The sequence below is a fragment of the Dreissena polymorpha genome, chromosome 2 (assembly GCF_020536995.1).
Source record: "Dreissena polymorpha isolate Duluth1 chromosome 2, UMN_Dpol_1.0, whole genome shotgun sequence".
NCBI classification, from domain to species: Eukaryota; Metazoa; Mollusca; class Bivalvia; order Myida; family Dreissenidae; genus Dreissena; species Dreissena polymorpha.
In genome coordinates, this window is record NC_068356.1 from 83,669,562 (window position 1) to 83,957,919 (window position 288,358).

The 288,358-nt window shown below is 36.4% G+C and overlaps 9 protein-coding genes and 2 long non-coding RNA genes across 49 annotated transcripts in view; 5 read left to right on the plus strand and 6 right to left on the minus strand.

The window, feature by feature from the left end:
* Positions 1–3,981: 3,981 nt before the first annotated feature.
* LOC127867861 (uncharacterized) lies at positions 3,982–6,056 on the plus strand. 20 transcript variants are annotated; one of them, XR_008043760.1, is made up of 7 exons: positions 3,982–4,541; positions 4,628–4,707; positions 5,009–5,180; positions 5,524–5,566; positions 5,610–5,695; positions 5,739–5,824; positions 5,909–6,026. It is a non-coding gene; the product is annotated as an uncharacterized LOC127867861 (long non-coding RNA). The 20 variants fall into 20 exon arrangements; XR_008043762.1 differs by lacking the exon at positions 5,610–5,695 and adding an exon at positions 5,866–5,908 and having other exon boundaries at positions 3,983–4,541; positions 5,952–6,056; XR_008043769.1 differs by having other exon boundaries at positions 3,983–4,541; positions 5,782–5,824; positions 5,952–5,966.
* Positions 6,057–6,267: 211 nt separating this feature from the next.
* Positions 6,268–53,525, minus strand: LOC127867859 (uncharacterized). Of its 5 annotated transcripts, XM_052409353.1 has the most exons (4): positions 53,098–53,525; positions 29,150–29,241; positions 14,180–14,247; positions 6,268–13,356 (listed from the first exon to the last, which is right to left on the minus strand). In XM_052409353.1, exon 4 carries the CDS (start codon positions 13,072–13,074, stop codon positions 8,938–8,940), a length of 4,137 nt encoding a protein of 1,378 aa, XP_052265313.1. In that variant the 5' UTR covers positions 13,075–13,356; positions 14,180–14,247; positions 29,150–29,241; positions 53,098–53,525; the 3' UTR covers positions 6,268–8,937. The 5 variants fall into 5 exon arrangements, with proteins under 5 accessions (XP_052265313.1, XP_052265312.1, XP_052265315.1 ...); XM_052409352.1 differs by lacking the exon at positions 14,180–14,247; XM_052409355.1 differs by lacking the exons at positions 14,180–14,247; positions 29,150–29,241; positions 53,098–53,525 and adding an exon at positions 23,866–23,933.
* A 12,701-nt stretch (positions 53,526–66,226) lies between these two features.
* LOC127867867 (protein AAR2 homolog) lies at positions 66,227–72,022 on the plus strand. 2 transcript variants are annotated; one of them, XM_052409374.1, is made up of 6 exons: positions 66,227–66,332; positions 67,295–67,462; positions 67,855–67,964; positions 68,810–68,906; positions 69,961–70,111; positions 71,003–72,022. In XM_052409374.1, exons 1-6 carry the CDS (start codon positions 66,298–66,300, stop codon positions 71,594–71,596), a joined length of 1,155 nt encoding a protein of 384 aa, XP_052265334.1. In that variant the 5' UTR covers positions 66,227–66,297; the 3' UTR covers positions 71,597–72,022. The 2 variants fall into 2 exon arrangements, with proteins under 2 accessions (XP_052265334.1, XP_052265335.1); XM_052409375.1 differs by lacking the exon at positions 66,227–66,332 and adding an exon at positions 66,449–66,655.
* A 3,118-nt stretch (positions 72,023–75,140) lies between these two features.
* Positions 75,141–99,740, plus strand: LOC127867865 (arylsulfatase B-like). 10 transcript variants are annotated; one of them, XM_052409366.1, is made up of 9 exons: positions 75,141–76,095; positions 78,355–78,478; positions 82,178–82,334; positions 87,834–87,946; positions 90,993–91,112; positions 91,942–92,058; positions 94,505–94,631; positions 95,572–95,725; positions 98,459–99,740. In XM_052409366.1, exons 1-9 carry the CDS (start codon positions 76,058–76,060, stop codon positions 99,174–99,176), a joined length of 1,668 nt encoding a protein of 555 aa, XP_052265326.1. In that variant the 5' UTR covers positions 75,141–76,057; the 3' UTR covers positions 99,177–99,740. The 10 variants fall into 10 exon arrangements, with proteins under 10 accessions (XP_052265326.1, XP_052265327.1, XP_052265332.1 ...); XM_052409367.1 differs by lacking the exon at positions 75,141–76,095 and adding an exon at positions 77,078–77,213; XM_052409368.1 differs by lacking the exon at positions 75,141–76,095 and adding an exon at positions 77,087–77,353.
* A 5,487-nt stretch (positions 99,741–105,227) lies between these two features.
* Positions 105,228–176,687, minus strand: LOC127867863 (extended synaptotagmin-2-like). Of its 4 annotated transcripts, XM_052409359.1 has the most exons (24): positions 175,237–175,588; positions 166,666–166,763; positions 160,768–160,809; positions 159,470–159,604; positions 158,487–158,563; positions 156,587–156,653; positions 155,591–155,680; positions 155,145–155,200; positions 152,838–152,958; positions 152,124–152,223; positions 150,813–150,883; positions 148,380–148,465; positions 148,033–148,081; positions 146,678–146,767; positions 138,916–139,011; positions 128,173–128,211; positions 124,450–124,608; positions 122,090–122,239; positions 117,767–117,991; positions 114,964–115,070; positions 114,387–114,488; positions 111,648–111,776; positions 108,391–108,546; positions 105,228–106,573 (listed from the first exon to the last, which is right to left on the minus strand). In XM_052409359.1, the coding sequence occupies exons 4-24, from the start codon at positions 159,590–159,592 to the stop codon at positions 106,522–106,524; spliced, it is 2,145 nt and encodes a 714-aa protein (XP_052265319.1). In that variant the 5' UTR covers positions 159,593–159,604; positions 160,768–160,809; positions 166,666–166,763; positions 175,237–175,588; the 3' UTR covers positions 105,228–106,521. The 4 variants fall into 4 exon arrangements, with proteins under 4 accessions (XP_052265319.1, XP_052265317.1, XP_052265321.1 ...); XM_052409357.1 differs by lacking the exons at positions 166,666–166,763; positions 175,237–175,588 and adding an exon at positions 176,243–176,687; XM_052409361.1 differs by lacking the exon at positions 166,666–166,763.
* LOC127867870 (uncharacterized) lies at positions 116,731–117,741 on the minus strand. Its single transcript, XR_008043774.1, has 2 exons — positions 117,114–117,741; positions 116,731–116,968 (listed from the first exon to the last, which is right to left on the minus strand). It is a non-coding gene; the product is annotated as an uncharacterized LOC127867870 (long non-coding RNA).
* Positions 176,688–176,857: 170 nt separating the features above from the next.
* On the plus strand, positions 176,858–207,646 carry LOC127867864 (electrogenic aspartate/glutamate antiporter SLC25A13, mitochondrial-like). Of its 2 annotated transcripts, XM_052409362.1 has the most exons (19): positions 176,858–177,019; positions 177,134–177,202; positions 177,742–177,798; positions 180,438–180,580; positions 181,697–181,812; positions 182,398–182,537; positions 183,157–183,303; positions 185,776–185,914; positions 187,357–187,450; positions 188,109–188,129; positions 191,863–191,947; positions 194,057–194,150; positions 194,760–194,968; positions 195,753–195,833; positions 198,804–198,947; positions 199,526–199,664; positions 200,115–200,273; positions 202,008–202,098; positions 202,410–207,646. In XM_052409362.1, the coding sequence occupies exons 1-19, from the start codon at positions 177,002–177,004 to the stop codon at positions 202,579–202,581; spliced, it is 2,118 nt and encodes a 705-aa protein (XP_052265322.1). In that variant the 5' UTR covers positions 176,858–177,001; the 3' UTR covers positions 202,582–207,646. The 2 variants fall into 2 exon arrangements, with proteins under 2 accessions (XP_052265322.1, XP_052265323.1); XM_052409363.1 differs by lacking the exon at positions 188,109–188,129.
* Positions 207,647–210,382: 2,736 nt separating this feature from the next.
* On the minus strand, positions 210,383–223,442 carry LOC127867869 (uncharacterized). Its single transcript, XM_052409376.1, has 2 exons — positions 222,545–223,442; positions 210,383–210,529 (listed from the first exon to the last, which is right to left on the minus strand). The coding sequence occupies exons 1-2, from the start codon at positions 223,058–223,060 to the stop codon at positions 210,464–210,466; spliced, it is 582 nt and encodes a 193-aa protein (XP_052265336.1). The 5' UTR covers positions 223,061–223,442; the 3' UTR covers positions 210,383–210,463.
* Positions 223,443–259,187: 35,745 nt separating this feature from the next.
* LOC127869872 (uncharacterized) lies at positions 259,188–260,278 on the minus strand. Its single transcript, XM_052412527.1, has 5 exons — positions 260,182–260,278; positions 259,970–260,065; positions 259,749–259,850; positions 259,526–259,636; positions 259,188–259,417 (listed from the first exon to the last, which is right to left on the minus strand). The coding sequence occupies exons 1-5, from the start codon at positions 260,276–260,278 to the stop codon at positions 259,188–259,190; spliced, it is 636 nt and encodes a 211-aa protein (XP_052268487.1).
* Positions 260,279–268,424: 8,146 nt separating this feature from the next.
* Positions 268,425–272,303, plus strand: LOC127867871 (uncharacterized). Its single transcript, XM_052409377.1, has 2 exons — positions 268,425–268,774; positions 269,461–272,303. Exons 1-2 carry the CDS (start codon positions 268,696–268,698, stop codon positions 271,890–271,892), a joined length of 2,511 nt encoding a protein of 836 aa, XP_052265337.1. The 5' UTR covers positions 268,425–268,695; the 3' UTR covers positions 271,893–272,303.
* A 5,095-nt stretch (positions 272,304–277,398) lies between these two features.
* The window catches only part of LOC127867872 (uncharacterized), a 12,720-nt gene continuing 1,760 nt past the window's right edge, over positions 277,399–288,358 (minus strand). For both annotated transcript variants that reach the window (XM_052409379.1, XM_052409378.1), the window contains exons 3-4: positions 283,032–283,097; positions 277,399–279,909 (exon numbers count right to left, since the gene is read on the minus strand). In XM_052409379.1, coding sequence (XP_052265339.1) covers positions 278,557–279,909; positions 283,032–283,097 — 1,419 coding nt within the window. In that variant the 3' untranslated portion in view covers positions 277,399–278,556. The remainder of the gene's footprint in view (positions 279,910–283,031; positions 283,098–288,358) is intronic.

Genomic DNA, 288,358 nt, shown 5'->3' on the forward strand with positions numbered 1-288,358 from the left:
CGGATGGAGCATGAATGTTGACCTTGACAATAAGCTGGTCTTCCTAAGTATCGTGCAGACAGACCTCAGGCACAACATCGTGCTGTGGTCAGAGGCAGGGAAACGACTCATCATAATCGAGTTAACGGTACCTTGGGAAACCAGATGCGAGGAGGCCTACGAGAGGAAAAATTCCAAGTATACAGAGCTTGCAACCAAAGAGGCTGGACTTGGTTGCTCCCCATAGAAGTAGGCGTTAGAGGGTTTTGTGCACAATTCGTGTGACGACTGATGTCAGCAGTCGGGTCTACTGGCAGGGATAGATGGCGTACTATCCAAAAACTAATCCAAGCTGCAGAGCAGTCGTCCAGCTGGTTGTGGCTGAGGCGAGATGATGCAGCTTGGAAGAAGTAGAGCTATCGACATTCACACCGAAGCTACGGTGGCCCCACCCTCCCGAGATGTCAATAGCAAAACATTGACGACGGAGGGACTCCATGCTGATGATGAATGTCAATCAGCAATACACAACCAACAGAAGATTTGTGGGTAGTTTTAATATTGTATTCAACATTTTATTGCGTTCTGCTGTCTGATCCTGCATATTCTGCTAGTGGTGGATATGTTTAGCTCACCTGAGCACAACGTGCTAAAGTGAGCTTTTGTGATCGCATTTGCCTGTCATGCGTCGTCAACGTGGGTCGTGTAGGTCCAGCTAAAATGACTCCGTGAAGGGGCGTGGGACCTGTAAATAAACTCAGAACAACAACTTGGGTCGTGCGTCGTCCCTCATGCGTCGTCAACAGTTACCTTGTTAACACTCTAGAGGTCACAACCATTGTCCAAAATTCATTAAAACTTGGTCAGAAGATTTGTCCTGACTCCCAATGATATCTTGGATGAGTTCAAAAATGATTCCGTGTTTGTTTGTTTTTTAAACAGGGCTGCCAAGAGGCATGGCAGTTTTCCATATCGAATGCACATTCATTGTCCAATCTTCATGAAACTTAGAACATAAGTTCTAATGATATCATGCATGAATTCGAAAATGGTTCCGGTCTGTTGAAAAAACATGGCTGCAAGGGGCGGGCATGTTTCCTTATATGGCTAAAGTAAAGCATTGTTAACATTTTGGAAGGCACATTTATAGTCCAATCTTAATGAAACTTTGTCAGAACATGTTTCCCAATAATATCTTGGACGATTTCAAAAATGAACTTTGTCAGAACATGTTTCCCAATAATATCTTGGAAGATTTCAAAAATGGTTCCGGTTGCTTGAAAAGCATAGCAGCCACGGGTATATGGCTTTAGTAAAACCATGTTTACACTCTAGACGTCAGATTTATTGACTAATCTTCATGAAACTTAGCAAGATTTTTTCTTATAATATATTGGATAAGTCCGAAAATAGTTCCTATCTGTTGAAAAACAAGGCCGCCAGGAAACGGAGCTTTTTTTCTTATCATTATGATATATAATATGGCTGTAGTAAAACGTTGTGTACACCATAATTGCCACATTAACAACCCCATCTTCATGAAACTTGGTCATAACATTTGTTTTAATGATATATGGGCTGAGATCAAACATGCTTCCGGTCCGTTGAAGAACATGGTCACCTGAGGGCAGGGCATTTTTCATTATATGGCTATAGTAAACCCTTGTTAACACTCTAGAAGTCACATTTCTGGTCCAATCTTTATGAAACTTGGTTAGAACATTTGTTCTAAATATAGCTCACTTGAGTTCAAAAACGGTTATGGTTCTTCAAAAAATATTGCCGCCAAAAACAGGACATTTTTCCTTATTTGGCTATTGTGAAACTTTGTTAAACTGTTAAGTCAAATTTTGGGTGCAATCTTAATCAAACTTATTAAGATTGTTCAAATGACTTCACGGTCGAGTTAGAGAATTCCTCTGGTTTGTTGAGGTGAGATTGAAACTGGGTCATGTGAGCAATAGGGCAAATTAATTTTTTTATGTCAATACTCTAGAAGTTAGTTTTTTGGTCCAATTTTTATTAATCAGCTCGCATTTTTAAGAATAGTCTACGGGTAGTTTCTTTGGGTCGCAGGTGAGCGCCTGGGGGGCCCATGGCCCTTTTTTAAAAATTAATAAGCTTTGCAGAAGTCTTTCCGAAGGTGCTGATTCCATATCGATGGGTTCCAATTGGTTGCAAATGTTATGCAGAACCTTGAAGAACCATATAGAGATAACATTCTGCGTCCAAATGTTAAAACTTTCAAAACTTGGATGCTGAAGTGTTCAATTTATAAAACATTTTACTTAGGGTGTGTAAAATTAATCTGATACACTGAACAAGGTGTTTTGAAAATTAATGTGTAGTTTGTTGCACGGGCTTCAACAATGACTGCTGTATAAAATATTCTGCTATGGCAGAAACATGTTGAGTATTTAAGAATTTGAAATAAACAAAAAAGAAATGTGTTTTTACAGAATATTTTATTTAATTGAAGTGTTCAATTTGCAATCAGGCGCTGAAGGTTCCAGAAGGTAGCAGAAGCATTTTGATTAGACATGGAGTAGTCCAAGAGAGTTGCCAAGACATCCGATAAAAGTTTGCCGCTATGAACTCTTTGAGACAACAGATAAAAGATCAAGTCCAAAACAAATATTAAAATAAATTATGTGAACCTATTGAAATGAGCAGTTTTCCAAATGTTCAAACAATAATAAAACAAGTCCTAGATGCACCAGAACATCAGAAAACGGTATATCTCATACAGACACAACCTAGCATGAAGTTGTATCCAAAATCTACGTTATTGTGACAAGAATATGTTATTTAAATCCATTGTTACTCACAGTTATCCCGAAGTATGTGTATTTCAAAGTTTGTGAGGTTCTTCTGCGCCTGGCGCTGCACTTTACGAGGACCCAGGTTGTGTCCCAGCACCTTATGTACATACTAGACTCACGAACGTTGGGACGAATTTTAATTAACGTTGCCATGTCCAGCTATTTACGATATTCAATTGTGAAGTTGTCTTGAGCAGATAAGTAGCCCGAGGGTACCCAAACTGCATAGAATGATGATGACAAACCAAACACACACAAGCAAGTAATGATACTAAGTTGTTTCCGTCCAGACATAAACATATTTTTTCATTTAGCATGTTTTGTCATTTTATTTCTAAAATTTAAAATGTTCTCACTGTTGGCCTGTTTTTCCTGTGACACGATATCCTTTAACAGAGAAATATGAGCAGTTCATCAATCTGACCAGGAGCTGCCCCTACATCTCAATCTGACCAGGAGCTGCCCCTACATCTCAATCTGACCAGGATCTGCCCCTACATCTCAATCTGACCAGGAGCTGCCCCTACATCTCAATCTGACCAGCATCTGCCCCTACATCTCAATCTGACCAGGAGCTGCCCCTACATCTCAATCTGACCAGGAGCTGCCCCTACGTCTCAATCTGACCAGGAGCTGCCCCTACATCTCAATCTGACCAGGAGCTGCCCCTACGTCTCAATCTGACCAGGAGCTGCCCCTACATCTCAATCTGACCAGGAGCTGCCCCTACATCTCAATCTGACCAGGAGCTGCCCCTACAAGGTTCTGTAGTCTCATAAGCTCACAGACTACCCATGGCCAGGCTACACATGCCCAGGCAGGTCTGGAGCAATGCTGCTTCCATATGGCATAGGACACACTTTAGCATGATGCTGGGTCATATAATGAACAACACATATTTTACACAATTCTTAATTGTTTATTCCATCAGGATCTGTCATATAATGAATGAATACACAATCTGAAACATTTCATCATTATAACAGCATGTTTACATATGAGCCATGCCCTGGAAAAAACAGACCAAGTGCATGTGCATTTAGTGTCGTCCCATATTAGCCTGTGCAGTCTACACAGGCTAATCATGGACAAAAGTTTCTGCTTATATTGTTTTATTTTTTTTAAAGGTCTCTTCTTAGTGAAAAGTGAACAGTTAATTGAGGCAGAAAGCTTCATCCCTGATAAGCCTGTGCAGACTGCACAAGCTAATTTTGGACAACACTTTAAGCACATGCATTTAACTACGTTTTCCCAAAACAGGACTCATATTTTTTACTTTTGTGCTGACTTAAATGATAGTTATAGATCATATCCAAAAGCAATAAAGATTCAACAACATTTATCCACTCCAATGTGCCATGAAAAGGACGGAGTATGTACAAATGTCACATAGGTGCGATACTTTACACAGGAAAATTATTGTTGTCACAAACTGTTCACCCTTTAACAACATTTATAACATGCAACAGACAAGACAAAAAGAATAGGAATTGATGTTCAACTTTACTTGTTATTATTTCAGTAAAAAGTTTCACTTGTTTTACAACCATTTAAAGTGACAGAAAATAAAGTTTGTATTAAGAGATGTAAAATAATAAGAGGAACATATGAGCCATTATCTTGGAAAACATGGCTTATTGCATGTGCCAAAAGCTTTACGTGTGTCATCTTAGATTAGCCTGTGCAGTCAGGTTTAGGCTCTAAGTGTTATCTCTGATTAGCCTGTGCAGTCAGGTTTAGGTTCTAAGTGTTATCTCTGATTACCCTGTGCGGTCAGGTTTAGGCTCTACGTGTTATCTCTGATTAGCCTGTGCAGTGTGGTTAAGGCTCTAAGTGTTATCTCTGATTAGCCTGTGCAGTCAGGTTTAGGCTCTAAGTGTTATCTCTGATTAGCCTGTGCAGTCAGGTTTAGGCTCTACGTGTTATCTCTGATTAGCCTGTGCAGTGAGGTTAAGGCTCTAAGTGTTATCTCTGATTAGCCTGTGCAGTCAGGTTTAGACTCTAAGTGTTATCTCTGATAAGCCTGTGCAGTCAGGTTTAGACTCTAAGTGTTATCTCTGATTAGCCTGTGCAGTCAGGTTTAGGTTCTAAGTGTTATCTCTGATTACCCTGTGCGGTCAGGTTCAGGCTCTACGTGTTATCTCTGATTAGCCTGTGCAGTGAGGTTAAGGCTCTAAGTGTTATCTCTGATTTGCCTGTGCAGTCAGGTTTAGGCTCTAAGTGTTATCTCTGATTAGCCTGTGCAGTCAGGTTTAGGCTCTAAGTGTTATCTCTGATTAGCCTGTGCAGTCAGGTTTAGGCTCTAAGTGTTATCTCTGATTAGCCTGTGCAGTCAGGTTTAGGCTCTAAGTGTTATCTCTGATTAGCCTGTGCAGTCAGGTTTAGACTCTAAGTGTTATCTTTGATTAGCCTGTGCAGTCAGGTTTAGACTCTAAGTGTTATCTCTGATTAGCCTGTACGGTCAGGTTTAGACTCTTAGTGTTATCTCTGATTAGCCTGCGCAGTCAAGTTTAAGCTCTAAGTGTTATCTCTGATTAGCCTGTGCAGTCAGGTTTAGGTTCTAAGTGTTATCTCTGATTACCCTGTGCAGTCAGGTTTAGGTTCTAAGTGTTATCTCTGATAACTTGTGCGGTCAGGTTTAGGCTCTACGTGTTATCTCTGATTAGCCTGTGCAGTGAGGTTAAGACTGTAAGTGTTATCTCTGATTAGCCTGTGCGGTCAGGTTTAGGCTCTAAGTGTTATCTCTGATTAGCCTGTGCAGTCAGGTTTAGACTCTAAGTGTTATCTCTGATAAGCCTGTGCAGTCAGGTTTAGGCTCTAAGTGTTATCTCTGATTAGCCTGTGCAGTCAGGTTTAGACTCTAAGTGTTATCTCTGATTAGCCTGTGCAGTCAGGTTTAGGCTCTACGTGTTATCTCTGATTAGCCTGTGCAATGAGGTTAAGGCTCTTAGTGTTATCTCTGATTAGCCTGTGCAGTCAGGTTTAGGCTCTAAGTGTTATCTCTGATTAGCCTGTGCAGTCAGGTTTAGGCTCTAAGTGTTCTCTGATTAGCCTGTGCAGTCAGGTTTAGACTCTAAGTGTTATCTCTGATAAGCCTGTGCAGTCAGGTTTAGACTCTAAGTGTTATCTCTGATTAGCCTGTGCGGTCAGGTTTAGACTCTAAGTGTTATCTCTGATTAGCCTGTGCAGTCAGGTTTAGGCTCTAAGTGTTATCTCTGATTAGCCTGTGTGGCTAATCTCCTATAACAATAGTCACTTGTTGTACATGCATTAAGCAACATTTTCCCAGAGCTCAGGCTCAAGCTGTCTATACTAATGGTTCTGGTAGGTAACACGACATAATGGTAGAAAATAGATGTTTAACATTACTTTTTTTAATTCTAAAAACATGTAAGTACATTTGGTACAAAAATATTTTCACACAGCTCTGAATTTATTTATCCAAAATAATGGATTATTTAAAAAAAAAAAATTACGATACAGCAAAAGAGGTGTTAATTCTGCAAGAAGACTAGTTTACAGTCTTATAATGAACTAAGATTGTAAGCACTGTAACGATGTACAGAGATTTATACATACATGTACTTCTGAACAACAACAAGAAACTGTCGGAGACAGGTGATGCTCCCCAAAGTTTTTTTTGGTCACAATATTGCAATATATATTCAGATAAAAGAAAACGTCTTGAGAGCACATTAGTTGGGGGAACAAGAAATTTGTTATAGAAAATTTCAAAGGGCCATAACTCTGTGAAAAATCATCCGACCAGAACCCGCTGATAATATGCACATCTCCTCTTGGTAGTGAAGCTTGCCATAAAGTTTCATTAAATTTCGGTCATTAGTTGCTGAGAAATAGCCCAGACAAGAATTGCACTATATGTACAGTTAATGAAAAATTTCAAAGGACCATAACTTTGTGAAAAATCATCCGAGCAGAAACCGCTGATACAGGGGTTTTTCTGCCTATTTTGGGAAAAAGAGTCTGACCAAATTGGGAATTTTTTATCGACAAATTTGGCCATTTTGGGAATTTTTGCTTCAATAAAAAGGCTCATTTGGGAAAAAATTGGGAATTTATCATTCTTAAATAATTCAGTGGTTTAACAAATAAATTTGTTTTTATTTGTTATTTTGTCTTCTTTACATGTATATAAACAGATGCAATATTGGGCATGTTCAACGTTTATTCAAGTACTGCAGTTTTGTTTTTCAGTTACAGTTACACTCTGAGATAAGAACTGTACAGTCAAAACCTTATAGCAGATATTTTTTACCAAAACAAACACTGGTTAGTCACACAAGTTATAAGACACTTCATTCTTACAACAACAAAAATTCCGGAGGCGCAGACAGTGCTGAAAAAACCCTGTGATAATATGCACATCTCTTCTTGGTAGTGAAGCTTCCCATAAAGTTTCATTGAATTCTGGTCATTTGTTGCTGAGAAATAGCCCGGACAAGAATTGCACTATATGTACAGTTAATGGACAATTTAAAAGGGCCATAACTCTGTGAAAAATCATCCGACCAGAACCCTCTGATAATAAGCACATCTCCTCTTGGTAGTGAAGCTTCCCCATAAAGTTTCATTGAATTCCGGTCATTAGTTGCTGAGAAATAGCCCGGACAAAAAATTGTGCACGGACGGACACACGGACCGACGGACGAAGCGGCGACTATATACTCCCCCCAAAATAAATTTTGAGGCAGCATAAAAATACATCTATAATTCTGTTTCATTAACTCCATATGTTTCTTAACATTCTGGAAAATAATTCAAGTTGTAAAAGGGAAAAGGAATTTCTATAATAGAAATAACATAACATTTAAATTAACAGATAACTGAAAATCATTTCAGGACAAAATAGTCCCTCTGTCTTTGTGTGAATCTCACATGATGACTATTACAAACATACATGTATCTGCAAACACTAGTTTAGTAGACAAAATGGAATATTATTAACGCTTTGAGCAATATCTTAGGGTACAGCAAAATATAATAATATAACAAGTCAATTGAGAACAACAGTAACTGATATGGCCACCCTGCCATCGTCCCATTTATTTTGTTTCTTTTTACTTAATATAAACCACATTCTTGGATATGGGGCTTCATGCATGTGCTAAAAGTGGTGCCCCAAAATAGCCTGTACAGCAAGCACAAGTTAATCTGGGACGACATTTTCCACTTTAATGGAATTTTTAGTTGAAAGAAACTTGATTCTTAATGAAAATCAAGTTTAGGCAAGAAGTGTTGTACCTGATTAGCCTGTGCAGACTGCAAAGGCGTATCTGTGACAACACTTTACCCACATGCTGCACGAATCCTGGTTTTCCCAAAGCGAGGCTAATATGTAAACATTGCACATTAAATTCCAAGCCATACACTGACCCATGACCCTTTTCAAGGGCAAAACCTGATACATGTACATAATAACTTGTATAACTACATACACACAATCTACAACAATCTATTTTTAGGACAGACTAGTGAACCTCTGAATTAAGTTTTTAAGTCTTGCTTATCAATTATATTGTGTTGTTAACCAATTTCAAGAGTCATCCAACTATCATTTTTATTCATAAAATGCTTGAATTTTCACAATTACTAAATCACAGATATACTAGGTATAATGATCAGGAGCGAAATTTCGTTACCTGCTTGTCTTATACAAGTATTGAAGAATACAAATCCATTTATTGGAACAATTGAGTATGAGCTGTGTAGCTCACTTTTCAATCTTAAACAGCACTTTAACCCTACCCATTTTTTACCCATGAAATCACATAATAAATCTAGTTTAATGATATATCCAATTATTCAATTGTATCCAATATAGAAATGTTTTGCAGATACACCTTCTGACTGAACCATGGAAGCAACATAATTAAATTAATTTTGTGAAATGGATAATGATATTTGTTTATCAGAAAGCAAGAACATGGTAAAAATAAGATTTATCAGTATGTAATGAAAAACAAAATACTTGGTACTTTCAGTTTATCAATTACCAACAAATATAATAGCTTAATCAATTCTTTACGATTCTAAATCATTACTTAATTACACTAGTCAAGAACAGTAACTGTTGCAGCTGATTATTTATTTAAACTAACTCATTATCTCCCTTGATTTATAACAATTGTTTGTTCTGGGCTCTTATAGGCCGATCCCATACAAATGGAAGGTTATGTCGAGCTTCAAGCTTAGTTTCTACTACTGGAGATTTTTCTTCCTTCACTTCCACAACTTTCCCGAATGCTCGTTTAGTCTTATCCACTACTGAGCTTGTAGTGGTCCCATTATCGGACAGTCCAGAGGAATCACACGAGTCAGAATTTACAACACCTGCTACTTTTCCTGAAACATGAACTTGAGCTTTCACAGACGATGAATCTGAGTCATTATTATCCAGCCTGGACACCTTAGCCTCCGGACCGTCCTGACTCGATAAGCTGTCTCGTTTTCTGAAGAATTTCTTGTGTTTATATAGTCCTGAGTAATCCTGGCTATCTTCAGTATTACCATCGCTGGATTCTGAGTTCTGAGCAGAAACCTTTGTTTTCCTGTCATACACTTCTTCCCCCTTCTGTGCTGACTCAGATTTTGGAGAACTGCATTCTTCAGAGGCGGCGCACGCATCATCGGGATTGTTTGATGTTGCATCTCCCTTGACAACATTGTCCCAGCTGCTGTCTGGACATACCTGGGAGGTCATGGACTCCGCAGCTGACTTCATGACCCCCGAATGACTAGTGCCTATTTCTGGTGACTGACGAGATTTTGTTGCTGGAGTTCCCTCCCTCTTGATTTTATCTGTGCTTATATTTTCACAACTTATATTTGTTCTACCTAAATTCACCAGTTCACTCGTTCTCCCTGGTGGACATGAATGATCCGATTGTGCTACATAGTTTTCAAATTTCACATTATTACACGGTAATGAACATGGACTGCCAGTCTGTGGAGATTCTATTTTTGTATTGAATTTGGAGTCTGCTCCCAAACTAAAGTTTTGTTTCATTTCCCCTGAGACATCTTTCAAATGGAGCATATCGTGTTCTTTAAGCAGCTTTTGATCAGAGAAATGTGAATGACAATGACTACACGTGAAAGGGCCATTCAGTTTAGTTCCGCCATGCTGGCGACAATGGCGCTTATAAGAACCAAAGTCATTCAGTTGGAACGTCTTGCCACATTCTGGACACTCCAAGCACTTTGTTTCACTTTTGTCACACGTGGATGATTTTTGAACAAAGTTTGTTTCTCCGTCTTCACTCGACGCCTGACTCTTTGTTTCATCAGGCGAGAGCGAACCTTTATTATGAGCATACCACTTTCTACAAACCTCCGCGTTTGGGGTTGGACACTTTTCAACCTGTGACTGTTGAACAAAATTTACTTCCTGAAGCTCAGTTCGTAGAGGAACATGCATGGCCGTTTTAGTGGCAGATATTGTTTGTACTATGGTGTGTTCATTTCGGGGTTCAAAGCCATGATTGCTGCGGAAGTGCTTTTTGAAAGCGTATGGACTTCCATAGGTTTGAGAGCACAATCGACAAATCAGGTACAGAATGTCATTCGGATCATGTTGACCAATAATATTTTGAATAGGCTCGTGTTTAGAAACATTATTACTTGCACTACGACTAGCCTCCATGTAACCACTATTTCCAGACAATTGATTTCCTGTTGCTTGAGATGATGACGGTGACGTTCGGAAACTGGGAATATGAGTTGCCTCTCCTGTTGGGCGAGTATTGCGTTCCCGTTCCAAGTTCACGAGAGGTTGGCCCAGGGTGATACCGCCCGCAAAGTGGGGGGACGGGAAGCGCTGCTGGGGCGGTACGACTGACCCTTGGGGAGAGGTCATGTTAGGGCTTTGGCTCTGATAGAATGACGACGGTGACGCACCACGGTGTTCAGCATTCGGGTGCAGGTACTTTTGAGATTGCGGGGATATACCCGGTGGGGAACTTTCAGGGGAGTTACTCTCCTGCCAGTATTTATCTACACTGTTCTCTAAATGTTTTATGAACGAGTTAACATTGGGGCCATTGCCCCGTTTTGAGGGACCTGGAATATGTGCACTGTAACTGGCTGATCTGGTTCTCATAGGCTCCTGACTTGATCTCTTAACACTTAAATCCAGAGGGCTGTCTGAATTATCAGAGCCCCCAGACTGTGAACTCAACGTTCTGTTGAACTCCTTCTGTCTGGGAGAGTAATTAACATTGAGACCTGGGCTTGGCCTTTCTGAGGTCATGACTGGGTGGGCATGTACTGAGATATTCCCTGGACCCATGGGTGGGGTCTTGTAATATCGACCCTCATGCTGAATGGTCTCATCGCTGTTATTGCGACAATATACAGGAGTGGGAACTGCGACAGAACTCTCCGAGAAGCTACCACGGCGATTGTTAGGAATTCCTGCAGTCAACCCATCACTTGGTGGCATCAGATGCATGATGTGCTCCTTGGAAGGATGTGGTGGCACAAGTTTAGGCACTGGCTGATTAGGCGAGTACTTTGGTGAATGTGTGGCATGGGCCTGACCCGAGGCTGGCATCATCTGACCATAGATATGTGATAGATGTGGAGGTAAATTCTGCAAATGTTTCTCCATTGAAGATAGATGTGGAGTTACATTTTGCGAGTGTTTCTCTAGATGTAGAGGTAAATTCGGTGAGTGTTTCTCTATAGAAGGCTCAAAGTGAGGCTCCAGTTTACTGGCGAGATGAGATTGGTGAGAATTACCCAGGCAGATTGAGCAACCGCAGTCCCTGGGGTGATGTACGGGCTTGCCGTCCCTGCTGTTGTAAGCATGACCTGGGCTAAGGCGACCAACGCTCATAAAGCCTCCGCGGAAATATTCATTGGCAGTGTAGGGGTGAAGGTGGTTGTACGACGGGTCAGCATGTCGAGGGACAAGCTTCCCCGCCATATGTTCACTGCGGTTTGGCAACATGAGCCGAGATGCAGGAGTATACGGCTGATGAATGGTATTCTGGTCCCTTATTTCACGTTTATCGATAAACCGAGTGTCTTTATAACCATGTCTAATGTCATGGTCAACAGAATGGTGATTATGCGGGCCATGCAGGGGGTCATAATTTGCGAATTTCTGAGGTACCTTTTCATTTAAATGAGTATCTTTGGCAGGCACAACACCATTATATCCCGAGGGTATATGAGTGCTAACGAGTTTTTCCATAGGTTTAAAAGATCTCTGATTTTTGTTAACATTGTCTATATTTAATCTTGGCCCAGTTTCATTCTGGGGCCTTTCCTTAGAAGCCCCTCCCTTGAGCCCTTGCAGTATCATATCATTGAGAATACCCTGAGCATTGAAGGTTTCCGACTTGTGGCCTGTCCCTTCTTTCCAAATAATGTCATCTTTATTATTGTCACTAAACATCTCCTTTTGAATACTTTCTTCGAGCAGTTTTTCAATATGATCTTTCAATGTTATTTTGGTCTTTTTCACCATGTTTTCAGTATTTACAGTATTTACTCCACCAGTGCCACTTAGTTTGTCATTGTTCCCAGATTTTAACTTCATATTTGATTCACTTTCCTTATCCCCTGATATCATTGACTGAGTGCACAATTTAATGATACTAGGCTCGGACGTTTTTACCTCCTCTTGTATGATTGCTTTCTGCAATGTTGAGTCCAGCACTTTATCAATAAAAGTATTAAATGTTGTTATCGTCTTCTTCTGCAGCTGATACATATGGGATGCAGTAAACTCTGTGCTGACCATTTCTGAAATAATATCAGAGACCTTCATTTGATCCAACGGTCCTTTATCTTTCTGTTCACTTTTTGCACCTTTTCCATCCTTTCCATCACTATTTCCTGCAGAAGCATTATCATCACCAACATCTTTATTTTCAGCGGCATCTTTTTCTTCATTGGCACTCTTTTCTAAATCATTATCATGTGTCTCCACTTTTTCTTTTTTAATTTCAGCTTTCAGTTCACTTTTAAAATCCTGTATTGTTATATCAGTTTTGTCCTTTTTTGGCAACTTGTCTTCCACAGTATTCTCACAAATCAAACAATCCTCTATCAATTTATCAATTCGAGTTTTCACACAACGAAACTGTTCCATATCTTGTGTGGTGGTACTTGTTTTCTTGAATACATCCTTTTTGTCACTTTCACAGCAGCCTCCATGTTTGTCATCCTTGATGCGACTGTTAGGCTCCAAGTTTAAATAATGATTTGGAAATCCGTCCGGACCTTGTGATTGATTTTGACCCATATTTTAGAACTTTTTTGGAAAAATTATTATTTTTAAATTTGCTTCTTTTGCAGAGCTGGATTCATGAAGTGAGCATAGTTGATTAGGGTTTAGCACCAATGAAATGGTCTTGATATCTGTCGTGCCCAACTGTCCAAACAGCTGATGTATTCAAATAAGGGAGAGAACTTTCTCCTGGGAACCTCTGGCGGCTGTCTCGCTTCTTATTTCCCACCAGTTTTCTCCCTTAAACTGTTCGCAAACACCTTCATGACTCTCTCCACTACCAATATGCACCAAATTCTGAAAATAGAAAATGATGTGACTATTAGATATTGTGTTTTGTGTTCAGCTGCAATTTTTATTTGCATGAAATATTTAGATACTGCTGGATAAAGTTTTGATAAACTACAGGGCTCAACATTAACGGTTGTCCAATTGCCCCTGGCAAGTAAAAGTTGGGTCCGGGCAAGTTATTTTATAATCTAGTTGTCCGCCCGGGCAAGTGCAAAAAAGAACAAAGAAAAACGTGTGTTTCTGTGTTTAAATAGTACAAATAAATAGGAATGGTTTGCCTAATTCATGAATTTACCTTGGCAATTGTTTTTGCTGAAGTCCAAACTAACTAAGCAAGGTGTGCATGCATTTCCAAATTATTTTTAGAAAAGCGGTAAATGGCTTGGGATTCCAAACATCAAATGCTAGTGTGTTGATCTTTTTCATTACTATTCATTACAAATAACATTGTTGGTGGTTTCAGTCACACAAAAAAACTACTAAAATTATTTAACTAAATAAAAACAATAATAAATAGCTTCGGTATATATATATTTCATATTTTGCAACATACATTTTCAACAATCTTTTGCTTTACGTCAATTGACATTTTTGTTACGGTTCACGTGGTGTTTACAGTACTGTTAGCAGACGAGAAATGGCTAGTTTATTTAGCTTCGGTTTTACAAGTAACTGTAAGTCTGCAAAATCCAATAAAAATTGCACAGAAAAATCATCCAAAAGTGCCAAAAATACGAATTGAAGCGAAAACACAACTTTTTACAAAAATGGAAAAGTGACTTTGAATGGTTGAGAAATGATAAATTGTTAGAAGCAATTTTTTGCAAACCTGTGAACAGTATAGTGATGACAAGAGCTCATTGTTCATTTCTGGGTGCACTACTTTTTGCCTTGAATCTATAAAAACACATGAAAAAAGTTCATCACATGTTTGGGCAAGTGGCTTTATGTGCAGGGCAAGTAGATTTTCAAAGTGCTTGCCTGGCAGGGCAAGTTGGTTTTTAGGTTAATGTTGAGCCCTGAACTATGACATAAGGGCATTATACAAGGATAATTTTTATCGTTTTACGATTTGTATTTGACAGAAAGCCAATTGCAATCAATTCTTCTTCATTTAAGCTTTGCCGTTTTCATCCGTTCCACATTCGATTTGAATTAGTATATTGTAACTTTAAGTGCAACCATAATAATTGAAGAAGTTAAGTTCAGGCTAGTGTCTATATAAAAATTTACTTTCATCATAAAAATTTTGAAATTTTGGCTGTAAACACAGCAACCATTCCATGTAAGAAAAACAAAAAACATCTTAGAAAAATTATTTGCACTGGCATTCCTTTGATGGAGAGGTTTTTTTAATGCACCTTTGAAACAAAATAACTCATCCATGATTTATCAATAAACAATTTATTAAGTTATAAACAATCATTTATAATTTATAATAACTTTATTTATTGAAATAAGAATTGCTGAGAATAATTAATGCCCAAATTAAAGAGTTCATATTGTCCAGAAATATTGGCAAGTTTAATTAATTATTTTGGCTAAAAAAGAGGGTGTCCCAAAATTTAGAGTGTAAAAAAAACTAAAGTGATTACTGTATATCAAATTGTAAAAAACTAATTAACAAATAGTTTTGAGGGAAAAAACTTGTTTTTACAAAAAGCTTGAAGTGAAACCTAATTGATATGAAATCTTATCAGTTGGCCTGGACATCAAAGTGATGTATTACCCACACAATTTTAAACAATACCTTTTAGCACAATATCCCTTGAGAAAAAAAACAAAGCTAAGACAAGTTAAATGAACATGCTCCTGTTTTCATCTGGCAATGAATTCATGAAAGAATATGAGCTTTGTTCTGCATTAAGGGGGCTTAATCTTAGGATGCCATGTATAGAGTCTTCTAATAGGATACCACACTTTCTGTCCTAAACTGGATTTTTGCTTAAGAGAGACACAAGAGCTGTCAGGGGACAGCGCGCTCGACTATTCGAGTGTTAAAATGTCAGTATAACGTAAGCCATCATGTGGAAATTATTCATATTCGATAATTTATTAGACCATCTTTCAAAATTAAAAAAGGACAAAAAAAATTTTTTGGGGGGGAGGGGGGATAGGGGTGAGAGGGGGGTAAAATGTGGGGTGTGGTAATTTATTAGATGATGTTTAAAAAAAAAATGGTGGGGGGGAGGTTGGGGGGAAGGGATTCTGGGTAGGGGCTAGGGGTATTGTTTGGGTGGAATCAATTGTGGTATTCAGGTAAGTGTTGTTTTGTGAAAGTAATAATAAAATGTGATCATAAATAAAGAAGTTCAGGCAATTTAAGCAAAATGTTCAATTATCTAAGTGTAAAAGGGGCCATAATTATGTCAAAATGCTTGATACAGTGGTCTGCTCTTGTTTATAGGTTGGGGTCATATTGGTAAACAAGCATGCAACATATAAAAGCAATATGTCAAAAGATATTGGAAATATTTGGGGTAGTACGCAAACTTTAACATAGATTCATCAATAATGTGCATATTCTAAGTATAAAAGGGGCCATAATTATGACAAAATGCTTGATAGAGTTGTCTGCTCTTGTTTATAGGTTGGGGTCATGTTGGTAAACAAGTATGCAAAATATGAAAGCAATATGTATAGGGACATTGAAAATAGTTGGGGCAGTACGCAAACTTTAACATTTGCTGCATATTCTAAGTGGAAAAAGGGCCATAATTATGACAAAATGCTTAATATAGTTGTCTGCTATTGTTTATAGGTTGGGGTCATGTTGGTTAACAAGTATGCAAAATATGAAAGCAATATGTCAAGGGACAAAAAAATATTTGGGGTAGTACGAAAACTTAAACATTTGCATGCTTATGCAGACGCTAACGCTGACGCTCACGCCAACGCCGAGGTGAGTAGGATAGCTCAACTATATATATTTCATATATAATAGTCGAGCTAAAAATGGGCTCCTTCAAATGAAAATATAATACAAACAGAAAGTGTTGTTCCTCAGCAAAAAAGAAAGTGTTGTCCCAAAGCAAACAGAACCGATACCTATCAGAAATTATTTAAAAAAATCCCAATTTCCAAAAAAAAAGAAGAAAAATGTCTCTTATGACCTATGATTATTAGACTCTATATCTCAACTTTAATTTTAAACATCCTACATAATAATTATATAACTGTAACTCATTCCTTTTTTTCGATAAATAATTCCCAAATTTGCCACTTTTATCAATTAAAAAAATCCAAATTTGAACAGACTCATTTTTGCCAAAATGGCTAGAAAAAACCCTGTATTGATGCACAATTAATGTTTAATACCACAAAGATAGTCATGCATACAGTTGAATGGGGTATGGTACTTAGCATGTGCTAATTCTGTTGAGATATCCTTTGCTATTATATTATGTCTTAAAGTACAGTACAAATGTAACTGTTCCTTCCAACACATCATTAGAGCATACATGACATCCTTATCAAAATGATTCAATCACAGCTGACTCCATCAAACACATCAGACAATGTCTTACATTTAATGAGAATTTTAAGTACACAACTTTGTCCATTATATTCCTGTCACAAGTCCCTCAATCACATTGTAAACTGGCTCCAACCTCAGGCACACACATATGTATATACCCGTCCACTCACACAGACATCACACAGATCACATATCACTATACTAACTGATACATTGAAAACATGTGCAAAGGAATGAGTAACAGAACCAGTGTGAAGTGTGGCAACCCCAAGGACTGACAGGGAATAATCAATACCTTCCAAGAAAGAAGCCAAGCTTCACTCCTTGCTATTCCAAGCTTCACTCCTTGCTATTCCTGGAAAGCCATTTCCCGATAGAATGTAAACAGGTCTGAACTTAACATACCGCTATACTCTTGGGTGATGTAACTATGGATATTATGTCACAGATTAAAGGGACTAGTTCCTATAGTTTAATATTTATGGTCAGATAGCACCGTGTAACTACATGTATAAATATTGTCAAAGATTAAAGGGACTTGTTCCTATAGTTAGATTTATGGTCAAATAGCACTGTGTAACTACATGTATAAATATTATCACAGTTTAAAGGGACTAGTTCCTATAGTTAGATTTATGGTCAAATACACTGTAACACCAATATAACGCGGATGACGGGGTCCAAGCCACGCAACAGCGTTATAAACGGACAGCGTTATAAGTTTTGAGCTTATTTATTTATGGGGGCTATAAAAACAGGTATTGTATGGCCTATATTATAGTTCCTGTGTATTGTCATCTGCAAATACATGCATAAAAAACGAATCGATCGATAACAGTATACATACCGCTTTTCTAATGTGCACATTTATCCGACAATCCAATATAATTACAACATCACTTACGAAAAAATAATGTTAAACATTTATGACAAGAAATATGTTTACAAATTTCGTAAGCAAATTCATATTCCTACGCCATTTTTCAGAATAATTAGTACAGTGCATTATGGGACACAGCTTTTATTGGACGAGCGAATTTAAATTTAGATTGAATGCAATACGATACATGTACAAAGAAATGTTTTATTGCTTCATACCCAGCATGTAAAAAAAAACCTCAAAAGATATTTTTATTTATCATGCATGTGTAGCATATTATAAACGATAACACACTTACACAGCAATATTTAGTTTATACAATGAAATACAATACACGATAAATACAAAAAAACAACAGGTTATCGTTTAAAATAACTTTAATTTGATAATTATTCCGCTTGCACTTGCCTTATTGAAATTAGCGCACCGAACTGCTCTGATAGGGAATACGTGTAATAAACACGGACTCGCGAGTTTTCACACCTTTATTGACATCAAAAAACAGATTAACACCAATAAGCTGTTGAGTGTCGTTTAACCTCTAATCGATTAAAATCAGTTAAACAGACGGATAAAGCAATCAAGCTGTGATCGCCCGCCTTTTTGAATTTTCTGAGAATACATGAAGTTGCATAACATGGATTTGAATCAGAAATGGAAGGTTGGAGAAAAAACGGGATCCAAGGACCCCCCGCGTTATATTGGACACAGCGTTATAACGGACCGCACTTTATTGGAGTTACAGTGTAGCACTGTGTAACTACATGTATAAATATTATCACAGTTTAAAGGGACTAGTTCCTATAGTTAGATTTATGGTCAAATAGCACTGTGTAACTACATGTATAAATATTGTCACAGATTAAAGGGACTGAAGTTCCTATAATTTTATGGTTGGATGACACTATGAAAGTATGTATGTTAAAGTTTTTCGTGAAATGACAAAGCGTGAAAAGAGATAAAAACATTTAAAAGCCTCAAATGTTAATTGATAACAAGCAAATTCGTTGAATTGATATCCCCCGCCAATATGCTTCTGGACAAAAAAGTGTTATATTTGACACTCAAAAAAGCATTTTTTCAAGATACAAAGGTCCATCACTCCGTTATTAACAGATGGTGTACAATGGCATTAGGCGTGCATCATCCTCTTATCCATATATACACTCATACCAAGTTTCAATGAAATCAGCCAAAGCACTTCCAAGATATGGCTTCAGACACACACAAAAAGCATTTTTTTAAGAAAGGGCCATAACTCCGTTATTAAGAGAGGGTGTACAATGCATTTGGTGTGCATCATGCTGTTATCCATATATATACTTATACCAAGTTTGAATGAAATCCGCGAAAGCACTTCCAAGATATGGCTCCGGACAGACGGACGGAAAGACGGCCGGACGGAAGGATGGACAACGCCAAAACAATATCCCTCTGCCTATGGCGGGGGATAAAAAACAATATCCCTCCACCTATGGCGGGGGATAATAATCAGAAATGAGTAGATGATCGATTGACTGATCTTTATATCACTTTAAGATCATTTTTATATAATTTTTGGAAGAAAGTAATCTTGCACATGGATTAAACCCCATTATTTCAGAGCGAAAATATAACAAAAAATAAAGAGTTTTTTTTTAATTCATGAAAATGTGCTACTTAACTAAAATATTGATAAGCACATAACATACCGATCTATGTGGGATGAAACAACCACCTACTGCTAGGTAAATGAACTAACCAGGTGGGCGATCTATGTGGGATGAAACAACCACCTACTGCTAGGTAAATAAACTAACCAGGTGGGCGGGTGATCAATAGAATTCATTAAGCGTGCACACCATGCAACCTTTCTGAAGGTAACTTCAATGAGTCTTTACAAAAACATAAATTTGAGGGGTAATTATCATAGTGAACATAGTGACATAGTCCGGCCGTTTTTTTTCTAGAGAAAAGCTGATATTTATTTTCCGCATTATGCAAGTACAATTTTTTAATGCACTGCTGTCAGTCTGATAATGCACATACAGGAGGTCATATTTATTATGATTACTACTGCAAACAACAGATCTTTCTCTTGGCTGTGTTACATTTAGTTGAGTGCATAACTAAAGCTCAGTGTAGCCTAAAGCATTTTGAACTAGCGTAAACAAGGAATATACAAGGAAACATGGGCCAGATGAAACAAAATACAACAGGTTAAACAAGAAATATCTTTTTAAAAGATATTCGATGTACATTCTGATTTTGAAAAAAAAGGTGAAAAATATAAACTTTTCTAAATAATTAAATTAAAAATGTGCAGTCAGGTAAGGAGCTACGTTGTCTGCTATAAAATCATGCAAGGTTTCGTGGTTTATGACCAGACAGCATAGCTCCTGACCAGACAGCATAGCTCCTGACCAGACTGAGTAGCTCCTGACCAGACAGCGTAGCTCCTGACCAGACAGCATAGCTCCTGACCAGACAGCATAGCTCCTGACCAGACAGCATAGCTCCTGACCAGACAGGGTAGCTCCTGACCAGACAGCGTAGCTCCTGACCAGACAGCGTAGCTCCTGACCAGACAACATAGCTCCTGACCAGACAGCATAGCTCCTTACCAGACAGCATAGCTCCTGACCACACAGCATAGCTCCTGACCAGACAGCATAGCTCCTGACCAGACAGCGTAGCTCCTGACCAGACAGCGTAGCTCCTGACCACACAGCATAGCTCCTGACCAGACAGCATAGCTCCTGACCAGACAGCATAGCTCCTGACCACACAGCATAGCTCCTGACCAGACAGCGTAGCTCCTGACCAGACAGCGTAGCTCCTGACCAGACAGCGTAGCTCCTGACCAGACAGCATAGCTCCTGACCAGACAGCGTAGCTCCTGACCAGACATAGTAGCTCCTGACCAGACAGCGTAGCTCCTGACCAGAAAGCATAGCTCCTGACAGACAGCGTAGCTCCTGACCAGACAGCGTAGCTCCTGCGAGATTGTGCAGGCTGTGCTGGAGCATATGGCATAAGACTCATTTTTTAATAGATCATGTCAATAAATAAAACAAGAGCACAGCATAACAGGTGCCACCCTTGGCTGTGGGTGCAGTTTTGAATAAATGAAAGCTTGTCAGATTTTTGATTTTTTTTAGAGGAGACCTTGACCTTTGACCTAGTGACCCAAAAATGGGTGTAGCATGTAGAACTCATCAGGGTGCAGCTACATATGAAGTTTCAAAGTTGCAGGTTGAAGCACTTTGATTTGAGAGCCAATGTTCAAAACCTTAACAAAATGTAAAGGTTTTAGCACGACGCGGACGGCGGACGACGAGCTGGCTATGACAATACCTCTTTATTGAGAAAATTTACTTAATTTATGGAAACTCCAAACAAATTGTTCTGTGTAAAAACTTGATAAGATTAACAAAAGGGCACTGTACAGAGTAAACAGGCTAATCAGGGTAGACACTTCTCACTTTCACAGATTTTTATCCATTTAAGGTAGTCTCTTTAAAAATAAAATCTGGTTTGTTGTCCCTGATTAGTACATGCTCACTGCACAGGCTTATCTGGGAGAACACTTTACACACATGTATTTAGCGCAGTTTTCCCACAGCGCTTCTGGAAAAAAGAAAAAAAAAGAAACGATACATGCAACCTTCAACAGTACACTGGTGACACTCAATTTATGTCAAGTACCAATGAAGAGTGAGTATCTTGATAGCAGTATCACTTGGTGCACTTATAAGTATCATATCATAGCGCGATTATGCTGTCTGACCTTCCGGCATTGATGCACTCTAGCCTTCAGGTGGCCAGTTTCACAAAGGACACTAAGTTCATCTTAACTTAGTATGTATGTCATACTTTTCTTAAAATGTTACACAAATTGTATATGTGATTTCGGGTGATAACATCATCGAATTTACTTGTTTGTTTTTTTAGAATACTTCAAAACATGACTGACAGGTAGAGTCTTTCTGATTTTTACTATTTTGAGGAATATCATTAAAGTGTTTACTAAGGAACTATGTGCATTGAGCTGTCAGTCTGTTTCTCTAAATGGCAACAGGTATTAAACAGCAAGCAAATCTGAGAAACACTGCTGTGTTATATAGCTTTCAAACTGTTTCAAGACAGTTCAGTTGACATTTGAATAACTTTACTGTTCTTAATAAAACAGCCATACAAGTCCTACATTTGACCTCAAAGAAACAGCGCTTACCATTTATGTTAATGTGACTATGATATGGATGATTTTTTCCTATCTACTGAATCATTTTAAACACATGTGACAGCTGATAGCGTCTTGTTTTGAAACAGAAGGCTTATCACAATGTAAGACACTTTTACAATATGTTGTAAGTGTCCCTGAAGCATATGTTTGTGGAGGAAGGCAATATTTGGGCTGTTTTTGTGTAATCCACCAAGCATTTCCAGAGGATTCAACTCAACACATTTTAATTTGACTTTCATTTTAGACAAGACTTCCTTTAAACAAATATTCCATAAAAATGGACCATGTCTTCCCTGATAAGCATGTGCAGACTGCATAGGCTAATCTGGGACCACATAACACACATGCATTAGGTCGCGTTTTCCCAATGCCAGGTACAAATAGTTCACACTCCCCTTTAACAATTCCAACAACCTCAGAGCTATTGATCCCGTTATTGATTGGCTCCAATCTTCAAGATATATCCTGTAATATCTTGACCTACCTTCCAGACAGAAGCTTTAGCAGTTCATATTACAGACTGATGTAGGCAATCCTGTCTAACAGTGGAATTCATTTCAATATATTAACTTGTATTATGTTTACTGTAATAACTCTTAGATTTTTGGAAACTCTAAATTTTCGGACACTGTCATTTTTAACTCAGATATTTTTTTAATGCAATACTTAGGGCATCCAGATTTTCACAGAAAATAAATGACTATGATTCTTGGACATTTTTATTCACCTCCATGGGTGTCAAATTCCGCCAAAATGCTACTTGCCCTCTATGACTAGTGACCGAAAATCCTTATTCGCCCTTAGGAAATCTGAACTATAAACCCTTACAAAAATGTGTGATGATTATAAAATCAATTTTTTCAGTGGTATGTAACTTTTGCAAATTTTCTTTTTTTCATTGATTGAACAACCTTTCGTTATTTAAACATCCAATAACATGTGAGATTTCCCAAAGTCATGCTATTACATGCTATTTGTAGTATTCTGTTTTTGACAAGTTGTCATGGTGAAATGGTCCACCCACACCCAAAACCCAAAATCTGTGTCTGACAGTATAGCAAACAGTGAATCACGTTATTTCTTACACCATTGTTTCTTCATTAACTACATTTTGTATTTCAATGTATCATTATACTGTATCTAAAACTTTCATAATATACAGGTTTTGTATCACAAAATTTCAATTTTTATGTATTGTATGATGAAATAGTGTTAAATTGTATTACAATATATCACAAAAAAGAAACAAGAGCACCCCATAACGGTAGCCACGCTTGGCTGCGGGTGCAGTTTTGAATAAATAAAAGCTTGTCAGAATTTATTTGTTTTAGAGGTCACAGTGACCATGACCTTTGACCTAGTGACCCAAAAATGGGTGTGGCATGTAGAACTCATCAAGGTGCAGCTACATATGAAGTTTCAAAGTTGTAGGTTGAAGCACTTTGATTTTAGAGCTAATGTTCAAAACATTAACAGAATGTTAAGGTTTTAGCACGACGTGGACGGCGGAGGGTGGACGACGAGCTGGCTATGACAATACCTCGAGTATTCTCCGAAAACAGCCGAGCTAAAATGAACAAGACAAACAAAATAATTCATAACAATAACAATTTCATTGCCATAATAAATTGTAATACCCTTGAAGTGTAACACTCTGTACCATCTTTTGCTTTTAAAAAAGCCATCATTCCATTAATGTGATTTATTGCCCTTATTTTGACTGGTTTTGAATATACATGTACCCCATATGGAGACAGATACTAGTTTCAAACCTTTGCTACCAAATCGTATGATGACATTCAACATACACAAAAAGCAAACTTCATCACATAATCCTCACAATAAGCAATAGTTAAACCAGTCACTTTATCAGGATACCAGTAAATAATTGACAAATAGTTAAAATCATTTCAAGTAATGAATTCATCTCACTCATAACATCCATTCAACCCACATGTTACTGACTTGCACTACTTCAGCCCCACAGGCATATGCAAATAATTATCAGTTAAATACAATGTACTTGACATAACCTAAAATCCACCGCTGAGGTATATACATGTTCAACCGTGCTATTCAGCGTAGTACAGAAATAGAATCACTCAAGCTTACAATCTTATTTTAAACTACTTGCATCACCAGTTTTATGTTAAGCAAAGCAACATTAAATGCTATGAAAAAATCCTTATTTGAATGTAAACTAAAGAGAAAGCTTATGTATTATGTTAAGCAAAGCAACATTAAATGTTCTAAAAACAAGAAATGTGTTTGTCAGAAACACTTTGACCCCTACTGCGTCGCTTTGATTTATTTAAAAAAAAAATCATTTGGCAGGTTCAGATAATCATCTCCTTTTGAAGCTTATTACTTCCCTTGGATTTATTTTTTTTACCTTTGACCTCGAAGAATGACCTTGACCTTTCAAAATATGCAGCTCCATAAGATACAAATGAATGCCAAATATGAGGTTGCTATCTTCCATATTGCAAAAGTTATGGCAAAATGTTTAAGTTGGACACAAACAAACAAACAAACACACAAACCAACACACAGGGCAAAAATAATATGTCCCCCACTATAGTGATGGGGGACAAAAAAATATTCATCATTTCAACGAAAACTAAAGGGAAAGGTTACCAAATAGAGTCCATTGACATTAAATAAAATCCTGCAGTCAAACTTACAAAGCACTTGTATGAATATGTCTGGAGACATCTTAGTTCAAATGAGTTAATGGTTTATATTCTCACACTGAATTCAAACAAGTACTGCCAGTCTGAAGTTTAACTTGTTGAAGGTTGACCTTGTCATTGGAGCTAAGTATATGCCGTGTCTGTATGGCAAACATATGAGGTTATTTGTTTTAAAATTGCCAGATGAATGACAGTGTTTAAGTTTAATTCAAATGTTTTATGACCAAATTAAACATTTGACCTTTAAGCCCAACTTGACCATTAAGGTCAAGAGATGGTGCAGGCTTTCCTCTTTTATGAAATTCTCTTCAAAACCAAAATCCAGTCGTTTAATGAAGTATAGTCCCTGATAAGCCTGTGCAGACTGCACAGCCTAATCTGGGACAACACTTTATGCACATTCATCAAGCCTTGTTTTCCCTGAGTGGCCCTGTTCAAGAGCATACTGCCATCCACCAATTTCACACATGATCTTGATATCCACTAGATGAGCATGTCTTCCCTCTCCATAGTCAAGGTGACTGTGCACCAATGACGCACCAGCAGTAGGAGCACTGATAACAAAGATAATGGTGACAACGCCCTACAGTATGACCCAGTTTCTTTCCTAAGGACTAACATACTTAAATGTGCACTCATAAGGCCCTCATAGCTGTCGAGATATAGGACATAATTATAGGACACTGATAACAGTTATAGCACAGATGATTAACTGCCTATTATAAACAATGCACATGAACCTGGATATTAGACAACATAGTGCAACCCATGTATGTAAAGTGTCATCCAAGAGAAGCTTGTGCAGCCTGTACAGGAACAATACTTTCCCATGTAATTGTATTTTCAGTTTAAAATAAATCTCTTCTTAGTGAAAATCCAGTTTAGGCAGAAAGTATTTTTCATGATTAAGCTGGGATTACACTTTCCAAACATGCAGTTTAAAGCCCCATCTTCCCAAAGTAGCTCATATGGAGATTAAAGGGTTCTTTTCACGCTTTGGTAAATTGACAAAATTGAAAAAAGTTGTTTCAGATTCGCAAATTTTCGTTTTAGTTATGATATTTGTGAGGAAACAGTATTACTGAACATTTACCATAGTCCAATATAGCCATTATATGTATCTTTTGACGATTTGAGAACCTAAAAATTATAAAGCGTTGCAACCCGAAACGATTGAATAATTTGGAGAGTTCTGTTGTTGTCGTTTAAATTTGCGAAACTACAAAGACTGCTTATATAAGGTATAAAATACTTAATCTGTGTATACCCGGCGGAATAGCCGAGAGGGCTAATGTGTTTTTTAATTCAGACTAACTCCAGGGGGTCACTGGTTCGAGCCCTGGTACCGGCTACATTTTTTTCCTTCTTAAAATTTTATTCTTGATTTTTTACTGGAGCTTTTAAGATCCAATGTTTACATTTATCAATGTAAAGCATTTAATGACAAACTTCAAAATATGCCAAAATCTGTGAAAAGGCCCCTTTAACAAAATGCGCTCAATTATGCCATACACTCAATGCAGCAGTAATAGTTTTGATGCAATATGTTCACATAAAGCATTATCACATTCCATTACAGACAGGTTGAAAGAGAAATATAAGATAAATAGAAGGACACTCGCGTTTTTCATATATTTATGCCCCCCTTGTTTTGCTCATGTAGGTCCGTCCATAAGTCCGTATGTCTGTATGTCCGTTCACCATTTGGTTTCCGGATGATAACTCAAGAACGCTTATGCTTAGGATCAAGAAACTTCATAGGTACATTGATCATGACTTGCAGATGACCCCTATTGATTCTCAGGTCACTAGGCCAAAGGTCAAAGTCACGGTGACCCGAAATAGTAAAATGGTTTCCGATGATAACTGAAGAACGCTTATTCCTAGGATCATGAAACTTCATAGGGACAGTGATCATGACTCGCAGATGACCCCTATTGATTTTCAGGTCACTAGGTCAAAGGTCAAGGTCACGATGATCCGAAATAGTAAAATGGTTTCCGGATGCTTACTCAAGAACGCCTATTCCTAGGATCATGAAACTTCATAGGTACATTGATCATGACTCGCAGATGACCCCTATTGATTTTCAGGTCACAAGGTCAAAGGTCAAGGTCACGGTGACCCGAAATAGTAAAATGGTTTCTGGAGGATAACTCAAGAACGCTTATGCCTAGGATCATGAAACTTCATACGGACATTGATAATGACTCGCAGATGACCCCTATTGATTTTCAGGTCACAAGGTCAAAGGTCAAGGTCACGGTGACCCGAAATAGTAAAATGGTTTCTGGAGGATAACTCAAGAACGCTTATGCCTAGGATCATGAAACTTCATACGGACATTGATCATGACTCGCAGATGACCCCTATTGATTTTCAGGTCACTAGGTCAAAGGTCAAGGTGACTCAACTTAGAAAAATGGTTTCCGGATGATTACTCAAGAACGCTTACGCCTAGGATCATGAAATTTCATAGGTACATTGATCATGACTCGCAGATGACCCCTATTGACTTTAAGATTACTAGGTCAAAGGTCATAGTCACAGTGACTTGATACAGTAAAATGGTTTCCGGATGATAACTCAAGAAAGCTTAAGCCTAGGATCATGAAACTTCTTAGGCACATTGATAACGACTCGCAGATGACCCCTACTGATTTTCAGGTCACTAGGTCACAGGTCAAGGTCACAGTGCCAAAAAACGTATTCACAGAATGGCTGCCACTACAATGGACAGACCATATGGGGGGCATGCATGTTTTACAACAGCCCTTCTTTATTTAGTGTCATATTGAAAGGTTTTAAGTTTTAAGTCATCAAAGTGTGCTCAATATACACACAAGTAAAAATGATAATAAGTTTGAATCAACAGAGATTATGCACACAAAAAATGGTCAACAATGCAATTGATGAATATGTTCGATTTCTGGAGACATTGATAACTGACATTTTAAAATTGTACAGTGCCAACTAGATACAACTTCTGACCAAGTTTGGTGAAGATCGGATGAAAACTACTTGAATTAGAGAGCGGACAACATGCTCAATGTTTAAAACGCTCTAAGTGACCCTGTGACCTAGTTTTTAACCCGACATGACCCATATTCGAACTTGACCTAGACATCATCTAGATACAACATCTGACCAAGTTTGGTGAAGATCGGATGAAAACTTCTTGAATTAGAGAGCGGACACTCAATACGGACCGACCGACCGACAGACTGACAAGCTCACTCCTATATACACCCCTAAACTTCGTTTGTGTGGGTATAATTACCATAAAGGAGTATTTTTGAGTATTTAGAATTATAAATGGTGACATATTGTTTGTTTTACAGCCCGTTCAATGCTACAGGGATGAGACAGCACCATCTGTTGTTAATCTGTTGTTAATCTGTTGATACTGTGTCACGAGAGCATGTTAATGACATGTTCAGTACTGCCTGCAGGGGTCTATAACCTGTGTCGATTAAATCAATATATGTCAACAACATGTTGTAAGTATGCATAATAAACAAGAGTTATTGTGCTTAATTACATATTTTTTCATAGGAATATACATGTGTACGGATACAAAATTATATCATGAAAACTAACTCAGTATAAGAATATCTGCATATTTGTTGACATCCCTAGTCTTCTAATGTACCCCACATACAGACATGATTATCAACTAGCCTGATTTTCATTTATCTCAGCCATCAATACAAACCAGAACATGTTTTACTTTTAATCTACATACAGACAGAGATATAAACAAATAAGACACATAAACAACCGAAACCCAGACATAACATTTTTCGACTACTGAAATGAAGTTACTTTATCATTTGCTACTGACACAATGTCAGTCTTTATCATTTGCTTAAATAATTGCTTGTTTATGCAGAATTTAAGCATCAGTAATAGTCACGTGTCGCATGCAACTGCATATCTAGGTCACTATATGTAAACTGCCTCTTACGCAATTGTGCAACTGTATTTAAAGGTCAATTTGAGAGTTCTATCAACATCTCAATGGACGTTTGTGTTTGCTTTTCATCTGATTAATATGCTGCACATGACTGTAGTCATGCATAAGGGCAGGAAATAGAACTAATTATGATAGGCTACCATGTACATGTGAGGAAAAACATGTCACTGTTGTCACACACAAAAAATTACTAAGGGGAATCTTACTAACGGCATGGCAACCAAAAAAGATTGACCAATTTATTGTTATGTTCTAGGGATGAGCATAAAATATTTATGTTCACTTAAGGAACCAATATGAGCCGCATTCTGGGAAAACAGGGCTTAATGCATGTGGGTAAAGTGCTGTTGCAGATTTGAGGGTGGTACATACAAACAGGCCAATCAGGGACACACACTTTCAGCTTTATGGAATTTTTCATTTGAAGGTTTTTAGAAGTCTCTTTTAAGCAAAAATACAGCCAAGGCGTAAAGTGTGCAAACTTCAAAGCCTAAGTGTTCCCAGAATGAAGCTGAAACAAAGCATGCTACATGGAACTATTGTATACCTATATCATGTATATGGGCTTAGAGCTGGTGTCTGTCAGAGCTAGAATGGATGAACATCTGAGCCCTTTCTTACTACAACAGGCATCATGATCTGAAAAACACAGAACATTTGTTTCATTAATTCAAAATCATTCACTTTGTAAACCCATTTATGCCTAGCGTCTAGAAAAAAGGCCTTGGCAAACAGCATAGACCCAGATGAGACGCCGCATCATGCGGCGTCTCATCAGGTTCCGCGCTGTTTGCTGAAAGGAATTTCTGTAAGAGCTATTCAAAATATAGAAATAAATATACTAGACATCCCTAATTTTGGAAATAAATTGATCCAATTTTGAAGGATGGACTGAGTCCATTAGGCATAAATGGGTTAATAAAAGAGTAACATTTGCTTCATTTATGCAAGAGTTCGCTTTGTTAATTAAAATAGGTATCATTTGCTTCATTAATAAAAGAACATGATTCGCTTCATAAATTTAAGAGCATCATCTGCTTCATTCATTGAAGAATATCATTTGCTTCATAAATTTAAGAGTATCATTTGCTTCATTAAAACCCATCCAAAAGCTCCCCTTCAAAATCATGCATCTTTAACTCTTTCAGTGCTAGAACCAAATTTTGAAGGCCTTTGCAAACAGTTTGGATCCAGATGAGACGCCATAGAATGTGACAAAATAGAAGAAAATGCTAATTTTAAAAATTCAGCAGACAACATTTTAACAGATGACAAATTTCCCAGCATGCAAAGGGTTAACATTAAAAATGCAGTAACAATCTGGACAAGATTGCAGTAAGGAAGTCTGGATCCACAAGCTAAATGCATCGCTAAATGTTACTCACTTTGTGTGTGGGTGGTAGGGAGGTAGGTGGGGGAATTAATGCAATCAAAACATGTCTATTCCAGCCATGGGTGACTTATCAATGAAGATCAGCTATATCCTTGACACCTACATAACTTTCAAATCCTGGTTTAAATTCTTCACCCTGACAGTCCCACATTACATTACTTTCACATCCTTGTATCAATACTCAATCATGATTACATCAAATCATTCCCATTAGTCTTAAAATTAATGGTGTGATTGTCTGGTTGTAATAATTTATTATTGTGGTGATTGATTGCCATGCAAACATTTAAAAAGGAACAACAATCAAGACCATTTGTAAAATATTGGCCACCTTTGTGAAATAAAACAACTTGGGTAATTATCCTTTCAAACTAGAAATTTTAAGTCAACTTCAGAGGTTTTAAACTGACACCTTAAATTTTGTTCTCAAGAAGTAAGGCATTCTAACTACATGACTGTGGTCTAAAATTTAGAGCAAACATGTCTTAAAGTATAGGATTATTTCAATAAAAGGCTGGAATAATGCAGTATGAATGGTTATTAATTTCAAAAGGCAGCATATTGAACACGATTAAAGCCATACTCTGTGCATGTATTTATCGAGGCTGTCCCACTTTCAATTTAATTGTGTTGTTTACTAAAATGTGAAAGGGGGTTACTTCCGCTATGCTGTTTTTAGGGAAGGGTGTTTCTTCCGGAGGAGGTTTCTTCCGTACACCCTGATCAGGTGCTACCCTGTTGACTATACATTCTGCAAGGTTTTGTGGTCTTATTAGTGGACAGAGTAGTTTAGTTTAAATCTATTTATTTAGCTCCATTGCATTGAACGCTAAGACTTATTTAAACCACTTTTAAATCCCTTTCCTGGGACTAGAACCGATATGGGTGAGATCTAAAGAATGCTCCCACAGCTGGTATCAAACCCGTGACCTCCCGACATCGTTAAGCCAACACAATATTCTCTACGCCACGGTGCCCTATCCAGTGTAGGTACTGACCAGACTGCGCTAATTCTTGTTGTATATGGCATAAGACCCATGTTCCCATGACTCAGCTCAAACCATCAATGTCATGACCAATGAAATAACTGGATTTTGTTATGATTTTCTAGATAAACCATCATGAAAAAATAAACCATGATTAACGTCACATTTGTGCAACCAGTGCAAACAAGGTTACAGAATAGACTATGAAAATAATACAGTTCCTAAAACGTTCACAAAATGATATACTTCAATGAAATAAATTAAAAGTGAACTTCATTGTTTCGCAAGATAATGGTCATTAGTATTGGCAGCAAACGTATTTAGAATACACAAATATTTTCTATGGAATTGTTTCAGTATTTTGAATATTGGATGGTTTTCAACTCATTTTACAATACATATGGTATCATGTGAATTACTTTGTGAAATTCATGCCCTATTTTCAATAACGCTCATTTGGTCATTGTCGACCTGAAATGGCTAGAAGTCACCCTAGGGTGACTTCAAATCCGATTCATGTCACCCTGGGACAACTTCAAGCCGATTCTAGTCACCCGGTCGGCTTGAAGTCACCCCAGAGTGACATGAATCGGATTTGAAGTCACCCTAGGGTGACAAGAACCGGCTTCTAGTCACCCCCAGGTGACTTCCAGCCATTTCAAGTTGACAATGACCCAATGCGCTATGCTCATTGGGTCAATGCCGACCTAAAATGGCTTGAAGTCCCTCGGGGGTGACTAGAAGGCGATTCAGGTCACCCCGGGGTGACTTCAAGCCGATTCTAGTCACCCGGTCGGCTTGAAGTCACCCCAGGGTGACATGAATCTGATTGAAGTCACCCTAAGGTGACAAGAATCGGCTTCTAGTCACCACCGGGTGACTTCAAGCCATTTCAGGTCGACAATGACCCAATGAGCATCAATAACCCATAAAGGGCACAAGTTACCTGGCAATTCTTCAGTTTGATCCTTGGTTTATTTCCACTCAGTTCTTTTTCATATAATCAACATACATTCAATTGTGGAGAACACTCCTTATACATGCACATGATTGTACATATACAAATTCCTAAGGCTATTCATGAAAACTTCAATATAATTAATTTACCGCAGTAAAATATTTATCACCTGATGTTTGCATTATCACAAAAGTGAAAATAAAATAAAAAGAAAGTGTTACAATGTATCATAAAAGCAGAAATTTCCTTGAAATTTCCAGCCAATAAATAGGTGTAAAGATAAACATAAAAAAATCTATTCATGACCTGTTTTTAGACACACAAGACTATAAAAATAGACTAAAATGTGTCTAGCTATTTATATAATGAAAGTACAACAATGAATCACTTCAACACTTACTAACACTTGTCTTTTAAGTGCACATGATGCAAACATCACAGGGATGAAACAGGATTTTCAGTTGTGGGGTAAACATTTATCATTTTAAATCACAGTTTAAAGATTCTTATCTAAGACATGTAGTTTAAATAAGGGGTTGGGGATAGGGGTATAGAGAGGAAGACTGTGTTTAACCCTTTGAACGCTGGGAAATTTGTCCTCCGCTAAAATGTTGTCTGCTGAATTTCTAAAATTAGCATTTTATTTGATTTTTTTCAAAGAATACTATCACAAAAGCAAACAGTTTGGATCCTGATGAGACGCCACGTTCTGTGGTGTCTCATCTTGATCCAAACTGTTTGCAAAGGCCTTCAAAATTCGGTTCCAGCACTGAAAGAGTTAAATGCAACTAATGGACAAAGTAAAATTGAATCATGCCAGAAATAAACCCGTGGACCATAGATCAATTAGTAGCATTTGACAAGGTTTTTTTCTTTCTATACATATTAATGATTTCAACATCAAATTTAATCCCCTGTGAACAAATAATTACACTAGAAATGGCGTGGCAGAGGCTGACTCGTATCCCCGCGCCACATGTTTGACCCAGGGGTGCCCCAGGGTTGGTAATGGGGCCATGCATAGTTGAGATTCACCGTATTGTCATAAGAATAGTTCAGTATCAATTTGAAGTAAATCGGTGTAGAAATGAATAAATTATAGTAAAAGGCAATTTTGGGTGAGCGGGGAGCCCCAGGGTTGGTAATAGCGCCATGCATAGTTGAGATTGACTGTATTGTCATTAAAGAGGTTCAGTATCAATTTGAAGTGAATCAGTGTAGAAATGAAGAAATTATAGTAAAAGGCAATTTTGGGTAGACGTGGCCTTTGTGGGCGGGGTGGCCTTTGTGGGCGGGGCGCCCCAGGATTGGTAATGGGGCCATGCATAGCTGAGATTGACCGTATTGTCATAAGAGATGTTCAGTATCAATTTGAAGTATATTGGTGTAGAAATGAAGAAATTATAGTAAAAGGCAATTTTGGGTGGGCGTGGCCTATGTGGGCGGGGAGCCCCAAGGTTGGTAATAGCGCCATGCATAGTTGAGATTGACTGTATTGTCATTAAAGAGGTTCAGTATCAATATGAAGTGAATCGGTGTAGAAATGAAGAAATTATAGTAAAAGGCAATTTTGGGTGGGCCTGGCCTATGTGGGTGGGGCGCCCCAAGGTTGGTAAAGGGGCCATGCATAGTTGAGATTAACTGCATTGTCATAAGAGAGGTTCAGTATCAATTTGAAGTGAATCAGTGTAGAAAATAAGAAATTATAGTAAAAGGCAATTTTGGGTGGGCATGGCCTATGTGGTCGGGGCGCCCCAGGGTTGGTAATGGGGCCATGCATACATGTAGCTGAGATTGACCGTATTGTCATAAGAGAGGTTCAGTATCAATTTGAAGTGAATCGGTGTAAAAATGAAGAAATGATAGAAAAAGCAATTTTGGGTGGGCGTGGCCTATGTGGGCTGGGTGCCCTAGGGTTGTTAATGGGGCTATGCATAGCTGAGATTGAACGTATTGTCATAAGATAGGTTCAGTATCAATTTGAAGTGAATCGGTGTAGAAATGAAGAAATTATAGTAAAAGGCAATTTTGGGTGGGCGTAGCCTATGTGGCCATGGCGCCTCAGGGTTGGTAATGGGGCCATACATAGCTGAGATTGACCATATTGTCATAAGAGAGGTTCAGTATCAATTTGAAGTAAATCGGTGTAAAAATGAAGAAATTATAGTAAAAGCAATTTTGGGTGGGCGTGGCCTATGTGGGCTGGGTGCCCTAGGGTTGGTAATGGGGCTATGCAAAGCTGAGATTGACCGTATTGTCATAAGAGAGGTTCAGTATCAATTTGAAGTGAATCGGTGTAGAAATGAAGAAATTATAGTAAAAGGCAATTTTGGGTGGGCGTGGCCTATGTGGTCGGGGCGCCTCAGGGTTGGTTATGGGGCCATGCATAGTTGAGATTGACCGTATTGTCATAAGAGAGGCTCAGTATCAATTTGAAGTAAATCGGTGCAGAAATGAAGAAGTTAACGTAAAATAACATAAAAAAACAAGAGCACCGCCTTGCGGGTGCAGACCTCTCATCTATTTTCTTTTTAAAGGTGAAGGAACTCTCAATTTCAATCACAAAGGAGGGAGGGATGGAGTGAAGAGGGGTGTAAAGTGTGGGGGTGTGGACATTTATTACAGTATCTTCCAAAAATGCGGAAAAAAAATGCAAAAACAAAAAAAAAAATCGGGGCGGGGGGGTGTTGGGGGGGGAGGGGATTCTTGGGTGCGATGGTTGGACGGTATTTCAAAAATAAAATAATAAAAATAAATATTCGTTTTTTAACCGTTTCAAAAAAAAAATGGGGGGGTGGGGTGGGGTGGGGGTAAAGTGTGAGGGTGTGGTGGTCATTTGTAAGATGATCTTAAAAAAAAAAAAAAAAAAATTGTGGGGGGGGGGGGGGGGGCACGGGGGATGGTTTGGGTGGAGTCTATTGTGGTATGTCAGGTAAGAGTAGTTTTGTCAAAGTATCAATCAAATCTTATCATAAATAAAGAAGTTATGGCAATTTTAGCAAAATTTAATAATTTGACCTTGAGAGTCAAGGTCATTCAAAGGTCAAGGTAAAATTCAACTTGCCCGGTACAGTAACCTCATGATAGCATGAAAGTATTTGAAGTTTGAATGCAATAGCCTTGATACTTTAGAAGAAAAGAGGATCGAAACACAAAATTTAACCAATATATTCAAAGTTACTAAGTCAAAAAAAGGCCATAATTCCATAAAAATGACAACCAGAGTTATGCAACTTGTCCTTTTACTGTACCCTAATGATAGTTTGCGAGTGTTCCAAGTATGAAAGCAATATCTATGATACTTTAGGGGTAAAGGGACCAAAACACAAAACTTAACCAAATTTTCAATTTTCTAAGTATAAAGGGCCCATAATTCCGTCCAAATGCCAGTCAGAGTTACATAACTTTGCCTGCACAGTCCCCTTATGATAGTTAATAAGTGTTGCAAGCATGAAAGCAATAGCTTTGATACTGTAGGAATAAAGTGCACCTAAACACAAAACTTAACCAAATTTTCAATTTTCTAAGTATAAAAAGGGCACATAATTCTGTCAAAATGCCAGTCAGAGTTACATAACTTAGCCTGCACAGTCCCCTTATGATAGTTAGTAAGTGTTGCAAGTATGAAAGCAATAGCTTTGATACTTAAGGAATAAAATGGACCTAAACACAAAACTTAACCAAAATTTTCAATTTTCTAAGTATAAAAAGGGCGAATAATTCTGTCAAAATGCACGCCAGAGTTTTCTAACTTTGCCTGCCCAGTCCCCTCATGATAGTAAGTAAGTGTACCAAGTTTAAATGCAATAGCATTGATACTTTCTAAGAAAAGTAGACCTAAACGCAAAACTTAACCGGACGCCGACGCCAACGCCGATGCCGACGCCAAGGTGATGACAATACCGTATTTAACCATGTATAGCGCGCTCCCATGTATAACGCGCATGCGATTTTTTAAAGCCAAAATGGAGAAAAAAAAGAATTCAAGACCAAAAACCTGAAAATTGGGCCGAAAATGGCCGCCATTCTTATATTGGGCAATCATTTAATCTAAGTTTTTAGGGCGCTTAATATTTTGTTTTAAAGTAGGGAGCGTTAATACGATCAGGAGCATGGGTTGCAGGGCACTATATTTTTCAACAATTTTTAAGATTATTCTCTCAAGAACACCGTACATGTCCTTATTGCTGCGCACTGTGCGTGTTTTTTCACGACCCCTGCGCGTTAAATTCGACCACTATTACCTATTCCTCTTATTTGAACAGTGTAACATTTTTATTACCTGCCGCTCACAACATCGTATGACATAGTACGTCTTCTGCAGACCCGCAACATCGCAATGTCCAATTTTACGCAAATCGTCCGTGGATCCCATTTTATTTTTCATCGACTTAAAATATTTCCCCATTAAGAGATGCTCCCATTAAATCCAGTTTGACCCGGTATTTCGCGCCTTCACTGCGTCTAGTTAATTAATTTATGGTGAGACAAACAATACACCCGAACGCTCAATTCCATACAGTTGGCGTTATCGGCGTTATCAGCGTAAAGCCATTAGACAAATATCATTTGTTTGTCTCTATTCAAAGAAAATAAAACGAGTCTATATCTCTATTGTTGGTTTGTAACCTACGTAGTATACTCGCACGGTAGCATATTAATGCAGAGATCAGAAAATCATTGATAAATGTATTCGTCGTTTCAATGCTTAGGGCCGAGTAATTTCGGCAAATCGGAATTCAACTTACGTAAAACACTTGCTCAATAAACAGTTAAACTCCACCTCCGTTCTCTGCAAAAGGTTTGAAGGCGGAGCTTTGAATGTGCTATTATTTAATTGGACGATTGCCATTGAGGGACAAACACAGGATTGGTTCGGCATGTTGATTGCTAGACAAAGGAAGCCAATTTTGTCGGCGAGAAACTTGTCGCTATATTGCTTCAGACAGGAAGCGTCTTTCCTTTGATGACGTCAAACTGTCAATTCACAAAGAGTGTTAATTTTCGGAATTGCTAACATTAAACTTTGGATTAAATTATCAAAATAAAGCAAAAGCGAAGTTGAGAAATATGATTGAAATAATTAGCGTCATTTCAAATAAGACGAGTTTTCATGACAACAAAAACTTTAACAAACAATACCACGACGACGTGGGGATCGATATACCTCGATTTTTTTTAATGAACAATCAATGAAGAAGTGTGAAAACACCAACAAAGACATTTTTTTCATCTTTTAATTTTTGTCAAAACTGTTACTACCCCGTTCATTCCTACCGTTTCCTGCTATTTGTTGTTTCGACAACGGCCCCTTCAGTCTATAACATTATAGGGTGTAGTTTTCTGCAATAAAAAAATGGCGGCAATTGTGAAGATTTACGATCACGAAATGGATTTTTTGCAATTCAGCAACCAGGAAAGCGTTGTGTCAATGTATTACGCGCACTGAATTTTTATTTTGAAATTTGAAGGTAAAAAACTGCGCGCTATGCATGGTAAAATACGGTAGCTTATAATTTTTTTTCAAAAAATAGATTAGCTAATGAGTGAAAATCTCTGACCCGGCCCCGCCCTAACTCCCATAACTTTTGACCCAGGGGTCAGATCAACTTCAGTCACTGTCACAGTCGCACATATGCTCATAGCTACCATGTATGTAAGTTTCAAGGTTCTAGTACTAATAGTGTAGGAGGAGCAGGTGGCCAGGACGGACGGACAGACGCACATCACCAAAATATCCCCACTTTTTCTCAGAAAAACGTGGGGATAATTAAAGCATTGAAACCATCCTGGCTGCTCCCTCCCCCCTGCCATAGATTCATATGCTACACTTCCCAAACAAATGAAAGAGAGTAATTATTCTTTTCAAATAGGGACACTACCTCCACACAATCCTGATACTCAATATGAACTTTAAGTACTGTATTGTGATTTTAATCCATAGGGTAAAAAGGTAACTGTGTCCAATATACTGTGTTTACGAACCGTAAAAAACTTATACAACCAAACTGGCCCAACGCCAAAAATGCTGTTGAAGCCTATGGCAGATTATTCAATACTGGCCTACATTTCGTACTGAATCATTGCCATTCAATTTCCCTATCAGCTTATTGATTATCTGTCAAAAATCATATTCAATAAAAAATAAAATAGGCTCCAGTGCATCTAGAATTGTAATATGATGATGTAGTAAATACCTTTATGTTTGAACAGAAGTTTGTGTGTACTGAATAATTATAATATACTGTTTGCCAGTCTTTATTTAAAACAGTTTTAACAAGACTATTGCCAAGCAATATATGTCCCCTACCGGCTCCACCATTGTCAGAAATAAAAAAAAAAATTATTTCTTGCCATAGCAACCAGAATTTTTGACGTAGGAACAAAATGTCCTTATTGCCATCTATCCATGCTTTAAGTTTCATGAAAAAAATATTATGAACTTTTAAAGTTATCGCAGGATCCAGAAAAGTGTGACAAACTTACAGACTGACAGACACACACAGAGCGCAAACCATAAGTCCCCTCCGGTGAAACCGGTAGGGAACAAAAAGCAATTTGATGTTTTTTGCCTGTGTGATGAGCAAATTTTCACCAAATCAAATTGCTTACCATACGCTTCTTCTTGATCAATAAGATACTTTTGCAATCTTCCGAAAGAGGTGGGGCTAATGCCAAGGAGGTGGCGCTTAGAATGCTTTGTACATGGAAACGAGGTAGCGCTGTACTCATGTACACCATCAATCAATCTTCACGCAGAGTTGTCCTTCCATGCTCTCACATACACAATCTTTGCCATCACAAGAAATTCTTTTCAGATCTTTAAAATTAGGATTTTATGTTTTTGTTTAAGTATTATATTATGAAAAGTATCACTTTCTTTTATATTTTGAAAATAGTGTATAAGTTGAGGTCCATAATAAAAAAATATATCTAAATTAACAAGAGCTGTCTCCATCGGAAGACATATGCCCCCGAAAAACAGTTTTTCAAAACCTAAACGCAGATTTCAAAACCTAAATGAAGACATTCAAGGTCAAGGTCAAAAAATTTGTGGTTGTGGAAAGGCCTTGTCCATATACATATGCATACCAAATATGAATGTTACATCTGAAGCGACATAAAAGTTATGAGCATTTTACGAAACCTTAACGCAAAAGTGTGACAGACAGATGGACAGACCGACAGACAGGCAGACAGTCCGATCACTATATGCCCTCCTTCAGGGGCATCAAAATAACATTGTGAAAAATACTGTACCAGATGGCTTGTCTATCATCACAGTTCCAGGCTCTGCATGGATGTTGACTATCAATAACAGGATCGTTAGTCTTGTATTACTTCTCATTGAAAAATACCATATTAATTTTGTTACTTATAAGGATCGAGTGAGTTAAAATCCCAATTAAAGCATAAATACAGAAGAAAATAATGTTTGGCATTTTGCACATTTTTCTTCATTATTTCATCAATATAACCTTGTTAATCTATCATTCATTTAAATGGAAACAGGGATTTTAATACATTATTACTTATAGGGGAAATTAACTGTCAGTACATGCCTTTTTAATGACAAACCAGATCAAAAGTCTGACACTTTAATATACTGTCTGCCGGTCTTCATTTAAAACAGTGAAGGTTGAAAAACTGTTATCAAAACATGAGAAAAACTGAAGGATTCCCTTTTTAATATGCATGAGAAACACAGTTCAATTCATTCTACGAGTTGCATATAGAAGCAACATACATGTATGGCATAATAATAATGTTCAGATTACGCTGCAGATATTTTAACTATAGTGTTTGCCACTCATTATAAATTATGTTAATATTTCTATTTTGTATTACCCTTAAACCATGATTTTGGCCTTTGTTGTTGCAAACAGCTTGTTATTTCAAGTTTATTTTTTGCCATTCAGCTGTAATACAGTGAAACTATTCAATATACAAATCAGTAATTATGTCTCTTTAATATACTAACTGTTAACTGCCACAAAATAAAGAAACTTGCCAAACAGGTTGGTTGCACTACTGTAAACACTAAGGCTTCATTGTACAGCAAACCCATTATTAAACCCGCATGGGTTACAGGCATGGGTTACTATTTCAACCATGCAATGTTATTGAATTATTTCTTTTCATATCTGTTCAAAATTATTGGCAACCTGCCATGCACATATACAAAGGACAGAGACATTTACTCAAGTCAATTGAGAACAAGCTATTTTTTGTTACAAAGGCTTTTGTATAAACTTGACCTTGTAAATGTGACTTATTTCTGGCATACAAAAACAAGTCTGATATGCTGGTGAAGTGGGTCAAAAAACAAAATCAATAAAAATGACGTACACTTCATGCAAAATAATAGGAAAAAGGTCCATTTAAATGTTGTAAACTAGTCCTTATAACAACGCTGCCAACGCTGGCAACAAATTACCACACTTGTCTTAAAATTATGAACAATTATGTTTGGCTAAAAATGTTGCTTTATAAAATCCAAAGAAATATAAAATGAGTATATTTGACAAAATATGGTAAATGCTGCTTCTTAGTAAATGTATCCAGGAAAAGTTCTGCAGGTAAATTGTAACAATTTTTTTTTAAAGCAAGCTTTGGAAAAATGGGGGTTAATACATGTCAGTAAAGTGTCTCCCCAATCAGCATGTGCAGTCCGCAAAGGCCAATCTGTTACGAGATTTGCCGGCTAAACTGAATTTTCGTGTTTAGAAGAAACGAAAAACAATCTATAAAGCGGAAAGTGTGGTCCCTGATAAGCCGGTGTGGACTGCACAGCTTATCTGGGACAACACTTTGCGCACATGAATTTCACCCCAGTTTTCCCACAATAATGCGGCTAATATAAATGGTACAGTTGTAGCTGCATCAATTGGACAGACATTTCAATTTTCTCACTATGAAAAGGAACAAGCTTTATTCTGAAATAAGCAACAGATGTTAAGTACAGATTTATTAAAAATACTCAAACAGAAATAGATCAGATTAGTCGTCATGGTTACATGCACAGCATGACCTGTTACGAGCTTCAATAAACTTGGGTCAAGATCAGAATTAATACAGTTGTTCAAAGGCAGAAGTATTCCATCAGTGTGACCTGTAACATTCTTTGATTGATCATTTCAATTCATCTGGCATATAATAAACCTGACTAAAAATAGCTTGTCTTGATGATATCGCCCCATTGGTGCAAAAAGGTACCACGTGCCTTCTAATTTCAGTGTCAAATGGTACCTTTTTACACCCACTGGGCGAATTATGTAACAGATTTTGTTTATTTGAGAAATAGATGGAGGGATGTAGATGAATAATCCATGAATGGTCTGTCAAGCATGTGTCATGTCTTTATTTCCTGGTGAATATGAATAAACAAGAGGGCCAACATGGCCCTAGTTCGCTCACCTGAGAGGAGTCGGTTCATTTAATCATTACCAAACGTCAAACTTGATCTAGATATTGTCCAGACAAACATCTTGGTCAAGTTTCATCATTATTGAACCAAAACTCTGGCGTATGGAGTGTTTTTGTTTTTGTAAGGTTTTACCTGGTGACCTATATTTGAGTTAACCCCCCTTACCAAACATCAAACTTTGCTTACAAAAACTAGAGCTTTGTCACAGACATGACGTATACATGTACCCCCACATGCCGCATTGACACAGACTATTTTGCAAGCTGTCTTCACAAAACAAGAGAATCTAAATGGTGATTTTTAAGAATTATTATGCCATTATTATTTATGGCCATTTCGACCTTTGAACTCTTGAATTCTTTTGCATGACACGCTGTCCAATGACTGTGAACAAAGTTTATGTACAGAGTCATTTTAAAATCTCACAATGAATGACATAGTTATGGCCCAGACAAGCTCATTTATGGCCATTTTTCACTTTTGAACTCCAAGTGTGACCTTGACCTTGAAGATATCGACGTAATTCTTTCGCATGACACATTGTCCAATGATTGTGAACAAATGTACCAAGTAATTTTAAAATCTCACAATGAATGACATAGTTATGGCCCGGACAAGATCATTAATGGCCATTTTTGACCTTTGAATTCACAGTGTGACCTTGACCTTGGAGATATCGACGTAATTCTTTCGCGTGACACACCATCCAATAATGGTGAACAAATGTGCCAAATGATTTTAAAATCTCACAATAAATGACATAGTTATTGCCCGGACAAGCTCATTTATGGCCATTTTGACCTTTGAACTCAAAGTTTGACCTTGACCTTAAAGATATCAACTAAATTCTTTCGCGCAATACACCGGCCAATGATGCTGAACAAATGTGCCAAATGATTTTAAAATCTCACAATGAACAACATAGTTATGGCCCGGACAAGCTCATTTATGGTCATTTGTTACCTTTGAACTTAAAGTGTGACCTTGACCTTGGAGATATCAACGTTATTCTTTCGTGCTACACACTGTCCAATGATGGTGAGCAAATGTGCCAAATGATTTTAAAATCTCACAATGAATGACATAGTTATTGCCCGGACAAGCTCATTTATGGCCATTTTTGATCTTTGAACTCAAAGTGTGACCTTGACCTTGGAGATATCCACCTATTCTTTCGCGTGACATACCGTCCAATGATCGTGAGCAAATATTCCAAATGATTTAAAATCTCACAATAAATGATAAAGTTATGGCCCGGACATGCATTTGACCTTTCTTTGAACTCAAAGTGTGACCTTGACCTTGGAGATATCAATGAAATTCTTTCGCGCGACACACCGTCCAATGATGGTGAACAAATTTGCCAAATGATTTTTTAATCTCACAATAAATAAATAAGTTATGGCCCGGACATGCATTTGACCATTGAACTCTAAGTGTGACCTTGACCTTTGAGATGTTGAGGTACTTTTTTCACACGACACACCGTCCTATGATGGTGAACAAATGGACCAAGTTATTTTAAAATCTAACGATAAATGACATAGTTATGGTCCGGACAAGCTTTCGGTTTAAAACACACTAAGTGACTCTGTGACCAAGTTTTTGACACGGCATGACCCATATTTAAACTTGACCTATACATCATCTAGATACAATTTGTGACCAAGTTTGGTGAAGATCAGATGAAATTTCGGGACAGACAGACCGACCGACTCACAAAGTGACTCCTATATCGCCCCCATTACCAATGGTAATAGAGGTATAACTAGTGAAAATCAATAAGGGTCATCTGCGAGTCATGATCAATGTACCTATGAAGTTTCATGATCCTAGGCGTAAGCTTTCTTGAGTTATCATCGGAAAACCATTTTACTGTGTCAAGTCACTGTGACCTTGACCTTTCGCCTAGTGACCTGAAAGTCAATAGGGGTCATCTGCAAGTCATGATCAATGTACCTATGAAGTTTCATGATCCTATGCATTAGCGCTCTTGGGTTATCATCCGGAAACCATTTTTCTAAGTTGAGTCACTGTGACCTTGACCTTTGACCTAGTGACCTGAAAATCAATAGGGGTCATCTGCGAGTCATGATCAATTTACCTATGAAGTTTCATGATCCTAGGCATAAGCGTTCTTGAGTTATCATCTAGAAACCATTTTACTATTTCGGGTCACCGTGACCTTGACCTTTGACCTAGTGACCTGAAAATCAATAGGGGTCATCTGCGAGTCATGATCAATATACCTTTTAAGTTTTATGATCCTAGGCATAAGCCTTTTTGAGTTACCATCTGGAAACCATTTTACTATTTCGAGTCACCGTGACCTTGACCTTTGACCTAGTAACCTGAAAATCAATAGGGGTCATCTGCGAGTCATGATCAATTTACCTATGAAGTTTCATGATCCTAGGCAAAGCGTTCTTCAGTTATCATCCGGAAACCATTTTACTATTTCGGGTCACCGTGACCTTGACCTTTGACCTAGTGACCTGAAAATCAATAGGGGTCATCTGCGAGTCATGATCAATGTACCTTTGAAGTTTTATGATCCTAGGCATAAGCCTTCTTGAGTTATCATCCGGAAACCATTTTACTATTTCGGGTCACCATGACCTTGACCTTTGACCTACTGACCTGAAAATCAATAGGGGTCATCTGCGAGTCATGATCAATGTACCTATTGGGCTGAAAACAGTTGTTTTGCCCTTCTTTAAAGAATGCTGCACATAGCAGATATGTCAATCTTTCAGTCTGTCTAATTGCAATGTTTCCTGTCTTTTTTTGCTATAATTTTCCCATACATTGATGGATTTTGAAATAAATTGCAACAAATGCCCACCATTTTTAAGGCAATGTGTTCATATGACATCTGTCTCCATACCTCAAAGGTCAAGGTCAAACTGAGAGGTCAAAGGTCAAATTAGGCCATAAAACAGCTAGAAAAGTACTGTCTCATCCATTACTTTGCCATATATTGATGGAGTTTGAAATAATTTGACAACAATTTAAACCATCATAAGACAACGTATTGCATCTTACAAACATCTCCCTATCTCAATCTTCAAGGTCACTCTTAGAGATCAAAAGTTTAAGTTCACCAAAATACAGATTGATAATTCCAGTCTCTGCCATATTTTTTCATGTTTTCCTTATATGGTAACTGAATTTTTAAATAACTTGGTACAAATGCAGTTCATCATAAGACAACAATCATGCTGTGTGTTACACTTGTCTCCCTACAATGTACCTCAAAGGTCACGGTCACACTTAGACTTCAAAGGTCAAGTTTGCCATAAAACAGCTTTCGGGACTGTAACTTTGTTATTAATCATGCTATTAAAAAATCTGACCACTTACAACCACCACGAGGAGACAACATTACTTGTGTGAAACCAGTCTTCTTACCTCAGAGGTCAAGATCACACTTGTAGGTCATTAAGGTCATATTTGGCCATAAACAACTTGTCTGAGCTGTAACTTTGTCATTAATCATGCAATACAGAATAACTTACCACAAATTACCACATGACAAAATTTAGTGAACATTGCGTGTATCACCCAGTAATTACTTCAAAGGTCAAGGTAACAATTTAAAATTGAAATTCACATTTGGCCATAATCAACTTGTTTGTGACACAAGTAGAGTTTTGAGATTAAAAATGGAATGTGGATGCTTCTGTGCCTTCTGGACACATGTCCTCATGTATTTTAATTAACAGTGACCTTGATCTCACTTGAGCTGGTCCAAAATATATAAACACTCTCGCGAGGTCACCATGAAAGTTTGCTATAGCCTTAAGTTTTTTTTTAAGTTTTATGAATGAAACCATAATAATTGACTAAAAACATGTGCGCCGTTTTTTTTGTTTGTTTTACATCTGACCTACATCTAACTGGCCCTAAATGTAAACCCAAGTTAGGTCTTGATGTTATCTACCCACACACAAAATAACAGTGCAAAAAATTATATTCCCATCCTATTAAGTGAACATATAAAAGCTGAAACATTTTTTCAGTTCAGTAACAGTGACCTTGCCTTTTACCCAACATGTCCCTAATATAACCCAAACTAGATCTCCATGCAAGCCTGCTGCATCTAAAGTTTCATCAAGATTGGTCAATCACTGAATGTAAACAAAGCTTGTTCATCCGGAACCACCTGTTGACAGCATGAGGCATGCATACCCATTCACCTGAGGCATGCATACCCATCCGCCCTTCTGCAATCTTTCCTTTCTCAATCTTTTAAGTAAGATTGTGAATTTAGTTGAAAGCCTCATTAAAAAGATTTCTTTCAGGCATGTTTATATGAATATTAAATATATCTCCAATTTATAGTATGACTACAAAGCAGTTTGACATCACAGAGAATTAGCCATAACAATAACAGAAACAGAGCATGAAGATTTCAAGCTTGCTGATAATGCTTCTTGAATCAACTTTGTTTTCTCTTACAAACACCCATAATAGCACAAGTCAAAACAAAATTTCACACATTATTTCAATTTTAACCACAATCATAATCATAGGGAACAGTTTCAGTTTCTATGGAAACCCACTGATGTAATGAGATATTGATCTGAGCATGGTTTAAAGATTTGCACTGCACTGAGTGTTAAATCTTAAAATCACTGAACAGAAATAGAGAATTCGGGTAGCAATCATGACCCAGCTGCAGTGCCATTCTCAAGGTTGCTGTTGAGAAAATATTGATTTATTAAGTTTTTGATTACACAAACATTGTTAAACGCATAAAATTAAACTTAGTAACCATTATAAATGAGCTCTGGGAAAAGAGGGCTTTCATAAATGTGCGTAAAGTGGCTTTTCAGATTAGCTTATGCAGTTATCATGGATCTACACTTTAATGGTATTATTCCCAGGTTTTTTTTCCCACTTTTTGGGAAGATAGCCCATGGCTTTGGAATTGGGAATTTTATCGGCATTTTCATGAAATTGGGAAAATAAATTCATTAGCCTTTTCTTCCACACGAAAAGTCCACTGATTAGGGAAATACTAAATTTGATATAACCCTTTATAATCATTCAAATTAAAAGAACAAAATCATATAATAATTTGTTAGATGTAATTTAATTAAAATTGAGATAAAATACATAAGACTTCTTTCACAAAAAAAATATATAAAAAATTCCCAATTTTTTGCCACATTTTGGGAAAAAAGTATACTTTTTGGGATTGGGAACATAGCCGAATTTCGGCTATAAAATCGGGCCAAAAAAAACCCTGATTCCTTTAATGGACTTACCTTCTTTGCAAAGTGCAGTTAACCCTTTGAGTGCTGGAACCGAATTTAAAAGGCCTTTGCAAACAGTTTGAATCCAGATGAGACGCCACAGAACGTGGCGTCTCATCAGGATCCAAACTGTTTGCTATTCTGATAGTATTCTTTGAAAAAATGAAAGAAAATGCTAATTTCAGAAATTCAGCAGAAGACATTTTAGCAGACAACAAATTTCCCAGCATGCAAAGGGTTAAGGGGAGAAGTGAGTAGCAGACAACAAATTTCCCAGCATGCAAAGGGTTAAGGGGAGAAGTGAGTAGCAGACAACAAATTTCCCAGCATGCAAAGGGTTAAGGGGAGAAGTAAGGTCCAAGATTAGCCAGTGCAGATAGCACAGGTTAATCTGGAACACCACTTTCTTGCACATGAATTATACCAACCCATGCGAAAGACAAAAAATTCTTACCGGACATGAGGTCTGATAACTTTTAAATTTTACCGGACCACACTTAGCCAAACAATTACCATTTATAGAGTTTTAATTTATTATTATGATGTTCACAATGTATACCAATACTAAATGCAATAAAATGACAACTTTATTAAAACCCGTAAAAAATGTTTATTAAAAGTGCAGAAAGCTTTGTGATTTTTTTATAAGTTAATACAAGTAATTTTAAACAGCAATATAAACACCAGTACTCTCAGAGGTGGTAGTCATGTGACGATCAAGATGGCAAAGTCCGTGCCGAAACAGGTATTTTTTGCGATTTTATTATTTTTGTTACATTTTAAAATTTTGCTCACTTTCCAGCCATATTATTCAGAAAGTGATAAGTGTTGATTTCGTACTAATATTTGCTTTATAATTTATATCATGGCATAACTCGGTGTGATACCGCTTAGAAACAAGGTGCAATATTTAATTGGTTCTAAGAATATCACTTGGAGATTTTTACATCACCAGAAAAGATAGCCAGTTAGACTGTGGTTGGTAAAATCCATTTCATTTTAAAATTAATTAATCTATCAGCCAGTTAGACTGTGGTTGGTAAAATCCATTTCATTTTAAAATTAATTAATCTATCATTGCAAAATAAACATTATGCGTGGGGATATTGTGGTTATCTCCGCTGTCTGTCTGTCTGTCCTGGCCACTATCTCCTCCTACACTATAATAAACACTAGAACCTTGAAACTTACACACATGGAAGCTATGGGCATATGTGTGACCCTGCACTATTTGGAATTTTGATCTGACCCCTGGGTCAAAACTTATGGGGGTTGGGGTGTGGCCGGGTCAGAGATTTTCACTCATTTTTTTAATGTTATTTTACATTAACTTCTTCATTTCTAAACCGATTTACTTCAAATTGATATTGAACATCTCTTATGACAATACAGTCGATCTCAACTATGCATGGCCCCATTACCAACCCTGGGGCGACCCCGCCCACATAGACCACGCCCACCCAAAATTGCCTTTTACTAAAACTTCTTCATTTCTACACAGATTTTCTTCAAATTGATACTGAACAACTCTTATGACAATAAGGTCAATCTCAACTATGCACCAGGCCTCATTACCAACCCCGGGGCATCCCCCCACATAGGCCACGCCCACCCAACATTGCCTTTTACTATAACTTCATTACTACACCGATTTACTTCAAATTGATACTGAACATCTCTTATGACAATACGGTCAATCTCGACTATGCATTGCCCCATTACCAACCCAGGGGCATGCCCGCCCACATAGACCACGCCCACCAAAAATTGCCTTTTACCATAACTTCTTCATTTCTACACTGATTTACTTCAAATTGATAATGAACATCTCTTATGACAATACGGTCAATCTCAACTATGCAGGGCCCAATTACCAACCCTGCGGCCCCCCTGGGTCAAACATGCAGCGTGGGGATACGCGTCGGCTTCTGCCGCGCCATTTCTAGTTAAAAATGTAATTTCTTCATCAAACATTCTAAAAATGTTTATTGTTATGCAAATTGCTTAAATGAAACAAATGTTTTCATAGACATTTTCATTGGTCACGGTTGTGTTGTTCATTTTCATTTTCCATATCATTTTTTTCAATTATCTGTATGTCAATAAATTTTAGGCCATGAATTGATGTTTCGGTCCTATTTGTATCCCAGTACAGTCTTGCAAGTTAAAAAAGTCCACAAGATGTCCTGTGGACTTAAAATACCTTTGTGAATGTCTGCCCAAGTAATTCCTCCTAGTTTTTTAAGTTTATTCTAATTTTTATTGTAAATTGTCAGTATTTCCTGTAACTAGGTATCAACACTGTATTATGTGAATTGGGAATAAGACATCAAACTGGGAATGGACATCATTTTGGTGATTTTCTAAAACAAAACTATTCATTTCATGATCTACATTTGTTTTTGTAATATATAATCTATAATTTAAGCTTAATAAGCAATTTTCCATAACTTTTTCATTAACAGTTATTGTATTTTAATCATTTTAAGTGTATTTTTAAACCGTGTCCGTGTGCGGCATGGACACAGTTTCATTTCATGAGGATTTTTTTTTTTAAATTAATAAAAAATCCAGTTTGAAGTAAAATCAATTTAAATGATGCTATTATATATGCAAGTATCTGTTTTAATTATAATTTGTCAAACAAGATAAATACAACATATAAAAATGCATATTATGCACTTTTGATAAAACACAATTTATTCCCAAATTGATGTCTTATTCCCAATTCACATAATACAGTGTTGTATCAATCATTTATATTATATGCTAATCCTATTTTTTATATTTTCCCTAGCCTGGGGACATGAAATTAAACAAAGTTTTCTCATTCAATGATGAAAGAAGTAAAATAAAATCTTCATTTATTCACAGAAGATTGAAGGGCGTGAATGTTGTGTGTGTTTACAGATTTGTATGAAGTTCTAATAAAACCTATTTCAATGAGCATTTTTATGCACACATAAATAGTCACCGAATTAATTCGTGATTATGACACAAAAACGATGAAATGACAACAGTCACTGAATATTTATGTATCAAGTCCATGTATCTTAAATGAATTAATTGATTATAATCATTAAAGTTGTAACAATGCCATAGAGGAATAAGCATGAAATCTGTTGTACTGGTACATGTACATGTATGTGCTTAACAAATTTTCTACCTGAGAAACAATACATGTAGCTGTGTGTTCAGCCTGAAATAAAAGAAGTGGTGTCCTCCAGATTGTCCCACATTTAGATATCGAATACCTCATTAAGTAGGTGTAAAGAGGGGTGAGAAGGAAAAATTATAGGTCCGTTCACGAATCACTTTTCACAAGTATTGGAAAAACGTTATTTAACAAAGATCATAACTAGGCTTTATTTTGATTAACTTCGATCAAAGTATAAAGCGATAATTATCTATTATTTATTTGTTACATAAATAAAATACTATTAAAAAAAAAATGTCCACATATATTTGACCTTTGTCCATAAAGGATGACCTTGACCTTTCACCAGTCAAAATGTGCAGCTCCATGAGATACACATGCATGCCAAATATCAAGTTGCTATCTTCAATATTGCAAAAGTGTACATTAAATGAGTGATTTTGACACATATATTTGACCTTTAACCTTGAAGGATGACCTTGACCTTGACTTTTCACCACTCAAAATGTGTAGCTCCATGAGTGCAAAAGTTATGGCAAATGTTAATGTTGGAGCAAACAAACACACAAACCAACAAACCAACAGACCGGACAAAAACAATATGTCCCCCACTATAGTGGTGGGGCGCATAATAATGTTGTTTTAATTAAATAACAACGAAAATCACAAGCATTTATTAATCTACATCCATGCGTTATAAATAAATTAACCGTTGATGGTATAAAACCCACACTGGAGTGCGCTAACAAACCAACCTAACTCCACTTATTTCAAAATTCTTAATCACAAAAGATTGCAAATGCGAAACTTCATGTTGATTTGGTTACTAATAAAAATGGAGGGATGAGCATTCTGCATGACAGTTTCAGATTTGTAGCAAGTACCGTTGTTATACTTTTTGATTTTATTACATGCAAAGTGTTGTAAGCATGCCGTTCGAATGAAAGTATACAGAATCAGTACATACTCAGATCATGATGGGAAATTATAATAAAGAACGATTGATGAATGGAATCAAAATATTAAGAGTAAATAGAGATTTTCAAGCATAAATATGTTAATATACAAGTATGTCAAATATATGATTGGTGCATTGAATCAATATATTAAATTTAAATGGAGATTTTCAATCAGATTTGAAAATATTGAAAACATTAACAAACAATATCATGTATCATTTCATGTTCAATAAATTATAGTAGTGTACTTGCTATTTTTGCCCCATTGATAATTATGAAATAATAGTAGAGATGCAGAGTTCATGTACACAATTACTATCACTATCACAATATGTGTGCAGCATATATTAAAACTGTGCCAGTAGCAGTGTGTCCTCTTTAGTTTTTCTGTCATCTTAATCAACACCATCAACAACATCAACATCTGCCAAAGTACAGTACAACCAAACCATCACCATCCATAATCTATTGGCATATTTGGTTATGTTGTGGACATGCTTGTGCTGATATATCACTCGAGAATAGACTAGTTATATCTCATAATACATATCCGCAGAAAATAATCATAAAAACATGCAAACCTATCAGGGGCGTTCCTGAGGTTATTTCAGCTATACGCACAATAAAAAATTTAGGAAAATTCTGTCAAATAATGATGAGAAATTGGGTGAAATATTTGGGTTTTCTTTATGTACGAAATATTGACAAGTATATCAGTAGCGAGTATGCATGACGGTCAAAAGATTAAATATTTGGATCTGGTGTGTGTTTAACAACAAAGGGGTTACAATGCTGTTGACACAAGCCTTAGGCTGTATTTGCATTATTTATTATTTGTACCACAACGCTCATTAACGTGTGCATACTTGAATAGTGACTTCTCCAGTAGGTTGAAATTCAGCCAATCAGGAACAAGCACGTATAGAACACTGACCAATGGGATTCATAACTGAGTTTCACGGGCCAGATGTTAGAGGGAAACAGGACAGTTAGCGTTTAGACTTGGAGACGTACGGATCGAGAAAGACACGATCATGTAGCAATCACAACGTATTTGTATAACTGAAAATATTAAGTATGCTAGACATTAAATTGGACTTGAAACTGATATATGGTGTTGTTGAATATTTTATCCTATATTATGCAGAGAAATTAACATAAATAGAGAGGGACCGACTTGTCCCATGCGCGGCACGAGAAAATGGTAGTTAATGCAAAACTCGTCATCTTGGCATTATGCGCATGACGAGATATCGAATGATAAGCTACACACTGGTAATTTAAGAGTAATGAACATTGCTAGTAATTATGTGTCGTCCATGAACTATGAACGATTACGCGACAATTCATTGTAGATGGTGCGTTTTGGTGTTATCTTTCAGCCATGTTTTGGCAATTTTATTCATCAATTTCTTGCTTGAAAAAGACCGATAAAAGGAAATATTTCATAAAATATTGTCAACAGCAAAACTACTTTCGACCATAATTTATTTGCTAAGTTTAAGTGTGCGAATGCTTGAAAATCCAAGAAGCCTTATTGCGAGGGAGAATGGATCTGTAGTTGCATAGGTGTGTGAGGGTGTTCAACTCTATTGCTAGCAGGAGTATGGTGTCCTCCCCTAAAAAAATTTGGAAATTTCTTTGCAAAAGGTGTAATTTTGTGTTTTGTACCCACTGTAATTTTCTAAAAGTGGACGTCTTGTTTGCTTGTTGAAATAATTATACCCCTGACCCCCCTCAGCCCTCACTTTTTATTGCATTTTTGGATTACTTTTTTTTTAAGTTTGCAACTGAATTATACGCATGGAGTAGACGTACTGCCGTATGCCTAGGTACGCCCCTGCCTATCATGAAGTATATGTGTCGCGCTCTGCCAAAAGGGGGTTTAATGCTTTTGCTTAAATTGTCATCCCAGATTGGCCCGTGAAGTCCGCCTGCACTTTCCGCCTAAACTGGATTTTTGCTTAGAAGGGACTTTATAGAAACGAAAAATATAAAAGCGGAAAGTGTCATCCCTGATTAGCCTGTGCGTCTGCACAGGCTTGCTAATCTGGGACGACAATTTACGCACATACATTAAACCCCTTTATCACAGAGCACGGCCCATATATTAAAACAGGTATGTAATAAACAAGGAACTTGTTTTCTTAAACTATGCACATGACATAATGATTAGTCATCATCAAACATATCAACGTTCACTAATTAGTAAAAACGAGTCTTATTTGTAAACAGACGAGGTTAAGTAAATAAGTGATATTTAAAATATACGTATCGATATTCGTTATCGACAACCTTAATAAACAATATAAACCATAATGATATACTTCAGTACTGTTTAGAATCTACATTACCTGTGCACGTCGTTTATATCCCTGTAAAGTAGTCACAAACGACCACGTTTTCAATCAACGGTCGATAATCAATTAAATTTCTGTCCTTTTGAAAATATAATATCACACATATAAACGCACATTATGTTAGTCAACCATATGCTACCATCCAGTCGTTAAACCACGTGGTGTGGGCTTAATGTTAAACTTAAAATGCACATGTGTTTAGTCAACCACGAACACGTAGTAGCTTGAAATTTATGCTGTTGGCGTTGTGTTTTTTAATCCCGACATACATTAACCAACGCTCACATTACATCTCGTTACATGCCATTCTATGTCAAAGTGCAGATTAAAGTGCTAAAAATAGCATGTTGTCTTGACAACACATTAAAGTACATTCTCGCGGAGCGAAGCGCGATTCGTCTGCAATCACCGATATATTTTGGTACGTGTGTATTGGACAGTCTACGTCACGCACTGTGTATTCAATAGACACCGCGTCAGCAGAGTGCACGAGGGTTACAATATGACCCATATCTAGGACGCTTGGCACGTTGTTTAAAGTTTAGAAGGAAAAATACTTGCCCGAAGCGGTAAAATTTACGCATGGGAAATTGCATTGAACTTCAGGTAGATTGACTACGCTAATTCTTTTGTCGGGCGCAAGACAAATTATTAGAAATGTATGTTGTAGATCTTGATTTATTGGAGGTCATATTATGGGGGTAGAGGTCATATTATGGGGGGGAGGGGGGGGGGGGGGTACGCAGCCCGGGGTACGCAGTCAATTAACTGAGTCGAGAGATACGAGGTATAATAATCTGGTGCAAAGTATATCTATTAATATATGCATGAATGTATGTGCTTATTTTATTACTTTTTACCCATCTGTATGCGAGTCCTTTATTCGTTCGTTTATTCTATTAATAAGGATTACCAAAATAACAAACTATTTCCGCGCATGTTAAACATGCTCTCATAACATAATTGTAATAAGTTCCGATATTTAAGGCAATACAAATATGAAACAATCTTACGTACGCGCCCCGTAACTTTTTGCGAATCCAGAAAGAAAAACAACTGGTGGCAAAAACGTTCAAAATTTAAACATATTTGCACTGCATGTTCACAAAAACGTTCAAAATTTAAACATATTTGCACTGCATGTTCATACACAATATAACGGGTACTGGTATTATTCATTCCGCATGTATTATCGACAATTTTCGACAAGTATATTTTGTACCTACCTTTATCATATTAACCTTGATGCTTTTGTCCAAATAAAATTAACATTTTAAAGTGACATTCTTCTCAATTTTGGACACTGTACGAACAAATATAAACACTAATGAAAAATACAGAGTATACGCGCTTTTTTTTTAATTTTGAACTTCTCACCTTATAAGGTTTTAATTCGCGTCATATTCGTTCTGTCAATGAAACATGTTAGTTTTGGAAAGTAAGCATGCCCTACATTTTGCAAAAAGAAACAAACATTACATTTAACTTTCATTTTAATAAATGAAGCGGCATTCGGTCATACGCTCATGTCGTATGAAATAAACGTGTTCTCTGAAAACATTAAAATATGCGTAAACTTTACAGCAGAGATATGTAGTAAATATTTAGTATTTATAGTAGGTTGCCAAGACGGGCAACAACTATCTCTAGTACTTTGGTAATCCGGCAAAAGAGAAAGTTACTAATTGTGTAATACTTATTTTTAGAAAAAAAAAACAACATACAATAGTATAACATTGTCATCATAACTTAAAGCATTGTAACTCAAAGAATTGTACCCGTTTTGTGGGCCTGAATCGTTGCGCTTTTAAAAATAAATTAATAGACTGCGGATACAATTAATAGACTGCGGATAAACTGTTACAAGCTTTTTCAAAAGCAAGATAAGAACTTCCAAATTTTGAAGAATTGAAATTCGCTTGCCCTGACCGAAATCTACTCTCCCCCTGCGAACGGACACGCACTATTGTCTATCCCATACAAGTACAGATTTTATTATAACAGTTAATAACGAAATCAACAACAAAATGATAAATTAATGCACGATCTCATGTTAAAATATTAACAAATAATGGTTACATACATATCTGTTTCAAACATCGTAAGCCTCGTTTTGGATAAATTTATATTTTTCGCAGTGATAATCGCTAAAATTGGTATTGTCCAAGTCCTATATTCGAAATCATACATGGTCATGTTGACCGTTTTATCACAGCTCGGTCGTGTAGTGATACAGCTCGGAAATAATACATGACAGCCACCTTTATTAAGTACCGTTTCTAGGAAGACATTAGTTTTCGTATTTGACTAGAGTTAAATAAGTGCAAGAATACTCGATTGACTGATATTTACATTGTCATTTATATCGTGAAACATGTGCATGAACAAAATTAAATTTTGCCGCACTCGAAAACGCCTATCCGCCTTATTGGATTTTCGCTAAAAATAGACATTGTTAAACGAAAACTACCATAAAACACGTAAAATATTGTCACTGGTTAACCTGTACTGACTGCACAGGCTAATCTGGGGTGACACTTTCCGCGCATGTTTTAAGCATCGTTTGCCAGAGCGAGGCTGATATGAATAAACGACAAAATTGAAACTCGTTACCAAACGTATTTGCAGAACTATTCCCTCTTGAATTTTGTGCAGTACTCCGGGATCTTTCATCACAGCATATAAGTTGTCCTGGCTAACGCACCGATATGAGGTCAAGCAATATTTGTGAATGTACCGAAATAGTGTTATGTCATCTTTATTTGTTAATTTTGATAAGCTATTGAAGGTCATTTTAGTTCAATTTTTAGTACATTGCGAGTGATCTCTCCTCAAGCATGACAGGTCTATAATATAAAGTTGATAGCTGTCCGGTTTACGCAGTGGTTAAGTCACGCTCTCCTCACCTAAGCGACCAGCATTCAATCCTTGTTTCCGGAGGCACGTGAGTCTGGTTGGTAGTCACGCTACCGGACAGGTGGGGTTTTCTCCTACCCCCCCCCCCCCCCCCCCACACACACACACAATACGTACAAGACTACACCAACGAATGAAAATCTTACGGTTATAATTAAACAGTTGGGAATTACAGCTAAAATTCATAATCCGTCCTATCGTTCGTGAGTCTAGTAAGTGAGTTATATGAGTGCGGGGGCACACTCCTGGTCCACCCATAATGTAGCCTCATACGCGGAAGGACCTCACTAACTTCGGAATACATGCCCATACATAGATAGCAGTTGTATGAGTATTGGAAGAAGCATCAGAAGCAGCAGCAAAAACAAAGGCAACAGCAGCAGTTGCAGTAGCAGTCGTAGTACCAACAGCAGCAGTCGTAGAGATAGTAGCAGCAGCAGTCGTAGAGGTAGTAGCAGCAGCAGCAGTAGTAGAGTGTAGTATAATATAGGAAAAAAAGAGTTAGCAGTATAAGACTTATTGCCCAGTTTCCTTTTTCATACAAACAGATAGATCTACTTCAACATACTGTAGGCTTAATTGGTCGTAATAGGCTCAGATACGGCTTAAAAGTACCCCGAGTACTCGTTAGTATACTAAAATGTACCCCGGGTTCTCGTTAGTATACTAAAATGAACCCGGGTACTCGTTAGTATAGTATAATAAAACGGGTACTCGTTATTATACTAGAATGTACGTTAGTTTACTAACGTTAGTTTACTAAAAGATACCACAGGTACTCGTTAGTAATTAGTATACTAATATGTACCTCGGGTAATCGTAAGTATACTAAAATGTACCCCGGGTACGGAAAATACGCTAAAAGGCATCCGACCGTAGCTCAATGTAGCTTACTTTTTTAATCAGCTATTTTAAACATCCGTTGATTATTTTCGCTTCAAACGAATGAATTATAGTGACAGTAATTGCTCTTAAGTACCAATGTCTATAAAAAAAAGAGCGGTGCTGTCCGTTCTCGTTCAAGAAAAGAGGACAACATACATTCCCAAGGTGACCTACATCACATATTGATGTACATCTACTGTATTTTGGTTTACCCAGTCGAGATTTCACACTATCGTTTTTTTCGGTCAAAGGTAATGAATGAAGATGGAACGAATATCGAGTACAATCAAGCAGACGAACTTGGTATACGAAAACTGTTCGGATTAGTAACCCAAATGACCTCTACAGGCCGATGAAAACCACGTCGACAGTTATTTAATTGATCTTGCGAACTCGGTCCGCTCGTATCCATTATGACCAACTTTTATTGCCACGTACAAAATGTACAGAGCGATCACACCAGTCGCCTCCGGCAGGCGGTTAATCTCGTCTTGTTCCGGGATCAACCGAGAAGTAACGATTGATGAACCTGTAAAATGATTCGTTTAAAGGGGCCTTTTCACGTTTTGGTAAAATGAAAAAAATAAAAAAAAGTTGTTTCAGATTCGAAAATTTTCGTTTTATTTATGATATTTGTGAGGAAACAGCAATACTGAACATTTACCATCCTCTAAAATAGCCATTATATATGCATCTTATGACGATATAAAAACCTGGAAATTATAAAGCGTTGCAACGCGAAATGATTGAATTATTTGGAGAGTTCTGTTGTTGTCGTTATATTTTTTAAAACTACGAGGATTGCTTATAAGCTCGACTATTATATATGAAATATATATAGTAAAGCTATCCTACTCACCCCGGCGTCGGCGTTTCCGTTTCCGTGCAAATGTTAAAGTGTTCGTACTAACCCAATTATTTTCATTGTCCCTTGACATATTGCTTTCATACTTTGCATACTTGTTTACTAACATGACCCCAACCTATAAACAAGAGCAGACAACTCAATCAAGCATTTTGTCATAATTATGGCCCCTTTTCCACTTAGAATATGCAGCAAATGTTAAAGTTTGCGTACTACCCCAAATATTTTCAATGTCCCTTGACAGATTGCTTTCATATTTTGCATACTTGTTTACCATCATGACCCCAACCTATAAACAAGAGCATACGACTGTATCAAGCATTTTGACAGAATTATTAATTTGCGTACTACCCCAAATATTTCCTATATCCTTTGACATATTGCTTTTATATTTGGCATACTTGTTTACCAACATGACCCCAACCTATACACAAGAGCAGACAACTCTATCAAGCATTTTGTCATAATTATGGCCCCTTTTCCACTTAGAATATGCAGCAAATGTTAAAGTTTGCGTACTACACGATTTATTTTAATTGTCTCTTGACATATTGCTTTCATATTTTGCATACTTGTTTACCATCATGATCCCAACCTATAAACAAGAGCATACAACTGTATCAAGCATTTTGACATAATAATTGCCCCTTTTATACTTATAATATGCATATTATTGATAAATCTATGCTAAACTTTGCGTACTACCCCAAATATGTCCTATATCCGTTGACATATTGCTTTTATATTTTGCATACTTGTTTACCAACATGATCCCAACCTATAAACAAGAGCAGACCACTGTATCAAGCATTTTGACATAATTATGGCCCCTTTTACACTTAGATAATTGAACATTTTGTTTAAATTGCCATTTAATAGCTTCTTTATTTATGATCACATTTTATTATTACTTTGACAAAACAACACTTACCTGAATTCCACAATGGATTCCACCCAAACAAAACCCCAGGCCCCTACCCAGAATCCCTCCCCCCAACCCCCCCCATTTTTTTAAACATCATCTAATAAATAACCACACCCCACATTATACCCCCCTTCCAACCCTCTATCCCCCCCCCCTCCATTCTCCCCCCATCCAAAAAAATAAAATAATTTTTGTTAACATCATCTAATAAATTACCCCACCCCACATTATACCCCCTCTCACCGCCCCTACTCCCCCCTACCCCCCCCCCCATTTTTTTCCTTTTTTTTATTTTTTGAAAGATCGTCTAATAAATGACCACACCCCACATTATACCCCCTCTCACCCCTCCCCCCGCCAAAAAAAATATAATTGTTTTTCCTTTTTTTTATTTTTTAATCTTTTATTAAGTGTAAAATACATCAATCATTGCATGAGCACGGATGGCCGAGTTGTCTATGTGGGTAGACTTTTACTCCAGGACTCCATGGGTCAGTGGTTCAAGTCGTGTTGAGGTTGTTGTTTTTCTTTTTTAAGAGTATTCTTGAATTTTTACTGCAGCGTTTTTGATACAATGTTTACATTTATCAATATAAGGCATTTAAAGACAAACTGCAATTCATGCCAAAATCTGTAAAAATGCCCCTTTAATGCTCCTTAAATGTGAGTTTACGTTAGAGTGAACCGGGAAAAGGCGGTATTGAAACCTGAATGTTCACAAAAGACGGTCGTCTGTACTTAAACTAGGATCGTCACGTGTTGGTTTAAAATAGGCGTACAATTAATTACGGTCCGCTGGCCGCTGATTATGTACATTACCATGTATCGTCTGTCGCTCAATTATATCGTGACTTGTAATCGCGTTTATCAGAGACGTGTACTGAAAATACGGTAGTTATGGAACGCCATTACTGACTGCATATGACTGTTGTCGTTGTTTGCAGTACATTAATCATTATTTTCAGTGGAATATTCATTATGCTTTGTGCAATTTTCTTTACGTTCGGTACAGTCGTCATTGTATGCAGTAGTTAAAGCATTACGCGAAGTAGTAACAACATTATGTTCTGTCCAAACTTCTTGACGTTCTGTACATTCAACATTATGTGTAGTAGTTTTATCATTATGCGCTGTGCAAACGTCTTTACGTTCGGTACATTGGTCATTACGTGCAGCAGTTACACCATTATGTGCAGTAGTAAGAACATTACGTGCTGTGCAAACTTCTTTCCGTTCGGTACATTCGTCATGACTCATTACGTGTAGTAGTTTTATCATTATTCGCTGTGCAAACGTCTTTACGTTCGGTACATTCGTCATTACGTGCAGCAGTTACATCATTATGTGGAGTAGTAACAACATTACGTGCTGTGCAAACTTCTTTCCGTTCGGTACATTCGTCATTATGTCTAGTAGTTATTTCATTATGCGCTGTGCAAACGTCTTTACGTTCGGTACATTCGTCATTACGTGCAGCAGTTACATCATTATGTGAAGTAGTAACAACATTACGTGCTGTGCAAACTTCTTTCCGTTCGGTACATTCGTCATTATGTGTAGTAGTTTTATCATTATGCGCTGTGCAAACGTTTTTACGTTCGGTACATTCGTGACGAATGTACCGAACGGAAAGAAGTTTGCACAGCACGTAATGTTGTTACTACTGCACATAATGATGTAACTGCTGCACGTAATGACGAATGTACCGAACGTAAAGACGTTTGCACAGCGCATAATGAAATAACTACTACACATAATGACGAATGTACCGAACGGAAAGAAGTTTTCACAGCACGTAATGTTGTTACTACTCCACATAATGATGTAACTGCTGCACGTAATGACGAATGTACCGAACGTAAAGACGTTTGCACAGCGAATAATGATAAAACTACTACACATAATGAGTCATGACGAATGTACCGAACGGAAAGAAGTTTGCACAGCACGTAATGTTCTTACTACTGCACATAATGGTGTAACTGCTGCACGTAATGACCAATGTACCGAACGTAAAGACGTTTGCACAGCGCATAATGATAAAACTACTACACACAATGTTGAATGTACAGAACGTCAAGAAGTTTGGACAGAACATAATGTTGTTACTACTTCGCGTAATGCTTTAACTACTGCATACAATGACGACTGTACCGAACGTAAAGAAAATTGCACAAAGCATAATGAATATTCCACTGAAAATAATGATTAATGTACTGCAAACAACGACAACAGTCATATGCAGTCAGTAATGGCGTTCCATAGGTAGTTATAAAGGAAATTGTCGTATTATGACCAGTCTTGATTGATCTACACAATTATTAATCAATAAATGTCCAAATATGTAAGATGGCTTATATGGTTTATTTCTTTGAACACTGTTGTGCATTTAGTCGTTCAAATATTTTGTCTGCAGATCGAGGTTAACTTTTATGTTCCAAGTATTTGTTTGCTGATGCAGATGTGATTGAACGTGTAATCAAAACAGGTCACGCAATCAAACCAGAGATCTGTCTTGACACAAATAAAACATCGTAGGCCATTTTTACCTTGCTATACTTTTTTGAAAAGCATGGGGGTGGTTTCTTTTAAGTTGGCTGTGCTTCAGGAAGAAAATGACCATAACATAGGCATTGCTCTGCGAAGAGGGGGTTAAAGGGGCCTTTTCACAGATTTTGGCATGTTTTGAAGTTTGTCATTAAATGCTTTATATTGATAAATGTAAACATTAAAACTTAAAAGCTCCAGTAAAAAAAGGGAAAAAAGTAGCCTACAACAGGGCTCGAACCAGTGACCCCCGGAATCCTGAAGTAAAAACGCATTAGCCAACTGAGCTATCCTGCCAAGCATACATAAGATGCGTATTTTATACGTTATGTAAGCAATCTTCGTAGTTTCACAAATTTAAACGACAACAACAGAACTCTCCAAATTATTCAATCGTTTCGCTTGCAACGCTTTATAATTTTTAGTTTTTTTAAATCGTCAAAAGATGCATATAATGGCTATATAAGACCATGGCAAATGTTCAGTAATACTGTTTCCTCACAAATATCACAACTAAACCGAAAATTTGCGAATCTGAAACGACTTTTTTCAATTTTGTCAATTTACCAAACCGTGAAAAGATCCCTTTAAAGGCGCCTTTTCACGTTTTGGTAAATTGACAAAATTTAAAGAAGTTGTGTTCAGATTCGTAAATTTTTGTTTTTATTATGATATTTGTGATGAAACAGTAATACTGAAAATTTACCATACTCTAAAATATCCATTATATGCATCTTTTGACGATTTAAAAACCTGAAAATTACAAAGCATTGCAACATGAAACGATTGAATAATTTGGAGAGTTCTGCTGTTGTCGTTATATTTTGTGATACTACGAGGATTGCTTAAATTATGTATAAAATACATTTTCTGACATATGAGCACGGATGGCCGAGTGGTCTGAGCGGGAGACTTTTATTCAAGGACTCCAGGGGTCAGTGGTTCGAGTCCATTTAAGGTTTACTTTTCTTTTCTTTTTAAAATTTTATTCTTTATTAATGGAGCTGTTTAGATCCAATGTTTACATTTATCAAAATAAAGCATTATCGCTTTCACTTTTCACTCGTAAAAGAAGTGCTACCCCCAATTCCTTTCGCGTTAGTACACAGGTCAGTAAGACCGGTGTGTACACAATGACTGACTTGTGGACTTGAAACAGGTCACTAACTTAATAGCAACCCAGAATTTCAACTATACCCGCCACAACGCCGAAAAGGACGACAAATCTATTTATTATTAGACGCTCATTTTATCAATTTGAAGTGTAGAGTTCTCGTTGAGTCGTTCTTTCAAATAAGCGTGTTGGCGACCTAACAAGCGAATAGAACACTATAGCATAAATCAGCTATTAAATATACACAGTTTTATTTGATTGCTTTTCAATGTTTATTTTATTTATTTTGTTCTGGTTAACAAATATATATAATATATGGAATTTCTGAATTTAAACTTTCACCACAATACAATAATAGACGGGATTAACATCCTTTTCGTTTGATTTCTTAACGCTGAATTCTCATAAGAAAGTCAATCCAGAAATGGAAAGTCATACCAATATTCCAATATTTGCACTCTTTCGAACCGCAAACTCGGGTCATACGTACTGATTCCAATATTTGCACTCCGCCGACCCGCAAACTCGAAGCCACACATTTCATTACCCTACTCATCGCGATTGTTCGCGGTGCATGTAAAATGATCTCACTACAACGACTTGGGAAACTCCTACTCTTATTACGACTTACTTTTTAAGTATTTATTAACATTAATGGTAATTGATACCTCAAAGCAAACTGATGGCAAGATGCCACTCGTAATTATGATATAGCCACTCGAAGTCACAACACAGTATGGTATAACGACTTATCTCTAAAATAATAACGACTTTTTTAGCAAAAAAATAATTATTTTTCGTGACTCATAATTTTCGGACATGCGGGGTTTTGTCCATATTTAATGTCTTTTAATTTTCGTACAGTATATTTTACAGCGCTTTTCTACAGATTTCGGTCCTTTTTTATACCACATTTATATAGCGCCATTTTCATACTCGAGATGTGCGTTCAAAGGCGCTTTACAGTTTTTTGACAGTCCTGTTTACGCTTATCTTGTTTCACTTCGATCATGTTTTTTTAATCGGCTTAAGGTCATAAAAACTGGCAGGTGCATGTCTGAGGGCAATTGACCATTACATTCACGTAATTGGGTAAATAAAACCATGTTACCGGTAGACAACAATGGATTCACCCATCATACTTTCAAACACTTTCGTCCTATTAAGGACGCAGAATGTTTTACGTTTAAACCTGTTTGTTCCATGTGATTTCGGACAAGAGTTAGCAAAGCTGTGATGTTATTTTAATTTTTTGAAGCAGAAAAAGAGTAATTACGGTATTTATGAATAAATTCCGATCCATTTTCTCATTATTGCGACAACGTAAGTCGCAATTATTTCATAGTGCGCCATAAATACAATAGACCGTTCCATAATCGATAAATTGACCGCCGCCATATTGTCAGTCACATGACTGTCCGCCATTACACTGCTGCTAACTTGTGCGAGTCTGCGATTCCAAAAGCCAAAGACGTAGAGAATACCCGCTTCACCGTTGTCGGATAAATAAATTACTTTATGAATTAATGTGAGGCGATTATCACATTTTTGTTGTTTAAATGATTGTTTGAAGTTGAGATTGATTGGTACAAATAAAAATTTTAAAATGCTTTCGTGTATTTGTTTTTTTTATCTGTAATCAAGTGGTAATCATCGGCGAAAATTTGCCTGTTCAGTCGCTCATACAATGTCTTTGATTAGACTTGTTACTTTTAACGTTTCACAAACAATTCACGCATGTATTGTTGTGTTGATTTTAATAGCCGCAACATCAAGCAGATTATATTTTAATTAATACTTATAAAAGATTCTCGCGCAATTAATTATCACTAATTGTTTGTAATTGATCTCATTTGGTAAAAATCTACATTCCAAGGTCATTACATATTATATTAAGTATGATATTTTTGATACGCCTTCCATTATTTTTCTTGTTCTAACTGATATCAGAGATAAAAATTGTGGTTTGGATTTATATTAATTTTTTTTAGATGGAATTTTGTTACGTTAAAAAACGAGCTTTTTATCATGAGAGAGTGATATTGATCTTGACGACCTTTTATGTGATTATTCGGAAGATGAAGAGAATGCGATCTATGTGATATATCTATATTTTCATCTTTGAATCATTTAACAGCTATAAAGCTAAACATACTAAAAATTGTATTTTATAGGTCTTTGAAGTAACGCAAAACAGATGGATAACGACACCAAATGTTTAGTCTATTAATCCACACAAAAAAAAACTCCGATAAAAAAACACCTAAATAATATTTCAAAAATATATTATTAAGCGCCAAACGAATTTATTAATACATTTATTTGCAACTTTAAAAAAGCGGCATAAGCATCAAATTAAAGATTATCTGAAGACTTAAAGGCCGACAATTTGACACAATAAAGTGCTCTATGTATAAGCCGTAATATTTTTTTTGCAGAAAAGCTTCAATAAACTACAATAGTAATACATCTAATTATAAAAATATACTTATCAATGGCATGAGGACGCTAGTGTGATAAATAAATGAGTGTTAGAAAGTGTAAGGAGTGCTTTGAAAATAAACATACTACAAAGCCATATTAAAAGCAAAGGACATGACAGTATTTACATGTAATTTTAATTTGATGGGTTTTGTACAAAGAATGACGCTATTGAGGAATATTAACATACAAATGAAAAAACACAACTTTACATGATGCAAATTGAACTGTGTATTCATGTATATTGAAAACTCGTTACTAGTGAGTATGAGTGACACATATCTAACATTTTAACACACATATATTTATATACATATATATTTTTTTAAATATTTTTTACCTCTGTTTGGTGTCAAATATAATTTATTGTTTTATGATATCGTTCGTGCATTGCCGTAACATCAAATCTTCATACGGAATGACGTAGTTTTAATTAACCGATACCCGCTAAATACGTTAAATGTTTTATTTTTATTTTTTTTAAATACTTTATTTTTTCATAAATTAAACGGGCTAGTATCTTTACGGTGTACACTTTCTGATAGTCTATATTGGACATTACTTTTAATTTGTAAAATATGTAACATATCTTATTTACGCAACTGTTAAGTTTGTCGGAGGTAAATTATCTTACCAAATGACTGCTTAATACTACCAGGAAGATGTGACATGGTGGCATCATCAATTGTGTTTAATGACCAGACTGTCATCTGCCACCCAGTTTGGTTTATAACACCATGTGGTTAGTTAAGTCTGGACAATATCTGATCAAAACGAGATAATCGGATTATGCAGAACAAAGGGGCAATTAAACACTGGAATGCAAAGGCATACACGATTTCAAGATTGATGCAAATAGTCAAATGAAAAATATTGCATTTAAATTAATTAAATGCTTTTTTTAATGTGTCAATGTGTTAGTTTTCCAAGACAACCAAGACCATGTTATGACGGCCTTAGAATTTAGAAAGAAATTCATCCGTTGAATAATCAGTGCTCTCTTATATATGTTACCGATTGTTAAGCAGCAGTGTAATGGCGGACGCGGAGAGAATTCAGGGGAGATAATTATGTAATGACTAAATTATGGAACGGTCTATAGGTACCAATGTAAAACATGGCTCATGCAGTTTTTATTCATATAATCTATTTCTGCATCACTGCAATCATTATATTTCCACGCCTGACAATACATGGCATCGTCGTAAATGAGAATTCTTTAAGCTCATAAGGCATCATTTTCCTAAATAGGATGTATCAGGATGGTGAGCTATGTAAATCTTTCAATTATTTATAACACAATTAACAAGTCGTTTGCAATGTTTTATAATAGATAATGTGTGAATATGAGAGATCGTGCGTTTTTCCCATAAGACGCACTGAATGCCAACATCGAGTAGTCTTTTTCGGCGTACCTGTCTGGCCCAGCATTTCACGTAAGCTGACCTGTGTAAGCCTCCAATGAAAGTACAAGTACAGCAATCAACAAAAGTCTGGTGAGTCATAACGTAGATTTAGGTAAACTCTTCATTTTTCACCAACACAATCAATGCCGTATATATTTTTAAGATCTTTCTTGTCAAACTTAGTAGCAAATAACCACATCTTTTGAAATGTATAATAGTCTCCCTTTGTTACCGATTTCTCATTGATTGTTTCATAAACGACTGTTAAACGGGTGTAATGTCTCTGTTTGACAAAATATAAAACAGCAATGCAGATTTGATCAACTCAGTTTATTAAAGTGGATTTATAAGTTCAATTTGACAGAAGAACATTTAATTTTTTCTTCTTTTTTATAGTTGGTAACAATCTTGAGGTATAAATCGGATTCTGGTTTCGGATACGTTAATTTATATTCATCATTATCCAAGAGAATAGTATTGTATCGAATACATCAGCATAACATTATTGAAACGTGTGTTTTAAGTTTTTTAGTAAAAAAAAAATGCGAATCAATAAGCAGTGAAAGAACACCTTGTGCTTAATGCACTTTCTTTTACAGAGGGGCCCATGTTAGATTATTTAGTGGTCTATCACTTCCATTTATTCTTTTACATGATTTTTTGCTGAGTAAGGCATGTCTTTCATGCCACAGCCAATAAGAAATGTATGTATGTACTATCTTACATCAGAACAGGGTTTGGACTGCTAAGTGCTAATTCTTATTATTAAAGGGGAACCCTCCAGTAATCATATAGTGATCTAATGCAGGCGGGGACCTAATTGCGGTGTTTTTTTTTTACACTATGAACAGGAAACTTTCGGTAAGAATAAACTAACGTTACACACAAAATAGCATAAAAGCAGGTAGTCGAGTCCCTGATAAGCCTTTGCGGACTATACTGGCTAATCTGGGACAACACTTAACATACATGAATCAAACCCTGTTTTTCCTGATCGAGTCTCAAATCATCTCAAGATATTGGTATGCTAGGTTTTCATAATATCATTTCAGCATGAATTCCGACACAGCTAAGGTCCTGTTCAAGGAAGGTGCCATGTTTGTTCTTCTTAACATGCCGGAAGGTTCTGAGTTTGGTATCGACTATAACTCCTGGACTACTGGACCCAAATTCAGAGGTGTTAAAATGATACCACCTGGCATTCACTACATATATTACAGGTGAATTATAATGTCTATTAGAAGGTTACCACCTGGTATTCACTACAAATATTACAGGTGAATTATATTATGTCTATTAGTAGGTTAACACCATGCATTTACTACACAATGACATGTGAGCGGTTGCGTCTGTTAGTTGTATAACTTATTTTTTCCCCGAATTAGCTCCCAATTTTTAACTTGTTTTGTAGATTGTTGAAATGAAGTTGTGTGTTTTTTTTATAGATGAATGAAATTAAATTTTGCGATTTCAAACAACAAAAAAACCAGCACCACACACACGAGTCGGATAGTATACAATAGAATAAATACTATTAATTTAAAAAGCTTTTTTTTATTGTTTATTTGTACATTTTGAATTTGAAATGCGGGAATACTGTCAATGTTTTCAGCTCCAGTGGCAAGCCAGGCCTGTCTAACAACTGCTCAGTGAGAAGTGGGTTCTTCTGGAACTTCAGGCAGAGGGAGATGGTGGTCAGGAAGTGGGACCCTCAGTTGGAAGGTAGTGAACAGCCAAGAAGAAAACGAGTGTGCCTATAAATACCAGTGCTTTTTTTCACCAATTTAGAAATGGGAAATTAATTTTGTTGCCTTTATGCTTACCTATACATAAAAAATATAATAAAATAGAGTTCAATATAATTTTTTTCCTAAATTTCAATGTATAAAACTGGAATTGGAGATAATTGACATATTAAGACCTATTAAAAAAATTATTTTGGGAAACCTGCATTTGGGAATTTTTAGGTCCCATTTGGGATAAATATATTCTTTTTTTTCCATTGTGAATGGGCGTATAGTGTAGTCCCAGATCAGGGTGTGCAGCCCGCCTGAGCTAATCAGGGAAGACACTTTGTGTTTTTATGGTAGTTTACTTGTCTCCTCTTAGCAAAAATATACTTGAAGCAGAAGGTGTTGTACCTTATTAGCCTGTGTGGACTGTGCACATGTATTAAGCCCCTATTTCCCAAGAGCGAGGATCATATATAAGAAGTAAACACTGAGACAGTAACATTGCCTTCATTAAGAAACCAATTTTATGTGACCTGTCTCTCTCCAGACTTTACAGGCTAATCTGGAATGACACTAAGCACATGCATTAAGCCCCGTTTTACTAGATCATGGCTAATATTTTACTCATACATTTAGTATATTATTTGAAATAAATATGTGCAGTTCTTTCATGAGGAGTTAATGGACATGTTTGTGTTAATAAATCACTAATATTTTGGTTTCTTATGGTGGAAACATGGGGCAGTAAAACGGTGGTTTATTCACAGTCCAGATATTAGAAATATCAATATTTTCCTTACCCAGGGTTCGCAAATGTATAAATCTCAATTTCAGATATATCATTGGACGCGGCTACACTGGAGGATAAAGAGAGACTGGAGTGTAACCTACAGGAGCTGGACCAATACTTGGGGCACTATCCTTACGAAAAGTAAATGAGCTTGCTCTGGAAAAACGGTGCTTCATGCATGTGCTTAAAGTCCCAGCCTAGCTTGTGCAGGCTTATCAGGGATAAAACTTTGCACCCTAAAGGATATTTGACTAAGAAGAGACTTTCTTATGCCCCTGGATCGAATGATTGGGGGTATATTGTTTTTGGCCTGTCTGTCTGTCATTGTATGTGTCTGTCATTTTATGTGTCACAAACTTCAACCTTGGTCATAACTTTTGCAATATTGAAGATAGCAACTTTATATTTGGCATGCATGTGTATCTCATAAAGCTGCACATTTTGAGTGGTGAAAGGTCAAGGTCATCCTTCAAGGTCAAATGTCAAAAAACAAAATCCAAGGGACGTAACAAGCTTTAAAAGGAGATAATTTATATTTTATATCATTTGGCAGGTACAGATCATTTTCACAAGGGAAGTAATATTTTTTTTAAAGGGATATAATAAATTATTTTTTTTTAATTCAAAGCGGAGCAGTAGGGGGCATTGTGTTTCTGACAAACACATCTCTTGTTTAAACAAAAAAATATGCAATAGGCCGAAAGTGTCATCCCTGATTAGTCTGCGCTTAATTCACATGCTAATCTGAGTTGGCACTTCACACACATGCATAAAGCCTCCTTTTTTTGTTGTGCCTCATGGGAAGTTTCTTAATGTGTTCCAAAATATTGTAATTTCAATTATTTGTGACAGGAGAAGCAACAGTTGATGATGCATTATATGGCATTTAAATTATTGTTGCAGGCACATTACATGGCAGACGCTGTGAATTGGGTACATGTCATTAATCATTAAAATAATTTTATAGGTTTTAATCAATGTTTAATATTATATAAACCTATTACATAGAAAGCTTAAGGCTTATTGAAACGCTCTCGAGTGCTCCTACGTAGAACCAGTACTCGATATCTTTGGGGAAAATCTAAAGAATGCTTCCACAGTGGGGATCAAACCTCTCACCTCGCTAAGCAGACACCATACCTTAGTGACGTATGAGGATAATTGATATCCACTTATTAGGACTACACCATTTCAGCTACAAGAAGTGGATATCCCTGACGACCCACATGAGTGAGGATCTGTTGTCAAGGTTACAGCCCGAATGTGGCACCATCACCTCCGTCTCCCAGTTTGAGTCTCCATCCAGCAACAGTGAGAGTCGCAGACTAGAGGCAGAGGAAGTCAAAGTTTGTAAACTTAATTGTTTTGGCTTAACTAAAATTAGAATCAAAATTGAAATGGCTATATGCAACCAGCATAAAACCTGAACAGCATGCAAGTTGCTGGCAGTCTATTCAGGTTTTATGCTGTTTGCTGCTTGTCAGTATCTAAGAGTTGGTAATAAAGCCTTTAAAACTTGAATCTATTAAGAACAATGTATTTTCCTAGGAACTACAATGGTCAAAATGCTTATATGGACAAACCTTACATGACTTTTTGAAAAATATACCGGTATTTTGAAATTGAAATGTGAACTATATTTTATTTTATTACATGTCATACCCTGTTTCCCATGTAATATAACCGTCACATATATTTTTATCTTACACATGTGTAATTAAATATACTTTTGGAGCGTTTTTATTGGCTTATTTTCGTTCGATTGACCAACCGCATTTTGTTATTTTGCTGAAATGACGTTGCAACATCAAATGACGTCACAAAATGTAAACAACATTCGGGATTTATCATTATGTGTGAAATATTTATTTCATTTGCTCATTTAAAAGCATGTGATAAAAAAGATCTGACACTCATTGTCATTTCATACCATATTTTATTAAACTCGTCCAGGGAAATTCGTTAGTATACCGCACTTCAAATCTGCATTTTTAAATCCCATATAAGCACTTGAATTTCTCATATCTGTATGTACCTCCGGTTTGTTATTAGCACAGGCTTATCATTTATGAAACTGTCTGCCTCAATTGGATTTTCACTTAGAAGCGAATTTCTTTAAATTAATTAGGCTGTGCAGACTGCAAAGGTTATTCTGGGATGACACTATATGCACATGCATTACACCCAGTTTTCCCAGACGAGGCTCAACTGTGTTTCTGTTGTTTGTTTTCTTCCAGAAAGCTGCAGACTCTTCTCCAAAGCCAGAGAAGATTGGTAAACTTCCCAAGCTGACAGTGGTTCCTGGCACAGCTATCCGGTTCACCAAGATCCCTAAGCAGCGATATCCGGAAGGGGCCAGCCCTCAGGAGGTCACCATCCACAGCATTGACTCTACCTACATACTGGAGTCCCTCCTCAAATCAGAATACACCAACAACAGCAATGGAATTCTGGGAGAAATCCAGTTTGCCTTTATCTGCTTTCTGGTTGGTCAGGTCTTTGAGGCGTTTGACCAATGGAAAAAGCTGGTTCATGTTTTGTGCAGTAGTGAAAAAGCATTGAGCAGCTACACTGATCTTTATATGAATTTCATCGCCATGTTACACTTTCAAGTTCACGAAATACCTGAAGACTTTTTTGTGGATATTGTGTCATCCAGTAACTTCCTAACGACGACACTTCAGGAGTTTTTCTCCAATCTTGAGGCAGGTAATGGAGATGCCAAACTTCGGGATCGTGGTCTAAAGTTCCGGGACCATCTTACCAAGAAGTTTAAGTGGGATTTTACCACTGAGCCTGATGATTTTGCCCCAGTGATTGTGGACTTGTAAAATTGAACACCATATGAGTCGCATTTTGGGAAAAGGTTAACCAGGAACGACACTTTGCCCCTGAAATGGATTTTCACTAGAAAGAAACTTCTTTAAAACGAAAAATGCAGTTAAGCCGAAAGTGTTGTCCCTGATTACCCAGGGACCTGTTTGTATAGGTCCCTGGATTACCTATTGCAAACTGCACAGGCTAGTCTGGGATGTCATTTTACACAAATGCATTAAGCGTTTTCCAGAGTGAGGCTCAAATGCTGAGTTTCATAAGTCTCAGTGCTTTTTCTTACATAGTTTAACTTTATAAAAAGGAGCTTTATTATTAAGGTTCTCATAATTTTTACTGAGCTTTATTAGCAGCATGTTGATGAAATCTGATTGTCAATTGATTCCTTAAATTACATTTGCTTTTATATCAGATGTTCTTCTAAACAGTTTTGTTTTTATTTCGTCCAGCACATCTTCATGTTAATATATGACATTTGTCATTTAAATGAACAGTTAATGGGTCATATATTAAATCAGTGGTCTCATTCTAAATGCAGGGTTCATATCAAAAGCAGGGTTCATATCAAAAGCAGGGGTAAGATAAAAAGCAGGGGTCAGATATAAAAGCAGTGGTTAGATTAAAAAGATAAATAAAGATGGTTAAGATAAATAAAAAGCAGGGTTAAGATAAAAAAAGGCAGAGTCAGATTATCATGAAAAACACCAAGTGTGAGATAAAATATGAGTAAGGTCAATAAAGCTGGGTAAGAAAAAAGTAGGGGTCTATCAAAATGCAGGGGTAAACCAAAAAGGGAGGAGCTACACCCAAAATGCAGTGGTCTGATGAAAAAATGCTCTTAGAGAAATTCTGCACTGAAGAATAGTTATCAAACAAATACAAGTAAAACACAAATCACACTGGTTACAATATGAAACGAGTGTAGTTTGTTAACCAGAATAATAAAAACTTATAACTTTTACCGATACCCAGTTGCTTGTAAAAGGCTGAGAATTTTTTGTGATATTTTAATTTTACTAAAAGCCAATGTTCCCTATAGGAACTCCTGTTTTTAGGGTTACATGCAGTCAGTTTGATACTTAGCACACATTGTTCAGTGCATGCTGCCTAGGATTTGTAAAATACATTGCAAATGGAATGTTTTGGTATCAATTTGAAGGTACATTGTATATTTATAAGCAATAAGAAAAAAAGCCATTTTTGTGCTCTACTTTTTCTGTTGATGGTTCCCGGCTTTGAAAGTAGGTCATACTATTTGAGCTCAAAATGGTCGCCTGCACAGCTGTCAAAACCGGTTTGTCTATTCTAAGGTGAATATTTTGAGTTACAACGTATAGAGTTTAATGACATCCATTTTTTCAAAAGATTATGCATTTATCTTTCCAATAATGTATGATGATATAGTGGGTCATTGCTTGATCATGGTAAAAATTGATATCGAACTTCAACTATTTGATATGAAATAGAAGGAAATTAATTGCGCATGCGTAACCTTGAATAAACAGAACACTGCCAATGCAAATACGAATGTTAAACGGCGCAATAACACAAAAGCGTTAAAAACTAAGCAGGTTAAGGAAAATTAACCCCAAATATCACCGCAAGAATCGTTACAAAAACAACCCGACCAGACGAAATTTGAGTGACTAACCTATCAAAACACGTACTCACCAACGCTGAACAAAATCTCCTTGAAAAGGGCCTCAAATTCATCCCAAGTTGTAAGAATATTGATAGGTGAAATTGCTAGCTGACCTTGGGGAGTGGGAGCGCAGAATGCGATAACAGGAATATTTTGCGGACACCGAAAGCAACCCAAATATGGGAGGGAATAATCGATAAGTTCCGAGTAAAACCAAAAAGCACATTTACTCCAAACGCGGGATGGGACCCAAGCCTCGACCTTTTTGTTGAACTGATAAAGAATTATATCATCTCAAATTTAAAGAAGACTTTCAAATTGAATCTAGACAAAAATGAAAACAAAGCATTCCATGAACTGTTACATAATAATTAAATCATCATTTGACCGGCGGACAAGGGCTCTGGAACACGAAATGAATGAAGACGAGGCATATAGATCTACTGAAGGTGATACAAGCAAAGAAAGTATGAAGAATGTGAAATCGCTCGTAAATAGACTTCACTGACAAGGCAGTATCTCAGGTGATATGAAACAATATTTGATACCAAGGTACCCACAAGCGAGTAAACTCAAAGGGAACCCAAAGATACTTAAAGCAGACGCACCTTTACGCACAATAGTAAGCTGGATAAATACTAGGGATGTCAACGAATATCCGAATATTCGGTCCCGGGCCGAATATTCGGATACTGTTTTCCGAATCGAATATTCGGAAGAAAAAATAAAAAATCGAGTAATTTCAAAGACTTTGTATTCGTAAAATTTGCTTCAAACATTGTCAAAAAAGTTGTTCCCCGTGTCATAATGTTTATTCCGGTTGTCGCGATAATGCGTCGCTATGGTGATGACAGTATACCGGTCATAAATCGCGCTAACAAAGCCAGACACTTTGTGTCAAAATTATGATAGGTGCGAATCGCGTCTGCAATCAAAACACCGACCTGCACTTGATCCAATGACTCGAATTACATTTAAAATTATCAAAGATTAAATGAGTAAAGGAAAAGCCAACTTTGTGTAAAAAACAAATAAGACCGTATGGCAATTAAAACACCGACCCGTCTTGATCTAATAACTCGAATTACATATAAAATGATCAAAGATTAAATGAGTAAAGAAAGAGCCGACGTGGTGTGAAAAACAAAACAGATCGTATGGTTATAATCACGTTGTCCAATCAAAAAAGCTTTTAGAAAATAATTTACTCAACCTCTAATGAGTATTTGCGTATCGTATGGTTCAAACATTAATTAATTACTCAATATTCAATCAGGTATTATACTTAAAGAAATGTTTTTGGTATTGCACCCTCATTTAATTGAAATATTATAATTGTTACACGCATAAAGTAAATATCTGTCCAAGCAAAATGCCACATACGCCTTCCGCTGCTTGGAAGTATTTCACGACATCATCCGATAAGAAGTCGCCGATCCAAGTGTCTTTTAAACGTGGCAACTTTAAAAGACTGACTGTTTAGTCTGTTTAACAGGTTCAAAGTGTGTTGTGGCTATGTACATAATTCGTTTAAGTTCAGCTTTAATTATATGTAGATATAACTGTTTTGTCATGTAATTATTTTGTCGTCATGTAATATTATGTTTCTCGTTCTATTGTTGATGTACGATATTAATAGTTTAAAAACAGTTTTTGTCATTCAATTTTAACAATAAAAACTTAAAAAGTAATCAACAAAATCAGCTTCGAATTAACGACGGCAACGCTGTGTCAATATTTAGTCACTTCCGGTGAACTTCCGGTAAAAACGAAAGTAGAATTCATGGAGTAATGGTACGGTAAACAAAGTTGACTCTTTTTCCAACAGATGTTGACCGAATATCCGAATATTCGTTCGGAAGGGTGACCGAATATTCGAATACCGAAATCGGTATTCGTTGCCATCCCTAATAAATACTGCTACAGAGAAATTAGCCGAATTGACCGAGCATGACTAAAATGAATATGTAAAGTCCTCGCCCAGTTACACAAGAGACACTACGGACTTTATCCAGAAACTAAAAGAAGTCAAAGAACCACTGCCGAAAAAAAAAGTCTACTATTTTGCTTTGACGTCAGGAAACTGTATCCATCCATACCCAAAAAAGAAGGATTAGAGGCTTGCAGGGAAGCATTGAACGCGCGCTCCAACCCACTAGTCACTTCCACAGATGATATGATTGACGTAATCACGAGAGTTTTAGAAAACAACAATTTCAGCCCAAATGAAAACAAACACGTACTAACAGTCGGAGTGGCGATCGGCTCAAGACTGGGGACAAATTTCGCGTGTAGCTAGATGCTCTAGTGGGACGAAGAACTAATGACAGCTAATAAAGTACCGACATTTTATAAGTGGTTTATATATGACTGTTTTTGAATATGGTTAGGTTCCGCTCGCACGTGTGCTTGAGGCTTTCACCACGCATGCGAATACCATACACGAGAATATTTTATTCGACCTTAGGTATAGTCCGCATAATATCGTCTTCCAAGATACAACCGCACGGATGCGAAATGGTCATATCTACACAGATATGTATGTTAAGCCCACGGACAAACAGCTCTTCATACGTAAAGACTCGTGATTCCCCCCTAGTAATAAAAGATCGTTAGCATATGGACTCGGATTGCGATTACGAAGAATATGTGAACAGGAAGATTACAAGAAGCATAGAAATGACCTGAAATTGCAGTTAAGAAAACGCGGGTATAGCGGGAAATTCGTAGAAGGCCAGTTGCAGAATGTAGATTCACTGTCGCGCACAGATTTACTAAAAAATCAAAGAAACAAAGCTAAAATGACAGAGTTCCTCTTATGGTCAAGTTTTCCTGTCTTCTTCCCAACGTAAACAAGTAATTACAGTTTTACGTAATATCAAACGGTTATTTATACAGTACATTAAAGACAATGTCGGGCATCATCATCACACCATTTTACTGTTAAGAATAGTTATACTCGTGAAAAATTAAAAGCAAGTGGCGAGCAGGTAAATCCTTACAGCCATTATGTTGTGAAAACAACAATCTTAAAAAACTTTACACGGTACACATGTATATTTCATCATGTCCATTTATAAAACTGTTCACCGGTAAACAGTTTTTCTATAGCCACGTGATAATATTTGCTGCTTCAAGTCCCTTTGTAGGCATCTACAGGGTACACCCTTCACTATACATGTATGCCATGTATCCCGTACTTTAATAAGAGTTCGAAAATGGTTGCTATCGTCTGTCAACTTCCACGCATGAAAAGTGTGCATGTTGCAGCAGACCAGGTGCTGTAACTAAATATAGGTGTGCAACCCAGTACATTTACTATTTTAATATGACACAATTCAAATCGGTATTAATTTACACGATGTGAAAGTATTGATCCATTGAAACTTTTGAAAATACTAATAAATTTACGACTAACGCTTTTTTGCAGTACGTTCATAAAAAATATTGGAGATTTGGGGGGGGGGGGGGGCTAGAGGAGTGACCTGATATTGTCAGTACATGAAAATGAATGAAAATGAAATGGAAATAAATTAAATTATGCATATCATTTGAGACGAAAAGTACTTTTTTCCTTAGCGCCAACCTAGATAAACGTTGTAAAGATATTACTTGTTTAAACTAAGCTTGTGTGAATCATGTATTAAAAATATGAGAGATTGTAAAGCAGTGTCATTATCCTTCTTAATGTTTTTGCAAAATCTCACTACTGTAGACAATTAAAAGTAAATTACATTGGTGTTTGCATTTTCGTGACCGTTCGATTGGCATTTGTTCAGAAGTCGAACTTCATGTCCTGTGACTAATAGGCCTATTGAATACATTAAGTGCGGTGCCTTCAGCGCTTTGATATTTTGTGGAGCGGAGCCTGAGTCACATGACAGTAAAATGGCGGACAGACAACTCGCCAACTTCTGTATTGTTTGTTAAAAATGCACATAGCATTTTTGAAGACAATGCATGTGAACTTGCAGGCAAGATTATGACAATTAAATCCTAGTAAAGGTAGCTGAGCCATTAAGTCCGAAATGTCGTATGCAAACAACGCCGCATCTTAATATTAAAGCAGCTTGTTTACACTTCGTCGAGAGGACACTTCGAGGCATACAGTACAGTAACAATTTTGGGAATAAAAATTCTCAAAGACAACACACACAAGATATTTTAATATGCTGTTTTAAACATAACACTTGCAGTGTGTTACACAATAAATGGCTTAAAACTAAATAAAATAAAAGCTATCTCGTATGGATTTTGAAACACTGGTAGTCCAAATAATTAGACGTAAGCTACCCCGCTTCGATGTAAATCGACCTCATATTTATAGGAGTAAAACACTGGGTGCCCTCAAAAATTTCCTCAACCACTTTGTCTCTCTCTGCTACTAGATTAAACTGCATTTTGCTGAATAGGAAAGAAACGCTTGCTGTTAGGAATTTTCTTTTTTACATTATAATTTAAGGTTTATGTTTACATTTATTAATTTAGAGCATTTAATGGCAAACTTCAAAATATGCCAAAAACTGAACAAGTCCCTTTAACGACTTTACAAACTAAAGTCAAGATTGAAGTGTTCTTCTTCCCTCCATCCTCCTCTATTTCCTTCCATCTTCCTGTTCAAATCACTGACAACAAGGATCTGCCAATATCTAACAATTTTTTTCAAGTGAAGTTAAATAAGAAGTGAAAGGAAAAAAGGTTCTAGAAAGTTTCAAATCATTGCAGTGAAAGTTATATATATTTAATATAAATATGTCATATGTTTGGATATAATTTTGATGACTTTTTTTGAATGTTTTAGGATTTAACCATTACAATTGATTGTATTGTAAGTTGTCATTTTAAGCACTATTGGTAAGTGGTGCTTTTTTACTGATAAAGATATTATGATCAATATGCCACATTATTATGATTTATCATTACAGCATTGAAATTATTAAAAAAAAAAAAATTCATTGCAAGATTATGTTGAATAATATTTTGTATTAAATGGCACAAAAAAAAATCAATTATGTTGTGTTAAAAAGAGAGACAGAACAAAGTGGACAACCTGATCCCATGCTGTTTAATACTTCCAAAGGTTTTGTATCCATGTTTTCTTGTAACCTTTTGCAGCCTCTCCAAGCCATCAATGGCGTTATCAGCATTCCTTTATGCTGCCCTGCTTTTAACATGTCTCATCCCCAGAGCTCTGACCTTCACACCTCCCCATATTGTCCTAATTGTGGCTGATGATCTGGTAAGCACAACTCAGTTTTGTACACTATATTAACATAATCTGGAGAGAATCTTAAAGATAATTTAACCATTTACCACTTTGATAATGTATTTTGACGCATTTGTAGTCTTTAAGAAAGTTACATTTAACTAGCTATTCTTAATAGACCCAAGTTTTAAAGGTTTCAGTTCCAACCCTCAGATACTGATGAGCAGCAAACAGCATAAAACCTGAACAGGCTGTGAATTACTCGCAGGCTGTTCTGGTTTTATGCTGTTTGCACTTAGCCAATTTTACTTAGCTTTTAAGTGGGAAAGGGTAAAGTATTGATTATTTACATATTGAGCACTAAATTTGAAGATCAAAATTGTTGGCCATATTAGTGTAACTTAGATTAGCTTAGTGACATTACAAGCAATAACATATTGTGAATCTTGAATGTTTTTTTCAATTAAATGAAATGATGGCATTTATAATTTGTAAATAGATTTCATAGATTTAGAATCTCAGTTCACATAAGTGTAGTAGACGTGGTGTATAGCTTAAAAATGAGTGGTTAAGTACTCAAACACTAGTTCTTCCTAGAAAACAGACCGTCTCTATAAGCCTTATATATAATGACATTCGAGGCAATTAAATAGGTTTGAGAGCACCAGGTGGTAATGATTGGCACACTTACATGAGCCTCATTTGTGGAAAACTGGGCTTAATGCATTAACATAAAGTGTTGTTCAATATAAGCCTGTGCAGTATGCACAGGCTAATCATGAACAACACTTTATGCCTCAACAGGATTTTGGCTAAGAAGAGCTTGCCTTTAAAAAAACAACAACTGTAAAAGCAGAAAGTGTTTTCCCAGCATAGCCTGTGCGGATTGCACATGTTCATTTGGAACACCACTTTACGCACATGCATTTAGCCCCATTTTGCCAGAGCGAGGCTCATGTATATATGCTGTAGGGGTGGAGAGACGTAGGTTTCCATTGCTCATATATATATGTGCTGTAGGGGTGGAACGACGTAGGTTTCCATTGCTCATATATATATGTGCTGTAGGGGTGGAACGACGTAAGTTTCCATGGCTCATGTATATGTGCTGTAGGGGTGGAACAACGTAGGTTTCCATTGCTCATATATTATATGCTGTAAGGGTGGAATGACGTAGGTTTCCATAACTCATGTATATATGCTGTTGGGGTGGAAGGACATAGGTTTCCATGGCTCATATGTATATGCTGTAGGGGTGGAACGACGTAAGTTTCCATGGCTCATATATATATATATATATATATATATATATTTATGTGTTGTAGAGATTGAACGACGTAGGTTTCCATGGCTCATATATATATGTTGTAGGGGTGGAACAACGTAGGTTTCCATTGCTGATATATATATGTTGTAGGGGTGGAACGTCATAGGTTTTCCATGGCTCATATATATATATATTGTAGGGGTTGAACGACGTAGGTTTCCATGACTCATATATATATATGTTGTAGGGGTGGAACGACGAAGGTTTCCATGACTCATATATATATGCTGTAGGGGTTGAACGACGTAGGTTTCCATGGATCATATATATATGTTGTAGGGGTTGAACGACGTAGGTTTCCATGAATCATATATATATATGTTGTAGGGGTGGAACGACGTAGGTTTCCATGACTCATATATATATGCTGTAGGGGTTGAACGACGTAGGTATCCATGACTCATATATATATATATGCTGTAGGGGTTGAACGACGTAGGTTTCCATGACTCATATATATATGTTGTAGGGGTTGAACGACGTAGGTTTCCATGACTCATATATATATGCTGTAGGGGTTGAACGACGTAGGTTTCCATGACTCATATATATATGCTGTAGGGGTTGAACGACGTAGGTTTCCATGACTCATATATATATGCTGTAGGGGTTGAACGACGTAGGTTTCCATGGCTCATATATATATGCTGTAGGGGTTGAACGACATAGATTTCCATGACTCATATATATATATATATGCTGTAGGGGTGGAAAGACGTAGGTTTCCATTGCTCATATATATATGTGCTGTAGGGGTGGAACGACGTAGGTTTCCATTGCTCATATATTATATGCTGTAAGGGTGGAATGACGTAGGTTTCCATAACTCATGTATATATGCTGTAGGGGTGGAAGGACAAAGGTTTCCATGGCTCATATATATATGCTGTAGGGGTGGAACGACGTAGGTTTCCATGGCTCATATATATATGCTGTAGGGGTTGAACGACGTAGGTTTCCATGGCTCATATATATATGTTGTAGGGGTGGAACAACGTAGGTTTCCATTGCTGATATATATATGTTGTAGGGGTGGAATGTTATAGGTTTTCCATGGCTCATATACATATGTTGTAGGGGTTGAACGACGTAGGTTTCCATGACTCATATATATATATGTTGTAGGGGTGAAACGACGTAGGTTTCCATGACTCATATATATATGCTGTAGGGGTTGAACGACGTAGGTTTCCATGGCTCATATATATATGTTGTAGGGGTTGAACGACGTAGGTTTCCATGACTCATATATATACCTATATGTTGTAGGGGTGGAACGACGTAGGTTTCCATGACTCATATATATATGCTGTAGGGGTTGAACGACCTAGGTTTCCATGACTCATATATATATGCTGTAGGGGTTGAACGACGTAGGTTTCCATGACTCATATATATATGTTGTAGGGGTTGAACGACGTAGGTTTCCATGACTCATATATATATGCTGTAGGGGTTGAACGACATAGGTTTCCATGACTCATATATATATGCTGTAGGGGTTGAACGACGTAGGTTTCCATGACTCATATATATATATATGCTGTAGGGGTTGAACGACGTAGGTTTCCATGACTCATATATATATGCTGTAGGGGTGGAACGACGTAGGTTTTCATGACTCATATATATATATATATGTTGTAGGGGTGGAACGACGTAGGTTTCCATGGCTCATGTATATATGCTGTAGGGGTTGAACAACGTAGGTTTCCATGGCTCATATATATATGCTGTAGGGGTGGAAGGACGTAGGTTTCCATGGCTCATATATATATGTTGTAGGGGTTGAACGACGTAGGTTTCCATGGCTCATGTATATATGCTGTAGGGGTGGAACGACGTAGGTTTCCATGGCTCATTTATATATGCTGTAGTGGTGGAAGGACGTAGGTTTCCATGGCTCATATATATATGTTGTAGGGGTTGAACGACATAGGTTTCCATGACTCATATATATATATATATGTTGTAGGGGTGGAACGACGTAGATTTCCATGACTCATATATATATGCTGTAGGGGTTGAACGACGTAGGTTTCCATGGCTCATATATATATATGCTGTAGGGGTGGAACGACGTAGGTTTCCATGACTCATATATATATGCTGTAGGGGTGGAACGACGTAGGTTTCCATGGCTCATATATATATGCTGTAGGGGTGGAACGACGTAGGTTTCCATGACTCATATATATATATATATATATTTGTTGTAGGGGTGGAACGACGTAGGTTTCCATGGCTCATATATATATGCTGTAGGGGTGGAACGACGTAGGTTTCCATGACTCATATATATATATGCTGTAGGGGTGGAACGACGTAGATTTCCATGACTCATATATATATGCTGTAGGGGTGGAACGACGTAGGTTTCCATGGCTCATATATATATGCTGTAGGGGTGGAACGACGTAGGTTTCCATGGCTCTGAGATCAAGACTCCTAACATCGACAAGCTGGCCTATGAAGGTGTTATCCTCAACAACTACTATGTCTCCCCAATATGCACACCCACTAGAGGCTGTCTGATGACAGGACGATATCCAATACACTTAGGTAATAATTGTGTAAAAGCCCTTTACCACTGAAATGAGCATTTTGACAAGCTTGTAGTCCATTGAGAACCAAATTAAATTTTAGACCTTTCTTAAATTTTTTCACGTTTGAAACACAGGTGGGTAGCGTGTGGCTATGCTATTAATTAGTGAAAACATCATTTTGAATGATAAATAATCATATTATAACGAAAAATTAACTTTTCTGAAAAAAAATATTTCACTATCAAATATATATATAACAAGGTATGCAACTCAAAATCAGCCCAAAACGGGGTGCATCGCTTTGAACAGCCATATCTTCATCAATTTTGCAGCGATTTTCACGATCTCGGTCTTATTCAACGCAGAAATGAATTTCCTTTCTGGAAATGTATATGTCTTGCAATATTTTTACAAATGCTGGGTCAACTTTTAAGAAATAACACGATACACAACACGCATGACCCAGTTGACAGTGATCATGTATTCTTTATGAATGAAATCTCCAGTTGTAAAGACACACCTCCGCATTGGACCAATGAAATCACTCGTATGTTTAAAATGTCAGTTAGTTGAAATGTATGTAAACAAAGGTTTCAAACGGCGCTGGACAGTTAGTCTTGATGCAGAATGTAACGACAAGAACGGTAATAATGTTTTTTCATACGTTTTATTGAATTATGGTATCGAACTACATGAACTTTATAGGGAAGTTGCCCTTTACTCCGTGAAGATTTCAGTCTTAAAGACAGCATGATCACTGTCAACTGGGTCATGCGTGTTGTGTATCGTGTTATTTCTTAAAAGTTGACCCAGCATTTGTAAAAATATTGCAAGACATATACATTTCCAGAAAGGAAATTCATTTCTGCGTTGAATAAGACCGAAATCGTGAAAATCGCTGCAAAATTGATGAAGATATGGCTGTTCAAAGCGATGCACCCCGTTTTGGGCTGATTTTGAGTTGCATACCTTGTTATATAATTATATATTTGATAGTGAAATATTTTTTTTCAGAAAAGTTAATTTTTCGTTATAATATGATTATTTATCATTCAAAATGATGTTTTCACTAATTAATATCATAGCCACACGCTAACCACCTGTGGTTTGAAAGCCTTTAAGGCTTTATTTCCAAACCTAAGTTAGTGATATGCAGCAAACAGTATATAATCTGAACAGCCTGGGTGAGACTTGCAGGCTGTTATGGCTTTATGCTGGTTGAATAAAGCCATTTCACTTTGCTTCTGAGCTGGAAAGGGTTAACAATAAAGCAAGCTAGTTTCAGATACTCACTGTATTATATAATAAGGATGTTCATGTGGATGTCTATGTTTCTTCTATAACGGGGTAATTGATGCATTTCAAATGTCCCTTGTGTAAAATTATAGAAAGCTTAAAGGTCCTGTTAAAGCTAAAAGTGAAATGGAGATGGAAGGAATAAAATTCAAATAAAACTGATAAAATGTTAATGTCTAGTTAAATTGTATTATTTTAGCTTTAATTTCTTGTATCCTCTGCAGTGCAAGATTAAATTATTAGATTAAAAAATTGTGTATAAATAGTGGTTTTGTTTACTCAGTAGTGTGTTGGTTTTCACAAAATCCATTCTTTTCATGTAATGTTGTACTTAATTTTGTTATCTTTAAAAGTCCTTTTGAGGATCATCTGTGAAATAATTTTTTACATTATTTGCATTTTAAGTTACTAGTGAGGGCTTCCCCGTGGCTCAAAAATGTTAATAGCCAACATGTTAGCCAAATGTATTTTTTGTAGCTAGTACTAGTACTATGTCATGTTTTCAACAATTTGAGTCTGAAATTCATAATAAAAGGTCTTGAACACCAGCAATGCAGTTTTTAAACTAACAATATCTTATTAAATTTATGTTTTTTTATTCTCTTTTTTGTATGCCCCCCTTCGAAGAAGAAGGGGAATATTGTTTTGCTGGATGTCGGTCGGTCTGTAAGTTGGTATGTCTGTCTGTCGGTAGACCAGTTTGTTTCAGATCAATAACTTGTGAACGGAGGGACCGATTGGTTTGATACTTCCAATGTGCATTGTCCTTGGAGAGTAGATGACCCTATTGAAATTTGGGTCACTAGGTCAAAGGTCAAGGTCACTGCCACACTTAGTGTGAAAATCTATTCCGGTCAATAACTTGCCAAAAAATGACCAATTGGCTTGATACTTCACATGTGCATTTGCATTGGACAGTAGGTGACCACTATAGAAATTCAGGTCAAAGGTCAAGGTCACTGTCACAAGAAGTGTGAAAATCGTTCTGCTCACTAACTCATCGACGAATTGACCAATTGGTTTGATACTTCACATGTGCATTGACCTTGGACAGTAGATGACTGCTATTGAGATTTGGGTCACTATTTCAGAGCCCTGTTTAGGGGGCATATGTCTCCGACAGCGGAACTCTTGTTATGTTTTGTTTCAAAATATTCCAGTGTTTCTAATTGATAACTTGATTAATGTATATGTTTTCTTTTTTTACAGACCAACATTATGGGATATTCTCCATGCAAACATCAACATGATATACAATTTCTTATACAGAAACTAAAAATTTGATCAATTTAAACAATATAAGCAAAGTAAAACTAGTAAAATTCCATTTATGCTAATAATATTGTAAATGTATCATTTTGGTATAACATAAAAAAAAATTTAATTTATAAATCTGGGTAAAAAAATGAATGTGTTTATTTTAGTTGCAGCAGTGCAGCTCCTTGCTTGTTAATTTAAGGTATTCCCTGTTGTTTTCTGTTTTTGTAAAACCATTCCCAGTTTGATCTTCCTATTAGGTTCAGCCTGTCATTTTCTCTGTTTGTGTAGCCAATGACAGTTCACTGTTCATATTCGGTTCATGCCAATCACAGTTATTGAAAAGGTGAGAATTAATATTAGAGTCTCACATTTTCAGGTGCAGATGAAAGGTTTGACGTTTGAGTGGGTGAAATGTGCCTTCACACCTAAAAGAGTGTTTACATAAATAATTCACAAGCACATAATAGTGCATTTTCAATTTGCTGAGTATTGTAGATTATATTCTCTCACCATAATTATGAGTCTGTGATTTCAATAATTTAAAAGGACGTTAAGCTGTATTTTGTGTTTTTACAAAATTAATACTCCAACAAATTTAGTGTATCTTCCCTTTTGTACTTTGCTTATGTTATGTTAGGTTTCTGAAACCTTTTCCATCGCTTAAATTATCAATATAACACACAATTTTACTACATATGCACATTTGGCATTTCCAGATGAATTTTTCTCTTAATCACATTGGAGTTCAATTAACATATGTGGTATATAAAATGCCCATCCACAGAGTACCAAGCCTAGTTAAAGACAGAGTGCACAGACAGTACATGTACTTGCACTATAAATAAATATGAGCCTGGCTGTAGGAAAACAGGGTCTAATACATGTACATAAAGTATTGTCCCCAATTAGCCCGTTCTGAATGCGTTATGCACATGCATCTGGCTCGGTTTTCCCAGAGCTCACTGTTGACCTATGATCATGCAAACCGGTAAAGTGGTAACATGTGGGGGAAAAGAAGACACATTTTGATCTTCAGGTCAAAGGTCAAGGTCACATGAGCTTGTACATGTATAAAGAAATAGGTTTCGTCATGATATCTGGATAATGCTTTGACCTCTGATCAGCTAAATGGGTATGATAGTTAGGTACATGGCAAGAAATAATGATGCATATTGACTTGAGGTCAACATGTCAATTACTGCAAGGTCATGTAACAAGGAACAGGTTTCCACACAAGAACTTGATATTGCTTTGACTTATAATCATGAAAATTGGTGAAGGGATTACTTATGTGGAAAGTAAGACACTTATGAAAATTAAGGTCGTCAGGTGAAAGGTCACGCGCTTAGGGGGTTGTATCATGAAATGTGTTTCTGTACTATGTCTAGAACATTCTTAGGATTACATTCATAAGCATGCTAGTTAGTCTTGACGAAGGATGACCTCAAATAATTTTCAAATAAAGACATCTAAGTGAAGGTCAGACAGACGACTTTGCTGTAAGTTGACACTGACACTTTATCTAGGTTAGCTCGTTTACGTGTATTAAGTGCAATTACTTATGCCAGTAACTGACAACAACCTATAGGAATTATGTCATGTTCGGGCGAGGAAAAAAGCTTCAGTACTGGCAATTGTAGGCCAGGGCTCTACCAATTGAGCTAGCTGGCCAGATTATTTGTTGCACCTTGTTTACTGCATCTCAAATGAATATTTAAGCCTCATGCTGTCATACCTGTGCTCAATGCATGTGCGTTAAGTGTTGTCCCAGATAAGCCTGTGTGTATTGCACAAGCTTATCAAAGATAACACTTTTTGCTTTTATGGTTTTATTAATTTAAAGTAGGGATGCTAGAGGTTAACCGGTTAACCTACCAAAACAACCAGTTTACTGGATATAGGTTAACCTGAAACATAATTTTAGTATGCTTTTTTCTTGGAATTTTTTTTTCTTTTTCATAATACAATTTATACGATTTTACGTTTTGCGCGCGACATACTGTCAATTTGCGTGTCAACAAAGAAGGCAATAAAGCAATAAATCAGTACCTTTGTGGTAACAAACAGGGGTTATGTTTTGATAATTGGCACTGTTGTTTTGTTTAACTCGCGAAAAAATAACTAGCGAACTGCGGGGAGTGGGGGTTATGAGCAAAGACGCAATCGACACGTTTATCGAATTGCGATACAATTCAGTTGAGACATTGGATAGCTTATTCTGATGTTTGATTAACCAATATCCAACACTGCCCGCGAAAGTAAAGTATTTATAAGTAACAGTTTTATTCAGAATTGCATTCGTAGTTAAAATCTTGTTGAGTTCACGTCTAATTTGTTCTATCAGAAATAAAAATCATTGTAAGTAATTTACTTCATTCACAATTCCACAACTACCATCTGAGGAAAGTTTTATTTAAAAAAGCAAATAATTCAACTAATTTAATAAATAACATTAATAATAAAATTAAAACAAACCAAACTAAGAAACACGCCATTTGTGAGCGATACGACGCAATCGTAATGTAAACGACCCAATAAAAAATAAGCTTATGACCCGTGAAAATGAACATTGTGTAATTCTTAAATTTTTACGCAGGAAAATAAAAACAATATATAGCAACATTTACAAAATTATTAAAATAAATGTTACAATACATTATATTAAGAAACAGACATGTTATCAACGCAAGTGATCTCAAATTACTTTCGCTTCTATAGAGTTATGGCAAAAGGTTAACTGGTTAATGATTTTTGTAACCTTTTGCTTCCCTAATTTAAAGTAATTCTCTTCTAAGCAAAAATCGAGTTTAAGCATAAATTGTCAACTCTGATTAGCCTGTGCAGACTGCACAGGCTAATCTGGGACTTAACTTTACGCACATGCATTTAGCACCGATTTCCCAGAACGAGACTCACTTTGATGTTCAGGACTCCACTATCACATGGTCTATCCCTTCAGGTCTGCAACACTATGTGATCTCAGCTCCCGAGCCCTGGGGACTGCCTCTCAATCACACCACCATGGCCGGGCACCTGAAACACCTGGGATACGCCACCCACATTGTCGGCAAGGTAATGTAGCTGGGATCCACCTTTTAGGGACCCACATTGTGGGCATGGAAGTGTAGCTAGGATCCATCTCTTAGGTACCCACATTGTGGGCAAGGTAATGTAGCTGGGATCCACCTCTTAGGGACTCACATTGTGGGCATGGAAGTGTAGCTAGGATCCATCTCTTAGGTACCCACATTGTGGGCAAGGTAATGTAGCTGGTATCCACCTCTTAGGTACCCACATTGTGGGCAAAGTAGTGTAGCTGGAATCCACCTCTTAGGTACCCACATTGTGGGCAAGGTAATGTAGCTGGGATCCATCTCTTAGGTACCCACATTGTTAACAAGGTAATGTAGCTGGGATCCATCTCTTAGGTACCCACATTGTGGAAAAGGTAATGTAGCTGGGATCCACTTCTTAGGGGCCCACATTGTGGGCAAGGTAATGTAGCTGGGATCCATCTCTTAGGTACCCTTATTGTGGGCAAGGTAATGTAGCTGGGATCCATCTCTTAGGTACCCACATTGTGGGCAAGGTAATGTAGCTGGGATCCATCTCTTATGTACCCACATTGTGGGCAAGGTAATGTAGCTGGGATCCATCTCTTAGGGACTCACATTGTGGGCAAGGTAATGTAGCTGGGATCCATCTCTTAGGTACCCACATTGTGGGCAAGGTAATGTAGCTGGTATCCATCTCTTAGGTACCCACATTGTGGGCAAGGTAATGTAGCAGGGATCCATCTCTTAGGTGCCCACATTGTGGGCAAGGTAATGTAGCTGGGATCCATCTCTTAGGTACCCACATTGTGGGCAAGGTAATGTAGCTGGGATCCATCTCTTAGATACCCACATTGTGGGCAAGGTAATGTAGCTGGGATCCATCTCTTAGGTACCCCCATTATTGGCAAGGTAATGTAGCTGGGATCCATGTCTTAGGTACCCACATTGTGTGCATTTAATGTAGCTGGGATCCATCTCTTAGGGATCCACATTGTGGGCAAGGTAATGTAGTTGGGATCCATGTCTTGGGTACCCACATTGTGGGCAAGGTAATGTAGCTGGTATCCATCTCTTAGGTACCCACATTGTGGGCAAGGTAATGTATCTGGGATCCATCTCTTAGGTGCCCACATTGTGGGCAAGGTAATGTAGCTGGGATCCATCTCTTAGGTACCCACATTGTGGGCAAGGTAATGTAGCTGGGATCCATGTCTTAGATACCCACATTGTGGGTAAGGTAATGTAGCTGGGATCCATCTCTTAGGTACCCCCATTATTGGCAAGGTAATGAAGCTGGGATCCATGTCTTAGGTACCCACATTGTGTGCATTTAATGTAGCTGGGATCCATCTCTTAGGGATCCACATTGTGGGCAAGGTCATGTAGCTGGGATCCATGTCTTGGGTACCCACATTGTGGGCAAGGTAATGTAGCTGGGATCCATGTCTTAGGTACCGACATTGTGGGCAAGGTAATGTATCTGGGATCCATCTCTTAGGTACACACATTGTGGGCAAGGTAATGTAGCTTCGATCCATCTCTTAGGTACACACATTGTGGGCAAGGAAGTGTAGCTTGAATCAATCTCTTAAGGATCCACAATGTGGGCAAGGTCGACAGGCTTGTAAAATACAATGTATGGTACTGCACATCTTCATGTTTTAAAACTCACATTGTTTTAAAAATGGATGTTACATGTCCAGAGATTGTTCCATGAGACCATCATGAATGGCATTCAGACTTCATGCATTTTTACATAAGAAAAAAAACTGTAAAATTTATTAAAATTTGCAGTTAAGTAAACTTTATTTTAACTTACTAAAGTTAAACCTATTCACCCCAAACAGAACAGTGTTATTGGGGGTGGGAATTTGATCGCATTCAATCTAAAAACACATGAATTGATAGAACAGTGTATTTTTGTTAAGTGAGACATTGCAATAATGCAGAGGTGTGAACCCAGTCATTGGTGACACAAGTGAACACCATGAGTCTAATCACCATGGTAATAGGCAATAACTGGACTGTCATGCAATTAGCAAATAGCTATTTAGTGTGTACCCAAATAAAAAAATATGGAAACTGATTTGTTGTTTGTGTTTTTTTGCTGGTATGCAGTTACTTTAAAAAATATTTCTAAAAACAGTTCTGTTTTTTTAGGTCTCTGGTTAGCAACCTAGATGCTTTGGCCCAAACCTGCTCAGTCAGTCAGGCATAATAAATTGTTTACTGTAACTTGAATGTTAAGATATGGGAATCTTTATGAAATGCTTGATTATATACTTTTAATAATGTATAAAATGTGCTTGTTATAAAAATAATAATCAAAGTGTAAACTAGTACATTTTGTTTACTTATTTAAACGAATAAATATGGGCTGTGCTCTGTGCAAAGGGGGTTAAATGCATGTGCGTAATGTTTCGTCCCAGATTATCCCAGATAATCAGGGAATTTTGCATAAAAAAATTTTCTTTAAAGGAAAAATACCATAAAAGCAGAAAGTGTCGTCCCTGATTAGCCCTTGCAGACTGCACATGCATTAAACCCCCTTTTCACAGAGTGTGACTTATATCTTAAACAGCATGGTCATACGGATTGAATATTGCATGCTCCTAAACCTTGATAAACCAAGCTCCTCTGAAAACAGAACTATTGACCTGGTAGTCTAGACATTGTACAGTTGACTGTAGAATAAGTTAAAATTGCCCTTGTTTGAAAACCATCTCAATAAGACCTTGAAGGATTAATGCATGTGTGTAAACTGTCGTCCTAAATTAGCTTGTGCAGTTGTTACAGGCTAAACAGGGGCAACACTTTCCGCTTTACGGACTTTTTTGTTAAAAAGAAGTCTCATCTAAATAAAAATCTGGTATCGGCAGAAAGTGTCCTTCCTGATTAGCCTGCGGACGGCACAATCTAATCTTGGACGACACTTAGCACACATAATGAATAAAACCTCATTTCGGAGTGCAAGGCTAAATTAGTGAATATGCTTCAAGTTTGAAAGCCATCTGTATTCAACCTTGCATATAAGACATTGTCATCATTTGTCTGATCCACAGTGGCACCTGGGTTTTTTCAAGACTGAGTACCTGCCCACGAGACGTGGCTTTGACTCCCACGTGGGATACTGGAGCGGCAAGGAGGACTACTACACCCACATGGACCAGGATGTGAGCATGGCACGCACACGGTTATAATAAGAGATGAGTTATGGGAAAATTGGGCTTTATGCATGTGCTCCTTAAATGGATTTTTCATTAGGAAATACTTCCTTTTAACACAAAATACCATAAAAACGGCAGGTATTATCCCTGATTAGCCTGTGCAGACTGAACAGTCTATCTGGGATGAAACTTTACATGCATGCATTTAACCAAGTTTTCCAGAACATGGCTTACAAGTATTATAAGTCCAGACCGATTGTTAGTCTCTCTGTCTACAAAACTTAATACTGCAATTTCTCAAAAAGTGTTTAAGGTACTTTATAAATATGGTACAATTATAAAAGGTAATGGAGAGATCATGTGAAACTTTTTTTTATCAGAGGTCAAAGGTCAAGTCACTGTTCATTAAAATAGAACAATACTTCATATTGGAAGAACTCTAAAATTATGTTAAGATATAATCATTTTTATTTTACTAAATACTGCATTATTTTATAGAGTTCTTAACAAAAATTTATGAACCTTTATAAGGGCAGGAATAGAAATATAAGTTTTATGAGCAACAGTTATTTTTTATTGTTAATCTAATGTCAACAGTTATTTGTTATTGTTAATTGAATGTCAACACTTATTTGTCATTGTCAATTGGTTGACACTATAGGGATTGGGACCAGGTGTATCAAAGTAAAAAAATGAAGTTACACAATTTTTCTCCAATAGTATATCAATATAATAAATGCAAGTATTCCAAAACTTATTGCACTCTTTTTTGTTCCTGATAATATAAGTAAATAAATGCTTTTATTTAAGACATTCTTGTGAAAGTTTTTCTTTCTTGGTTCAGGGGTACTGGGGTTTGGATTTCCGGCGTGACATGGCCGTTGTCAATGAGACGTTCTACTCCACAGAGCAGTATACAAAAGAAGCACTGAAAATACTTGAGCACCATAATAAATCCCAGGTATGTAACATGGGAGCCAACTTCAGTTGACTCATAACTGGAATACTCCACCACCATTATCAATCTCCATGGGAGACAACCTGTTTCTACGTAACAAACTGGAAAAAGTTCTTTTTCACTTACTTGTGGACTTCTATCTGTTCAAACATGTATTCTAGGGGCATTAGTGTCTGTGACACACCTTGTTTTGTTTAGATTTCTTTTTTTGGAGCATGTCTTTTTTTACTTAAACAATATATACATGTATATATTAAGAAAAAATAATACTTTTTTTCACCAAAATGTTTTGTAAATAAGTTAGAACTTGAAGAAACTCTAAATAATTTCAAATACTTGAATCTTCAACATAGTAAAAAAGGGTTATCAAAATGTAAGTCAAAAAGTGTGGGCATTTCTGATTGTAGGACAAACAGCACCCAAACAATCAGCATCCAGTGTTTTTTTTGCATACCAGGACAGTCGGCACCCTGTAAATTTGTTGGCTCAGACAATCGGCACCTGATTAAATGTAAACCCCTACAAATGGCACCCGATTAAAGACTAAGAAACAGTCAATGTTTGTTTAACAATAAAGACATTTGACTTGATTTGACTTTGTAGCGAAAGAAAATCCCGTCAACACCTTATCGTACTGATTAGTCTAATCTGCTAATTGTTTGTAAAAAAAGAGATCGCTAATTGTCAACATAAATAATACCTGACGGACATTGCGATAAAAAAGTATTATCTCCGTGTATTGTGGTGTTTTTAAATGATATATTGTATACATATATTTGGGCCGAAATAATGCAAGCCAGTTGTAATTTCGGTCCTGTTATTTATTTTGTTGTCAAATAGTACATGTACGTGTAAATATAAAAATATAGAAACATAAGTAGTCCACGCAGAAATATCATTTGCCCTGTTTGATAATAATCGGACATTACTTAGCCATTAATATTACAAATAAAGCAAATTGCCTAAAGTTGTCAGCAGCAGACTATAAAGCTAATAGAACATAATTAAACGTACAACATAATTTATTATAAAATCCTTAAAACAAAGCATAACCTCACTATCATATTTCAAAAAGAAAATCGCCTTAAGTTGTCAGCAGCAGACTCTTATGCTAAGCGAACACACTTCCAAATGAATTTGAGGGATTCCAGTAGAAGAAGCTGCTTGCTTTCTAGCTTCTCGCATAGTCTGTAGAGGCAGCATTGGTGGGCGATGGTGGTTGGCCTTCTTGCACTTCCTTGATACGGATTGCCCGGAGCTGTGTTTGTGGACATCTGCCTCAACCATGGGGTTATCCATTATCGTTTTTCTATTTACACTTAATTTAATTCTCAGTTTGTTGTTTTGGGGAAAATTCATAAGTTTAGGAATGTTTTAAGTGTCTTTGATATTTGTAAATTGTTTTGAGGTGTTATTAAACCTATAAGCAGATAGCACTAGTCAATCCACACTTAAATTAATTTGATAACACAGTTCGTTGACAGGATTTATTAATAATCTCTTTTACCAAACCAATTAGCCGATTAGACTAATTAGTTAAACAAGGTAGTGACGGGCGTTATCGATCGCCTTTAATCGGGTGCCGTTTTTCCGGGTTTATAATTAAATCAGGTGCTGATTGTCCAAGTCAACAAATTTACAGGGTGCCGACTGTCCGGGTATGCAAAAAAACACTAGGTGCCAATTGTCTGGGTGAGGTTTGTCCAGATACCGGTATTTCTATACTTTTCATGAATTTTTTTTTATACCAAAAAAAAATATTAATTAAAGAGGTATATTAACTTGTTTTGATCAAACATCATGTGACATGTTTGTTACTGGTAGGTCAGTGTGTTTGTCATTGTCATTGTATGTTTGATTCCTGCGTGTGAGGATGCTGCTCAAAAGAAGAAGTGGTTCAAGGACTTAAAAGAAGTACTAAAAGACATTGGTAATGATGATCACGGTGGCCGACTAGTAACCATAACGCCATCTGACATCGCTGTCATCAAAGTGTTACCCCAGTGCCTGGTTTTTCCAAAACGCAGCTCACAATTTAAATAATGTTTGGTAAATTGATCACTGTCCTAAAACCGCACAAAGTATTAACTAGTTCTACAGATGTTAGCAGTCATAGTAAAGTTAATGCAAGTAAAAAAACTCTAACTTTTGCTAAAAACTTCAACCATTGTTAATTTAATAAACAGTTTGTTTTTTTACTGGGTCCTAAGCACCTGAGCTCCATTTTGCGAAAATGGGTATTAATGCTTGTCCGTAAAGGATTAACATGGATGACACTTTTGCTTTTATGTTAAATTTTATTTTAAAAGCCGTCTCTTCTGAGAAAAAATCCAGTTTAGTTGGAAAGTTTATTCCCAGATTAGCTTGTACGGATTGCACAGGCTAATCTGGGATGACACGCACAGACATTATTTCCCATTTTCCCAGATCTAGACTGATTGTGTTACAGCCCCTATTCCTATACCTGGCCCATCAGGCGGTGCATGCTGGGAATGGCAACGCCCCCCTGCAGGCTCCCCAGCGCTATGTCGACCGCTTTCCTTACATACTAGATCACAAGAGGAGAATATTTGCAGGTAAATAAACTTTCGAACAGAAATGTGTCTAATTCTGGGAAAACGGGGTCTAATGCATTTGCAAAAAATGTCGTCTCAGGTAAGCCTGTGCAGTTTGCAAAGGGTAATCAGGGACTACACTTTTTGCTTAAAATGCATTTTCTTTAAGAAGATACTTCTTTTAAGCGAAAAATTAAATAAAAGCGGACAGTGTTATCCCGGATAAGCCTGTTCTGACTGCACAGGCTATTAAGGGACAACAATTTACGCCCATGCATTAAAGCCCATTTGCCAAGAACGAGGCTCATATGATTAAAAGAGCACCTTCACAAGTTAATAACTTACATACTAGTAATTTGTGAGACAGCCAATGATGTGTCATTTGTGTACATGATTATAATCATAATATGCCCAGCTCGCTATGTTCTCGTGCACAGCTGGCTGTGTTATCATGCACAGCTGGCTATGTTATTGTGCACAGCTGGCTATGTTCTCATGCACAGCTGGCTATGTTTTCATGCACAGCTGGCTATGTTCTTGTGCACAGCTGGCTATGTTCTCATGCACAGCTGGCTATGTTCTCATGCACAGCTGGCTATGTTTTCATGCACAGCTGGCTATGGTCTTGTGCACAGCTGGCTATGTTCTCATACACAGCTGGCTATGTTTTCATGCACAGCTTTTTATGTTTTTGTGCACAGCTGACTATGTTCTTATGCACAGCTGGCAATGTTCTCATGCTCAGCAATGCACAATGTTCTTGTGCACAGTTGGCAATATTTTCTCATGTACATCTGAATATGTTTTCATGCTCAGCTGGCTATATTCGTGTACAAAGCTGGATATGTTCTTGTGCACAGTTGGCTATGTTCTTATGCCCAGCTGGTGATGTTCTTTTACACAACTAGCTATGTTCTCATGCACAGTTGGCTAGTGAAAAGCTGGCTATGTTCTCATGCAGGCATGACAGCTGCCCTTGACGACTCTGTGGGGACTGTGGTGAGTGCGCTACATGACCTCGATATGATTGACAACACCATCATTGTATTCACAACAGACAATGGTGGCCCAGCCAATAACTATGACGGAAATGCTGCCTGCAACTACCCCCTTAGGTAAACCATGCAGGATATATTTATATGAGTAAGGAAAACTGTAAACACTTCACTGTTGAAGTCATTGAAATAAGCTTTTTGACTAAGCAAGCCTGATATGAATTCTTATAATGTTACTAGAAAACAAGGTTATACACCCCCCCAAAAAAACAAATTCTTATTTGCATGATTATTCATTTGAGTTGGTCTGTGATAAAACATGGCCTAATGCATCTGCTTAAAGTATAATCCCAGATTAGCCTTTGCATTCCGCTTTACACTAAAGTAGCGCGCTTTAATGGACTGCACTGGCTAATCTGAGACAACACGTAATGCACATGCATTAAGCCCCTTTTTTGCTGACCGCTGCTGTTTTGTAGAGCAATTCTTCAGTTAATCTCTGATTCAAGTTGGTCAGTTATCAGTTAGTGGCATCAACATCAACAACAGTTTGGTACTGGTATCTTCTTATGTTGGCTCAGCTTGCCCAGAAAGTGTGAGTAGATTATTTTAACTCAGAGTTAATGTTTTTACACAAATACAACATTACTTAACATTTTCTTAGGTATAATGTGGGATATTGTAATTATACCCCCCACAAACAAAGTTTAGGGGGGTATATAGGAGTGAACTTGTCTGTCGGTCGGTAGGTCCGTATTAAGTGTCCGCTCTCTTTTTCAAGTTGTTTTCATCCGATCACACCAAACTTGGTCAGATGTTGTATCTAGATGATGTCTAGTTTGGTCTTTTTCCTTTGTGGGGTGAATAAAGAATCCAAATTAACCAACAAAAATCATTTTGCATTCTGAAGTTTATTTCTTGGTATTTACAGCATTTTGAGATTTATTCTTCATATCTTCAGCATTCTGATGTTTATTGCTTGATATATTGATCAATGTTTAGTGTATTGGTTGATATCATTATCGGTCAGAGGTTTATTGCTTGATATCTTCATCATTCTGAGGTTTATTGCTTGATATATTAATCATTTTGAAGTGTATTGGTTGATATCTTAATCATTCTGAGGTTATTACTTGATATTCTCAGCATTCAGAACTTTATTGCTTGATATCTTTAGCATTTTGATGTTGATTGCTTGATATCTTCAGCATTCTGATGTTTATTACTTGATATCTTCAGCATTCTCATGTTTATTGCTTGATGATTTCAGCATTCTGAGGTTTATTGCTTGATGTATTCAGCATTCTGAGGTTTATTGCTTGATATCTTCAGCATTCTGAGGTTTATTGCTTGATGTATTCAGCATTCTGAGGTTTATTGCTTTGTATCTTTAGCATTCTGAGGTTTATTGCTTGATATCTTCAGCATTCTGAGGTTTATTGCTTGATATCTTCAGCATTCTGAGGTTTATTGTCCCCTACCGGTTTCACCTGAGGGGACTTATGGTTTGCGCTCTGTGTGTCCGTCTGTTAGTCTGTCACACTTTTCTGGATACTGCGATAACTTGTAAAGTTCTAAATATTTTTTCATGAAACTTGAAACATGGATAGATGGCAATATGGACATTATGCACGTCATTTCATTTTGTTCCTATGTCAAAAATTTTGGTTGCTATGGCAACAAATAGACTAGAAATACTGCTGATAATGGTAGTTTTCTGGATCCTGTGAAAACTTTTAAAGTTCTTAATATGTTTTCATGAAACTTGAAACATGGATAGATGGCAATATGGACATTATGCACGTCATTTCATTTTGTTCCTACTCAAAAATTGTGGTTGCAATGGCAAAAAAAATTTAAAAATCTGAAAATGGTGGAATTTCTGACGATGGTGGAGCCGGTAGGGGACCATATTGCTTGACAATAGCCTTGTTGCTTTATGTATTCAGCATTCTGATGTTTATTGCTTGATATCTTCAGCATTCTGAGGTTTATTGCTTGATGTATTCAGCATTCTGTGGTTTATTGCTTGGTATCTTTAGCATTCTGAGGTTTATTGCTTGATATCTTCAGCATTCTGAGGTTTATTGCTTGATATATTCAGCATTCTGAGGTTTATCCCTTGATATCTTCAGCATTCTGAGGTTTATTGCTTGATATATTCAGCATTCTGAGGTTTATCGCTTGATATCTTCAGTATTCTGAGGTTTATTGCTTGATATCTTAGTATTCTGAGGTTTATTGCTTGATATCTTTGGCATTCTGAGGTTTATTGCTTGATGTATTCAGCATTCTGAGGTTTATTGCTTGATATATTCAGCATTCTGATGTTTATTGCTTGATATATTCAGCATTTTGAAGTTTATTGGTGAATATCTTTATCAGTCAGAAGTTTATTGCTTGATATTAATACCATGTCAAAGTTAAAAGCTTGATATTAGCAGCATTAAAAAGTTTATTGCTTCATATCTTCAGCATTCTGAGGTTTATTTCTTGATTTCTTCAGCATTCTGGGGTTTATTGCTTGATATCTTCAGCATTCTTGATATTGTCAGCATTCTGAGGTTTATTTCATTATATCTTAAGCATTCTGAGGTTTATTTTGTGATATCTTCAGCATTCTGAGGTTTATTTCTTGATATTGTCAGCATTCTGAGGTTTATTTTGTAATATCTTTAGCATTCTGAGGTTTATTTTATAATATCTTCAGCATTTTGAGGTTTATTTCTTGATATTGTCAGCATTCTGAGATTTTGATATCTTTATATCATCAGCATTATGAGGTTTTCATATCTTCAGCATTCTGAAGTGCATTGCTTGATATTGTCAGCGAGTCTGTGCTACCATTTTCAGGGGCACCAAGAATACACTGTGGGAGGGAGGCGTCCATGGGGTGGGGTTCGTCCACAGTCGTCTGCTCAATGTGAACCACACCCAGACCCACAATCTGGTCCACGTGTCTGATTGGCTGCCCACCCTGTACGGGGCTGCCGGAGGTGATGTGGCTGATCTGGGCAACATAGATGGCGTCAATTTGTGGGACATGCTGAAAAACAGTGGGCCCAATGTCCGGTCAGAGGTACTGCATAACATTGATCCACGGAGCAACTTCTCTGCCATCAGCGTTGATGATTATAAACTGATACAGGGCGACATATCTGGCGGCAGGAATGATGGCTGGTATCCGTGCAATCCACCAAGCGAAAATCAAAACTTTTGGAAACCAAATGCTCAAAACTTTCATAATAGTGATGAATCCTTGGCTGAAATTCCAGCTGAGACAAGAAAGACTAGAGCTCATAACAGACACACGCCCTATGTGATAGACTGTGGACCTGCGTCTACTGACCCCACCGCAGTCTGTGACCCCTCCACCGCCCCTTGTCTGTTCCACATACCCTCAGACCCATGTGAGTTCAACAACATTGCACAGAGCAACCCAGGTATTGTACGGGTCCTACAGAAGGCCCTGTCAGTCTACGCAGCTACGGCGGTGGAGCCGGTCAACCGGCCGCCGGACAAGAATGCTAACCCCACGTTGCATGGCGGAGTCTGGGGGCCTTGGCAATGAGATTGATAATTTACTCTGTCTTTTTTTTTGACATAAACGGATGAAATAAAATTAAATCTTTTGTTATGTCCATACCATACAATTTATTTTTTATCATTTTTGACAGTTTTTCGTTTGTTGTTTCCGAAATATAAAATATTTTTTTAGTTGTTGTTTACATTTTGTATTGTAATTTTTATAAAACTTATGTAATGATATTTGTTTTTGTAATCCTGCTAGTCAATTTATTACCTGAAATTAAACATTGTTTTAAATCTTTCTCAAATGACAATCGTATATATATTATTAATTACTTTATACCTTTCTATTATTAATCGCAATAATCTCATTATTGCTTTAAATTTCAATTACATTATTTTAATATGGGCTGTTTTCATAGAAATTATACTAAGGTGAGCAAACAGTTCCATTATTACCCTCTTGTTTGTGTTATTATTTTTTTCCAAGTAAGAAAACTTAGTATTGTATTTTGTATCAAACTGTCAGGAATTTATATTTTAATGTTTTTTTTAGCATATCATGATATTGTGAGGACGTTTGCATAAAATAAATATCTCATATTTTTTTAACGAGTTATTTTTGTAATTGTGTGTTGCCCAGATATGAAACTTTGTATAATTTATAACATGAATTTAATAATTCAACTATACTCTTTATTGACAACTTTTTTCTTTCCCCATTTCACTAGTTAAACTTTTTAGAACTACAGTCAAACCTGAATTCAGCAGTCAGTCAAGGGAAATGGCCAAAGTGACCGTTGTCCACAGGTGACCGTTGAATTCGGATCACAATTTTAAGATGGTTTGTCAGTTGGTAGTAGTGCTACCTCGTTACCCCACCCAGTCGTTTGCATACAGTGTTAAACAGATGCTCATTGCCGTTAACTAAGCATGATAACAGAATTTACTTACATTGAATAATACATAATAACATCTTATAGATTGATTTAATTTCATATTGTTATTAAACTAAAGCAATGATTTTATCAACGCTGGTATAATTGTTTACTCATGCATCTCGATCATTCAGTAAATAAAACTTGTGACGTCCGTACAAGTCTAAAAAGCGGATTCGCTTTCATAAACCGATAGTACGGTGATATTGTACCGTTCTAATTCAAAGAAAAAGACGCAAAAAGTTTGTTAAAATTTGTTCGTACGCAAACATCACACAAAACGCATTTTAATTCAACAACCTCATACAAAATACAACGCTTCAAACTCACATTTGCATTCGATTCATACTTCTCCATAATTTCTCGCTTACGCTTAAGCACACTCTATACTTGCGTACGTCCAACACAGAGCTCACTTGCTATTACACGCGAACTTTTTCCAGATGCAAATAGTTTCAAACATTTTACTCGCTTCCCTAATGTGAGGAACTTAAGTTTACCACTTATTGTTATTCTGTGATTTATTATTCCGATTGCTTTTAAAAGTGTTGTGAACGCTAGAAAGCTCTTTTAAAGAATGATCCGAAAATGTTATTTTAAAATCGATACTCAATGTTGTAAGTACAATGTACTAATTAGCGGTCATATAATTAGCGATTATTACTTTAAACCTGTCAAAAACTCTGACATATTTTCTTTTGAAGAAACCACCACAATTATCCCCGGAAAACAAACCTTCTCAACACTTATTATTTGTTTACTCGCAGCGGGCCGCTTTTATAATATCAAAGGCAATTACCGCTATCAAACGCTTTAACCGCAAAATAGACAGACAAATGATGTGCAGTGTTTTTAATTTTCGCGACTCGAGCGACTGACGCGTGACCGTTGATTTCAGTTCAAACATGAATTTCGGAGTTAAATATAGTGGCCGTTGGCCGTTATGGACAGGTGGCCGTTAAATGCAGGTGTAATATAGAGTGTTTTTCGTCGGGGGGATTCCAGACTGACCGTTGTCTGCAGGTGACCGGTAAATTCAGGTGGCCGTTAGGTCAGTTTTGACTGTAATTATTTTATATTAAACAAATCAAGGTTTATAAGGCAATGCCAAGAAATACAGTAGCAGCGATTGGGCGAAATCCAATGAGGTGTTTTGTTTTTCTAATAATCAACTATGAGGTCATCATTCCCTGCAGAAATTCAGCGGATTTAAGAGTACAAGCAATTTGATACCATTATGTATAAAATTTAAGAAACAAATAGAAACAAAAACAGCAAAAGATCACATCAAATGTCATACAGCATGTTCATATTTGGACAAATTGCAGAGTATTGGTGATTATACTTTATTATTTCTTTGAAAACAAAAGTGCATTAAAGAATGATAGACAGAAAAATAGGTTACTGCAAGTAAAAAATATCTTGGAAAGCCTCGCTGATGCTGATATATAATTCTGAGCCTCTTGCTATGTATAACAAAACGATAGAGCACTAAACTGTCATTCTCTATTTTAGCTATCTCCTGTTATAATGTTAATGCTGGTAATGTAAATTTGGTACAAGGGTCTACTGACCCTGCACATTTAAATTGAACTATGAAGCCAAAAGATTAGGTATTTGTTTTGTAACATCATGTAACACAGTTTTACGAAATCTATTCAAGTCTATATTAGCTAGGTGTTCAAAATATGCCCCACCATGCAGGTAACTTTGTTTCTTTTTTTGTACATTGCCAACAAGTCTTCTCTTAGATAAGATCACTTTAGCATCAAATTCTCTCAGAGATTGCTCAGGGATTGCAATGTGAATTCAGATAAGGGAGATTGCTCTTATATCGCAATGTGAATTCAGGTAAGGGACTTAGGTCTGTTATAGTAATGTGAATTCAGGTAAGGGACTTACGTCTATTATAGTAATGTAAATTCAGGTAAGAGAGATAGCTCTAATATTGCAATGTGAATTCAGGTAAGGGAGATTGCTCTAGTATCGTAATGTGAATTCATATAAAGGAGATTGATATTGTTTGGCAATTGTGAATTCAGGTAAGAGAGATTGCTCTACTATCAATAGTATCATAATGTGAATTCAGGTTCAGGTCAGAGAGATTGCTCTAGTATGTTAATGTGAATTTAGGTAATGGAGATTGCACTAGTATGATAATGTAACTTCAGGTAAGGGGTATTTCTCTAGCATTGTAATGTTAACTCGGGGTAAAGGATTTTTTATAGTATTGTATAGTAAATTCAGGTCAGGGAGATTGCTATAGTATCATATTGTGAATTCAAGTAAGGAAGATTTCTCTAGTATCGTAATATGAATTCAGGTAAGGGAGATTTCCCAAGCACCAAATTATGAATTCAGGTAAGGGAGATTGTTTTAGTATTAAAGTGTTTTTAGGTTGGAGAACAAGGGCCATTACTGTCTTCTTATTCAGTAAACCTAGTATGAGCACCAGGCAGATATACTTGAAGTCATGTATCTTGCACAATCATTGTGATACTTGCTCAGAACATAAATTCTCATATATCTGCTGATTTATAATAAGAATGAGTATTGAAACATCAGAACAGTTCACTTCTTTTTGTTTTCAGGTGAGCAACCTTTAGCCCTCTTGCTCAATTATTACAATATAAAGTTCCAAATAGGCATCATTTATAATTTTATTCATGTTCTAATTGCCTGGGCATATTAATTACACACATCTCTTTATCTGTCGAATATCTTGGATACTTTCAGAGATTTTCTTGGAATTGAAAATGCCTCTTAACTCTCAGAATGTTTACCCCGAAAGGCGTCTTCCATAACCCATCAGTCAAATTTAACCCTTGATTGTAAAGAACATACAGGTACTTGGTCATTCACTGTTCATTATTCATACAAGGGTTCAAAGCTACAAACAAGAATTTCAATGTCTTTAATGTTTTCAAATTTGTAAGTAAAACCTCCTGCTTATAAACCATTTTTTTTTATAAAAATGAAAAATCAGGTTACAAGATTGGGGTATTGCGCTACAACCAGCATGTAGTTGTGCTGCATCAAACGGGAGATTGGATGTCAATAATTATAATTTGCAATCAGCAATCTTGATGAAACTCTGGCTATGAGTCTCACTCTTATGAAAATGATGCTAAATGCACGTGGGTAGAGCCATTTGTATAGTTTTCCCTGGAGCACACACCACATTTCTTTCCCAAGGTTAGTATAAAACCCATTTATTTTAGCTTGATTGCATAGAAAGCTTAAAGCTTATTTGAAATGCTCTCAAGTCTCTTTCCTGGGACTAGGACCAGTACTTGGTGCCTTAAGAACACAGCAACAGTAGGGATCGAACCCGTGCCCCCTCAATCTCAAGGTTAAGGTGTAGACAAACAAGGAGACATTTATAAGATACACAACAGATTTAATAGGCATAATATGAAATAGGCTACATGTAAATATACTCAGTGCAACATCCCGTATTTTCAGACTATACCATGGACTAAAAAAGACTACATGCATACGTATATTGCAAAAGATAAAAGACATTGTATACAAATGAAGACGTTTTTTATTGAAACAATTCAAATATGTTACAAAAGGTTATTTTAAGTAAATACATACAGACTTAAACACAAGATTCATTTTAGTGTTACGATGAATATTCTAGTAAATTATTTTGGTTATATTAAATTTATTTAAATTAGTCTGAAACTTAAACGAGTGCACATAAAAAGTGTTTGTATTTTTACATTCTAGCTACTGTCTGGTCATTAATTCAAACTACTTACCTTTTTTATTTAACTTCTATTTAAAGCCACATAAAATGCTTCAATTCATGTAACACTCTGTATTTAATTCATTAAAAGTTCAAAATTGTGGATTGTTACAAGAATTCATATTTCACATTAAATCTACTTTGGTGATTTTATTTATAAACTCGTCCAAGCATTGTCAACTTCAATTTACTTACAGTATATATAACAAAGTCCTTGATGTCTGAAAAGCTAACATATTATCAGATCTATCAGTATTAAGTAGATCTATAGGTCCGTTATAAAATTCTACAACAAAATAAAATGGTAAAATATACATACATCATGCTATCAATCAAGCAAACATTAATGAGATTCAACCCTTAACTAAAATTACCTTCAACCATCTAAAACTGGACCAAATAACAGGCTATGGATGTTTAAAAAGTATTGCAACTTTTCAAAGCACCAGCCCTACTTAATATTAATAACAATAACGTAAGCTTTCTTCAGGCTTTCTGTTTCAATATTTTTCAGTTCATTTTGACATTGATTGGCAAGAGAACATTTCTATACAAATATAAGTAAAGATATTAAGCTTATATAAAATATACTCTGTAATATTAACATACAATTCTTCTACAAATATTTATGATATAACTTTCGTTGTCATGTCTACCCATGGAATATTTGTATCACAGTCCTTCAAACATGTACCGTACTATTTATCAGTACTTATAACATTATTAACATCTAAAATATATTTCAGTAAAAAACAAGTATTTCTTGGCTGAATTCAACCATTTTTAAAATATAGCTATATGATACAAGCATAACGCCCAGATCCTCTACAAAAAACGTAGTCAGTAACAAAGCAGCTTAAAATGAGTATTCTTGTTCCAAATATACATGATTCAGAGCAGCGGCAAGGCTTTAACAGATTGGGACAGCACCCTGCCCCCACAAGGTCCCACCCTGCCCGCTTAGAAACCCTACCAGGGCCTTTTCTTATCCTAGCTGAAGCACTGAATGTCACAATGACAGCTTGTACACTCTAAATATTAACAACTCTTAAATAACAACACATATTATAAAATGCCACTCATTCATACATATTCTGATACAAACATGTGAATAATTAAAACAAAGGCAAAGTTTTCAGTAGATAAATTACAGCCTGATGTAGCACAAATCAAATTTAAATACCAATAAACTTAATACACTTAAGTACAAATCATCTTGTTCATTAGCTGCAAATAAATCTAATAATCTAAACAAACTGGCTTAACAGCAAGGTAAAATGGTTAAAAACTTAATAGAAAACAAGTGAATTGTGCACTGAGAAAACTGAGCTCAATAAAGAATCCTGCCCATGTTAATAAGGTAAGACACTTTCCACTTATATGAAATTTTTCATTCAAAGTAACACTCTTCTAAACAAAAATACAGAACAGGGGAAAAGTGCAGGGCCATATGAGCCTGTGTGCACACCATAGGCTAATCTGGGATGATACTTTGTTCACATAACCCTCTGAAAACTGTCCTCACATAAAACACCAAGTTCAGGCACAAAAGTGATTGAAAGCTATCAGTTGCTAATATACAGTAACACAATTCATAATTTGTAATGCCACAATGAGTCATTGCAGAGTTTTCATCATTTATGCCATTACTTAGTGAAAATCATAAGCTAATTATGAAACTATTGCGTTGGTAGAAGAGTCTAACAATATTTAATGATTAAAACCTATGTCCTAAAAACATGAGCCACTTGCTGGGAAAATTGGGCTGAATGCAAGTGTGTAATGAGTTGTCCTGAATTGGCCTGCAATAATTGCACAGGCTAATAAAGGACGACACTCCGTTGTAATGCAATATTCGTGACAATTAAATCACTTTTTAACCAAAATCCTGTATAGATGGGTTGTCAATGGGATGACACTTAATCCTGTATAGGTGGGTTGTCACTGGAATGACACTTAATCCTGTATAGGTGGATTGTAACTGGGATGACACTTAACATACATGCAGTAAGCCCTGTTTTCCCAAGAGCAAACCTCATATTGAATGCAGATAAAGATGAATACAAAAATATTAGAGAAATTCAAAGTCACATTCACACTAAGAGAAATTCAAAGTCATCTTATCACTAAGAGAAATTTAAAGTCACATTATCACTAAGAGAAATTCAAAGTCATCACTAAGAGAAATTTAAAGTCACATTATCACTAAGAGAAATTTAAAGTCATTTTATCACTAAGAGAAATTCAAAGTCACATTATCAAGAGAAATTCGAAGTAACATTATCACTAAGAAAAATTCAAAGTCACATTATCACTAAGAGAAATTCAAAGTCACATTATCACTAAGAGAAATTCAAAGTCATCTTATCACTAAGAGAAATTCAAAGTCATATTATCACTAAGAGAAATTCAAAGTAGCTCTAGCATTATCCCTTAGAGAAATTCAAAGTCATCTTATCATAAAGAGAATAGTGAGAATATGAATTACTAATACCCTCAAGCCACTTGATACAAATTTAGAAAGTTATTGCTTTAAAATATATAAAAACAACTAAATTAAAATATATCAACAGTTTGTGCATTAGATTTGAACATTCTTGCACAATAAGTATAATCTCTTTCGTAAATTATTTTCCCCGTATTCTTTACATTTTTAGCAGCACTAATGTCTAGCTAGACGTATGCAGCAAACATATCTAGATGTCAGTTTCCTTCCTCTTGATTTCTGATTCTGGGCATAAATCGTACCTGAAAAATAGAAAACCTCTGTAATCCTTGAGGAAAGCTTTGTTATCCTAGATTGACAGTTTTGTTATCCTGGAGCTTGGTAATCCTATAATGAATGCTTTTTTGTTGTTGAGTGAAACCTTTGTTATTGTTGAAAGAAATCTTTGTAACTGTTGAGTGAAAGGTTTATAATTTTAAGCGAAAGCTTTGAAATTGTCGAGTAAAATAATTAAAATGGTTCAATTCAGCTTTGTAATTGTTGAGTGAAAGCTTGTAATCCTGGAGTAAAAGCTTTGTAATAGTCAAGTTAAAGATTTGTAATTGTTCAATTTAGCTGTGCAACTGTTGAGTGAAATTTTCTATTTCTGGAGTGAACGCTTTGTTATTGTTGAGTGCATGCTTTATAAATGTTGAGTGAATGTGTTGTAATTGTTGAGTGCATGCTTTATAATTGTTGAGTGAATGTGTTGTAATAGTTGAGTGAAATATTTGTTGTTGAGGAAATATGTTGTAATTGTTGAGTGAATGTGTTGTAATTGTTGAGGAAATGTGTTGTAATTGTTGAGTGAATGTGTTGTAATTGTTGAGTTAATGCTTTATAATTGTCGAGTGAATGTGTTGTAATTGTTGAGGAAATGTGTTGTAATTGTTGAGGAAATGTGTTGTAATTGTTAAGTAAATGTGTTGTAATTGTTGAGTGAATGTGTTGTAATTGTTGAGTGAATGATTTATAATTGTTCAGTGAATGTGTTGTAATTGTTAAGTGAAATCTTTGTATTTGTTTAGAGCAGCTTTGTAATTGTTAAGTGAATGTGTTGTAATTGTTAAGTGAAATCTTTGTACTCGTTTAGAGCAGCTTTGTAATTGTTGAGTGCAGCTTTGAAATTGTTGAAATAAAGGTTTGCCATTCTTGAGAAAAAGCTTGGTTATTGTTAAGACAAAGCCTTGTTATAGCTGAGAAAAAGGTTTGTAATCCAATAAATAAGCATATAATGAAAGCTTTGTAATCAACAAGTGAAGCCTTTGTATTATTTAAGTACACAATTTTGGAGCCCTGGGCCTGTATTCACCAACCGATTCTTAAACTTAAGAATAAAGAATAGACTTGGAACCAAGAAAAATGTGTCCAGTGTTTGAATATATACAGGCCTCCACTGGTGATTATGTCATTAACAAAATGTTCTATATGAAGAATAATATAGATAGAGATGTTTACTGCAGAGTTTGACTCAAAATTAAATAAATTCTTGAATATTCTAATTTAAAGAATTTTCTTTATTTTTAGACTTAAGTCTAAGAATTGTTTGGTGAATACGGGCCTGGACTCTAAACATCAAATGTGTATGTATTTCTAGATATCAAGAAAAAATATTTTTGAAAAGTTCTGGCAAGTAAAAACTGTAGGCTAACACTCATAACTGCCTAGTAATGTCACAATGTAAGCATGAAAGACTGCTACACCATAGTTTCTCCCATAGATGGTGTACTTGCATGTCATTGCATGTAAGATGGAAAGTATTAACTGAACAGCTGTAATACTATTTCAGAGCGCTTACAATACAATGCAAGACAATATGTGGTTATCAATTTCAAATTGTGGGGGCATAGACTAGTTATATATGGAATATATAGACGAATGCAAACTGGACTGGTTATTAACTTTGTTCCAGGAAAGCTGGAACATATTATATGTGTGTAAAGTGCAGTCTGTACAGCCTTATCAGGGACAACACTTTCGCCTAAACGCTATAAGAGACCTAGTACAGCTAATCTGAGACGACACTTTACAGACATGCATTTAGCCCAGTTTTCCAAGAAGGCTGTAAGCCATGCCCTACCATTCAGTGGTGGCTTTGGAGACGTCCATTTCAGCCAGATCAATGAGCACCATGCCCATGTCCTTCTGGGATGAAGAGAACATCCCTGTGTCATTCTTCACCTCCACCTCCAGCTGGCGACCCACCAACTCTTGGGGAGTCACGCTGTACTCAAACCTGCAGCATATAATACACTTGAGTAGTGCTCTGTGAAAAGAGGGTTGAATGCAAGTGCGTAAAGTGTTGTCCCAGATAAGCCTGTGCAGTCCACACAGGCTTATCAGGGATGACACTTTCCGCCTCAGCTGGATTTTTGCTAAGAAGAGACTTTCTTTTAAACAGAAAATATCATAAAGCGGAAAGTGTGTCCATGATAAGCTTGTAAGGACTGCACATGCTACTCTGGGACGACACTTAAGCACAAGCATTAAACCTCTTCACAGAGCGTGGCTCACTTTTGTTATTTTTCAGCACGACATAGAACAGGTATGGATTTAAGAGCTGTTTTGAGAAGTAAGGAAAATATGGCTTGGGTTAAAAAAGGAAGAAAAAGGCAAAACAAGATGTGTTTGTGAAACACTATGTCCCCGTATATGACGTTTGACCTTGGAGGATGATCTTGACCTTGACCCTTCACCACTCAAAATGTGCAGCTCCATGAGATACACATGCATGTCAAATATAAAATTGCTAGCTTCAATATTGCAGAAGTGACATTACATGAGCAATTTTGACCCATATATTTGACCTTGAAGGATGACCTTGACCTTTCACCACTCAAAATGTGCAGCTCCATGAGATACACATGCATGCCAAATAACAAGTTGCTATATTCAATATTGCAAAAGTACTCATCAAATGAGCGATTTTGGCCACATATATCTGACCTTGACCTTGACCTTTCACCACTCAAAATGTGCAGCTCCATGAGATACACATGCATACCAAATATCAAGTTGCTATCTTGAATATTGAAATATTGCAAAAGTGTACATTAAATGAGCGATTTTGACCCATATATTTGACCTTTGACCTTGAAGGATGATCTTGACCTTGACCTTTCACCACTCAAAATGTGCAGCTCCATGAGCATGCCAAATATCAAGTTGCTATCTTAATATTGAAATATTGCAAAAGTGTACATTAAATGAGCGATTTTTACCCATATATTTGACCTTTGACCTTGAAGGATGACCTTGACCTTAACCTTTCACCACTCAAAATGTGCAGCTCCATGAGATACATATGCATGCCAAATATCAAGTTGGTATCTTCAATATTGCAAAAGTTATTGCAAATGTTAAAATTGGCGCAAACCAACCAACAGACCAACCAACAGACCAACCAACAGACCAACAGACAGGGCAAAAACAAAATGTCCCCCACTACTATAGTGGGGGACATAAAAAGAAAAGAAGCACCCAACTTTCCTGTATATGGCAAAGATATGGCTTAGATGAACAATTGCTCACAGATGAGCATTTCAACTGTTATACATGCCTCTCTTGCATGTAAGCATAAAAATAACTATAACATTAATCATGTTATTCATCAAATATTAGTTTTTATCATACTGCTACATTAATATTTGTCTCACATACATCAACTGTCAAAATATTGTGACAACCATTTTGATAAAAATAATGTTTTTAAATGTTTTTCCAAATTGACATAGCAAACACATGTCGTTTTTTCAATGTAAAAAGTAGTGTAACTGACATTTTTTTTAATTTTCAGGAGAAGCACAATGCTGTTTTATTAAATTAATTAACATTTTTCAGTATTAACATTTTCTGATAAGTATTATAATAGTATTTGAAAAACAAAACAAAACTCCCAATTTAAAACAATTAATTATTAAGAAAGGAACAGTTACCATACCGATAATTTCAACGCTGAAATATTTTGAATTTTTAAAATAACGTAAGTGCTCTTCAGTGTATTTCAGAACATAAGAACTCCTAAAACATTTAAAGAATGTCATTTACCTTACATTCAGTAGACGATTTTAGACACAAACAGCAACAAAAACAGCAAAAACAAAATGTTTTATAAATATTAAGGCGCAAGAACTCAGGATGTCATTATCAACAGGTCAAAAGTCACAAAAAATAATTCATTCACACTAAAAATGCAACATTGTTTCGTTTTTGTCATAAGTTCATTTTAATCGAGGACATAGAGGTATGATAAGCATCAAAACAGGTTATTGCTGGATCCTTTTGTAATATATCAGGCTTGGTACGGGTAAAATATTGGAAAAGGCAAGCCTTGCCATTATATTATTCTAAGCCTCTCCTGATAAATTACAAAAATATCAGGCAGAAACCTCTCATTCTCTATATTGACACAACCTGTGCGTTTCTCAATTTTTCCAAGGCAACAATAATGCATTATTCAATAATGCCATGTAAACACATCACTTATTATTAAGTACTAGCAACCGGACAATAAACCTCATAAGATTGGCAATCCAGGGACCCTTATTTAATCAATTAACACACTACAAACTAGAAATGGTGCTGCAGGTGCCGACGAGTATCCCCACGCCGCATGTTTGTTAGTAAAATGAGTGAAATTCTCTGACCCGGACCCACCCCAACCCCCATAACTTTTGACCCGGGCGTCCGATCAAAAGTCCAAATAGTGCACTGTCGCACATATGCTCATAGCTACCATGTGTGTAAGTTTCAAGGTTCTAGTGCTAATCGTGTAGGAAGAGATAGTGGCTAGGACGGACGGACAGATGGAGGAGATAACCACATAATTCCCCACGTGGGGATAACAATCGAGCCCCCTCCTGTTGAGAAAAGGTCTAATTTCAAAGCTTCTTGCTTTACATGTATGATATGCCGTGTGGAAAATTAAGGCATATTGCAGCAATTAGAGAATGTTGAAAGACCAGTCCTTATTAAGAAGGGATGTTACCAACCATTGAGCCTTGCTCAGTGTCATCACAGATTAGCCTGAGCAGTCCCCACACTCACATTTTACCCATACACTGGATGTTTGCTTAAAGGCTTATTTTTAATGAAAAATTCCATAAAAAAAACTGCCCCAGAACAAGGCGTCATTTCTATCTGATATCAGATTAGTTCACATAAAAAAATTCACATTAATCACAACAAACACATCTTACATAGATATTGAAAATATTGAATCAGTTCATACATGTTATAACACTGAATCAACAATACATGAACCAATAACACATCAAGCCGTCATTAAACCAATAAAACATGTGTGACATAAAACTTCACATTAAAGTATGAACTCACGTCTCATCAAATGTTGGGTTGAGGTTGTTGTTAATGACCTTGGTTTTCTTCTTGGTCCCACGGTCCGGAAGCAGGAAGAGCCTCACGTACGGGTCGGAGAAGTTGTCCTTGCCCAGCGCTGGCAGACCACTGTTGGGGACAGAGGTAGGGGAAGTATTCACTACAGATTTTCCATGAAAACAGTGTTTTTTCATTTACAATTTTGAGAATGGTGCCAGGCTCTTAAGATTTGGGAAAAAAACATGTGGTTTGACTAAAATTGGGAAATTGATGTTTTTCTTGCAAACAATTACTTTTAATTTGAGAATAAAAGTGTGTTTGATAATACATTTACTTATGTTTAACTTATAAAGCTGGATAGGAAGAGTTAATTGTTTATTTTTGTTCATGGTATTATGATAATGATGTAGATAACGATGGTGATGACGATGGTGAGTATGATGGCTATAGTTATGATGATGATGATGGTTATGATGATAGCGATGGTAATGATGAAGATGATGGTTATGATGATGACGATGGTAATGATGATGATGATGGTGATGATGACAATGGTAATAATAATAATGAATGCCATGGTTGCAGTTGAGCAGGTTGGTGTGACTTTTGACTATTTGTTTTACTGGTATTAAGCAAACAACATCATGTCATCACGCATTTTTCAAAAAACAGTCTTGTCTAAATATTGTATTTATTGTATTTAAACAAGAGTTCTCCAGTTGGAGAAATATTCCCCCCAAACAGGGCTTCAAACAAGTGACCCCAATTTCAATAGGGGTCATCTACTGTCCAAGGCCAATGCACATGTGAAGTATCAAGCCAATCGGTCAATTTGTTGATGAATTATTGATTGGAAAGGATCTGGTCTACCGACAGACATACAGACCGACCAACATCCAGCAAAACAATATACCCATTCTTCTTCAAAGAGGGGCACAATAATGAGAAACAAGAGCTTGTCACAGTAGTGCCAAATCCCCGCTGAAATGTGTTTGCTTGTATGAGAACATTTGTTTTAGAGAGTAGAATAATATTTGTAAAACATGGCACCTGTGTCATCTAATTATATTTCAAGGATCAATTAGTTATATAGTGTTGGAGTTATGCTGTAAAGAATAAAATATATGGACATGAAAAAGGGAGGTAATTTAAAAACAACAACCCATAGAGTTATGGTTCATGTTCACTGTACCTCTCCTAGTTGCCATCTGTTTATATTTCTAGTTTCAAGTAAATACCTTCAGTAGATATAGATTTATGCTCCGGACAAAAATTAACTTTGAAATTAAATAAAGGGAGATAATTCAACAAGACTGATAATTCAGGGTTTTCTTACAAACTTCTCAAACCGCTTTTCCACAAGCTTCCACTTTTCTCAACCAGTTCACTCCCTGCCCGTAGACTACAGCGTAGTCTTTCACGTGTAACCATTCCCAGCGCCACTTATTTTATGCACCTTCAAGATCTTTCACCTTATATCCAACAGGCAAGTATCTCGTTGCCATTTTTCTCAACTTAAGTCTAAACACAGCTCCCCACTCGGCATTAAATATACGCAAAAAGTACTCAAATTGATTTAAATCGGCAGCAATCTTTAATCTTTAATCAGATGTAATTGTTTATTTAAGCCGCTACGATGTACGATTTGTTTTCACATCAGTAATTTGTCTCGATGACCAGTGTAAATGCTGACTGCGTATCAATTTTTCAGGTCAATAACAAGGCGATATATTGAAGCACAGTCTACAGCTGAAAGCTGTTAATATCTGGGACAGCATGTCAGGGAAAAAATCAATACCGATAATTCGCATTGTTCATTGCTTAAGCAACGATTAATAACACTTATCCTTTATGGATTTTCATGAAAAAAAAAACATAATAAAGAAAATGTTGTTCTCTTTAATCTGATATATAAATTATTATAATACACTATGTGAAAAACAATTAATTATGCTGTTAAAGGTTTTTCTATTATTTGACCTAGTGACCTAGTTTTTGACCCCAGATGACCCAAATACAATCCCAACCCAGATTTCATCAAGATAAACATTCTGACCAAATTTCATAAAGATTGGATGAAAACTGTGACCTCTATTGTTTACACAAGGTTTTTCTATTATTTGACCAAGTGACCTAGTTTTTGACCCCAGATGACCCAAATACAATCCCAACCTAGATTTTATCAAGATAAACATTCTGACCAAATTTCATAAAAATTGGATGAAAACTGTGACCTCTACTGTCTACACAAACAAATTGTTGACGGACACACGCACGCACATACGGATGCCGGACATCACACGGTCACATAAGCTCACCATGTCACTTCGTGACAGGTGAGCTAAAAACTAACGTAGATAGAGTTATGGTTCTTAGTCACTGCACTTCTCCTGCTTGCCATCTGTTTATATTTCAAGTTTCAAGTAAAACCCTTCAGTAGATAATTCAAAAACTAAGGTAGATAGAGTTATGGTTCTTGGTCACTGCACTTCTCCTAGTTGCCATCTGTTTATATTCTAAGTTTAAAGGAAATCCATTAAATAGATTTGGAGTTAAGCTCTGGACAAAGTTTCGGACGGAAAGACGGACACACAGACGTCCAGACGGACGGACGGACGGAGACTATTACTATATCCCCTCCGCATTTTTTTCTGGCGGGGATAAAAAGGTCAGATATGCCTGAACATTCATTGGAAATTGTGTACAATTAAATCATTTACAACTCTCAGTGACACTTACACACACTTATGCACGACCACGGCCAGTTTGCCCCTCTGCATGCTGTAACGCAAGGTGAGCTGTATACGACCCATCCTGTGCTCTCCCAGCACATCACTGCCTCTGAAATACAGCAAACAGCAAGTTAAAAGTGCACATGTATTGCAATATGAATTGAACAATAACCTAGCTTTCTCCATGTTTCAACAGTGTGATAGTTGCAATAATACAACTTCAAGCTATATAATTTATGATCCTCCTTGGATTGAACTGTACATTTATGTAGAGAAATGCTCAAGGTTTTTAGGAATAACACAACAGTATGACTACAGAGGTGAGCCTGTGAAAATGTTTCTTACTGCATGCACATAAAGTGTTGTTCCAGATTAGTCTATGCAGTTAAAACGCCACAACTAGAGTTTTGATAAGAAGAGAACTCCTTTAAACTAATAATAGCATAAAAATGTAAAATTCCATCATTGATTAGCCTATGCATACTGCACAGGCTCATCTGGGACGAAACTTAATGCATTAAGACCACTTTTCCCAGAATGCGTGACAACTCAACAGTGTAGCTTCTGGCCTGGGTGACACTTACATACTGGTGACCCTCTGTCTCACAGACCCTTCCCGCTCCAGGGTCTTGGCAGGTGGAATAGCTTTGGGAGCCTGGCTCTGCACTGACTGTACCGTCTCTGGAACAATCTGCAAGGTCACATGGTCAGTGTTACACCAGGGTCAGGCACCAGTAAACAAGACTGAGGATAGCATTGAACACTTTACTGGTTAGTGATGATTCATTGCTTTGGTTTATCCCAATTACCACTTGATCACATTTTGACCTGTTTGTTGTCCCTTAGAAAATCTAATTAAATTAAATAGCAAGCTTTAAAGGCTTCATTTCAAACTTTAAGATACTGATGAAAATATATTTTAAATTTGCTTCTGAACATGAAAGTGTTTAGAAAATTATAACAATTTTGTTTATAATTTATAATAAAATAGTAGAATATTTTAGAACAACATCATTACAAAACTGTTCAATGTGTATTAAATAACCTGAGGCTGAAGTAAAATCTAATGTTTCAAATCAGTTTAGAATTTTATACAATGTCTATAATTTCAATAATATTTTGGCTAAAACACATCACAGACTTTGAGATGGCAATTATAATTCTACACAACTACTTCAAAACACGGCATATAAAGAGTTGCAACAAATGACCACAAACACTGCAAATAAAGAGTTGCAATAATGACCACAAACACTGCATATAATGAGTTGCAACAAATGAGAACACACACACTGCATATTATTAGAATAAAAACTATCGATATCCCCAAGCAAACAACTATCTTTCTGAAAAATAGGTTGCATTAACGCCGAGTGCAAAACTAATTGCTACACCGTACATCTTTGTCCACAAACCACTAATTATCATAGATTTTTGTTTTTGTCATGTGTGTGGAATAACAATGTCACATTACCGAATATATTAGCATGATTAATATTACTATTATTCCCATCATCATTATAAAATATAGTAGCTACCATTACTATTGTATCATTATCTAATAGTACTACTTCTACCCACCTATGGTACCCCCCCCCCCCCCCACCCTCTCCGTATTCCATAAGTTGTTTTTGCAAATCCCTACTGTTAATACATCTATTACGGAAGTTTATAATTTACTTAATAATCTTGCTTTGCTTCATTGCCCTTATTGTTTATTTTGTATACTTGGGTGATGTAAATGATATGTTCTGTTTTGTTCTTCTTTAAAGAATTGTAACAAATTACCACTTACACTGCACATAGAGTGGTAATGAAAGACAACAAACAATCATATCAAAAGTTGTAAAAAATGACCACAACAATGCATATAAAGAGTTGTTACAAGAGACCACAAACATCAGCAGGAAATATTTTCACCATGCCAACTTTATAGGGGGAAATGTTTTGCATTTATGAATTGAAATTGTACATTCAAACTCTTAGATCAAATATAATTAACAAGCACACAATTTTTTTTCATATAGCGTAAATTCAGCATGTAATTAATTTCAAAAACCAATTATGTAAGAATATTTGTCAACACTTTTTTAAATATAAAAGTACAAAATTTAATTGTTTGTAACAACTATGCTCAATACATCACCGCACATTTTGATGTCTCTAATTCAAAGAACAGAATCTAATATGGTAAATTCTGCACTTTATCATAAGGGCTGAGTTCTGGGGAAATGGGTCTCAATGCATGCACGTTAGTGTTGTCTCAAATAAGCCCGTGGAGTACAGGCTAATCTGGGACCACACTTTCCAACTAAACTGAATATTTGCAAAGAAGAAACAACCTTTAAACAAACAAGGGCTGTTTGTAAAACATGCATGCCCCCCATATGGGCTCTCCGTTGTAGTGAGAGCCATTGTGTGAATATTTTTTTTGTCACTGTGACCTTGACCTTTGACCTAGTGACCTGAAAATCAATAGGGGTCATCTGCCAGTCATGATCAATGTACCTATGAAGTTTCATGATCCTAGCCATAAGCATTCTTGAGTTATCATCCGGACACCATTTTACTATTTCGGGTCACCGTGACCTTGATCTTTGACCTAGTGACCTGAAAATCAATAGGGGTCATCTGCGAGTCATGATCATTCTACCTATCAAGTTTCATGATCCTAGGCCTAAGCGTTCTTGAGTTATCATCCGGAAACCATTTTACTATTTCGGGTCATCGTGACCTTGACCTTTGACCTAGTGACCTGAAAATCAATAGGGGTCATCTGCGAGTCCTGATCAATCTACCTATCAAGTTTCATGATCCTAGGCCTAAGTGTTCTTGAGTTATCATCCGGAAACCATTTTACTATTTCGGGTCACTGTGACCTTGACCTTTGACCTAGTGACCTGAAAATCAATAGGGGTCATCTGCGAGTCATGATCAATCTACCTATCAAGTTTCATGATCCTAGGCCTAAGCGTTCTTGAGTTATCATCCGGAAACCATTTTACTATTTCGGATCACCGTGACCTTGACCTTTGACCTCAAAATCAATAGGGGCCATCTGGGAGTCATGATCAATGTACCTATGAAGTTTCATGATCCTAGGCCCAAGGGTTCTTGAGTTATCGTCTGACAACCACCTGGTGGACGGACCGACCAACCGACATGAGCAAAGCAATATACCCCCTCTTCTTCTAAGGGGGGCATAAAAAATAAGCAACAGTGCAAAGTGTTGTCCTTGATTAGCCTGTGAACACTTCACAGGCTAATATGTGACAACAAATTAGGCACATGCATTAAACACCTATTTCCCAGAGCAAAGCTCATATATATAAAAAAATAGCCAAATATGTGTTAAGAATATAAAAAGCTCTCTTCTTGTGCATTTGCCTCATTTGCAGATGCAGCCTGCGCTGACGGTGCAGTGGGGGAAACAGGTGAAGCAGGTTTCCCCTTCCCTGTAGGAGAGATGGGATTGGTCGGGGAGGCAGGGGGAGGTGACCCTGCGCCAGGTGCAGGCTTTACCCCCTCATCAACGCTGGTACTCTGGGCACTGGCGGACATCAAGTTCTCCGTGTCCTGTTTCCAGTTCACTTTCTGCTCTGTGGTAAGCACCTGTGGAAGGGGAAGGAAGAGAATGTTTTTTAGTAGTTAAGTCATGTTTATTAACTTGGGGGTTTAACGCATGTGCGTACAGTGTCGTCCCAGATTGATCATGGATGACTTTTTCCCTTTTATGTTACTTTTTATTTATCTTAGTGAAAATCTAGTATAGGCAGAAAATGTCGTCCTGATAAGCCTGTGGGAACAACACTTCATGCCCATACATTGAACACCATAATCCCAAAACGAAGGTCATTTATATTTTTAGCAGTTTTCAACTGAATTCCAGACATAATAAGGCATACAGTCAACATACACTATGTCAGGGGTCGCTGGTTGTCTAGTATTTAGTGCATATAAATATGTTTTTCCCAATTTATGAGTAGTTATTCATATCAATTCACAAAATTTATCATTTAAAAATAGACATAGTATTTATAGCTGAAGTCCTGTTCTTAATATAAATGCTTGAAAAAGAATGACAGGGATACCTTATGACCCCCACATGAGATGGTACCTGTTAGTAAATAACCCGTGTAGGGTCAGTAACCAGCTGTGTAACTAATAATACTAGCCTCATTGTTGGAAAACTGTTCTAAATGCATGTACACATAGTGTCAACCCTGAAATGCCTGTGCAGACTGCACATCCTAATGTGGGAAGACACTATGCACATGTATTGCAGACTGCACATCCTAATGTGGGAAGACACTTTATGCACATGCATTGCAGACTGCACATCCTAATGTGGGAAGACACTTTATGCACATGCATTGCAGACTGCACATCCTAATGTGGGAAGACACTATGCACATGCATTGCAGACTGCACATCCTAATGTGGGAAGACACTATGCACATGCATTGCAGACTGCACATCCTAATGTGGGAAGACATGCACATCCTAATGTGGGAAGACACTATGCACATGCATTGCAGACTGCACATCCTAATGTGGGAAGACACTTTATGCACATGCATTGCAGACTGCACATCCTAATGTGGGAAGACACTATGCACATGCATTGCAGACTGCACATCCTAATGTGGGAAGACACTATGCACATGCATTGCAGACTGCACATCCTAATGTGGGAAGACACATTATGCACATGCACTGCAGACTGCACATCCTAATGTGGGAAGACACTATGCACATGCATTGCAGACTGCACATCCTAATGTGGGAAGACACTTTATGCACATGCATTGCAGACTGCACATCCTAATGTGGGAAGACACTTTATGCACATGCATTGCAGACTGCACATCCTAATGTGGGAAGACACATTATGCACATGCATTGCAGACTGCACATCCTAATGTGGGAAGACACTTTATGCACATGCATTGCAGACTGCACATCCTAATGTGGGAAGACACTATGCACATGCATTGCAGACTGCACATCCTAATGTGGGAAGACACTATGCACATGCATTGCAGACTGCACATCCTAATGTGGGAAGACACTTTATGCACATGCATTGCAGACTGCACATCCTAATGTGGGAAGACACTTTATGCACATGCACTGCAGACTGCACATCCTAATGTGGGAAGACACTATGCACATGCATTGCAGACTGCACATCCTAATGTGGGAAGACACTTTATGCACATGCACTTGCAGACTGCACATCCTAATGTGGGAAGACACTTATGCACATGCACTGCAGACTGCACATCCTAATGTGGGAAGACACTATGCACATGCATTGCAGACTGCACATCCTAATGTGGGAAGACACTTTATGCACATGCATTGCAGACTGCACATCCTAATGTGGGAAGACACTTTATGCACATGCATTGCAGACTGCACATCCTAATGTGGGAAGACACTTTATGCACATGCATTGCAGACTGCACATCCTAATGTGGGAAGACACTTTATGCACATGCACTGCAGACTGCACATCCTAATGTGGGAAGACACTATGCACATGCATTGCAGACTGCACATCCTAATGTGGGAAGACACTTATGCACATGCATTGCAGACTGCACATCCTAATGTGGGAAGACACTTTATGCACATGCATTGCAGACTGCACATCCTAATGTGGGAAGACACTATGCACATGCATTGCAGACTGCACATCCTAATGTGGGAAGACACTTTATGCACATGCATTGCAGACTGCACATCCTAATGTGGGAAGACACTTATGCACATGCACTGCAGACTGCACATCCTAATGTGGGAAGACACTTTATGCACATGCATTGCAGACTGCACATCCTAATGTGGGAAGACACTTTATGCACATGCACTGCAGACTGCACATCCTAATGTGGGAAGACATGCACATCCTAATGTGGGAAGACACTATGCACATGCATTGCAGACTGCACATCCTAATGTGGGAAGACACTATGCACATGCATTGCAGACTGCACATCCTAATGTGGGAAGACACTTTATGCACATGCATTGCAGACTGCACATCCTAAATGTGGGAAGACACTTATGCACATGCACTGCAGACTGCACTCCTAATGTGGAAGACACTTTATGCACATGCATTGCAGACTGCACATCCTAATGTGGGAAGAAGCACATCCTAATGTGGGACGGACCACTTATGCACATGCATTGCGACTGCACATCCTAATGTGGAAGGACATGCACATCCTAATGTGGGAAGACACTATGCACATGCATTGCAGACTGCACATCCTAATGTGGGAAGACATGCACATCCTAATGTGGGAAGACACTATGCACATGCATTGCAGACTGCACATCCTAATGTGGGAAGACACTATGCACATGCATTGCAGACTGCACATCCTAATGTGGGAAGACACTATGCACATGCATTGCAGACTGCACATCCTAATGTGGGAAGACACTTTATGCACATGCACTGCAGACTGCACATCCTAATGTGGGAAGACATGCACATCCTAATGTGGGAAGACACTATGCACATGCATTGCAGACTGCACATCCTAATGTGGGAAGACACTTTATGCACATGCATTGCAGACTGCACATCCTAATGTGGGAAGACACATTATGCACATGCATTGCAGACTGCACATCCTAATGTGGGAAGACACTTTATGCACATGCATTGCAGACTGCACATCCTAATGTGGGAAGACACATTATGCATATGCATTGCAGACTGCACATCCTAATGTGGGAAGACACTATGCACATGCATTGCAGACTGCACATCCTAATGTGGGAAGACACTATGCACATGCATTGCAGACTGCACATCCTAATGTGGGAAGACACTTTATGCACATGCATTGCAGACTGCACATCCTAATGTGGGAAGACACTTTATGCACATGCATTGCAGACTGCACATCCTAATGTGGGAAGACACTATGCACATGCATTGCAGACTGCACATCCTAATGTGGGAAGACACATTATGCACATGCATTGCAGACTGCACATCCTAATGTGGGAAGACACATTATGCACATGTATTGCAGACTGCACATCCTAATGTGGGAAGACACATTATGCACATGCATTGCAGACTGCACATCCTAATGTGGGAAGACACTATGCACATGCATTGCAGACTGCACATCCTAATGTGGGAAGACACTTTATGCACATGCATTGCAGACTGCACATCCTAATGTGGGAAGACACTATGCACATGCATTGCAGACTGCACATCCTAACGTGGGAAGACACTTTATGCACATGCATTAGGCTCAGTTTCTCCACTTTATGCACATGCATAAGGCTCATTTTCTCCAGAACAAGGCCCATACTGTCTCTTAACATCTACCCATACAGTTTAACATACATTTTCCTTCCTAGAACAAATACCAAGGTTGATGAATGATTTAAACAAAGAGAAACACTGTTTTTCTTTATAAAGGATCGTTGGTAAAGATATTAGCAATGTTATTAAGCAATGAATTACATTTTTTTATTTCAAAACTTAAATACAAATAAACATGTTTTATCAGCACAAAATATGCTTATAAAGCAAAGGTGAATGATGAAGGATTAAGGTTTGGTTTGTCATTAAAGTAAGCAGCACCTACCCTGAGTGCAAAGCGGACAGAGATTTCACTGTTTCACCTACCCTGAGTGCAAAGCAGACAGAGATTTCACTGTTTCACCTACCCTGAGTGCAAAGCGGACAGAGATTTCACTGTTGCTCTCGGATTTCTTCAGCTGGAAGAAGCGATCATCCTCAAGATTTGGGGCTGCCAGGAGATTCTTCAGCGGGAACGACAGCTCACCAAGAACCATCTCTGTCTTCTTGTCTTTTACCTGGGAATACAACAACACAGTGGATAAGACAGCTCACCAAGAACCTTCTCCGTCTTCTTGTCTATTACATGGGAATACAACAACACAGTGGATATGACAGCTCACCAAGAACCTTCTCTGTCTTCTTGTATATTACCTGGGAATACAACAACACAGTGGATATGACAGCTCACCAAGAACCTTCTCCGTCTTCTTGTTTATTACCTGGGAATACAACAACACAGTGGATATGACAGCTCACCAAGAACCTTCTCTGTCTTCTTGTCTATTACCTGAGAATACAACAACACAGTGGATATGACAGCTCACCAAGAACCTTCTCTGTCTTCTTGTCTATTACCTGGGAATACAATAACACAGTGGATATGACAGCTCACTAAGAACCTTCTCTGTCTTCTTGTCTATTACCTGGGAAAACAACAACACAGTGGATAAGACAGCTCACTAAGAACCTTCTCTGTCTTCTTGTCTATTACCTGGGAATACAACAACACAGTGGATATGACAGCTCACCAAGAACCTTCTCTGTCTTCTTGTCTATTACATGGGAATACAACAACACAGTGGATAAGACAGCTCACCAAGAACCTTCTCTGTCTTCTTGTCTATTACATGGGAATACAACAACACAGTGGATAAGACAGCTCACCAAGAACCATCTCTGTCTTCTTGTCTATTACCTGGGAATACAACAACACAGTGGATAAGACAGCTCACCAAGAACCTTCTCTGTCTTCTTGTCTATTACCTGGGAATACAACAACACAGTGGATAAGACAGCTCACCAAGAACCATCTCTGTCTTCTTGTCTATTACCTGGGAATACAACAACAAAGTGGATAAGACAGCTCACCAAGAACCTTCTCTGTCTTCTTGTCTATTACATGGGAATACAACAACACAGGAAATAATTTACTTAACCCTTCACCTCTAAGAGGCATTTTGATCTTTGTGCAGTCCTTGGGAACATCAAATTAAATTAAAGGCCTTTCTTAACTGAGTCAAAGTTTAAAGTCTTCATTTCCAACACAAGATATGTGTTTGTCAGAAACACTATGTCCCCTTTTGCGCCGCTTTAAAGCTATATATTTGACCTTTGACCTTGAAGGATGACCTTGACCTTTCACCACTCAAAATGTGCAGCTCCATGAGATACACATGCATGCCAAATATCAAGTTGCTATCTTGAATATTGCAAAAGTATTCATTAAATGAGCGATTTTGACCCATATATTTGACCTTTGACCTTGAAGGATGACCTTGACCTTTCACCTCTCAAAATGTGCAGCGCCATGAGATACACATGCATGCCAAATATCAAGTTGCTATCTTGAATATTGCAAAAGTTATTGCAAATGTTAAAATTGGGGCAAACAAAAAAACAAACACACAAACCAACAGACAGGGCCAAAACAATATGTCCCCCACTATAGTGGTGGGGGACATAATGAGCGATTTTGACCCATATATTTGACCTTTGACCTTGAAGGATGACCTTGACCTTTCACCACTCAAAATTTGCAGCTCCATGAGATACACATACATGCCAAATATCAAGTTGCTATCTTGAATATTGCAAAAGTTATTGCAATTGTTAAAGTTGGGGCAAACCAACAAACAAACAAACACACAAACCTACAGACAGGGCAAAAACAATATGTCCCCCACTATAGTGGTGGGGGTCATAAAAAGAAGTCACATAAAATATGTCTGCAGTTCACTGTTGTCATTATCAACTATGATCAGTTCTCTTAGTATTTAAGCTGTTTATGTTTGTGTTTGTTTTTGTAATATGTTGTTAATAATTAAAAATGAATTTCCTACAAACTTAATTTTAAGGGAAAAAAATCTAGTAGTGTTCACACAAATCAATACATATCATATAATATTTATATATATTTATTTATATAACTTAGAGATTTTGTCTAATGAGCCTTACTTTGTGAAAAGGGGGTTTAATGCATGTGCGTAAAGTGTCGTCCCAGATTAGCCTGTGCAGTACGCACAGGCTAATCAGGATGAGACTTTCCACCTAAACTGGATTTTTGCCAAGAAGAGACTTTTTGTACACGAAAAATACCATAAAAGCGGAAAGTGTTGTACCTGATTAGCCTGTGCAGACTGCACAGGCTATTCTGGGACGACACTTTACCCTTTTGCATTTAACCCCTTTTTTACAGAGCACGACCGATTTGTATTGCCCCACTTACCTTTAAGTCAACCACCTGGAAATTTGGGTCATGAACCAGGAATCTGAAGCCTTGTTCCCATCGAGGATCAGTCGAGTCATTGACAACGTTACTGGTCTCTGTTTTCTGTCCCACATTGATTGTTACGTAGGGAGATGGCTCGGACATTTTCTTGGATCTCTGAAACAACAGGCATCTGTTTGATGTAAAATGAGTCTTGTAATGGGAAATATTGGGCTTAGTGCATAAAGTGCAGTCAGAACAGGCTAATCCAAACAGACACTTTCTGCCTAAACTGGAATTTCGTTTAGAAGAGCGGAAAGTGTTGTCCCTGATTAGCTGGTGCAGACTGCACAACCTTATATTGGATGACACTTTACTAACATGCATTACCAAAAGAGAAATAATTTACATGCAATTTCTACTTGTTTCCCATGATTGTTTGAAAGAAAATAAATTGTTTTTGTCATACAAATTAATTATGCTCACTTCCTATTTCATCACTATTCTCAAATAAACAACAGTTAATATAGTTAACATGCATCTAATTTCACTACAATGAAATTTTATCAGACATACTTATTTACAGTTAATTATTAAATAATTAAGGATTTACACATTTTATTTACATAAATTAGATAATTCTTTTTAAATACTCAATTTCACTCCATTGAAAGGTGTTATTTGAGATACATAACAAAATAGTAAAATCAAACAAAAAGGTGTTAAAGTGAAACTCATGTCAAATGATTAATTCCCTTAATTCAAGCACCATGTGCTTAAACTGTAAAGATGAATAAGAATAAACGTTACTTTTAGCACTGAAAATTACAAACAAGATGCAAAATTAGTACATGAAATTTTGGTATCAAAACAATTTTTTTTAGAATGTTATGTTCAACAAGCTAATTTATCAAACAAGAAGGCTATGATGGCCATAAATCGCTTACCTGGGTCAGAAGGGCAACCATTTTTTTCTCAGATTTGACATGGTGACCTAGCCTTTGAACACCTGTGACCCTGATTCAAGAGTGGCAACAAGATTTTCATAGATTTGACCTGGTGAACTAGCTTTTGTACACATGTGGCAAAGATACAAACTTAGGCCTAGATATTGCAAAAAGTAACATTCTGACAGAGTTTCATCAAGATTGAGTAATAAATGTGGTTACTAGAAGGGTAACATGTTTTTTTTAAGTTTTGACCAGGTGACCTCATTTTTGTACACATGTTACCAAGATTTGAGCTTTACCTCAATATTGTCAAGATAAATCATGTATAAAAGTTTTTCTAAGATTTAAACTGTTGACCTAGTTTTGGATGCAAACTGAGCCAGATTCAACCATGGTTTACGTATTGTCAAAATAAACATTCCATTCATCAAGATTGTACGTGATCTACAGAGCGGAAATGAGCTAAGACTAGACAACAGAAGAGTCGTGTTGACGGACGCCAGACATATACTGACCACAATAGCTTGCCATGAGCTTTACTTCATGCTCAGTTGAGTTAAAATCAAGCTTTTTTAAGACACACATTTTAATTTCAGCAAAATCATTATACATGTAAAAACTTCCATGCAGTAATTTATGAACAAAACGATCAATGACAAACACAAATATTGTGTTAACAACATCAAGATTTGCCAAAAAATCCCAGGATGGCGGGTTTGATCCCTGACCCAGCCACATAACTTGTGTCACAATTGACCATTCTCTCCCTTGCTCTGATTTAAGTAGGGCAGTTGTCAGTAACTGGCAAAGGTATGTGCTTCGAGTAGGGGTAAACCAGTATTCCCAGGTAAAGTGAGTTGTTGAACAAGCGGAGTTGACCAGCATCAAACATTACATCCACGGCAATCAAGGGTGCAATTGAAATGGGGCAATGGGACATGAAGGAAAGAAGTCCATAATACCAGAGTACTGGGAAGTCAATTAGAAAATTGTGTGATGTTTTATGGATGTATGATTTCAATTCCTTTAAATAACTGCTGCTGATTAATATAGTTCACAAGACAAACCCGTCAAACAGCATACATATTCATATTTATAATAATTTAATGTATATATATATCCAAAGGCAGATGTATTAATGCATAATATATAAATTTCCAACAATTTTATCTATGATAGTAGAGAACTCTTTAATGTGCAAAACATTTTTATATAGTTGTAAACATTTACATGATAGAATTTTTATTTATCTTTACACTGACAAATGCTAATGTTTACTCATTCCAATAAACTATGATACACTAATTCTCATAATAACCATGTATGAGTAATAAGACTGCGTAATTGTATTATTTAGTTACTTGAATTAGAAATTTCTTCTTTATTCTGATAAAGCTATCACAGATGATCATCAAAACCCCAACATACAGCCTTGACGAAGATGATTTAAAAGCTGGACATTGTAAAACTGATAGTTAGGAAAGCTGATTGCAATCTATACCTTTATAATGGCCTACAAATATAAAAATGGGGTCTAATCTAAAACAGTACTCTAATCTCTGTACTTAAAAAATACTGATATGAAATCTGCAATATGTATAGATAGTGTAATAAATGATCTATGCACTGTCGCAACCTCAGTCACACACTCTGGTCAAAAGCAACCCTGTCAACTATAAACTAATGCAAGGTTTTGTGGTCTGTTTAGAGGACAGCGTAACTCCTGACCAGTTTGTGTTAATGGCTACATATGGCAAAAGACCCATTTTTGCATAACTTGTGTAAAATGAGACAGCATGCAACAGAGGTCTATGTCTTCTGAAAGGTCAAATTAATGTACCCATGATTTTATTTTTGTTTCGATTGTTTATCCTTATTGAAAAGATGGTAAATAACCTTACTCAACTTGGTTAATCAACTTGAAAGCATAATACCAGACCAATCAGGTTCTTAAAGCTTAGGTAAATGTCACAATTAGAGGTCAAATTAGAATCACTGAGAACAGTTGATTGTGCTTACATACTTGTTTTGTAAGGATTAAGTGACTGTCAAAAAGTATAAAACACAATAATATAATATTATTTTCACTGCAAACCCACAGTATTATAGAACATGATTAATGTGCTTTATTTTGAATGAACAATTATTGTTAATTGGCCAAATAACAACACTGTCATTCTGATGTTGGCTTTTAAACTACTGGAGCTTACACCCTTATGGTTTAACACGAAGGCATCAGTGCTTTACACCCTAAAAAATACTGATATTTTTTATGAGCCTCCTTCAGTGAAAACTGAACTCAATGCATGTGTGTCAAGTGTTGTTCCAGGATAACCTGTGCAGTCTTCACAGGCTAATAAGAAATAACACTTTCCAACTTATCTGGTTTTTAATTGAGAAGAGACTTCATCTAAACCAAAAATTCCATGAAAGTTTCCTCCTTGATTAACCTGTCTGAACTGCCCAGGCTGATCTGGGACGACACTTAATGCACAAAGTCATGCATTGAGACAGTTTCCCAAGAAGATGCGCAGATGATCAATGAATGTTTTATGAGGTGATGGCTGTGCCATACCAGAAGGGACTCCTTGGATATCCCCTGAAGACAAAAACAACAACAATAATAAAATCAAACAAAATAAACATTTCAAAATATGAAAACATTACAAAATTAACTGAAAACAAGTTATTTGTTACGGACAAAACAGCAGTCTACTGCTGGGTTAATTATGTCGGAGAAAGAACAGGATCTCCAAGTTTTATAAACCTAGCTTCTGTAATTTTTAGTTACCGAGAATAGCAGGTCAAAGATGTTAGCTGTAAATTGTTTCTGTAACAATAGAAACCATAATTTTTTTCAGACATACAACTAATCTCAGGTTGTTTCCTCGTCATGTTGGGAAAAGGAGTCTGATCACATTTGGATTGTTTAAATCAATACTATTGCACATTTGGGAATTTTTTTTATCAACAAAATAGACCAAATTGGGATTTTGTAATCCAAAAATAGTGACACATCAGGCCATTGACTGGCCATTTTTGATAGAAATGCAATTCACCCTTAAAGTCCACATATTTGGAAAAAATAATTTTATACAACTCTTAATATTAATTCAAATGAGGAGAACAAAATCATATAAATAATAGTTATATTCATTGTTACATATTAATGAAATAAAATTAAGATATAATAATCATTAGACACTTTTTTTTAAACGAAAAAATCTTTTTTGAAATTGGGATTATATTTTGTACAATTTTGTTTGGGATCGGGTCTGCTTGCTTTGGGATCAGGTCTGTTTTACGGCCTTTTTTAAGTAGCAGGAAAACTCCAGGAAATAATACCGTAAAACCTTGTGTATAAGGCGCACATTTTTACCCCCAAATTTAATTTTAAAAACTTGATGTGCGTTACGCACAACTACAGCCATGCCAAGACATTTTTTCCCTGTCAGTTACCCGGTTACGGTAACTCGCATCATTCTGTTCCCTGTTGTTTTAACTGTAACTTTGTTAATAATTGTGTTATATTTACGATCTGAATATAGATGGACAAACGTTATAAAGTTAACATTAATATTTTCTATCTTTTTCAGGTACATACAGAGCATTGAAATAAAATAAATTTGAAGAAGAAAATGAAAAACAAGGAAGCCATTTTTATTTAAACTTTATTGTTTTTTCCCACAATATTATACCCTACTGTACTAGGGTTACACAATTTATTTGGGGGCACTTGTCGATTTACAATAGTATGTCGGCAAGGTTTCCTGATATATTTATTATTATTTTTCATTGCTTTTCAAATGTGTTAATAAAATTGATGTTGTGTTTGTTTACACGTTTTCATACGTCTTGTCAAGATTGGGGTTGTGATTATCGAGCAATTTGCGTCACCTGTCAAGTTTTGTGTAGCTGGGCAATTATCAAAACATGCGAACTAGCAAACGACTTCACACCTCCATTGTTTGTTTAACGCCGGTAATGTCAGTAATGGTGTTGAGAAGTTTGAGTCGTTTAAGTCTCCTGTCAATTATAGACGCTTGAAAAGAACGCGTGAGATGGGAAATGTAAATAAAATGCGCGGTTGTGAATTAGTCATGTGTCAATAACCCCGTGCAAATACCAAAAAAAAATTTCAGTGTCTTAGTTATACCAAGCACACTAATCGGTCCGCAATGTGTACTCCTCCATTATGAAATCCTTGACAGTTACTTCAGAGACTTATGATGAAAACCTCAATAGTATCCTCGTGGAAATTGAAACATTTACGCGTAATAATATAATTTAAAAAAAAACCACATACAAACAAGTTATATCTTTATCGTTATCGTCTTTAAGATAATTAATTATTGAAAAATAAAATAACACGTGAGATCGGCAATATAAATAAAACGATTTTCAGTGAGCCTCCGGTACGGAAAATTTGCCTTAATTTTTTTTTTGCTTCAAAAACTTTTTTTCCTGATTTTTTTGCTTCAAAAAGTAGATGCGCGTTATACATAAATGCGCGTTATACACAGTGTTTTACGGTATGTAAATTCCTCATTATGTCCTTCTTTTCACATACTAAGTTATCACAAACTAGCTTAAGTACTTTATGAGTTTTGCAGGATCCAGATTCAGACTGACAAGACAGTGACCAGGGGTAAACCTGTGGTTCCCTCCTGTTACATCGATAGAAGACTTATAAATCAGAACAAGAGATGTGTTTGTCAGAAACACAATGCCCCCTATTGTGCCGCTTTGAAGCCAAAAATTTGACCTTTGACCTTGAAGGATGACCTTGACCTATCACCACTTAAAATGTGCAGCTCCATGAGATACACATGCATGCCAAATATCAAATTGCTATCTTCAATATTGCAAATGTTATGACCAAGGTTAAAGTTTTGACGCTGCTTTGAAGCCATATATTTGACCTTTGACCTTTAAGTGTGACATTGACCTTGACCTTTCACCACTCAAATGTGCAGCTCTGTCGGACCGTATTTGGTACAAAAACGAATATGGTACAAGTTTGTACCATATTCGGCCGAATATGGTACAACTGTCTAATTGTACCATATACGTATCTGCAGTTTTGGGGTAAAATGCCTGACCGAATATGGTACAAACTTGTACCATATTCGGATGAAAAATGTACCACATTCGTTCCGAATATGATACACACTCATCATCGTAATCATCATCATCATCATCATCGTTATCTCATCATCATCATCATCATCATCATCATCGTTATCTCATCATCATCATCATCATCATCATCATCATCATCATCATCACATCAATTATCAACACCCCAATGATCATCATCGTTGTTATCTTTACCAACACCACCATCATCATCACCATCAAAACCAACATCATCATATCCATTATCATGATCGTAATGGTGATCACAAAAGTTTTTTTTGTGATGATAATGACAGCGATGTTTTCGGTCGATAATGAGGATGTTGTGATGATGATGACGACGATGAGAATATCATCATCATCATCGGCCAATAAACATCGCCATCATCATCATCACAAATATTTTGTTATCATCATCATCATTATCATCATCGTCGGCCGATAAACATCGCCGTCATCATCATCTAAAAACTTATCATCATCATTATAACCATCATCATCGTCCGATAAACATCGCTGTCATCATCATCCCAAAACGTTTGTTATCATCATCATCATCATCATCATTATCATCATCATCATCATCATCACCACAATCATCAAACCCCAATCATCATAACCACTGTCATCATCATCACCACCACCATCATCATCACAATTTTTTTACCATCATCATCATCACAAATGTTTTGTCATCATCATCATCACATATTCATTTTACATTTTGTATTTTATAATTTGTTTCATTCATTAGATTCAACAAACTTGTACTTTTTTCATTTATTGGTATACTGACAGGATTTTTCAAAGTAATATTGAAGAACATAGAACAGCATTTAAATTTTAATCCAACTGTAGCATTTTGACAAGACATAATATACATATATACATTCATTTTAGTAGCAGCCAAAATATCCCAAATGTGCTTCGTAAAAAGTTACCAGTAAATGAGCAAATGACAACAAATTTCCGGTAGAAGAACATAATAATCAATCACAAAAATAACATAACAGGTTTCCAAACACCGATATACATGTATATTTCACCTGTAATGTCTGTACATGACATCTATGATATCATACCAACCGATTCCACTAACACGCAAACGCAGCCATGCGTTTGCCCATTTTGGCCCCTTGATGATTTCTTTTATTGCCGAAATAAGACCGCTGTTTCTGCCCGCTCTTGTTAATAGGAAACGAACGCTAACAGGATTTCTGTTACTAGTATCTAGTCCAATATCCGGCCGAATGTAAATTCTAGGTGTTTGCAAACTCATTGACCTTATTAAATCTCTAAAGGGTTTGCCGACCTTCGCCAACACAAACTGGATTGACGGGTTTGATTGTATGCAGAACTTAAAAATTTCAACTTGAATGTGAAGTGGTAACATCAGAAATGGAAAAGTCGTTCGCTTCTGTGCCCTCCTATTGTTTATCATATCTTGAAGCTCTTTCAGGGCTGAACACACAGAGACGTCACCGTTGTCGCCAGAGTCACCGTTGTCGCCGGAGTCACCGTTGTCGCCAGACGCAGCGTTGTCGCCGGAGTCACCGTTGTCGCCGGAGTCACCGTTGTCGCTGGAGTCACCGTTGTCGCCGGAGTCACCGTTGTCGCAAGAGTCACCGTTGTCGCCAGACGCAGCGTTGTCGCCAGATGCAGTGTTGTCGCCAGACGCAGTGTTGTCGCCGGAGTCACCGTTGTCGCCAGACGCAGCGTTGTCGCCGGAGTCACCGTTGTCGCCGGAGTCACCGTTGTCGCTGGAGTCACCGTTGTCGCCGGAGTCACCGTTGTCGCAAGAGTCACCGTTGTCGCCAGACGCAGCGTTGTCGCCAGATGCAGTGTTGTCGCCAGACGCAGCGGTGTCGCCGGAGTCACCGTTGTCGCCAGAGTCACCGTTGTCGCCAGACGCAGCGTTGTCGCCTGACGCAGCGTTGTCGCCAGACGCAGCGCTGTCGCCAGAGTCACCGTTGTCATACGACTGTTCTAAGCGTGATATTATGTCCTTGTACACGCGTTGATTGATACGGATACTAACGTAATGCATGCCAAATCCTTCTGGGAAATACCCCAATGCAATTGTTCCAACATCACCATCGAACTTTCCATCTGCTGACACAATTGATGAGTGTTCTAGTCCTCGGGTAGAAACTACCAGGCACTGCAAATTATATTCTCTCATAAGTGCAATGAGCGTGAGGTTGTCGCCGTATGTCCCATTCTTAGACATATTCTTAACGTATTCATCAAATGTTTCATCATAGACAAAAGTTTCATAGAAATATCTGTTTTCTACAATGTGATGGACTGCTTCCTTACGTAAAGCATCTACGTCTTTGTATATACCAATTTTACCAAGTTGATGCGATATAGCAGCAAATTGACAATTTCCATCCGGATTTGGGTCCATGGCAATATTCACCCCATCCAACAACTGCAGATTTTCATGGTGTGTTAAAACATGATAGTACTTAGTTCTGTGATTTTGTTTCTCTGAGCGGTTCTGTTTTAATGAATGTTTTTTAATTTTTCGTTGTTTCTCTAACGCAACAGTTAGGCTAGTCATGTTTTCGACCCCAACCGATTTGCTTACGAATCCAAGTTCGGGTTTGTTCGGTACTTGAAATGACACGATATAAACACCATTTCGTTTTACTTTTTCTACCTTGCCTTCGATAACATATCTTTTGGTTGGCACCCTGGATTTTCGAAAGGGATAGCGAATTAATACTGTCTCTCCTACTTTGTACTTGCTTGGGGAAGTTGCGTTTTTCAACAGCGACCTGTAAGCCTTTTTATTTGCTCGCCGTATGGTTTTCTTTATTTCACGAGAACTATGACGTTCTTTGGTAAAAACATGACTTCTTCCGTAGTAGGCTTCAAAGGGCGTGAGACCCCCAAGAACTCGTTTGAAACTTGTGTTTATGGCATAGGCTAAATCTTGAAGCCCTTCGACCCAGTTAAATCCACGTTTACTTTTTGTTGCAAATAGAATCTTGGCCTTTATAACACTGTTTGACCTTTCACACTTGCCCTGTGATTGAGGATGATACGGCCTACTATTGATCATTTTGATGTTGTACTTGTTCAACAAAAGTTTCATACTAGGGCCTTTAAATTCCAGTCCGTTGTCACATTGGATGATGTCAGGGGCAAGGTTAACCATCAACACGTCCTCTAATGCCTTTGCAACTTCACGCGAACTCTTCGTTTTCAGGGGTTTTGGCATAACGTACCTAGAATAAACGTCCACGACTTGTAGAATATAACTGTATGTGGACCCCTTGTAGCTAACACTTTGATTTTTCATGTTAATTATGTCAATCTGCCATCTTTTGCCTGGTTCCTCTTCTGTAATTGTCTTTGGCTTTGGCTTGTTTGTAAATCTCGGATACTTCTCATGGTAATACTTGCTATTGTACAGTATTTCAAGGATAGCTTGTTCCGAGAACCCCGTGTAATTTACTTTCAGTTTGTTGTAAATAACCCTTGCTCCACATCCTTTGTTTTCCATGAACATCTTCTCAACAAATCTAGGAAGATCTTCTTTCACAAGGACTTGCTTTCCGCCACACAATAAAGAACCCCGGTCACCAAGCTCGAAGTCCTTACGTTTTCTAATCATGGCCAAACAATTATTCTCTTCAGGTGTCCGTTTCTTCACAGGGACATCGAACGATCCGTTTAAACATCTGACAATAATGTCGTACTTCGACCTGGGCAAGCACCCTAATTGCTTCCTTTTTCTCCTAATTGCTTCCTTCATCTGAAATAATATAATAAGTTATTATACATTTATACTTCATTAGTTAATAGAGCTTGTATTGAACACCGCGTGTCGAAAACGAATGTCTCACGACATGAGCTGAGCTAAAATCACTCGTCTGATAGCTCCGCTAAAATTTACAATCCGAACTTCCGGGCAATATGCGCAATGAAAGTAGCAAGTACTTCATGTAAAGTTTCATTGAAATCCAACCGAATTCAAATTCAGGGGAAAAATAGCGGGCAAACTTATGGCGGTCAACGGACAAACGGTCTGTAGAAACCAAAGCTACGTGGATGGAAGGGATATAAAGAAGGGGCCCTGGGGGCCTAGGTCGCTCACCAGAAGTCACGACTAGGCAGGGTTCGAAGGTCAAAGACCTATAAACTCCATAAAATTTAAAATGTTCAAATCTACAGATTACAGGAGCTCGATCTGATTTTGGTGGAAAATACACTTTCGAAAAAATGACTGTAGCTTAAATATTTTAGCAGTTTAGGAGTTACGCACCCGGAAGGAATGCCACGGACAATTGGATAGACGGACGGACAACTGCAAATGCACTCTGAGGGGGGGGGGGGGGCATAAAACATAAAAATCAATGCATGTTAAAACATCAATGCATATTAAGACAACTGAAAATTAAAATTATGTACAGTACTTACTGTCAAGAATTCTTTTGAAGTTTGAAGAAAGTTTGGATTTCAATTCTTTCTAGTCGAAAATCACAACTTTTCTTGCCGACCACCAAGTCAAATATGGTTACTGACTTCTGAGTAAGACTCGTGTGCAAAATTCCCGCCTTTTTAAAGCGGCACGTTATCAAAGAAAAAATCGGAAACTTCAAAGCTTTGTCGGCTTCTCAGCAATATGACGTCGGAACGACAAATCAACTTTACAAAGTAATGTTTAGGAATACAGTCACACCTGTCTAAAGCAGCCAGTCAAACATCCTTATTTTTGGAGAGATATATTCATTTAAAAGAGCTCAAAATCTCTTAAATCGGATTTTGGTGAAAATACACTTTCGAAAAAAAAAGTTTTAAAAATTTGAAAATTGCTATTAATGATCTCCACGAAAGTATCTGGCCCGCCCGGGAATCGAACCCAGGCCGCCTGCGTGCCAATCTGACGCGCAACCGACTGAGCTAGCCGGCGAAACAGTTACACAACCAGCAAAATCCATGTAAAGTGTGGTTAGGTTAGCTGTTTCTGTTACTGCTAGTTACGACGACGACGACGACGACGACGACGACGACGACGATGATGATGATGATGATGATGATGATACTTTTGTCACTTCCAATATTAGGTTAATACAATGTATTTGAGTTTGAAAAAAAGTTTACACATCGGCAGACTATTTCATTTATTAAGAAATACATAATTTATGTACCATATACGTAGGCCATTTTCATTTTTATGAGTTTTTTTGGTATGTACCAAATACGTTTTGGCGAGCATAGAAAAACTTATTCCAACCGAATATGGTACAATGTTTGTACCATATTGGTCGAAAATTGTACCATCTTCGGTCCGAGTATGGTACATTTGTACCATATTCGGCCGAATATGGTACAAATGTACCATATTCGTTTTTGTACCAAATACGGTCCGACACAGCTCCATGAGATACACATGCATGCCAAATATCAAGTAGCTATCGTCAATATTGCAAAAATTAATCAATATTGAAAAACTTTAGCCAAGGTTAAAGTTTTCTACAGAATGACAGACAGACCAAAACAATATACCTCCGATTATTCGATCCGGTGGCTTAAAAAGACCATGTTAGTAAGAAAATGGGAGTTAGTAAGTGAGAGATTGCATGGATAAATGTATGTTGTTTTTTTAATTTTGACCTTTGACCTTGACGGATGACTTAGACCTTTCACCCCTCAAAACGTAAAGCTCCATGAGATACACATGCATGCAAAATTTCAAGTTGCTATCTTCAATATTAAAAAAGTTATGACCAAACTTTAACAAAGGCTTAAGTTTTAGGAAAGAAAAATACATTGATATTTGACCTTTGACCTTGAAGGATGACCTTGACCTTAACTTTTCACCACTCAAAATGTGCAGCTCCGTGAGATACACATGCATGCCGAATATGAAGTTGCTATCTTCAATATTGAAAAAGTTATTAAACTTTAACCAAGGTTCAAGTTTTGGGACACACACATACAATGAATGACAGACAGACAGACAGGCCAAAAACAATATACCCCCGATCTTTCGATCCAGGGGCATAAAAACCTCAATTAGTAACTATTAAAATAATCAACTCATCAGACAAAATAAAAACACATTGTAAAAGCCATTTTACTTTTAAGACAATTACATATGAGATATTTGCATAGTTCCAATACACGTATTACATTTTGTATATTAATGTTATTCTAATTTACAAATCAATAATTTCACTACTAGAAAGAGAAACAGATAAATAAACAGGTCTAAAGACTGAAAACAAATTTCTTATAGGTCAGCAATGGACAAACCTCCTGGTTCCAGCTCTTGATACAAAAACTTTAGCCAGATATGAGCCGTGCTTTGGGAAAACTGGGCTTACTGCATTTCATAAAGTGTTGTCTGAGATTAGCCTGTGCAGTCCACACAGGCTAGTCAGGGACAACACTTTCTGCCTAGACTTGATTTTTGTTTAGCAGAGACTTCTTTTAAATGAAAAATACAATAAAAGTGGAAAGTACCGTCCCTGATTGGCCAGTGGGGACTGCACAGGCTAATCTGGTACCACACTTTAAGCACATGCATTAAGCCCAGTTTTCCCAGAAAAAGGATTGTACATGCATATTGTATTATAAAGATCATTTAATTGACTTAACATCTCCAATTGTGATGTGATTTCAACAGCAATGCTTCAGTTTATAATAAAGAATTATACACCAGTTAGAATCCCTATGATCAGTCTGCAGATTGGTACATGAAAATTGTCTTTAAAAGGTAGAGGATAAAAGTTTGTATGTAAAGTATTAGGGTATACAATTACAAACACAGCTACATGAATATACAGCAGGGCGCACACTCTTAAGAAAGTCATCTGCCTTATCTTAAAAATGATGGATCCAGCCTTTGATACTTCCCATCACAATACAGAATTTTCAAATGCCAAATTTCCCAGTTTCTAGGAATGCACTTGCTAATCTACAATCAAGTTGTAGGACAAGAGAGCCATGATGGCCCTCAAGTGCTCACCTGAGTTAAGGTACAGCAAATTTCAGAGACTTGGCCTGATTATATTCTTTTTTATCCATTTTTTTACCCATATTTAAACATGGTCTTCATAGTATGTTAAATTGTTGTACCAAATTTTGTATCATATTTCATTGAGTGGTTTTATGGGTTTTTTTAAGATGTGACTTTGTGACCTAATTTTATTAAACATGTCACACAACTTCAAACTTGGCCTCGACGTTGTTGTTATAAACATTTTGATAAAGTTTCATCGAAATTCAGTCATAAATGTGGCCTCTGTAGTAGTGGTTTTAAGATTCTACCTGGTTACCTAGTTTTTACACACACATGACCCAGATTCAAACTTGGTCTAGATAAAGTTAAGATAAATAATCTGACCAAGTTCCATAAAGAATCAGTTATAAATGTGGACTACAGAATTGTTACATGGTTTGTCTAAGATTTGACCTGGTGACCTACCTTTTGGACACCTGTGACCCAGATTCAAACTCTGCCTACATGTTGTCTTGATGAACATTATGATCAAGTTTCATCCAGATTGAGACATAAATGTTGCCTCTAGAGTGGTAAGAATGTTTTTCTAAGACATGACGGAGTAGACCAGTTTATGGTGGCAGGTGACCCAGGTTTAAATATGGCCAGGGTCAGCTTATAGAATATGGTATGCAAAATGAGTTCAAGTTTGTGGGAACAGGTTTGTAGTTTCTTAACTGATAATAGGTTTTATTTAAACTGGGATAAAACAAACACATAAAGCTCTAGATGTGACATACTGAACATTAAGACATGCATTCTATTGGAATACATAGGGAATCACTACTTCACACAAATTATATGATTTTTGTGCTTACCCTTATAACTGATGAAAATATGTCTTAATATCATAAAGATATTGCATACCTATTAAATTTTGTAAACATCGTCCCAGAATAGCATGTATAGACTTCACTTTGGGACAATACTTTGCACACATGCATTAAGCCCAGTTTTCCTAGAGCGTGACTCATATATAAATGTACAGTCAATTTGAAGTGCTTATCTGAGCAACAAAAGTCTGTTTTCATATTTGTTCTTCTTATCTCTCAATATCTTAATATTTCACAACACAAATTTAGCAAGGTATTGTGGTGATCAATAAAAACACTTTACCATTTGATTTGCTTAACGCATGATTATGAAATAATTAGATTTGACTGCACAATTAAATTAATAAAATTAGGTCTTTATTCCCAGTATAACATTGTCCTAGAAAGTCACAGGTCATGTTTTAAAAAAACAAGTAATATCTATTTCAAAAGTTCCACACTGATGTGTTACCTAATGTATTAAATATGCAGTACCAACAGTGTTAATATTTTCTTGACTTGACTTAGGGTTACACATAATCTGTACAGGTTACACTGCACTTACCGGCAACTCTCGTGCTGAGTCAAGGTTCACCATCAGGATACAGGAGGACAAGTCGTTCTTGCTTGCGGCTCCTTCCTTGTTATTTGCCAATATTGACTGAAACAGTGATGACCATGCTTTGTGACAGTTGTGGTGAGGGCAGAGCATGAAACAGTTGTATTTTAGGCTAAGTACTGAATTTTGGTACATTTGGCCATGCAACATTTTGGATATGTGACTTAAACTAAAACTTATTTTTGTATCTCAATATATTAAGTTTGACTTAACTGAGTATGAAAAAAAGTAACTCAAAGTCACTTTAAAAAAATAAATAAACAGATGCGTATTAAGTCAATAAATCTTACTTTTGTATTCATAAGTATTGTATGGGAAGATAAGAATGACAGGTTTATTACTGGAGGTTAAAATGTCAGTAAATGTTTATTATGAATAAGTAACTCCCTGAAACACAATTATTTTCAACTAGTATACATTGTTTTTGAACTACACTACTTTAGTGCAAATATGGAAGCAAGATAAGGAGTGATGGTTCCTAAAATGGAAAAAAGAACGGAAATGGAAATTTATCCTATTACCAGATGAACATCGATAGTATAACAATGATAGTATAAACTTGAGCTTTAAACTAATGCTATTTTTAGATCAGATTTGGGTTTTTCAATAAATTGGAGAATTTGTTCTTGTCAACTACTGAAAGATAAAATCGTCAAAAAATGCGATATTTTTTAATTATTAATGGAAAAGGGGAGGAAATAATAGGATAAATAGAATATGACATGTGAGTTTCGGATAAAGATCAAGTATATCATGCTCGGCTAACACGGTTCTAAGCCTCACATGATAAACTTGATCTTTATCCAAAACTCACATAATATTCTCTATATATTTATTATAATTGTAGATCATTAAAAAAAATTTTTTAAGTTACTTCCAAAAAAACTTAAAAAAAAAAACAAAACAACTATTATGTTAAGTTGGAATAATACATAAATGATAGATTTAACTTTTTTTAAGCAATTCTTTGATGCATATATACCTGTTGAATACAGTAAAAAAAAATCACTTCTAAATGAAATATAAAATGGAAAATTATTTTATATACTAAATGATCGGAACGAATATTACCAAATACATGCATATTCAGAGCGTGAAAAGAACAGTTTTTTTTGAGAAAATTGCCAAAAGGATGTCAATTCTATGTTTGATGTCTAATTCCAATTTTACATAATATGTAAACACCTTGATATAGTCTTAATTCTCAGTATGTTAAAAAACAGGAAGCAACAACAAATCAATAAAATTAACAAGTTGTATGGCTATGAAACGGGGTAACTAACTTGAGAGTGGGCAAAAACTTAAAACAATGAAGGTAAAAACAGTTGTTAACAAATTAACATACTTAAAAAAATGTAAATTCATGAATTGTATAACAAAATTATAAAATTTTGTATCATCCAAAATAATGATAACAACATGCAGAAGTTCAATAAAAGAATTAGCCTTCTGATTTGTACCTAGACCTCAGGGAGAAAATACATGAAAATCTAAGACTATTTAAAAGTTGTCATTTCTCAAAGTCCCTTAAGGCGTTCAGTGAAATACATGCCCATTGTGTTGTACAAGGAACTTCGGTACACAGGAGTGGAATATAATAATTGCTTGATGATGAATGAATATTTGGCAAAGTTATGGCAGAGACAGGATTTTTCAAACTGTTTAACATCCAATTTTGACCTTTACTTCTAAGAGCTGTAGGGCGATGAATGTTAGACGTGACACAAAGTCTTAGCATGGCTTACAGTGGCGTCGGATTATTTTAATAATACATTTAAATTGGCAAAGTGCTGGCCGGGACTGAAATTTTTTATGGGAATTTTTAGGATGCAAAGATTGAAAGTGCAATTACTTTATGCAGCCATTTCGGAAGTGAGAAATTAAAACAACTATGCAGACAGGTGCTGCAAATATTATCAATGCCTTTCAAATTTGGTATTGGCCTCTTTTGTATCAAAAATTTGAATCCATGTTGTAAGATTTCAAAACTTCCTGTATCTTATTCCCAAAAATCTGTGTCAAGTTTTATTTGGCACAAAATACTGTACATTTCCTTTCAACTTAAGAGTGATCTTTAAGGAACACATTTGACAGCAAAATTTCTGCTTTTATTACGACATAAATCATCATAAATCATTGAATAAAGTATTTTCATGAAGTGTTTATATATTTTCCATAACCATGTTTTACAGTAAGGGGTGAATAAGGTACAAAATACTGCAAAATTCTACACACTAGGATAAGTGCATGGCATGAGTGTAAATAGGTGGGATATGAAAATGGTTTCAATATTTAAAACAAGAGCACCGCCTTGTGGGTGCAGACTGCTCATCTATTTTCTTTTTAAAGGTGAAGGGACTCTCAATTTCAATCACAAAGGAGGGAGGGGTGGAGTGAAGAGGGGTGTATAGTGTGGGGGTGTGGACATTTATTACAGTATCTTCCAAAAATGCGGAAAAAAAATGCAAAAAAAATTAATAAAAAATTTCGGGGGGTGGGGGGGGTGGGGGGAGGGGATTCTTGGGCGCGATGGTTAGACGGTATTTCAAAAATAAAATAATAAAAATAAATATTTGTGCTTTTTTACCGTTTCAAAAAAAAATGGGGGGTGGGGGGGGGGGTGGGGTGGGGGGGTATAGTGTGAGGGTGTGGTTGGTCATTTGTGAGATGATCTTTAAAAAAAAAAAAATAAATAAATAAATTCGGGGGGAGGGAGGGGGGGGGGGGGGAGGGCACGGGGGATGGTTTGGGTGGAGTCTATTGTGGTATGTCAGGTAAGAGTAGTTTTGTCAAAGTATCAATCAAATCTAATCATAAATAAAGAAGTTATGTGAATTTTAGCAAAATTTAATAATTTGACCTCGAGAGTCAAGGTCATTCAAAGGTCAAGGTAAAATTCAACTTGCCAGGTACAGTAACCTCATGATAGCATGAAAGTTTTTGAAGTTTGAAAGCAATAGCCTAGATACATTAGTAGTAAAGTGGATCGAAACACAAAATTTAACCATATATTCAAAGTTACTAAGTCAAAAAAGGGCCATAATTCCGTAAAAATGACAACCAGAGTTATACAACTTGTCCTTTTACTGTACCCTTATGATAGTTTGCGAGTGTTCCAAGTATGAAAGCAATATCTATAATAGTTTAGGGGTAAAGTGGACCAAAACACAAAACTTAACCAAATTTTTAATTTTCTAGGTATAAAGGGCCCATAATTCCGCCCAAATGCCGGTCAGAGTTACATAACTTTGCCTGCACAGTCCCCTTATAATAGTTAATAAGTGTTGCAAGTATGAAAGCAATAGCTTTGATACTGTAGGAATAAAGTGGACCTAAACACAAAACTTAACCAAATTTTCAATTTTCTAAGTATAAAAAGGGCACATAATTCTGTCAAAATGCCAGTCAGAGTTACATAACTTTGCCTGCACAGTCCCCTTATGATAGTTAGAAAGTGTTGCAAGTATGAAAGCAATAGCTTTGATACTTATGGAATAAAATGGACCTAAACACAAAACTTAACCAAAATTTTCAATTTTCTTAGTATAAAAAGGGCACATAATTCTGTCAAAATGCACGCCAGAGTTATCTAACTTTGCCTGCCCAGTCCCCTCATGATAGTAAGTGTACCAAGTTTGAATGCAATAGCATTGATACTTTCTGAGAAAAGTGGACCTTAACGCAAAACTTAACCAGACGACGACGCCAACGCCGACCCCAAGGTGATGACAATAGCTCATAATTTAAAAAAAATAAATAGATGAGCTAATAAAAATCACAACTTAAATTTATAATTTTAATGTGTTGCTATCTCGTCAATTGCATAATATATATGCAAAGAGGGTAGGATTTCCAAAAGCAATCTCAATACAAAACAAACATTATAATGCTTTAAATAAAAATGCAAATAACAAAATGAAAGCATGAATCCACACAAATGTGGTGATGATGAAAAAAATGGGTCAGCACAGCATACAGTATGTTACCAAGTCATGTAAAAAAAACAGAGGTCCCAATTTAAAAAAAAGAGGGCCAAGATGACCCTAGTTCGCTCACCTGAAAGGAGTCTGTTCATTCAATCTTTACACAACATCAAACTTGACCTAGATATTGTCCAGACAAACATCCTGGTTAATTTTCATCATTATTGAACCAAAACTCTGGTGTATGGAGTGTTTTTGTTTTTGTAAGATTTGACCTGGTGACCTTTATTATATTAGTTGACTCCCCTTTATATCATAACCAAGATTCATAAAATCTGAAACAAAAATGTGACCTCTAGAGTGTTTACAAGGATTTTGTATAATATAATGAAAATTTGGACAATCTAAGGGCAATAATTATGGCATTAATTATGTGATTTTGCTCATTATAAAACTTGACTGAGATCTTTCAGCAACTTTGATAAAGAATGCTTGAGAAATGTGAATGCTAGAGTGTTTACAAACCAAATGTGGACGGGCGGACGGTGGACAAAGACCAATCCTAAAACCTCACCTGAGCAATCAGGTGAGCTAAAAAGTGTGTTTCATCGATCTGAGCCATTTTCCAACTTGTCTGAGAAATCAATAAAACCAATGTATTGACTAAGTTTCACGATGATTAGGCAAAAAATGTGACTTCTATAGTGTTCTATCACAAGGTTTCTCTCAGGTCACAAAAGGGAACTGCCCCTCCCCCCTGGCAGCCATGTTTTTTGACCCAACGGGACCATTTGCGAACTCATCTGAGATATATATAAAACAAATCTTTTCACCAATTTTCATGATGATTGGGCAAATAATGTGACTTCTAGAGTGTTCACAAGCTTTTTTTACTATATGAATATATGAAAACTGACCCCCCCCCCCCCGCAGGAGGCCATGTTATTCAACGGACTGGAACCATTTTCAAACTCAAATCTCATATCAAGGAAACAAATGTTCTTACCAAATTTCATGAAAATTGGGCCAAAAATGTGAAATCTAGAGTGTTCACATGTTTTCACAATATACATACAGAGAAAAATGCCCCGCCCACTGGCGGCCATGTTTTTTCTCCGATCTGGACCATTTTCGAACTCGTCCGAGATATCAATAAAGTCAATCTTTTGACCAACTTTCATGACGATTGGGCAAAAATTGTGACTTCTAGAGTGTTTACAAGGTTTCTCTATAGCCAAATAAGGAAAACTGCCCCGCCCACTGGCGGCCATGTTTTTCAACGGACCGGAACCACTTTTGAACTCATCCAACATATCATTAAGACAAACATTTGACAAAGTTACATGAAAAATTGGGCATGAAATGTGACTTCTACAGTGTTTACAAGTTTTTTTCTCTTTTTTTTTGACCTAGTGACCTAGTTTTTGACTTGGCATGACCCAGTTTCGAACTCGACCGATATTTCATTGGGACAAAGCTTCTGACCAAGTTTCATGACGATCGGACAATAAATGTGGCCCCTAGAGTGTTTATGAACAAATGTGAATGAACGGATGGACAAAGATCGGTCACAAAAGCTCACCTGAGCAATCTTGTGAGCTAAAAAGAGCTCCATTTGGTAAGGCCTTTTCGAGATTATTTTCCAATTAATTAAATGCTCATGCACACACTATGTCCAAAACGCCCACAGGTTTAACGTATTTTAAACTTCAGATCAAGAAAAGTATGTTTTGTCAAATGTTTGGCAATTAGTCTATTAACCCATTTATGCCTAGTGGACTCTCCCATCCTTCTAAATTGGATCAATTTATTTCCAAAATTAGGGATGTCTAGTAATTTTTTTTCTATATTTAGAATATTTCTTACAGAAATTCCTTTAAGCAAACAGCGCAGACCCTGATGAGATGCCGCATCATGTGGCGTCTCATCTGGGTCTACGCTGTTTGCAAAGGCTTTTTTTCCAGACGCTAGGTATATATGGGTTAAATACCCCAAATGTGAAGATTTAAAAGGTAAAGGTATGTTTCTTTTTATGAGATTTCTCCATTGTATATCCCAATGATTATTGTTTTTTTATAAAATCAAATTTGATGCAGCCATTCATAATAATACTTAACAATTGAAAAGTGACATCTTTTGTTACATTGTTTTAATAGAGTAGTATTTCTTTTTTTATTACGCATTATCGTTCCAGTCATGTTTTGGGAAAATTGGGCTCAATGCATGTGAGTTAAGTGTCATCCTAGACATTCAGAAATAAATCTGGGACAACACTTTACACATGCATTAAGCAAACTCTTTACATAATAACGCTCATTTAAACTCAAGACTGTGCATGCTGTATTTATGCCAAGCCCCTTTTCCCATGTTGAATGAAAATGAAAGCTGCAAAGCCAACCAATCTCTTACGCTTCAACTCACCATCTACAAATAAGAACGGCACAACACATAAACAAAATATTAATACAAGGAGAAAACTTAAATATCTGGAAAAAAATCTACAGTAAATATCTCAAAAACTAAATATCAAGCAAATAAGTCTATTTGCACAATTCAGGTAGTTTACATGTACATAAAATAAATTGTCGAAACAATAGGCACATTGGCAGTGTTTTTAGAATTTACATTTTTTGTAAGTTATATAAAATATTTGCTCAAATCCAGAACAAAAGCATTAAAAACATGGCAGATTGCCAACTTGTTTAACTTTGTTCATATGCACAGGGCTCTAGATAAATGTGAGAGTTAGAAAAGAAAGATAGAACTATTTAATGAATTTTAAACAAAACTCATTTTTCCAATTTGTACATGAATCTTCACAAACAGTCACGGTATATGCCCATAAAGTTTCAAATGCCCCCAACAGTTGCATGATTATGTTTTGTGAAAACATAAAAGTTGACCAAAGAATATTTTAGGGTGTCTAAATTCTAATGTTAATCCGACACAATGTTCATGCCATTCAATTACAATGTGAACAATCTTCTAATTATCAGTGCTTGTGTTTTCACAACAGCTACATGCTTTACGTATGTGTTAATCTCAAAACATTTCATTATATTTGCATAAAAGATATATAGAGTGTAAAGAAAATACCTATTGTACTTATGTCTAACATATAAAACTATACATATACAGGAATAGTACCTTATTTGTTTTGAAAGTTTCTTGCATTAACCAGTGTTGTAAAACAGACAGTAAACAAGATATGTGTCCATAAAGATCAAATTCCCCCCCCCCCCCCCCCATTACACTTTTGTCTCAAAAGGCCACATAACTTGACATAACTCTGCCTTGATCTGAAAGTCAGGCTTGTAGACTAACGCACCAGAAATCAGATCAATATCTAAAACCATTTATGACAAAAACTCCAGGAATCGTATGCCAAATTGTTAGGCGGGCGGACTGACGGACAGACAGTCGGACTGCTATATGCCACCCTACTGGTAGCATAAAAATAGCAAATCTGACATACCAGAGCCTTATTAACAATTTAATGCCTTATTGAAATAAATCATAAAACATAAAATAAAACCCTTTAAGCCAAACGTTTGAAAGAAAATGCTAAACATTGATATAAAAACAAAAGCACATATATGCCACATAACATTTCAGAACATATTAAGACCAACAATGAGTCCCCAAATTTTTTGTCTAAACAGAGAAACTTGCAATTTGCCACTAAAATACAGAGATACAGCGATGGCTGTTGCTGTAAAGAGGGGGTAACTGCAGCAAGGATTTTGCAGCAAGAGTTACCTGGCCAGGCAGGCAGAGTTACATACCTTGTTCAGAAGCAGGGGATCCTTTGAGAGGTACAGCCACTGCAGTCGCAAGTGCAGCTTGCCAGACTTCACGTTCTCCAGGGGTAACCACTGCAGCAAAAAAATGAACCTCCCTGTGTTAAAACTGGGTCTTAATGCATGTGCGTAAAGTGTCGTCCCAGATTAGCCTGTGAAGTCTGCACAGGCTTATAAGGGATAATACTTTTTCTCAGAACACGACTAAATTGTTTTTAAAGTTCAGGAATGGATGAACCATTGTTATTGAACAACAAGTATGGAGGGTCAATTGTTTTAAATATGCGGTTATGTCTGGTTAATTAATCTGATATTAGAAGCTTTGATAGTAAAGTATTTTTTATTGCAGGTATGAATAGTGAATGTTTTTTTAATTACAGGTTTGGACAGTCAATTGTTTAAAATTACAGGCATGAAATGTCTATTGTTATGAAATGACCTGTATGGATGTACACTGTTATGAAAACGCAGGTATTGATGTATTGTTGATCTGAAGTTACAGGTTTTGACAGACACTTGCTTTGAAAAAACAGGACAGCTGGTTAATTATTCTGAAACTAAATGTATTGATTGTCAATTATTTATAACACTGTATTATGTGAATTGGGAATAAGACATAAATTTGGGAATAAATTGTGTTTCATCAAAAGTGCATAATATGCAGATTATATGTTGCATGTATCTAGTTTTTTACAAATTATAATTAAAACATATACTTGCATATATAATAGCATCATTTAAATTGATTTTACTTCAAAACTGGATTTTTTATTAATTAAAAAGAAAAATCCTCATGAAATGAAACTGTGTCCATGCTGTGCATGGACACGGTTTAAAAATACACTTTAAATGATACAAATTCAATCACTGTTAATGAAAAAGTCATGGAAAATGTCTTATTAAGCTTAAATTATAGATAATATATTACAAAAATATATGTAGATCCTGAAATTCATAGTTCTGTTTGAGAAAATCACCAAAATGATGTCCATTCCCAGTTTGATGTCTTATTCCCAATTCACATAATACAGTGTTTTATTAACTACATGTATGGAAGTTTTAATTACATGTTTAGGTAGTCAACTGTTCTGAATTAAAAGGCTTAAAAATTAAATTCTTCATAAATTTCAGGTATTAACAGCAAATTGATGGGGAAAATACAAGTATTGATGGTACATGATCAACTGCAAACTAGTCAGTAGGGTTGAAATAACACTTATGGATGGTCAATTTATGTTACTGAATTTAGACGGTATTCACTCAAAAAACAACACAAGATAAGTCAGTGCAACGAGGTTGAACACACATCCTCTCAACAACACAGCTGGTTACTCACTTACATTGTCTACCAAACCTTTGTCTGCAACTGGGGAGAGTTCTACTGATAACCTACAAAAACATAGCATAGTATAGCAAATATCATAAAATCATTTCATTAACCTTTATATACATGGTTTCTAAAAATCATACCAGACTGAAGGACAAGGGGAAATATGTTTGCCCGCTTCCCTCCAAAAGTTGAAGAATGAAAACTGATATGCATTAAATTACGTTAAATTGTTTTTTATGTGTTTCCTAGCAATGCCTAGCAATTCATCAATGATTAAATGATCCGATCAATTCTATTTACAAGCAATATAATCAGACATGTATCATGACTTTGACAGAAAACCACAGATGAACATACGTTCCCAGCTTGTCATCCTTGCCTCCGGTGTCTTCATCTCTCACTTCTACGTCCATGAACTGACCGTCACGCTGATCAATAATGGTCTACAAGGGACACAACTCCATGTATACCAGCATGATATACAAGGGACACAACTTAGCATATAGTACTTTTATTAACATTTCAGACCAAAAACATGTAAAAAGCCTATATAAAACAAGAGATGTGTTTGTCAGAAACACAATGCCCCCTTTTGCGCCGCTTTGAAATAAAATTTCAATATATCATTTGGTAGGTTCAGAAGCTTTATCCCTTTTAAAGCTTGTTACTTCCCTTGGATTGTATTTTTTTTACAGACAGACCAAAAACAATATGCCCATCGATCTTTCGATCTGGGGGCATAAAAATTGAGAGGCAAACAAAAGCTATAATTAAGTAAAAAAAAATCCCCTAATTTATCCATTGCCATAAAGTATGCGTATCATTTTAATTCTATTATTTCAGATACTTCTTTATAAAATCTTATCAAAACCATCAAATCTGAAGGCGTTCAATTATAACACAGTAACTCAATAAGCATCTTGCTAATTGGTATGCAGTGTTCAGGAAATGCATCAGGAAATTGAATAGCTTAACAATAATATCATGTGAGAAACTTTAAAGGATAAAGTGTTTCAAAGCACATTAACGATTAGCATCTGCTCATAATTAACATTTACATTAATTTCCTTAAAGAATCAGACATTAAGACACACAATAAAATATTTTTTCTTAAATTTAGGTCTGATAAAAGTCAGATAATAAAGAATAGCTATGGTGAATATTTGAGCTGCATTCTGAAAAATCTGGGCTCAATGAATATGTGTTAAGTGTCATACCAGATTTGTCTGCATAGTCTGCACAGGCTAATCAGGAAGGATACACTTTGCTTTAATGGAATTTTTGTTTTAAGGAAGTGTCTCCTTAACTGAAAGCCAGTCTGGGTAGAGGTGTTGTCCAGTCTAGTTAGAGGTGTTGTCCAGTCTAGTTAGAGGTGTTGTCCAGTCTAGGTAGAGGTGTTGTCCCTGATTAGCCTGTTCAGACTGCACATTCACATTCAGTCCAGTCTGGGTAGAGGTGTTGTCCAGTCTAGGTAGAGGTGTTGTCCAGTCTAGGTAGAGGTGTTGTCCCTGATTAGCCTGTTCAGACTGCACATTCACATTCAGTCCAGTCTGGGTAGAGGTGTTGTCCAGTCTAGGTAGAGGTGTTGTCCAGTCTAGGTAAAGGTGTTGTCCCTGATTAGCCTGTTCAGACTGCACATTCACATTCAGTCCAGTCTGGGTAGAGGTGTTGTCCAGTCTAGGTAGAGGTGTTGTCCAGTCTAGGTAGAGGTGTTGTCCAGTCTAGGTAGAGGTGTTGTCCAGTCTAGGTAGAGGTGTTGTCCAGTCTAGGTAGAGGTGTTGTCCAGTCTAGGTAGAGGTGTTGTCCAGTCTAGGTAGAGGTGTTGTCCAGTCTAGGTAGAGGTGTTGTCCAGTCTAGGTAGAGGTGTTGTCCGGTCTAGGTAGAGGTGTTGTCCAGTCTAGGTAGAGGTGTTGTCCAGTCTAGGTAGAGGTGTTGTCCAGTCTAGGTAGAGGTGTTGTCCAGTCTAGGTAGAGGTGTTGTCCAGTCTAGGTAGAGGTGTTGTCCAGTCTAGGTAGAGGTGTTGTCCAGTCTAGGTAAAGGTGTTGTCCAGTCTAGGTAGAGGTGTTGTCCAGTCTAGGTAGAGGTGTTGTCCAGCCTAGGTAGAGGTGTTGTCCAGTCTAGGTAGAGGTGTTGTCCCTGATTAGCCTGTTCAGACTGCACATTCACATTCAGTCCAGTCTAGGTAGAGGTGTTGTCCCTGATTAGCCTGTTCAGACTGCACATTCACATTCAGTCCAGTCTAGGTAGAGGTGTTGTCCCTGATTAGCCTGTTCAGACTGCACATTCACATTCAGTCCAGTCTAGGTAGAGGTGTTGTCCCTGATTAGCCTGTTCAGACTGCACATTCACATTCAGTCCAGTCTAGGTAGAGGTGTTGTCCCTGATTAGCCTGTTCAGACTGCACATTCACATTCAGTCCAGTCTAGGTAGAGGTGTTGTCCCTGATTAGCCTGTTCAGACTGCACATTCACATTCAGTCCATTCTAGGTAGAGGTGTTGTCCCTGATTAGCCTGTTCAGACTGCACATTCACATTCAGTCCAGTCTAGGTAGAGGTGTTGTCCCTGATTAGCCTGTTCAGACTGCACATTCACATTCAGTCCAGTCTAGGTAGAGGTGTTGTCCCTGATTAGCCTGTTCAGACTGCACATTCACATTTAGTCCAGTCTAGGTAGAGGTGTTGTCCCTGATTAGCCTGTTCAGACTGCACATGCTTATCTGGGATGACACTTAAAGCACATTCAGTCAGTCCATTTTTCCCAGAATAAGGCCCATATCCTGACAAGGTTACCTCAAACACAGAGTTCCACTCTGGTTCAATTGTGTTGTTGATCACAGGAGTCTTGAACTTCATTGCCCCCACTGAAACAACAACAGTTGGCGCTATTTTAAGATGTCCAATATTGGGATTTCTGCTGAATGACTGTACAATCATTTATTTTTGTCTGCTTTAAATTTTGTGGCTTTTCAAAAATGACTTTTTTCCTTGTTACATAAATTTGTGGATTTCCGATTTTTGAGAAAAAATGAATAATCCGTGCTTGTCATTTTTCATTGTGTTTGTGTTAAATTCGTGAATAGCTCAACCCATAAAATCAAGGAAAATTTATGTCCAATTGATAATTTCATGTATATTACAAAGTTAAAACTTAGCTTCACTTGAAGATAACAAGCACATTTAAGACATGTCATGCAAAATTGGGTCTTATATCACGTGCAGTAAGCACAGTCTGGTGAGGAGATACGTTGTCCACTAATGTGCCAACGAAACCTTGCATGACTTCATAGTGACAGGGTAGCTCATGACAAGATGTGGATGTGCAGGCAGATCAGGAGCTACGCTGTCAACTGTTGGCATAAGACTCATTTTCGCATGACACTGCTCTTTTGACTTAATCAACAATATGAAGTATAATTGATATCAACATAGTGTAATAAACATCAATGTAATGTGTATCCCTAATGAGAAACAATGGTTCTAACTGCTATGATTTTCTTAGTGCATTAAACCTGGGATTGAAAAAATGTCATGAGACAGTTAAAATAACCCCTAGTCAGTAACAATTTGTTGAATCGACTTTTTGAAATGTAAAAGAACTTAAGCTGTGAGAATCGTAAGTGAATTATGAGCCATAAGTCATCAATAAGGTCTCCAAACTGTCATTAAAATTTCAAATTATTTATAGCAGCATTCTAGGCAAATAGGGCTTAATGAATGTGCCGAAATGTGTCATCCTATATAGCCTGTGAGACTTTCTGAATTTATAAAATCGTTGATTTGAAAGAAGACCCTTTTTATATTAAAATCGAGTTTAGGCTGGAAGTGTCATCACTGACAAGCCTGTGCAGAAAGCACAGATTAATCTGGGTCAACACTTAATGCACATGCTTTTAGCCTGATTTATGTACATCGGATCAATCAGCTCATAATTTGCCAGTCAAAGCACCTATGAGGCAATACTTAATCAGTAAATGTCACTATTTTCAGTGACTATTAAAGCCTGTGCCAACTGCACAAGACAATCTGGGATGACTCTTAATGATCATGCATTATGCCAAATTTTATCAAAAGAGGCACATTATTACATGCCCCAGTGTATACCTCTGATAACGGTGTATGGGTCAGACTTGCCCTTGCCCATCAGGCCAATATCTGCCTTCACAAGTTCCTTGGCCTCCAGACAGTGGATTCTCAACACTCCCTGCACACAGACAAATAGGTAGTCAATTTTCAACACAGCATTGATAAGGCTTATTTATTGTCAAGGTAGAATTTCTGACCAAGTCTCAACAAGATTGATTAAAAACTGTGGTCTCTTGAGTGATTACATGCTACAACAGCACTCTGTACTCAGATGAGCTAAAACAGTAAGACTGAAAATGTGTGTCAATAAATCACTTACAATAAAGCAACTCTTTTATCAGTTTTATAAATCATGATCATGATTATGATGATCATGATGATCATAATCATCATCATCATCATCATCATCATCATCATCATCATCATCATCATCATCATCATCATCATCATCATCATCTTCATCATCAGTATCATCATCAGTATCATCATCAGTATCATCATCATCATCATCAGTATCATCATCAGTATCATCATCATCATCAGTATCATCATCAGTATCATCATCAGTATCATCATCATCATCATCATTATCATCATCAGTATCATCAGTATCATCATCATCATCATCATCATCACTTTATCTATCCCCTTCTCCTCATCATCATCTTCTTGCTGGCCTGCATTATGTAAGGCCAAATTGTATGTCAGCCAACTGTAAGTTGATGTACTCACGTCAGGTGAAGGGAACTTGAGCTTGGATATTTTGACCCCCTTTGCCATCTCCACAACAATTCTGTTAGGCAGCACCATGATGCTAGCAATGTTCTCTTGTATAATAGTGTGTACCATGTCACTGTGAAATAGAGAATGTACCATATCACTGTGAAATAGAGAATGTACCGTATCACTGTGAAATTGAAAATGTACGATATCAATATGAACAAGAGATGTGTTTGTCAGAAACACAATGCCCCCTATTGCGCCGCTTTGAAGCCATAAATTTGACCTTGGACATTTAAGGATTCCTTGACCTTGACCTTTCACCACTCAAAATTTGCAGCTCCATGAGATACACATGCATGCCAAATATCAAGTTGCTATCTTCAATATTGCAAAAGTTATGAAGAAGGTTAAAGTTTTGGTTAAAGTTTTTGAATTTGTTTTTTTTTACCTTTGACCTTGAAGGGTGACCTTGACCTTGACCTTTCACCACCAAAATGCGCAGCTCTATGAGATACACATGCATGCCAAATATCAAGTTGCTATCTTCAATATTGCAAAAGTTATGACCAAGGTTAAAGTTTTGGTTAAAGTTTTGGGACACACATACACACACACACATACAATGACAGACAGGCCAAAAACAATATACCCCCGATCTTTCGATCCGGGGGCATAAAAAAAGTGTACCATGTCACTGTCAAATAGAGAATGTACCATATCACTATGTAATAGAAAATAAACCATGTCACTATGAAATAGAGAATGTACCATGTCACAGTGAAATAGAGAATGTACCATGTCACTGTGAAATAGAGAATGTACCATGTCACTGTGAAATAGAGAATGTACCATGTCACTGTGTAAAAAAGAATGAACCATGTCACTGTGAAATAGAGAATGTACTGTGTTACTGTGAAATAGAAAATGAACCATGTCACTCTGAACTAGAGTGTACCATGTCACTGTGAAATAGAGAATGCCAAGATGCAATATTGTCTTGAAGAGTTTTAATGGACTGTACCATGTTACTGTGGAAAGAATAGAGGAAATATTACAGATCCATTATATTTGTTGGATTTAGCGATTTTGATACATTTAAATTGTGATATGACTGACATGTTTATGCACTGTACATACAGCAAAACTGCGATAACTCGAGGTAGCACGGGACTGACATCAATGCTTGAGTAATCGCAAATTTCGAGTAATCCATGGTATTATTTGTTTTCACTGTTTCGGTTGATGATGCTTAACTTCTGACCGCAAACGTTTTATTTACATGTAAGACGGTTCTTCGAAAAGAAAATGATTTGTAAAAATCGCTATACTAAACAATAAGAATTACTATTCATTCATTTAATTTAATCAACATATACACATAACACATATTTAATCAAAAATATTCAAGCAATATTCAATGTACATGTAGCTTATTTAAAATAGCACACGGTACGTACATGCCCATGAAGGATCACTACACAGTTTGTATTTAATTTACATTTAGTCAGACTTGTATTGTGCAAAGTCTAAGATTGAAGACTGTCGCAACCTATTAGCTTCCCGGAACTGATGAGGTAAGATGTTTCGCGATAGAGAGCAGAGCATGTGTTGTTCAGGGTCTGTGCATCTCAAAGGATGACAATCTGAGTGCTTCTCAAACTGTGACTTACTTCACACCTAATCAAGCGTTTTTTGTCTGGTTGATTGCGCTGTTTTCACAACTCATATTTTTTTAGCACAGACCAGACAAGAAAGTGACTTCGAATAATTGCCAGTTAATTAGGTGTGAAATGCCTTTCAGGGACCAGCACACGTCCTTGAGTTATCGAAAATCGCATGTTTAAGTTATTGTGGGTATTTTTATATAGAAATTAAAGGAAAATGTTAGGGACTTCCTTTAATGCTCGAGTAATCGGCAGTTTTCGAGAAATCGCCAGCGCGAGTTAATGCAATTCTACTGTATTGGCAGTTTGAAATGAGTGTGATCTTAAAACATGTCATCAACAATTAAATCATGTTTTACTGTTGCATAATGTAGATTATCCTTATGTTTAATATCCTATTAGTATTTTATTTTAAAATCCCATCTCATACTTTTCAAACTGTGAATAATAACAGTTGTAATTGGAAACGCCATTATAAATATTGCTATTCAGACGTGATAAAAAAATTTAGGTGCAGACAAGCATTGCTCATATTTCGTTGAAATAGTTTGTATTGATATTAAGGTGAAAAAGCTTTGTTGCATGTCAAACATTAAAACTTTCAAGCACATAGAACATTGAGATATTTATCTTTTGACTTAAAGAGACTCACCTGAGGCCAGGTAGGTCCAGAGCATTGGCAAGATTGGTCAAGTTGAAGTCAATATTCTGAAATGTACCAAAGATTTAAATGAGCAGCGCCCAGAGAACACTGGGCTAAGATACATGTGTGAAGTGTTGTCCCAGATTAGCTTGTTCAGTTTGCACAGGATAATCAGGGATGACACCGCTTTTATGGAGTTTTTTCTTTTAAAGTAAGTCTTTTCATGAGCATCCCTGATTAACATTCTACTTGTACATTTTGTATGATGCGCGCACCAGATGGTCATTCTACAAATATAATGTATACCAGTTTGAAGCTCTACAAGTCTAATAGTGTACCAGATTGGCATAATTATTATCTACATAACTTACGGTCTATCTACAGGTGTCAAGAGAACAAGATTGTCACTCTAAGCTATCATGTCCCCCAAAGATTTACATGTATCATATACATACCGGATTATTGAGGAAGAAAACGCTGATGCCGCCAAAGAAAGGGGCCTGATTGATGAGTGGCTTCAAGATGACACGCACAGTACCGTGAAGCTGAAACAAGCAGAGAACAACAACAACTGGAAGGTGGAAAACTATAAGCTATTGAGTAGGAATGGACACATTTTGTCAAATTCAAGATGTACTTTTCAAGAATATATAGAAGTATTTTTATCCAAGTTTCAAAACAATCAAATGATATGCATAGTAAAAAATGAATGCTTGTACATTATATGTAATTTACATATAACAAGTTGTTCTGAAATCAATAATTTACAGTAAAAACATGAATCAGGAATTGATTTATTCAACTGGGCAGTTTAACTTTTATTAATCAAATAAATTTTCAATGACTAACTATGCCAATAATTTTAAATTATGGTTTGATATTTACTTCTGCACTTTAGGGCTATGTCTTATTTTATTAGCAAAAACTGCTACTTGGTACATTCAATCTCATTATATTTTACTTACTTTTCATAAATATACAGAAAATGATTTGTGTGCAACAATAACCTCAAATCAGAGATTGTAAAAGAATCTGAGATTCTACAGTTTCTTGTTTTTACTAAATCAAATTCCAATCCATGACTTAACAGTTCACATTTAAATGAGCCTCATTATAAGAAAACAGGGCTTAATGCATGTGCGTAAATTGTCATCCTAGATTAGCCTGTGCAGTCTAAACAGGCTAATCAGGGACAAAACTGTCCCATTTTATATTATTTTGCGTTTAAAAGACATCTCTTCTTAGCAAATATTCAGTTAAGGCGGAATATTTCGTCTCAGGTAAGTCTGTGCAGAATAATAAAGGAGGAGACTTTGGGCACATGCATTAATCCTTGTTTTCCGAAACAGAGGCTCCAATGCATAAGTGAGTAAGAGACGTATCAAGTGTCTGTTTGCATACTGCATTTATGTCATGAAAGTGATTGAAATAAGCCCCTGTAAATCTGTTACCTGTAGGTCCTTGATTCCAGCTGACACGCCCTTCAATTTCACCTCAATTTCACAGTCGCTGCTGTATCTAAACAAGAAGCAGACAGGACAATCAATAGCTAGCAGACATGACAATGGATTGCATAGCTATAAAAACATGACACAAGAATGCACCATTTACAAATGAGGCTTGTTCTGGAATACATGTAAATGAGCTGAAATGTATGTTTGTAAAGTGTTGCACCACATAAGCCTGTGCAGCCTGCACAGACTTATCAGGGACACTTTCCCCTCCCTTCGTAGCAAAAATCCAGTTAAGACAGAAAGTGATAAGCCTGTGCCAACAGTACAGGCTACTCTGGGATGTCATTTGACACACATGGATTAAGCTCAATTTTCCCAGGACAAGCTCAAATGTTTGTCCCAAGCAAGAAAGAAACAAGAGATGTGTTTGTCAGAAACACAATGCCCCCTATTGGGCCGCTTTAAAATAAAATTTCAATGCATCATTTGGCACGTTTAGAAATTATCTCCCTTTTAAAGCTTATAACTTCCCATGGATTATATTTTTTTACTTTTGACCTTGAAAGATGACCTTGACCTTTCACCACTCAAAATGTGCAGCTTCATGAGATACACATGCATGCCAAATATCAAGTTGCTATCTTTAATACTAGTATTGCAAAAGTTATTGCAAAAGTTTAACCAAGGTTAAAGTTTTGGGACAGAATGACAGACAGGCTGGCCAAAAACAATAAGCCCCCGATCATTCGATCCGGGGGCATAAAAATGTAATTCTGTGTACAAACATAAATCTTCAAACCATATACATGGGTAAAAAAATTTAACCAAACTAACATGAAGAAACCAATATTGTTATCAATTAACCCTTTAACACTTAGATACATGAACCTATTTGACGCATTTTTTGTCACATAAAAAGTTTGATTTTATAAAAGACCTGTCTTACTAGATTCAAGTTTTAAAGGCTTAATTTCCAACCCTTAGATACTGATGCTTAGCAGCCAACAATTGTTTGCACATAGCCATGTTTACTTTGCTTCTGAGTGGGAAAGGGTTAACCATAAAATATTCAAACTTAACTTATTCTTGAAACTAAGTGATCACTCTTATGACATGACACCTTTGATTTGCTGATAATAATGATTTATATTTATGCCTCAAGGAAATACCCAAAACGATTGTTGATACTTAGAAAATCATGTACGGAACATATTGGATGCCCACACTTCTAACATGGTGATGATTGAATTAAAACTGTTCAATGGAAAGAATGGGGCCTAATTTGCAAACATTTGCAAACCAATTGTGCCTTGTTCTGTGAAAGCTGGTCATAATGCATGTGCGTAAAGTGTCGTCCCAGATTAGCCTGTGCAGTTCGCACAGGCTAATCAGGGACGACACTTTCCGCCTAAACTTGATTTTCGGTAAGGAGGGACTTCCTTGAAACTAAAAATACCATTAAAGCGGAAAGTGTCGTCCCTGATTAGCCTGTGCGGACTGCACAGGCTAATCTGGGACGACACTTTCCGCACATGAATTAAGCCCAGTTTTCTCAGAACAAGACACAATTTACTTTTCAAATCTGCAAACGAGATACTAAACGAGTCTTGTTCTGGAAACACATGTTTGTACATGTAATGTGTCATCCCAAATAAGCGTGTTCAGTCAGCACATTTAAATTAGTAACCATAAATTCCGCTTTTTTGTTTGAAGGAAGTCTTTACTAAATGATAACCCAATGAAAGCGGAAAGTGTCATCACTGATTAGCCTGAGCTGACTGCACAAGCTATCTTGGGACAAAACCTAACACACATGCATTAAGCCCAGTTTTTCCGAGAATGAGGTTCAAATAGTGATTGCATGCCGAGACTGTTTGTCCTCTTACACACAACTTACATGATGTCCAGGTCCATGTAGATCTCATCTCTCTTGACTTTCTCAGTGTACACCTTCACACCTCCTATACGAGGAGGCTGAAACATGAACCAAACTTATAGCAGAAAATCCTAACTAGTACACAAAGTTGTTTTTTTGGCATAGTTGTCATAGCTATTTATTTTTTTCTCTAGATTCTTTGTGATAATTTATACAGTGGGAACAAATAATGAAAATGGAATTGGGCCAATATTCTGCATAAAGGAAATGCAAACTTTTTGCTTACATAATTCAATAACAGTTGCATACGTTTTGATGATTACACAGCCATGTATTGTTACAATTAAGCAATGAAAATAAAGTAGTAAGCATATCTATAACTTAAACTACAGAGACAAATACAAGTTTGCACAGTTTGCCATATTTAATTTTATGCTAAGAATGTTACGTAATGACCTTTCTTATAATGAACTATTATATTGTATTTGGCATCCATACGCGATGCTGAGAGGGGACACAGGTCAATCATAACATACTACCAGCTCACAGGTGCTTGTAAGTAGGCTGCAGTACTGTTGTTGTTTTTGACACTACACCCTATATCATGGTAAATGTCAACAATTAAAAAATAAGTAATATTTTTCTAGACAAAATTGATGGGCCTTAAATTCCCCATCTCAATGTATCATTGTGTAAAAGTTGTATCATACTTTTCCACTTTTGTTTTATTGAATTTTTAAATGATGTTTAAAATACTTAAAAAAGCAAAATTCCAGTAATATAATTCAGGAATCGGCCCTTTTACTGAACCCTGTTAAACCTTTAATACTAAGGCAAACACTTTTTTGCTTGTAATCCTTTCAAGGCTTCTTTTCCAACCCTAAGATACTGATGAGTTACTCACAGGCTGTTCTGGTTGCATGCAGGTTAAATATGGCCATTTTCAGTTTTCTTCTGAGCGAGAAAGGGTAAAATACTGAACAAAACAAGCTTAATTTACTTACAATGTCTCCAAGGTCAATGTTGACAAACTTGAAGGAGCCCATCAGGCTGGTAGAGTCCTGTACAGTCTTCTGTACCTGGGTCATCAACAGGGTCTGTACGTACTCACCGATGAACGGCCACATCTGGTAAATAATCTGGCAAAAAAGAAAAATTTGTAAGAAAAAAAATAGGTTTGAGCCATGCTCTGATAAAACCAGGCTTAATGCATGTGAGTTAAGTGTTGTCTCAGATTAGACTGTGCTGTCTACACAGGCTAATCAGGAACCACACTTCCACTAAACCTAGATTTTCATTTAAAAGAGGCTTCATTTATAGGCAAAATACCATAAAAGCCACAATGTTGTCCCTGTTTCGTCTGTGCTGACTGCACATGCTTATCTGTGACAACACTTATGCACATACATTAAGTCCCATAGTCCCACAGCATGGCTTGTTAACAGGTTCTGCTGTGAAAGTAATGCAAAACCTTCAAGACAATACACAATACTATAAGTTTAACTCTATGGTCTATTTAAGGATAGATCTTTAAGAGATTTTGACGTGTTTCGATACTTAAGCAATCTAGTTTTTTATTTCACAAATATGTATCAGCCATTTGGAATTACATAGCCCAGTTGAGGGCGCAGAGGAAAGTGGCAAACAAAACCTGCATTTCATAAACACAATGCCCCCCTACTGCGCTTTGAAGCCGCATCACAGCTATTCTAGAGAAAGTCCAAGGTCCATAATTTTTCACCAAATAAATGGACTGGAACGAAACTCACACTTCATCTGTAAATCATGTAGATTATTATAGACTCACATGCCAAACATCAGCTCATTAACAGAAATAGTTGCATAAAAAGCCTCCTGAATATGGTTATTAAAGAGAAAATTTCCTAGGCCCATAGCTGCATCAAAAATCAATGGACCGGAACGAATTTCACACTTCATCTGTAGGCCATGTAGGTAGACCCACATACCAAAAATCAGCTAAATATCTGAAAGTGTTGGGTAAAAAAACCCTCAAAAAAACAGAATGCAATACAAACAGATGGACAGACAGACCAAGAGACAGTGCGACTGCTATATGCCTACCTACCAGGGGCATAAAAAACAAGTTAATTATTGTAATACAAATGTACAAACTAGTTTGTAAAATAACAAAATACTTGCCACCATGAAAAACTTATTTTTCTAATTATTGCTAATCTAATTAAATTTGGTTAAAGATTTGCTACACAATTCCATGCTTTTAATACAGAACTAAAGGAAGAGGTTTCAATAAGTTTCATTTAGTCATTAAAAGTGGACTAACCTTGTTGACCCATTCTGCCCTCTCCACATCTGGGAAGAAGACCTGAAAGACAACCAACCAATATACTTCAAGACTTAATTAAAGGCCATGCTCCGGGGAAAAAAGGTGCTTAATGCATGACTGTGCATAAAGTGTCATCCCCCGAAACTTTCCTCCTTCATGGAATTTTTCATTTAATTTAAGGAAGTCTCTTCTAAACAAAAATATAGTCTAGGCTGTAAGTGTGATCCCTAATTAGCCTGTGTGGACTGAACAAGCTTATCTGGGACAATACTGTATGCACATGAATTATACCCCATTTTCCCCAGAGTGTGGGCTACCATAACTTTAAATGTCGCTTTTTATGATTTTTGACTGGCGCGACTTTATAGTACAGGTATGTCAATACTATATAAACTGTACGCTGAAGTTTCTTTAGCTACACATGTAACCTCAGTAGCTTGAACTTGCTTCATGTACAATATAAAATGAGCAGCCATACTGCTGTGGATTCAGTCTTGTGCAGTGTTTTTCAGTTAAGCTGTTTCATCCAAGGCCAGCAGTCCCCTATGAATAATTCATGATATTGCAATGGCTTCTTGACAGAATTCCACCAAACCTTTGGCTAAGTATCTTTTTCAAAAATGGAAAATGAGTTGTAAATTAAGCCTTTTAGTTTCTTAAAGTTACTCAGGATTAGTGACAGTTTGATGCTTCTAGCTAAAGCTTGGAAGGCTCTTTGTTTATGTAATGAATTTCTTTTCCATTCAAAGATATTATTAACCATTTTACATTAATTTCTTAATTAACATGTACAGCCTGTATTTGGAAAATGGATCATTTCATGGACAATATGTATTTATGAACAACCATTATTTGTAAATTAAAATAATTTAAAATAAATCAAACTGGTATTTGAAATATATTTTAATTAACATATATTTGTCTTCTCTTTTTTTCCACTGTTTCTTTTAGGAATGTGTGTAACAAGATCAGACAATGTAAAAAAACACTCAATCATGGACATGTTCAACCTAAATGATGTGATGGTCAGTACGCAAGGTGACAAATTTAGAAGTGGTATAAATTTATGCTCAGAGGGTATAATATTATGTAAGCCGTTTTATCCTAAATTTCCATCTGCATGTAAACGCTTCCCTTAACAAACTTAAGAACTTTTGATTTATGATAATCGATAAATGAAACAATTATTTTGTTAAATTATGTTATCAAAAGTGTTTTTGTACTTGCTTGCGCCCACTGTATACTGTTTTTTAAATTTATGATTTGTTTGTATATGATTTAGCAATCAGTGAGTAACTTCAGTAACCTTAAAGTAAATGTTTTTGAATGCTTGAAATCTGTTTATAGTCCATTTAACAAGAGCAAATTTTCCTTTATGTACATGAATAAATATGAAATATTATGTCCATGTAAAGGGGAGCATTTAGCCTTAACGTCTGTATATAAGCCTGTCACATACACTACATAGCATACAGTCATCCAGGTGTGAATATGTTTTTATTACCAGAGCGGGTCTATACATTTCATTACTCCCAAATGACTAATCATAGCCAGTGTACAAAGAGTAGCTATTACATGTCTGTACTTGACTGGACTTTGACCAATATTGACCATGACCAATGTGAACTCTCTAAAGAAATGCTACATTAAATGAACATTTGAGCCTCACTCTGGGAAAATGGGGCTTAATGCATGTGTGTTAAGTGTTAATTTTGGCTTTTATTGAATTTCTTGCTTAAAAGAAGCCTCTTATTGACAAAATTCAGTCTAGGTGGAAAGTGTCGTCCCTGAGAGATTAATAATTGATATAGGAATGTACAGCAGATACCACAATTTTGTGCTGACCATACCTCTTTATTCCTTACACATAATGATTGTTATTTTCACTCAGAACTGCCCCTAGCAATGCCAGGTGAGTCATGAGATCAGTCTCATGGCCTATGGGTGATATCAAACGCCCGATTGGGGCAGCGCATGAGAACTTTGTCGTTCTTCGACACTGCCTGAAGCAAATCTTGCGTTCGCTCATAAATATTCTGATATCGTGGCGGGAAATTCACATGGAATATATTGTGACCAAAAAAAATTAAAACAAGCTTTTTGTATCTCGTTAAATCTATGTTGCCATACCACATCTAACATTTAAATTTTGGCTATTACTATAAGGAACACTGATTTGTTATGGGATAACTTTATTTTACAAAATATTTAACAACATTTTAGCTGATTTTGAGTATTTATGTGGCTTGAAAGGGGAACTTAGTTTTGTCTCTTATATTTTAGTCTGTGTGGACTGCACAGGCTAATCTAGGATAATACTTTGCACCCATGCATTAAGCTCTGTTTTCCTAAAGCAAGGCTCATATACTTACAGTCATGTTATATTGTTTTAAATTGGCAAACATCATACAATATTGGGTTTTGCAAAAACCTGGTTCCACCACAAACATTGTGCACTTTCTTTAAACTCATACATTCCTTATCACTGGTTAACAAGGTCAGTTCAGTGTAAGCCTTTACAGAAATCTTCCCTGAAAGCAAGAAAAGGCTATTGATGAAGTATGAGGTTAATTAGGGCAATTAGATCAAATTAAATGAGTGATTTGAGTGTATGGGAAAAAAACAGGGCTTGAATGAAATACGAACATATCATATATTTTTATTATGATCAAACAAATTTGTTTAATTGATATCCCCCGCCATTACTAAGAAGTTGTGACAGACGGACAGACTGACTGACAGATGGGCAGAAAATGCTTAAACTATATCCCTCCGCATTTGTGGGAGGATAACAAGAGCACCGCATAACGGGTGCCACGCTCGGCTGCGAAAGCCTATGTTAAAGTTTTATATAAGAGGTCACAGTGACCTTGACCTTTGACCTACTGACCCGAAAATGGGTGTGGCGTGTAGAATTCATCAAGGTGCATCTACATATGAAGTTTCAAAGTTGTAGGTGGAAGCACTTTGATTTTAGAGCCAATATTAAGGTTTTAGCACGACGCCATGGGCGGACAGCGAGCTGGCTATGACAAAACCTTGGGTTTTCTCCGAAAACAGCCGAGCTAATAACAAAGTTATGTTAAATACACAATACTGTATGCCATTCCATATTAACACATAGTATCATATGACGTGGTATGGTTAATATCATCATACAATTATGTTCAGTTTCAATAAACATAAACATTTTATAAATGGGATTTCCCTATACATAATTGATAGTGCAAATTCCAGCATATATATGTATTAGGGTACAAACATGTAATTTTAGGGTCAGGGCTTAACCCTGAACAAAGAAATTCTTCTCATCAATTTGTACAGACCATTACTATCAAGCTGCATTCAATAATAAGAATTAAACTTTGAAGGTTCTGGGTTTTATTTTTAAAATGATCTTTGACAATCCTTGCTTTCATTAAAAAAAATAAAAAATATTGGTAGCTGTTAGTTAATTAGCCAGTAATTTTCATCAACTTAAAGTTAGATTTGCTTGAATAATTAATATAACACAGGACTGTAAATGATATAGGTATGCCTGCATACTTATGCCTGTATCTGGAATTTTGTGATAAGAACTTCAATCATTAATTATGCATTTAAAGGGGCCTTTTCACAGATTTTGGCATTTTTTTAAACTTATTCATTAAATGCTTTATATTGATAAATGTAAACATTGGATCATAAAAGCTCCAGTAAAAATCAAGAAAAAAATTTAAAAAAGGAAAAGAACATTGCCCGGAGCAGGTTTCGAACCAATGACCCCTGGAGTCCTGCCAGAGTCCTGAAGTAAAAACGCTTTAGCCTACTGAGCTATTCCGCCGAGTACACATTCTTGCCGTATTTTATACCTTATATAAGCAATCTTCGTAGTTTCACAAAATTTAACGACAAAAACAGAACTCTCCAAATTATTCAATCGTTTCGCGTTGCAACGCTTCATAATTTTTAGGTTTTAAAATCGTCAAAAGATGCATATAATGGCTATATTAGAGCATGGTTAATGTTCAGTATTACTGTTTCCTCACAAATATCATAACTAAAACGAAAACTTACGAATCTGAAACAACTTTTTTCAATTTTGTCAATTTACCAAAGCGTGAAAAGATCCCTTTAATACCGCAGACAAGAGATGTGTTTGTCAGAAACACAATGAACCCTACTGCGCCGCTTTGAACTAATTTTTTTATTTTTTTTATTATATCCCTTTAAAAAATATTTCTCTACTTCCCTAGTTAAAATGATCTGTACCTGCCAAATTATATACAAGAGCATCGCCTTGCGGGTGCAGACCGCTGATCTATTTTCTTTTTAAAGGTGAAGGGACTCTCAATTTCAATCACAAAGGAGGAAGGGGTGGAGTGGGGGGGAGGGGATTCTTGGGTGCGATGGTTGGACGGTATTTCAAAAATAAAATAATAAAACTAAATATTTTTGTTTTTTAACCGTTTCAACAAAAAAAAAATTGGGGGGGGGTGGGGTGGGGGGGTATAGTGTGAGGGTGTGGTGGTCATTTGTAAGATGATCTTAAAGAAAAAAAAAATTAGGGGGGGGGGATTCGGGGGGGAGGGCACGGGGGATGGTTTGGGTGGAGTCTATTGTGGTATGTCACTGGAAAGAGTAGTTTTGTCAAAGTATCAATCAAATCTAATCATAAATAAAGAAGTTATGGCAATTTTAGCAAAATTTAATAATTTGACCTTGAGAGTCAAGGTCATTCAAAGGTCAAGGTAAAATTCAACTTGCCAGGTACAGTAACCTCATGATAGCATGAAAGTATTTGAAGTTTGAAAGCAATAGCCTTGATACTTTAGAAGTAAAGTGGATCGAAACACAAAATTTAACCATATATTCAAAGTTACTAAGTCAAAAAAGGGCCATAATTCCGTAAAAATGACAACCAGAGTTATGCAACTAATCCTTTTACTGTACCCTTATGATAGTTTGCAAGTGTTCCAAGTATGAAAGCAATATCTATGATACTTTAGGGGTAAAGTGGACCAAAACACAAAACTAAACAAAATTTTCAATTTTCTAAGTATAAAGGGCCCATAATTCCGTCCAAATGCCAGTCAGAGTTACATAACTTTGCCAGCGCAGTCCCCTTATGATAGTTAATAAGTGTTGCACAAGTATGAAAGCAATAGCTTTGATACTGTAGGAATAAAGTGGACCTAAACACAAAACTTTACCAAATTTTCAATTTTCTAAGTATAAAAAGGGCACATAATTCTGTCAAAATGCCAGTCAGAGTTACATAACTTTGCCTGCACAGTCCCCTCATGATAGTAAGTAAGTGTACCAAGTTTGAATGCAATAGCGTTGATACTTTCTGAGAAAAGTGGACCTAAACGCAAAACTTAACTGGACGCCAACGCCGACGCCAAGGTGATGACAATAGCTCATAATTTTTTTTCAAAAAATAGGTGAGCTAAAAAACTAAAAATAGAAATTATCTTCCTTTAAAGTTCGTTATTTCCCTTGGATTTAGTTTTTTGACCTTTGACCTTCAAGAATGACCTTGACATTTCACCACTCAAAATGTGCAGCTCCATGGATACACATGCATGCAAAATATCAAGTTGCTATCTTCAATATTGAAAAAGTTACAGCCAATGTTAAAGTTTTTGGACAGACGCACAGACAGACAGTTCAACTGCTATATGCCATCCTACCGGGGGGGGGGGGGGGGGGGGGGGGGGGCATTAAACAGCACACAGTGACAGTCACGGAATGACCTTTTTGTAAACCATGAACTAGCATTCACATGTTTCTGACAGGTTTATTGCACTATATTACTTAATAATGGTGTGAAACATAATTATTCTACTGAAGATAATGGTTAATATGGTTACAACTGACTGGTCGCTATAATATTAGAATTTTTTATCTCACCTTTTCAAATCAACCTCCGACAAACACTGCATATAGCAGACTATTGTTTTCCATCTCCAAATATGAAGTCCAAGCTTTCTCAAAGGTCATAACCAAATCTAAATACAAAACATCAATCAAAACCTGTATATCTGTCAATTGTTTTTCCTAAGAAAACATATGAAGTAATTTTGCTTAATGTCAAAAGAACCTTGGACATTTTCAAAGTACATTTTTAACTGATTCGTTAAGAGTAACATACATGTCACAAAATAAGATGCAAACATAAAGTCATTAGTCTGTGCCCTTGAAAATATTGTGCAATTCTAAAGCAACAAGCATTTAGCATCACAGCTGTTAGTTGCAATTCAGTTTGCTGCAATGGTTTTGCAATTGTGAACACGTAAGGATACACAATTTGAACATGGCAATATCAACAGCAAGAAACAATGATCCAGAGGTTGCAATTGTAAAGTCTATACTTCATGTTTACCAATTGTAAACCTCACTTTGTGGTAATAAATGAGTGTGTAGCAGTCAGAAACCCACAATAAAGCATAATTTATCATTATTACGGTCACTGAGCCCACTCAGTTTTCAAACCTTTACCACTTAGATAGGTATTTTATAGATATGAGCATGTCTCTGAGAAACCAGATAATGCAAGTCTGTAAAGTTTAGTCCTAGATTAGCCTGTGAAGTCCACTGTGACAGTCTAATAAGGGATGACACTAATTGATGACATTTTCAGATTGAATATAATTTTTAATTCAAGGCAAGTCTTTTTTTTAAAGAAAATTCAGCCTTGACAGAAAATGTTGACCCAGATTAACGAACTGTGCAGACTAATCTGAGACTATACTTTTGTGCAGGCATTAGACCTGCACTTCCCAGATTGCAACAAGATATAATTGTAACAAGATAGACTAAGTGAAATTTACATATTCAATATAAGATTCAGGTGTTAACTTGAGGCTGTTCAGCCATGCTTCTGTACTACTAGAAAGCATTTAATGAAAATGATTAAATGTGTGGGATTTACAAGCCCGTAAATAGCAAAGAATTTGTTATGCCTCAAACCATATCCTGTGAGAGTTGCATAGGCTCAGTTTGACAAATTTACCCCCCCCCCGCATCAATATGCTGATTTTGCACAACTACCTGATTTTGGCATACCTCTATTGAATTTAAAGTTTGTGGTTATTGTAACCTACATGTATACTAAAAAGTATTATTTAATAATATCTCAATGAATAAACTTAATACAATAATAGCATTAAATCTCATGTACAACTGTACCACCATCTACATTAATTGTTTTAATGGGCACAGGAGAAAATATCACAGTCGAGTAGAGAATATGGAATAGTTTCTCTATAATGCATACAAAAATAATTTATAACACAAGTGGCAAGAGTAGAAAACAAACAAACTATTAAGTATCAACACTGAAATTATAAACTAAACACACAATTATGCAATTTAAATTTAAACTTAAATGTGATTGATTGGTGAGAATATGGGAACTTTACAACTTGCTCAGAAAAGGAAGAACAGTAACTGGTGATAAAATTGATATCGGACTGACTTCAATTCATAATCAATCATCTGTAGTCATCAACTTGTCCATGCTGATCAGGGCTCTTGTTTGGCTGTTGTGGGGCCGAAATACCGCCAGATTTCCCCCTTGAAATAGTATACTTTTTTCCCCTATTTCAGCTAAAAATTCCCCCCTCCAAATTTTTTCTTTCTTATTTTTTTTTAACTTTTATACCTTTGTTGCCAGCTGGTATCATGCTATTAACCTTTGATTAAATGTTTATTTATGTAAATTACATTAAAATATAGCAATTTTAAGTGTTGAATGGCTGGTGAAAAGATCTTCTAAAATTCCCCTTTTCGTCCAAAACGACGCGAAATTCCCCCCTCTAAGGGCCCCGGCCCCAATCCCCCAAAGTGTAGCAATTTAGGGCCCTGCTGATGACAATGGTCACCTCCAACATTTCCTTGAAGAGCCATTGAAAGTTTTAATGTCATTCATAAACAGGGACTGTTAACTGAACTATGCCATCAATCAAAACACTCTAATGCCCAATTTAATGTAACACTGTAATACAAATCATTCACAGGGTCAGCATTACCTAGCTCTGGTGTTTATGAAATACCTGGCTGACATTGAGTCTGCAAGAACTGTTGAGTATTCATATCATGAACAAATATTATCTAATATATTACCATTTATTATTGTTATAAATAATGATATTTTTAAAAGAACCTTAATTATTTTGTTTCTTACATTTTATCAATTCTGAATTATAAAATGAGGATCATGGATAATATATTGAGTCCAGTGCATAGATTTTGATTATAATGTCCCAAAGTGGTGAGAGAAAACGCTGTATAGTGAAATCATTTGGGAGGAAATCGATGTGGTAAAGTGTTATGGACAGGGGGTGGCTTTTCAAAGGTCACGGGTTGCTGGGGCAGGTTAGACTGTATTCATTTTACCAAAATTGCATTGAAAATCTATGGCTTATATAAATGCTCTTGTATCCGTATTTACTGGAAAAACCAGTACTTGGTGTCTTAGGAAGTGATTGAAAGAATGCTCCAATGGTGGGGATTGAACTTGCGAATTTTCATTACAGAGACTTGTTCACAGTTTCTATCTGTAAAAGCCAAGAATGTATCAACCGATCTGTAGAGCTCCATTATAATGACAAGAATAGTCAAAGAAAGAAAAAAGTTTGTCCCTGCTGGCTCCAGCCAGTGTTCTTTAGATTAAAACTGTCTGAACCGCCCAAACTACCTCACTGTTGTTATAAAATTCAACATATGAACCGACTCATTCAACATTGTTGTGATTTTTACACTTTATACTTTTTACAAGTGTCAAATTCAAATGATGATAAAGCAAAGTACCCTAATTTCGACAGTTCAAGGTAAGAATGTGTACACCAATTTGTATGATCGGTATCCTCGTTACTTTGACATACCATTAACGTACCTTATTGCATCCCGTGCTTTTTAAGTGTTGACTGTCAGGTAAGGATGGTTTATACTTATCGTATTTACTTAAAACGTTGACGAAGTATGAGATCGTTATTTCGACATAGTGCCCCTTATTTAGACACACATATTTATTTTTTTAATTCTATCGCGGCACAGGCTAAATTTCATATAAACAAAGAAGAAAATCGTCTATATGAGTTTTTCTGCAATAATTATCATGGGAGGCGGGTATACCTTGCAATCAAGCACTGCGACTTAACAAAACATGCCGATACATTTTTCACCAACGTAATAATCCGGTACTTTATGAATGAAAGCGGATCTGATCAACAGAACAGCCAAAAGTTATTTTTATGGGGCGGAACTTCACATAAAATTGTACACAAGAAAAATAAGATGCATTGTATTAATCTTTAGTAAAAACTGTGTTACATGTACAATCGAAATTATTCGTGTATGTTATAGTTTGTTGTCTATTAACCCCCAACCAGAAGTTTAGATGCGTGGTTTTAAATCACTTCTGCTTCGGTCTCGTGATTTAATCCCTACGCAACTTTACTTCCGGCCGTGGGTTATTCTACAACAAACTATAACGTACACAAATTATTTCTTAAATAACATCAATACAAGCAGTTAATTATATTTAAACAAACGATGTGTACATCAATTCATTACACATCAAACTTTCACAACCAGTCAATCAATAATAATTCATTTGAAGAATCAAAGCAGGAAATATTTGCATTAATGCGTAAATGTTGATATCCATTTGGCAAGATTAAACTACAAACAATATTCACAGTGGAATGGGTAGTTGACAATGTGATCGGCTGGTATTTCGAACAACACCGCATCCCCGGTACACGTGATATGCCAGCAACGGGGCATGCCAAGCACGTTATCCTATTCGTCTATGTCACCTTCATCAGACCCACAGCCCGGACAAGATCTTTCCTCATCTATGTCATCGTCTGTGTCAGCCAGTCGTGGTGTCTCGTTCATATCAGATTCCTAATCTATGTCATCGTCTGTGTCAGCCAGTCGTGGTGTCTCATTCATATCAGATTCATCATCTATGTCATCGTCTGTGTCAGCCAGTCGTGGTGTCTCATTCATATCAGATTCCTCATCTATGTCATCATCTGTGTCAGCCAGTCGTGGTGTCTCATTCATATCAGATTCCTCATCTATGTCATCGTCTGTGTCAGCCAGTCGTGGTGTCTCATTCATATCAGATTCCCCATCTATGTCATCGTCTGTGTCAGCCAGTCGTGGTGTCTCATTCATATCGTCTGTGTCAGCCAGTCGTGGTGTCTCATTCATATCAGATTATCGTCTGTGTCAGCCAGTCATGGTGTCTTATTCATATCAGATTATCGTCTGTGTCAGCCAGTCATGGTGTCTCATTCATATCAGATTCCGAGGACTCTGAGACCGACTCTGTCCTTTTCCGCTTCGACTCTTTATGATTTGTGCAGCCTTCAGTGACCGTTCTTCTTCTCGCTTTTTCTTTTCCTCTTTTCTTAGTGCTTTCTTCTTATCTTTTTCTTCGAGCTTTTGTTTCCTCATTTCCGTTCTTAAAAGTTGTCTTTGTTTCTTAGCTTCTTAGTCTTCTTCTTGTTGTCTTCTCTTTCTTTTAATATCTTTAGGGCCTCTTTTCCGGACAATGACTTTGGTAACCGCTGTTTCATGGTGTTTGGCTTCTTTCTTATGACTTCTGGAACCTTCAGTAGATTGAAAGCACGCGACACGGACTTATCTCATGTCTGTGTGACGTACATCCCTTGTTTTTGGTCTGACGGACCAACATTTGTAGATTCTTTCCCCCATCTCTTCTGTCTGTATAACCAATCTCCATCATTGGTTCTGTGTTCATTTCCGTTTCAGGTTTCTCCTGCGTATGCCTATCTTGAATCTCTTTCTCACCAGTGCTTGCAGGTTTGACCGTTTCATCGTTGTGTGTTACCTGGGCAGGACTGCTTTCAATTTCACCATCAACCTCACAAATTATAGCCTTTGATGGATTAAGTTTTGTCATATTGATGTTCTTGGGGTCGAATGGAAATATTCCGCATTTCAAAAAGCAGTGGACAGCATTTTCCAACTTTGCTACTCTTACTCATGCCTTTCGGAAGACGCCAGGGAACTGTTTCTTTGTCAATGCTTGCCCTAGATTGGATAGTTGCCAAGCCTTGACCTCCTTCGTCCATGCAGCTTTCATGGGCGAGAAGAACCCAATATCACATGGCTGGAGGATGTGTGTGGCGTTCTCGAGAAGACATTATAGAATAATGTCGTTGCTAAAGCAGTAGTAAGCGGCAGATAGCGACATGTGTGTAGAATGCCTGTCAACCAGCAGCAAAACAGGTTTAGGGATGTTGTGCTTCCCAATCTGCAACTTCCTTCTTCTGTAGGTAAGTCTTAAGTCCAGCAAACCACCCTTCGACCATCTCAATACTAATCAAAGCCCTCTGGTGCCCCAATGCCATAGCCTTCCGTTCAGTAATATCTGGATGCCTTTTGATAAAGCCTTGGTGCCAGTGTTTACCAGGAAGATTGTCTTTGAATGGGGTAGATCTACCATCTGTGTCAAGGAATTTCTTTATCTCAATAGTACTGTCATGGCGCTTTAAAGGGTATCCAGTAGAAGCCATCATTTTCATGTAGTCTATCAAAACTACTTGAATTAGAGATCAGACACCATGCTGAATGTGTAAAACGTACTAAGTGACCCAGTGACCTAGTTTTTGACCCGGCATGACCCATATTCGAACTTGACCTAGACATCATCTAGATACAACTTCTGACAAGGTTTGGTGATGATTGGATGAAAACTACCTGAATTAGAAAGCGGACACCATGCTCAATGTTTAAAAAACACTAAGTGACCCCGTGACCTAGTTTTTTACCTGCCATGACCCATGTTCAAACTTGGCCTAGACATTATCTAGATACAACTTCTGACCAAGTTTGGTGAAGCTCTGATGAAAACTAATTGAATTAAAGAGCGGACAACATGCTGAATGTTTAAAATGCACTTAGTGACCCCGTGACCTAGTTTTTGACCCGGAAAGGCCCATGTTCGTACTTGTTCTAGACATCATGTAGATACAACTTCTGACCAAGTTTGGTGAAGATCGGATGAAAACTACTTGAATTAGAGAGCTAGGACAGACTGACCGACAGACAGTCACCGACAAGCTCACTCCTATATACCCCCCAAAACTTCGTTAAGTGGGGGTATAATTAAAATGGATGTAGAACTTTTCTCTAAACATAAAGAATCAGCCATAGAAATTAAGTGAATTCATTGTCAGATCTGCTTATTTCAATGTACAGGAATAGTAAGCATTGTGTGCCGGAGCTCCTAAATCATGGCACAGCTGAGCCATTCAGATATTATCACCAGCTAAGTGACACATATCAATCCTGAAGTTTATTTAAGGCGTGACCCCTTTTTCAAATCTAGAATTTGTGATGAGAATTACAGAGAAAGCAAATGGAAAACACAGGGAAATACAACCGACTGTGAGAAAGTTGAACATTTTGGAAAGCAAGAGACTGTCTGAAATAGTCAGTGCTTATTTGGAAATCCATAGCTCATAAATCTGGCCTGCTGTCTTGTTTACATGTACATCATGCTAGACTTTCTCATTCTACATTGTATTTTGCTTCAGCTATAACAAGTTTGGTGAAGATCGGATGAAAACTACTTGAAATAGAGAGCAGAGACCGTGCTGAATGTTAAAAACGCACTAAGTGACCCCGTGACCTAGTTTTTGACCCGGTAGGGCCCATGTTTGAACTTGGCCTAGACGTCATCTAGATACAACTTGTGAACAATTTTGGTGAAGATCGGATGAATACTACTTGAAATAGAAAGCGGACACCATGCTGAATGTTAAAAACGCACTCACTAAGTGACCCCGTGACCTAGTTTTTGACTGGGCAGGGCCCATGTTCGAACTTGGCCTAGACGTCATCTAGAGACAACTTGTGAAAAAGTTTGGTGAAGATCGGATGAAAACTACTTGAAATAGAGAGCGGACACCATGCTGAATGTTAAAAACGCACTAAGTGACCCCGTGACCTAGTTTTTGACCTGGCATGGCCCATGTTCGAACTTGGCCTAGACATCATCTAGATACAACTTGTGAAAAAGTTTTGTGAAGATCGGATGAAAAGTACTTGAAGTTGAAGTAGAGAGCGGACACCATGCTGAATGTTAAAAACGCACTAAGTGACCCCGTGACCTAGTTTTTGACCTGGCAGGGCCCATGTTCGAACTTGGCCTAGACGTCATCTAGATACAACTTGTAAACAAGTTTGGTGAAGATCGGATGAAAACTACTTGAAATAGAGAGCGGACACCGTGCTGAATGTTAAAAACGCACTAAGTGACCCCGCGACCTAGTTTTTAACCCGGCAGGGCCCATGTTCGAACTTGGCCTAGAAGTCATCTAGATACAACTTGTGAACAAGTTTGGTGAAGATCGGATGAATACTACTTGAAATAGAGAGCGGACACCATGCTGAATATTAGAAATGCACTAAGTGACCCCGTGACCTAGTTTTTGACCCGGCAGGGCCCATGTTCGAACTTGGACTAGACATCATATAGATACAACTTGTGAAAAAGTTTTGTGAAGATCGGATGAAAAGTACTTGAAGTAGAGAGCGGACACCATGCTGAATGTTAAAAACGCACTAAGTGACCCCAAGACCTAGTTTTTGACCTGGCAGGGCCCATGTTCGAACTTGGCCTAGACGTCATCTAGATACAACTTGTGAACAAGTTTGGTGAAGATTGGATGAATACTACTTGAAATAGAGAGCGGACACCGTGCTGAAAGTTAAAAACGCACTCACTAAGTGACCCCGTGACCTAGTTTTTGACCTGGCAGGGTCCATGTTTGAACTTGGCCTAGACGTCATCTAGATACAACTTGTGAAAAAGTTTTGTGAAGATCGGATGAAAAGTACTTGAAGTAGAGAGCAGACACCATGCTGAATGTTAAAAACGCACTAAGTGACCCCAGGACCTAGTTTTTGACCAGGCAGGGCCCATGTTCGCACTTGGCCTAGACATCATCTAGATACAACTTGTGAACAAGTTTGGTGAAGATCAGATGAAAACTACTTGAAATAGAGAGCGGACACCATGCTGAATGTTAAAAACGCACTAAGTGACCCCGTGACCTAGTTTTTGACCCGGCAGGGCCCATGTTCGAACTTGGCCTAGACATCATCTAGATACAACTTGTGAAAAAGTTTGGTGAAGATTGGATGAAAACTTCTTAAAATAGAGAGCGGACACCATGCTGAATGTTTAAAACGCACTAAGTGACCCGGTTATCTAGTTTTTGACCCTGCAGGGCCCATGTTTGAACTTGGCCTAGACATCACTAGATACAACTTGTGAACAAGTTTGGTGAAGATCGGATGAAAACTACTTGAAATAGATAGCGGACACTTAATACGGACCGACCGACAAGCTCACTCCTATATACCCCCCTAAACTTCGTTTGTGGGGGTATAAGTACAATGTATTCCTGCGAAAAAAAACGAAAAGAGACTTACTGTTTGTTGCTGCGTGTCTTACCGCTTTGTATAAGGGCCGCAAGCGCGTAAAAACACAAAACAATCCGTGATATTTAACCTTGGCTTACGGAATAAACAAACGCAACTTTAATGGATGAAATATTTTGATGATGTCAGAAATATATGAAGTCTTCAAAAATAAACTTAAGGTGACTAGAACGCACCGAACTAGGCTGAATTAGATAAAAGATATCAAAGCATGTCAAAATAACAGACATGTCGACATTACGTGACTTTGCTCTAATACATAAACCAAGCTGTATTTTCAAGTATGAGTCTATGCCATCAGTATTTTTTATCAATGCTTTAATGTGTTGTTTTTTTTTAATCGCTGGCAAAAAATTCAACAATCAGGCCTTTTCCGCCCTATGCCACGGGTCCGAAATTCGGCCCCATTCCCAATGCAAATCTGGTTGTTTTTTTTCCCAATTGAAAAAAAAAATCCCAATCCCCCCCTAATTTTTTTTAACCTTTAAATATATAAGTTAACCTGATCCAGTGTAGAAAATAGAAAATATTGCATAATTAAATTATATGTTGCCTTGAATTTGTTTTAAAAACAGTAAAATATGTTAAATTTATTATTTAAGACTTTCCTTATTTTCCCCAAAATCCGACGTTTCGCGCTATTTTTTCACCTCAAAAAGGCCAGACCCCTTTCCCAAAATTGGATAAAAAAAAAGCACTTATCACACATGTTCATTAATTTTTGTAAAATGTTTATATGTTATCAAAATAGTCGTTATTTACCAGTTAACAGCTTCTTTGAATTATAAGAAACACTATTTACATGCGATTATTTTTCCCAATTGAGCCAGTTTTGCGATTTTTTTTCCCCCAAAATGGGATTTTTCACGACACGAAATTCCCATAATTCCAGTGTGGCGTTTTCCCAAAATGGAGCGGAAAAGGTCTGAAGATTGTTATCTTGACAATATGTGAATGTGTCCCTTTAAACATCTCATTATGATTATACGTAACTCACCCACGATGGTAGATCTTCCACTCTTGCAAGTATTGCCTCTTTTTCATTTTTAGCTGCTTCCTGTGATATTTCTATTTTCTTTTGCTGTAATTTATTGTGCTTTTCTTTCCAAACAACAAGCACTAGCCCTAATAAAATCCACGCAGGGCTAACATTAAAGTATCCGACACCCCAGACGCCTAATGCAGCACTTGCATACTTAAAGTATCTTTTTATTACAGCTATCAACAACGTTTCTTCTTTAACGGCCTGACGTTTTTTTGCAGGTGTAACGTTTTCCATCTTGTTTTCACTCGCCATTTTGTGGCCTTCGCGTTCCGTCAGTCAATATTGATGCTTAGCTGTTATATTTTCGGACATGTTACCTGGATCGTCTGCATTGATGCGTTCATGCATAAAACCTGCAACGCTTCGTTGATTTTATGGTTAATCCGGAAGTAAACATAAGTCAAGACCGGACTGCGCTACTTTACGACATCAATAGTCCGAACGGCCTCTTTGGCATACCGTTCTGTCCTACATGCGACCGTGAATACTAGTTTTTAACTTAAAATGTTCACATTTGACTATAAAGTTAATTTCGATAACTTTTCAATTTCAGCTTCAAAAATGTTCTCACCACACTTTAATATGAATGAACACAAACAGCGGCTGCGCAGCCTACGTGTACGCGAACTTCTACTTTCACTTTCTTTTTAAAATCTGTTCACTTGACCTTGAGACAGCCAATCGACATTAAATGTTAGCGTGATAATCAAGATGGCGGCCTCCATTTGGGTAAGATGCCAATATCATTTAAAAACATAATTTCATCCTTTCATGACATTTGTCACTGCAGTCAGAGCATTATCAAATGTAATGCAAGCTACAAGTTTATTTTCCTAATTTCAGGAAACGTTCCTGGCAAATGTCGCTGGCAAATGGTCTTTTGGAAGAAAGGTCGAATGCGAGTCGAGCAAGGTGAACACTTTGTTAAATCATTGAGGCGCCAGTTTCTAATACCCTACGAGTTTTTGCAAAATATATTTTAAATGATACATTTTAATTTCTGCACATATTTGTCCAAACTGATTATTGTACTAATGTGTTCCAACGAAACAGTTTCTGATTACATTGGTTAATGCGTTTGTATAAGAGTTTGATAAACCAGTCTTTTGCAAAACCAGGTTCCTTCACACCTGTACATATTAATTGGGCTTCAAATAATACCTGAATAAATTTGTTTTCACAGCTTAAGATAAAAAACGCGAGCCCATGCATGAGTTTTGTTCAAATTACCAAGTCATTACCATTTGTTTGCAAATTTGAAGATCACTGACTTTTAAGTCGTATTCAAGTTAATTTATGAAAAGATCAAAGATACATTAAAAGTTTTTGCTTAATACATTGAGCCACTTCACATCTTAAATCATCATTTTTACAAGCCGTTCAAGCGTTGTTTCACTACAATCCCCTTTATATGTAATTCATTTTATTCCTTGACATTTTTTGTATTTAAGAAAAATGAGGTTGTGAAAAGGGCAGAGCCAGAAAAATTGCGATCCATATTTCTAAAGGTAAGACCTGATTGGTATTCTTTGAATATATATTGGTTGTTGACAAACAACATGTATATCTTCAATCATCAAATTAGTCTGAATTTGTCTATCCCTCGAAGTTTGTTGGCTTAGATATGTTTATAGAATAGTATTATAAGTATTTTAAGTAATTGAATCATATGCATTTTACTTAGCTGTTTGTTGTTATTTTCGTTGTATAACATCCATACAAGTAGTTTTTTAATTTCAAATGAAAAAAGAGGTAGTTGTGCACGCAATGCAACGAGTAGTCCACAAAAAGCAATATTTTCTTTCTATTTTTTAGGTATTGTTACAATTGGCCATGTCTTAGTGTCTGTCTCAAAAAATTTAGAGCTATATCTCGGAATATAAAGAAGTTATTGACACAAAAATTCATAGGTATATATAGATCAACAAGGAGAAATGTCATGAACAATAGCCATAACCCTGCACTTTCTTAATCAAGAGTTGTTTCCCTTTGTTGTATTTTTAACTTTAAAGGGCTATATCTCAGAAAAGATACAAGATTGCAACATGAAACTTAATTGATGCATACCGGTATATATCAATGAGAAGAAGAGCCATGGACAAAGCACATGACCCTTCACTTTCTTAAATAGGTGCCCTTTTTTGCTTATAGTTTTGCACCCCTCATTAAATCAAATATAATGTGTGGGGGTATCAATTCAACAAATTTGCTTGTTGTTTTTTTTATAAATTGTTTGTCAAACATTGTCTTTTTATACATAAATATTATTTGGACACTGCATATCATATTGTGTTTTTTTTTCAAAAATATATAATGAACTTCAGCAGCATTTGGTATTTTGCAAACATGTATTCAATAAGTTGAAAAATGTAAAACGTTGATTGGTAAAAGTTTAATGGACGCAGACAAATCCACTAATGACTATATATTCAATATCGACACAAAGACCAATTAATAAAACTGGTCACAGTCAGAACTCCTTTCTTAACCATCATGTTCTCATTCAGCTAAGGAAGTTTGAACAAAATCAGCCAGTAGTAAGAATATCTGAACACACAATTATGGAACTTAATATTATATAATGGTAAAACAGACAAACAACATTATTCTACCAGAACTCATTACAGTCAAAATTCCTTTCTTTAAAATCATCTACACATCAATTCAGTCAACTGTGAAAGTTTTATGGAGATCAACCCTGTTATAAAAAAGAATTGGTAAACACAAGCTTCAGGGGACTATGTGTCCAATGTTGCAAAAAAAGCCATAATCCTACAAAAATGATTGCAGAACAATATCCTTCCTCTATTGTGATCTAAACATGAAGGTTATTGAACTTTTAAGGTTTCAGTGGGATCCACCCTGTAGTTGGGAGGAATTGAAAACACAAACTGCTGGTGTAACGGATGGACAGTGGCATTGCTTAATGCCTCTCTCCTGGTGTAACGGATGGACAGTGGCATTGCTTAATGCCTCTCTCCTGGTGTAACATATGGACAGTGGCATTGCTTAGTGCCTCTCGTTTGAGGGGAGCACAACATTGCAATCAAGCAAAAAATGTCCTCATATATAATACATCACCCCATTGGTGCAAAAAGGTATCATGTGCCATTTAATTTTAATGTTACATGGTACCTTTTTGAACAAATGGGGCGATATATAGATATTCTTTCGCATAATTATGAGGGATTGCTTTGTACGAAAATAAGCTTTTCCTTTCCATAAAAAAAACCCATGCAGACGAGTCCACTTTACATCAAAAGCAGTGGTCAAGATTAACACAAGTTTGTAATTACTGTACTTTCTAAATGTTAAATAGGACATGCCAGTACTCAGACTCCAAGTTCTATTTAAAGCTGGTGGGCTTGTAACATTTCCTTCCTCTATCAAGAAATAATGGAACAATTCTGGCTTGCAGTGTGTTATTCTCAATTCTTAAGATTGCACAAAATCTGAGCCACTTTCTGGGAAATCTGTGCTTAGTGTCCACCCAGATTAGCCACTGCAGTCTGCACATGCTAATTAGGGACAACATTTCCCACTGCAGTCTGCACATGCTAATTAGGGACAACATTTCCCACTGCAGTCTGCACATGCTAATTAGGGACAACATTTCCCACTGCAGTCTGCACATGCTAATTAGGGACAACATTTCCCACTGCAGTCTGCACATGCTAATTAGGGACAACATTTCCACCTATAGCCACTGCAGTCTGCACATGCTAATTAGGGACAACATTTCCACCTATAGCCACTGTAGTCTGCACATGCTAATTAGGGACAACATTTCCACCTATAGCCACTGCAGTCTGCACATGCTAATGAGGGACAACATTTCCACCTAGACTGAGTCTGCAGTCTGCACATGCTAATTAGGAACAACATTTCCACCTAGACTGAGTCTGCAGTCTGCACATGCTAATTAGGGACAACATTTCCACCTAGACTGAGTCTGCAGTCTGCACATGCTAATTAGGGACAACATTTCCACCTAGACTGAGTAGGCTTATTAAGAAGAGACATTCTTTTAACATAAAAATCATTCAAAGCATAAAGTTTCGTCCCTGATTATAGACTGCACACGCTAATCTGGGACGACATTTAACGCACGTGCATAAAGCCCAGTTTTCACATTTTATGTCTGTAGTACGCAAGCGTTACAGAGGGCTCTGAGAAGTACATGACCTACTCTGACTTCATCCTGCGCTATCTGGGTCTGCTGGATGGACAGACATTCAACGAGTACACCCTAGAGTTGTTCGGCAACAGCATAGACGCCAGTCGTGACAAGTATGATCATATGACTTAGGCTGTGGGAAAACAGACTCAATGCATGTGCTTAAGTGTCATCTCAGATGAGTCTGTGCAGTCAGCACAGGCTAATTTGAGTTGACACTTTCCACATAGAATTTATTTTTGCTAACAAAAGACATCCTTTAAACTATTAATTCCTTAAAATCTGAAAGAGTCGTTGCCTGTATGGATTGCACAGGCTCATCTGGGATGACTCATTAAGCCCAGATTTTCAAGAACAAGGCTCGTATATTAAGTCTAAGCTCTTTCTTTGATAATATTATTGTCAAGTCTAGTAGAGTTTGGTCGGACAGCATATTAGCCAATTGCTACATATAACCACTGTCCACATTTGGTGAAAGTAAATTATATTTGTTTTGGTTTGTATGCGCTTGAAGGGTGGCATATAGTTTTTGAACTGTCCGTCAGAAAGTCAGTCCGTCAGAAAATTTTAACATTGGTCATAACTTTTGCAATATTGAAGATAACAACTTTATATTTTGCATGCATGTGTATCTCATGGAGCTGCACATTTTGAGTGGTGAAAGGTCAAGGTCGTCCTTCAAGGTCAAAGGTCAAATATATGGAGTCTCTCTGTCCGTCCGAAAACTTTAACATTGGTCATAACTTTTGCATTATTGAAGATAGCAACTTGATATTTGACATGTATGTGTATCTCATGGAGCTGCACATTTTGAGTGGTGAAACATCAAGGTCATCCTTCAAGGTCAAAGGTCAAATATATGGCTTCAAAGCGGGGAAGAATGGGGCATTGTGTTAGTGACAAACACATCTCTTGTTCCTTAATAGAATCCACATAAATATTTAAAACAAAAAGTATTTTCTCATAATATGGTAAATTTGGCTAAAGAATGTGTTAGGCCATGGCTAACTCTGAAGTTGTAATTAATTGATTTGCTAATAGGGATCATTTAAATATGTGTTTGTGCTTGTTGCTGTGCCCTTGGTAAGACTATTTATTATGAGCCCCCTGCCGGTTTAGCCAGAGTGAACTAAAATTTTAAATTCCATCCGTCATGTCTCTCATTCCGTCTGTCTGAAGATACTTGGATGAAACATGGCATACTTATAAAATATGTGTTCTTGTTGCAGGAAAATCTCGTATACAGAGTTCCAGGCGTTTGAGCACATGCTGTCCCAACCAGATGCCATGTACCGGGTCGCCTTTGCGATATACGACATCAACAGCAGCGGCTATATAAATTATCGTGAGTTGATTTTTCGTAAAATGTCCATACTTGGTGGATTGTGTTTACAATTCAAGCCTCACTGTGTGAAAACCAAGCTAAATGCATGTGTGTACAGTGGATAAAACAAATCCAGTCTAGGATAAGCCTGTGCAGACTAGACAAGAACACTAACGTATGATATTTTCACTGGCTGACTGAGAGATTAGAAATATTGAGTGGCAAGTGCATGTATGACTAGAATTGACTTTTGCTTAAGCATTACAAATCAGTAAGTCAGCTTATATTACCCTGGCCTGTTTTCAGTTTCCGCTTAGAGTATATTGATTATTAATTTCTTTTCTTGATCAATTGTGAGTTTAGAACAAAAACAGACATTTATTTGCTTGAAATCATTAGCAAGGCAACTGTCTCAAATAAGGCGTGCAAAACACCATAATTTTAAATGTCAAAATAAGAACATTTTATGAAAGTAATTGGAACAAAAAATGCCGTCTAAGTGGAAATTGTTGTACCTTATTAGCCTGTGCGGACGACACTTAAAACACATGCATTAAGCCCCATTTTCTCAGAGCAAGACTTATGTCAATAATGTTATTGTTTCAGATGAGTTTGTGGATATTGTCAAGCATACCACTCTCCATCAGCGAATTCCGTTTAACTTTGAATGCGAGTTTATGCAGCTTCATTTTGGCAAGGATAAATCCAGGCGCATATCTTACGCTGAATTCACACAGCTTGTACATGTAAGGTTTTAGTTCCCATCCAATCTTACATAGAAGTTTTGTTGTCTGTATGTCATATCAATCAGTCTGTTTGTCAGTCAGTCTGTTTGTCAGTCTATCTGTTTTATTTACCAAGGAGTAAACTTGACCAGGCTTTGGTGTTGAAATTGTTTATTTAGACTAACAAAGCAAAAAAGCAAACTTTAAATATCTTTTTTTCCAAAAACATTTCATATAGCTAAGAACTATGGCCTTCTTGGCCCTCTTGTTTAACTGGAGACAACTTACTGAAAAAGATTCAAACTAAGCCACATTAGGAAGACTGGGATTAATGCATGTGCATAAAGTGTCATCCCAGTCTGTGCAGTCCACACAGGCTAATCAGGGACTATTCTTTCCCCCTAATTTGGATTTTATGCTTTAATAGAAAAAACTTAATTTAAACAAAAAACTACATAAAGCGTTGTCCCTAATTAGCCTGTGCAGACCACATACAGAAGAAGGCTCATATCTTAATTCTTTTTAAAGGCATTTCTCAGGTTAGAGAACAATGGCTGTCTTGGACCTCTTGTTTAAATAAGGGAAACAATCTTAAGAAGCAAAGCGTAAAATAATTTGCATGGCTTTCACTTGTTCGCAGGATTTCAATGAGGAGCATGCCCTTCAAGCCTTCCAAAAGTTTGACACAGACAGCAACGGCTACATCAACGCCAAGGACTTTGAGGAGATCATGACGTCACTGAAGAGTTACCTCCTCACGGACTTCGTGAAGGAGAATTTAGTATCCGTAAGTACTCAGTGCTTGTTGTTTTTGTCAAAGTTTAATATAATTTGGCTTATTTTGTTGACTTTAAAAATGCTCTTAGCATCAACTCTGAAGAAAGAAATTTAAAAAGAATGATCTCTAATTAGGGTAAATGTAGATGTGTTTGCTTTGGACATTTTTACATTTGGACAATTATCGTCTACTGCAGGTTTGTTTAATTATTGTGTTGAAACAAGGGTGATTTTGCGATGAATTCCTTTTTAGTAGACATTCATAAGGCCATCCTTGAAAAACTGTGGAAATTCCAAATCCAAGCAGGGCATGGGATGGGGTTGGTAGGTAGACACATGTAATTTTAACCAGGAATTCTGAACAAAAAAACTGTTTATTAGATTGGTGAATGTTGGCGGGCGGGGCGTTGGGCGGAACAGTTTGTCCGGGCCATAACTATGTCCTTCATTGTGAAATTTAAAAATTACTCGGTACATTTGTTCACCATCATTGGACGGTGTGTCATGCGAAAGAATTATGACAATATCTCCAAGATAAAGGTCGCCATGACTATAAAAAGATTGAATTAGACACAAGGGGGGTAACTAGGAACAATCAGTAGCAATGCACATTTTGAATTGTCTCCCTTTATAAGACTTTTTTAGCTCGACTATTATATAATATATATAGTGGAGGTATTATACTCACCCAGGCGTTTCCGTTAGCGTTAGCGTGCAAATGTTAAAGTTTTCGTACTACCCCAAATATTTCCTGTGTCCCTTGACATATTGCTTTCATATTTTGCATACTCGTTTACCATCATGACCCCAACCTATAAACAAGAACAGACAAATGTATCAAGCATTTTGATAGAATTATGGCCCCTTTTATACTTAGAATATGCATATTATTGATAAATCTATGTTAAAGTTTGCGTACTACCCCAAATATTTCCTGTGTCCCTTGACATATTGCTTTCATATTTTGCATACTTGTTTACCATCATGACCCCAACCTATAAACAAGAGCAGACAACTGTATCGAGCATTTTGACAGAATTATTGCCCCTTTTATACTTAGAATATGCATATTATTGATAAATCTATGTTTAAGTTTGACAAAACAACACTTACCTGACATACCACAATGCACTCCACTCCAACCATCCCCCAACCATCCACCACGCCGCCCCACCCCCCCCCCCAAACCCCCACCCCACCCCCCAAAAAATGTTTTTTTTCTTATTTTTGAAAGATCATTATTAAATGATCACATACCCACATTATACCCCCCTCTCCCCCCACCCCAACCCCCCCCCCCCCCCCCATTTTTTTCTTATTTTTGAAAGATCATCTTTTAAATGATCACACACCCACATTATACCCCCCCCCCCCCTCTCCATGATGGCTTACGATATACTGTCAAGCACTCAAATAGTTGAGCGCGCTGTCCTCTGACAGCTCTTGTTTAAATTGAGATCAAGGTCGCCACGACTAAAAAAAGATTGAACTTGACACAAGGGGGGTAACTAGGAATAATCAGTAACAATGCACATTTTGAATTGTCCCCCTTTATCAGACTTTTTATGCCCCCTAAGGAGGGCATATAGTAATCGGACTGTCCGTCACACTTTGCGTTTAGGTTTCGAAAAATGCTCATAACTTCTATGTCGCTTCAGATAGCAATTTCATTTTTGGCATGCATGTGTATATGGACAAGGACTTTCCATACGCATACAAATTTTGACTGCTGTGACCTTGACCTTGAACTTAGGGTCCGCGTTTAGGTTTTGAAATCTGCGTTTATGTTTAGAAAAAAGCTCATAACTTCTATCAAGTGTTTATAGGGGGCATAAGTCATCCTATGGTGACAGCTCTTGTTGGTTTTTTTAAATTGAAAACCTGGTTTTGTGACAATTTTCTCCCTTGTTAAGGATGTATAATAGAACCCATTAATGTAACCCCCATCTTTTTAACTTTAGAAGAGAGTACAATGAGAAGAAGAACTTGTCTTTGAAAGCTAGATGAAAAGCAGATATCTATAAAATATTGTGTTGCTGAAAAGACAGATCAAGAGTGCAAACATGAGAATGTGTTTCTTGTGGCATTTGGCCCCCCAAAATAAAATGATTGGTAGGGTCAATTTTGTAAGGTTCGTAGTTTTCTTCCAAACAAGCACTTTTTAAAGAGTGGCCTAAATGGTTTATAACATGTTGTAAAAAAATTTTTTTAGTGAATATTTTAGTGAAATATATTGAAAGACAACCCAATGCATTTGGAAGTAAATTTTACAGTACATGTACTGTATGTACATACCAGAACGAGCATATTGGTTCGTGTTTGCTTGCAGATTGTGGTAGGAAAATACCAGGTATTAGCATGTTTGTTTGTGTTTTTTCTTGCAAAAAAACATAGGAGATTAAAGCAGATGAAAGTCATTTGGAAGTAAACATCTTATTACTGAAGTTCAAACCAGAATGAGAATGTTTTTGTTTGCTTGCAGATAGCAGTGGGAGACTTCCACAAGAAGATAAGCTATGCATTCTTCAATGCTTTCATCTCTCTCCTCAACAATATGGAGCTTGTCAAGAAGATTTACCTTGCTGCAACCACCAGGGACAAGGGAGGGGCTTGTTCAAAGGGTACAAAATATGTTAAAAATGCCCCTCGGGGTCAAAGTGGTTTCACCGCAGGGTCCAACTTTTGATTGTTACATCTTGCAACTTATTATCCTGCACCAAAGGGGGAGGGATATAAAATAGGTGTTGTCCATCACTCTTTGTCTGTCAATCTGCCGGTCTGTTGCCAACTTTACAGGGCTTTATCTCATAAACTCTGTAAGATTTCAACTTATTAACTTCATGGGTGTATAAATATCAATGAGGTGAAGAACCATAGTCAAGAACCACAACCCTACACTTTCTTAAATAAGAGTCACTGCCCTTTGTTGTTTTTGGATAATGTAACTTCAGGGCTATCTCTCAGATACTATGCAAGATTTTGACACATTCTTCATGGGTAGTGCCGCAACAATATACCGGTATATATCGCAATAAGCAATCTGCATATTGTATTGCGATACCATTTTCATCATACCGGTACGAAAATTCTACAATAATTCATCCGTATTTTTGTCCAGAAAAGCCATCCAAAATAATGATATCAAGGTAAACAAATCAGTGTTTAGTAAAAATAAATTGTAATGTAAAAATAGCATTCTAAAAAGTACTATACAGAGTAGCGTGGCAAGATCTGCTTTTGCATGTCATACTGTTAAATTTAAGATGAAGCTTTTGGAAATACGAAAAAAAAACAATTAATTACATAATAAAAATTATAAGAATGACAAAACTAATCTTTCATAACAAAATGCTTTGTAAAGCCAAAAAAATTGCATTTGTAAATAAGGATAGAATTGCCAATAGGATATAACTAGAACCTAAACATACAATACAAAGGTTATGTTCATGTAATTAAGTTGGTTTTGGTGGTTTTGGCGAGTTTTAACTCTGGTACAAGTTAGCAATACATTTCAATACAGGTTTTTGAACTGACAAAATATCGCAATATGGTTTTTGGGGTATTGTTGCAGCACTACTTCATGGATGTATAGATATCAATAAGAAGAAGAGTGACATGCACAAGAAATTAACCCTGCACTTCCTTAAATAATTGTAATTGTCATTTTTGTGTGTTTTGTATCAGGGCTACATTTCAGATATGATACAGGATTTCAACATGAAACTTCTTGGGTGTATAGATATTTATGAGGAGAATTGTGATGCATAAAAGCAATAACCATTCACTTGGTTTCTTTTATTTGATTCATAAAACAGATAATAGCTTCATTTCCGATATTAATTGTTTAATTTTTTTTATCTTCAATGTATTGTTTTCTGTAAATGCATCACAAGTACAAATACGTGAGATAAGGCACAACCCTTTGCTTTTACTTCTTCACCCATTTATAAACACAATTTATTCAGCGGTTGATACCAATTTTAACAATTTGCTTGTTTTATTTTGTGACTCAAAATATATTGACAATAGAAAAAGAGAAGACCAGATGACTGTTTTATTACAGAGGAGTTGTTGTACCAGTCCCAGGAGTTCCCACAGATCACACCCATGGAGATTGACATCCTCTTTCAGTTGGTGCAGCTCAGACACCAAACCATGTGAGTCAACATTTTTTATTTGGGCCGTGCTCTGTGAAAAGGGGGTTTAATGCATGTGTGTAAAGTGTCGTCCCAGATTAGCCTGCGCAGTTATCACATGCTAATCAGAGACGACATTTTCCGCCTAAACTGGATTTCATTTAAGAGGAGACTATCTTAAAACAAAAAATACAATAAAAACGGAAAGTGTCATCCCTGATTAGCCTGTGCGGACTGCGAAGGCTAATATGGGATGGCACTTTACGCACATGCATTAAATCCCCTTTTCACAGAGCACAGCCCATTTATGTTTACATGCACTATTTGTTTATTATAGAAAGAATATTTGTTGATGTCACTGTTGGGTTCTTATCATTTCTTGAAATCATTATACGCTGAACATTTTCACAAAATTTGCTCAAGCATTTAAAAAAAATTCTGTACTCTGATGTAATAAATAACAAAAATAACAAAAATGATGCCCACTGCTGTTTGTGCATCGCAGCCCTTTTGTTTGTTAAATCATTATTGCTTAAATATACTGTTTAAAACAAATATTTTGTTTTGTTTGAAAGATCAAATTTTGCATGTTTGCTTTAAAAAAATTGACGACACTTTCAACTTGTATTGACTATAATTAGAACATAAGAGGACAGTCATGTTTTGTATTGTTTCTCAGAAAGAAAGACCAATATATTGGGTAAGTGGTTGTGTAATGTGTAGTCCTTTTTCATCACCAAATAGGTTTGAGTGTAGCCTACTTTGACACTTAATAGTTTTGAGTGTAACCTGCCTTAGAAGCACCAAATGTAATACATGCATGTGTGCTTGGGGTTTGCAGCCTTTTGCTCACCTGAGCTGGAAATGCTGACTGTGAGCCATTATGATCACCCTTTGTCTGTAGTCCGCTCTCCGTGTCTTGCTGCGTGCGTTGTCAACTTTTGGCCTGTTAAACACTCAAGAAGCCACATTTTTATGCTCCCGGTAGGGTGGCATATAGCAGTTGAACTGTCCGACAGTCTGTCTGTCAGTCTGTCCATCCGTGCCTCCGTCCTAAAACATTGAAGATAGCAACTTGATATTTGGCATGCATGTGTATCTCATGAAGCTGCACATTTTGAGTAGTGAAGTCAAGGTCATCCTTCAAGGTCAAAAGTAAAAAAATACAATCCAAGGGAAGTAATAAGCTTTTAAAGGGAGATAATTTCTAGACCTGCCAAATGATATATTGAAATTTTATTTCAAAGCGGCGCAATAGGGGGCATTGTGTTTCTGACATACACATCTCTTGTTCATTCAATCATAATGAATCTTATTCAAAATGTTTATCTGGACAATGTCTAGGCCCCATGAGTCACAAGCGTCCAAAAAGTAGTTCACAAAATCATATCTCAGAAGAACCTTGTTACAACGCTAGGGGAACATTTATCATTGAAACTTGATGAACATCAGGTTGACAGTTCAAATATTGACAAACAATTCTTACCACTCCAAGGGCGAGATTCGTGAATGAAGATATATGAATATTTGAATGTTTATCTTGACAATATCTAGGCCCAGTTTAAATCTTCGACAGATGCATCCAATAACTAGGTCACCAGGTGAAGGTTAAAAAACAACAACTTGTTAACACACTTGGGGCCACATTTGTGATTCAGTCTTGATGAAACATGGTCAGAACTTTAATGCTGGCAATATGAAGGTCATGATTGAATATGGGTTAAGTGGGGTCAAAAACTAGCTCAACGAGTAGAGTCTTCACCAACTTGTGTTTGTAAACTCAGATGAGCGCATAGGGGTCATCATTGCCTTCTTTAATACATCTTTATGCTGTGACACCAAATTAAGTTTGTTTTTGTGAGTCCCTGATGCGTGTAAAATGTTTGGATATGAGTCTTGGTATGGGAAAATGGGGCTTAATGCATGTGTGTAAAGTTTCTTCCCAGATTAGCCTGTGCAGTCCATAACTTCAGGTAGGTCATCACCATGAAGTGAAGATATGTAAGTGTAAAAATGTATTTGTACCACCGTGATTCTCTTACTTTTTCTTGAACATGGCTTACAATGCGATGAAGGAGTATTCGTATGATTTGAGACAGGTCTTTAGTTTATTTATAAGGCACAACTGTATCATCGTTGCCTGCACTAAAAAGCCTCGTTCTGGTGGAAAGACAAGGGCTTACTGCATGTTTGTAAAATGTCATAACTGATAAGCGCAATTTGCACAGGCTAATCAGGGACAACACTTTCTACCTAAACTGGAAACTGACATTCCTGATGAAGCTGTATGGACATTTCTAGGACAACACTTTGCAAATACATTAAGTCTAGTTGTCCCAGAATGCAGTCAAAATTGTTATTCTAAAATTTGCTTGCCTTGTTTCTTGTAGTGCTGTTGGGTTGTTACCTGATATTGTAATTTAGTGAGAGGTGGACTTGTGATGTTCTAATTATAGAATGTAGCTTTTGATAGGAACACCGTAGAACAAAGAGCAGTAACCTGGAATTCTATATATGCTGCACAATGATCTTATTTCTAGAAGAATTACAGGCACTGCTCATGGAATTGTGAAGTTGCCATATAATATATATGTTTAATTATGTCTACACTTAGGGGTCATCTCAAATTGATTACAATCATTACATCAATTTCCGTTTGCATTTAGTTTTGCATATCATGTACTGTTAACTGCTTCACTTTGTATGCAAACTCATTACAAGCTTTTCTTTTATTGTCTTAATTTAAATTGCTTGTATGGCATTTGATTTATTGTATCTTTTGCTCACCTGAACACAAAGTGCCTATGGTTAGCTATTGTGGTCACCCTATGTCCTGGGTTGTGTATGGTTTGTTGTTCAATGTTTAACTTGTTAATATGCCAGAGGCAAAAACAATTTCTCAATCTTGATGCGACTTGCCTACTCGGTCAGAATTCTTATCTTATTAATGTATAGACAGAGTTCAAATCTGTGTCAAATGTGTCCAAAAACTAAGTTTAGAGGACAAATCTTAGAAAAATCTTGTTATCACTGTAGACATTTATTAATCACTCTTAATGAATCTTCGTCAGAATGTTTGTCATTACAATATCGAGACAAGGTTTGAATCTGGGTACTGTGCGTCCCAAAACTAGGTCACCTTGACAATATCTTGGCTGAGTTGTAATCTGGGTCATGTGGTTTCTAAAAGTGAGTCACCAGGTCAAAGCTTTATTTAAAAAAATTACTATGGAGGTCAAATTTATGGCTAGATCATAGGTAAATATATTCAGACTGGTTACCGTGGCAATATTTAGGCAAAGTTCAAATAGTGTGTCCAAGACCTAGTTCACCAGGTTAAATCTAAGAAAAACTTTGTTAACACTATAGGCTACATTAATGATTGAACTTGGATGTAACTTGGTAAAAAAGTTGTTCTTGACTATATCTAGGCTAAGTTTGATTCTAGGATATGAAGGTCAAAAACTAGGTCAGCTTGACAAGTGTTCTACAATTGCAATACCTTGAGTTCAGGTGTCTGTGATCACTTTAGGGTTATCATGGCCCTCTTGTTGCTTTGTTTCATCTTTTAATGTCATCAAATGTCTAGTAAGATTGAAACAAATTTGTTTTTTCAGAATGTTACACGCATATCACTGCAGTCTGTTGTAAAAATACACTCTTATCATTGCGTTAGTTTGGAGATTTTGGTGATTTGTTGTTTTTTCAACAATTTTTGCATCCCTGATATTATTGTTGTGGCAGTATTCAGTAGTGTTTGCTCTTGCAAGATTTTAATTTTGCTTTTTGTGGTTTTACTTGTTCTTTTCAGCTAAGCAATTAAACAAAAATATTTAAATGCTTAACTATACATTTTGGAGTTTTAGCACTTCAAACTTGAATCAAGCACACTAAGTATGTTAATGATGTTTTTTTTTACTAAAGATATGGAAAAGGATAACATTTGACATCTACTTTGTATTTGAATTTTTTGTATCTGAAATTATTGCATTTTGAAAAAAAATATTAATAGATTATGTTAACTACTTAGTTTCTGAACATTAAACATAAATAAACATTGTGTGCCTGTTTTGAAAGTTGAATTTTGATCTTATGATATGGAATTATTGTGCTGTGAACGTCAATCAAACAATAATGCAGCAAATGCATGATTTACTTGGTGATTACATACTGAGTCTATTATCAGTCTATGGGGACTGAGAAATTTTAAGAAAAGTGGTAAGAACGATCAAATTCCAGAGTTTTCAATTGGTCATTTTATAATCCCAATCGGTCATGGACCATCAAAACGGAAGCTAATATGATCCCAGCATATTTTTTTGCTCAAACTTTTTTTATTGTAAAGTTTGGAATCCGTAACTTTGAGTAAATTTAAAAATAGTTGTCATGTTCCAAGCGTCTCACATATGAAGGTCATTGTTGCCCTGTTGCAGGCGTCTCACTTACCAGGACTTGGAAGATCTGTCTCCCATGGAAGGAAGGGAGACTCCGTTCTCTATTCAAATGCAAATTGCTGAGGTGAGAAAGTTTATATGGACTCATGAAAAATGGGGCTCAATTCATCATTGTTTACAATAAGTTTCTTCTATAAAAAATCCTGTCTAGGCCGGAAAGACCATCCTTAAGTAACCTGTGCAAACTGCGCAGGCTTGTCTGGTACAACGCTGAACGCACATGTTTTCCCAGGGAAGTTTTTGGCGTCCTACAAATACAAATTAAATCTTAAAATTTAAAGAAAAATAAAATGGTTGCTTTAATAATTATCATTTTAATATGTTTATTTCCATCCAAAGTAAGGCCATTTGCGTTTAAGCACGTGTGCCAAAGTTCAGAAGGATAAACTACTTGGAATGATAAAATTTATGTTTACCTTGAAGTAAGCTTAATACAGGGCTCACTTTCTCTTTTGCTAAAAGCACCCAACTAGTCTCAGAGGTGAAGTTTCTTGTAAATTTGGGACTTCACATACTAGATATGGTTAATAAAATATCTTAGTAGAAAGGGGGGGGGGAGAGTAGGGTTATCTATGAAAAATGAAAATCATGTTAACTTGTTCAATTTTCTAGACATTACGCGTAACATTTACCCTAGTTATCCCCCGCCATAGGCGGAGGGATATTGTTTTGGCGTTATCCGTCTTTCCGTCCGTCCGGAACTTTTGTGTCCGGAGCCGTATCTTGGAAGTGCTTTGGCAGATTTCATTAAAACTTGGTATGAGTATATATATGGATAAGAGGATGATGCACGCCAAATGGCATTGTACACCATCTGTTAAAAACGGAGTTATGGTCCTTTGTATCTTGAAAAAATGTAATTTTTGAGTCTCAAATATAACACTTTTGTGTCCAGAAGCATATTGACGGGGGATATCAATTCAACGAATTTGTTTGTTTTACTTCAATTTAATTCCTTATACAACACACTGTACTGTAGTGTTACATAATTATAACATTCAGATAATCTACAGTAGTCACTTTTTTTGCCCCCGGATTGAAAGAACGGGGGTATATTGTTTTTGGCCTGTCTGTCTGTCATTGTATGTGTCTGTCTGTCATCTTATGTTTGTGTCTGTCCCAAAACTTAAACCTTGGTCATAACTTTTGCAATATTGATGATGGCTAATTGATATTTGGCATGCATGTGTATCTCGTGGAGCTGCACATTTTGATTTGTGGAAGGTCAAGGACAAGGTCATCCTTCAAGGTCAAAGGTTAAATAAATGGCTTCAAAGTGGCGCAGTAGGGGGCATTATGTTTCACAAACACAGCTCTTGTTATTTATTGATTTTCAAACGTGTTTGTCTTGACTGGACATATAGGAACACATTTGACTGATGGGCGGGCAGATTAGGGGTTGGACGGCAGGCAGATTAAATGTTAACGCTCTTTTAACATGTACAGTTTTCATTAAATTTTCACCAAACTTTTTGGAAATATTTATTGACATAAAATGGTGGCCAAGTTCAATAGCTAGCCAATAGGCACAAGGCTTTTGAGTTTATTTCTTTTTAATAAAAAAAGTGAAAATCAACGTTTTTGCTCTCTATCTCATATAACTTGCTACAAATCTTCACCGAACTTTCTGAAAATGTTTGCTAATATTTAGTGCAAGGCAGGTTACATTAGCAGCAAATTCCCACCAGGCACTTCAGAGTTTTTGCCCTTGGTTAAAGAACACATACAATTTGCCATACCTGCTCTCTTACTGATCCTTTTTATGCCCCCCTTGGAAAAAGAGGGGCTATATTGTTTTTATGGATGTCAGTCTGAATTGGGGTCACTAGTTCAAAGATCAATGTCACTAACATTAATTTTTAAATTGGTTTCCGTTGGATATGTAATCAAAGGATTGAGTGATAGGTGTCAAGGCCATTTTTAGGGGTCATCTTACTTTGATCGTGAAGCTCTTGTTTTCATCGAATTTTCTCCAAACTTCTGCAAATGTTCGTTGAAATAAAATTGATGCTTAGGTCAATAACCAGCGTAATCGTGCCAGGAACTTACGAACTATTGCCCTAAATTATAAAAGTTATTCAGTTTAGCAAAACAGTAGTTGTTAATGTTCATTTCCCATGTCTGTATGGTACACCATGTTGGTATTTTACATTTATATGGGTTGCTGTTTCAGGAGGACCTACGGCTGGAGCAGGGTGCCGAGAGGACGGTCATGCTACAGGTGGGGGAGAGTGCTTACCGGTTTGGTCTGGGGGCGCTGGCCGGTGGTAAGAAGTTACTCCATATGTGTAACCACTTAACCAGCATTATTTAAGTGTATTGACAGGGTAATTTTATTATCTTATCTAAAATGATTGTCAAGTCTAGAAACATCTAATGGAAAAACAGTCCTCAGGACAACCGCTGACTCAAATCTACTTAAGCCAAATTTGCCTCGCTATGGCAAAATTCTTCTCATTTTGACTCTTTTTAACCATATTCTGGGAAACAGGGCTTTATGTCTGGGACAATTGTTAACGCTTATGAATTAAGCCCTGTTTACCGTAAGAGCAGCTCATCATGACATAGTATGGATTTTTATGAGTAAATGTTTAAGCCAAATACAATTTCCTCTAGTCAAAAGGTTTAATGTGTACGCATTGGTTATTTTTGGCAAAGTGCTCAGTAATCCCAGAGTCTTTTGTAGGTCGCATCCTTTCCAGCATTTAAATAAAGTGTTGTCCAAGATTAGCCTGTGCAGTCAGCACAGGCTTATCAGGGGCAACACTCTCCACCTTCACTTGATTTTCCTTTATAAGAGGTTTGCTTAAGATGAAAAAAACCATATAAGCGAAAAGCGATTATCCTGTACTGACTTTCGCATCCTTCCCTTTCAGCTACTGGAGCCACTGCAGTGTACCCCATCGACCTGGTAAAGACGCGTCTACAGAACCAGCGTTCAGGTGGCCTTGTGGGTGAGCTCATGTACAAGAACAGCACCGACTGCTTCAAGAAGGTCATACGTCATGAGGGGTTTAGGGGTCTGTATCGTGGTCTGGCCCCTCAGCTAGTTGGGGTCGCACCTGAGAAGGCCATAAAACTCACGGTAGGTGGATAGAAATAGGGGCAAGGGCTTGGAATTCAGCATGCAGTCTGTAAGAATATGAAACATGTTCTGGCAAATATTTGCTTAATGCATATGCCTAATCAGGCAATTAGGACTTGTATGGACTTTGTGGAATAAAAAACCACTTAATTGACATGCTTTAAGGCAAGTTTCCACAGAACGAGTCACAGATATGGACATTGCAGAATTGACGTAAAAATAATCTCGAACTGATAAAAATTAAATGCTTTGATATTGGTGATTAAGTAGCATTAAAGTAAGGTATCATATTCAATATTCCAAACACAACAACTGGTGACTCATAAATGAGACACAACATGATTTGATCCACATTGTGCAAAAATGGGCCTTAAGACATATCCAAACAGTCTACTCTAATGAGGAGTCGCTATGTCCACTAAAGTGACCACAAAACCTTGTGAGACTTAATAGCTGAAAAGTTTTCAAACAAAAAAACAACTGAAAAAAATATTTCTGAAACTGAAATATGGTGAACAGTGTATTTGCTCAATATGTTTGTCCTAAAACTTTAATAAGCCATTTTGATTTTGAATCACATTGGTTAAAATAATGAAAACTCCAGCGTTGAACCACGTAGAAGGCTTGCTATGGAAAAATGGGACTTAATGCAAGTATGTAAATTGTTTTACCTGATTGGCCTGTGCAGTCTGCATGGTATATTTTATGTACATGCATGATACCCAGTTTTCACAGAACGTGGCTCATGTAGATAATTAGGGAAAATCTTGGGTCTCTTTTGCAGATGAATGATTTGATGCGAGACAAGCTGTGCAACCCAGACGGCAGCCTTGAATTGTGGGCCGAGTGTGTGGCGGGAGGCATTGTAAGACACATTTTGTCTCACTGTAGCATGAAGGGCTCAAGGTGACCTATTTTTGTCAGTCTATGTCTGGGTTTTTGTGTCATGTGGGGGTCAACTTTTACTGCGTTGCCTCTCAAGAGTTCATTATGCTTGTCCTTGAAGTAACGAGGCCAAGTTTTAATCATGGTCATGTGCATCCAAATTCTAGATAAAGAGGTAAAATTAAAGAAAAACTTTGTTGCCACTCTGGAGGCCACATTTATAAGTTATAACTCAATCTTGATGAAACTTGTTCAAATTGTTTGTCATGACATTATCTAAGACATGTTCAAATCTAGATCACATGCGTCCAAAAGTAAATCACTATGTCCAATTTGAGAAAGACTGTGTAACAACTCTAGATGCCATATTTATGGCTCAATCTTCATGAAACTTGGTCAGATAGTTTATTATGACAATATTTAGGTGGAGTTCAAATCTTATTACATGTGTCCAAATACTAGGATAAAAGGTAAATTTGAGAAAAGTCCATAGTTATGCCAAAATCTATATTAAATTTAGTTAGAATTTTTATCTTGACAATATCAATTTGGAGTTTGAATCTGGGTAACTTCTGTCCAAACACGAGTATACCAGGTCGAATCTGGAAAAAAAAACACTCCAGAAGCACTGTTTATGACACAAACTGCTGAAACTTTGTCAGAATGTTTATATTGACAGTATCTAGGTCGAGTTGGAATGTAGGTCATGTGTGTCAAAACAGGAGATCATCTCGTCAAATAGTGTATAAATCTTGTTACCTCTCTAGAGGCCACATTTAAGACTGAGTCTTTATGAAACTTGATGTAGGGGTAAGTGGTTGCATATGCATGCATTATTTATCACGCTTCGTTGTTTTAAAGGAATAGGGCGCGAGCTATCGATTATTGGGCAAAAACTAAAAAATATTGTTTGAAAGTCTGTCGAAGATTTATTCGGGTTGACAAACGGACTGGAAATATTGCTTGGTTATCGACCGACTTTGAGTTAACGGCTGGACAGATTTTTTTGAAGTTAACTTTTTTGAATGGTTGTCCAATTGCCCATAGGAGGATCAAGGGATGCTTTGGATTAAAGCTATTTTTGACATTTTTGCGGCCCGCGAAAACAGGTCTATGATGAATTATAGTTAATGACCTTTAATATGATTCCAATATCAGAGGGTGGGGATTTTTTGTCATGGCTTTGTAAAAAAAAAATTCTCATTACACATGATTTTATATATTTATTTGAATATATTGGGCTCCTAGAAAAAAAAAATTTAAAAAAAAATTAAAAAATACTATCCTGGGTACGTTACTTCCTCCTGTGCCAAAGGCTAATAAATTTAGATATCAAGTACTTCCATACAAAAATGACCATTCTAGGCGGGCAACCTAGCAACCTTGATTTCTTCATATCTTCCTATCAACCAGTTATATGTGTCATAAATCATTTGATCAGAAAACATTTAATGTTTGTTATAACTTTTAAATAATTCAATGAAGTCATATTTCTATTGACCGATAAACCAACATACTGATTAAAAGGGAATATTTTCTAGATTATTTACATTTTATATTAAATTTGAATCTTTACCTAAGTGTTTTTCAAACTATAGAGAAATCGTTATCAAATTGACGACTTTTATCCAAAAAACAAACATTCATGTAATAGAAGTTTCAAGATAAAAATAAGTAATACAAGTTTATCAGATATTGGTCATGATTTCCAATATAATTGAATGACTGAGCTATGGGAATTGATGAAACTATCGGCTGGAACGAAAAACTGAAATATGATTTATTTTTCAATATTTTATGCACTTAGGTAAGTTGAGCCTTACGGCGTATTTATAAGCATTTATAGACAGTGTTCCTCCCCAAAATTAAGGAAATATTACCTGTTATTCATTTGTGTAATGGTATACAATAATTTAGTGGTAGAATATTTGAGGAAACCATAAGAAACGAAAACTTTTCTGCTGAAATTTTCCATATGTATACGGAAATTACCGATTGTCAGTTTCCGAAAAACAATATGTGGCGGGATTTTGGTGTTACTGACCATTACTGGATGATAAATGAATTATTTTGATTCTCATTTGATAAATTGGTGATTTCAAGGCTGAAAAACTTGAAATACTCAAGCTATTCTGTCGTTTGGCATATGTCTGTTGATACAGCAGTACAATCGGTAATTTCCGTAACCACTCGTTAAATTGTAGCAGACACAAGTTTAAATCAAAATTCTTATATTTTACACAAATATTCTACCACTTTCTTGCTAAATACTAATACATTAATGATTTAAAAGTAATATTGCATTGTTTTCAGCCAGGAACACTGTCTATGACCGCAAAATAAACCATAACAAACTTTTTGGTTTACGATATTTACTTTCTAAATAACTTTCATGCCACATGGCATTGAATAATCCGCAAGATAAATATCTCGACTTTATTTATTGGATGATTTTGGACTGTTTCATCCAATCACAAAAGAGCTTTTAAATGTAATTTAGACCCATGTTAAGAGAGATAATAAAGTACCACTTTTTGTACACTGCCAATTTGTGACATCACAAGTTGCCTCCCTTGTTGGTTCATGCTACCACTGGTGATGTTTTGTGCCTTATAAAGTCCTTTGCATTTAAATTTCTGAGAGAGCATCTATCAGGGGTTTTTTCCCCTTATTGGAAAACTGGGCTTAATACATGCACGGAAAGTGTCGTCCCAGATTAGCCTGTGCAATTCACATAGGCTAATCAGGGAAAACTCTTTCCACTTACACTGGATTTTCAATTAGGAGAAACTTCCTTCAAAAGAAAAATTTCAATCAAAGCGTTAAGTGTCTTCTCTGATTAGCCAGTGCAGACTGCACTTGCTAATCTGGGACGACACTCCACTCAAATGCATGAAGCCCTGTTTTCTCAGAACACACCTCACCCAATGATCCCCTTGTCACTCTGCAGGCAGGAGCGTCCCAGGTGATGTTCACCAACCCTCTGGAGATTGTGAAGATTCGGCTGCAGGTGGCGGGGGAAATTGTGGGCCGTGGTACCAAGGTCAGCGCCATCAGTGTCATCAAGGAGCTTGGCTTCCTAGGACTGTACAAGGTAACTCTTTAATAATTTCCTGCTCAGGTGTTATTTTGAAAGTTTATAAACAATATATTTTTATTTTTTTAATCGTTATTTTCTCAACATTTTCATTTGAGAGAAAAACACAAACATTCTTCATTGTGAACTGAAATTAATTGATAGAAACAGTATCACTCTAGGAAACTACATATTCATAATGACCAGTTCATGGTTACTGGAATGTTAAATTATAGAGGGAGAGAGTTGATGATTGATGTTTTTGTTAATTTTTTTTGGACTCGGATATTTTTAAGTGCTAAGTGGATAGGATTCAACCACTATGAGCCATTCCCATCTGGTACAAATTTAAGTCTTGCTAAGGGAAAACTGGGGTTAATGCATGCACATTAAGTGTCGTCCCAGATTAGCCTGTTCAGTCTACACAGGCTATCTAGGGACAGCACTTTTAGCCTAAACTTTCTGTTATAACAGATTCCTTAAGTTAAAAATTCCTTAAGTGTTCCCCCTGATTAGCCTGTGTAGTATTGGCTGACATTTCAGGCGCATACTTCAAACCCCGTTTTTTAGAGCAGGGCTTGTTTGTTTTTTCCCAGGGTTCACGGGCCTGTTTCCTGAGAGATATTCCCTTCTCAGCCATCTACTTCCCAGCCTACGCACACTTCAAGAAGTACTACGCCGACGAGAACGGCTACAACAGCCCAGGCTCACTGTTCTGTGCTGCGGTCTGTGCAGGTGGGAGGGCTTAGTTGGTATAAACATGAGATTTTTGTAACACCCTCTCCCCACTTGCAGCAAAATGAACGGGGTTTCATACATGTGCATTAAGTAATGTTCCATATTAGCCTGTGCAGTTCACACATCTTACTTCTCATTCAAGTAACTGGTACAAGAATTAGCCTGATCGTTGGTCTAAGTTTTCTGAAATTATTGTGTGGAAACAAATTTCCTGCCAATAGCACTAGTTTAATGAATGTGCGTAAAGTGTCGTCCCAGATTAGCCTGTGCAGTCTGCTGATCAAGCTAGTCAGGGACTACGCTTTTCTCAATTATTGCAAAGAAGAAAAATACCATAAAAGGTGAAAGTGTCGTCGCGCATCTGGGACGACACTTAAAGCACATTCATTAAACTCTCTTTTCACAGAGAACAGCCCATATATAATGTGTGTATACCCTGCCCATCAGGTGCCCCGGCCGCTGCCATACCCACCCCAGCAGACGTGATCAAGACCCGCCTCCAGGTCGCGGCGCGCAAGGGACAGACGACGTACAACGGGGTCATAGACTGCGCGCGCAAGATCTACAGAGAGGAGGGCTTCTATGCATTCTGGAAGGGAGCCCCAGGTATGGGATGATGTTATTGTCAAACAAATGCTTACAGAAATCTTTATTCTGTCATTGGAATTTAGAGCAGTTTGGGGTCAGTTTACTTCCAGTTTTCAGGGGGGTTCTCAATAAAAGCCAGCTGCTTGCCATATTGGCCGTTTGAGATCAGATTTTGGCCGGTTGAAAATCGCTCAGATTCATAAAATCGGCAATTGACTATTCGAAATTTGTGTGTCTTTTCTGTAATTTTGCTCCTTTTTGCTATTAAGCAAAGAAGTCTCCGATTATCTCCCTTAAAGCATTACAATAACAGCAACAATGAAAAGGCGCAAATTGGAATCGGTCAAAAAGCAGTCAAATATTTTGACGTTCTTTTCATCACATGGTGGGTTTTTGTTCCTTATTGCTAGCGTTTTTGGTGTTAATGCAAAGTTTTTGTTGTTGTGAAAGTTTGTTTTAATTCAGTTACGTTTCAAAGTAGAAGTGTCACGCAAAATGTGCATGGTAGACGGACGATCAGGCCTTTTCATCCGCCCATTCCAGTAGGGCCGAATTTCGGCCCCATTCCTAATCCAAAATCGAAGTTTTTTCATTATCAGAATAAAATGTCCCAATTGGAAACTTGGGCAAAAAATTCATGAAACACACAAAAAATGCTCAAATATAAGTGCTTGGTTGACCATTCAAATAGCCATAATATGGCCCAAAATGCTGGAAATCAAGTGCTCAATTTTAAAATTTTACTCGGATCCCCCCTAGAAGGCCTGTTGGTTTCACATTTTGGCCTGTTGGCTCAAAAGTTATTGAGAACCCTGAGTTTTTGCCATATGACTTCCGAAATGCAGCCATGAAAGAATCAAAACTTTTTTAATTGCAGCCATGAAAGAACTAACACTTGCAAAATTGCAGTAATGAAAGTTCAATCATGTAAGGATAAGCAAGGAAATGAAGATTTAAAGATTGATTTATTTAAATTTAGACCACCAGTTTCACTGAATGATTTGACATATTAACTCCCGATGACAACAAAAGGCATATCCGAAATTCATGAATATTTTCAATTCTGATATGCTAAGGAAGTTTTTACACACAAATGCAGGCCTTGTGATACCCAACCAGCAGGCTTATTATGTTCAAGACTGGACCGGATCTCAGGATTTTAGGTTCTTTACAAACACTATTCTGTATCAAAGGGAACAAACTTAAGAATAGGATATTGGCATGCATGGACAATCTCAAATACAAGGCTACTTGACACAACCAATGAGACTGATAACAATTCTTAGAACATCTTACTGATGTAAAATTCTAATGTTTTAGGTTCGTTGTTTTGGCAGATTATTCTTTAAGTTCCAAAACATACCAAGGACTTTTTAACAATTGTTGCAAAATCTTGCTGTACTCCCACTCAGAGGCAAAGTGAAAATGGCTATGTGCAAACAGCACAAAACCAGAACAGCCTGCAAGTAACTCGCAGTCTGTTCAGGTTTTATGCTGTTTCCAGCGCATCAGTATCTAAGGGTTGGAAATAAAGCCTTTAAAACTCGAATCTAGCAAGAAAGATCTTATATTAAATTTAACTTTCTAAGAGACTAAAAATGCATCAAAATACGTGTCTTAGTGGGAAAGGATTAAGTTTGAAATAAAAAAGTGGTCTGGTTACTAGTTAATAGTATGATAAGAAAACGCTGGGTATATGATAAGTTCTTTTCTTGTTTGAAGCAGTATGACTTTATGATTGGCCTATTTCAGCACGAGTGTTCCGTTCTGCCCCTCAGTTTGGTGTAACGTTGCTTACGTATGAACTGCTTCAACGAACTTTCTACTACGACTTTGGTGGAAGGTAATCACAATATATATCATCTTTATCCAAAAATGAATTACCCAGTTACCAGGCTTCAAGAATTTGCATAATTTGTAGTCTCAGATTAGCCTGTGCAGTCTGCACAGGCTAGTCAGAAACAACACTTTCCGCTTTTATGGTATTTGCCTTCAAAGGATGTCTATTCTTAGCCAAAATCCAATTAAAGCAGAAAATGTTGTACATGATGTGCCTGTGCACACTGCACATGTTAATCTGTGGAAGCACTTTACACACATGCATTAAGCCCAGTTTTCCCATGAATGAGGCTCATTGGTTTTCCACAATTTCAGACGACCCGAGGGCTCGGCAGCTAAACCCACACATCTGCAAGAACAGTTGTCCCGCAATCCGGACCATATAGGTGGCTTCCGCATGGCTCTAGCCACCTTTGACGGAATGGAGAGCAAGTTAGGACTGTGTCTACCCAAGTTCCGCAACCCTATATCTGAGGCTTCAACTTAGTGGGATGTAGCAGTCATTATGGTTGAAATTAGCCCCTTTGTTTTGGATTCAGAAAACATTGAATAGAAACAGTGATATATTTTTTTAACTTTTTTTTCTATGGAAGATTTACTTAGCTACCCTGGAAGGTATTTAGTTGAAATATTTTTGCTCACTTCACATTTTGTTACTTGATTTTTGGTGCGCTTTTGTAGGATCATTATGAGGCTTAAATTCAGCTCTTTTCCCCTTTTAAGTGGAATTTCTAACAACAATCTCAACAATTTATCATCAAATGATTTGATACAACTTACTTTTAATTGCAGCAAAACAATCAATAAGTCTTCTAAACAAATTAAGAATATTAACATGTAATATGTTTATTTATATGAAAGCGTAATGGTATACAACATAGTCCCATTGGGTCTTAGAACTGTCTCAGTTGGTCAGTTCAGTTGAATAACTTGATTGCGTCTAATTTAAGCAAATCCAATGGAACACTGCATGGTGGGTATTTGCTGATGTTTTATTTGGTGTTACAGGGTGTTGTGTAATCTATACATATATTGTTACTGGTTCGATTGAACACGTTGAAGAACTGTATTATGACCGATTACCATGTTTCAAATGGAACTGAACCATACAGAGTAAAATAGTTGTATTGATTCTATGGTTTGTCATGCAAATGAAAGGCTGTTTTTAAAAGATATAAGTAAGCTTAGATATAAACAAGTGTGCTTTAACTATGTGATTAAACTCTTTGTTTTGGTTTTGTTTTTCATCAGTTTTTATCCTTTATCCTTACTTCTTATCAATCTTAATTTTAAAATGGATTATACCTGTAATATCTCTGTAGTTTATTTGGCATAGAATAGTGTTTTATGGTTAAATCTCAGTTGGAAACACTTTGTGCTTACATTAATAGGTATTGACTGGGCCACTTAACAGTATAAAATAATTATGTTATTTTTTTTAGTTGTTAGTTAATTAGTTTTAGTAATGTGTAATGTGTGGACTAATTAATAACAATGTCACAACGTATTACTAATGTTTTTTTATTTATTTAATGATGTCAATGTATTCAATTTAGCTCTTTAAAAATGACCAACTATATTTTTATGCAATATTTCATGAACACCTTTGACTGTTCATATGGTATTTGCGATAGTAAATAGACTGAAAAGAAAATTTACTCGAATGATATTATATAAATGGGCAAATCTCAGATTTTGATGGGTAATGATACTTTGAAATAGGTGGCATTATTATAGAAGTATGAAACAGATATATAGAAAGTTTACTTGTAGCATTGTAACTTTCGGCTTGAGAAAATGACAGGCACGTTTTTCTGTTGTATATTGCTTCTGACCATGAAACGATATTTGAAATAAGCCGTGCTCTGTGAAAATGGGGTTTAATGCATGTGTGTAAAGTGTTGTCACAGATTAGCCTGTGCAGTCAGCACAGGCTCTTCAGCGACGACACTTTCTGCCTAAACTTGATTTTTGCAACGAAGAGACTTGCTTTAAAGGAAAAATAACCTAAAAGCGGAAAGTATCGTGAGAGATGCAGAGGTGCAGACTGCACTGGCTTATCTGGGATGACACTTTACGCACATGCATGAATCCCTTTTTCACAGAGCACGGACCACATGTAATTTTTGAGTTGTTATTGTTGTTAAGTTTTGTTTTCTTTTCACCAATGTTTGATTCACTGATTTCACCGTCTGTTTACCTAGACTGCATAGTTCTCTTAACTATATCAGTCGGGTCGATGGATTATCTTCCTTTCAAATATTAGTTGAACATAGTTATGTTTGCAGTATAATTTAATTGCACTTGCATTGAATTCTACATATGGATTTATATACATGTTCTTTATGATTGTTCTTTTTGTTTTTTTCGGATTTCGTGAGAGTTTTAAAGATGTGCATACTTGAAACTTAACAATTTCATATTGCTTTAACTTACTGAGTTTTCACTGTTACAGATCTGAATAAACTGCATTGTTCTTTTTTATGCCCCCATATCGATAGATAGGGGGTATATTGTTTTTGTCCTGTCTTACTGTCATTCTGTCCAAAACTTTTACCTTGGTTTGATAACTTTTGCAATATTGAACATAGCAACTTGATATTTACCATGCATGTGTATCTTATGGAGCTGCTCATTTTGAGCGGTGAAAAGTCAAGGTCAAGGTCATGCTTTAAGGTCAAAGGTCAAATATCATTGTATTTTTATGTCCCCCACCACTATAGTAGGGGACATATTGTTTTTGCCCTGTCTGTTGGTCTGTACGTTGGTCTGTTGGTTTGGTCAAACTTTAACATTTGCCATAACTTTTGCAATATTGAAGATAGCAACTTCATATTTGGAATGCATGTGTATCTCATGGAGCTGCACATTTTGAGTGGTGGAAGGTCAAGGTCAAAGTCATCCTTCAAGGTCAAAAAATAAATAAAAAATCACAACTTTTTTTAATATTGAACACATCAACTTCATATTTGGCATGCATGTGTATTTCATGGAGCTGCTCATTTTGAGTGGTGAAAGGTCATTGTCATCCTTCAAGGTAAAAAAAAAATAAAAATCATTCCTCCATTCAATCTCTTCCTTACTTGTTGAGCTGCACATTTTGAGTGGTGAACGGTCAAGGTCAACCTTTAAGGTCAAATGTATTTCTTCAAAGCGGCGCAGAAGGGGGCATTGTGTTTCTGACAAACACATCTCTTGTTGCCTTTTCTCTTCCAATTTGTAAATTGTTGCTAACAAAATCACATGATGCCTCATTTCAGTTAGATTACACTTCCTATCAATAGCACTGAATGATTGCAAATATTTGTGTATGTTTTCTACATGTTGTTATGTATTAAGGTGCTGTTTATCTTTTCCTTAAGGTTTTGATTCTATTGTTACTAGTGTGTTTTATTTAGCTGTGCTGTGCCAGACATGAAACCCTTGCACAATTTATGAAATACACTTCAAGAATGCAGCTTAGAGCTTTAGTGATCTAAAAGGAAGAAAATAGCGTGAATAAGATATGAAGTTTGAAATGGAACATATATGAAGAAAGCATATTTGTTTGCTATTGTATTATAAGTTGCATGGTTATATTTTAATTGCAGCTTCAAATTAGTGAATGTATGCCATTAATTATATGATAATAGTATAAATTATTGATCATGTGAACTCTGTGAATGTGTGATTGGCCTTGTTTTGTTATAAACACCTCAATGTCCCTGTTATATAGTTAAAGGTTGGTTATAATATAATTTTCGATAATGGAAGACTTTTTTCTCTTTGTACTTTTTGTCCACTGTATTGAATACTTAGTTTGGGTCATTCCAATTTGCAAGTATATGAGCCCCAATCTGGGAAAACTGGGCTTAATGCATAATGCGTTGTTCTAGATTAGCCTGTGCAGTCGGCACAGGCTAATAATGTACAAAACTTTCCGCCTAGACTGGATTTTTGTTTAGAAAAATGCTTCCTTTTATTGAAAATTAACATAAAGGTGGAAAGTGTTGTCCCTGATGAGCCTTTTTGGTTTAAGCCTGGTTTTCCAGAGACAGGGGCGTATGTATGGTGATATACTTAGCAGAACATGTAAAGGAATACATTGTCATTTTATATTATTAATCGAGAATACGCATACAAAATTGTGTATGCATAAATCACAATTATATCTTAAAAGATTTTTGAAAATTATGATGATGCATTCAAATTTGAATGCAAAGAATAAATAAATAACATTTCTTAAAATCAATCTGAGATACATTTTTCAGTGAAAAATAATTCTTCTCAAGCTATGTTCTCATAAGCCATTTTAGATATTTTTTTAAGACACTCCTGTGAAAATTGTTACTACATCACTCTTTAGTCTCAAAGCCTTTCGAACAGTTATGGTTACGTGATTATATTTGAGACATGTGAAAATTGGGCAAAATGCATGTGCGTAAAGTGTTGTCCCAGATTAGCCTGTGCAGTCCGGACAGGCTAATCAGGGACGACACTTTCCGCTTTAATGGTATTTTTCGTTTAAAGGAAGTCCCTTTTTACCGAAAATCTAGTTTAAGCGGAAAGTGTTGTCCCTGATTAGCCTGTGCGGACTGCACAGGCTAATCTGGGACGACACTTTACGCACATGCATTATGCCTTGTTTTCTCAGAACACGACACATATTTGAGATATGTGATATGATTTCAAATAGTATTAGCCTCATCCTGGGCAAACCAGACTGTATGCATGTAAGTAAAGTGACGTCCCAGATCTTTGAAAGGAAGATACACGTACTTCCATAAAAGCAGAAAAGGTCGCCCCTAATTAGCCTTTGGGTAGTTTCGAATGCTTTTGGCAAGTACAAGGTTGTATTCTGTAGACATCAATGCAGCATCTTTGATTGGCAGCCATTCTTCTTGTTTCTTTCTTGCCCCTTAAGACCCCCTTCTTAATGAGATATATTGTAACATTCATTTGTTGCCAGTTACTTTTAGTTTGTGTTTGTTCTACCTACTTGCGAAGTTTTGGTGAGTTTTTCATATCAAGAATTTGTCTGTGTGATTTCTGCGTTACAAATCATAGTACATGTCATTAGATCAAGTGACAGATACAAAAATTCCTACAGATTAAGCTTAAAGCATGTACATCTTAGCAATTGCTGAACAATCACAAAAGCTTTTGTAGCTATTTGTCTCCTTTAAATGCAATGCCCAAGATTATCCCCTTTTTCGGTTTTGGAAATTATAGCATCCACTTTGAATACATGATATAACATCATTGACAAAATTCAATATGTGGCGTCTCATCTGGATCCAAACTGTCATGTATTGTACATTTATATTAATGAATTTCCTGTATATTTATACAGTGAGCGTTTAGATATGTACTGCTATTTTCTAATTGAAGGTTTTAAAAATATGTTTATATCTCTTCACTATGTTAACAATTTAACAGTGGCAGCATATCACATTTTCTGTTGTGGAATTTCTTTTTTGATTGCCTCTTTTCTAAATGGGTGAGTGCTTCCTGTACATATATCACCAATTATGTCTGCAACTAAAATTAAAGAATTAAATTAAAACAACGAGTGTTCACATGTGTTCATTACCTTAACTTTGCGTCATTTACTATCTAGTATATGAAAGGATATACATCTGTCATAGTGAAGATATCGAAATATCGCTTCTGCTAAGTAAAAATAATATGCATCGTGAAATGTATACTTGACTATACACTATCTGAGCCTCGCTGTGGGAAAACGGGGCTTAATGCATGTGCGTAGTGTAGTCCCAGATTAGCCTGTGTAGTCCGCACAGTCAAATGAGGGGCGACACTTTCCGCTTTATGGAGGTTTTGTTTTAAAGAGTCTAATCGCCGGAAATCCAGTTAAATCGGGAAGTTTCGTCCCAGATTAGCCTGTGCGGACTTCACGGGCTAATCTGGAACGAAACTAACGCACGTGCATTAAGCCCGGTTTTCTCAGATCGAGTCTGAGGGAATAATGTCGTGGAACATATTGGCAAAAATTCTTCATCAAATATTTTCTCATAACCTTGACTGGACGAATTGAAATTGGCTAATTCTTGGTAAACCTGATGCCGTTTCGCCTAGTAACAACGGCTTTTACTATCGCACTTAATATATATTCATATGTTTAACATGCACCGAGCCGCACTTTGATCTTGACCTCATTTGGACAGGTGTCATTTGATTTATCGCCAGCATCGTCTTGTTTATGATCAGCAACAATCAGTGGGACAAACTAAACTATACGAAACAGGGCGTCGAGCGTCTAACATTTTATTTTAAAATTATCAACAGCATGTACTATACAATAATGGTCGACATAAGTTACAACAATTAATGTAAGCCATTTTATGGTATATAAAGAACTGATTGTGCCCAAAATCGATGCCATCATTACAACAAATGCAGAAATAGACAATAAAGCACTGGGTTACTCGCCTACGTTTTAGGCACCATTTAATGACGCGTTAATATGTTCTAGCATGTTAGCATGTGTTTTATGTTAAGTGGTGACAACTAATAATAAACATGTAAACTTAACTAAAACATAAATATTTTTTAAGCCGCCCCACCCCCTCCCGATGGAGATGCTTAAAAATATACTGTGGTAGGTGATTGCACGAGGCACATTTTTGTGTGAAATTATTATGAAATTAGTAAGCAGAAACTTTAATTAGAGACAAAAATACCTAAGTTCCTTTATAGAAAACTCAATTCAAGTATAAATACAAAGCCAGTTATGCAATTATTAAAAAAAAAGTAATTTCCCGTGTCAATTGAACAATACAACAAAATACTTTTTTACACAACATAAAAACACATCGCAAATGCAAATATGTTTACGGAATATAGACTTATTTTAATATAAAAAATTCTAGACTTGAGCTCCGACTGGGGTCGAAAGAAAGACATAAAAAAATCATAAACATTCTCTAAAAGACTAAAAAAGCCGAATGCTGTAAAAGATTGCACAGTGGATGTCACGGATGTTGCAACCAACAACTCCGCACTGCTCTTTTAGTGTATTTCAGATAAATGTGAGGCTCAATCTGGGAAAATCGGACTTAATGCATGTTCGTAAAATGCTGTCCATTATAAGCCTGTGCAGTCCGCATAGGCTTATCAGGGTTGACACGCTGTCATGGTATTTTTCGTTAAAATGAAGCCCATTCAGAGCGAAAATCCAGTTTACACATGTTTATCTGGGACGACACTTTAGGCTCATGCCACCGTTTATCGTTCAGTTTCGTGTCGTCATTGAACAACATCAACGCAACATTCCTGCAATCTAAACTAATCAGCTATATCAGTTATATAACGTTGTAGTTGTATGTGCGCCCTTGCGTCTATTTCAAAGTTTATAAGGTCCGTCCGTGATTGAGGCAGCATTATTTGAGGACACAGAGTGTGCCACAGCGTTCCTGGCTTATAAGTCACTAGACTCGCGCAAGATGAGACTTATCTTGAAATAAAGTTGCAGTTTCCAGCTATTTATATTTCATTGAAAGGCATGCAATATTTGAGTGGCCTTAATCTGTGGGAAAAAGCCGGAGTATCCAGAGGAAATCTACCTGTCCGGAGTGGTGACCACCGACCAAACTCACGTGCACAGGGAAAAGGGATTGAAACACAATCCAAAATTATTGTATGCCATCATTACTTAACATCATACCAATGAATGAGGGACTGAGTGGACGTCTGCGTGCTTACTCTAATGAATCGGACTTTAATCGTTTGTGTCTTATTCCAAAACCTAAATCCAATTTTGTCTTAAATAAATTCCCATCCGTAGAGATACTATAGGCGTATCGAATGCTCCGTGGGACACATCACCAGATCAGTTCTTGTTCCCATATCGCTTTCGGTCTAAATATCCTAACACGATCACCGTTTACCATCTCTCTAGCTGAAAGAATTGCATTTATTTAAAGGAGCATAATTATAACCGGTCAAAGAAGCAATATGGAACTGTTAGAAGATCTACTGATAAACTGAACTCCGAACTGCTTTCTCGTACTGCTGATGCTGACTCCGAATGGCGAGCCGGTTCACGTGAACTGGGATTGGCACCACAATCTTTGGCTTATTTGCATTGTCCGAATGAGACCTTCCGTGAACAAGCCCAGCTTTCACGCGCTTCCATTTTGCGCGCCGATTTTGAAACCATATTTTGACCTGAACCTCACTTAGTTTCAGCGCATGCGCAATTTGCGAACGCTCGGTAAGTGATAAATATTTCTTACTATGGAATTCTTTTTCAAGTTCGAGTAATTGTTCAGAAGTAAAAGCTGTTCTTCGTCGGCGAGTCTTTCCGGAAGGAAGGGCAATTTTTTGGGACTTGTTCGGTGAATTTTCGTTGCCCTTTTTGTCCGAATCGGTCACTTTGTCCGTTTCGTTGTGATCGTCTGGAGAGAGGTCAACGCTTTCGTCACAAATGGACTCGCCTGCAAAATATGACATTTAATGGTAATGTAATATCAGAACAGAACAGAATAGTTTATTTTTTTATTTAAACATGTGAAGCTCATCGTCGTTAATATAGATATAAATAACAGCATGCGTTAAAGTACACACAAAAACACACATCATTTTAAAGAACAGTTAATGAACACGAGATAAACATATTTCGTGAACATATTTCGTGAGAATGTCACATGGATGGGGTTAATACATAGTGATCACACAGTGTTATACATATAGTTTTACAAAGGACTTTGTTTACCAGTATTGCTACAATTTTGGTACAAAAACTACCAGTCGCAACACAAAAGTATGCCTTAAAGTCGGAAGCATAGGACATTTTTTACAAAACAATGAACCCTTATTAAAAGGAACTGCAACCCCATCATGTTACAGAGAATTTTGTTTTTAACGAACTTAATAATTTGAATGCCGGTAAGAGTACGGGTCTGGATGGTATCTCAGCTAGGTTCCTTGAGGATGGGGCAGATATTTTGAAAATTCCAATTTGTTTTATTGTTAACTTGTTTATATCTGAAGGATGTGTTCCGGGTGACTTTAAAAAAGCTAGGATTAAGCCTTTGCACAAGAAAGATAGTAAGTCAGATGTTGGAAAGTATAGGGCAGTCAGTATACTTAGTGTAACTTCTAAAATTTTAGAAAGAGCAGACTTAGAACCAAGTACGATTCATAAAACCTTTTATGTGTGCATAAAATTTCATTTATACGCTAACGATAGTACACTTTTATTTAGTCATAAAGATCCTGTTTTATATCCCAAAAGCTTGGTCATGTTTTAGAATGTTGTTCTGAATGGCTAGTGGATAGCAAGTTGTCACTACACTTCGGCAAAACAGAGTATACTATGTTTGGGCCAATACGAAAAGTAAGCAAACTGAAAGTGTCTCCAGTAAATTGTAATGGCCATACGATAGAAAATGTTAAAAAGGTTAAGTCTTTGGGCCTTCAGATGCTCTTTCTGGTGATAATATTGTAAATAACCTCGTTTCTAAAGTAAATGCAAATATACATTTTTTATACAGACACAAAACTTGTTTAAATTTTAATTCTAGAAAACTTTTCAGTTCAGGTCTTTTACAATGTCATTTTGATTATTATTGTTCATCTTGGTTCCATAGTTTAAATAAAGCCCAAACGAAAAATTACAAATTATGCAAAATAAAATTATCAGATTTATTAAAGATTACGAACCAAGAACCTCAATTACCAATGATGATTATGTACAATTGAAAATGTTAAACGTGGAAAACAGAGTGAAACAACTTAAATAAAGTCATATGCATAAAATTTACTATGGAAAATGTCCTCAATATCTCAGCAAGAACTTTGAAAAATCATCAAGATCTGGTAAAAGTAATTTCATAATACCAACTGTGACAAATGCTTATTTCAAAACGACGTTCAAATACTCTGGGTCTACAGACTGGTATTCCCTTCTAGAGGACATTCAACAAGTGGAAAATATTGACATATTCAAAAGAATGGTTAAGAAACATCTACAAGACAGACAAACTGAGAGAAGTGAGGACATATTTATGTATTATTGATATAAGAATATGACTGAGATATAGAAACAATTGGAATCTGTGATACATACTATTTGAATTTAAATGTTTCCATATTTGTAATAATATTTATTTAGTTAAGCCTTATATTTGGTAATGTTATCCATTTTTTTGTTAACATTGGTTTAGTTGTCGGGTTGAGACAAAACGCTAGGTAATTCACACGTTTTCTGTCAATAAAACATCAAAAGTATATGTGTGTAAGTTAGATCATAAAACAACTTGATCATCTTTTTTTCGTACTTTTTTCTGAACCCCATTGGAAATAAGCTTTTAGCTTAATGGGTTATGCATAGATCAGATATAGCAATTCAATAGATAACTAATTTTTATAACTGTTCTAAAGATATAGATTTAATTTATTTTTAGTATTTACATATTATTTGATAATAACAGCTGTCAGAATGACATTGGTGTAACTAGGTTTTTATGTTTTTATGTATTGTGATATTGTCATGCGTTTGACCTAGAATGTAAATAAATAAATGTAGCAATATTTACATAATTCTGACCTTATTTTCTTAGTAAAAAATGTATTACTATTTTGTACTACATATATATGTGTCGTTTTCTCTTATTTTAAAGCATTCTAAACTAAAAATGGCTAGCTTTCTTAATACAGTTTTGTTTGAACTATTAAATAGTTTAAAAAAACTTGAATATATTTGACCGGATTCTATAATATTTTGGAATTAATTGATGCATACCTAACATCATTATAATACGGACATTTAAGGTGTCATTTAGGTTACATAATATACATTTGCGTTGATCTTTTTCAATGTTCTGGTGTCTGGCCGTTCCTATAAATGAGTTGTGAGACGACAAACGTAATTAAGCAATGTTGTTCTTATGTTTTTTTTTATCGGAAATAGCGAGAGAATCCCCGAGTGACGTCATGAAACGCGAACAGACTTACAGCAAAGGCGATTGGAGTGCTTTTGCCGTATCGTAAAACAGATTTCATAAAAATGTAGATCCACTAACATAACAAAACAAATCAAACAAATATAACAATACTTGTAATTTAATATGGTTATAAATAATAATAATAATAATAATAATAATAATAATAATAATAATAATAATAATAATAATAATAATAATAATAATGATGATGATGATGATAATAATGATTATGTTGCTATAAATATATTATTATTTATAGTTATTAATGATTATTATGAGTGTGTGATTTTTTACATAATTTGACTGAATATTTCATCAAGCACGTCCGTCTTTATACGCCTCAATGCACGCGTCTAATCTGACACTTCAGTCATGTGTCCCGTACTAGGGCGGGTGGCGAGGACCCTACAAAACCCGTCCATCAACCCCCTACCTTGCGATCCCCAATTTGGTGAGCCTAATTATCCCATTAAGGGTCAGGGATGGGCTAAATGCGCAACCCCCTGAAAGCTGTTGATTTTAGAGTGAGGACCGGTTACGTTTTAGATGTTGTCAAATCAGTCATTTCGCGCAGCACGTGACTGATTTCATTATATTTCAATTATCGGGCTATTGTAGCGTTAATGCCTTGATTTTAGTCCTGAAATTGATACGCAGCAGTTTATGAAAATGTGCGCGTTCTTTGTCGACGACTGTGGACAATGGAAAATAAAGCGCATCGTCGATACAAGTGCGCTTTTGTTGTATAAGTGAGTTACCCCATGCACTATCTTTACCGTATCAAACAAATTTTGTTAACATGGATTTTTTAAAGAATAAATTAACACAAAATCGTCCTGATTTTCCTCTTATTTAAGAACCATTTGTAATTAATAAAACATTTTTTTTCGGACTGCACGGGCTTATCTGGGACGAAGCTTAACTCAAATGCATTAAGCCCTGTTTTCCCAGATCGATACATATAAGACCGACACTGCTTATTACAAGTCGTTTTTACTTACATTTGTTTCATATAATAATTTTATTTCTTTTCGTTTCATTTTAATCATTTCGCATCCACCAATATCAACAAATATATCTCTACCTTTGTAACGGGCTACACAGCACCAGTCGGTGGCATATGTTGTTAAAACACAAAATTTTGTTTATCGGTTATTGAACTGATTTTTTTTATAAAAAATGTTAATGAACTGTTGCGGGAAGCGGGGGGGGGGGGGGGGGTCAAAGGGACTCGCATTTCTCTTACATAGTTTTTTTTTGCGATATTTGTTATTTTACCGAATTAATATTAATCGGCATTAATTACCGGTTTTGACAAAGATTTTGATCGTCTCTTGTTTAAAAACGATTACACATCTTAGAGCTGTTGATTGCGATTTAAAGATTTGCTTTTTATGAAATCAGATTTAATAAATAATACACTTAAATGGACCTTTTCACTTTTGATAAATAGACAAAATAAAAAAAATGTTTCAGATTCTCAAATTTTCGTTGTAGTTATGATATTTGTGAGGAAACAGTAATCCTGAACATTTACCATGCCTTAAACTATCCGTTATTGGCATCTTTTGACGATTTAAAAACCATAATTATAAAATGATAAAAATAATTGCAACGCGAAACGCTTGAATAATTTGATGAGTTGTGTTGTTGTCGTTATATTTTGTAACACTACGAGGATTGCTTTTATAAAGTAAAAAAAAAAACATCACACATTTTATAAGCACGGATGGCCGAGTGGTCTAAGCGTTTGACTTTTTACTCCATGGTCAGTGGTTCAAGCCCAGTTGAAGGTTACTTTTTTGTGTCTTCGATTTTATTATTATTATTATTTTTACTGCAGATTTTTAGATACAATGTGTAAATTGATCAATATTGAGCATGTAATGACAAGATTCAATAAATGTCAAAATCTGTGAAAATGTCCCTTTAATTGCGTTTTGTGTTTTTCTATTCACCTCGCCGAATTTTGTTAAACTATTCTATTATTACAAAGTCAAATTAGTAAGATGCTGTGTATTATATAAAGGATAGTTGTTCATGTCAGTGTTTGATCGTTTGTTATTTCACGAGTGATCATTGGAAATATTTTTTTTCTATGATCACGATCATGTCAGTGTAAGATCGTTTGTTATTTCACGAGTGATCATAGAAAATATTATTTGTCTATGATCACGAGTGAATTAACAAACGATCTTACACTGACACGAACAAATGTTCTGTTTCTTTTATGCCCTTTTTTTCAAGAAAATAATTAACAGCTGTTTCCCTTTCGCTGAAAAGTTACCCTTTCTCCCGTGGCATGCCTCAATACTTTTCAATACACAAAATGACGTCATTATACTAGCGCAATTCTCCAGTTAAACTCTTTTACAATTTAAATAATCGGTGAAAAAAGCATAAAATAAAAAGAAAATTTGGTGGATTCGATGGAATATCGTTTTTAATTCACTCGTGATAAAAAAATATATATTTAAATCTTGAAGTAAATCTTGATATGATAATATAAGAATAGAAAAAGTAGTTCCGAAAATGTGTTATTTTCATCGCTGAAAATAGCAATTTGTTTATTTTCACTGCTTTTATTTCACTGCAGAAATGTCATATTATATCATTAGGTATAACAGAAAGAACCATATTTCATGCAAGAAAATTTGGTTCAGACTGGGCACTGGAAAAATCCATAATCTCATGTTGACTTGCAAAGAATGCCAGCCACAAGTTTTTGAGTAAACCTTTGCGAAAATATGAATTAAATGTTTTGGTAAATTGACAAAAAATAGAAAATGTTTCATATTTGCAAATTTTGGTTGCAGTTAGGATATTTGTTAGGAAGCAGTGATGCTGAACATTTTCCATGCTCTAAAATATTCATTATGTGCATCTTTTGACGATTAAAAACCTAAAATTTTAAAGCGTTGCAACGCGAAACGATTGAATAATTTAGAGAGTTCTGTTGTTGTCATGTTATTTTATGCTTTCCGGTGGTTTATAGAGAAATATCAGTGAATTAAAACTGATAATTTCACTGTTTTAAACTCGTGATCATAGAAAATATATATTTTCACTCGTGGCTGCGCCACTCGTGAACATATTATTTTCAATGATCACTCGTGAATTAAATTCGATAATCCAACGAATCCATCAAATAACCTCTATATATTTTGCGATACTATGAGGAATGCTTATATAATTAATAAATTATATCAGTCATTGTACGACGGATGGCGGACTGGTCTAAGCGAAAGTCTTTTACTCCAGGGGTCAGTGGTGCTCATTGGGTCATTGTCGACCTGAAATGGCCAACAAGTCACCCGGGGATGACAAGAAGCCGATTCATGTCACCCTGGGGTGACATCAAGCCGACGCTAGTCACCCCAGGTGAATAGAATCGGCTTCATGTCACCACAGGGTGACATGAATCGGCTTCTAGTCACCCCCGGGTGACAACAATCGGCATCTAGTCACCCGTGTATTTTTTATCAAACGGAACCCCATTCGCAACATTGTTAAAAGAAGAAAAGAAAACATGATAAAATAAAAAAAGAATATGTAAGAAAAGCCATTCTGGCTAGAATATTCACCTATAAGATTTTAAGCCTTAATTCTTTTGTCAAGTATTTCTTTTCCATTTTATGCAATTCCTATTAAATATGGGGGTTTAATAAATGAACAAATTGAATCCATTTAACATTTTGCAAAAGGTTAAAATCAACAGGCGTAATTCTACGCAATATGATGAAAATGATAACAGTAATATGTAAGAACGAACTGTGAAGTATTGATTAAACAGTAAAATACTGTTCGCAAGAAAATATTGAAACTTTGAAAGTTATCAACACATAATGAAAATGGCGGGTTTTAAAATTGAAACAATTGTTAAACGAATACGGATTTTTATTTCATTTTAAAATCTCTATAGTCTATACTGAATGTTTAAAATGAAATTTCATGTCTACAGTGTGTGCAGTTTTATTGTTTAAATGTTAAGAATGTTTTAAACATCTTTTGAATGTGAAAACTGCTTGGGTGTATGACCCAAACGTTTACGCGTGCTCTTTGGAAAATTAACCCATAATGCATAGTGGACTCTCCCATCCTTCTAAATTGGATCAATTTATTTCCAAAATTAGGGATTTCTAGTATAATTATTTTTATATTAAGAATATTTCTTATATAAATTCCTTTAAGGAAACAGCGCAGACCCTGATGAGACGCCGCATCTAATCTGGTTCTACGCTGTTTGCCAAGGCCTTTTTTCTAGACGCTAAACATAAATGGGTTAAGGACCGCCCACCCTTTGAGACTTAAGAGTCCTTCTAAACTGGATCAATTTATTTCCAAAATAAGGGATTTCTAGTATAATAATTATTATATTTAGAATATTTTTTACAGAAATTCCTCTGAGGAAACAGCGCAGACCCTGATGAGACGCCGCATCTCATCTGGTTCTACGCTGTTTGCCAAGGCCTTTTTTTTTCTAGACGCTTAACATTAATGGGTTAAGGACCGCCCACCCTTTGAGACTTAAGAGTAACGTTACTTAATATTTTGTGACGATACTAATGATAAATATTGTAATCAAAGGGACCCATACGATAATTTAATTGTGCCTCGTTCTGGGAAAACTGGTCTTAATGCATGTGCGTATAGTGTCGTACCATATAGCACAGGATAATACGAGATGACACTTTCCGCCAGAACTGGGTTTTCTTTTAAATTGAAAATTCCATTGCAACGGACAGAAGGCTAATCAGGGACGACACTTTACGCACATGCATTAATCTAACAATATTCACAGATCCTTGCATCTTCGCCTTAATCTAAAATTATCGATGTATACAAATAAGTAAAAAAAACATGTGCACGTATGGGATACTATTATAAATACCATAATAATTTAAAATTAACAGTTATCATATGATTTAAGGCTCTATTTACTACTTTACATAATTGATTTCGTCATTTAACAAAACATCTCTTTTTGGTATAGTTAATTAAGGTACTCCATTGTCGTTGCTGTATTTTGTTTTGATTTTTCTTATTACAGTAGTATAGTAGTATAGTAACTTATTGCAGTTACCGTATTGTAAAATGAATTGAATTTCACGAATATCATGTCGAAACTATATATTAATTTTTAGTAAAAGAGATATATTAACACGTTACATTACTTTCATTAAAATGAATGTATTGAACAATATACACATGTATTTGTCTTAATAAACTGTCGGTTCTTTTCTTTTTATAAGCTCACTTGTGTAACGTTCTTCTTTCCGTTTCATAGTTCCTTCATGATATATTAAATATTGGTATATGTTAATTATATTTTATAAGTTTCAAGAATTAGTACATGTTTAAATTCTCCCTGTTTTAATGTTAAATAAAATATTCATGTTGCATAAAGTGTTGCCAGTTTTAATAAGATCACTGTTATAATAGGTGTTTGGAGGTATTTACATTATTACATTCATGCTATGTTTTTACTTAAATTATAATGCCCACGTATATCAAATGCGTTATTAATATGATTAACGTAACATTATGTTCTTTTCCGTGTCAGCTAATGTGTTCATTTGAGAAATGAGCCTCGTGATGGGAAAACGGGTTTTAATTCATGTGCTTAAAGTTTCTTCAAATATTAGCCAGATTTGCGTGAAGAAGAAACTTACATAAAACGAAAATTTCTATAAAAGCGGAAAGTGTCGTCTCTCATTAGCCTATGTGGAGATCCTTGGCTAATCTAGGACGACACTTTCGCACATGCATTAAGCCCACTTTTCCCTGAACGCGACTCATACTTTTTGTCATGGTTTATTGTCGAATAACCCTCTGTAAGGAGTCAAGTATCGTTAGGATTAAATCAAGAGAGCGAAGGAAATTTAGTACCGCATCACGATGCGCCTGAAGATGACTAGCGCGTGGGTTTTCTTGACCCTTAAATACTTAGACATTGCTTGTTGCCATTTAATTTAATAAGTATGTTATTTGTTACTTTAGGTTCTTTTGATTGTTATTTAATTTTCCTTTTATTAATTTAGTTTCATATAGTTTTATAACATAAAAATATATTTATACAAAACCCTGTGTGACGTTTGTTTCTTAAGGAATACTATATGATATGCATCAGTGACTTACTTTTGTTGTCACTTGATTTAAAATATTTTACTGCTTTATTTACTACATCGTGGGTTCGTAAATATTTTAGCTTTAATGCAGCGTTCCTTTTATCTTTCTTGTTTAATTCTTTCCATGTTATGACGCACTTGGGTGAATTTTATCTTGAAAGGTTTCCAGTACTGTATATCTCACGATTTGCAGTATTGTATACCCCACGGTTTCCTATACTGTATATCTCACGGTTTGCAGTATTGTATACCCCACGGTTTCCAGTACTTTATATCTCACGGTTTGCAGTATTGTATATCTCACGGTCTCCAGTACTTTATATATCACGGTTTCCAGTACTGTATATCTCACGGTTTCAAGTACTGTATATCTCACGGTTTTCAGTACTGTATATCCAAACGCTTAGGAGTAATGTATATCTAAACGGCGTAAAGTATTGTATATCTCAAGGGTTTGCATTACTGATATCTTACGGTTTGCAGTACTGAATGTATGTAATTAGACAGAATTGCGAGTTCCAGTTCCAAAATATTGTTCAAGTTAAAATCTTATAATTTTTCACCTGTCCAATTTTCTTTTTGCATAAATGATGTAGAAAATTACTTACTTTCAAATAACAATATTAGTGTTCATGTAAATGACCAAAATTTACATATGTATCTTAGATAAGCTGTGATTCTGCATGCTGACGCTACTGTATTATTTGCTAACGAAGAACATGAATTAAATTCAGTACTCAACAAATTTCACAATATTTTTTAACCGGGAAACTTGAGATAAATATTAAAAAGTAACATTATGGTTCTTGGTAATAAATATAAAAGAATTAGAGTTTTCTCAGTCACCGGAGAGCAAATGGAAGTTGTTAAAATATTTCTTTTAAATATTTAGGAATAATTTTCTCCAAAAATAGATTGTTTGCTTCTACAAAGAAACAAGCAAGCTAAAACGGAACTGTTTTGTTTGAAAAAGAAAATAAGAAATTTTGACTTACCAATTAAATTGTTTGAAGAAACTATTATACCTTTTTTAACACACGTAAGTGAAGTGTGGGTAAATTTCGATGTGAACTTGCTGATAAAAGTCCACACTGATTATATGAAATACATATTAGATGTCAAACTTCAACTCCGCATAGTATGTTGCATGGCGACCTTGGTAGATTTCCAAAATTAACGGAGGAAAAAAGACAAGTTATTGGTTTCTGGAATAATATTGTTGTTAATCGTAACGAATTGTCATTACTGTATACCGGTAGATGTATGCTTTCTGAATATGTTAATAGATACCCAGCTTACACGTGGTCAGATTGTGTTTAAACAATCCTGGGGTATGCGGTTTTAGTTATATCTAGTTGAACCAAATGTTTGATGGTTTCGAAGTAGGTTACTACATATTGGTGAACAGTCTTTGAAAGACCAATATAGACAGTCGTGACACTCTCAAGCTTGCAATTCGTCTAAGGCTTTAAATTATCGTATATATAAACATGCCACAAATATGAAACCTATCTGGATATTTTGCTTGTTTCTATGGGCAACAATTTGTCAATTTTAGAAGGTGAAACAGTTTTTTGCCAATAGAAAAATTAGGATAGTAAATATAAACCGCAATGGACGCAATTGTAATCTTTGCAAATTAAATGAAATTGGTGACGAATACTTACCCTAACCCTATTACATTTTCAAATGCACATCTTGAGCCACGTAACAAATAACTACTTAAGAAATATCAAACGAGGGTAAACTGTGTACAATTTGACTTACTTATGGATGAGAAAAACGAAACTGCTCTATGCAATATGTTAAAATAAATGAAAATTTTCCTTAAAAGTGTTTAAAAAAGACAACTGACGAACCCCCATCCTATATAAAAAATAAATTTAGTTAAAGTGCATTTATTGTGTATTATCAACATGTATTATTACCGGTACATTAGTTTTAAATTGTCACATATGTTTGCATTTCTCAAATATCACATGATCCACAGCGTTGGCATTTTATGTTTTTATATGTGTAAACTCATATCACTTATCTATGTGCTGGGTATAAATAAACTGTTGAAACTGTTCTAAAAGTGTGCATTCTTTTATCGGATACTTTCTGTACATGGGACATCACGCCTGTTAAGTTAAACGTGTACATCGTGTAATCAGTAGTTTATATTTCGCATCAAGCTTTTTTTAAACCAGAACATTCTTATAATACATTCAACGAGTAAACGATCATTAAGAGCTGTATTTATTTAATGTTCTTAACAAAAACTCTGATTTATTTTCCGAGTTTTTGTTATCAGAAAGTAGACCACTTTTGGCCGTTGGTTACAACGACCAAGCGAGTCAACGCTATTTAAAACACTTGACATAGAATAAAGGTGTTTGTAATTGGTCAACAAGTCTCCTTTTGTAACGGTCATACTTCGTGATAGCATAATGACTGAACGTATATAATGTAATCTGTAAAGTTGCATAGAATATACAAGTGGTTTCATTTTTATAAACGAATTAAACATACATACATATTTCCATACCTGCTACCTTATATAGTATGGTGATAATCAATAATAATTACAGACATTATTATTGCGTTTATTATGTTCGTCTGTGTTAAGCTCGATACTTACGGCACAAGTTATATATATGCTTTTTAGTAATCCAATGCGAACGTCTTCGTACAGCGCAATTTTATTAAAAGTATAATATAATTTAGTTCTTAATTGATTAAATCAGAATTTAGTTAACTTAGGATGTTACCAGAGCCCTAAGTAATGTTATAAAAAGAACTTTGTTTCAATGTGATACACCAAACCTATATACATAAAAAACTTATTATGCTTATATGAATTTTTGAAAAACAACGACAAGCAAACAACAACAGTAGCTTAAAATTCGAAAGATACTGTTACTGAAGGAAGTGAATTCTGGGCAGCGACGCGTCAATATATATTTTTTAAGTTAACCTAAATGCGCAACAATATCCGTCTGGATTGAATCTTTCAAATCAATGGTCCGAATGGCCATATGAAAATGGTGTTTGACTATATGCCGCCTTCTGCTAATTTAGAAACTGGGTTAAATGCATATGCGTAACGTGTCATTCCAGATTAACCTTTGCAGTATGCACAGACTAATTAAGAACGACATTTGCCGTTTACGCTAGGGTACTTGCTAAAAAGATAATTCCTTTAATGGAAAAATAACATAAAAGCGGAAATGTCGTCCCTGATTAGCTTTTGCAGACTTCACAGGCTAATCTGGAACGACACTTTACGCACATGAATTATGCCTAGTTTTAAATATATGTCTATATTTAACTTATACGTATGAAATGCTACTGAAAAAAACCCCATCACATTCGCAATGTATTCAATAGTTACCTGTACACGACTCCTCGCTATCACCGTCCTCATCATCGAAGCGGTCGCAGCCGTCAACGTTATGTCAACGTCCTTCCCTCGTGACGTCATCACTCGGAGATCCTTGGGCCGACCGTCGTCGTCGTCGCTACCTTCCGTTGGCGAGTCTTCAAACTCATGCTTTTGTGAAAGTTTTTCATAAAGATGAGAAGTGACCCCGTTAAACGGGGTCATCCGGGAGAAAGAACCGTAAGCGGTGTTGGTGAACGCGCTGTGGATACTTCCGGTAAAATAGGGGTTGGTGGACGGAAAAAGCGGAAATCTCGAGAATGTGTTTGCGAACTGCATCATCGCCGGCGGGAATGCAAGTTCAGCTCCCGGCGGTTCGCCGACGACGCGAAAAAGACTTGAATTTCCGGTTGGTGGTACGAACATGTAACCGCCATTAGTGGTGTACGTCATTGGCGATATCCTAGAGGTCATCGTCGGCGAAATCAAAGAGTCAATCGAAAAAGAGTGAGATCCTTGTCTGCTCATTATCGTCGGCGTCGTGAACTGTTTTCTGTTAATGAATTACCGTAATAACATCATTTCCTAAAATAACATAAGATTTAAATGTATACAAATATTAGATCATGCAGTGCTCACTTATTCCACACAATAAAAGTCGAAATATCATACGGGTATTGCACAAGTTTGGTATTATTTGAAATGTTTCTTCCAATATCATGATAATCAGTCCATTGTTTATACAATTTCCTAAATAAGCAATATTGGCACGAACTTAAGAACCGTTCGAGGTGTCAAATTTCATGAGAAACGTCCGCCACAAGTTGGCAATTGAGGAAGACACTCGTCTGTCATATCAATTTAGTAAATAGCCGGATCATCTCAGCTTAATAACATATCACTTGATGAATAGAAATCGAGAAAGTTGACGGTGGGTTGAAGCGTATCGAGAACGAAGACGCATTCAATAAACCGACCAATCTGATTTGCAGATGTCGCGCGTTTGCGCTTGATTGGCACCCGCCCCCGGCAGAGCTGCACAGTGATTGGCTGAGCATGTCGCTGTTGACCTTTGTTGATTGAAAAATCCAGTTAACAGTCGGAAAGTGGCATCAATAGCTGATTGGATACATTTTAATTGAAATCATTACTTCTATAAACGATAATTGAACTAGAATTAATTGAGATTAATTTGCACAAAAATTAAATGAGCAAGCGAAGAACACGGGACTAGTAATTAATTTTTGGCTCTCTGAGTGAATAGAATAGAATATAAATCAAAGAGAAATGAGACTCCATTAGGTTGACGCTTGATTTTGTGCAAGTCGTTAGAATGACATTAGGAAATTACTCCATATTATTGAAAACCACCACCACCTCACCAACCCCATCCCCACCACCACCACCACCACCACCGCCACCGCCCACGCCGACGCCGCCGCCTGTCACCACCACCACCCCCGCCGCCACCGCCCTCGTCGCCGCCCCCACCACCACCACCACCAGAGCAACAACAACAACAACAACAACAATAATAATTTTATTATTTTTAATAGTACGTTTAATAAGTTTAATACTATTCATTAAATCGTGGGTTGCATCGAAAGCTTTAGGCTTTTTTCGAAACTATGAAGGCGGTCTCTTTAAAAACAACCAGTACTATTGTCTTCGGCTGAAATTTTGAGAATGCTCCATGTTGGGGATTAGCCCGGGATCTATTAATCGCTAGGTGGACAAATGTGCTCATTGAATGCGGTTCGTGGGTTAGAAAATGGCCCTTACTTATTAAAGTTATAAATTGTTTTACAAACAATTTGCTATTGAAAGTTGTGGAATATTAGCTAATAAGAATGTCACTTCACAGATGTGAAGCTAATACAAAAAGCTAAATGTTCCATCTTTAGGCACTTGGAGGAAAAGGTTAACATTTTTCAGCAATTAATCAGCAACTAATTTCCCACAATTGTCAAGATTCGCCGCGACGATTTATCTACCGAAACGGTATTTTGATTTATTATTCATGTTTGCCGAATTTAAGCTAATCTAATACCGTTGACACCTTCGAAACAAACGTCAAGCGGGATTACGGATAGGAAAATTTGAAAGCAACACCAGCGGGAAATCGCTATGGATTCCACAATAACACCCGTCCAATTGCTCCCGAATCTAGGCTAAACGATACTTGACGCTTATCTGCGCAATACGTAAACACACCGGATCGCTGAAGTGGGCTTAAATTATAATATTCACTTGACTTTAGCGCAATTCGCGTTATTTGTCGCGTTAATTGACTGCCGGAACGGCATTAACACGTGCTTCAGGGACGGATGACAGGCCAAAAAAGGCAAACATCTCAGTCATTTTCTCTCCTTCGGATCGTGTCGCACAGATGCCAATCTGAAGGACAGAAATTGAGATTAGAATATCTGGAATGAGCAATTCCTTCAGCAATGGACGAGATGGAACAAACCTATTTGTTTTGTCGTGTCTGAAAGTAATCTTAAAAGATACAACATGTATATGCGCAATAGTGGAAATTATTAATCGCCGATTTATTCGTATCTCAGAAACGAAATTATGCATACAATCGAAACCGATGGCATAAGAATATACACGATCTGTAATTATTGCAAAATAACGCCGGTACCGAAACAAATCTGCATCTTCATATGTACGAGGAATTTGGATTTGTGATATTTGAAATAAGGGTGATTGACTGTATTTAAAAACGATATATATTCATCTACATATATGATTAGTTCAAGACGTCGGTTCGATTATTTTGGAGATTTGATAAAGGCTCTTCAATGATTATTAAGATAATTTGCTTTCAAGAAACTGTGCACAGTGGTAATAATTTTATTGAATTTTGATATTGGACACACTCATTCAATACATGCATGTCGAATTAAAGGGCAGCTTTTTTTCTCTCTGGCAGTCGACTGTTAATTTAAGTCCCATTTTTAGTTGTTCCCGTAGCGAACAGCTGATGTTGTTGACGAAAATTTCAAGTCAGTTCGGCTTATCTACGGAAAGCCTACTAACCGCCACTACTGCCGTATCCGCGCGAGAAAGAGTTGTATGATTTATGCAAGAGGTTTGAGTTCTTCAACTATTTTTATTCACAATGGAAACATTATGTGAATATCGTGTTAAACGGAATATTTTTGAACGGAGCTTATATAGAAAAGAATCAATAAACAATGCTTGTATTTTACGTGTCGCGGAAGCGATTATTAATGAATGATTAAAATAGTCCACTATCAACTGCGTCTTAATGACGTAGTACAGCCCATTCATAATCTGAGGCTATTAATAGATTCGGGAAAACAACGCAATAGTATAAGGTTACGCTTGTTTATATTCTCAATCTATGAAACTTTGAACATGAGTTCAACAATAACTTCAGGGATACGATCGACAACAACAAAAATGCTTCATAATCGCTAAAACCGAATATAAAAACCCGGGATGAAAAACAAATAAATATAACAAGAATTATCTGTTTCGTAACCTCGTTCATGCTTCTACAGCGGCGTTAATTTGATATTTCGGGGAAACGTTCTTTTGTTCTCAACAGATAGCGGCGGTCTTTTCTATTTACGGGTGCTAACAATGCAATAATAGAAGGTTAAGCTTGTTTATAATCACAGTTCTCAATTTATAAAACGTTGAACATGAGTTCACCAATTACTACAGGTATACTAAAGACAATCTCAACAAATGCTTTATAATCGCTAAAACCGAATATTAAAAACAATTAAATATAACAAGAAATATTTTTTAAAGGTAGTCGGCGTAAATACTGACCTTGAAATAAAGTTTGCAATTAACGTTTCGAAATAAATTAATTGAAAACAAAAGTTTAACTATTGTGTGTGTGTTTTTTACTTGTAAGTCGCACATTCGCCGCATGAAAAGTGTGTTATCATTGTCAAACCACACATACGTGTAAGTTGATAAAAATTATACTACGGGAGTGCACATCATATGTGTCCTCACATGCCTTATTATGAGTATATTTCTTCACTATCGAAATATATCGTATGTAAATATTTGATTTAAACGCAGTTTTTTTCAACACATTTAAATCACACTTTCATAGCCGCGTCATGCGAAAATAGGTCTTATGCGTTTCGACCAGCGTATCTTAAACCCAACATGTGCATTTGCACAGTCTGGTCAGAGGCTATGCTGTTCGCTATAAAATTACTCAATGTGTTATGGTCTCATTATGTATCTTCTGACCAGACTTAGAAATACGCAGGCTGAGTGGGCTATATATATGATGGGCGCATATGGAATAAGACCCATTTTCGCATGACGAGGGTCATTAAAATTCTTATTGCGAATTGTATATGGCACATTTTAGCTTAATGCTTTTCGATAAACAAATTGAATTCAAAATAGCAAACTTGTAAATAAGGACAGCCTATCCAGGCGTTCATGAACGATTTCCAGACGTGCTGACCGAGTACGGCAAACGTTGTGGTTGGATTATTAAACGATTTTCCTCTTATCGAGACACTATACTATTTTGGTAATGTTTGTTTTCTCATATTTAAAGCAAAACTGTGTTTATTGATAATCAATTATATATTCCCCGGACGATTAAGTGAACGAGTACTGACCCTGAAATTCTGCGAGATGGATTTAAACGCGTAATTGTAACTGGGCCACAATTTGTGTCGTTTAGTCCGGAATTCCTTACACTGAACAGTGCTACATCCTTTACGCTGAGCACAGACAAAGTGATGTAGCCAAAATTCAGAGGTTTTATCTCGAATCAGCCTATGAAATATTCGAAAATATTCATGCATTATGTAAAAGTCATATAAGGCGAAAAGCTGGGTAAAACAGCTATGCCGAAAAAGCGCATTAATTAGTGCATTATACCCATGTTTAGGTCAGAGTTGTTGACACCGTGTGAACTGCTAGGGTAAGAAGTAATGAATAAGTAACAAAGTACGGGTCAACAGGGCTGTCTTTATGACTACATAATTTGTGACTAAAAAAAAGTATTGCTCGTAGATTCATTTTTTTTATATTTATTTTCATCAATAATCGTTTTGTATATTTTGAATTTGTATATGATGTCAAAAATCAAAAGTTTTGTACAGGGAATTTTCATCATGAAATAATATTCTGAGGGAGATTCCAACAATATTCATTTAATATGATGGTGATTGCAAATTGTCTTTATATTTAGTTCTTATTACAATTTTCATCATACTTTTTATGCTTTCAGAACGTCCAAAAACGGCCGTGTTGTTGTAATTTTGTCTAGGTTATCTCTATGAAATAAATAGGATGATAAAAAGTGAATTCAAATCTCGACCCGTGCGTTATGACACACTCTCTATACATTTGAATGGCGTATGTTCATTTCAAACTTGCGATTAACTTTGAAAAATGAGTTGTATCTTAAATTATGCAATAGTGATCAACTTCAGTGCCTTCAGCGCTTTGATATAAGTTGACATAGAATCAAGTTTTGCAGTAGTTACGGATGTGTGGCCACTTTTGGTCAATGACGCATGTCGTTGTTCAGTTGTTTCAATAAGGCACACTCAACAGTATAATGAAAACAAGCAGAAATCAGCGATTGCCAAAATAAGTCGGTAATAGCATAATTGCATCCTTGTACTTTTACAATAGAACATGACGACATTCGTCTGTTCTCCTTTAAAATATGAAAAATGATTATGTTTACCACTCAAGGGACCTGTTTCGAACGTTTTATTGAATATCCGTTTCAAAAGTGTTTTTTTTCTGAGTCAGCACATTTAAACAAATGAGTTATCAAATCGTTGCATCTGTAACTAGTTGTGTCAATGTAAGTATCGCACTCGAAGGCGAGTAAAATACACAAGAAAGGCGTGATATTTCAACGTACTCAATCAACAATTAACTGTACGTCATCCGTTATTTAAGCACTTGCGTTTTTGGCGATTTTCAGTAGCCGATATGACCAAAGAGCAATCAAAGAGCAATTACAAGTTCCGCTTAGCTAAACAGTGATCATTATTGTATTTAAATACAGGATAATGATTTAAAAAAACACCACCCTCTTGAGGTTTGTATGGATTACTAGTAGTCTATTGTACTGACATCTTAGGAAGCTCGTAACCGAAAACGTCTCTAAATACAGATGATTCAATAGTGTAATATAATTTTAAAATGATGTAAACAAAAGATTGCGCTGCATTTTATGTATCCTAGAGTAAAGTTAAAAAAAAGGCTTTCATCCATCTAAAATACAGTCAGCAATAGCATCTGAACAATGCTTCATTCAAACCAATGATTAAGATATTGAATCATCATTATTATTCTTTGCTCTGATCTTGAATCAACAATATTCTCATTTGCTCTGATCTTAAATTAACGATACTTTCCTTTTCTAAAATAAGGTGTAACTATATAGACCTTGTTAAATCACGGAAAAGGCTGAATATGGTAGGGCATCCGGGTTATATGGACACGTTTCAAATAAATTATACATTGTTTACAAATATTTAATTAAAAGACGCAAAAAAATCTGGCTAAACGTTACTTGAAAGGACTTCAAATGCATGCACTCACTTAAACGACATTGTAAAAATTAATTCAAACATTAATAGAGTCTCAATTGATATTTCATTTAATGTGCAGTTTCAAGAATTTGAAGTAACGCCTATTTTATATATCAAACAATTTCTTCAAGCCCGTTTGAAAGTATACAGCGCTATTCGAACGTCAAATACTTTAATAGCCAACTTTGTACTTTCTAACATATCTTTCGTCTCATTAAATTTCAATCCTTAATCGTTTCAAACTGAAATATTAATGTGTGGGCAATTAAGGTCTTTCCTCAAAACAAAATGGCAACGTCATTTACGACTCATTTACTACGTTCTGTTTGTTGCTATAAAGAGATATAATATCACATATTCAAACTAGAAAGTACAAACACTTAATGTTCAAGTACGATGTGAGCTAAACGCATATACTTAAACAATATAATACAGGAACACTATAAACTATAAGTATTAATTATATATTTGTGTCTTGTTCTTATAAAACTGGGCATAATACATGTGCGTAAAGTGTCGTCCCAGATTTGCCTGTGCAGTCCGCACAGGCTAATCAGGGACGACACTTTCCGCCTAAACTTGATTTTCGGTAAGGAGGGACTTCCTTGAAACTAAAAATACCATTAAAGCGGAAAGTGTCGTTCCTGATTAGCCTGTGCGGACTGCACAGGCTAATCTGGGACGACACTTTACGCACAAGAATTAAGCCCAGTTTTCTCAGAACAAGACACATTTTATATTCTTGATTATACTTTTCCAGAATGAAGCTCTGGGTGTCGAATTACCCATTTATGCCCAGTGGACTCTCCCATCCTTCAAAATTGGATCAATGTATTTCCAAAATTAGGGATGTCTAGTATATGAATTTCTATATAAAGAATATTTCTTACAGAAATTCCTTAAAGCATACAGCGCAGACCCTGATGAGACGCCGCATTATGCGGCGTCTCATCTGGATCTGCGCTGTTTGCCAAGGCCTTTTTGTCTAGACGCTAGGCATTAATGGGTTAACTTTTCGTGTCAACTTGCCTAAATCCTCATCCTACATGTACCAAGTGGACTACTTGTTTTGTCCTTTCGTTTCCGGTTAACGGTCAAATACAGTAATGCCGATCTTACTAGTAAAAAATGTATCAACATCCTCATTATATTACCGTAAATTTTAATATAAATGATTTGATTGTACGCATTTCAAATCATTGCACCTTAAGAGAATACTAGCCGTGTGTTATCAATTTAAAAAGTGTTTCTATCATCTTGTTTTATCGGCTGCCTACTGACGTAAGCATTTGATTGAATCGTTCAATTCACTGACACAGGGTTTTGTCATTTTTGAACGCAGTTGCTTTAAAAATTATGGAATAGATGGCTTGCTTGGAACCGGTGAGACTGCATTTAGCATTTCTTTAAAAGGTGAAATGAACTCTAATAACGGGCAATCTGAACGCATCGGACAGTGGGCTACACCACACCACACCAGACGATCGCCCTTATGGCGGAATTGTCCGAGGATTCCCGATTGTAAGTGATTTTAGAAAATTTTTCGGTTTGACGACAGTGACAGTGACGTAAAATAGGATAAAGTCTAATTATTTAGTTTCACTGTTCTTTTCTTTTCAGAGAAAATTGACGTAGAATTTAAATGGCAATTTGAATATGTCATTGGTTTGTTAGCTGATCAAATAATGTCAATTCTCAAAGAGTTGACTTCTTGCACCAAATGTTGTAAAAAGAAAGTATGAAGTATTCTTTATGTCGTGTTCAGATTTTCGACTCATCATGGAAGTGAACAAAAAGTGACGACAATAAGCATATTGATTTTAACCCATACACAGTCTTAAGTAGAGTGCCTGTAGAGGTTAGACTCTATGCCAGTTAGTAAAAGTGTGTTTAAACACATGTTAGAAAGATTGTTTAAAATCTAAAATTTAACAATGTCGGCTGGGATGAAAAGTGCCTCATGATTGACGTACGGCTTCATATTTTGAAAGTTTAAAATGGCAGTCGTGCTTTTTTGGTCTTTGGCTTTGGTGAAACAAGAATTTTGGTTTGAACAAAATCTTATGTGTCCATTGAATGATGATTCTATTTTGATAGAGACGTGTAGCGATATGTTGACTTGTTAAAACCCAGAAATGAAAGATATATAGTTAGATCTACATGCACACCATACAAACAGGCAATACTTCCAAATTGTATAAATATTTAAAACAGGAGTTGTGTGGTGTCGTACCACTTTAAGGAGACTAACACTTTTAAATCGGCGATTAAACTTTATGAATAATTACGCTCAATGAGCTCATCAACTTGACCAGAAACTTCGAAGTAATAAAAATGAAATGATAGATAAATACTGCAAATATCAATACACTAATATCAGGGATGCTAGATACAAAGCTTAATAGAGATAACTGCCAATACCGCCATACTACTAGAATTAACAATATTAAGCTGGAGACAATCCTGGCAATTACCTGTTTCAAAGTGCGTGTGGCCCCCATGGCTGCTAATTGGTTAAAATGCGGGTTTGCTGCATGGTTCGCTGTTTCGTTGAATATTGAACACGAAACGAGGACACGCTGTGTCCATCTAACTGATCATGAAAACCGGTTCGAGCAATGCTGTGGGCAAACCTTTACCATTTTTTTCTTTCTAAAATTATATTCTATTCAAAAGCTCTTTAATTGCAAGCTCTACAATCTAGTAAATTAAATAATTTACTGACACACTTCAAACAATGACCAAAATCTATGAACACGTCCCTTTAAGTACGGTGAACATGTAGAATGTACATTGAAAGTACATCGCGTTTGAATTTATGACGTCATTGGAAGTCAAATCTGGCGTGGAACTTTGATATAGGTCTACAAGCAGGACCGGGGGTATTTGTGGCTGTTTCTAGATAATGACGGCTGCTAAATCTATATATTTTAAGAGTGACTTGCTTATGATTTTTTATTTGAAACAATTTAACTGGTACTATTTTGCTCGGCTAAAGATAGCCATACGTTTCTCAGCTTTTTAATTTGTCATTTTAAAATCTTATTAAAGGGACATTTTTTACAGATTTTGGCATGTATTTAAGTTTGATAAATGTAAACATTGGATATAAAAAGCTTCAGTAGAGCTAAAAACAATAATAAAATTAAAGAAAGAACAAAAAGTTACCCTCAATTGGGCTTGAACCACTGACCCCTGGAGTAAAAGTCTATCGCTTAGACCACTTGGCAATCAGTGCTCATGCAATTAGTGATGCATTTTATACGTTATAAAAGCACTCTTCGTAGTATCCCAAAGTATAACGACAACAACAGAGCTCTCCAAATTAATCAACCGTTTCGTGTGGCAACGCTTTTTAATTATCAGGTTTTTAAATCGTCAGATGATGCATATAATGGCTATTGTAGCATATGGTAAATATTCAGTATTACTGTTTCCTCACAAATATCATAACTACAACGAACATTTGCGAATCTGAAACGATTTTTTTTAATTTTGTCAATTTACCAACGTGAAAAGGCCCCGTTTAGGCTTCTTCCTGAAAGTCACGACAATGATCTTGATGTTAAAGTATATGATCCTATGTCTCCAAATTGTATTCACACTTATATGTATCATGAATATTGCTGGGCCAACTGTGATGTTTAGCGCTCTAAAATCGGTTTAAACCCCCAGTGCTTAGAATTGACCGTTCCAAGGCTGTGACCCAGGTTTATTCTTCAATGTGTGTATGTTGTTTGGTATTGTACCGTACAGTTTGGGCAATTGGTTACTTGCCATAAATAAAAGATCACGAACATTAACATTTTCAATAACGCTTTGACAGCTTGAACTCTAAAAGGGGAACAACACGTGCGCGTTCGGGATAAAAATCTAGCCTTACTGCATGTGCGTAAAGTGTTCACCTAAATTAGTGAGTGTAGTCCGCACAGGTTCAAGATGAACTTCATTTCCGCCTTGACTGGATTTTTGTGAAGTAGGGATTCCCGCAAAGGAATAATATCATAAAAGTGTAAAGTGCCATCCCTGATAAGCCTCTGTGGACTGCGCAGGCTAATTTTGGACGAAACTTCATGTACATGCATTAAGTCCATTTAATGGGGTTGTTAATGGGCAAAACAAGACAGAACTACCATTTCACAGATGAAACATTCCATCACGATGCGAATTTGGGTCCAATATAGGCTAGCCTATATGGGCATTCCCAGATACCGCCCAGATGAATCGCATATAGATGACCTGTTAGGAAAAAAAAAAGAATTTAAATCTGTTTAAAATGTATATTGTTTTGTGTTTGCGCTCGTTTGTGAGAGCACAGTTCTAAGCAATTTTTTGTTTATCTTAGTAATTGAAATCGTATAATGAATGGCATGTTTTGGGTCTAACAATAAACATATGCGCACAATTAAATTGGATATTTGTCTCTTGTCCTAAAAAGACTAGCGAGTGTTACGAAGAGTTTCTCTCTACGTAATGTTTTTTTCAAATTTATTGTTTTCTCGTACATTTGACAATTTCATGGAACGTACATTGCACATATGCCAAATCGAATTCGTAGACAACCGACTTGCATCGGTTTATCAAAACGTTATTGTGGTGGTGGTTACTCCACCGCCGAATTGCAATTGTATGATTAGTAGGAAATGATAATGAATGCTTCTAAATCCGAAAATTTTGTTATCACTGCCTTCATATTATATTTATTTTTAATATTGAAAACGGGCAGGTGCATTTTGGTGACATATCGACTTTCAGTCTATCATCCTTAAGTATTATGAACACTTTGGAAAAATGTTTTTTTGTCATTATATATGGAGTGGCCAGAAACGGATATTTATTGACCGATAAACCTGTCGAAAGTTAAGCACCGTTTGACCAGTTCTATAAATTGGGAGGGTTCAGTGAACAGTTGATTGGCCACAGTGCCCAAATGGAGAAATATATTGTCAAAAGTGAAACAAGTCATACATTTCTAGCGTCGAAACAATATTCGGTCGATTACCAAGCAACACATAAACAGACGTGAAATAGGTACCTTCGATTAAACACACGGTTGCAAGCAAATGAAGTGTATTTTATTGGAAATGCCCGTCCTCTTTATGATTTTGGTGAAGTTATGATTAAATTTAAAAGAAAGAAAACACGAATTCATACGCAAGAACATTCATTATTTATGTCTGGAAAGCGTTTCCACGGATCGTTAAACCTGTTGAAAAAGTGGATATATTAATTTTGACAAGTTCTTTAAAATGGGCGTGTACACTTACGGTTTGTTAACCATCTTGTCCTAATGGAGAACACTTTCTTAAGAAATGAAAAATATGAATGGCGACAGTTGTTAAAAATTCAATACATAAACAACCGCCAATAGGTCCCGTCCATTAAATTCTATGTTGGCAACAAATGTGGTTAACGATATCGGGAAAGGTCTGCCTCCTTTTTGTTCACTTTATGTAAATTATGATTACATTAAATTGCTACGAAACCTTATATATCACTCAAAATCTTAACAGTTAGGACTATCCTTCCTCCTTGCCCCCTCCCTCCCTCTTTATTGATACCATGAATTAAGGCGCAAACGGTTGACCGAAAACAAATCGGATTCGCAGGTCGAAAACAATACCCGTGGATTCGGGACGTTTTTGCCAACGATACCAGTTCGAATAGCTTATTCACGCAAGGGCATATACCTTGTTTATTTGTAGATAGGTTAAATACTTTAAGTAACATTTTCTTCTAAATATTTTAAAACATTGTCTCTATTCCAAATTATCAGAATACCTCATTTATAAATTCGTTAAATCTCAAAAATGTTAGACACGCTTTATTTTAGGTTGAAAGTATTTTTGTTGTTCTGTGCTTTTGATCTTTGGAGGAGCCAGTAAATGATGTCACACAATAATTATAATTTTTTTCAACCATGTGGTGTATACTTAATAAATAGTTGCTTCAGTTTTATAGTCGTTGATTGATCAATTATATTACAATTTCTAACAGATTAACTGTCTTTTTCTAACTAGACAAACAGCCAAATTTGTAATGCGTTAAAGGAAACGCGTTGTTGAATGCTGCATTATTAATTCTATAAACTTTTTGAAATCCTGTCCCGACCCGACCCGACCCGACCTCAAATTCTAATGGAATTTAAATATTGACATGCCGACCCTACCCAAAGAAAGGTTTTACCCGTATGAGCCAAACTATAAATTCTACTGTTTCTCACCATGGTTCTGCGATGAACTGCAGACAATAATTAGTCACTGACATTAAGACACGACCTTGTTAAAAACGCACACATGAACGCATAAACGTGTTATTAACCCCTGTCGTCAATGCGTGTGGTCGATTTCTATAGCAATCAGCGAAAATGCGGGTATTATTTAAACTGATACAATGTAATTTAGACATTGGTCTGTTGACGCATGGTAGGCCAAATGAGCTCGCACAATATGACACGTGTGGTACCTTCAAGCCTGCTGTCCATGTTATTACAAGGAATCAAACATTCAATGTGAAACATTCAATGTGATACTGAGTCCGTTTTAACCGAATTTTTACGAAAGTGACATCTATGCCAACTAAAGAATACGTTTATTTACAATTAAAACTTCGTCAATCTGTACATATAAGATTGATTTTGCCCTCCTAATTCTTAACTTATTCACATTTGGCTTTGAAGGAACCTTTAGAGCTCCATTAATTTTATTTCATACGCATATTTACTTCCCAAGCAAAACTGATTACATTGTTTGTTTTCTTCTTTGTTTTATCATCAAATTATTATATTGTTATATTTATTGGATATCCACGTCGTTTCTCCGATACCTAAATTTCGAACGTGTTTTTGTAGGCTGCAAAAATATACTTGATCAATTTTAAAATTAATACTATAATATTATAACATTTAACAATATTTTGAAGACTTGCAACTTTATATAAATGTAACCCAGCTAGAAAAATCCCCGACCATACTGGGGATCGAACCCGGGACCTCCCGGTTCCAAATCAGGCAGACACTTTACCGCGTCGCTATAAAAGCTAGCTCATATAGCAAGGCAGTATAAGTTCTCCTTATACCGAACCCTGCTACATATACCCCCTCCAATTGTGAAATTCTTCCACGAATTTCCTAGTGCCATGAAATCTGTGGGACGTCTGACACACATGGTGTTTTTTTAACGTTGGGCGCCAATGTAACCCAGCTAGAAAAATCCCCGACTACCATGGGGATCGAACCCGGGACCTCCCGGTTCTAAATCAGTCAGACACTCTACCGCGTCGCTATAAAAGCTAGCTCATATAGCAAGGCAGTATAAGTTCTCCTTATACCGAACCCTGCTACATAAACATGAACGAATACAAATTGGCGAAGAAATTTTAAATCATATATACGATTCCAATAGTTGGTGCATACTCTTTTACTGCGACAAATATATTTATTTGTGTGGTGTTCATATTTTGCCGAAGAAGTCATCGGCATATTTCCTAATAGACGTATATTTTTCAATACTTTAGACAACAATATAAACAATTTTAGTATTGTGTATCTTTTTTTTTTACATTTGATGTTAGTGCAAAAGTTGGACAAAAGCACGATTTAATAGTGTTTGACCAATGTTTAGATTTGTTGACTCTGAACATTATATTCCCGATAATGTTCATAATGTTTGGTTATAAACTAGTTGACCAAATTATCGGAAATAATACTTGTATTAGTTTATTATTTAGTTTGCAGTCGATTTTTGACGTTCACATTTATGTCGCGTAACGGTACTTTCACCATCGATTATGTACTAGCTCACTTTACACTTTTGACTGATATCGCCGTGTTTTATTTTAAACACTGGATAGATCATGCACCGCTGCATTTTGCTGAAAGTGTTGAAACTAACAGTGGATTGAATCCTAATACACATTATTTTATTTGCTCCGTTCCGGATGCTCAGCATGCAGAATGGCCTCATAGCGTTTGTTTATAAGCAAGATTGAACTATGAAGAATCTTTGCGTTTTTTTCAGCGTATGATGTCTGTTTCTCGAGTGAAAAATTCATTAGACAAATAAATATACAAGAAACGTTTGAGTTAAAAAATAAAGTATATCGAAGAATTGAAAAGGTTAAACCCATGGATTTTTGGAAATATTTTCACAAAAATTAAACGTATCATGTTCACGACTCCATATTTTTGGACCCTTTTTAATAGATTCTTTTCAAACTTAGAACAGGATATTTTTCAGTCATCCGACGAAACTGTGGAAACGTTTTGTATGAAACACCATTGTTAACGCATCTATGCCGATTATAATTTGATTTTCATAAATCGGTTGATGAATTTGAGAAAGCAATTAAAAGGTGAATACGTAAGGCATTTTGTATAAACTGTTTATTAAATGAGTATTTCATTGAATGCAGAGATATTCTCTCGCCGTATATTTGTCACGTATATAATGCGATATTTTTTAATGGGTGTTTTGCCGGAAAATTGGACGGAGAGAATTATTTTCCCCTATTCAAAAAGGTTATCATAGTTCTGTTGATAATCAGATTTATTACATTATTAAGTTTGTTTCAAAACTATTTTCTATAATATTAAATGATATAATTGCGTCGTTTTGTGAAAAAATTCAGCCTTATTTGAAATGCGCAATTAAGTTTTGGTGAGGGTTTGTCCACAACAATTTCAACTTTTCCTTATTGTCTGTTGTTCAATATTATCTGGATAACAGTGAACGACTTCCCGTAGCATTTATTGACCTTAATCATGCTTTGATCGTTTATATCGAAATTTACTTCGGTCTAACGTATCCAAATGTTGATGTAAGTTGTAAATTGTTGTAAATCACTACAAAAAATATTTATTTGCATGTAAATTACCGTTTAAAACATAGTAATAGCCTTTCCGAATTCTTCTAATATTTTGTTGGCTAAAGACAATGAGAGGTTATTTCTCCCTTGATAGTGTCTCTATTTTTACCGGATTTCCAAATGTTTCATAATATATTGCACATTGAGCTGTATGCTTTTTTATGTTATTATTTCACTGGTAATGCTTTCGGAAGATAATATGATGATTTGAGGCCAAAAGCCCCCAAAACTTACAAACACGCTTAAATAATTTGGCAATTTATTTCAAAAGGACTTTAAAAGTCAGAAGTTCGAAAACTAAATTTACTGTTACTGTTCAGAAATCCAAATCGCGGTGTTCTATGTGAAGACGAGAGATGGTTGCCCCAAAAATGAAGCAATACAACTTGTTTATAAATTTATTTATATTGACTGTATTTTTAAACATACTGGGAATTTTCCTGCAAATCATTTGTTCATAATTGGTAAATCTGTGGGTGTATACGGCGATTTGGAGGGATACCCTTTTAATATATATTTCCATGTGAACGAGAATCATTGGTGTAAGGCGATTATATAATTATTTCAAATTGTTATATTAGAGTTTTAGAAGTTTGTTAATAAGGTCACTCTAACTAGGTGCCCTGTGTAAAGAAACTTTTAGGTGATTTGGGGTTTTCAGGGGCATTTTTAAATCCTGAAAATATATCAAGTTTTTTAAGATGGGAGTAATAATCACTTTTATTCATGGATGGCAATGTTTATCACGACGTAGTCCTATTGTTTTAAAGATTACGCTCATGATAAAACTACATATACATGTACATATAAAACTATCTTCAAAATATATAAAATATGCAATATGTGTAAGACAATCGGTTCCGTGTAAGACATCACTCTCCATGTGTATGTTACGCAGCCCATTCAATCAAGGGAAAATCAGGCGGTGGCAGAGCATGAAAGCATGAGGTCATTGATTAATGGCAAGTAATTTAGTAACCTATTGACAAAAACAACGCGGCAAATGAGAACGCATTTAATTACAAAACACCGACACAAAACGGTGGTAAATGTCTAAAACAATTTAATAGACAATATGTGGGGTTAAGTTATGGTCACCTTAACCTTCTTAAGAGACTTATATTGACAAGCATTTCAGTGAAAATAAAAAGTAAAGTCATGCAATCGCAAATCAAATTATAACAAAGGACACTTTATAACCGGTCTGCGATTGTTATCCCCGAGTTTGTTCGTTATCGCTTGTGAAATGCTTTTAATGTTGATGTTTTTTAACACAATTTGTCGTTCATATTGAGCGTATAATAACAAATTATATGAAGATGATTTCAGTGAAGTTTGTTTCCCCAATAAACTGCAATATATACATAATCTTCACTTCTGCAATTGTTTTTTTGCCCGATAACTGATAATCTTGTCAAGGGCATTCTTTTTACATCGTTTTCGTAATAAACATACACAACTATAAGAAATGATATCACCGACTTGGATAAAAAGTGCCAAGTATTGGGAGTTTAAACAGCTAAAATGTCTCGCCTTATCTCCCACTTGCAGTCAAACATACTGTTTTTTTAATACATGGGTGTTAATGTATGTTAGCCTAATGATTGTAATTGATATGCAACTGGAAGAATCTATATCTTCTTCATTATCTTCGATGAAAGGAACGGAAATTTAACCCGCGTCGCCTAGCGCTTCTCATATAGGCTGCTCGGGTTAAATCACCGTTTCCGGAAGCATGTGAGTTTGGTTAGTGATCACCATTCCGGACAGGTGGCTTTTCTTAAGGGCACACCTTCTTGCTCCCATAACACAGGACCACATCAACATGAAAAATATATTTTAATAAAAACAAACGGCTTGAAATAGTCGTTACAGTTCAAAAATTAGTCACAACTTTCATGAGGCATACAGTTTATAAGTTATTAGTACTAGGACGCACTTAGTGTTCTTACTCAATGCAATGAAGTCAACTTACACACTGATAAAAGGGCAGCTGTTGTTTCATTTATTTAAAAATTTCGTAATTGTGCATATTATAAGAAAAATAAACCTGTATAAATTGGCTTTCTGATAAAGTTTCACTGCCGCCTCTTCCATGGCTGTTACGCATCCTCGAAACAATCTTGTGTCACGTGGAAAGGCCGTAATAAGTTCATTAGCGTCTTCTAAGTGGAACTATTAAGTGATTCGTTAAACGTTCAATAATGTTTTCCTGTGTAACATGCCTGCATTGGGTTGCTGATATTGCCGCCCTAATTAGGCTATAAAACGATTACAGCCCTACACCTTGGTGGGTTTCTGAATTAATAACCACGGGATATCGCTTCAAATGAGCATGTGCACAATTTCGAGAAATAACCAGCATATAAATTTTTATGCAAAAATATGTCCCGTCATTTAAGTTATTTATACGCCACCGGATATTATTTTGATGTATTCAATTGCCCGTTTTTGTGTCTATTATAACCACCTTTAATTGCCTTTACCAGTTGTAGCATGGACTGAACGCTGGGTGCGAAATATAATTACAGCTGCCGGTAGCCCACGGAAAGTTAAATGGTCCGTAAGGAATTCGCGACTTGCTTAATGGTATTAGGGCGTTAATTACTGGGCCATTAATGAACATATACCGACCACAGGCCGTTAGTGGTTAATGTCGTGGAAAATATATCTCATTTAGCTGAACGGTCTGTTTGTTCTTTTCGTAGTATCACACCTTTGGATATGCAATATTATGTTGTTTTAGTAGTTATAAATCAGTTAGTTTTTCTTTCATGTCTTGCAGAAATGGATAACTCAATTATATAAAAGAATCTATTCGTATTTAAATATGTATTGCATCTTCCGTACGTGATTTACAATTAAGTATCATGTGCTGCAAAAAGTAGGCATCTTCAAAGCTTTTATATTAATTGATTGAGCCACTTTCCGGGAAAAATGGGCTTAATATATGTGCATATATATGTGGTCGTTGATTAGCCTGAGCGAACTGCACAGGCTGATCTGGGATGACACTTGACGCACTTGTATTACGCTAGTTTTCCGAGAACGAGTCTCAGTTCATATCAAACATGTATTACAGGACAGGAAACACGTATATGTAACAGGCCATTCAAGAATTTCTGTTACCCTTTAATCCAAGGCATTTCTAAAGTGCGGATTATAAGATAATTAAACATTTTTTTTTATCAATTATAATTTTGAAAAGCCGATGGCTTGTAATGCTTCATTTACTTTGTAAGGGTACTTTCATATGTTTAGATATGATAAAATCTCGATATCGATAGAAATAAGTAATTTCTACCAAAATAATTAAGCCTTATGAAACCTAAAAGTTTAGATTCAATCAATATGTTAACTATATAAATTGTATTTAAGAAATACCCATAATTGTTGTTCATAGACAGCAAAATGTTTATGTAAGAAATAAGGAAAACTGTTCCTCGCAGGTAATGCAAATTCAGATTGTAATAACTTTCAGTTGGTGTGCCGAACAATAAACTCACTGGCTTTATCGGTGTCTATAAATCCAATCATCCGCCAGGACAAAGCGGAAATTATTGCAATTGCTCTTTTTAACAAATATTGAATGACGGTTTATAAATTCAAAGATCAAAAACATGTCACAGTATGATAATTATTGCCATATTTCACGGTTCCTATTTTCTAACCAGGTAAACATTCTGTGCATAGAGATGTTAAGTGCCCGTCCAACGTACCGACTGCGTTAGTTTAAAATACTCAAAGCAACACTTTCAGAAGATGAACTCATGTGGAAAACTGTATCCGATAAAAGCTAAATATCTGTAAGTTAATTGCCCTGCAAAGTTGGCATTGCGGGACACAAGCTATACGGGTCACGTGACAACTCCTTATGGCGCCAATGTTTAAGTCAAGAACGCTTTCTTTGGGAGAGGATTGGTAATTTGCGAATGGAGTCATGTGGTTTTCTACTTAATAAATTTAAGAAACAATCATTTTTTATATTAAGAATCAATTCTATGAGGAGTTGGGAATATTTAAAATTAACACAAGCAAATCCTCGTAATCACCTCGTCTGACACATTGTCGTTTACGGAATATGATATCATTTAAAAAAGATTCAATAGTACCAGAACGGGGCTCAATTATTTAACATCCCATCTACCGATTGGCATTGACTGGATGTGCACATTTGCCGCCAAGCAGGCCGAGATAGCATCCTAACATTTATCCTCTTCATGCATTTCATTATCATCTTCACAGTTTATAAATCCCCTAGAGTAATTTCTGATCATGTTAGCTTTAATTGAATGAATTGCGAGCTTGAGCGAATTAAGAAAATTGGGAAGCGATTGACGGAATGAACCGAAAGTAATTGCTGGCACAATAGGGGGATTGCTGGAACTATCGCAGCTTGATTATACGATACACGTTTCTCCTATCGCAATTGTCTACTTATGGCGTTAACTTTCAATCAGTAGGGTTATATTAGATGACATTAAAACTATGCTGATAACTAATCCTGTCAATAAGTATGCCTCACCGTCCGTGGAGATATGTCGTACAAATTGCTTTAAATGCTGTTAAAAATGCCTAAATTGAATTTAAATGGTGTTATTACGAAATCTTCAATACAAGAATGGACATGAATTCTGATGTTTCAATAGCTTGCACACAATAAATTAGACAACCACATAGAAATATACCCCTGTTATTCTGACAAACAAAATCCGAAACCTTCGATGGTTACAAATGGCGCCCCACGTTGAGCGCAAATATTATCCAGCTAGAAAATGCTCCATTGGGATGAAACCCTGGTCCTCTCGGTTCCAAAGCACAGTCCCGGATAGCCAATTAGGCAGGGAAGGCAAGTGCCTATTAGCCTCGCGGCTTTAAGGGGTCGTGACAATTTTTGTTAAATTTTCTTACTTAGGCTTGTCTGATGACTTGACAACGCCAATTATTGTGTATCAATGTTATGTTCTCCATAAAGGTTTGACAATGTCTAACCAAGTGACAATACTTTATTATTTGCAAAACCTTAATGTTTTCTTAAATTCTTCCTCTAATTAGTAGAATGTCGTATTGTGATTACGGTATTATAATACCATGTTACATCTTACACTTTTGTCTTGCCAGCCGTGGTACTGTTAGGCTTATTTAAAGGGGCCGTTTAACAGATTTTGGCATGTATTGAAGCTTGTCATTAAATTCTTTATATTGATAAATTTAAACATTTGACCTAAAAATCTCCAGTAAAAAACAACAAGAATACAATTTGAAAAAAGTAACCCTCAACAGGGCTCGAACCACTGACCCCTGGAGTAAAAATATCCCGCCTAGACCACTCGACCATCCATGCTCATGCATAGAGCGGATGTATTTTTTTTACCTATATAAGCAATCCTCGTAGTATCCCAAAATATAAGGACACCAACAGAACTTTCCAAATTACTCAATCGTTTCGCGCCGCACAACTCTTTATAATATTCAGGTTTTCAAATCGTCAAAAGATGCATATAATGGATATTTAAGAGCATGGTAAATGGTCAGTATTACTATTTCCTCAAAAATGTCATAACTAAAACGGAAATTTGCGAATCTGAAACAGCTTTTTAAGCGAGTGACATCGATTGGGCACCGGCGTTTTAGTGGGCAATATGCCCACTACGGGTCTGGGCATGTTCCCCCAAAGGTCACTTCCTTTGGGCCTCCACGGTCTTTATCTGGTTTTGCCGAGGCACATTTTATAACGCGTCGCTATAAAAGCTAGCTCGTACAGCAAAACATTATAAGCGCGCCTTATACGTCACCAAACTGCACAAACACAAACAAGTATGTATCATTCATCCAAACTGCGTTTACAATACTTTAAGCCCTATCTAGTTGAGATTTCTCGTTTTTTATACAAGTTTTTTTTCTTTTCAAATTGGTCGATCTGTTTATGTCACTTTATCACATTAATATTATGCTCATACAAAACGTTAGAAGTAATAAAATGCAAATCTAGTTTTCTGTGCAATTAGCCTCCAAATGGTTTGATGTCTATTAAACCGTTGTCACGATGTGATGAAACGGGAACAATTTCAAACGGCTCAATTGAACTGATATAAAACAGCTATATTCGCTATCTTGAGATCAAAACGTTGTCATGTTGCGAAAATGATTGCAACATTTAAAAGTACCGCGATTAAACTCTCGCTCGCGTTGGGGCCACTTGCGATATAAAAGCATCACGAAGTATCAACTGTGTTGTTGTCAAAGTTCAAAAGACGGTACTTAACGCGTCCATCCACCTGGAAAATCTATCCCTTTAATTGCCCACCATGTGTCATCTAATGTATTAAAAGTTACACAGAAATTGGCCTGTTATCAAGGTGATGTATTTCGTACCGATGTAAGTGTCATGGTTATGTTCAGATAGCGATAACATTCGTGAACAGAGCTCTTTAAAATTATGATCTTCAATTATATGTGTCATAATATTTTACATATTTATAATCGTTCAATAACCTAAAAGTTTTCATATTTCTATTGGAAACGGCATCTCGAATAAAAAATTAAAAACTAGCTAATTGATTTATTACTATTTAAAGCCTCTAAAACGCTCAAAATCAACGAACATTTCGTAAAGTATTTCGTAAAATAAAGTCAATACCTATACAATCAGTGTTCCTTATAGAAATAGCCACAATTTCAACGCTAGATGTGGTATGATAACATAGATTTTTGTACTTACAAAATGCTCGTTTTTATTTATTTGTGAAACAATTAATTCCATTTTAATTTCCCGCGAATATATCTATTCATACGACACACGAATACTAAAATAGTACAATGTAAGTGTTTATATGATAATAGATATCGTTGAAGGAAATTAAAATGAAATTAAATATGCAAAATAATAATAAAAACGAGCATTTTGTATCTACAAACATCTATTTTACCAGACCACATCTGGCCTTGAAATTTCAGCAATTGCCATAAGGAACACTGATTTTTAATTGTTAAACTTTATTTTACGAAATACTTTACGAAATTTTCGTTGCTTTTGAGCGTTGTAGAGGCCTTAATTAAACGATAATTGATGATTTATACTGCAATTAAGGACGTTGTGCAAAGTCTCATCAATATAAATACATTGTTATTACAATACAAATAATTATAAAGTGTCAAATGTATATTGCCATTCCATATTGAAGTTATAAGAGTCTATCGCAGTTAAGAATTCCACTTAATATACACAAATTGCATACATTTCATATTTGCAGATGAGGTCTCAATAAGTGGTCACTTTTAAATATTGATTTCTTTAAAAACTGACCGGTACAAATTAAATGATATTGCTGCCATAAATAGCTTGTTTATCTAACAATCGACTCGTGAACATATTTCAAAATAAGACTGACCAAAATCAATGACCTGTTACGGATCAGTCATTTTCGCAATCCGGGTTTTATTCGTATAATTAAAAAAATCGAATGGGCTCGTTTTGATTAGGATCATCGGCTTTCATAAAAACGGACACAATTTGACCCAAGACAGAATTTAAAGCTCTAATGATGTGAGTCGCAAGAGTGCTTCCGAGTGATTTCCCTAAGATTTGGGCTGTTTTTTTTGACGTAGCTGTTTTACCCAGCATTTCACCTTAAAAGACCTTTCTCAACAGCCTATAAAATCTCGGGGGAAAATGTTTCGCCACTAGACCCGAATGAATACATCAAAATTTTGAATTGGCTGATTTGAGAGAAATCCCTCAGAACATTTGCCACATTACTGCGTCTTTAAAGAGCGTTAATGATGTAACACTGTTCAGGGTAAAGAAATCCGCACTACCCCGTTATAACTTTAAGTTTTCGGACATTTTTTTTTTCGTGTCTGTAAATTAAGATTAAAAAATGTTTAAAAATACATGTGGCCGAAATTGAAGAGTCAAAAATGCAGGTGTTAGAAAATTTAGAGACGCTATAAATATTTGGATTTACAATCGGATAAGGGAATGTAATGTGCATAGCGTGAATTGTTTCAAAGAATGATAGCACGTGCTTGTAAAATACCGTGTCGTATAGTATACATTACTTGTATATATGTTTCATTTGAAGCTGTCGGGTGAAACTATTGTTTATTAACGGTTCACATAGTTATTTACCAAATAACGCAAACATAATGGTCCATTGTCTTAAGGCATTGATTTGCCAGGTTTTAAGGCCTTAATACGGTCACAAAATGCACGATCAAAGTGTCAACAGATAAGCGAATAAAGGTTAAATTTTAGTAAAATAAACTGTCCGAAAATTTAGAGTGATTAATTATGGACGAAAATTTGGAGCAACGAAAAATCGAAACTTTTGAGTGTTCGAAAACTAAGAGTTATAATGGTACTCTGTGCATGTTCATACGACATATCGACACTTTTTTGTCCTTTTTACAGTAACGCATAAAACTGTATCTCGAAGAATTTCAGGATCACTTCTCGGTCAGAAAATCGTCAGGGAACGAAGGAAGGAACTATCGATTAACACCTTATGTTGACAACTCAGTATTGCTCTCTATATATAAAACAAAACTAGTGTTAGGGAAAGAAATACATTGTGAGTCAAGTATACGTACTGAGCTAGAATAGTGTAATGATAAGGAGAAAATCGTGTATTCATCATTGTGTGACGTTGGCGATCAGCTTGACTGGAAATCGTTCATGTCTGCCAGAAAAGGCTGCCAACATTTACCATCAAATGCGTTTTCTGTTGGATGCGGGGCGACAGCAGATTTCCCAGGGTTAGCGCTTTATCTCAGGTATACACGCAGCAGCCTCAATTTGGAATAACGGGGCTTAATGTATGTACGTAAAGTGTCGACGAACGAAAATTTCCGCCTATACTGGATTTTCGCGATGAACACAATTCGTATAAACAAAATAAGACACCATAACCACGGAAAGTATTGTCCATGGATAGCGTATCTGTTTCCACTCAATCGATTTTCTCTTTTAATGAGCTTAACTTTTGTTAAATGAAGATCATTCCTACAATAACAGATTTTCGTAGGAACATACGATTAAACCGTTTTTAATAATACTCGTTAGTCTGTTTTAACAATGTGTTTTTATTTGCAACATGGTAAATGTGAGCATTTGGTTTCATTACATGCATATGCAAATTATTATGAGGAGTTTTCAAGTTCCACAAACACAAGCACGAAAGCTACAGTGGCTGATTATAAAACATCAATTGTTTGTTTAATATACAATCATGTACGGCTCCTTAGGTTGTATATACTGAACTGATAAAATATTGCTGCCAGTCCTATATTGGACCAATATGCTAAATGAAGTATGCATCGCTATCGGGCCGACGTCAGATAAATATTCGAATGCATGTTCAAAATTGGGATCTTTAAAATAACTGCTTAAACGGTACGGCATGACTGATCAAGTAGGCACCCTAACCAACACAAACACATAAGCTGATATTAAATAAATAGATAACTGAGTCGGGACAATATAATCCCCAAATCAGCAAACATTTATTGTAATTCCATCATCCAGCCGACATCGGACATGTTTACTAGGGACCAACGGAAAAGAACAATACGATTCTTGAAAATGGGAGAATTCAAATAAACGCACTACTGCACACTTTCTCTACGTCACTTCGACATCATATTAAAAATAAAAATGATTTCTTAAGAAGGATGACTCAAAATGTAATAACTCACTACAACAAATTCAAGTTCATTAAGCAAAGATTAGGGATTTGTTAAGATTGATGGGAGTTTTAAGATATTATTGCATCGGCATTTCAATTTATATTGAAGTTTATTAACTTGATTTGATTGCATTTATGAGCAAATAAACTTGCAACAAAACGATGTCGACTCATAATTGATTAAATATTCAAAACAACATTTTATAACCGCATAAAATCATTGTGTTTGATATGCCTTTATCGTCTTTTGAGTTAGTCATAAGACATTTCTGATAGTCGTTTTTTTTTAAGTGTGGTTCGCTTGTGATTCAATCAGCATTTTCACGTTAAAAAGAGCGAAATGTGCCTTGCTCTGTGAAAAGGGAGTTTAATGCACGTGCGTTAAGTGTCGTCCCAGATTAGCATGTGAAGTCCGCACAGGCTTATCAGGGACGATACTTTCCGCTTTTATGATATTTTCCGTTTAAAGAAAGTCTCTTCTTAGCAAAAATCCAGTTTAGGCGGAAAGTGACGTCCATGATTAGCCTGTGCGGACTGTACTGGCTAATCTAGGACGACACTTTAAGCACATGCATTTAACTCCTTTTTCACAGAGCACGGCTCATTAATGAAATATGCTGTTGACTCCACAAATCAATCTTATCGCATAAGTTATAATAAAGTTTAAAAACGTGGTTGAATCTGACGTATTTTACGGCGTGTGTGTGTATGTGTGTGTGAGAGAGGGGGACGACGTTTATACCACCGTCAGATGGCGTTGTGCCCGCTCTCTCGTTTTATTTTTATAGCGTAATACTTTCATTGCTTGATCGTCTTTCCATCGTCTGAAAAAAATTGGTGACTGTAGCAGGGATAGAATGAAATTGGCATCGTTCATTACAAGATAGCCATAACTTTTTTTTGTGTATCAGCCTCGCTTTGAGAAAAGTGCGCTTAATGCATGTGCGTAAAGTGTCGTCTCAGATCGCATGTACAGTCCACACATTCTTATCAGGGACTACACTTTCCGTTTTTATTGTATTTTCCTTTTTCAGAAAGTGCTTTCATAGCAAAAAACCAGTCCGCATAGGCTTCTCATGGACTATACTCTTTGCCTTAAAAGGACCTGCGCTATAAATATACATCTTTTTAACGAAAAACATTATACAAGCGGAGAGTGTCGTCCCTGAGGTATGTGACTTTTTAATTTATAGGGATATTGCTAGTTAAATTATGCATTGCACTGTCGATCAATCAGATTATATTTGAGATATTCAACAATGATGTGTGTACTTATATGTCAAATTTTGACGAAATCCGTTCTTTAATTATAGAGAAAAAAATGAAAAATGTAAGTGTTGTGTTGGAAGTGCGATTGAGTGTACATGTATTTGTTTATTTCTATACAAGTTTAGGTAAATGTATACAGATATTTATGGTTAGTCTTATATTAAACAACATTATGATTCAAATAAAGTCATTTATATATTTCTTTATTTATAAGCAATACTTTAAAAACGCAATCAAAAATTGACTTCCAATCATAATATAGCTCTAAAAAAATAGTTACAAGAGATAAAACGTTGACTCAAGTCATACATTTGAAGCATGACTTCCTGTGGTATATAATTAACTGTGAAGTACTCTTACCATTTCCTAGATCAATTTGTATCTAATCAATTCTTGAGAAACAAAAAACTCACAAATGACAGATGAACTAAATTGATAATATAATTACTGGTGGTGTCAACAGGATATACTTAATTGCCCACTTTTTCCAAACACAGAGTAGCTACTGTCCATTGTACGTCAAGGGCAGTTATGTTAAGTACATATGCAACCATGCGTAATACATGGTACATACAGAGATAACGCCAGTTTAAGGGTTATATTAAGCTTCTTGACAAATGCAATAGTTTCCATTAATATACTTACTGGATGCACTTTATTAAGAGGATCTTAATGCGGGTTAAATTATTGTCACAAGAATCACTATTCTAATGCGCATGTCATTCACTCCTCATATCTTACTTACTATCTGTATTAACTGTATTTTCACATATATATTCTTGTTATAAAAAGCTATATTATAGAGCAGACAACTTGTCTTTAAACAATATTTTTGTTTGTTTATGCTTACGAAAATAACCGTATGTTTTGTTTACATGTCTATTCTCAGCATTTTAATCATGTTCATTAAATGCCCGTTTTGTAAATAAACGATTAATGAATGAATTAAAAATGGTATTGTTACTTTTTGTTAATTAAAGTCGTTATTAATTATTTTTATTTTTATCTCTAAACAAAAATCAAGTCAATGCGTTAATTAATAACACGGATATAAATAAAATAATAAAATGTTACAAACTGATTTTTCTTCCAGATCTTGAAAGAATAGACGTGTGCATGCCGTGTCTACCGTGAAGCCTGAAGGAGGATGCTAACACTGTGATGACGTGTGCATGCCGTGTCTACCGTGAAGCCTGAAGGAGGATGCTAACACTGTGATGACGTGTGCATGCCGTGTCTACCGTGAAGCCTGAAGGAGGATGCTAACACTGTGATGACGTATGCATGCCGTGTCTACCGTGAAGCATGAAGGAGGGTGCCAACACTGTGATGACGTGTGCATGCCGTGTCTACCGTGAAGCATGAAAGAGGGTGCTAACACTGTGATGACGTGTGCATGCTGTGTCTACCGTGAAGCCTGAAGGAGGGTACTAACACTGTGATGACGTGTGCATGCCGTGTCTACCGTGAAGCCTGAAGGAGGGTGCTAACACTGTGATGACGTGTGCATGCCGTGTCTACCGTGAAGCCTGAAGGAGGATGCTAACACTGTGATGACGTGTGCATGCCGTGTCTACCGTGAAGCCTGAAGGAGGGTGCTAACACTGTGATGACGTGTGCATGCCGTGTCTACCGTGAAGCCTGAAGGAGGGTGCTAATACTGTGATGAGTCTGTTGTCGTTATCGTTGTTTAATATGAATTAGCCTCACGATAGGAAAACGGGGTTTAATGCATGTGCAAAAAAGTGTCGTTCGAGATAAACATGTGCAGTCCACACTTTCCACTTTTATGGAATTTGTCGTCTCTTCTTAACCAAAATCCAGTCGAGGAGGAAAGTGTCGACTCTGATCAGCTTGTGCGTTTGCTAATTATTGCAGGTAATCTAGGAAGATACTTTACGCATGTGCATTAAGCGCAGTTTTCCAGAGCGGGGCTTATTTATAGTTCTCGGATTATACATAATAAACGAATCTAGGCCAGGTTGTTTAATACATTGAGCAAGTCCCACTACAACAACATACTTGCATTATGATAGAAAATGGCGAAAAGGTGACTTGTGTTTATTTATAATAATACTTAAATTATTATTTTATTTGCCAAACCAAAAAGCGCATTTGAATTGTTTATGCGAGATGAAACCACTTTTGTATCGTTCAGTTTTATATGATGTTCATTTATAGTCTTATTGTTGTAATACTGGATTGCATGTTTCAAAATCACCGCTTTAAAAATGTCAATTGCATGAAGAAATTGAAAATCTGGAAGATCATTATTGCGAATGATCAGTTGTTACGTAGAGACTGTAATTCCATATAATTTATCATGTGTCAGTCCAATTGTTAATCTTAAAGTTGATCAAATTAAATGCAACAAGGTAAGAAAGGAGTGACAGAAAGGAGTGACTATTATAGAACCACCACAACGCAAGGAACAAATAGAACATGTGAAGCGCGTATAGAAACAGAATATGGCCAAATATGATTACCGGTTATGCAAAGAATGCCGCATAAAGAATTAGACTTACTCAGATGTACAGTTAAACAATACGAAAGGAGCACACAGAAAGATAAAATGCAATTATGTGAAGGAACAATTAAAAATGTTTAAAAGCATTGACCGCTGATATTTGTCAGTTTTTGACATACTTAGAGACATATCTATGCAACTTGATTTTTTGCCACGCATCATCTATTTTCGCGATGATATTTCCTTAGGCTAAAAGCAACGAAAACACAAACGACCAATGCTATATTAAATACAAGAACAATATACAAAGGACGTCAATATTTTCTCCCGTAAAAATTACCGCTTTTGTGTTGCTTCCCGTTTCTGTATCCTGGCCTTCAGTCGAGGAAATAAACTGTTTGACAAGTAAAAAGCCCATGTGATCATCGATACATGTATGTTTGCTGTATTCTTTATTAGGACAATAGGTGGCGAAAGCAATGTATGCCTCGGTAGATACCTGTTTTAGCCTACAGCTAAATGATTTTATATTACAAATGACCGTGGGATGAAGATAAGGTTTATCCAACAGGTTACCTTTATCCAACGTCTAGTACATTTACATAGAGACTACTTTTTTGGCCTTTCACCTATGGTTAAAGGTCAAACACAGGGACGACTTTTAGACGATTTAGATCTAAGTAGTTAAAATGTATCAAGATATTTCATTTGTTCTTAAATTTGATTTCAAATATGAATTGAATGTTTAATTTTCAAATCAAAAAACCGTATATAAATACAATTTATCAAACCACATAAAGCGTTTCTTTTAAATAAGTTTACCTAAAAAAAAAATCCTGATCCAAACGGGGTATTGAACTAGTGTATCCCGCGTGATAACACTCTTACCGCGACGCTAAGAAGCTTAAACAAGTCCAAAAAGGTTAAAAAGCTTATTTTACTACACAGCTAGACCTTATTTTAATACACAGCTGACGAAATCACTTGATTGCGTCATTCAAATCAAGGACGCTTATGACGTAATCTGTGCATTTGGTACGAATGTGCGTTTTTACGATAGATTATTCAATATTCATAACAGTGTGAATAAACGCGATGGAATATATTACTTGAATGAAACCGGTGAGACTGAATTTTCGATTTCTTTAAATGTCGAATGTATTCGAAAAACGCGATGTGTTTTTGAACGATTGACAGATTTAGAAAAGTGTCAGTGAATTGTTCTTACTTTACGAAGGAAATCGATGTTGACTTAAAAGGGTAACTTCTTTGATGAAGAAGTCGGTTTTTGTCAGTCGATCAAAGAATGTCTATCCACACAGAATTGCCTGCTTACACCAAGTGCGATTTGCGTTATTTGCGCATTAAAATTGCCAAAAGCCATCCCAGGAAACCCAATACCTTGTGAGCAGCATAATACCATCCGATCAGCTTTGTATATTTTAGCGTGAACTTACATAGGCTAAGTAAATTGGAAAAAAATAATTTCAAAATCCAATTTCAAACAACTGTGCAGATCTATTAGCATTGATAACAAAGGTATTGGCCTAAATGTAGAAAAAATCCTGACACATTTTCTTAAAAAATGAGCGAATTGTGGCTCCCTGAAGTAGAAGATCGGGCAAAATGGGCCAAAACTGCTTTAATTTGCAAGCCACTACAATAATAAAATGATTTATACAAACTTACACATGTCTGCCATAATCTCTCAGCAGGGTTTCTCAAGAAAACAATTTTTTGTGGATAATATAAAAATCGGCACAGACTGGCCATGGAAGGAACTCATCTACATCGTACGTTGCTGCCGTCAAGCTTGACAAATATGCGACGGGTGGTGAGAAAATAAAGTAAGAATGAGGAAAAGTAAAGTGAGAAGAGTTGATAGTTAAAAGTCAGAATGACATTACAGATGCGTCCCCAGCAAACAAATAGTTGATTTTGACCTTTTAATTTCAATGAGCTGACTTGTTACTTCCCTTTTAACGAATTTGACCACGGCTAGTTTATAGACACAAACGCGACTTACAAAAATGTTGATACCGATTTTAGCTTGATGCTATTAATATAATTTGGATTTAACGTGTGTATGACCAAGGTAAGTGTTATTCTTTTAATCAACTTTAATTTTTATGGGTAAACATGTGTTAAAGTCGTGTTGAAGTCGAAAGACTTCAAAAACAGTTTTAACACATTCGTTAAAAATGAAAAATTATCACTGTATTAAGTATACTTACATGTATCCCGGGTACGGTAAATATACTTAAACGTACCCGGTCGATATTAGACTGTACCCGAGTTGTGTTCCCGCCCAAAATCCGATGTCGTAAAACGCGCTATCGATTTATACCGTAAAACGTTATTGTTTATCTGCAATAAATCTGTAATATCTTTAAAAAAAATGCATCAACATGCTTTTTGAGTATGAGTTTCGAAAATATAGAGGTCATTTAACATAAAAGTTGACATAAATGTGAATTAATAAAAAAAATAGCCGACAACGACCGATTTAGCGTTAAAATTCCCAGGAACGTTTGAGTATGTTTACCTTAACAGGGGAACCTGTAAGTATACTTAAGAGTACCCGGGGTACATGTAAGTAGTACCCTAGCCGACAATGACCAATAGAGCAATATTAGCTTTTTGGGACGAAGGATGCAATCGAAACACTATTTTTAATCTTGACGACACTTGAAGGTTTAAGAATGAAATTGAAACCTTACAGTTTCTCAATAAAATTGCTGTACATGGACAACCAGAGTTATTGTTCCCTTTTAATTATAAAAGTACACTTATAAGTTTTTTTACGCTGACTGGAGAACATACTTAAACTGTGAGTTGATTTGCATATTGTTTCATATTAGTCCCTAGGTGGTGTTGATACGGGATTTTAATTGCCACACAACGATCAAAACTGATTCACATTTACTGACCAAAGAGAGGTAATTCAATTTGAGAAAGAAAATCGAACAGACACGTTGAATTCCCGTATAGAGCACTGATAATTCATACAAAAAATTGCGACCACTGGCTTATTTCAATTGTTTTGGCAATAAGCCTTTCAACTATAATTATTTGTTTCTGATATCTTTGGGATAACACTTACCATACCATACCATAACTATTGCCGATTCAATGTTAGTAAATGAATTTTAAATTTAATGGACATACGCATCGCTTCCGAGTGTGTGGATATGAACAATATGGCTTTTATAATCGAGGCCCGCTCTGGAAAAACGGGGCTCAGTGCATAGGCAAGTGATAAGTCTGTGCAGTCCGTGCAGGCTAATCAGGCGCACTGTTTCGAAAAGGGATAAGAAAATAACAAATATATATATAATAGAGAAAGACCTGATGAACATTGATAAAAAACACACATTCCATCAAGCTTGATGCGTTCGCAAAGTTTTGTATGCAATTAAAATCCACAGAGGACTTAGTATTATGCAAACCAAAGTGATTGTTAATGTAATCTAATATCACATGTGTACGCATTTATATAGAATAAATCTTATTATTAAAAACATATTTCATGAGAATGAATACTTCTTATATGACACCATTAACATTTTAACCCTTTCTCACTCAAAAGCAAAGTGAAATTTGCTATGTGCAAACACCATAAAACCAGAACAGCCTGCGAGTAACTCGAAGTCTGTTAATTTTTTATGCTGTTTGCTGCTCATCAGTATCTAAGGGTTGGGTAAGAGGTCTTTACAATTATAATCTTGTAAGGACGTAAGGAATGTCTTTAACTAAATTTATTTTATTTTCTAAAGGCCGGGTCACACCGCCAGAACTTTGCTTGAGCGTTCCTGGAGCGGTGAAAAACAATCATCACCGCTCGCTACCGTTCACGACCGTTAAACAGAAGTTGGCCCCCGTTAAGGCAACGCCGTATACGCTCGGTCACCGCTGATGATTCCTCCTACCGCTAAGAAAGTTTTGAGCTGCACAAAATATTGCGAGCGGTGAGGAGCCGGCAATTTTCCGCTCCGACAAAGTTCGCCACCGTTCCACCAATGCTCAGTCAAAGTTTGGCACCGCTAGACGCAAGTTCGATGACGTTTGGGTCCACAAGGCCAACGCAGAAATCTTGAATGCTGGACAACCGTCTAGCGTTTTTCGAACGGACACGGAATTGCTGGAACGGTGTCGGGCGTTGAAGTAGCGATCCATTGCAGTGATTAACTTTGGTTTGGCGTTGGTATTGAGGTGTTGGAGCGGGACCAGAATTTGGCTATAAATACGGGGAGAAATGAGTCAGGAGTCTATTTTAAATCGAGCTATCGTTGAGTGAAGACCTCATTTTAATTTGCTCAGTTACAGTAAAAGTGTTCTACCATGGATGTTGTGAGACTTGTTGTGATTGGTGCACCAGTTCAGCAGCAGAATGAGAACCTCCTCAGATTGCAACAAGCTGTTGACAGAAGAAGAGAGAGAAGAAGGAGAGATAGAGTTGTGTGGGTCAAACAGTGGATAATGAGAAGGCCTGAACATGAACTGTATCACAAGGTAATGGTGGAGCTAAGGAGTGAGGATCCACGAGCCTTCCATCACTTTATAAGCATGACATCAGCCATTTTTGATGAAGTTGTACAGATGCTGACCCCCCGATTGACCAAACTAGACACCAATTACCGACCAAGCCTGGAATCTGGTCTCAAAGTGGCAATCACCCAACGGCACCTGGCCTCTGGTAACACCTACAGAAAAATGCAATACGCCTGGAGGGTTCCCCACAACACCATCAGTGTGGTAGTTAGAGAAGTGGTAAAGGCCATTATTGAGGAGTAAACAGATGAATTGTTGTTTTGCCCAATAACTGAACAAGGATGGAGATGCTTGGCTGACAAATGGTTCCAGAGATGGAACTTTCCCCACACAGTTGGTGCTATTGATGGCAATCACGTGGCCTGTAAAGCTCCTCCTAACTCTGGCTCAGAATTCTACAACTACAAAGGCTTTTACAGCGTGATCCTGTTTGCCATGGTGGATGCTGACTACAAGTTTACTTACATTGACGTCTCGGGCAATGTCTCATCCTCAGACGCTCAGATCTACAATGAAAGTGATCTACATCGTGGGCTGGACCAGAACAGGATTCATGCCTTTCCTCAGCCAGACCCCCTACCCAATGACAATCAGAATGTGCCTTACTTCATCATCGGAGATGACGCCTTCTCACTGCGGACCTACCTCATGAAGCCGTACAACACCAGAAAGCTCACCTATGAAGAGCGCATCTTCAACTGTCGGCTGTCCAGGGCAAGACGGGTCGTGGAGAACGCATTCGGCATCCTGGCCAACAGATTCCATATTCTGCTCACCATCATGCAACATCACCATGAAACTGTCAGAACCATCGTGGAAGCTTGCTGCATCATCCACAACCTGATGCGCACCCGCTATCCAGTGCTCCAGAACAGACTTGTGGACCGTGAACAACTAGATGGCAACCTGCAGCCTGGAGAGAAGGACGGAACTTGGAGGACGCTATCGTCGTGCAAGGCCCACACACAGCCTCGCGTAATGGGAAGAGGCAGCGTAACCTACTCAAGCATTGGTGCAACTCCCCTGCAGGATCAGTGGACTGGCCGGAAAGAATGGTGGCTATCAACTGAACACTGCGCAGAACACTGAGGATACACTTGTGCATTGTCCATATACATGTAATATGTTGCTTACTTTGTTGTAAATGTTATTTGTCATTGTTAAAGGAACTCGAACATTAATTGTGCCCCAGTATTGGACATGCAATGAACAAATTGTACTTGTGTTTGTTTGCATTGTTATGAGATTAATTAAGAAACTTGTGATACGATTCATTCTTGATGTCATATTAAATTAATAAAAGCACTTTATGTTTAATCCATTAAGTCCCAGTAGCGCCTTTCCGCACCTCTGAAAATTTCAGTTCTGAAGCCATTGTAATAAATAAAACATTTGCTCCAAAAAGGAGCAAATGCTCTATTGTTTTCAATGATTTCAGTACTATGGTGTCTTGTAAGTCGTTAAGCCTGTAGTAAGCTGTCTTTTTGGTAATTTTAGTCAAAGAGGTAGACTCTAAAAATAGCCTGGGTCTTAATGGGTTAAAACATGTCTTATTAACTCTATAATTCTACATTCTCAAATCTTTTCTATAAAGAAGGAATGTAGTTGACAATTGTTAATAGTTTTATTTGATCGTTCGTCAAAAAGTTGTAATTCTGTTACTCTTGTATCTTCAATGCAATTGAGTAATTAAATAGTAATTAAATTGAATGCGTTTTAATTCCCTTTTATTATTGTTTAATTTGAGTTACAATGCTATGACGTTAAATTTTATTTACACTTAAATGTATTATGAATATTGCTGGGCCAAGTGTGAGATTGAGCGCTCTATAACCAGGTTTAAACCCCCAATGCTTTGCATTGACCGTTCCAAGGCGGTGACCCCAGCTTTATTCATATTTTGTGTTTATGTTGGTTTGTATTGTGCTGTATTGTGCTGTTTTGTACTGTTTGGGCAATCGGTCACTTGCCTTAAATAAAGGACCAACTAATTGTTTTTAATAAAAATTCAATACTGCTCCAGCAGCTGGAGTTTCACTTCTTTATATTGTTTAATACTTTTTTTAAAGTTAGAAATTCCAATAAATAAAGAAGTCAATAATAATAAAAATGCTGTTTATTAAAGCTCAAAACTTTTGAGACCACCCAAACACACAAGTGCGCATAAAACAATAAACATCAAAACAGCTTGCCAGCTCATCCCTTAAATAAAAATCACATGAAATAACTGAGCAGTCCCTTGAACACATCACAGGCAGTCTCAATTCTCCTCAACGGTGGCCCTTATCTCTGCCAGTAAATCATCAGTCCCTTGAGCTGTGACGGGGATTGGTATGGATGGAGCATTTATATTTATATTATCCCTGTAGAATCCACCTCTCGCTGACGGCGCTCATGTTGGCTTGGTTAAAGGAGTAAAACTTCGGCATGTCTGTTAACATGAGTCCTGCGCTGGAGCTCCTTGGGGTGGAGGATGGCTGGCTGCCTCTGGGTGTCTGCAATTGCTGGAAGTGCTGAGGCTGAGGCTGCTGCCTGAAGCCGTAATGCTGAGTCTGGGGCTGGTATCAATGCGGCCGCTGTTTGTAGAAGGTGAGTGTGGACGAAGGTACTGATGCTTGAGGTGGTTGAGCTGGAGGGAGGAGGTGGGGGATGGGTCGCTGCATCTCGTGGAGGATGGCCGTCATTCCTTCTACTGTGAGCTGGTATTGGGCCTCATGTAGTTGTTGGAAAGACTGGGACATGTACGTGATGAAGGGCTGTCATGCATGGCTGATCTCCTGGGCTTGGACCAGTCTCTCCAGGAGGGCGTTGGTAGCTTTCATACTATCTCTCATCTCCAGCATCGCAGGGGCGTCTTCAGGCTTGGCTCTGGTGGCGGCACGGCGTGGTCTGGTTTTGGTGGAGGAGAGAACTAGTGGAGGTGGGGTGCCCTGAGACCTCATGAGTGCCGCTTGAGCTTCAATGAGCGAGAGGGAACCCTCGTCTTCTTCCCGTTCCTTGACGTCGTGGGAAGACTTGCGAGAGATGCTGGTCGACGCCGAGGGCTGGGCTTTTGGAGGCTGGTTTGCTAAAGTGTCCTGTGTAAGGGGTATGTTTCTAAGTGGCTGGCCTTTCCTGGGATTGACCTCCATGTGCAGGAAGGCGCAGTTCCTCTGGATGAACAGTTCTCTGTCCGTCAAGTTCGCTGCAGCCTGGCCAGACTTCTTGCAGATAAGCTTAGCGTAGAGGTCCCGGACTGACTTCCATCATGTCCTGAGAACTTCAGCTCCCTCCTCAATGTTCAGCTTTCTTGCCTTCCTTGTCCAAAGTTCCGTCCTCTTCTTTGTATCCTTGTAGTCGGTGGCCCCCTTCCTCCACAAAAGTTCGTGCTCCCGGACCCACTCGATGAGTTGCTCCTGAGTGTCATTTTCGAGAAGGAGGACCTTGCGGCGAGACTTTTTCTGCGGCTGAAGCTGTTCATCTTTCCGTTCAGAGTCTGAAAAATATAACAGTTGAATAGAAATAATAAATGTATAAATGAAACATATATTATTTAGATTTATTTGTATTGATTTTTCATTGTATATTATCACATTATCGTTACCTTCAGCACCAGCAGTAGCACGGCCCTCCTCAGGTTGGTCATCACCGGGTGGTATTTCCTCATTGTTAGGCTGGTACTTTGTCAGGGCCTTCTCGGGCTCGTCATCAGAGTCTGCAAAAAATAACAAATGAATAATAAATAAGCAAGGTCAATGTAATTGAAAGATTATTATTATCATCATTATCATTAACACTACATTTCATACATTTTCAATGGTGATTACCTTCATCAGCAGCTGCCCCTACCTGGGTTGTGGTAGCAGTGGCTGTGGCTGTGTTAGCAGTGGGTGTGCTAACAGTGGATTCTGATGTGGCATTACTGATCTCTGCAAAATATAACAAATGGATATAACATGAACAATGTCAACGTGATTGAAAGATTATGGTTATTATTATTATTATTATTATTATCATCACTAAATTTAATATTTCTATTGGCGATTACCTTCATCAATAGCTGTCCCTGCCTGGGCTGTTGCAGCAGTGGCTGTGTTAACAGTGGCTGTGCTAGCAGTGGATTCTGGTGTGGCATTACTGGTCTCTGCAAAATATAACAAATGAATTATGAATTTAAAATGTTGAAGTAAAATAAATAACAGCATTTTTTCACAGTTCTTGAATATTTCTTGACACAACTAGTGGGCTACCTATATTTACCTGACTCCATTGGTTCAGCTGCCTGCTCAGTAATGATCTTCTTGGAGGCTGCTGCGTCTCCATCTCCAGCCTTCCACTTCTTTTGTCTACGTGGCATGATGAACTTCAACTATCGACTTCTATCAAAAATTATCAGAACGTCTATCAAAGCGATCCGTTCAGTTCCATAGTCAGAAGCGGTTTGCCGCTATACCAACTTTAAACTTCCGTCGAGCCGACGCGCGCATGCGCAGAACGCCGCTCTATCAACGCTCGCGTCACCGCTAAACCAACGCTCGCTACCGCTCGCTACCGTTAAACCAACGCTAAACCAACGGTGGCTTCAGCGGTGCACCGCTTTGGCAACGCCCGTGTTTTCGATTTTTTTCCCCATTTTGTGCGCGGTGAAGAGCGTTGCCGAAATTCGGCCCCTCTTCATACCGTTTTAGGCGTGAACATACTCATCAATGTGGTAAAGTGTTAAAGGAACTTAACTAATTTATTTATTATTCCGTCTGTAAAAATGCTTGTGGGCATGTATGCAATTATTTATTCATGAATCGGTCCGTCCGTCCATACGCGACCAAAGGTTTGCACAATCACACTGGTACTGGTTGTTTTCGATTATTTGTCCGTCCATCTATTCGTTGATCCATCAGTGACCGAACGTTTGCATAGTTCAACGAAATTGTAAACCTAAGACCATTACAGGAGTGTTTTTGAAACAGATACTTAACTTATAAATTGAATTTTTCCTTTCTTCTCGTTAGGCGCGGTAGCGCAATTGGTTTGCGCTTATATTTAAAATGTCATGTTCGTTCATTTTTTTACGTGAGTTCAAACCACAGCGAGGTTATATACTTAAATTATGAAAACTCAAGTTATTTAAAATGAAATGTAGTAACACAACAATAGGTATTTATATAGAATACAATCTTATTATGAAAACATGTTTTATCACAATCAAAATGTGTTAATGACATTACTTTATTGTAACCTTAATTATTGACTTGTCCGTCTGTATGTAAGTATGCTTGTTTGAATGTATATTATTGTTTATCAATCCATCCGTCCGTCCGTTCATAAGTGACCGAAAGTTTGCACAATCACACTGGTAATTTTTATCGATATTGTTCGTCCGTACGTTCTTCCGTCCATCCATTTGTTCATCCATCAGTGACAAAACGTTTGCATAATCACACACATTTGTTACACTTTGACCATTCACTGAATGTATTTTTAATAGAGATATCTCGCTTTGACATCAAGCAACTTATCGTTTATTCTTCTCGTCAGTCGCGGTATAACAGTGGCTTCGTGCATTGTTATTTAGGATATCACGTTCGTGCATTATTTGTTTTTGAGCTAAAAACTCACATTTATTGTAATTGTGAAAACTAAAGTGATTGAAATGCAATGTCAATAACAAATCCTTTAGCATTTATATACAATAAATTCTTGTTATTAAAAACATGCTTTATGACAACACATATTTCTTAGATGTCATAACTTAAAAGTAAGCTAAATAAGTTGTCAGTCTGTCTGTAAGTATGCTTGTATGCATGTATGTAATTATTTAAAAATTCCATCATTCTGTCCGTCCATACGAGACCGAACGTTTTCACAATCACACTGGTTCTTGTTGTTTTCGATATTTCGTCCGTCCGTCCATTTGTTAAACAATCAGTGACCGAAGTGTTCATAATAACACACACTTGTTTCCCTTAGACCATTAAATAACTGTGTTTGAACCCCATATTGCTAATATATTTAAACTATCGAAATTATTTTTTATGAAATATAAAGAACACATGTATAAGCAATTGCAATCTTATATTAAAACGTGTTTTATGACAATCAAGATTTCTTACATGTCATTACCTAAAATTAGCTTAAGAATATATTTGTAAGTTTCACTGAGAGTAATGATTTATCCAATTATTTGTCCGTCTTTAAGCGACCGAACGTTTGAACAATAATACGGGTACTTGTTTTTTTGTTCGCTCGTTTATATATTCTTTCATATATACGTGACAGAACGTTCCCACAAAAGGAATTGTAGAGTGTTTCCCTAAGACCTTTAAATGATTTTTTTTGACAATTAGCAACTTAATTGTCAATTTTTTTCATCAGCCGAGGTAGCGCAGTTAGTAAGCGCGCGTTAGTTCAAATGCGGTTGTTTTAAGGAACTTGAAAAATAGGTAACCGATGTTTTCCCTAATCGACAGTTCCAGGGCAAATATAGTCAGATAAGTGAAGGAATCACAACTACTGATTTGCATTGTACATGATATGTTATTATCAAGGATATGTTGTTAACTTAAAAAGCTACATGTTTTATAGCAAAACTAAACCAGCAATATTTATTATATGCATTCAAAAACTCGAATTTTGAACGAATAAAAGAGTTCAAATTCAATCACTATTTTAATAAGCGTATACATTTACTATATAAGCAAAAGACACGAGGTTGATGAGTTGATGAGTTGTTCGCTCAAATAAAGATTTCGACCTGACCTTGATTACGACGAAAGCAACACCTTAAAAAGCAGGAACACTTAAATCCATGTATTTGGTAGAAGGTGTAGAAATCTGTAAAGGATACAAGGATCATGGTTGGAAAAACGTTTTGTTTATTAAAAAAAAACATGCGTTTACCCGAGTGTTGCATTGGTGTATCAGACAACGAATTATTCTTATATTGCATCACCGTCCACAAGCCAATGTCACTTGGACCAATCGAGCAATCTAACAAATAACTCAATTCGACTCTTTCGATCCGACTCTTCTTTTGCCCTTTGTCCTCTGCTTACACTCAGTTGTTTCCCTTATTGACCTCTCTGAGACCTGTCCGTTTGTCTGCTCTAATACTTCGATTAACGCTCCTTTTTGCATATGTGTACTCTCCTTGTGCTTGCTCTTTTGTGACTCGTGCACATCCGTTTTTGACACTTGAAGCTTCGAAGCTGCTAACATTCACTCCTTTGGGTTTATGACTGGGAGCCCGGTACTTATTAGTATATTGAGGTTACTGCTACTTTCACTTTCTTCAACTTCTGCTTTATCGTTTTTCCTTCAAGGAGCTCCTCTAGGACCTGAAACATGATGGAGGGAATGACACTCAACTGTTGTTGCATCAAGCAATGCAATGGGAGTTGTTGTAGTTTCAAGGAATCTGATGTCCTTTGATGGTTGAGTTGTTGGCATGTTGCTGGGATATTTTACACTAACATGATTAGGATGAATAGTGTCGCTTATTGATTGCAGCGCAAAGCTAATTGCAGTCTCTCGCAATAACTCTCAGCCATTCAACTCTTTTCCATTTCCTGACCAACTCCACTTGTTGAAGTAAGACTTGTATTCTGTTTTAACAGCTAAAAGTATTTCTGTGTCTCGTTTTCCCAATTAAACTTATTTTTTCCTAATGCTACATACAAGGGTTCCCTTACTTTTATATATAAAGTAACGATGGTTAATCCCCAAGCCCATACAGCGCTCATCAACCTTTGAGCACTTTGTGGTAGGCCAGTCCGACAATGTTGGTATGTCTGAATGAGATAACGTAAGTGAATTACCACCTATTGTTCTCCCCTGGAACTACACTTCTTTCTAAAACAAGAGATGTCTTTGTCAGAAACACAATGCCCCCTATTTCACCGCTTTGAAGCCATAAATTTGACCTTTGACCTTGAAGGATGACATTGACCTTGACCTTTCACCACTACAAATTTGCATCTCCATGAGATACACATGCATGCCAAATATCAAGTTGCTATCTTCAATATTGCCAAAAGTTATGAAGAAGGTTAAAGTTTTTGAATTTGTTTTTTTGACCTTTGACCTTGAAGGATGACCTTGACCTTGACCATTCACAACTCAAATGTGCAGCTTCATGAGATACACATGCATGCCAAATATCAAGTTGCTATCTTGAATATTGCAAAAGTTATGACCAAAGTTAAAGTTTTGGTAAAAGTTTTGGGACACACACACACACACATACAATGACAGACAGGCCAAAAACAATATACCCCCGATCTTTCGATCCGGGGGCGTAAAAATATAAATTTCTTTGACTTTAATCTCGGACCATAACGTCTGAAATGTTTCAATTCTTCCACTTAGTTGATATGATGGGTTTAAAACGTTTTACCCATATTTAGAATGTCATCAAGGAAAGCAAGTATAATGCTTCAGGTTAGCCCACGTTATACACGGTTTATCAACATTGCAAAGGTGGCCGGCGCACTGCACACTCCAAACACCATATTCACATGATCAAAAAGACCATATTTTGTGTGAAAGGCGATCTTTTTACGGTCCTCAGTTTAAATCCTAATCTCACAATATGCATAGTAAGCATCAAGCTTAGAGAACCAAACATTGACAGAAAGTGGGTCCAAGCAAGCGTCTATTTAAGGTAGTGTCAATTCATCTTTTGCTGTCATGTTATTTATAGCCATATAAACAAGGCACAATCGCGCTTGACCATTTCAATTGCGTATCAAAACTGAGCTTGGTGCCAATTTTGATATTGATTCCTGTATAACACCCGCTTCTAGCTTTTTCTTTAAATTAACTTCCTCACAACCAGCAAAGCATGCTGGAGATCTGCACACTTTCTGTTTTATAAGTTTTGCATTACTTGTATATATAGAATGTTCGATTTCAGTGAATGGAACAAGATAAAACTCGTCTTTTGCAAAAACATCTCCAAGTACCAAGCAAGTGAGCTGGTATAGCCTCACTTAACATGGATTATTTTGGTCTGAATGTTCTGAACATTTTTGTACAGAATGTACCGTCGGTTGTTCGATATGCAAGTGATGCTCTGTACCAATACCATATGCTGGATATAATCTACCCGCTTCTTTACCTTATTTTAGGAGCTTATAACTATCGGTTGCATTGACTATGCACAGCATTGGTGATATATGAGCTTCTTGGGCCGAATACTTTTCACAGTGTACAATTACATGTCACCTTCATGCTCTATCTTGCAATTTAGTTGGCATACTGCATAACATTGTGTTTACCCACGGAATGCCACCATTACTCTTTTCACTATCGGCTTATCATGTATCTTACCTGTTCACATTGTAATCTTGTGGACGTCGAAGAGTGTCTTTCCCAATATTTAGGACTGCAGTTCCCTTTAAACGTAAATGCACACCTAATTACATATCTTGCTCGATCTGTGCCACGTTAAAATTCCTTTATGGCAATACTCACCTTTTTTAAGTTGCACTGGTTTTGCAATGAAAGCTTTCATTTATAACTGGCGCCTTTCTGTGTAAAGCCTGACATATTTCCGCTTACATTGAGAATTCTCGAGGTTTGAAAATACTCTACAAGAGATTATTGTGAATGAAGCCAAGTCCATAACAACGTCTGACCACGCGTCCTCAAACCGAACAGAGATAGAAAATGATGACATTGATTTCACCATGCATATTGTTACTTGACAATGATCATCTAGACTGGTTACCTCTGTTTCCAGTGTATGTCTTGTTGTGTTTGTTGATTATTGTTTGAACTCTGTATTATCATTGCTCACTGTTGCACATACCACTAAAGGGTAAGAGCTTGTAACTTACGCCTTTGGAGTGTTTGCAGCTTCAAGACCTGGCACTGTATTTGTATGCACAGCCTCGTTCAATCAACTTACTTTTTGGTAAATGGAGCCTCTTCTGACCTAGGAATAAACCCTTTGAAGTTTAAAAACTCCTGTTTATGAGGAAATTTTGAAGCTAATTGACCCGTTTCGTTACATGCAAAGCATTTCCGTTAATTCAAATTAGATGGTGCTCTGATTTTACCCCATGGCCTTCTTTTTTACCAACAGTTAATTTGTTGAGCTGCTTTTTATTTTTATTAAGTCTTTTAGAAATGTCCTTAAGTCAATGCTAGTAAATATCATACTTGTTTCCTTCGGAGTTGGTGTAGTTCTTCGAAAATGTCATACACGTTAAGATCATCTTCAGGGATCGCATCAGAGGCAAAAGAAACCGACGACCTTGTAGATATGCTGAATTTACTTGTATCTAGACAAAAGGAGTCCGTGAAATGAAAATCTTCACATGTATTACACGTCCAATGTTCAGGGCTGTTCCCAATATAAAGAAGTGAAACTCCAGCTGCTGGAGCAGTATTGAATTTTCATTAAAAACAATTAGTTGGTCCTTTATTTAAGGCAAGTGACCGATTGCCCAAACAGTACAAAACAGCACAATACAGCACAATACAAACCAACATAAACACAAAATATGAATAAAGCTGGGGTCACCGCCTTGGAACGGTCAATGCAAAGCATTGGGTTGTTTCCTCACACTTGGCCCAGCAATATTCATAATACATTTAAGTGTAAATAAAATTTAACGTACCCAAGCCTTTTATACTCTTTAGGGGTAACGTTAGCACAGCGGATGTGAATCCATTTGTAGCAAGCCTCACATTGTAGCGCTCTTGCGTTGGAAGCCACTGTTTTGTTGCAATAACCACGAGCAACCGAAACTAAATTATTGAGGAAAAAGCCACAAACTATACAAGGTTACAAGCAACCCGTTGCCCTTAATAACAGTACAAATACAAACTGTACAATATCAAAATGCAGATAGAAACTATGACTGGGGTTTGTATGGACAGAGGGAAGATATCAAAAGTATGCTAAAGCGTGAAGACATAGGAGATTTTATTAATAAAAGTGTCTCCACTATAATGCGCAAACTAGAAACAATAACCAAAGCAATCAAAACCGAAGTTACTTATAAAACAACAACATTAAATGAAACAATAATATGTCTTGAATTTGAAATTCAACAGTAGAAACAAAAAATTCGTATAAAGACGACAGCAAAACAAAGGCAATGAGCGGTACTCGCGAAAGAACAATCTTAAAATCATGAACATCAGAGAAGCATCCATTGAATCCGAATAAAGTCCCTTTGAAACCGTTTCAAACATCCTATAGAAGGTAGAATACATTGACCGGAAGCCTTAGGACAGCATCGTCATACATCGCATTCCATCCAAAACCAATAGTTATAAAACTACGAAACAAACGAAGCGATGCTTGCAATTACGAAGAAGCGAACTCCGACGAAAACAAAAATAATACAAGCTTGTATGATGATTTGACGAAGCGAAATCAAGTTCTAAAAAAAAGGTTATTTCTACTCCCCGATTTCGAAAACGCGTGGTTTTTAATGGTTCAATTTTCGGACATTCAACCTTAGACGAAAGGATTAAGTTCGATATTTGTCTACTTCTATTTATAATTGATGTGTTGTAACCCTCGCATTTGGATTGGCTCGGATTTCATCCCAGGATTGAGTCTGTTTTGTGTAGTCAAGCTGCAGTCCTCGAAGTGGGCGGACGTTCCAACTAACGAAGACATTTTACAAAATTGTGTCTCGTGTCTTATTGTAAGATTCCTTTACATTTATGAGTTAGGATAGGGAAATGCTTTATTTGCAGCATCGGTGTTTTTTTTAAATCCATTTCAAATAGAATATACTAGAATTGTAGAATTTGAGTTTTTTCAGTACGTAGTCTTCCCGCCGTTTTTCGATAATTACTTTTTCTAGAAACTTCTGGCCAAAACATACGACTAGCGGGTGTGTTCTGCCGCTAGTAGGTGACTTTTGTTTTGTGTTCGTAGTGATTCTTTATAAATTCAGACAAGCCAGGATTATTCTTCCTGTTATTAAATTATTAAAGCCCAATGAAACCAATGTCTTTACTGGAACGTTTCCAAGTTGGTAGTTTGTGGGAAAGTTAAAATGAAATTGTGATCTACAGATCTTGTCTACCGTCCCTTGTAAGTAAAATTCAACTGTATTTGTAAAATATCTTGATTCTGCCAAGTGAAACCGAACTATTTAAATTTACACATATTGGAATAAACATCTTCGTATTTATTTAGTGGTATTTATTTGTGTTTAATTATGACAGCCTGTTGAGCCGATATCTTTGTTATTAAATTTCCATTTATTGGAAGAAACATCTTCATATTTATTTTAGTTTAATTTTATATTGAATACTTCTTGAGTTAATAGTTTCTTGACAAAATGACCTGTACAATGAAGCCATTAAGTTTTTGACAGAAGAATAAAGATCTATCCCGGCTACAAGCAGTACACTGCAATCGACTATTGTTGGTGTCAGAAGTAGGTTTTGGAACTTGAAAGCAATCTTTCCAAACATAGACACGTCAGTCACTTTCAGAAAATGTGACGCAGCTACTTGATTTTACACCTTCAGTGTTTTCATTATTAACCGATTGGCGATCCATATCATCGGTTGAAAATCTCGAAAAATCGGTTGTTTTTTATCCGATAGTGAAATAAATTTAGTGGTGTCACACCGCACCGTTTTTATGAAACATCGTTGACGATTCGTTGGTCTAAAACGAAAGAGCTAATCAGAAGTGTTTTAACAGAAATATTGCACACCGCGCGGTTTTTATTAAAACATCGTTGACGATTCGTCGGTCTAAAACGAAAGAGCGAATCAGAAGCGTTATAACAGAAACCGATGTACAAATTCAGCATGGAGTCTGGTGGCAAGAAAAGAAAACTCAGTCTTTTAGACTTTGGCTTTAAAGCTAAATCTGGTTAGAAAGAAAATGACACAGTTGATTTTTCTGTTTGTTTATATTGTTAGTTATTGTTCAATAACTATCTGTTATATTTGTTTTGGTTCTCGTTATCTTTTTTTCGCTGTTGTAGATCGGCTTCTTTCACGATTGTTGTGACTTTTCTTAGTGCCGTTTGTTGTTATGGTTTTATCGCTCAAAAGAGGGTAAGTTTTCCGCATTATCAGAATTGTATTCAACTGTTTATAGTTTGACACAATCACCCTTGTTTGAAGTTGTTGTTTGTTTGTTGCGGGTGTTTTTGTCATATAGATCTAGTTTTAAATTAAGTAAGGATTGACAGCTTCTTACATTAATTATGACTTCGTTTGCCATTGTAATGGAGCAGAGGACAATTTTCATTTAAAAAATTTAATACAAAGGGAAACATATAAATTGTCTGTACTTAGACCTGTCATATTAATTACTACAATGTAAATATTAGTTTGATTTTGTTCTTGCTTTATGAGTAAATTTATATTTAGGTACCAAAAACTCAACATATAATGATGATAGAAGGTGATCTGTTCAAATAATTTAATAATATAATTTGATCACTAAATTTTCAAATAAAATGATATGGATAATAAAATAAAAAAGATATGAAAAAATATGATGATGAAAAAACTGCTCAAGGCAATTTAATCTGTTTTGATCTTTTGAAGGCTCAGATGATGGTTCTGCGAACCTAAACACTAGTGAAGCAATGGCAGTTGATGTGACACCATTGCAGAGCAACATAGATCAGCCGACAGTTTCAGGGAGTGATAGCAACATAGATCAGCTGACAGTTTCAGGGAGTTATATGACAGATACGGATAAGCCTACCAGTTCGGAAAAATCATCAGATTCTGGGAGTCAAGAAAAGCACAAGCCTTTTACTGATGATGAGTGTCTTACTTTGACACAGTCATTATTTGAAAGTTGTACCAACAAAGTTCACAGTCGATATTTATGTCAACAAGCTTTCTGCAGCGATATTTCTGACTCTGAAAAGAAAAGACTTTCACCAAAAAAGTTTAATCATAGCAAGTTAACTGATTATTGGTGGCTGTCATTTGTTGAGGGGCAGGGAATGTACTGTATATTATGTAAAAAGCATAACTTAAAGCATAAATTAAACAAAAGAGATGTTTTTGTTACCACACCTGCTACTAGATTCTTGGAGGATGCTCTTAAAGTTCATGCTGCTTCTCAAATGCACAAATCAGCCATTGAAACAGAAATGGTTCAGAAATTGTCAATTTTTCATACTGAAGTGTGTCACAAAAAGAATGTTGAATCGTCTTTATATGAAAAAGTTTTTTCCACTGTTTACTTTCTTATGAAAAACTTTGTTTCAAATAGGAAATTGTTGCCATTGTTAGATATGATTGAAAATGTCTTTGAGTATGAGAATTTAAGATTTTTTAACCACAAGTCTGCTGGTTCACAAAGGGATTTTTTTCTGTTACTTGGTGATACAGTCAAGGATAGTGTAATAGAGAAAGCTCACAAGGCCCAAGCATATGGTTTGCTGACAGATGAAGTATCAGATATTAGCGTGACAGAACATTTGATTACATTTATTCAGTATTTTGATCAGGAGCTAGGCAGTGTGCAAACATCATTTCTTTCTTGTCAGAACATTTTTGAACATTATTCTTCAGCAAATGCCAAGGCCATCTCTGATCTTCTTCTTGAGTCAATAAACACAAGTGGGCTTGATCTTGGTAAATTTACAGGATTTTCCTCTGATGGCGCATCGGTAATGGTTGGGAAAAAAGGAGGGGTTGCTACATTACTTAGAGAGAAGTGCCCAACTCTTATAAATGTTCACTGTATATGTCATAAACTCGCCCTTTCTTGTACAGACAGCAATGAAGGCATAAAGTATGTGAAAGAAGTAGAACTTGTTCTAAGGCAGTTGTGGAACTATTTTGAAAACTCACCCAAAAGAATGGCATGTTATCTTAAGGTACAGATGGAACTTAAAGGATTAAATTTGAGTAAAGGTGCATCTAAGAAAGTTGCTTCACGCTTGAAGAAAGCCTGTAGGACCAGGTGGTTAAGTCTTGATTCTTCTGTTACAGCAGTCTACAATGACTATGAAGCTTTATTACAAACTTTAGATCTTGCTAAAACTGAAGATGCTATTGCTTTGGGACTTTCTAAGAAAATAAGAAACATAAAATTTCTTGGTGTTATTTACATTCTGAGACATATACTTCCTGTGTTGTCACATCTGTCAAGAGTTTTCCAGAGTAGCTCTTTCAATTTTTCTGCCATTATCCCTGAAGTCAATAGTGCAAAAGACAAACTTGATAGTATTCTTCAAGAAGAAACACCAATTACGGCTTTGCAAAGTGATATAGACTCAATTAATAACATCAGTGCTGAACTCTCTTTGAACTCAAAAGCCATGAATGAAATTCAGTCTTTATTCAAAAATTACATTGCTGCTTTGAAAAACAATATTGACCAAAGGTTTACTGATACTTCAGAAATCATAACCTCATTTAGTATTTTTGATATCCAGGGTATTCCAAATGATACAGCACAGTTTAAGGAATATGGTAATAGAGAAGTACAGATACTTGCTAGACATTTCTACAGAGGAGAAAATGGAGAAGAATTGTCTGATCAGCTTAAAACAGAGTGGAATGGAATGAAATACCATCTTAGGGATATTTTAAAACCAAAATTTCCACATAACTCTACATCCAAGATGACAAGCACAGAGAGGTGTTTAATACAACTGCTATCTGTCCCTATTTATAAGCAGTTCTTCCCCAAGTTAACATTTATTGCTGAAGTTGCAGCTTCACTTCCTGTCACAAATGCCTGGCCGGAGAGAGGAGCAAGTTCTTTAAAAAATATTAAAACTATACACAGGAATAGAATATCCAATGACATGTTAGAAGCTTTGTTACAGGTGACTATAAATGGGCCAAGATGCGAGGATTCTGGTGACATTGTTAAGCAGGCAGTTTCGAAATGGCTCAGTATTAAAAATAGAAAAAAATTAGCAGAACCTTTGTCAGTGAAAAAGAAAATAGGTTCAGCTACTCCTTCTACTAGTGACACTTGTGTTCAAACAGACCCTGTCATGTTATAAGATCAGGAAGAATTGAGGGAAGAGATCAAAGCAGCTATTAAGACATTTAATTTAGAGGATGATTCAGATTCTAGCAGCAGTGCCAGTTACAGTGATAGTGACTCTGACTAGTCTCTTGCGAGATGTAAATAAAATGTGAAGTTCTCATCAGGTAAACTTAATTTTAATAAAAAAAATAATATTGTTTTCTTCTCTTGTCTTATTTCCTTTTTGTCAATCATGAATTTCAGCCAGAGCACTGATATCTATTAGCCAAAGTTGCATATTCATTTTTTTCTCGGGGGGCTTCGCCCCCCTGAACCCCCTACCAGGCGTTGCCCTGGACCCACGGGGGGCCTAGGCGGCCCCCTAGACCCCCGGCCTAATCTGTTGCTTTATTAAAAAAATCGGTTGTTTCAGATAATAATGAAAACACTGACCTTATAGGCAGCTTGGTGGGATCGGTCCCAACAATAACCTGATATTATGCTGGATGCTAGACCTAAGAAAGGTAATGACCCTTTACCCGAAAATAAGGAGAAACAAGGGAATGTCAATGCCCCAGAGAAGTTGGAAACAGTAGTTTCACATTTGGAAGACGTCAATGAGGTCTTTACGATGGCTGCATAAACTAGATGCAACAAAAAAAACAAGGTAAATGCAGCTGATTAAGTGACTTTTTAACAAGTGCACAACAACAACTGCACTGTGTCCAAGAAAAAAATTGTCGACGTGAGGACAGCGACGAATGATTTGTAAACCTCATCCGGTATTCCAGCGATGAAAAGGTTGGAAGAAAAGAAGGTTTGACACCACACTGCCTTGTGTAGAGGTGTGTCATCTGATGAGAGGGTGCAACCCATTTCTCACAGAGCGAGTAGGGATATTTCCCACTCGAACAAACTGCAAGCCAGTAAGCTACCCCAACCATAACGTTGCAGCGACAGGAGTGTTTGTGGGATTTTATTAAGAGTCTGGCCACAATGGCAATCATTTCAGATATAGTTCGAGCAGTACGCACGTATTTTGAGTGGACTACAGAGTACCGTAAAATGTTTCTTTTGCACTGTCTGTCAGGGACATCCCAGGATTATTGCGCCCGTAAAATGAAAAGAAATACGGAAGTGGCATATATAATTTTGTGAAACAAGCTGGACAGGAGGTTTGGTGCTGAGCTTGCGACATCAAAGACTGAGGGACCGCGTACAAACTCTTGCTCATCTTTCGATAATCAGCTGCCATTGATAGATTTTGTGATGGCTTATTAGATATTGATGCTGGACATAACCCTTTACGAAATTACACCGTACTTTTTAATCCGCAATAAATGATATTCGTTTGTTTCAGCATTCTAAGGGTGCTACGTTGAATGGTCGTACCAACATTACAAAACAGCTATAGATTATTATTATTATTATACAGTACAACCACATTTAGAAAAAAAAATATCACTATCAGCCAAACAAATTTCTGTCAACATACATACATTAATAGTTTGCGGAACATATTTTGTCACATAAAAGAACTTCTATTGAAAATTTTTGTTGACTTATTGTTTATCTCTGAAACCAAACTTGACGATAGCTTTGTTGATGTACAATTTCAAGTTGATAAATACCACATCTGGAGGGCGGACAGAAATGCACATGGTAGAGGTGTAGAAGCCTACCTCAGATCAGACCTGGCTGGAGACAGGAAGCAACCTTTGAATTCAAGGCCGTAGAATCCATCTGCATTGAAGTAATAATCGAACGTTCAAAATGGCTGATATCGGGCTTGTATCGCCCGCCCAGCTTGAAAGACACTGACTCATTTGAAGATCTCTATAAGTGTATAGATAGAATCACTACACACTATGATAACTATATCTTTCTTGAAGATCTGAACTATGATTGCCTTATTAAAGAGAAATGTACAAATATTACTGAACTATGTGCCATTTTTGACCTTACACATTTGGTGAAATCACCTACATGTTATACTTCAAATCATGAGCCTAGTCTTCTTGATGTTATACTTACCAACTTGCCGAAATAAATGTTCAAACATATTGAATTTTAATTGCAGTATTAGTGACTGCCACAATATGATTGGTTTTATTTTAAATTTAACTGTCCCAACATATAAAGCTAGGTGGATTAGCTATTGAAGTTTTAAGAAATTTGATGTAGACAATTTTTTAAATGATTTTACAAATTCAGACCTATCATTTATTAAAGGGAAATCTGGAAGTAGTTTCTGAACAATTTTCAACACAACTGACTAAAACCTTTGATAAGCATGTCCCAATTAAGCAAGAAGCCTCTTCAACATGCCCCTTATATGAACTCTACTTTGAGGAAAGCTATATATAAGAAAAAAATGATGTTTAATAAGTATTTAAGAAACAAAAATGCTGTAAATTGGGAAAATTATAGACAAGCAACGAATTTTGTAACTTAAATTAAGAATCTGTTAAAAATTATTTTCTGGATAGATATTTGGGAGGTTGTAAGCAGTCTGATTTTTGGAAGACTATAAAGCCTTTTTTTAACAAATAAGGGATCTACTTTTCAAAAGAATTTTGTACTTAGTAAGAATGATGTTTTCATATCTGACCAAGAAGAGATAAGCAATGTTTTCAATGTAACATAAATGTTGCAAAAACATAGGTGATAGCAATGTATCATGTGATGATAATCATATCAGTGTAAACAAAATAAAGGAAAATACCAGTACATGTATTATTGATGATAAGTTAGTGTTTAAGCCTGTTTCTGAAAATTTTGTTAATAAACAAATAGAAAAAATGAGTACTAAAAAGGCAACAGGGTGTGATAATATCTCAGTTAAAATGCTTAAAATAGCTTCACCTGTTATTACCTAACCACTTACAGATATGATAAATAGAAGTATAGATCAATCAATTTTCCCAGATATTATGAAAAAAGCTCAAGTTGTAACTATTCATAAGAAAAACAGTATTTTAGATAAGAGTAACTACAGACCAGTGATTCTTTTACCTGTAATGTCAAAGGTATTTGAGAGAGCCATCTATGAGAAATTGATGTCACATTTTGATAATGTTTTTAACCCTTTTCTTAGTGCATTTAGGCCCGGCTATGGTTGCAATACTGCTCTACTTAAAATTGTTGAAGACTGGAAATACTTCTTGGACAAAAATCAGTAACTGGCAGCAATTCTGATGGATCTCTCAAAAGCCTTTGACTGTTTGCCTCATGATTTATTATTATTAAAAATGAAATTCCATGGTATTTCTGATCAGTCTTTGAATCTTATTGAAAGTTATTTATCTAATAGGAAACAATGTGTTAAGATAGGAAATATATGTAGTAACTATCAAGGTATCATAAAAGGTGTTCCACAAGGTTCCATACTTTGACATATTCTTTTCAACATATTCATTAATGACATATTTCATTTTATTTACACAAGCCAATTATACAACTATGCCGATGACAAGACTTTTTCTTATACTAGTTCCTGTGTTACAGATTTAGTTAGTACATTAGAAACAGATAGCTTAACTCTTATAGACTGGTTCTCAAAAAATCATATGCAGGCAAACCCAGAGAAATTTCAGGCAATAGCTCTTGGGAAGAAAACCCTGAAGCAGAAAATTAACTTTGAATTTAATAATATAGAAATTACACGTGAAGATGAAGTTAAATTACTTGGTGTTAATGTAGATTTTATGTTAAATTTCAATTCTCATGTATCAAGTATTTGTAAGAAAGCTTCTAGACAGCTGAATGTATTAAAACGGATTGGTAGACATCTGAATAGATTAAGCAGACTCACTATATATCACTCTTTTGTTATGTCAAACTTTAACTATTGTCCTCTGACTTGGCACTTTACCAATGAATCTAATACTAGAAAGATAGAGAAAATACAGGAAATAGCTCCGAGATTCATATATGATGATTTCTGTAGCAGCTATGATGAATTATTTGAAAAATCTGGTCTTATCTCACTGAAAGTTAAGATATGTTGCCTTAGAAGCATACAAACATCTTAATAAAATATCCCCAGAGTATCTACATGATTTACTGCATCTAAAAAATGTTAACTATAATTTTAGGCACTATATTACTGTTGAGATACCCCTACCAAGGACAGAAAGATATGGAAAAACATCTTTAAGGTATGCTGCTGCAAAACTATGGACAGACCTTCCGGAAAACTTCAGGAAAGCATCCTCTTGAAACCATTTCCGATCTCTAGTAAATACTTGGCATGGAGAAAACTGCTCTTGTTCCTCGTGCGATGTCACATAATTGTCTTTTCAATAGCCTTGGCAGCGATATACCTTGATTTCTGTCATTTCGTTATTTTGCCATGTTATGTTGCCAGCTTTCCTATGTTATTTTGTTTTCGGTTGCTCTAGTTTATAGTTCATAGATAGCTTAGCAAAGTCTAGAACGATTGGTTGCATGCTCATAATAGCCTTATTAGTCTGTAATGCTTTAAATGCTTTACACGTGCTTGATTATATGTGCTGAATACTATTCTTAATCATATACGCTTAGTCATACTTGTACTAGTCTATGTCTATTTTGAATGTCCGGTTTTAACAATGTGCTATCCTTGCTAGAAGTGCATAAATTTAATTATATGTATACTCTGTCTTGTGAGGTACCTTCTGCTTAGTTCCTTACAAATCTAATATGAGGGGATAGTCGATCTCTTATGTTACCTGTTTGTGTATCCGACTTTGTAAATTAAATTTACTTGACTTCAACCGTAACCACTCATTGTTTTACTGACAACGTATTACCGATGTGGCATAATATAATTCAATCAATAGTGTAAGTTTACTGAGCCATTAAGCCATTTATTTACAGATTCACTGTTGCACGGAGAAAGATAAGTAATTGTGTGTGCTGAATATGTAATGTCTAATGCGTTCAAGGGTCTTCGCAATGCACGAGAATGTCCATTTTGTGTAAACAGAGGATTCCACAATTTAGCTTATGGACATTATTGACGTGTGAAAATAACAATTTATTCAATGTTTTAAGTAAAATTGTTGTTACTTAATTGTACCAAATATCACTATGTTCTGTCACTAGTTTTTATTTTAAAGAGCAGTTTATATAGAAGCTTTGATCAGCCAAATATCACTGCTAAATTTTTCCGCAAAAAAGCCTCTATATGTTATGCCGCCAACTATTAAGGTAAATAAGGGCTTGCTCTTTTTGTGTTATCCTTTATATTAGAAAGCATGCCATGGTTCACTTAATGTCAAAGGTAGTCTACCGGTTTTACTTGTTAGTTATAAATACATTGTGTATATCACTGATATGATAGTTTGTTTAAAATGAACCAGACTGTGCTACCTATGCCGAAATAAAGTTGCTATCTAAATAATGTTGTTGTTGTTGTTATATTTGTTCTACAAGGACTTTAACAGAATGCACTTTTGATGTACTGCTTTGAGCCAAATCAAAAGCAGGGAGAAGTCAATAGAATACCAAATGCATTACATTTAAAAAAACACGTTTTACAATGTTTACATGGCAAATATAACCATTCTTCCTGTATGTGTTATGTTAGTAAATACCACAATGAAGTTATACAACATAAATTTAGATGTCATCGAATAATAGAAAGGTCACTTAAATAATTAATGTCCAAAGACAAGTATCTAGCTTAAAAAAAACTTAAACAAGGATTAGGTAGACAACATCATCAAGTAACTAGTTATTAACAACCCAAACATTCAAGTGTTTCAGCGGGCTGCCTTTTACAAATTCTGTTAAGGTGAAAAAGATGCTTTACCATAGAGTTTCTTATTTTTCAAACACAACAATTTGAGGACTTCATGACTGTCCTACAAAAAATATTAAAAAAATTATTTAAACAATAAATGCTGTATAAGATTCAAACAATAACGTATGTATAGGAATTAAAAAAAACTGACTATGAAAGATGTCAATACTTATAGGTGACCATCTATTGATATCAATGAAATAATAAAGCGTGTGTTACGTTTTCCATCAATCATTTGAACAAAACATTTGTTACTAAGATGCACTTGGATCGTGGTTCAAATATGACGTGTTCTTTACAAGAACAAAATATGAATACATGGCTACATGTAAACAAAACAACAAAAAGATACCCTATAAAATATATACATAATGCACCTTTACCATAAGCTACGTAGAGATTTCACAAACGCTGAAGTTCTATTTTGTATTTTGTCCTAAGCTTAGTAAGTACGTATAATGTAAAGAAAAAAGGTTATTACGTTAGATACATCAAATAAAACTAATAATATGATTTAAGCGAAAATGAATAAATTTAAACGATAATGAAACAAAAGAAGTCGAATATAAAGCATAGCAGCACAATAAATAAAGACAATTCATTACGAAACACATGTTTCCAAAATCACTGACCAGTCCTGTTTATTAAGTAAATTAACAGTATATTATATTATATTTTCATTAAAACATCATTTTACATGTTTTTATTAGACATGCACAACTAAAAGATACAGCTGAGTAACTGAATTCTGAAATGTGCTTATAAGCAACCAATAATAAAACACATAAATTCTTTGTGTCACACATGAATTAATTTTTTTGTTAAAAGTGTTCAATATGGTTTACATTCATTCAGTTGACCTTTTCAGTCGTATACAAATACGTGTGAAACTATTCAAGATAACATATCATCAAACAAAAAGCTTTACATTAGCCATGTCACCCAACACAAGGTCAAATATTTCCCTTCGGTCATCGACACGATTCCCATTGACAAGCGACCTCTCACGGACCTCGACTAAAATTTCATTCACACGTTTCATTTGCTCAGCAGTTTTCTCATTGTCTTCTTGACTTGCCGCGCCTCGTTCGTGTCTGCTCGTGAGTTCTAAGTTCAGTATCTCCAGCTCCGTTCGCATGTTGTAGAACCAAAATACTGTATCCAGGTTCGAGCGCAGGATGGTTCGCATCTTCTTTAATCTTAGTATCATTCGCGGTCCTTCTTTAATCATTTCCGTTATCATGTTTACCCACGCAGTTTGCTGGGCATCCTCCAGTCCACATGCTTCCATCAGATTCCTATCTGGGATCATGTAATATGGTAGTTGACGACCATCAATAGCCATTCTTAAAATGTACAGGCTTTTGCGGAGCCAGTCCCACAAAGTTCTATCATGGAATGAATGTTGTGGATTCCGTTCTGCTAACCATAGTACAATATTTTTCAACGCATACGATGTGATTTCTTTATTGCACGGCTGAAGTACATCTTTAACGATCATCTTCAACATCACATATATTTTAGCCTGTGTTTCATTAAGATTGCTAACAAGTTCAGTTTCACCTTCATTGAAGCATATCCTCCACTCAATTTGCTTATGTCTACTGCCTTTAAAACCAACGGGAGACATAAATGCCCCCAAAGATTTTACCTTCTGGACAACGTCTGGTGGTGGCCATATGCGTGATCGTTCTGCCCATTTATTAAGAATGCTGGGACAGATGCAACGAATTGTATACACTGTGTCAATGTGAACTACACCCCTGCATGTCATCGGCATCGATGGACCGGCACGATCATGCCTCACAGCTCCTTCTGGCTTTCCCTTTGGATACGCCTTGACAAATAAATCGCTGCTTAAAATTGCATTACCACTTGGTAAATAATCAAGGGACTTTTTCAAAAATGGGTGAATCGTTTGAACGTTTTTATCCAGCAGCAATACCCCGTGCCCTGGATAACTCATACGATTGTTTAGTCGAAGCACTGTAGTCTCTTTTGGGATGCTTTTAGAATCAACCCCTTCTTCTACACAAACGACACCATCCAGAATTCGCATTTCGTCCCTATCACTTTCGAAAGAGCACGTCAGACCATCGGCTTTACTCCCCGTGGTTAGACAGGTTAGTACACCCTTACGAGCTGCTGTCATACAACAATCGTGCTGCTTGCATGCTTCTATTCTTGCACGTCGGATTTTGTCACTATAACCCAACAATGTCATACACACATCTATAGAAGTGCTTAGGCTCTCAATTGGAATCTGAAAGCATACATTTCTTTGTTAATGAGTTGATTAAAAATATACAATAAGGCAATCAAAGTAAAGATATTTATAAAGGTAGTGTCATCGGCAACCATTCAAAACAACATAAGGTATGTGACGTAATAACCCGTAGAGATAAATAAATTACTTAGTTATGTTTATATAGTATAACAAATTAATAAGGAGATATTTAAATAATATGCTTGAGCAATTTATAAATAAAATAACTGTTATAATGATACGCAAGAAAATGTTAAAAGTTTATTTACATCAATATTCAGATCTTATATCAAAATAATAAGTGTTCAAAATATTTGAGGGTGCATTTCGTGCATGTAAGAACTAGTTTTAAATATTGGAAAGTTGTTCGATACCAAGTAAACATAAGTCAAAAAAGTGATAGTATAGTTAACTAGAAATGGCGCGGCAGAGGCCGACGCGTATCCCCACGCCGAATGTTTGACCTAGGTGTGCCCCAGGGTTGGTAATGGGGCCATGCATAGCTGAGATTGACCGTATTGTCATAAGAGAAGTTCATCATCAATTAGAAGTGAATTGGTGTAGAAATGAAGAAGTTATAGTAAAAGGCAATTTTGGGTGGGTGTGACATATGTGGGCAGGGCGCCCCAGGGTTGGTAATTGTGCCATGCATAGTTGAGATTGACCGTATTGTCATAAGAGAAGTTCAGTATCAATTTGAAGTGAATCGGTGTAGAAATGAAGAAATTATAGTAAAAGGCAATTTTGGGCGGGTGTGGTCTATGTGGGCGGGGCCCCAGAGTTGGTAATGGGGCCATGCATAGTTGAGATTGACCGTATTGTCATAAGAGAGGTTCAGTATCAATTTGAAGTGAATCGGTGTAGAAATGAAGAAATTATAGTAAAAGGCAATTTTGGGTGGATGTGGTCTATGTGGGCGGGGCGCCCCAGGGTTGGTAATGAGGCCATGCATAGTTGAGATTGACTGTATTGTCATAAGAGAAGTTCAATATCAATTTGAAGTGAATCGGTGTAGAAATGAAGAAATTATAGTAAAGGCAATTTTGGGTGGGTGTGGTCTATGTGGGCGGGGCCCCAGGGTTGGTTATGGGGCCATGCATAGTTGAGATTGACCCTAATGTCATAAGAGAAGTTCAGTATCAATTTGAAGTGAATCCGTGTAGAAATGAAAAAATTATAGTAAATGGAATTTTTTGGTGGGTGTGGCCTATGTGGGCGGGCGCCCCAGGGTTGGGATTGGGGCCATGCATAGTTGAGATTGACCCTAATGTCATAACAAAAGTTCAGTATCAATTTGAAGTGAATCCGTGTAGAAATGAAAAAATTATAGTAAATGGAAATTTTTGGTGGGTGTGGCCTATGTGGGCGGGGCGCCCCAGGGTTGGGAATGGGGCCATGCATGGTTGAGATTGACCGTATTGTCATAAGAGAGGTCCAGTATCAATTTGAAGTGAATCGGTGTAGAAATAAAGAAGTAAATGTAAAATAACCTAAAAAAATGAGTGATAATTTCTGACGCGGCCCCACCCCAACCGCTATAACTTTTGACCCAGGGGTCAGATCAAAATTCCAAATAGTGCAGGGTCGCACATATGCTCATAGCTACCATGTGTGTAAGTTTCAAGGTTCTAGTGCTTTTAGTGTAGGAGGAGATAGTGGCCAGGACGGACGGACAGACAGACGGACGGACGGACGGACGGCGGAGATAACCACAATATCCCCACCTTTTTTTCAAAAAGCGTGGGGATAAATAGAAAAATCCAGAGTCTGGATGTTTAACAAGGTAAATGTTTACATCAGATACACACAGTTTCATTGATCAAACAAATCATTCAATTAACGAAATGGTCAACATATAGACATGAGATTAGTATTACCTCATATAGTCATAGAAATAGCACAGATGAACGGGTCATCGAAAAGTCTTATTTGCATAGGTTACACAAAATATTGCACCGACAAACATAACAGTAAAACTTTATACCAATACAAAGTAATTAGATTTTGGAGTATTTGGCAAGCATGTAAATACACGAATAAATTGGTTTTTCTAGTATATTCCAGCAAGTCAACTAATCAGCAATAAGCATGCTAGCTAAGGACCAATAAACGTTATAAAGAAAATATATGCAAATTAACCTGTTGACAAAATGTAGAGGTTTGGGCAGAATTGGGTATCTTGAGGAGTCTACGGTTAGATTTGAAAAGAACTTTGAGATTTGTCACGTCTTCTTGACGTGGCGGCCATGTTGGCCGCCGAGCTGTAAAATTGTATTTCATGAACATTTGCAAGAGCGTTGTATTAGACAATATTCAACAGAAAAAAATCGCGATGAAAACAGAAATAAACTTTGGTTGTAACTGTGTGTTCTCCACGAACAATACGTAAATACGTTACAGGTAGCTTCATCTTAAACGGTCCCCATAAATTCTAGATATCACCAATGCGCATGTGTCAATGTTACTGCGATTGCATTGTCCATTCCTAATCAGAATGTGTAATGGAGTTATACTATAGAAGCGGGTATGCATTCCCATAAGGTAAGTCGTTCAGCTATTAACAGTTAAAATAGATTTGTGATTTGTAGCAGTTCTTATGTTAATAATAACATGTAACTTAGAGAATTATGGCCTTAACCTTTAAGCAAGCAGCGTGGTCTTTGTTCGCGACCTTTCGTTTTTATATTATAATTACCTTTTTTTCATTGAACCCATACAATACATATACATATTCTCTAAGTATCACAGTTTAGCCTTTAAAAGAGCAACACGGAACGTCATCCTGATATAATGATCCTGTGTGATCATGTTTTTTTTTAAACGCACATAATTTACCTTTAAAATTACGGTATGTGTACGAACATCTAAAGTGCATGCGCCTCAAGTGTCATCTGAGACGTTACAAATTGCAGAGTTGTTGGTGTTGGCTTGATAATAAAACTACTACTGCTGCAGATGCATATGCTGTAACTTATGCATCAGAAAGGGCAATATAATGTGTTATATGGGAACGAGGCTAAGTAAGTTTGCCATATTGATTTAACATATAACGTATTTAAATACAGATCAATATAAATATTTATGCCAACGCAAAGGACAATTTACTCTTTTCACCATACCAGTGGGGTTCTGCTGTATATTGTGATCCACTTGTCTGTCACGTTCACGTGACAACCCGCCATTTTCTGCAAGATATTTATTTTAAATATCGTAAATGAATGTGCATACAACAAGTCTTTACACATTGGATATGATATTAGTAGTAGTTTTGTTATTTGTATTTAAAAGATAATTAACTAAACCCATAAGACATGCGTCATCCGGTCAGGTGCTCGTTTATTGATTAAAGGGTTCACTCTCATCAGGGGGGCCTGCGTATATGGGGCTTACCGCGTTTAAGTGAGAAAGTTGTTGCAAAACTTCAAGATGGCGTCGTTTTAGTGTTTTTCGTGAAGGAGTAGCGGATATTTTCTACCGGTAAGCCAGTTTATATTTATATTTCTTTTGAATGAATACGCCCTTTTGGCTCTCCGGTGTTTGCGCTTCCCTCGGTTTTTTGTTTCAAGATCGTAGACGTTAGGATAAAAAAGTTATTGAAGAAAAACCTTTCACAATTCTGTAGTCTCCTTACGTGACGTTCGAGAAATGGGATATCCAAATATCATTTTCTCTTATAATACACAGTATTGGTGCACGTGTACGGTAAAATATAACTAAAACGATGATTATTTCATTTTTCCGACGCAGTTTTATCTCTTATAACTAATTTATTGCCAAAAACTTTTGGATGAACCCCTCTTTTTGGAACTGACTTCCTTTTAAGCACATTTTGGGACATGACTTCTAAATACACAAACTTTCTGTCGTGAATGAATTTACCATTGATATGAATGTTTTAAAGAACGTTTCCTCTGTTTGAATGTATACCTCTTTCATACTTTTCAAAGATACGAAACCTCAAGCTACATTACAAAAGATGAAACATAACTTGTATTGTTATAAACTGCGACACTATACGTGGGGACCTTTACTTTTTTGCAATATACATGTACTATTAAGCAGCATAGCGCCCTTTTTGGAAGGGATAATTTGTTCTGATGTTATGTTAACTACTTACCGGTTCGAAATCCATTTTAAACTAATTGGCGGAAGCACACAGCAGCGGATAATATGCAGGTCAAAAATAAATTTTACATCCGGTGATGCTGGTTTTGACACCTGACGCATATATACACTGTACATTTATGAATTAAAGACTTCATGAACGTTGACGTCGCTCTTGGTTACCAGAAAAATTCCCCCGTACGGATTTCAACCGTCATTGTTTACAATCTATTAAGTGCACAAGTACTGGAATTTGTATAGCGTTTTTTAAAGGTGTATGTCCAGCGCGTGTGCCGGGAAAACAGGGCTTAATGTATTGTTTTATTCAGCTCTATAATATTTATATCAAATCTGTATGAAAAAATTTTGGTGAACATTAATCCGGTGTTAATTTTTGAAAATATTGAGGCGTTCATTAGTTATGGATCTAAAACGGAGCATTAATCTGCATATTAAAAAAAACGGGCGTATTGCATATTAGTTCGGAGACAGGAAATTATTTCGAAAGAACGCCATAAGAGGTTCAATTCTATATGAGCAAGTCTCGCACGATTACGCTATTGCTTCTCGTATATATTTGACTCTTATGAATCTTGGCAAATACCTAGTGTTTTGTTTGCTTAATCTAAATTAAGTTATGCATCTATATGTACTTTAAGAAGCATAACATGAGTTCCAAATGACCAACAGCTCTTTCATAATGTGAAAGAGATTGACACGAAATACCTATCCATCTATAATAAAGTTTATATTTGTACTTCAATATTATAGTTTGATAGCATTTTAGCATTTTATGTGGTGCAATATCAGTGTTTTCTTAATTATTTTACTGTAGAATTATAAAAATGTTGTGCACAAAACCTGCCGACCAACGGAATAAATTCACAGCTTTTAAAGAAGATGGGTTGTGGGGTGGCTGATGTACGATATAATAGAATGTTTATCAGCCCTTTCAGTAATTTTTTAATTAATTAAATGTATTTTATGACGTGTCCACCTCATTGTGATATAAAAAAATTCTTTAACCATTCTTTTACTGCCTTTTCAGATGACGAAGGTTGAAGGGCGATAATAAGTGCATCTTTCGTTGCAGTATAAAATTATGTAATTAGGAATTTAACATTAGCGGAGGACTGGGATACTATTTCCCATTCATGGACCACATGGACCGGACTAAAACAGCAAATAAAACAAACGAAGCAAACAACAAAATGTACAGCTGATGTATTATGTGTTTTTTGTTTGTTTTATATTATTATTTCTACATAGACAAGTCTGACATATAATTGCTATGAGTGCAACTTAATTACACGTTTTGTTCCGTATATGTCATGCTAGTTTCTCACTTTGTTATGAAAATAAACCATTATCTTTGTTATGTCATTTCTTCCAGCGATGTCTCTGCATACATTTTCAATTGTATTCAGCACTTACATACATGATAAAACAGATTTGGGTCGGAATGAATTCGTTGTGCATTTGACATATTAACGTACAATTAGAAGGCAATGTTATGAACACACGAAATAATCTTTCTATGTGAACCAATACTTTATTCCCTCAACACAACAGTCTTAAATAATACGTATTCACATATGTATAAAATATAAAAAGTGAAGTGAAAAAGATCATCAATCATCTTCAAACAAAATCATGCGAACTAGATGCATTGCCAACACAAGTACTAAAATCATTTTTAAACTACCGTTCGTGATAAAATTGGTTAATCTCTCTCTGAGTCAAGGAGTTTTTCCTTCAAAATTTAAACAGGCAATAGTAAGACCACTTCTTAAGAAAATTGGACTAGACCTGAGTTATGCCAACTATAAACCAGTGAGCAACTTATCATTTCTATCGAAAGTGATTGAAAAGGCTGCTATGTTTAGACTCAATATACACGTAAATGAAAACAATCTCCTTCCAAAAAATCAGTCAGCCTACAGACAATTCTATTCTTGTGAATCTGCTTTACTTAGACTAGTCAATGATATACTCGAAGGTATTGAGGAACAAGAGGTTACAGCACTTATCGCCATTGATTTGAGTGCTGCCTTCGATACAGTCGATCATGACATTCTACTAGACGTGTTGCAAAACAATACGGTGCATGTGGCACGGCACTAAACTGGATAGACTCGTATCTTCGTCCAAGAGGCTGTCGCATGAGTGTTGATTCAGCTTTATCGGCGGCACGTTCTTTGGAGTGTAGTGTCCCCCAGGGTAGTTGTCTTGGTCCATGGCTCTACCTGACGTACGCTGGCACACTGTTTGATGTCGTTCCTCCCTCTATCACAGTCTACGGTTTTACAGACGACCACACCGCAAACAAGCGATTCAAACCTACATCTTCTTCTGTTGAAAGAACTGCCATTCAAGAACTTGAAAGTTGTGCACTCGTTATTAACAACTGGATGAACGAGAATGAACTGAAAATGAACGCATCAAAAACGGAATTCATCATGTTTGGTAGTAGACCCCAATTAAATAAATGTCAATTTAAAGAAATAGATATTGCTGGTGACACTGTTAAAGCAGAAAAATGCATACGGTATTTGGGTTCATATTTAGACGAAACACTAAATTTTAAAGAACACATCAAAATTTAGTGCCGTACAGCCATGTACAACTACCTTAAAATCAAAAACATAAGGAAATACTTAACAAAAGAAGCAACAGAAATACTCGTTTTGTCTTTGGTAATATCCCATCTGGCTTATTGTAATCTCATCTTGTATGGAACAGCTCAATGCGAAATAAACAAAATGCAACGTATCCAAAACATGTGTGCAAAATTAATACTCGGCCGACAGAAATATGACAGTTCAAAAGATGCCTTGTATGAACAACACTGGCTACCAGTAAAGGCTAGGATAACATTCAAATTACTGAACTTCGTGTATAATTGTTCTGTTGGTAACGCGCCAAAATACCTTACAGAACTTTTAAAAGAAAAAGTACCAGCACGTAACCTACGATCTACCGTCTCGTATGACGGATGTTATGATGTGAAACGCACAAAGAGAAAAACTTTCATGGACAGGAGTTTCGGAGTTGTTGGTCCGAAACTGTGGAATGACCTACCATCAAGCATTCGGACATATGTCTCAATAGACATTTTCAAAGGGAATTTGAAAACATTTCTCTTCAGAGACTTTTACAACCTATTTTAATTTGAATACCTGTGATTTCAAAACAAATCGAGGCTCAGTTGTATGGGCTTATTTGTCCAACAACCATGACTCAGAGGACTAAGAAATTTAAGAATTGTGCGGGCTTTTTTAATCGAAAAGGATATTTATTGTACAAGTGACCGGTAACCAAAAATCATTAGGGCTTCTCTGCTCAATGATTGAATGACATCATCCAGCGGTCTTTTAGTCACGCTTAGCCCCTCTAATTGTGTCTTATAGTCACACTGAAATTTTAACCTTCAAGTTGTGTCTTGTCACACTTGGTCAGTCTATTTGTGACTTTAAGTCACAATAGTTCAAATACGGTAAAAACCCAAAAGAAGTGTCCGTACGGGTGACAGGCGACCGGTAGCTGTGGGATCCGACAGCCAGAGTGCAGAAATATCCTTTCACGTATCCTTTCAGTTAATGATAAAACAGTATCTTTATGTTGCCAAAACTTTGCTCATAATATCATCATAATAATGGTCTTAACCCTAGTTATATCAATTTATTACATAATATTTTATTTTTCCTGTGTTTTAATATCGTAGCCTGTATTGTTTTATTGCTTAAGTTTCTTACAGCATTTTTATTTATATCACACATTTTTAGATTATTAATCCTTTAATTAATGCTACATAAAAGTATCAATCACTCTTATGTTTATCAATTGCATGTATATTTATATGTTTTGTACAACACCATTGACTATAATTATATAAATAGGCGTTTCATCAAATTAGCAATTTTCAAGTTTTCAAGTTTTATGTTCATATATGTAAAAATAAACAGGTAAGAATTACACTATGTTAATAATACCGTCGAATGTCTTATATTTTCCACACACTAAATGTTAGCGTTAAGTACGCGATAAAACATATAATAATAAAAATTTATTATATAACAATTAATAAAAAAAGATAACTCTTGATTTCCTCAAGTGAAAATGATTTCCAAAACACTCGCACCAATGCGGAATTCATTCACGAAAGTTATTTCGCATAAAACCTAACATAGGAAAGAGCTGTTTATTTTTGGTAGTCAGGTCCCAAAATGTGCTTAAAAGGAAGTTTAGTTCCAAAAAGGGGGGTTAAGCCGTTATAATTCGGCATTAAATGAATTAATAGACATAAAAACGCGCCGAGATAATACAATAATCGTGATTTATG

What these genes read in the sequence shown, in the direction of transcription:
- LOC127867859 (XM_052409352.1), bottom strand. Translation starts at nt 13,074, where the DNA reads ATGGGTCAAAATCAATCACAAGGTCCGGACGGATTTCCAAATCATTAT.
- LOC127867867 (XM_052409374.1), top strand. Translation starts at nt 66,298, where the DNA reads ATGAAAGTACAAGTACAGCAATCAACAAAAGTCTG. An exon ending in CAGCAATCAACAAAAGTCTG is followed by an intron (nt 66,333 to 67,294) that starts GTGAGTCATAAC and finishes ATATCATTTCAG; the next exon opens with CATGAATTCCGACACAGCTA. An exon ending in TAGAGGCAGAGGAAGTCAAA is followed by an intron (nt 70,112 to 71,002) that starts GTTTGTAAACTT and finishes GTTTTCTTCCAG; the next exon opens with AAAGCTGCAGACTCTTCTCC.
- LOC127867865 (XM_052409364.1), top strand. Translation starts at nt 77,275, where the DNA reads ATGCAAACAACGCCGCATCTTAATATTAAAGCAGCTTGTTTACACTTC. An exon ending in AGCACCATAATAAATCCCAG is followed by an intron (nt 92,059 to 94,504) that starts GTATGTAACATG and finishes ATTGTGTTACAG; the next exon opens with CCCCTATTCCTATACCTGGC. An exon ending in CAAGAGGAGAATATTTGCAG is followed by an intron (nt 94,632 to 95,571) that starts GTAAATAAACTT and finishes GTTCTCATGCAG; the next exon opens with GCATGACAGCTGCCCTTGAC.
- LOC127867863 (XM_052409357.1), bottom strand. Translation starts at nt 176,542, where the DNA reads ATGGCGAGTGAAAACAAGATGGAAAACGTTACACCTGCAAAAAAACGT. An exon ending in TCCAGGTGGTTGACTTAAAG is followed by an intron (nt 122,240 to 124,449) that starts GTAAGTGGGGCA and finishes TTGTATTCCCAG; the next exon opens with GTAAAAGACAAGAAGACAGA. An exon ending in AACCCAACATTTGATGAGAC is followed by an intron (nt 108,547 to 111,647) that starts GTGAGTTCATAC and finishes TATATGCTGCAG; the next exon opens with GTTTGAGTACAGCGTGACTC.
- LOC127867864 (XM_052409362.1), top strand. An exon ending in ATAGACGCCAGTCGTGACAA is followed by an intron (nt 180,581 to 181,696) that starts GTATGATCATAT and finishes TTCTTGTTGCAG; the next exon opens with GAAAATCTCGTATACAGAGT. An exon ending in TGAAGGAGAATTTAGTATCC is followed by an intron (nt 183,304 to 185,775) that starts GTAAGTACTCAG and finishes GTTTGCTTGCAG; the next exon opens with ATAGCAGTGGGAGACTTCCA.
- LOC127867869 (XM_052409376.1), bottom strand. Translation starts at nt 223,060, where the DNA reads ATGAGCAGACAAGGATCTCACTCTTTTTCGATTGACTCTTTGATTTCG. An exon ending in TAGCGAGGAGTCGTGTACAG is followed by an intron (nt 210,530 to 222,544) that starts GTAACTATTGAA and finishes CATATTTTGCAG; the next exon opens with GCGAGTCCATTTGTGACGAA.
- LOC127869872 (XM_052412527.1), bottom strand. Translation starts at nt 260,278, where the DNA reads ATGCCACGTAGACAAAAGAAGTGGAAGGCTGGAGATGGAGACGCAGCA. An exon ending in AGGGGCAGCTGCTGATGAAG is followed by an intron (nt 259,637 to 259,748) that starts GTAATCACCATT and finishes TATTTTTTGCAG; the next exon opens with ACTCTGATGACGAGCCCGAG. An exon ending in TGCTACTGCTGGTGCTGAAG is followed by an intron (nt 259,418 to 259,525) that starts GTAACGATAATG and finishes TATATTTTTCAG; the next exon opens with ACTCTGAACGGAAAGATGAA.
- LOC127867871 (XM_052409377.1), top strand. Translation starts at nt 268,696, where the DNA reads ATGTACAAATTCAGCATGGAGTCTGGTGGCAAGAAAAGAAAACTCAGT. An exon ending in TGGCTTTAAAGCTAAATCTG is followed by an intron (nt 268,775 to 269,460) that starts GTTAGAAAGAAA and finishes GATCTTTTGAAG; the next exon opens with GCTCAGATGATGGTTCTGCG.